Source organism: Myxocyprinus asiaticus, chromosome 6 (genome assembly GCF_019703515.2).
Source record: "Myxocyprinus asiaticus isolate MX2 ecotype Aquarium Trade chromosome 6, UBuf_Myxa_2, whole genome shotgun sequence".
Classification (NCBI taxonomy): Eukaryota; Metazoa; Chordata; class Actinopteri; order Cypriniformes; family Catostomidae; genus Myxocyprinus; species Myxocyprinus asiaticus.
In genome coordinates, this window is record NC_059349.1 from 7,663,897 (window position 1) to 7,952,254 (window position 288,358).

The 288,358-nt window shown below is 39.5% G+C and overlaps 5 protein-coding genes and 1 pseudogene across 45 annotated transcripts; 5 read left to right on the plus strand and 1 right to left on the minus strand.

Moving 5' to 3' along the window:
• Window positions 1–3,709: 3,709 nt before the first annotated feature.
• Window positions 3,710–42,796, minus strand: LOC127442855 (NACHT, LRR and PYD domains-containing protein 3-like). Of its 23 annotated transcripts, none has more exons than XM_051701094.1 (15): window positions 42,646–42,796; window positions 42,378–42,467; window positions 41,979–42,086; window positions 41,706–41,763; window positions 39,304–39,508; window positions 36,992–38,756; window positions 32,931–33,104; window positions 29,635–29,808; window positions 20,495–20,668; window positions 18,311–18,484; window positions 15,971–16,144; window positions 9,784–9,957; window positions 8,223–8,396; window positions 6,324–6,497; window positions 3,710–6,139 (listed from the first exon to the last, which is right to left on the minus strand). In XM_051701094.1, the coding sequence occupies exons 1-15, from the start codon at window positions 42,672–42,674 to the stop codon at window positions 6,094–6,096; spliced, it is 3,693 nt and encodes a 1,230-aa protein (XP_051557054.1). In that variant the 5' UTR covers window positions 42,675–42,796; the 3' UTR covers window positions 3,710–6,093. The 23 variants fall into 23 exon arrangements, 21 of the variants coding, with proteins under 21 accessions (XP_051557054.1, XP_051557055.1, XP_051557061.1 ...); XM_051701095.1 differs by having other exon boundaries at window positions 6,304–6,497; XM_051701101.1 differs by lacking the exon at window positions 29,635–29,808.
• A 207-nt stretch (window positions 42,797–43,003) lies between these two features.
• Window positions 43,004–44,235, plus strand: LOC127442180 (exosome complex component RRP41-like; annotated as a pseudogene).
• Window positions 44,236–61,171: 16,936 nt separating this feature from the next.
• On the plus strand, window positions 61,172–109,189 carry LOC127442898 (gastrula zinc finger protein XlCGF8.2DB-like). 6 transcript variants are annotated; one of them, XM_051701258.1, is made up of 5 exons: window positions 61,172–61,305; window positions 65,749–65,874; window positions 66,280–66,342; window positions 77,002–77,100; window positions 80,442–87,260. In XM_051701258.1, the coding sequence occupies exons 2-5, from the start codon at window positions 65,778–65,780 to the stop codon at window positions 81,500–81,502; spliced, it is 1,320 nt and encodes a 439-aa protein (XP_051557218.1). In that variant the 5' UTR covers window positions 61,172–61,305; window positions 65,749–65,777; the 3' UTR covers window positions 81,503–87,260. The 6 variants fall into 6 exon arrangements, with proteins under 6 accessions (XP_051557218.1, XP_051557217.1, XP_051557220.1 ...); XM_051701257.1 differs by having other exon boundaries at window positions 61,205–61,515; XM_051701260.1 differs by lacking the exon at window positions 77,002–77,100 and having other exon boundaries at window positions 61,205–61,515.
• Window positions 109,190–114,313: 5,124 nt separating this feature from the next.
• Window positions 114,314–233,472, plus strand: LOC127442887 (gastrula zinc finger protein XlCGF57.1-like). Of its 6 annotated transcripts, XM_051701194.1 has the most exons (4): window positions 208,826–208,992; window positions 217,567–217,612; window positions 219,684–219,794; window positions 228,309–233,472. In XM_051701194.1, the coding sequence occupies exons 3-4, from the start codon at window positions 219,698–219,700 to the stop codon at window positions 229,658–229,660; spliced, it is 1,449 nt and encodes a 482-aa protein (XP_051557154.1). In that variant the 5' UTR covers window positions 208,826–208,992; window positions 217,567–217,612; window positions 219,684–219,697; the 3' UTR covers window positions 229,661–233,472. The 6 variants fall into 6 exon arrangements, 5 of the variants coding, with proteins under 5 accessions (XP_051557153.1, XP_051557155.1, XP_051557151.1 ...); XM_051701193.1 differs by lacking the exons at window positions 208,826–208,992; window positions 217,567–217,612; window positions 219,684–219,794 and adding exons at window positions 114,314–114,525; window positions 124,456–124,566; XR_007897543.1 differs by lacking the exons at window positions 208,826–208,992; window positions 217,567–217,612; window positions 219,684–219,794; window positions 228,309–233,472 and adding exons at window positions 153,123–153,311; window positions 154,832–154,945; window positions 155,618–158,506.
• Window positions 176,678–196,786, plus strand: LOC127442941 (gastrula zinc finger protein XlCGF8.2DB-like). 3 transcript variants are annotated; one of them, XM_051701353.1, is made up of 5 exons: window positions 176,678–176,868; window positions 179,560–179,608; window positions 180,927–181,098; window positions 188,218–188,343; window positions 193,485–196,786. In XM_051701353.1, exons 4-5 carry the CDS (start codon window positions 188,247–188,249, stop codon window positions 194,489–194,491), a joined length of 1,104 nt encoding a protein of 367 aa, XP_051557313.1. In that variant the 5' UTR covers window positions 176,678–176,868; window positions 179,560–179,608; window positions 180,927–181,098; window positions 188,218–188,246; the 3' UTR covers window positions 194,492–196,786. The 3 variants fall into 3 exon arrangements, with proteins under 3 accessions (XP_051557313.1, XP_051557312.1, XP_051557311.1); XM_051701352.1 differs by lacking the exon at window positions 180,927–181,098; XM_051701351.1 differs by lacking the exons at window positions 179,560–179,608; window positions 180,927–181,098.
• A 23,168-nt stretch (window positions 233,473–256,640) lies between the features above and the next one.
• On the plus strand, window positions 256,641–284,257 carry LOC127442894 (gastrula zinc finger protein XlCGF52.1-like). Of its 7 annotated transcripts, XR_007897546.1 has the most exons (4): window positions 256,641–257,109; window positions 257,527–257,652; window positions 283,031–283,143; window positions 283,800–284,257. XR_007897546.1 is itself a non-coding variant. In XM_051701236.1 (3 exons), exons 1-3 carry the CDS (start codon window positions 257,029–257,031, stop codon window positions 268,884–268,886), a joined length of 591 nt encoding a protein of 196 aa, XP_051557196.1. In that variant the 5' UTR covers window positions 256,641–257,028; the 3' UTR covers window positions 268,887–269,095. The 7 variants fall into 7 exon arrangements, 5 of the variants coding, with proteins under 5 accessions (XP_051557196.1, XP_051557193.1, XP_051557191.1 ...); XR_007897545.1 differs by having other exon boundaries at window positions 283,031–284,257; XM_051701236.1 differs by lacking the exons at window positions 283,031–283,143; window positions 283,800–284,257 and adding an exon at window positions 268,474–269,095 and having other exon boundaries at window positions 257,556–257,652.
• The last annotated feature ends 4,101 nt before the right edge of the window (window positions 284,258–288,358 follow it).

Below are 288,358 nucleotides of genomic sequence, written 5' to 3' on the forward strand. Positions count from 1 at the left end.
TCTTCTTATGAGGTTTCTTGAATATTTCAAACTTGACTGAAAAATCTGAAAAATCGAGACATGTTTGTAACCATACTTTGTATATCTGTTACACTCAGAGGCCACTTCTTTGTACCCACTAAGGGGTGGAAGCACTTTTGTATCCAGAAAAGCCTGAATTGTTTCATTCATGAACTAGTTGTTGAAAAACAATAACTTGCTGTAAGAGTGCCATAGATTAAAATAATGAAATTAAAAAAATGTAATTCTGTGCTTGGTGTATTGGCCATTTCTTTTATATTGAATGTTTGTCTCAACCTTTGTATTTGTTTGTTATGAAAGGTAAAATGCACTTGAACTAAATGGTCTTTTCTCACACAGGTAACAGACTTTGGGTTTGCAAAAAGAGTAAAAGGCAGAACCTGGACATTATGTGGAACTCCAGAGTATCTGGCCCCAGAGATCATCCTCAGCAAGGTCAGAACGATGTACTTTAATGCTGCATTAGCACTATAGGCCAATGTGACCAAATGGAAAGCTATGGGCGAGTTACATTGTCTACTTATACAATCAAAAAATTTGATTCATTTGCACACACAATAAACACCCAATCAAAATGCCACTTGACCATGTTTTGTAGGTACGATTCCCATCACAGCTCTGATCTGAAAGACCTACTGAGAAATCTGCTTCAGGTGGACCTGACCAAGAGGTATGGCAACCCAGGAATGGTGTCAATGATATCAAAAAACACAAATGGTTCGCCACAATGGATTGGATAGCTATCTATGAGAGAAAGGTACATGATTGTTTTCAGTTAGAGCTTATCGGTTTGATCCCATGGTTTTTTTTTTTTTTTATTCAAAAGTTCTGTTCCAAGACCAAATGAGCTGTCTATATAAAGAGCATTTTAGATGCACTCCCAACACGAAGGCTGTTCCAAAAAGTAGGCAGCAAAATTATGAACGACAAGCTTAGCAAAAAAAAATTAAAATCATCCATGATGGCAGATGGTTTAGAGAGGAATGTTATTGATTATACACTGCCAAAATATTATGACCACTCACAGGTGAATCAAATAAAGTTGATCATCTCCTAACAAGGCCACATGTCAAAGTCTGGGTAGATTAGATGGTAAGTGAACAATCAGTTCTTGTAGTTAACGTGTTGAATGCAGGAGAAATGGGCAGGAGTAAAGACCTGAGCGACTTTATCAAGGGCCAAATTGTTATGGCCAGACAACTGCATCAGAGCATCTCTGAAATGGCAAGGCTTGTGGGGTGCTCTCCATCAGAAGTGGTGAGTACCTACTGACAGTGGTCTGAGGAGGGACAAACTGGCGACAGGGTGTTGGGCGCCCAAGGCTCATCGATGCACGAGGGCAACAAAGGCTATCCTGTCTGGTCCAAACCAACGGAAGGTCTACTGTGGCAAAAGTCACAGAAAATTTAAATATGGTTATGGGAGGAATGTGTCACAACACACAGTGTTGCACCCTGCTGCATATTGGGCTGACTACAATGGACACATGAGTATCGGAACTGGACCTTGGAGCAGTGGAAGATGGTCGCCTGGTCCGATGAGTTCCGTTTTCTTTGACATCACGTGGAAGGCTGTGTATGTGTGTGCCATTTACCTGGGGAAGTGATGGCACCAGGATGCACTGTGGGAAGACGACAAGCCGGTGGAGGGAGTGTGATGCTCTGGGCAATGTTCTGCTGGGAAACCATTGGTCTGGCCATTTATGTGGATGCCAATTTGACATGTGCCACCTACCTAAACATCGTTGCAGACCAGGTTCACACCTTCATGGCAATGGCATTCCCTGATGGCAGTGGCCTCTTTCAGCAGGATGATGCGCCCTGCCACACTGCAAACATTGTGTGGGAATGGTTTGAGGAACATGATGAAGAGTTCAAGGTGTTGTCCTGGCCTCCAAATTTGCCAGATCTCAATCTGATTGAGCATCTATGGCATGTCCTGGACAAACAAGTCCGATCCACTGCAGCTCCACCTCGCAACTTACAGGACTGGACAGGATCTGCTGCTAATGTTTTGCTGCCAGATACCACAGGACACTTTCAGGGTGTAGAGTCCATGGGTCAGCGCTGTTATTAGGCAGGTGGTCATAATGTTTTGGCTCATCTGTGCATCAAAATAATTATTGGGTGGCTGATGGAAATTTGCTAGTTGCGTAAAGTTTTGCCGTAAATTAATAGTCATAATAGTCAATGTTTTGGCTCATCGGTGTATATATTTGTATTGCATTCAATTAGTAATGTTGATTAGTTGTGTTAATTGTCGAATTATGAAACTAATCGTCAAAACGTATTTTATTGATTTGTTGAATATATTTTTTGATATGTCAGTTTTAATAAAAGCAGGACTACAACTAATGTTTAATTTGATAATCGATTAATCTTCCATAGTTTCTTTGATTAATCGGATAAAAAGCTGAATTGTATTTCCTGTCTTTTATTTAATTATTGTATGCATACATTGACTACAATTTAAAAAATATATATAAAATAAAAAACAATATTAATTGCATGTAGCCTTTGGCCTGCGAGAATTTTTTTTTTTTTTTTTTTATCAAAATATTTAAACTACAGATTTGACCAACACAAAATAGGTATCGTTTTAAAGCTTAGCTGTTCTTTACTATGCCTGAGGCATTATGACTAAAACTAAAAGTGCTTTGAAACTGTAGACAAATCGGAAGTGTTCCATTTAAAAAATGTATTAATAATTTTGCTCTGTACATATTATTGTAATTAGTAAAAACATCAACTTCATCAAATAGCCATGTGACATATTTTGTTAAAAAGCTCTCAAAGAGTAGAATACAACCAGCCTATTTTGTAGCGAGTAATACTTAAGTATATCTTTGACATACATGTTACATGTAAACAGGTGTTGGTCATGTGCCGCATTATAACTTCACGAAAAATAAACAGAACATAAAATATCATACCATACCACTACTGAGAGGAGACGATTGTCCTTCAAACAAGCCCACACACAAGGTAATTGGATGCATAGATGATTAGATAATTGACACGAATCACAATGTGCATACAGTATCTTGCAATTTGGCTGAAAACACGTTAGCTTTCCTGGATCAGATGATGTCATCGGAAATGATGTAGCATCATGGAATACAAAACCAATTGGACTGGGTTCAGATCGGTGCAAAAAGTCATCCATATTTGGGCAGAGAGGCATTTGATTGGTAGAGGTGCTCCGATCGATAGGCCACCGATCGGTATCAACTGATATTCACGTCCTATGACTCGATGTAATATGATCAGTAATTTGGCCGATCGCGTAAACCGATCGTTCGTGTCGCAAAAGACGCACGGCTCCATTAAGAATTCAGCAGCACTGTCATGGCATCACGGAGTGTGAGGAACAACAAACTTGATTCAGCAGTTAAGAACGATGCAGTAGAGATGTATGGCAAATATGAAAATTTGTGTATTGTACTATTGTACAGCACAGTCCTTATTATCGTTCATGGTGGCAGCTTCGTAGTCTCTGCCGGCATAGGCATCTTAGTGAGAACGCGAGTTACACGTGCTGTAATTCAATCATCTTTATTAAATATCTCCCGATTAAACAGCATTAACAATAGTAGTACCCGAAGAGTCCAGAAACATGCGCTCTTTCTCTGCTTTCCTTTAATTTCTTGCCCTCATGAGAAAGCGCGTGTTTCCCTCATTAAAGTTCAAGCAGTAACAAGTGAAAAATTAACTATTAATACAACCATCCAACTAAATGAAAACGCAGGCAAGGAATTTATACATTTGATAATTCTTCATACAATATTAAGGTACCATAATATGATGTATTAAATATAATGCTAATATAAAAAAGAAATACAATAAGGAATAAAAAGAATTGCTATATATGAAATAATGACAACAAATCAATAACAAAAAATGGCACATTAAGTTTAATTGCACCTATAGGTTATCAGTTTGTCTTCAGTTTGACACTAAGCTTAATTTTAATAGGGCTATCTATCTTAAATGTTAAGCTTCACTGAATGAACCAAATAGCTTTCAGATGTGTTTTACATAATGGCAAGTGATTTTCTAGTACCAAATTAGCAATTTAGCATGATTACTCAAGGATAAGGTGTTGGAGTGATGGCTGCTGGAAATGGGGCCTGTCTAGATTTGATCAAAGATTACTTTTTTTAAATAATGATGGTGCTGTTTTTTTACATCAGTAATGTGCTGACTATACTTTGTGATCAGCTGAATGCCACTTTTGTGTGTGTGTGTATATATGTGTGTATATATATATATATATATATATATATATATATATATATATATATATATATATATATATTATATACACACTACCGGTCAAAAGTTTTGAAACACTCATTCTTTATTATAATTTTTTTTTTCACAATTTAGAATAATAGTAAAGTCATCAAAACTATGGAATAACATAAATGGAACTATGGAAATTATGTTGTGACTATCCAAAATAAATAAAAACGGTGTTATATTTTAGCATCTTCAAAGTAGTCACCCTTTGCCTAGAATTTGCAGACATGTAAATTCTTTTCTCAACCAACTTCTTGAGGTATATTAATTTTTTTTTTAATTACATTTAATTAAATTAATATGGTGGCACAATTATATTTTTGTTTAGAAAACTAATTTCAAACATTTAAGCATACGCCTTCAGATCAAAAGATTTTTAAGATCATGAGAAACATTTCAGTCAAGTGTTTCAAAACTTTTGACTGGTAGTGTGTGTGTATATATATATATATATATATATATATATATTAAAATGTACATGGAAAGCACTTTGAATTGTCATTGTGTATGAAATGTGCTAAATAAATAAACTTGCCTTGCCTTGTCCCTCCTATATAGCACATTTTATACACAATGGCAATTCAAAGTGCTTTACATATAAATTTTAAAGAAATTACAAGATACATAAAAAATAAAAACCAATTAAGAACATGAAATAAGAATAAAAAGTAATACACACATTGACAAAAATGTATAAAAATAAAAAGAATAAAATAGAATAATCAAAATGAATGACAAAAGCAAAACAATTCAGTGAAATCAATAAGTGCAGCACAATATTCAGTCAGAAAATGCACAGCTAAACAGATGTGTTTTCAGTCTGGAAGCTGGTTCCAGCTGAGGGTTGCATAATAGCTAAACGCTGTCTCACCTTGTTTTGAATGAACCCTCTGTATGTCTAACTGACTTGATCCTAATGATCTGAGAGGTCTGTTAGGTTTATATTAAACAAGCAAATCTGAAATGTATTTAGGTCCAAGGCCATTTAGTGATTTTAACAAGTAATAGTACTTGAAAATTAATTCTAAATGTAACTGTAAGCCAGTGTAAAGACCTGAAGACTGGAGTAATATGTTTTTTTGGTTCGGGTGAGAATCCTGGCAGCAGCATTCTGTATGAGCTGCATCTGCCTAATGGTGCTTTTTGGAAGGGCAGTGAGAATTCCATTGCAGTAGTCCACCCTACTGGTGATGAATGCATGAACAAGTTTCTCTAAGTCTTGACTGGATACAAAACATCTAATTTTCACTATATTGTTTAGAAGTTAGTAGGCTGAATTAGTTATTGCTTTGATGTGACTACTCAGACTAAGGTCTGACTCCAAAATGACACCAAGATTTTGCAAGTCAAAATTAATTTTTGTGGTAATCAACATTTTGCATATTTACAATGTTAACAGCATTGATCAGATAGCACATAGATACTTTACTTTTCCCATAAGAAACATACAGTCCAACAGCAACCACACAACAGAAATATAACACATTTGGATTACCTGCTGATCCTTTCACAATGAAATTACAAGATATAAACATATTTAGTAGAGAGATCAGCTGTGCACCAATCAGCTCCACTAACATCATATGACTGTCTGAGTAAATGACAAACTCAAAACATTCAACTCCATTTCACTTTTCTGCTTCATCAATACACATATTTATAAACATGTCTGTGTGTTTATAACTAACAGATGTCCCTCATGTTGAGCTCTGCTGGGTCAGTGCTGCTGTTTGTCCAGTAGGGGCCAATAAACAGTTATTTATTTTATGACTTAACCCACATTGGCAATTACTCCAGGTATCCGTTGAGGATTAATACTGTAAAACATTCAGTCAATAATATACAGTCATCACAGTCATTATCAATAGACATCATATCAGAATTATTATTTTATAGATGTATCAAAACTATAAATTTCAGTAACATTCAGTTAAAAACAACAGTCAAATAAATATGTAATGGAAAAACAAATTACAATCACCCAGTAAATCAATAACTCACTGTAATGTCTTCAGTTTACAGTGTGAATCCTCCAGTAGATCAGAGAGCGGCTTCACTCCTGAATCCTGCAGTTTATTGCCAGTCAGGTCCAGTTCTCTCAGACTTGAGGAGTTTGAACTGAGAACTGAGGCCAGTGCTGAACAACTTTCCTCTGTCAGATTACACCAACACAGACTGAGAGAGAAATGAGAAGATAACAGTGTGTTAAACTATAAGTTTTAGTGAAGACGTCTCAGTACAGCTGTCAGCATCACTCTGAAACTCACACCCCTCAGATAGAAACAAAACAAGAACAAATGGATGTGTACAAACTGTGTTCAATCTTCTACATGAACAATAATGTCACTTCTGTAAATTAGTTCATCAAGAAACATAAAACACTTTCAGCTAAACTGATGCAGGGTTTCTGCAGGTTTTATGAAGCTAAATTTAAGACTTTTTTAAGAGCAACTACAGAAAATGTAAAGAATCAGTTGAACACAATACGTCAATATGTTCTGTAAATTTAAATAACTAGAGAACACACAAAGAGTCATATTTATAGCAACTTTCAGTAGATCTCCATTACTTTTCAACTCATTTTACAAAAAGTATCTTAAGGCTTGAATACCTCTGCTCCCAACCAGCAGAATGTGAAATAACTTTTCCCTTCAGATCAGACTCATTGTATGAGCTATATTCCTCTACAACACTGATGTGTCACTTACTGACAGATGAAGCAGCACATACCAGCACCTACTCTATACTGTTCAATTTCTCCATCTAATGTAAGCCGTGTGCCGCACAAATTACCACTAGTCTTCACTCCAAAATAACTTCAACAGGGTGACCAGATTTTTAAAGTCTGAAAATGGGTGGGACACTTGTGTGTGTTTGTGCGTGTGTATGGGTAAAATTTCTTTAAAGATGGATCATAAAAATTGCATTTTGTTTTTATTTAGTTCTGCCGTGAAGATGTTATTTGACATAACAGATCCTCACTTATATTCCACAAGACAAATAGTAACTGAATTTACACACATGATCCTGTTCAGAAGTTGACATTCTCTTGGTTTTTAATATGGTGTGTTTCTTTCTCGATGATCAATGACTGTTTGTGTAATAATTGTTCATGAGTCTCTGCTTTGTCCTGAGCAGTGAAGATGTCCACTTTTCTTAAGAAAACCCCCAACTACTGTACAATTATTTGATTTCTCAGCATCTTCTGCACATTTGAGTTCTTCAGTGGCTATATGATGAGATCCAGCTTTTGACACTTGGGACAACTGAGGGACTCATACACAACTTTTACAAAAGATACAAACAATTACTGATGCTCAAGAAGGAACACAAGAAGATCCAAGGGGTGCAAACTTTTGAACAGGATGATTTGTGTAAATAAGAGTACATTTTGTGTTATGTAGCTTTTGATGGGCAGAACTACATAAAAAATATCATCTTTTATATCTTATAGGCTATTTGTATACATTCTGAAAGGGGTGTGCAAACTTATAAAAACAATAAAAGTCTAGTTGCAGCATAAATAAAGATTGCAGGAATAAAGAAAGCTACAGACACTTTTTTGTGTTTGTTTGGAAATGGACAGTCCTCTCTGTATCGGATTATGTGCAATATCACATCGAAAAGTGTACATTGATTATACACTATAAATCAGAGTGTGTTATGGGTAAAACAAAGCAGCACAAACTTCATCTGTAAATAATACTACAGTGTTCAAGACTGCACAGAAGAGAAAGTTCAACTAGATCAATTCATTTCAATTCTAAAATAAAAACTTCTTACTGTTACACTATGACAGACAGGATTGGAGAAGATGCTTCTCCTGAAATTCTCAAGTTGAATTTACATGATACAAACACAAACACACATCAAACTGTATTGATTTAAGTATTTTCTTACTTTAGTTTCTCCAGATTACAGTTTGTATTCTTCAGTCCAGCAGAGAGCAGCTTCACTCCTGAATCCTGCAGTTCATTTTCATTCAGGTTCAGTTCTCTCAGACTTGAAGAGTTTGAACTGAGAACTGAGGCCAGTGCTGAACAACTTTCCTCTGTCAGATTACAGTTCCACAGACTGAGAGAGAAATGAGAAGATAACAGTGTGTTAAACTATAAGTTTTAGTGGAGACGTCTCAGTACAGCTGTCAGCATCACTCTGAAACTCACACCCCTCAGATAGAAACAAAACAAGAACAAATGGATGTGTACAAACTGTGTTCAATCTTCTACATGAACAATAATGTCACTTCTGTAAATTAGTTCATCAAGAAACATAAAACACTTTCAGCTAAACTGATGCAGGGTTTCTGCAGGTTTTATGAAGCTAAATTTAAGACTTTTTTAAGAGCAACTACAGAAAATGTAAAGAATCAGTTGAACACAATACGTCAATATGTTCTGTAAATGTAAATGTCTAGAGAACACATGAAGAGTTATATTTACAGCAACACTTCAAAGTTTAAAAATGCAACTTTCAGTAGATCTCCATTACTTTTTGTTTTTATTTAGTTCTGCCGTGAAGAAGCTATTTGACATAACAGATCCTCACATATATTCCACAAGACAAAATAGTAACTGAATTTACACACATGATCCTGTTCAGAAGTTGACATTCTCTTGGTTTTTAATATGGTGTGTTTCTTTCTCGATGATCAATGACTGTTTGTGTAATAATTGTTCATGAGTCTCTGCTTTGTCCTGAGCAGTGAAGATGTCCACTTTTCTTAAGAAAACCCCCAACTACTGTACAATTATTTGGTTTCTCAACATCTTCTGCACATTTGAGATCTTCAGTGGCTATATGATGAGATCCAGCTTTTGACACTTGGGACAACTGAGGGACTCATACACAACTATTACAAAAGATACAAACAATTACTGATGCTCAAGAAGGAACACAAGAAGATCCAAGGGGTGCAAACTTTTGAACAGGATGATTTGTGTAAATAAGAGTACATGTTGTGTAATGCAGCTTTTAAAGGGCAGAACTACATAAAAAATATCATCTTTTATCTCTTATAGGCTATTTGTATACATTCTGAAAGGGGTGTGTAAACTTATAAAAACAATAAAAGTCTAGTAGCAGCATAAATAAAGATTGCAGGAATAAAGAAAGCTACAGACACTTTTTTGTGTTTGTTTGGAAATGGACAGTCCTCTCTGTATCGGATTATGTGCAATATCGCATCGAAAAGTGTACATTGATTATACACTATAAATCAGAGTGTGTTATGGGTAAAACAAAGCAGCACAAACTTCATCTGTAAATAATACTACAGTGTTCAAGACTGCACAGAAGAGAAAGTTCAACTAGATCAATTCATTTCAATTCTAAAATAAAAACTTCTTACTGTTACACTATGACAGACAGGATTGTAGAAGATGCTTCTCCTGAAATTCTCAAGTTGAATTTACATGATACAAACACACATCAAACTGTATTGATTTAAGTATTTTCTTACTCTAGTTTCTCCAGTTTACAGTTTGTATTCTTCAGTCCATCAGAGAGCAGCTTCACTCCTGAATCCTGCAGTTTATTGTCTCTCAGGTTCAGTTCTCTCAGACTTGAAGAGTTTGAACTGAGAACTGAGGCCAGTGCTGAACAACTTTCCTCTGTCAGATTACAGCCACACAGGCTGAGAGAGAAATGAGAAGATAACAGTGTGTTAAACTATACATTTTAGTGAAGACATCTCAGTAAAGCTGTCAGCATCACTCTGAAACTCACACCCCTCAGATAGAAACAAAACAAGAACAAATGGATGTGTACAAACTGTTCAAACTTCTACATGAACAATAATGTCACTTCTGTAAATTAGTTCATCAAGAAACATAAAACACTTTCAACTAAACTGATGCAGGGTTTCTGCAGGTTTTATGAAGCTAAATTTAAGACTTTTTTAAGAGCAACTACAGAAAATGTAAAGAATCAATTGAACACAATATGTCAATATGTTCTGTAAATGTAAATGTCTAGAGAACACACGAAGAGTCATATTTATAGCAACACTTCAAAGTTTAAAAATACAACTTTCAATAGATCGCAATAGATCTCGTGTGTTTGTGTGTATATTTGTGTGTTTGTGTGTGTGTATGTTTTTGTGTGTGTGTTTGTGTGTATGTTTGTGTGTGTGCGTGTGTTTGTGTGTGTGTGTGTGTGTGTGTGCGTGCATCCACGATCCAGTGGTCATGCCTCTGTTTGGAGACAGCGTTCCCTTTCCGCTGTCCGCCAAAGCAGACAAAGAGCTGCTCAGAGCATCTAAAGCTCTGCGTGCAATCCAAGTAGATGCGCAAAGTATGTACCGGACACAGCAATGACAGGGCTGGGTCTGCCTCTTCCAGAGGCAGCGCTTGTAGATTCACCACCTGATCCCTGAAGGGGGTTGTGGGAACCTTGGGCACATAGCCCGGCCGGGGTCTCAGGATTACGTGAGAGTCACCCGGACCGAACTCCAGGCAGGTATCGTTGACAGAGAACGCTTGCAGGTCCCCGACCTTCTTGATGGAGGTGAGCGCAATCAAGAGGGCCGTCTTCAAGGAGAGGGCTTTCAACTCGACTGACTCTAGCGGCTCAAAGGGGGCTCCGCGAAGGCCCAGGAGGACCACGGAGAGATCCCATGAGGGGAACAGGCGTGGCATAGGAGGATTCAGCCTCCGGGCGCCTCTCAGGAACCTGATGATCAGGTCGTGCTTCCCTAAGGACTTACCATCCACTGTATCGTGGTGTGCTGCTATGGCGGCCACATACACCTTCAAGGTGGAGGGGGACAGCCATTCCTCCAGCCTCTCCTGCAGGAAGGAAAGCACTGACCCGACTGCACATCTCTGAGGGTCTTCAGCTCGGGAAGAACACCAATTCACGAACTGACACCACTTCAGGGTATAAAGCTACCTCGTGGAGGGAGCTCTGGCCTGAGTGATAGTGTCTACCACTGCTGGTGGTAAGCCACTTGGGTCTTCCGCGTCCCATCCAAGGGCCAGACGTGGAGGTTCCAGAGGTCTGGGCACGGGTGCCAGATGGTGCCCTGTCCCTGAGAAAGAAGGTCCTTCCTCAGGGGAATTCGCCAGGGAGGGGCTGTCGCGAGGAGTGTGAGGTTTGAGAACCATGTCTGGGTGGGCCAATACGGGGCCACGAGGGTGACCTGCTCCTTGTCCTCCCTCACCTTGCACAGGGTCTGTGCAAGTAGGCTCACTGGGGGGAATGCATACTTGCGCAGACTCGAAATACTGCCAGCAACTCGAGGCAGTTGATGTGCCAACACAGTCATGGTCCTGTCCTGGAGCCAGCGGCTGCGTGCCCGTTGCACATGGCGCTCCAGCCTCGCTTGGAGGCATCTGTCGTAATGATGACGTGCCTGGACACTTGCTGTAGGGGAACTCCTGCCTGTAGAAATGCAAGGTCTGTCCAAGGGCTGAACAAGTGGTGGCAGATCGGCGTGATGGCCACGCGATGTGTGCTGCGGCGCCATGCCCATCTTGGGACTCGAGTCTGAAGCCAGTGCTGAAGCAGTCTCATATGCATCAACCCTAGTGGCGTGACCGGCACCGAGGATGTCATATGCACCAGGAGCCTCTGAAAGTGTTTCAGTGGAACCGCTGTTCTATGCTTGAACGACTTCAGGCAGTTCAGCACCGACCATGTGCGCTCACTTGTGAGGCTTGCTATCATGCCGAGAAAAGAGATACTCTGAACCGGGGAGAGCTTGCTCTTTTCCCAGTTGACTTGAAGGCCTAGCCGGCTGAGGTGCCCGAGCACGAGGTCCCTGTGTGTGCACAGAAACTCTCGAGAGTGAGCTAGAATAGGCCAGTCGTCGAGCTAGTTGAGTATGCGGACGCCCACTCCCCTTAACGGGGCAAGAGCTGCCTCTGCGACTTTCGTAAAGACGCGAGGGGACAGGGACAGGCCAAAAGGGAGGACCTTGTACTGATACGCCCGGCCGTCGAAAGCAAACCGTAGGAAGGGTCTGTGTCGAGGTAGAACCGAGACGTGAAAGTACGCGTTCTTCAGGTCTACCGCCGTGAACCAATCTTGACGCCGGACACACGCCAAAATGTGCTTTGGCATCAGCATCTTGAACTGGAGTCTGTGCAAGGCCCGGTTCAGAACTCGCAGGTCCAAGATTGGCCGCAACCCACCGCCTTTCTTCGGTACGATGAAGTAAGGGCTGTAAAACCCTTTCTTCATCTCGGCTGGAGGGACCGCAAGGTGGCGGCGTTCTCGCCCTTCACCGAAGTGAAGCGGACGGTGCTGAACCAGGGCGGAACCTGGCGAACTGAATTGCGTAGCCGAGTCAGATTGTCCTGGCCAACCACCGCGATGGGTTGGAAAACGCTAGCCATGCGTCCAAGCTCCAGGAGAGGGGCACTAAGGGGACGATCGCGTTTAACATACCTGTGGGTGGGGCCTTGCGGCGGGAGGGAGCAGGGGATGCCACATCGAGGAGCCTCGCTTCGTCTCGTGGCTGCACTGAGGAGACCCTCAAAGCACCTACCTTGCTCCGTGTACCTGGCGTCGGGGGGGTCGGCGATGGGGGAGGAGGGACTTTTTGACCGTCCTTGTAGTCTGTCATAACCACCTGGCCATGGGTGTGAGGGTAGTGCGACCGGACGCGTGAAGGTGGGGTGCCCGCGTTTGCGGCGTCTAAGTCGCAGGTGCTCAGAGCCCGGTTGCCGTGATAACGGCGGTCATAAACACTGGCTATGTGACCCAGGGAGATGAGGAAACTGCTCTTTTATTAAGAATGTGGGTACCACAGCCCGTTCGGGGTGCGCCGAATATAAAAGAAAAGGAAACCAAGGATTTATCTCCAGGCCTTCCACCGGGGGATGGAGTGGTCTGGATACCAGCTCCGGGTTTGCAGCAGACATCTCGCTCCCTGGGTCCTCCGTCTCAGGGGCGCTTAGGAGCCTTCCATGTTCTCGTGCTGGCCCTTGAGTTGGGGGAACGTCAGCTTCCTGCAGGGGGCTCTACGTTGGGGCCGAGAACTGGGCTCAGGCTGAGGCGGAGCCGCCTGGGCTTTCGCAGCCGCAGGGGGACACCCTCAGCGAGCAGACGGGATAAGGGATCTTGAGCCGTGCCGGAGCAAGATGTGTTGTATAGCCTCCGTCTGCTTCCTCACAACCGAGAACTGCTGGGCGAAGTCCTCGACGGTGTCGCCAAATAGGCTGATCTGGGAGATGGGGGTGTTGAGAAAGCAAACCTTGTCCGCGTCCCTCATCTCGACCAGATTCAGCCACAGGTGGTGTTCCTGGACCACGAGGGTGGACATCGCCTGCCTGAGTACTCGCGCCATGACCTTCATTGCCCGAAGGGCGAGGTCAGTCACCGAGTGCAGCTCCTGAATCACATCGGGATCAGGACTACCCACGTGCAGTTCCTTTAGTGCCTTGGCCTGGTATACTTGCAGGAGGGCCATGGCATGCTGCACTTTGCGGGCACAGGTGCACCGCAACTGCCTTATCCACCTGAGGGACCTCCGTATACCTGTGGGCCGCCCCACCATTAACGGTAGTGAGAGCGGATGAGCTGGGAGGTTAGTTTTGGACAGAAAAAGGTGCCCTCCACGACCTCATCAGCTCGTCGTGCACTTCCGGGAAGAAAGGGACCGAGGGGGGGGGGATGCGGGGGCATGGCTGTGAGTGGTGCCCTGAACCCAGGAACCAATCATCTAGCTGTGAGGGCTCAGGGGAGGGTGGAAGTTTCCACTCCAACCCTACACACGCGGCGGCCCGGGCAAACATGCCGGTCATGTCTCCATTAGCCTCAGACTGGGTTGGCCAACACGAAGGTGGCAGCCCAGTCGAGTCCTCAGTGTCTGACATCGCCAGTACGCTCTCTGATGCAGCGATCAAGCACTCATCCCGCTCCGGAGCTCCGAAAGGGACACTAAGCTGGCCCTGGGGTGAGCTGGCCTCCTCTCGGAACTCACCGGGGGCAAACGAGTGTGCTGGGGAATGGGAGGTCCGCGGGGATTTACCCGGCGGAGCCGCGCACATTGAAGCCCCCAAATTGCCAGCAGTGCCAGCCAGGCTGGCCTCGTACCCAGAGGTAGAAGGCATGGCGCGGGGGGCGGCTAGAGTGGCTTTTCCCTGGAAGAAGGAAAGCCGCGACCACAACGTTGCCATGGTCATATTCTCGCAATGAGAACATGAACCATCCATGAATGCTGCCTCAGTGTGATTACGACCCAGACACGTGAGGCAGCGCCTGTGGCCGTCGGAAGCAGAGAGATAGCGACCGCATCCAGGAATCACACAAAGACGGAAAGGCATCTTGAAAAAGACGCGTCTTTAAAAAGACATTCACGTCAATGTGTTTGCTCTAATAGAGAAAATATACTCTTTGCAGGAATATAAACTCTCTTAGCGCTGTCGAAGCGCCCAGGGGCGTAATCTGCACAGATCTGTGCAGAAGGAGAGAAAAGCCGCTGGAATGCACCGTATATTCAACAGCAAACGCTTCTTGGGAGGTGAATGGACCGGTAGTGGAAGACAGCTTGCTAACACAAATGCTTAGCTCCGAAGAAAAAATCTGAATGAATGGTTGCGAGCCAGCTCCTTTTATACCCGTATGTCCGGGGGAGTGGCATGCAAATTCCACTCGCCAATTCTCATTGGCCTTTTCTCAAAGATCTGATGTGTTTGGGGCTCCCAAGGGCGAAACCCTAGTGTCACTACATCGACACAACGTCGAATAAAAATCATTTTTATTGGTGCATTTCTATTTGCACTGACTGACAGGATGACAAAGAGTGCATGACATCCTTGCCATGGTAACCAGGTACATTTCAGTGGATCTGCTGAAAGACTAGAATGAAAGTATCGTCAAATCAACAAATGATGCAAAATTTCTTCTCTTCTCTGCAAACGATCCCAAAGACAACAGCGAGAAGAACGATGAGGATATTTAATTAGAAAAGAATCAGTGAGTCTACCAGCTGAAACCGGGACAGAATTACATTGTCGGGACACGGGACACACCTCTTATAAACGGGACGTCTGGTCACCCTACTTAAACGCAATGAGAAAACAATCCCTCATAATATTTAATGCCATGACCTTATGAATTTAAGACTTGTTGCTCCAATTTAAGACCTGCGGAAATCCTGTGATGTAAGAAAAAAAAACAATGAAACAATGACTAATCAATCTGTATAATATTGAATCACTATAATATATTTATTTATAATTTATAATATATAATAATATATTATTTTACATGTCTTTTAAAAATCAATTAATGCCTAATAAAAACAATAAAAGTCTAGTAGCAGCATAAATAAAGATTGCAGGAATAAAGAAAGCTACAGACACTTTTTTGTGTTTGTTTGGAAATGGACAGTCCTCTCTGTATCGGATTATGTGCAATATCGCATCGAAAAGTGTACATTGATTATACACTATAAATCAGAGTGTGTTATGGGTAAAACAAAGCAGCACAAACTTCATCTGTAAATAATACTACAGTGTTCAAGACTGCACAGAAGAGAAAGTTCAACTAGATCAATTCATTTCAATTCTAAAATAAAAACTTCTTACTGTTACACTATGACAGACAGGATTGGAGAAGATGCTTCTCCTGAAATTCTCAAGTTGAATTTACATGATACAAACACACATCAAACTGTATTGATTTAAGTATTTTCTTACTCTAGTTTCTCCAGTTTACAGTTTGTATTCTTCAGTCCAGCAGAGAGCAGCTTCACTCCTGAATCCTGCAGTTCATTGCCAGTCAGGTCCAGTTCTCTCAGACTTGAAGAGTTTGAACTGAGAACTGAGGCCAGTGCTGAACAACTTTCCTCTGTCAGATTACAGCCACACAGACTGAGAGAGAAATGAGAAGATAACAGTGTGTTAAACTATAAGTTTTAGTGAAGACGTCTCAGTACAGCTGTCAGCATCACTCTGAAACTCACACCCCTCAGATAGAAACAAAACAAGAACAAATGGCTGTGTACAAACTGTGTTCAATCTTCTACATGAACAATAATGTCACTTCTGTAAATTAGTTCATCAAGAAACATAAAACACTTTCAGCTAAACTGATGCAGGGTTTCTGCAGGTTTTATGAAGCTAAATTTAAGACTTTTTAAGAGCAACTACAGAAAATGTAAAGAATCCATTGAACACAATACGTCAATATGTTCTGTAAATTTAAATGTCTAGAGAACACATGAAGAGTTATATTTACAGCAACACTTCAAAGTTTAAAAATGCAACTTTCAGTAGATCTCCATTACTTTTCAACTCATTTTACAAAAAGTATCTTAAGGCTTGAATACCTCTGCTCCCAACCAGCAGAATGTGAAATAACTTTTCCCTTCAGATCAGACTCATTGTATGAGCTATATTCCTCTACAACACTGATGTGTCACTTACTGACAGATGAAGCAGCACATACCAGCACCTACTCTATACTGTTCAATTTCTCCATCTAATGTAAGCCGTGTGCCGCACAAATTACCACTAGTCTTCACTCCAAAATAACTTCAACAGGGTGACCAGATTTTTAAAGTCTGAAAATGGGTGGGACACTTGTGTGTGTTTGTGTGTGTGTGTGTGTGTGTGTGTGTGTGTATGGGTAAAATTTCTTTAAAGATGGATCATAAAAATTGCATTTTGTTTTTATTTAGTTCTGCCGTGAAGAAGCTATTTGACATAACAGATCCTCACATATATTCCACAAGACAAAATAGTAACTGAATTTACACACATGATCCTGTTCAGAAGTTGACATTCTCTTGGTTTTTAATATGGTGTGTTTCTTTCTCGATGATCAATGACTGTTTGTGTAATAATTGTTCATGAGTCTCTGCTTTGTCCTGAGCAGTGAAGATGTCCACTTTTCTTAAGAAAACCCCCAACTACTGTACAATTATTTGGTTTCTCAGCATCTTCTGCACATTTGAGATCTTCAGTGGCTATATGATGAGATCCAGCTTTTGACACTTGGGACAATTGAGGGACTCATACACAACTATTACAAAAGATACAAACAATTACTGATGCTCAAGAAGGAACACAAGAAGATCCAAGGGGTGCAAACTTTTGAACAGGATGATTTGTGTAAATAAGAGTACATTTTGTGTTATGTAACTTTTGATGGGCAGAACTACATAAAAAATATCATCTTTTATATCTTATAGGCTATTTGTATACATTATGGAGTTAATTAACAGAGGTTCGAGAGGAGCATGTTAATTTTAATCTGACAAATCACAGCCAACGAGCAGGAGTATATAAGCCGCTGCTTACCTGCTTCCTGTGACAACTCTCCTGACATCCCACCTCCACCCCATCTCCAACTGTTCTTTAGATTCATTATCTAAATAAGTAAATTCAGGGGGGGTAGTCAGGACTCGAGTCGAGTCTCGAGCTCCGAGCCCTCCAGTATACGGACAGCAAGCCAAATATGTTTACTGCTTTATCACAAGATTACATTAACATACGAACTACTAAACTTAAAGGGGTGTGAAACTTATAAAAACAAAAGGGGTGTGCAAACTTCTGCACTTAACTGTATAGGCTATATAGTTTGTGAAAATGTAGATTTTACTTTTGATTGAGTTTTTTCATGATTTAACCACATTTTAACTTTTTTAAATGTACAGATTTCATGTAGTCTATTCTCTCCATATGATGTCATATTGCATGTGTAATTATGAAATGACTTGTCATGTCTTGTACACATTTTAACACAAAATTCAAACACTGTAACCTAAAATTCAAAATAAAACCCCCAATAAATCAGAGTGTGTTATGGGTAAAACAAAGCAGCACAAACTTCATCTGTAAATAATACTACAGTGTTCAAGACTGCACAGAAGAGAAAGTTCAACTAGATCAATTCATTTCAATTCTAAAATAAAAACTTCTTACTGTTACACTATGACAGACAGGATTGGAGAAGATGCTTCTCCTGAAATTCTCAAGTTGAATTTACATGATACAAACACACATCAAACTGTATTGATTTAAGTATTTTCTTACTCTAGTTTCTCCAGATTACAGTTTGTATTCTTCAGTCCATCAGAGAGCAGCTTCACTCCTGAATCCTGCAGTTTATTGTAACTCAGGTCCAGTTCTCTCAGACTTGAAGAGTTTGAACTGAGAACTGAGACCAGTGCTGAACAACTTTCCTCTGTCAGATTACAGTTCCACAGACTGAGAGAGAAATGAGAAGATAACAGTGTGTTAAACTATAAGTTTTAGTGAAGACGTCTCAGTACAGCTGTCAGCATCACTCTGAAACTCACACCCCTCAGATAGAAACAAAACAAGAACAAATGGATGTGTACAAACTGTGTTCAATCTTCTACATGAACAATAATGTCACTTCTGTAAATTAGTTCATCAAGAAACATAAAACACTTTCAGCTAAACTGATGCAGGGTTTCTGCAGGTTTTATGAAGCTAAACTTAAGACTTTTTTAAGAGCAACTACAGAAAATGTAAAGAATCAATTGAACACAATACGTCAATATGTTCTGTAAATTTAAATGTCTAGAGAACACACGAAGAGTTATATTTATAGCAACACTTCAAAGTTTAAAAATGCAACTTTCAGTAGATCTCCATTACTTTTCAACTCATTTTACAAAAAGTATCTTAAGGCTTGAATACCTCTGCTCCCAACCAGCAGAATGTGAAATAACTTTTCCCTTCAGATCAGACTCATTGTATGAGCTATATTCCTCTACAACACTGATGTGTCACTTACTGACAGATGAAGCAGCACATACCAGCACCTACTCTATACTGTTCTATTTCTCCATCTAATGTAAGCCGTGTGCCGCACAAATTACCACTAGTCTTCACTCCATAACAACTTCAACAGGGTGACCAGATTTTTAAAGTCTGAAAATGGGTGGGACACTTGTGTGTGTTTGTGCGTGTGTATGGGTAAAATTTCTTTAAAGATGGATCATAAAAATTGCATTTTGTTTTTATTTAGTTCTGCCGTGAAGATGTTATTTGACATAACAGATCCTCACTTATATTCCACAAGACAAATAGTAACTGAATTTACACACATGATCCTGTTCAGAAGTTGACATTCTCTTGGTTTTTAATATGGTGTGTTTCTTTCTCGATGATCAATGACTGTTTGTGTAATAATTGTTCATGAGTCTCTGCTTTGTCCTGAGCAGTGAAGATGTCCACTTTTCTTAAGAAAACCCCCAACTACTGTACAATTATTTGGTTTCTCAGCATCTTCTGCACATTTGAGATCTTCAGTGGCTATATGATGAGATCCAGCTTTTGACACTTGGGACAATTGAGGGACTCATACACAACTATTACAAAAGATACAAACAATTACTGATGCTCTAGAAGGAACACAAGAAGATCCAAGGGGTGCAAACTTTTGAACAGGATGATTTGTGTAAATAAGAGTACATTTTGTGTTATGTAACTTTTGATGGGCAGAACTACATAAAAAATATCATCTTTTATATCTTATAGGCTATTTGTATACATTCTGAAAGGGGTGTGCAAACTTCTGCACTTAACTATATAGGCTATATAGTTTGTGAAAATGTAGATTTTATTTTAGATTTAATTTTTTCATGATTTAACCATATTTGAGCTTTTTTAATGTACAGATTTCATGTAGTCTATTCTCTCCATATAATGTCATATTGCATGTGTAATTGTGAAATGACTTGTCATGTCACGTACACATTTTAACACAAAATTCAAACATTGTAACCTAAAATTCTAAATACATCCCTCACATCTCAACATTTAAGTGCTTGTACTATGTAAAAAGTGCAGTGTATCTGTCTGAATGTGACATTGTGTGATTTATCTCAGTGCTCGTGGGGAAATGAACATTAACAGTGACAGAAAAATACTCGCTTACATATTCACATTTTGTATGAAGAAATGGATCGGTTTCTTTCAGCTCGTTGTTGAAAACTCATTTTTATTGGTGCATTTCTACTTGCACTGACTGACAGGATGACAAAGGGTGCATGACGTCATTGCCATGGTAACCAGGTATATTTCAGGGGATTTGCTGAAAGTCTAGAATGAAAGTTTCGTCAAATCAACGTGTGACACATCAAAATTTCTTCTCTTCTCTGCAAATGATCCCAAAGACAACAGCGAGATATTTAATGAAAAGAAAACAAATCAGTGAGTCTACCAGCCGAAACCGTATTTTCTTACTTTAGTTTCTCCAGATCACAGTTTGTATTCTTCAGTCCAGCAGAGAGCAGCTTCACTCCTGAATCCTGCAGTTCATTTTCATTCAGGTCCAGTTCTCTCAGACTTGAGGAGTTTGATCTGAGAACTGAGGCCAGTGCTGAACAACTTTCCTCTGTCAGATTACAGAGACTGAGACTGAGAGAGAAATGAGAAGATAACAGTGTGTTAAACTATAAGTTTTAGTGAAGACGTCTCAGTACAGCTGTCAGCATCACTCTGAAACTCACACCCCTCAGATAGAAACAAAACAAGAACAAATGGATGTGTACAAACTGTGTTCAATCTTCTACATGAATAATAATGTCACTTCTGTAAATTAGTTCATCAAGAAACATAAAACACTTTCAGCTAAACTGATGCAGGGTTTCTGCAGGTTTTATGAAGCTAAATTTAAGACTTTTTTAAGAGCAACTACAGAAAATGTAAAGAATCCATTGAACACAATACGTCAATATGTTCTGTAAATGTAAATGTCTAGAGAACACACAAAGAGTTATATTTATAGCAACACTTCAAAGTTTAAAAATGCAACTTTCGGAACATGTGATGCCATGCGAGAAGCAGACATGTGAATCACGAGCTCTGCGCACTTTGCTTGTTTTTAATTATTTTCATGTTATAATCCGGTGAGATTCGATACACCCAATTACATATTTGCTCTTTGAGGTAATCATGGCAAAGAAGTCAAAATCCTCAGACTCTGGAGACATTAAAAGACACTTACGTGCTCAAGCTGACACCCCCGAACAGGCCGCGAGCCAGAGACTCGATTTGGAAGGCAACGTCGGGAGAAGAAATTCAGTGTCAACTGTCCAACATCTCGGTGATGCTGACGAAGGTTGTTGCTGATTTGGAGGATCTCGCTGTAATACGTCGATCGATTACGGCGATGGAAACAAAATTCTCTGAGTTGGTCACAAGAGTGGCAGATGTTGAGAAACGGATTGATTATTAACAGAATTATCCGCAAATCCGCCCGCATCCAAAACAGACTTGGAACACATTTTGGAAAAACAGAAATATCTTGAAAATATGAGCCAAAGGAACAATATACGGATTGTTGGAATTCCTGAGCATGAAGTGGGCAGAGATATGGTGAAATACCTGGACGAGCTCTTCCTGAGTCTGCTTGACATAACAGGCCATAAACTGGAGATCGAGCGAGCTCACAGAGTCCCGGCTTGTGGATCTGCTGAGGGAGATAGGCCCCGAACAATCCTGGCCAAATTTCTGAGATCATCCGATAAAGATCTCGTGTTGCACCAGGCGAGGAGCAAAGGAAAGCTTTCTTGGAAGAATCACAATATTTTCTTGTTCCCGGACTTTGCGAATTCGACAAGAGAGAAACGCAATCAGTTCAAGGAACGTAAGAAACTTTTACATCAACGGAAGATCGCTTTTGCATTGATGTTTCTGGCCAAACTGAGAATAGAAACGAAGGATGTTCGCAAAGTATTTACATGTCCAAAACAGGCACTCTCCTTCATAAATACATTGGAGTGAGTAAGCCATTTTATGTTTTTTATATTAGTGGTTTGACTCGCTGAACATACACTCGATTGTCTGAGGAAGCTGGGTGCCATTTTTTGTTTATTTTTGCATTGGCTCCACCTAGCGGCTGGAGTTTGTTTTGTGGAATAACACTCCGTGAAGAAACTTTTGCATTGACGGAAGATCATTTTTACACTGAAGTTCCCGGCCAGATTGAGAATGGACACTATGGATAACCGCAAAATATCTACATGCTCACATAAATTACATCTTTTATAAAGTTGATGGGCTGAGTAAGTCATGATGTATTTTTTTATGCGGCCTCCGAGTGAGTTTGGCTCTTGATCATCCGAGGAACCGGGATGCCTGTTTTGTTTCTTTTTGTGCTGGTTCTGCCTAGCGGCTGGAGTTTGACTTGTGGAATAACACACCTTCGGGACAGTTGTGGATGAATCTGTTTGTTCCTTGTGCTTATGCCTCCTGTTGGCTGGAGTTTGTATTTTTAAGGGACATTAGAATTATTACATCATCTGCCGTACTCATAAACAGTCTGCTCACTGAACAATTGTTTGTGTGTCCGAGGAAACTGAACGGCTTTATATCAGCTGGATTTAAATTTGTGGAGGAACACACCTTCGAGATAGTTCTGTGAATGAATATACATGTTCTTTGTGTTTATTCTGCATGTTGGCTGGGGTCTGTTTTACAAAGTATTTTCTGTTATGTAATTTTGCCTCACAAAATTTGTATAGAAACACTGGACTTGAGCAATCCGATGGAAAAGTTGTCGCGGGGGATCTCGTAGGCGTACATGGACCTTTTGAGTTTAGAGGGATTGACGCCGGTTGGCACTGTCGTGCACGGGGTTAATGCGCACATTTTTCTTTTTTCTGTTTGTTTTTTCAGGGGGAAGTTCGGGGTAATGGGGAGTGTCTGTATAATCTTGCTTTTGACACAAATTTTTTTTTTTATTATATCAATATGTCAAATGTTAATATGAGTGGGTTATGGGGTGGACATGTTTTCTTTAGTGCTGGCTCAAGATAAGTAAACATCTACAATTCAAATGTCTTAAACAGAGTAAAGAGCTATTAGGAAGAGTCACTATTGTTTTAGGAGAAATTCAGGGGCAAAGGTTGATTTTGGCTAATATTTACGCACCTAACGCTGATGATCAGGGCTTTTTTATAGATCTTGAGGGGATGTTGCAAGCCGCTGGCACCCCTCATGATATAATATTGGGAGGAGACTTTAATTTTTTGATGGACTCAGTCCTTGATCATAGTGAAGCAAAAGTGTGCAAGCCCCCTAGTGCAACATTGACACTTCATTGTCTTGAGACTTGAACCCATCTGGTAGGGACTATAAATTATTTTCATCAGTCCATAAGATTTATTCTAGAATAGATTTTTTTTATATCCAAGTCCCTCATTTCATCTGTTGTTGATTGCTCAACTGGAAATATCTTAGTCACAGATCAAACCCTGGTGAGTTTAGAGGTGTTGCCACATACGGAGAAAAATAAATGATTTGGACAAGAGTGGCCAGAGTATTTAATTCTGACATTTATTTAAATGTTGCCTCAAGCATATGGCTGAACCCCAAATTATGTTTCAACAAGTCCCCTTTCTGCTGGTCAGAGTGGATTGTGAGGGGAGTTACTACACTCGGCGACCTGTATGAGAGTGGAATGTTGAGATCTTTTGAGAATTTGGGTCATCATTTTGGGATTCCCAGATCTCAGTTTTATAGGTATTTACAACTGCGCCACATGCTCTGTGCTGTTTTTGGGAGTAGCATACCCTCCTAAGGTTGCAGGTGCATTGGGAGAGGTGATTGCTGCTTTTGGAAAAGGTCATGAGGCAAGAGATTATTATATTGAGATTCTCTCAAGAGATTATGGGAGAAAGATTTGAATTTGGTATTGGAGGGTGAAGAGTGGATTAAGATTCTGAAAAATGTCAAGTCTGTATCTAGAGATGCAAGGGTGCTACATAGATTTTATTGGACCTCCTCTAGATTATATAGGCTTGGTCTTAAAGACACACCCACCTGCTGGCGATGCCAATCAGAAGTTGGAGACACTACCCATGTCTATTGGGGGTGTGTTTAGATCCAAGATTTTTGGTTAAAGGTTAAGAATTATTTGTGTGATGTTTTGAACGTTCAAATTTTGCTTTGTCCCAGACTCTGTATTTTGGGTGATGGGGTGGTCATGAATTTGGGGGATAATCACATAAAAAATTGGGTTCTGACCAGTCTCATGATCGGCAGTCAAGTAATTTTAAGGGGTTGGAAGTCAAGTGGAGCACCCTCTTTTTCGGAGTGGTGTGTGGAAATGGGGAGGGTAACTGCATTTGAGAAAGTGGTAAGTAGAAGGCTGGGGTTTCGTTTTTTAAAATTAGTTTTTTGGGGGGACTCTCAGGGAGGGGATGTGGAGAGTGTAGTTTAGTTTAATCATGTATGTTTATTATTATTTTATTTATTTATTTATTTATTTATTTGTATTTAATTTTTTTGGATTGTGTGTGTATGTGTTATTATGTGGGACCACAGGGGTGTTCATTGGGGGTCAGTGTGGGATTGTATTAGTGGGATTTAAATGTAAAATGTTGATTCTTCATATATGTGTTGAGTTCCCTATCTGTCACTCACTCGACGTTGTGTCGATGTAGTGACATTAGGGTCACTCTTGGGAGCCCGAGACACCTCTGGTCTTTGATAAAAGGCCAATGAAAATTGGCGAGTGGTATTTGCATACCACTCCTCCGGACATACGGGTACAAAAGGAGCTGGTATGCAACCATTCATTCAGATTTTCTCTTCAGAGCCGAACGGTCATGCTCACTGAGCTGAATTCCCACGAATGTTGGGAGGAGAATCTTTTGTTACCTTTGCATTTAATTGTGCTGCATGCCCAAGTGGCTGCATTACTCAAGAGTTCAGCAAGAGTGGTTTCCTTGTTCCCTGGGTCACATATCCGGTGTGCATGGCCGTCATCACGACCACCGTCCACCACTCTATTTGGCAGGTTTTGGTGCTCCAGCGGTGGTCTCCCCGCCCCTGAGCGCCCAGCTATGGCAAAAATCTGCCCCCGATGTGACAGTCTCCACGGGTCAAGAGGACAGGCCTCTTCCTCCCCCGTCCCAGGCTGTTCCGGGGGTGGTCACAAGGAGCCAGGTAAGTACTTCGATGTCCCTGAACTCAGCACGGCCACAACACGGTGTGGCACCTCAGGCTCCGCCCCGCCGTGAGGCCCCACCCGCCGGTACATCTGACGAGATTGTCCCTCCGGCCGAGATGAAGATGGGGTTTTACAGCCCCTACTTCATCATACCGGAAAAAGGCGGTGGGTTGTGGCCAATCTTGAACCTGCGAGTACTGAACCGGGCTTTACACAGACTCCCGTCCTAGATGCTGACGCAAAGACGCACTCTAGCGAGCGTTCGGCATCAAGATTGGTTCACGGTGGTAGACCTGAAGGACGTGTAATTCCACGTCTCGATTCTAACTCGAAACACACCCTTCCTGCGGTTTTAATTCGAGGGTCAAGCGTATCAGTACAAGGTCCTCCCTTTCGGTCTGCCCTTGTTCCCTCGTGTCTTCACAAAGGTCGCAGGCAGCCCTTGCCCCGCTAAGGGAAGTGGGCATTCGCATCCTCAACTATCGCGATGGTTGGATAATCCTAGCTCACTCTCGGGATGTGTTGTGTGCACACAGGTACCTGGTGCTCTCGCACCTCAGCCGACTAGGGCTTCGGGTCAACTGGGAAAAGAACAAGCTCCTCCCAGTTCAGAGCATCTCTTTTCTCGGTTTGGAGTTGGACTCAGTCTCATTGATGGCGCGCCTCACGAACAAGCATGCACAAGGCTCCTGGGGCATATGGCATCCTCAGCGGTGGCCACTCCGCTCGGGTTGATGCATATGAGACCGCTTCAGCACTGGCTTCAGACTCGAGTCCCGAGATGGGCACGGCGCCGCAGGACACATTGCGTCACACCGATCTGTCACCGTCTCTTCAGCCCTTGGACCGACCTCACGTTTCTACAGGCAGGCGTTCCCCTAAAGCAGGTCTCCAGGCACGTCATGGTCATGACAGATGCCTCCAAAATGGGCTGGGGCGCTGTTTGCAACGGGCACGCAGCTGCCGGCTTATGGACGGGCCCGTGGCTGCATTGGCACATTAACTGCCTCGAGTTGCTGGCAATCCTGCTCGCCCCGCGGAGGTTCCGGCCGTTGATCCAGGGCAAGCACGTGTTAGTTCAGACAGACGACACGGCAATGGTAGCATATGTCAACTGTCAAGGTGGTCTGCGCTCCCGTTGTATGTCACAACTCGCCCGCCATCTCCTTCTCTGGAGTCAGCAGCCCCTCAAGTCACTGTGAGCCACTCACATCCCACGCGACCTCAACACTGCAGCGGACGTGCTGTCATGGTAGGTTACCCTCAGGGGAGAGTGGAGACTCCACCCTCAGGTGGTCCAGCTGATCTGGAGTCAATTCAGACAGGCACAGGTAGACCTGTTCGCCTCCCAGGAATCCTCCCACTGCCCGCTCTGGTATGCCCTGACTGAGGCACCTCTCGGTATAGATGCGCTGGCACACAGCTGGCCCCCTGGACTGCGTAAATATGCGTTTCCCCCAGTGAGCCTACTTGCACAGACCCTGTGCAAGGTCAGGGAGGACGAGGAGCAGGTCATCCTGGTAGCACCCTACTGGCCCACCCAGACGTGGTTTTCGGACCTCAAGCTCCTCGCGACAGCCCCTCCTGGCGAATTCCCCTGAGGAAGGACCTTCTTTCTCAGGGACGGGGCACCATCTGGCACCCGCGACCAGACCTCTGGAATCTCCATGTCTGGCCCCTGGATGGGACGTGGAAGACCTAAGCGGTCTACCACCCGCAGTGGTAGACATGATCACTCAGGCTAGGGCCCCCTCTACGAGGCGCCTGTATGCCTTTAAGTGGCGTCTGTTCGCTAAGTGGTATTCTTCCTGATGGGAAGACCCCAGAGATGCGCAGTCGGATCGGTGCTTTCCTTCCTGCAGGAGAGGTGGGAAGGGCGGCTTTCCCCTTCCACCTTGAAGTTGTATGTAACCGCTATAGCGGCACACTATAGCAGCTCTTTGTCTGCTTTGGTGGACAGTGGAAAGGAAGCACCAAGCAGAGGATCGCCCACTGGCTCATTGACGCCATAATTATGGCATATCACGCCCAGGACGTGCCGCGCCCAGTAGGGCTACGAGCCCATTCTACCAGGGGTGTAGCGGCCTCCTGGGCCTTGGCCAGGGGCGCCTCTCTAACAGACATTTGCAGAGCAGCGGGCTGGGTAACACCCAACACCTTTGCGAAGTTCTACAACCTCTGGGTAGAACCGGTTTCATCCCGTGTAGTGGCACGCACAAGCAGGTAAGTCCGGGACAGCCGGCCGGGTATATCGCTTGCACATAGCGCCTTCCATCTCCCCTGTGCTGAAGACGTGCGCCGTTAACTCCCAGCAGTGTTCACAAACTGTTTTCCCTGGTTGACTTCCTCCGAGCCCTGTGGCAGTCAAGTTTTCAGAGAGACTCGCTGCCGGCCCATTACACGTGATAACTAAAGCTAACTGGGGTAGGTGCTCCGCATGTGGCGGTTCCCCGTAAGTAACCCCATGCGATGTATATCTTCTGCTAATTCGTTTCCCTGTTGGCAAACTGCATCTTCCTTGGGCAGAGGCCCCTCTGCCCCAGTCTCCATGCTTGTAGTAACTTCTCCCCCATTGGGTAGGACCTACCATAAGACTTCTCCACCTGACATACTTCCGACATAGAAGTTTACATGCTCTTGGTTTTTAATATGGTGTGCTTCTTTCTCGATAATCAATGACTGTTTGTGTAATAATTGTTCATGAGTCTCTGCTTTGTCCTGAGCAGTGAAGATGTCCACTTTTCTTAAGAAAACCCCCAACTACTGTACAATTATTTGATTTCTCAGCATCTTCTGCACATTTGAGTTCTTCAGTGGCTATATGATGAGATCCAGCTTTTGACACTTGGGACAATTGAGGGACTCATACACAACTATTACAAAAGGTGAAAACAATTACTGATGCTCAAGAAGGAACACAAGAAGATCCAAGGGGTGCAAACTTTTGAACAGGACGATTTGTGTAAATAAGAGTAAATTTTGTGTTATGTAGCTTTTGAAGGGCAGAACTACATAAAAAATATCATCTTTTATATCGTATATGCTATTTGTACACATTCTGAAAGGGGTGTGCAAACTTCTACACTTAACTATATAGGCTATATAGTTTGTGAAAATTTTTATTTTAGATTTAGTTTTTTCATGATTTAACCACATTTGAGCTTTTTTTTTTGCATGTAGTCTATTCTCTCCATATGATGTCATATTGCATGTGTAATTGTGAAATGACTTGTCATGTCTCGTACACATTTTAACACAAAATTCAAACATTGTAACCTAAAATTCAAAATACAACCCTCACATCTCAACATTTAAGTGCTTGTACTATGTAAAAAGTGCGGTGTATCTGTCTGAATGTGACATTGTGTGATTTATCTCAGTGCTCGTGGGGAAATGAACATTAACAATGACAGAAAAATACTCGCTTACATATTCACATTTGTATGAAGAAATGGATCGGCTTCTTTCAGCTCGTTGTTGAAAACTCATTTTTATTGGTGTATTTCTACTTGCACTGACTGACAGGACGACAAAGAGTGCATGATGTCATTGCCATGGTAACCAGGTACATTTCAATGGATTTGCTGAAAGACTAGAATAAATGTTTCATCAAATCAATGTGTGACGCATCAAAATTTCTACTCTTCTCTGCAAACGATCCCAAAGACAACAGCGAGAAGAACAATGAGGATATTTAATTAGAAAAGAATCAGTGAGTCTACCAGCTGTAACCGGGACAGAATTACACTGTCGGGACACACCTCCTATAAACGGGACGTCTGGTCACCCTACTTAAACGCATCGAGAAAACAATCCCTCATAACATTTAATGCCATGACCTCATGAATTTAAGACATGTTGCTCCAATTTAAGACCTGCGGAAATCCTGTAATGTCACAAAAAACAATGACTCATTATCAATCTGTATAATACTGAATCACTATAATATATTTATTTATAATTTTATATATAATAATATATTATTTTACATGTCTTTTAAAAATCAATTAATGCCTAATAAAAACAATAAAAGTCTAGTAGCAGCATAAATAAAGATTGCAGGAATAAAGAAAGCTACATACACCTTTTTGTGTTTGTTTGGAAATGGACAGTCCTCTCTGTATTGGATTATGTGCAATATCGCATCGAAAAGTGTACATTGATTATACACTATAAATCAGAGTGTGTTATGGGTAAAACAAAGCAGCACAAACTTCATCTGTAAATAATACTACAGTGTTCAAGACTGCACAGAAGAGAAAGTTCAACTAGATCAATTCATTTCAATTCTAAAATAAAAACTTCTTACTGTTACACTATGACAGACAGGATTGGAGAAGATGCTTCTCCTGAAATTCTCAAGTTGAATTTACATGATACAAACACAAACACACATCAAACTGTATTGATTTAAGTATTTTCTTACTTTAGTTTCTCCAGTTTACAGTTTGTATTCTTCAGTCCATCAGAGAGCAGCTTCACTCCTGAATCCTGCAGTTCATTGCCAGTCAGGTCCAGTTCTCTCAGACTTGAAGAGTTTGAACTGAGAACTGAGGCCAGTGCTGAACAACTTTCCTCTGTCAGTTTACAGCCACACAGACTGAGAGAGAAATGAGAAGATAACAGTGTGTTAAACTATAAGTTTTAGTGGAGACGTCTCAGTAAAGCTGTCAGCATCACTCTGAAACTCACACCCCTCAGATAGAAACAAAACAAGAACAAATGGATGTGTACAAACTGTGTTCAATCTTCTACATGAACAATAATGTCACTTCTGTAAATTAGTTCATCAAGAAACATAAAACACTTTCAGCTAAACTGATGCAGGGTTTCTGCAGGTTTTATGAAGCTAAATTTAAGACTTTTTTAAGAGCAACTACAGAAAATGTAAAGAATCAGTTGAACACAATACGTCAATATGTTCTGTAAATGTCTAGAGAACACACGAAGAGTCATATTTATAGCAACACTTCAAAGTTTAATACTTTGTCACATCGGGGGTCAGAGCTTGAATACCTCTGCTCCCAACCAGCAGAATGTGAAATAACTTTTCCCTTCAGATCAGACTCATTGTATGAGCTATATTCCTCTACAACACTGATGTGTCACTTACTGACAGATGAAGCAGCACATACCAGCACCTACTCTATACTGTTCAATTTCTCCATCTAATGTAAGCCGTGTGCCGCACAAATTACCACTAGTCTTCACTCCAAAATAACTTCAACAGGGTGACCAGATTTTTAAAGTCTCAAAACAGGCAGGACACTTGTGTGTGTTTGCGTGTGTGTGTGTGTCTGTGTGTGTGTGTGTGTATGTTTGTGTGTTTGTGTGTGTGTTTGTGTGAGTGTGCGTGTGTGTTTGAGCATTTGTGTGTGTTTGTGTGAGTGTGTGTGTTTGTGTGTGTGTGTGTGTGTGGGCAGGTTTAAGTGGTTTACAAGGACTTTTTTTTAGGTTACAAACTGGTAATTACAAGGGTATTATGCTATAAATGTGGTTTATGAGGACATTTCTAGTGTCCCCATAATTTTAATCGTTTAAAAAAAAACAAAAAACATACTAAACTATGTTTTTTGGAAAATGTAAAAATGCAGAAAGTTTTTTGTGCCGGTTAGGTTTAGGAGATAGAATCTATCGTTCTGTAACGTTGTTGGCTGCTGACAATGACAATGACGAAGACGTGAAGATGAAGAACCCAAGTGCAGTTTATTTTCAAACGTCAATCCAAAACCCTAACTATAAACGTGATTTAACAAAACAAAACATGAACATGGACTAAACTAGACTAGACTTGACTACAGCGTACCAAACACATTCATCACATTCAATACTTGACAACCACACAATGGAAACATGAGGGCTTAAATACAAGACATGGGAGAACATAAACCAATGAACAAACAGAACTGATAACAAGATAATTAAACAATAAACCAATGAAAACATGACACATGAACATGGAGGGAAAACAGAAATCACATGACAAGGGAAACAGGAACACATGACATGAACCAGGAACTAAAATTTCAAAATTTTAAAACGGAACTAAAAGTCCGTGGGAGGTGGAGCCATGAGAGGCTCGAGGGGTGGAGCCATGGAAGGCGGAGCCGTGAGAGGCTCGAGGGGTGGAGCCATGGAACATGGTGCCCGGAGAGTAGCCAAAGCCTCGAAGGGCCAGGGTGGAGCCGATGGCAGGGAGGACCAAGGTGGTGCTGGAGGCTCGGAGGAGCAAGGCGGAGCTGAGGGATCGGAAGACTGAGGTGGAGCCGGTGGGACTGAGGACCAAGGTGGAGCCGTAGGGAAGAGGTCCCCGGTGAAGCTGACAGATCGGAGGGACGAGGCGCAGCCAGAGGATCGGAGAGCCAAAGCGGAGCCAGGTGACTGACAGACCAAGGAGGAGCCAGAGGGACGAGGGACCCCGGCACAGCCGACAGGCTGAAGGACCGTAGTGGAGCCGAGGGAACGCCAAGCTGAGGCAATGTCGAGGGACCGACAGGCCAAGGCGAAGTCCAGGGCTCGGAGGGTCCAGGCGGGATCGGAGGGCCGAAAGTTCCCCTTGCCTGCTCAGGAGAACTAAGGGTGGGTATAAGGGTGGGAACCATCTCCAGGTCCCACTGCTCAGGTGTGGCTGTGACATGGCATGGAGCAGGCTGAGGCGTTGTGGTGACGTGGCATGGAGCAGGCTGAGGCGTTGTGGTGACGTGGCATGGAGCAGGCTGAGGCGTCGCTGTGACGTGACATGGAGCAGGCTGAGGCGTCGCTGTGACGTGGCATGGAGCAGGCTGAGGCGTCGCTGTGACGTGGCATGGAGCAGGCTGAGGCGTCACTGTGACGTGGCATGGAGCAGGCTGAGGCGTCACTGTGACGTGGAACTCTGGCTCGGCGGCGGCCATGACGTGGAACTCTGGCTCGGCGGCGGCCATGACGTGGAATTCTGGCTCGGCGGCGGCCATGACGTGGAACTCTGTCCACTTTTCTTAAGAAAACCCCCAACTACTGTACAATTATTTGGTTTCTCAGCATCTTCTGCACATCTGAGTTCTTCAGTGGCTATATGATGAGATCCAGCTTTTGACACTTGGGACAACTGAGGGACTCATACACAACTATTACAAAAGATACAAACAATTACTGATGCTCAAGAAGGAACACAAGAAGATCCAAGGGGTGCAAACTTTTGAACAGGATGATTTGTGTAAATAAGAGTACATTTTGTGTTATGTAGCTTTTGATGGGCAGAACTACATAAAAAAATATCATCTTTTGTATCTTATAGGCTATTTGTATACATTCTGAAAGGGGTGTGCAAACTTATAAAAACAATAAAAGTCTAGTTGCAGCATAAATAAAGATTGCAGGAATAAAGAAAGCTACAGACACTTTTTTGTGTTTGTTTGGAAATGGACAGTCCTCTCTGTATCGGATTATGTGCAATATCACATCGAAAAGTGTACATTGATTATACACTATAAATCAGAGTGTGTTATGGGTAAAACAAAGCAGCACAAACTTCATCTGTAAATAATACTACAGTGTTCAAGACTGCACAGAAGAGAAAGTTCAACTAGATCAATTCATTTCAATTCTAAAATAAAAACTTCTTACTGTTACACTATGACAGACAGGATTGGAGAAGATGCTTCTCCTGAAATTCTCAAGTTGAATTTACATGATACAAACACAAACACACATCAAACTGTATTGATTTAAGTATTTTCTTACTTTAGTTTCTCCAGATTACAGTTTGTATTCTTCAGTCCAGCAGAGAGCAGCTTCACTCCTGAATCCAGCAGTTTATTGAGAGTCAGGTTCAGTTCTCTCAGACTTGAGGAGTTTGAACTGAGAACTGAGGCCAGTGCTGAACAACTTTCCTCTGTCAGTTTACACCAACACAGACTGAGAGAGAAATTACAAGATTACAGTGTGTTAAACTATAAGTTTTAGTGAAAGCGTCTTATGCAGCGGCAGATTATGACTAGTGAGGGCCCCGGGGCCAATTTTCTTTTAGGGCCCCCCGATCCAATTATCTTTCAAAGTTGAGATCTACACAGTCAGTTTTCATTGATTTAAGTTTCTTTTAATATTCGTTCTGTTTTTTTTAGTCAGATTAACTCAACTGAACTCAATTGAAACACGTTTGCTGAACAGCCCCTGTTCTTAAAGAGACTCAAATGGCGGAACGTGGTCCATGTCCGGACCCAGCAAAGGATCAATATGGACCGAACAGCACCAAACTTAACGATATCGAAGTCAATAAATTAATTTCAGACAGCTTTCAAACACGATTGACGGCACCGTTTACCAAGTGCAGCACAGCCTCTCTGGGTAGCAGTGATGGGTCATTTTTGAACAAATCTTTTATGTGACTCAGAAGAACGAGTAGTCTCAGAAAGTGATTCATTTATTTTGTGTTGGCCACGCATGCGCATTGCACAACCCCCATTCGTTTGTTACGTGAAAACCGCATAGGCGCTGTACAGGAAACAGAAATGATTAGTTCACCTCTCGAGTCATTCGTTCTTTTGTCACGTGACAGCTATATACGCTATGCACTCATGAAAGGGCCTTTTGTGAAATAATTAACTTTCTTACTTTTGTTTGGAAAAATCTTTCGAATGGTGTCCCCTTCCCGAAGTGCCTTTCAAGGGCGCATAAATGCAGTTTGGAAAAAAGCCCAGCTGTCTCTATTAGTGGTGAAGAAACACAAGCCCAGGCGGCATCCTATCCAAGTGCATTTATGCATATTAATCTCGTGACGAGATCCGCATCCTATTCAATCACGTGAATTTATGCAAATTAGTCTTGTGACGAGATCTGTGTCCTATCCAATTGCGTGCATTTGGCCCAGTGTTGCCAGATTGGGTGGGCTGCTTTGGAATGATTTTGCCAGGTTTTTAAAATGATAACATTAAGAATTTCCATTGCCCATGCAACTAAAATAAAGAAAACATCTCCACACACAATCATTCAATCAAATAGCCAGAACACTGATTGACAGAAAATGTGTTTAATCCTTTTCAGAGGAGCTACGAGTTGGCACACCCACCAGTGAGTTCTGAATGTGTGCGATCTGCAGGTGTTGCTCGTTAATTTTGTGATAGAAATGGGTAAATGGAAAGGTTTTTGACAATTACGTTTTTCCGTCTAAAATTGTCTTTATTATGATCAGCATGTTTAAAGTCTTTCACAGATTATTTTTGTGAAAATGAATCAAAGATGTCATCATCTCTGGCATTCATGGCAAGGAAAAACAACCAGAAATGTGATATTACTAACAGTATAGTGGAGTTTTCATGAGAATGTTTCCATTATTTGATTTTTATATTCCATTTATAGTCCTACTTTAGCTAACAGTATTTTAATCTTTACTATTGTGATGGACATTGTTTGTTGTTGGTAGATTTTCATTTTAAAGAAAATATAAAAATGCTCCATTCAGAATTTTATATTTAACTTCTTGAAATATTTAAATCTTTTGGTAGAATATTTCCCAAACCCCACTGGCTTTGTCTCTGGGGCCCCAATGTCATAATCCTTGCCTAATTGTGAAGAGACCATTTTTACTTCTATTACAAAGTACTATTGCTGCCAACTTGTACATTTATAATAACTATTTCATAAAATTGATTAAGCATTTCTTATGTCATTTCATAGCTACAGTATGTAAATTATTGTCCGGATCTTTGCTGGGAAGGAAATGTAGAGACTGGACCTCTTGGAACTTTATTTGAATACCTCTGTTATACATAATGTAAACGCAGTGTAAATACTACAAATTATGCATACAAAAAACAAGAATGTAACTATATGTGTAATAAATGTGTAAACATGCATATATTTAAAAGGGCAATGATACATTATGACATATTTTAACTTCTTCAAACACTTTAATATAAAGAATTTAACAAATAGACTCCTACAGCATGTACATTTGGGGTTTGGTGAAACTTGGCAAAGAGTTCAGACAGTTCTGGCTTGCGCTGCTATATATTTTCTAACTCATCTGAATGATGGGGTGCGTTCCATTCAGAAGTGATCATCCCTATTTCCTTTAAAGACTTTACCCTCCATTGTGAGAGCTTCGAAGGGCTAAAAGGTTTGGGGCTCAAAAATAGTGGTCATTTGGTCATTTTATTTTAAATTCTGTTTGCAATGACCCTACAGCTTGGCTTTTATTCTCCCATCGAAAAGCCCTGTGAAGGCATCATGTAAGCCAAAATCCCCTAGAGTAGATTATATTAACTGAATTTTTAAATGATCTGAGAGTCTGTTTTTGACTGTTCATGATTTCAAACTTCAGCGGTCAAAACTTTTACCCAAGTACTTTAATCTGCTTTAAGATGCTCTCATTCTTTCTTTTTACTTTCTTTCTTTCTCTTACAGTAAGACTTGGAAAAATGTCTAACTTCAAGCATTTAAAACTATTTAAACTTTCAGACAAGGTTTTGTTAAACCAACATTATAGTCTGTCTCAACAAACTTTACATTTCTAGGTCAGTACCTTTGTACTGCACAAAATAAAATATCAATATCTTCTTTTTCCCAGTTATGTTTTGTAATACTGGGGAGAAATTCAGTTATAGCAATGTATAGTATAATAAATGTATTTGTTCAACAGCACTTTTCAAACAAAGCATAAAGCAACTCATCTATAAAGCCTATATGAAATAATTAAATTCAAATGTCACATTTTTAAAGAGTGGCTAAAAAAAAAAAATCAATTAGAAATATAAAGGCAAAAGAGTCCAATAAGCAGGCTGGGGGCCCTCATAGTCACAGGGCCCTATTGAGGGGGCCTTGTATAAATTGACAGCTGTGGGGGCCACATATTCAAGCATATATAAACATTTGTTTTCAAAGCTGATGGGCTGCCAGACCTTGCAGCCCAGGGGCCCAGTAGTCAAAGAAAGATAAAACACTTTCAAATAAATTAATGGCACAAAAAACAATGACTCATCATCAATCTATATAATATTGGCTCTGTCACAAAGGCAGCATGAAAGTAACGGTTTGTGAATTTAGAGAGTTCCTGATTCAGCGGTGTCTTTGTCGTGTTTATTAAGAACAGTGTGCGTCCATTTGAGAAAAGTGAGTTTAATCTTGTTCTCTGTTTGTTTAAACTCAGTTTGACATGTTTATATCCAAGAATAGTTGAGAATTATGTTCATAAACCTTATTGGGAAATATGCTGAGTCATACACATTCAGTATTCAGAAGTGATTGAGGATATCACAAATTATTATTGAATGTAATCTGTTATATCTAAATGATGTTCTTTGTATGATTAATCATGAATACGGCGATTTATTGTGTATAAAAATCTGTTTGTATTGTCATATTGAGTTTGGCATTATGTTAAACTTTATTCATGCTGTGTTTACTTACATGTAACATTATTATTGTTCTATGTTTATTTGCAGCTACACAACACTGAGCCTTTACCACCTTAAACACTGATTAATAACAGATTGAATCTGTGTCTCTCTTTGCTTCCTACACACACTTCAAAAGGGACAGTTTGTAGTCTAACTAACATAAAACACAGTAAAAAGTGGAAACCAGAAATTGTTCCCTTACCCTTCAAAATTGCACTCATGACCCAATGTTATCAGGCTGATGCAATCACATTAAATATTATTTTTGCCTTGAATAAAAAAAGTTTATTCATATTACCACATGAAGTACATTTTAGGTGACCTGACAAAACATTTTTATAGAGTGTGTTTCTAAATTAATCCCTGCTATTTTATTTAGTTACATTAAAATAAAACTAAATTACTCACTCAGCTTTCCTGGATGCTTTGATCACTGGCAGCAGCCTCAAAAGACATTCATCTGATGGACCATATTCCCTCAGATTAAACTCATCCAGCTTCTCTTCTGAGTTCAGCAACACAAACACCAGAGCTGACCACTGAGCAGGGGAGAGACTGACTCCATTGCGACGACTTAAATCTATTCCAGAGTATAGGCTATGAGTTTTGTCGTCTCTTCTGTTCAGGTATGTTTGTACTTCCTGCACTAGAGAATGATCATTCAGTTCATTCAGACAGTGAAACAAATTGATGGATTTCTCTGGAGAGGGATTCTCCCTGATCTTCATCTTAATGTACTCAACTATTTCCTGTTTGCTGTCAGAGCTGCTTCCTGTCTGTGTTAGTAGGTCTCGTAAGATTGTCTGATTGGACTCCAGTGAGAGACCCAGAAGGAATCGGAGGAAAAGGTCCAGGTGTCCGTTCTCACTCTGTAAGGCCTTGTCCACTTCACTCTTCAGGAAATCACTCATTCTTGACTTGTTGTTCAGAAACTTGAAAAAAGCAGCGAGAAACTCCTGAATGCTCAGATGCACAAAGCTGAACACCTTCTCCAGGTACAGTCCAACCTCTTCTCTGAAGATTTGGGTACAAACTCCTGAGTACACTGATGCTTCTCTGACATCAATGCCACACTCTCTCAGGTCCTCCTCATAGAAGATCAGGTTCCTTTTTTCCAGCTGTTGAAAAGCCAGCTTTCCCAGTGACAGAATACTCTTTCTAGCATGCTGAAGATCCACCTCACATTTCCCATCATACTTGTGTGTCTTCAGTTTGGTCTGAAAGATCAGGAAGTGTGTGAACATTTGAGTGAGAGTTTTGGGGATCTCTGGACTATCTGCTTCACACAACATTCTCTTAAGAACAGTGGCTGAAATCCAGCAGAAGACTGGTATGTGACACATGATGTACAGGCTTCTTGATGATTTCATGTGTGTGATGATTCTATTGGCCAAACTTTCATCATTTATTCTCTTCCTGAAATACTCATCCTTCTGACGGTCATTGAACCCTCGTACATCTGTGAGCTGGTCAACACACTCAGGAGGAATCTGATTGGCTGCTGCTGGTCGAGAGGTGATCCAGATCAGAGTAGAAGGAAGCAGATTCCCCTTGATGATGTTGGTCAGCAGCACATCCACTGAGGCTGATTCTGTTACATCAGAGAGAATATCATTGTTCTGGAAATCTAGAGGAAGTCGACATTCATCCAGACCATCAAAGATAAACACAACTTTGTATTTATTAAAGTCTGTTGATTTCAGTTCTTTTGTATTTGTGAAAAACTGATTAAGAAGTTCCATCAGACTGATATTTTTCTGCTTCATCAAATTGAGCTCTCTGAAAGGAAGTGGAAATATAAAGTGAACATCCTGATTTGCTTTTCCTTCAGCCCAGTCCAGAATGAACTTCTGCACAGAGACTGTTTTTCCAATTCCTGCAACTCCTTTAGTCAGCACAGTTCTGATGGGCTTGATTTGTCCAGGTAAGGCTTTAAAGATGTCATTGCATTTGATTGGTGTTTCATGTGTCTCTGGTCTCCTGGATGATGTCTCAATCTGTCTCACCTCATGTTCATTATTGACCTCTCCACTCCCTCCCTCTGTGATGTACAGCTCTGTGTAGATCTCATTCAGAAGTGTTGAGCTTCCTTGATTTGACATTCCTTCATTAATTCTCTGGAATTCCTCCTTTAGTCTGGATTTGTGTTTTTTCACACAAAAAGGAGAAACTTCTGATGAGCAAAGGAAAAGAAATGCAAATTTAAATGTATGTTATTTATGTCACAAATAATAACTGATCATCATGAAAAATTCTTAATTCCATACAAGTATCCAACAGAAATATTCATTTAGTGCAATAGGATGATATGCCCCTTTTACTGTAAATGCAATGCCTTACATTAATCTGTTTATATATTTATATATAGATGTGATATATAGATATTATTATATATTTATATATAGATGTGTAAACTGTGTTATGTGTAAATCAGATGTTTATTGTAATTGTCATACTGCTATGTTGCTTGGAACTGCACCCAAGGCTTTCACCCACTGTTGCACTTGTGTATATGGTTGAGTGACAATAAAGGGATTTTATTTGATCTGATTGATTTGTATTTAATTTGCCTTAAAATTACTTCTGATCACCAAGGGACAATATGAAAAAAATCCTTAATGATGTAAAATGAGTTTTCACAAATAATGAGTAAATGCAGACACTGTGTGTTTCCTCTGGTGGTAAAGTGATGCAATAGTCACATGACTGCGAGCTCTTACTGGTCTGTAGAGTGTTAGCGAGGTCTGTCTGATTCATCTTCCTCAGGACGTCCAGTGTGATCTTCAGAAGCCCCTCTCTGACACTGCTCTGATCTTCATCCTCCTCCTCCTCTCTCTCAGAGCATGCTGGGGAATCTGGGCTCAGTAGTCTCTTGAAGTTCTTCAGCTCTTTCTTCATCAGAGAGATGATTTTGTGCTGAAGTTCCTGAAATCAGTGAAGATTCAAACAATGATGCTCCATTCAGTAACAAAGAGACTGAACTGAAGGATCAGAGGACAAGAGTCACCACTGACTTTATTTATTATGGAACCCCGAAACCGCACTGTGAAAACAAAACACTAGGTGAAAATATTTTTTTAGGTGTCTTAGTGCCTTTCTGAGTGTTTTGTGCTGTTTTTCTCTCTTTTAAAAAGTTCTGTTTTCTCTCAAAAAAGTATTCTCATTAACATATGCTTGATAGACGTCTTTGACCATTGCAAGGTGTCTCGCTGTTTTTTCATTGTGGTGTTTAAAGGGATGACTCGTGTTACCGTTGCCCAAATCAATGAACTCTTGGAGTGAAGCCAGCTTCAACAGTCACATATCACCATGTCAAGTTAAAGGAAGCTGCTTGAAGAAACGGTGTACGCTTTGTGTTCAAACAACATCCGGATTTTAAGAAGCACATCAAAACCAAAGTGCAATAAAAATAATTCAAAAATAACTACACTTGACAACAAATGCCATATGAAACATACTGTATATAACCTGAGGTATATTCATTTAATTGTGGGATTTCATGTATTAGTAGACTGTCAAACAGTATATACATTTCTTTCCTTGATTAAGATTTGCAAAACATCATTGTTAGACTATTATACAACTATACACTGGCGGCCAAAAGTTTGGAATAATGTAAATATGTTGCTGTTTCTGAAGGAAATTGGTACTTTAATTCACCAAATTGGTCAGGACATTACTGATGTAAAAAAACAGCACCATCACTATTTGAAAAAAGTTATTTTTGATCAAATCTAGACAGGCCCCATTTCCAGTAGTCATCACTCCAACACCTTATCCTTGAGTAATCATGCTAAATGGCTAATTTGGTACTAGCAAATCACTTGCCATTACATCAAACACTGCTGAAAGCTATTTGGTTCATTAAATGAAGCTTAACATTGTCTTTGTGTTTGTTTTTGAGTTGCCACAGGACACAATAGACTGGGCAAGGTCAATATTAGGTCAAAAATGGCAAAAAAGAAACAGCTTTCTCTAGAAACTCATCAGTCAATCATTGTTTTGAGGAATGAAGGCTATACAATGCTTGAAATTGCCAAAAAACTGAAGATTTCATACAAAGGTGTTCACTACAGTTTTCAAAGACAAAGGACAACTGGCTCTAACAAGGACAGAAAGAGATGTGGAAGGCCAGATGTACAACTAAACAAGAGGATAAGTACATCAGAGTCTCTAGTTTGAGAAATAGATGCCTCACATGTCCTCAGCTGATAGCTTCATTGAATTCTACCTGCTCAACACCAGTTTCATGTACAACAGTAAAGAGAAGACTCAGGGGTGCAGGCCTTATGGGAAGAATTGCAAAGAAAAAGCCACTTTTGAAACAGAAAAACAAAAAGAAAAGGTTAGAGTGGGCAAAGAAACAGACACTGGACAACAGATAATTGGAAAAGACTGTTATGGATCTTAAACCCATTGAGCTTTTGTGGGATCAGCTAGACTGTAAGGTGCGTGAGAAGTGCCTGACAAGACCGCCAAATCTATGGTAAGTGCTACAGGAAGCGTGGGGTGAAATGTCACCTGAGTATGCCAAGGATCTGCAAAGCTGTTATTGCTGCACATGGAGGATTTTTAAGAAGTTTAAGAAGTTCTGAACAGTTTTTTTCAAATTGTAATAGTAATTTTTCACATTATTAATGTCCTGACTATACTTTGTGATCAGTTGAATGCCACTTTGGTGAATAAAAGTACCAATTTCTTTCCATAAGAGCAAAATCTGAATATTATTCCAAACGTTTGGCTGCCAGTGTAAATCAACAGATCAAGTATCACAGATGTCATCTGTCACCTTGTAAGCTTTCATAAGATTTCATACTTACTGATAGTGGCACCTGGTGACCGAGGTTTGTACTGCATGCTAATTGTTAGCTAGCAAGCAACAATTAGCTCATATTGCCTCTTGAGGAGACAGAAAAAAAAAATTTGAGAGAAAAAAATTTAGACAGAAAAAAAATATTTATAGGACATAGGTTCAGAAAGGCACTAAGACAAAAAAAGAACAATAATTCACCTAGTGAATTTTTTTTAACTGTGCGGTTCAGGGCTTCTGTAATTTCTGATTTAGTGCCTGAAAACTAATAAACATCACTGGATGATCACACACACAAACACACACACTTACCTGGAAAACAGAATCAATGTGCTTCTGTTTGAAGGAATGTGATCCATCCGTTTTGTTACTGTGATTAATCAAACATTGAAATATCTTGTAAATACACATTTAAACAGTAAACACACACGAGTAAACACATGTATAAATGTGTGTATTTGTCAGTAAAGTACAGCACACTGTGTACAGGTGAATATGAGCACATCAGCAGCACAGACTCCTCCAGATCAAAGAATACAGACTGATGAAGTGATTTACTCCACTAAACCATCAGACTGTCCTCACCTCACATCAGCACAACAACCTCCTGAACTGAATTTAAGTGGATGATTCATTGATGCATCACTCTTCATGGACACACAGCTGGATTCAGGAGATTCTCCATGACTCAAACTAAAACACAACAACAATTAAATACTCTTTGTCAATGTTATCCCTAAATCTTCTGCAGTCGAGAAGTCTCTATATAGTTTACAGATAAACGTAATACATCCCATAATATCTAATACTATATTATGACTGTTCGTGTTAGTTATACTAACATTTTAAGTGAACCTCGAGGGAAATAATAAAGTAAAAATGCATGACATGACCCCTTCAGCAGTGATTCAGACTGAATCAGAAAGCACACTGATGTCCATTTACTTCTGCTAAATATAAAACAAACTCTTAAAATTCTCTCACCTTTTCATTGTCTTTGTGTCACTTTCTCTCAAGAGCCTCTTCCTGGAGGCCATGACACATTTAAAATGTTGATTTATACCTGCAAAAGAACTGAACACACACATACTGTCTATTCAGATATAAGCAGTAAAAGTCTCAGTATTTGTTTTATTCACTGTATCTGATTGTTCTGTCTGGAGTTCATGTGTTCATCAAATCATTTCAGAGAATTAATGTTGTCTTGTGAGTGAAATTTGATCTCAGTGTTTTACAGCAGCTCAGTACTCACCTGTTGATGTTCACTTCACTACTGACCATCACCTACAATATACTTCACAATGCATTGATTTATTGTTTCAGACACTTCAGAGGAGTAGAAGTTGTGATATATGTTGAATAGCTCTTTCTCTGTGTAATATCTGCAGTCGTCACAAAATGGATCCTGATTTAACTTTCACTTTCACTTGAGGAGGAAGTCTGAAAAGAGACAAACAACATTTAAAGATGCAGTAGCTGTTTCATGCTTTCTGAAAGTTTATTAAAGTGTTGTGATAATGTGTGGAATGTGAAAATAAAGTCTATTTGTTTCAGTGAAGTCCATTTAAATTATTAATTTAATAAAATACAGAGTCCGTTCTGAATTAAGAATGCTACTGTAAAAGTTTCAGACAGTTGCGACCTTCTTGTGACCTTACTGTGACCTTCATAAAACAAAAAGGGAAACACTAAAGCTCTGGTAGGGGTGTAGAGACATGATGAATGTGAAGTTAACAGACTGTACTTAAACCTTTACTTCAATAAAAGTACTTATTAATGTGCTCAAGTATCAGAAATAAAGTACATGCCTATCAGAGCTTCCCTGTTGAAAAAGAAATCTGCTTAAACCAGCTTAAGTGTTGGCTCAGCTCAAGCCAGTTTAAGTTGGTCTCACAGTTTTGACTCTTTGTCCCTCCTCTAGACACGAGGCACGTAAATCGTTGCATGATCGAGCAGTTATTAACTGTCAGTACAGTATGGCCACATTCAGCAAAGCAGAGAGGAAGAGATGTCTACACGATGACCACAAGTCCAGTGAGATGAGTCTTCACTTGAAACCCATGAGTTTTCAGCTCTACCCATGATCACAGATCGACACCTATGTCAAGGTATGTGCATTCAAATCAAACATGCAAAGTTCAGCAGATCACGTGACTATATCAGCCAACACAATAGAGACATTTGTGCATTATATGTGCTGTTCTTCATGTAGGAATGAAAATCATGAGTCTCTTATGGTGTCCTGTATATTCTGCAGGTGGATGGTGGGATCTACAGCGCATGTGTCAATGCTGCCACTTTGGCTCTGGTGGACGCTGGCATTCCCATGCGTGACTATGTGTGCACCTGCACTGCCAGCTTTGTGGAAGACACACCGCTGGCTGATCTCTGTCATGTGGAGGAGAGTGGAGGGAGCACTTCACTGGCTCTGGTGCTGCTGCCCCTCAGTGGGAATATCGCCCTGCTGCAGATGGACGCCCGACTCCATCAGGACCACTTGAACACATTAATAGAGGTGGCCATGACAGCATGTAAAGGTCTTAGTAAAGTCCTGGATGGTGTTGTGCAGCTGCATCTGCAGGAGGTTTCAGTTCTTACCAGCGACTGAGAAGAACAGCAGCTTTTATGTGACAACTGATGCCCTGTTAAAGGAAAGTTCACCCAAAGATGAAAAAAAAAAAAAAAACTATCATCAATTACTCACGCTCATGTTGTTCCAGACCTGCATGACTGTGTTCCCTCTGTGCAGTTTTTTGTTCTACAGAAAAAAGAAAGAAAGACATAGGGATTTGGAATTACATGAGCGTGAGTAAATGATGATAGTATTTTCAATTTTGGATAAACTATTCCTTTGAGGATAGTTTCCCGTGCTCATTGGAACTGACTGTTTAGTATTTTCCCATGGCAGAAAGAGTGGATAACTGGCAGAAAGGGCATAGTCAAACACCAAAAATTACATTTTGCCTGGTGGAGACAGAGACTCTCTACGATAATGACAATGACATAATTTAAATGAAATAAAAAAAAATCTCCATTTCCGTAATAAAAAATGTTTCTTGTGTTTTGTATATATAAATATCACATATCAGATAAACACATTAAAAATCATAATTGAGTAGGTGCTTTAAATAATCAGCACAGGAAAAACTTTTTTTTTCAGGATGTCACTGGGTAAACAACCCACTCTTGTGAATTATGTAGAGGTACAGACTGAAATTTAAGTTATCATTCACTGAAAAAGCCTGAATGGGTGAAAGAGTTTGATTTATTGACATTAATGATGGACCCTCCGGTTTAATAAAATAATATGTAGTTATACAGTTGAAGTCAGAGGTTTACCTACACCTTAGCCAAACAAATTTAAACTCAGTTTTTCACAATTCCTGACATTTAATCACAGAAAACTGTTTTAGGTCAGTTAGGATCACTACTTTATTTTAAGAATGTGAAATGTCAGAATAATAATAGAGAGAATGATCTATTTCAGCTTGTATTTCTTTCATCACATTTCCAGTGGGTCAGAAGTATACATACACTTTGTTAGTATTTGGTAGCATTGTCTTTAATTTGTTTAACTTGGGTCAAATGATTTGGGTAGCCATCCACAAGCTTCTCACAATACTTTGCTGGAATTTTGGCCCATTCCTCCAGACAGAAATGGTGTAACTGAGTCAGGTTTGGAGACCTCCTTGCTCGCACACGCTTTCAGTTCTGCCCACAAATTTTCTATCAGATTGAGGTCAGGACTTTTTGATGACCACTCCAATACCTTGACTTTGTTGTCCTTAAGCCATTTTGCCACAATTTTGGAGGTATGCTTGGGGTCATTGTCCATTTGGGAGACCCATTTGTGACCAAGCTTTAACTTCCTGTCTGATGTCTTGAGATTTTGCTTCAATATATCCACATAATTTTCCTTTCTCATGATGCCATCTATTTTGTGAAGTGCACCAGTCCCTCTGGCAGCAAAGCACCCCCACAACATGATGCTGCCACCCCCATGCTCAATGGTTGGGATGGTGTTCTTTGGCTTGCAAGCCTCACCCATTTTCCTCTAAACATAACGAAGGTCATGATGGCCAAAAAGTTCCATTTTTGTTTCATCAGACCAGAGGAAAGTTCTCCAAAAAGTAAGATCTTTGTCCCCATGTGCACTTGCAAACTGTAGTCTGGCTTTTTATGGTGGTTTTGGAGCATTGGCTTCTTCCTTGCTGAGTAGCCTTTCAGGTTATGTCGATATAGGGATTGTTTTACTGTGGATATATAGATACTTGTCTACCTGTTTCCTCCAGCATCTTCACAAGGTCCTTGATTTGCACTTTTCGCACTAAACTATGTTCATCTCTAGGAGACAGAATGCGTCTCCTTCCTGAGCGGTATGATGGCTGCAGGGTCCCATGGCGTTTATACTTGCGTACTATTGTGTGTACAGATGAACGTGGTACCTTCAGGCATTTGGAAATTGCTCCCAAGGATGAACCAGACTTTTGGAGGTCCACAGTTTTTTTTTTTCTGAGGTCTTGGCTGATTTCTTTTGATTTTCCCATGATGTCAAGCAAAGAGGCACCAAGTTTAAAGGCAGGCCTTAAAATACATCCACAGGTACACCACCAATTCAGTACACCTCCTATCAGAAGCTAATTGGCTAATGGCTTGACATCATTTTCTGGAATTTTCCAAGCTGCTTAAAGGTACAGTTAATTTAGTGTATGTAAACTTCTGACCCAGTGGAATTGTGGTAAAGTCAATTAAGCGAAACAATCTGTCTGTAAACAATTGTTGAAAAAATTACTTGTGTCATGCACAAAGTAGATGTCCTAAATGACTTGCCAGAACCATGGTTTGCTAATATTAAATCTGTGGAGTGGTTAAAAAATGAATATTAATGACTCCAACCTAAGTGTATGTAAACTTCTGACTTTAAATGTATGTAACATTGGCGGGCAGGCAATGACAGGCAGATGAAGACGATGATGATGATGATGATGTGAAGAACCTAAGTGCAGTTTATTTACAAAGTGCTATCCAAAAAACCATGACTCCAAAGACTGACACTTGACTTGACTTGACTTGACTTGACAAAACAAGGTCTGGAGATTGGGCTGGCCATGATCCGGTGGTCCTCCATCCACATCTTGATTGACCTGGCTGTGTGGCATGGAGCATTGTCCTGCTGAAGAAAACAATCCTCAGAGTTGGGGAACATTGTCAGAGCAGAAGGAAGCAAGTTTTCTTCCAGGATAACCTTGTACGTGGCTTGATTCATGCGTCCTTCATAAAGACGAATCTGCCCGATTCCAGCCTTGCTGAAGCACTCCCAGATCATCGCCGATCCTGGAGAGGCCTTCAAGCCACAGTGTCTCACACCCACTGTGAAATTTGGTGGAGGATCGGCGATGATCTGGGGGAGCTGTATATAGGCTCGAAATGCAGAATGTTATGATGATAAATGTTTAAAATTCTATAAATGGGTATTTCCATTAATTTTAAAAGCTTTTGGAGCTGTATAGTCTTTACAAGTTTAAAGTTAAAGTTTTAAATTAAGTTTTAAGGCCAGAACAAAAAGGGAAATCAGCGCTGGCATTCTCAAAATTGTTGGTAAAATTGAATCCTTAAATGGATAGTTCACCCAAAATACAACTCCGGTGGTTCAATCTATATCTTCAGAAGCGATATGATAGGTGTGGTTGTGAAACAAATCAATATTTAAATCCTTTTTTAAGTATCAATCTCCACTTTCACATTCTTCTTCTTTTGTTTTTGGTGATTCACAGTCTCCTTGCATATTGCCACCTACTGGGCAGGGAAGAGAATTTAAATAAAAAAAGGACTTAAATATTGATCTGTCTCTCACCCACACTTATATTGCTTCTGAAGATATATATTTAACCACTGGAGTCTTATGGATTACTTTTATGCTGTTTTATATGCATTTTGGTGCTTAAAAATTTTGGCACCCAATCACTTGCATGATATGGACCTACAGAGCTGAAATATTCTTCTGAAAATCTGCATTTGTATTCAGCAGAAGAAAGTAAGTCATACACATCTGGGATGGCATGATGGTGAGTAAATGATTAGAGAATTTACATTTTTGGGTGAACAATCCCTTTAACCAGTAACCACAAATGAATGTGATTGGTCCATCTTGAACATCGCTGTGAAAAGTAACAGATACCATGTGACTACACCGTCTCGGCACTACTTCAACACTTTAGTAGTAGACTGTAAAATAATTTATACACAAATAATGACTTTAATAGACACTGAATTAAAGATAAACAGAAAAAGAAAGATAAACAGTATGATTTTAAACCTAAAATACCTAACTGCTGGGACAATAAGCCCCGTCCACTTAGCAGAAGTTGGTCCGCAACATTTTACTTTCGACCAGAAACAAGAAACATTAATAAATTAATATATGAATAAATGAATATACTGCACCTGCAAAAGAAGCTCGATATTTCAAGGTAAAATTCATGCACACAGATGTTTATATTCCTTTGTTTTTACTAAATGATATCTCAAATGTTGTGATTGTTAAAACATGTATTTTACATTCTCATTCGCAGGTGATGAGCTGAAGATCAGTATTAATGCTGAATAAACTTCACGAAACACCAAATTCATGAACACAGACACCCCGGCATGCTCTTGGTGGCGCCGCATACGAAGACGGAGACCGTGCTCAAGTTGGCCCACTCGCATCCCATGGCCGGGCACTTAGGGATTGAGAGACGAATTAGGGACCGGTTCCATTGGCCCGGACTGGACACGGAAGTGAGGCGCTATTGCCAGAGCTGCGCGGTCTGCCAAAGAACGGCTCCATGACGACCTTCCCCCAGCCCCCTCATACCCCTGTCCATCAACGAGGTGCCCTTCGAATGCATCTGAATGGACCTGGTGGGACTGCTGCCAAAGTCTGACCAGGGACATGAGCACATCCTGGTGATAGTGGATTATGCAACTCAGTACCCTGAAGCCGTGCCACTGAGGAAAGCCACCTCCAAGAATATCGTTCGAGAGCTGTTCCTGCTGTTCAGCCGAGTCGGCATCCCAAAAGAGATCCTCACTGACCAGGGCACTCCATTTATGTCCTGGCTCATGGCTGACGTGTGCAAGCTGCTGCATGTGAAACAATTCCGCACCTCGGTTTACCACCCCCAGACGGACGGATTAGTGGAGCGTTTCAACCAGACCCTAAAAAGGATGCTGAAGCGTGTGGTAACCGAGGATGGGTGCGATTGGGATGTCATGATACCCTACGTGCTGTTCGGCATCAGGGAAGTGCCTCAGGCATCCACTGGATTCACGCCTTTCGAGTTACTGTTTGGTCGCCAGTCCCAGGGCCTACTAGACATCACCCGGGAGGCTTGGGTGCAACAGACCTCGCTGCACCGAACAGTAATTGAGCATGTACATGAGATGAGAGAGAGGATCGAAAAAGTGATGCCCCTGGAGCACGAACAACTGGCAGCAGCGCATGTACGACCACCCTGCCCAAGCTTGTGAATTTCACTCTGGAGACCAGGTCCTGGTGCTGATCCCCTGTGCCACGTTAAGTTCCTGGTCACCTGGCAGGGTCCCTACTCTGTGGTGGAACGGACGGGTCCTGTAATGTATTGCATCTGGCAGCCAGGACGAAGACGAGTAGATCTATCATATTAACCTCCTCAAACGCTGGACCGATCCCGAGAGACGGGTTGTCGGGTACGCCCAAACAGAGGCCCCAGTGGTAGATCTAGTAAACCAACTCTGCGCGAATCAAAGGAAGGAATCAGAAGCCCTGGTCGGACAGTTTAGTGACGTGTTTTCCAGTTGCCCCGGGCGGACCAACACGATCCATCATGAAATTCGCACACATCCTGAAACCATCATGTGACAGTGTCCCTAATGGGTCCTGGAGGCTAGCCGACAAGCTATAGAGGAGGAAGTGTAATGGATGCTACAGCTCGGGGTCATCGAAGAGTCCAGAAGCCCCTGGTTCAGCCCAATCGTGATGGTTCCGAAGGGTGATGGCACCCTCCGCTTCTGCAACAACTTCCGGAAGTTGAATGAAATCTACACCTTCGGATACCCCTTGCACCGAGTGGACGAGCTCATCGAGCGGCTGGGCCGAGCGCAATATATATCCACCCTAGCTCTGACCAAAGGATACTGGCAGGTACCCCTAGCCCCATCGTCCAGTGAAAAGAACTACAGAGAGGTCCCATGAGGGAACGAGGCATGGTCTGGAGGGATTCAGCCTCCTGGTGCCTCTTAGGAACCTGATGATCAGGTCGTGCTTCCCTAAGGACTTACTGTCGACTGCGTCGTGGTGTGCTGCTATGGCAGCAACGTACACCTTCAAGGTGGAAGGGGACAGCCTCCCTTCCAACCTCTCCTGCAGGAAGGAAAGCACTGATCCGACTGCGCATCTCTGGGGGTCTTCGCGTCAGGAAGAACACCACCTAGCGAACAGACGCCACTTAAAGGCATACAGGCACCTCGTAGAGGGGGCCCTAGCCTGAGTGTCCGTGTCTACCACCACGGGTGGTAGACCGCTTAGGTCTTCCGCATCCCGTCCAGGGGCCAGAGGGTGCCCCGTCCCTGAGAAAGAAGGTCCTTCCTCAGGGGAATTCGCCGGGGGGAGCTGTCGTGAGGAGCGTGAGGTCCGGGAACCATGTCTGGGTGGGCCAGTAGGGTGCTACCAGGATGACCTGCTCCTCGTTCTCCCTGACCTTGCACAGGGTCTGTGCAAGCAGGCTCACTGGGGGAAACACATATTTGCGTAGGCCAGGGGGCCAGCTGTGTGCCAGCGTGTCTATGCCGAGGGGAGCCTCGGTGAGGGTGTACCAGAGCAGGAAGTGGGAGGATTCTTGGTAGGCGAACAGGTCCATCTGTGCCCATCCGAATCGACTCCAAATCAGCTGGACCACCTGAGGGTGGAGTCTCCACTCTCCCTTGAGGGTAACTTGCCGTGACAGCGTGTCCACTGTAGTGTTGAGGTTGCCCGGGATGTGAGCGGCTCGCAGCGACTCGAAGTGCTGCTTACTCCAGAATAGGAGATGGAAGGCGAGTTGTGACATTCAATGAGAGCGCAGACTGCCTTGGCGGTTGACATATGATACCGTTGCCATGCTGTCTGTCCAAACTAACACATGCTTGCCCTGGATCAACGGCCGGAACCTCCGCAGGGCGAGCAGAATTGCCAACAACTCGAGGCAGTTGATGTGCCAATGCAGTCGCGGACCCGTCCAGAGGCCAGCGGCTGTTTGCCCGTTGCAAACAGCACCCCAGCCCGTTTTGGAGGCATCTGTCGTGACCACGACGCACCTGGAGACCAGTTCTAAAGGAACACCTGCTCGTAGAAACGAGAGGTCGGTCCAAGGGCTAAAAAGACGGTGACAGACCGGCGTGATGGCCATGCGATGTGTCCCGTGGCGCCATGCCCATCTCGGGACTCGAGTCTGGAGCCAGTGCTGAAGCGGCCTCATATGCATCAACCCGAGCGGGGTGGCCACCGCCGAGGACACCATATGCCCCAGGAGCCTCTGAAAATGTTTCAGTGGAACCGCTGTTTTCTGTTTGAACGCCTTCAAGCAGGCCAGCACCGACTGGGCGCGCTCGTTCGTAAGGCGTGCCATCAAGGAGACTGAGTCCAACTCCAAACCAGGAAAAGAGATTCTCTGAACTGGGAGGAGCTTGCTCTTTTCCCAGTTGACCCAAAGCCCTAGTTGGCTGAGGTGAGAGAGCACCAGGTCCCTGTGTGCACACAACATGTCTCGAGAGTGAGCTAGGATTAGCCAGTCATCAAGATAGTTGAGAATGCGAATGCCCACCTCCCTTAACGGGGCAAGGGCAGCCTCTGCAATCTTCGTAAAGACGTGAGGAGACAGGGACAGGCCGAAAGGGAGGACTTTGTACTGATACGCCTGACCCTCGAATGCAAACCACAGGAAGGGTCTGTGTCGAGGAAGGAACGAGACGTGGAAGTACGCGTCCTTCAGATCTACCGCCGCGAACCAATCTTGATGCCGGACGCTCACCAGAATGCGTTTCTGCATCAGCATCTTGAATGGGAGTCTGCGTAAAGCCCTGTTCAGTACTTGCAGGTACAAGATTGGCCGCAACCCACCGCCTTTTTCGGTACGATGAATTAGGGGCTGTAAAACCCTTTCTTCATCTCGACTGGAGGGACAGGTTCTATCGCGTCCTTCTGTAGGAGGGTAGCAATCTCCACGCACAGGGTGGCAGCGTTTTCGCTCTTGACCAAGGTGAAGTGAATACCGCTGAACCTGGGCGGGCACCTGGTGAACTGAATTGCGTAGCCGAGTCGGACTGTCCGGATCAGCCATCGTGGCAGATTGGAAAGCGCAAGCCACGCGTTCAAGTTCCACGCGAGCGGGACCAAGGGGACAACATCTTCGGACGTACCGGCAGGTGGGGCCTCGCGGCAGGGTGGAGCGCTTGGTCCCACACCACGTCGTGGCCGTGCTGAGCCTAGGGACATCGAAGCACTTACCTGGCTCCTTGTGACCACCCCCGGAACAGCCTGGGATGGGGTAGGAAGAGACCTGTCCTCATAACCCGTGGAGACTGCCACATCAGGGGTGGCTGTGTGCCATAGCTGGGCACTCAGGGGCGGAAAGGCCACCACTGGAGCACTAATCCTGCAAGAAAAAACCCGTGGATGGTAGTCATGGTGATGACTGTACACACTGGGTATGTGACCCAGGGAGGAAGGAAGCCACTCTTTTGCTGAACTGTTGGGAACCGCAGCCACTTGGGCATGCGGCGAAATCAAACAAAAAGGCAACAAAAGATTTTCCGCCCGGCCCTCCACCAGGGATGGAGTGGTCTTTTTACCAGCTCCACGTGAGTGGGTTCCCTCGTCCCTGGATCGCCCATCTCAGGGGCGCTATGAGGACCTCCGTGGGTTCTTAGGCACCGGCTTTGAGACAGGTGGAGTCTGCTTCCTGCGGTGAGCTCCACGCCGGGGCTGGGCCGAAGGGGCGGGCTGCGGCGGAGCCAGTGCAGTCACCGCAGGGGGATGCCCTTGGCGATGAGCAGACAGGGTGCGGGATCTTGAGCCGCGCCAGGGCAGCATGTGCCGGATTGCCTCCGTCTGCTGCTTCACCGCCGAGAACTGCTGGGCAAAGTCCTCGACGGTGTCGCCGAATAGGCCTGCCTGGGAAATGGGGGCAGCAAGGAACCGTGTCTTGTCGGCCTCACCCATCTCGACCAGGTTGAGCCAAAGGTGGCGCTCCTGGACCGCTACTGTGGCCATCGTCCACCCGAGAGACTGCGCCGCGACCTTCGTCGCTCGGAGAGCGAGGTCGGTCGCCGAGCGCAGTTCCTGCATCAGATCTGGGGTGGAACTACCCTCGTGCAGTTCTTTCAGTGCTTTGGCTTGGTGGACCTGCAGGAGAGCCATGGCGTGCAGGGCAGAGAAGGCTTGTCCAGCAGCACTGTAGGCTTTAGCCGTCAGGGACGACGTGAGCCTACAGGACTTGGATGGGAGCTTAGGGTGTCCGCGCTAGGTGGTGGCGCTCTGCGGGCATAGGTGCACCGTGAGCACCTTAAGCACTGGGGGAATCGCCATATAGCCCCTGGCTGCCCCACCATCAAGGGTAGTGAGAGTGGGGGAACTGCGGAATCGGGGCCGGGCAGTAAAAGGTGCCTCCCATGACATCGTCAGCTCCTCGTGCACTTCCGGGAAGAATGGCACTGGAGCAGGGCGTGGCTGCTTTGAGCGGCGCCACGAGCCCAGAAACCAATCATCAAGCCGCGAGGGTTCAGGGGAGAGCGGAGGGTGGCGGAGACGATCCCATTGGGGTCCCCAAATCGCCCCCAGTGCTAGCTGCACTGGCCTCATACCCGTAGGTAGAAGGACTGAGGCGGGAGCCGCTAGGGTGGCTTGCTTTCTTACGAAATGGAGTTCTGTGGCAGAATTTCTATAGTATCAACATCAGCTCCATATGACAGAATTAAATCTAGCATATGATTATGGCGATGAGTTGGTCCTGTTACATTTTGTCTGACTCCAAGAGAGTTGAGAATATCGATAAATGCTAATCCCAATGTGTCATTTTCATTATCTATGTGAATGTTGAAATCACCAACAATTAAAGCTCTATCTACTATAACTACAAGATCTGATAAAAAATTTGCAAATTCACCAAGGAAATCAGAATAAGGCCCAGGTGATCTATATACTGTTGCAAGGGTAAAAGACGACAGAGTTTTTTATTTTATTTATATCTGACGGCGTCACATTAAATCATATTTCTGTTTTTATTTCAAATTCTTATCTTTGTATCTGATCCTAGGTCCTTCTTCAACAGACTGACAGCAATGATTGTGGAGTTTTCATGCTCATGGTAAGATATATTAAAACACTTTTTGTTGTACTTTATTTTTTTGTCTTGGAAATTAATCTTTACTCTGTTTTTTAGTATGCCCTCTACACCGTGCTGAACACTCCATTCAGTTTCACTCAGGTGAGCTTTTCTATTTTCTTCCTTAGAAAATTGCTCTAAAGTTGTTGTACTTTACTTCTGGTCATTGAATTCTAACAATACTAATTGAAAACTAATGCTGTAACCAAATCAATCAAAAATCAAATCACTTTATTGTCACACAGCCATATACACAAGTGCAATGGTGTGTGAAATTCTTGGGTGCAGTTCCGATCAACATAGCAGTCGTGACAGTGATGAGACATATACCAATTTACAATAACATCAAATTAACACAACACAATTTAAACATCTGTTATACACATAATTACACTCAACAGTATACAAATAATAACATACACTGTACAGTATACAATATGCACTATATAGATACACATTATTCAATAAAAATAAAAAAAATAAAAATATATAAAAAGTATATATATATAGAATGTACAGTATTGTACTGTATTGACATTCAGGCTGTCAGTTGATAGTCAGTAGAACATAATATAATAATAATAATATAATTTATGACAGTCCAGTGTGAGATATAAGAGTAAGGGTAATAAAGTGCAGTGCTGATGTATTTTGATCATGGGAGATCAAGAGTTCAAAAGTCTGATTGCTTGGGGGAAGAAGCTATCATGGAGTCGGCTGGTGCGGGTCCTGATGCTGCGATACCGCCTACCTGATGGTAGCAGTGAGAACAGCCCATGGCTTGGGTGGCTGGAGTCTCTGATGATCCTCCAAGCTTTTTTCACACACCGCCTTGTATATATTTCCTGGAGGGAGGGAAGCTCACCTCCGATGATGTGTCTGGCAGTTCGCACCACCCTTTGCAGTGCTTTGCGGTTGTGGGCAGTGCTATTGCCATACCAGGCGGAGATACAGCCAGTCAGGATGCTCTCTACAGTGCAGGTGTAGAACCATGTGAGGATGTGGCGGTTCATTCCAAACTTCCTCAGCCGTCTCAGGAAGAAGAGGCGCTGATGAGCCTTCTTCACAACAACTTCAGTGTGGATGGACCATGTGAGTTCCTCAGTGATGTGGACACCCAGGAACTTGAAGCTTCTGACTCTCTCCACTGGTGCTCCATTGAAGGTGATGGGACTGTGTTCTCTGTCTTTTCTTCTTAAGTCCACCACAAGCTCCTTTGTCTTACTGACGTTGAGGGAGAGGTTGTGCTCCTGACACCAGTGTGTCAGAGTGTGTACCTCCTCTCTGTAGGCTGTTTCATCATTGTCAGTGATCAGACCTACCACCGTCATGTCATCAGCAAACTTAATGGTGGCATTGGAGCTATGTGTTGCCACACAGTCATGTGTGTACAAGGAATACAGTAGTGGGCTGAGAACACAGCCCTGTGGGGCTCCAGTGTTGAGGGTCAGTGATGAGGAGATGTTGCTGCCTATTCTAACCACCTGGTGTCTGCTTGACAAGTCCAGGATCCAGCTGCACAGCGAGCTATTTAAGCCCAGAGCCCGGAGTTTCTCATCTAGCTTGGAGGGCACTATGGTGTTGAATGCTGAGCTGTAGTCTACAAACAGCATTCTCACATAAGTGTTCTTTTTTCCAGGTGGGAGAGAGCAGTGTGTATTGTAGATGCAATGGCATCATCAGTGGAGCGGTTGTTGCGGTACGCAAACTGCAGCGGGTCAAGAGAGAGTGGCAATACAGAGCAGATGTAATCTATGATTAGTCTCTCAAAACATTTGCTGATGATGGGGGTCAGAGCAACAGGACGCCAGTCATTTAAACAAGTTATTTTTGATTGTTTTGGAACAGGCACAATGGTGGATGTTTTAAAGCATGTGGGGACTACAGACAAAGAGAGGGAAAGGTTGAAAATGTCCGTAAAAACACCAGCCAGCTGGTTCGCGCATGCTCTGATGACGTGGCCCGGAATGCCGTCTGGGCCAGCGGCTTTGCGGATATTCACCCGTCGGAAGGATCGGGTTACATCCACTACAGAGACGGAGAGTGAACTAACCTCTGTAGCTTCAGCCGCGAGATCTCTCTCCGCAAGGGCGGTGTTATTTCCCTCGAAACGAGCATAAAAAGTATTTAGCTCATCCGGTAGAGAGGCAGCAGTGTTCATGGCGGAGTTTTTATTCCCTTTAAAGTCCGTGATGATGTTAATTCCCTGCCACATGCTTCTAGAGTTGGTGGTGTTAAACTGTCCTTCAATCTTACTCCTGTACTGGCGTTTTGCGGTTCTGATTTGTTTATGCTCCTCCACGTTCCCGGAATTAAAAGCGGAGGTCCGCACATTAAGTGCCGCGCGAACATCGCTATTGATCCAAGGTTTCTGATTCGGATAGATCCATACAGTTCTGGTCGGAACGACGCCTCTACGCATGTTCTGATGAAACACATTACGCTATCAGCGTAAAGCTCGATGTCGTCATCAGAGGCGGACCGGAACATCTCCCAGTCCGTGTGATCAAAACAGTCTTGTAGCGTAGAATCTGATTGGTCCGACCAGCACTGGATCATTCTGAGGGTGGGTGCTTCCTGTTTAAATTTCTGCCTGTAAGCGGGCAGAAGCAGAATGGAAGAGTGGTCCGATTTGCCAAATGGTGGGCGGGGGAGGGATTTGTAGCCATCCCGGAATGGAGAGTAGCAATGGTCCAAAACCCGGTCCCCTCGTGTGTTGAAACTAATGTGCTGGTGATATTTTGGTGCAACTGATTTTAGACTGGCTTTATTAAAGTCCCCGGTCACAAAGAACGCGGCCTCAGGGTGCGCGGTTTCCTGCTCACTTATAATCCCATACAGTTCCTTGAGTGCCCGGTCTGTGTCGGCTTGTGGCGGGATGTACACAGCAGTGATAATGACCGCTGTGAATTCCCTCGGTAGCCAGAATGTTCGACACAGAAGCATGAGAAATTCCAGATCAGGAGAGCAGAAAGACTTGATAGAATGTACGTTCCTCTGATCACACCAGGATTTGTTGATCATAAAACATACAGCACCACCTCTGCTTTTACCTGAGAGGTCTTTCGCTCTGTCCGCTCGGTGCACGGAGAACCCTGCGGGTTCAGTGGCTGAGTCTGGAATCTCCGCAGACATCCAAGTTTCTGTTAGGCAGATAATGCAGCAGTCCCTTGTATCTCGTTGGAAAGAGATCTGCGCTTTCAGCTCACAGAGCTTGTTATCCAGAGACTGAACTTTTGCCAGTAGAATAGTGGGTAGCGGGGGTCGATTTGCACGGCGTCTTACTCTGATGAGAATGCCGGCTCTGTTTCCCCTTTTCCTCCTGCGTTTCCACGGCCGTGCTGCCCAGACAAAGGGCTCCGCTTGCGTGTTTGTAAACAGCGGGTCGGCATTGAGGAATGTGAAGTCCGGTTTACGGTGTGAGATTGCTGAACCAATGTCCAAAAGTGTTTGTCTGTCGTAGACAATAAGGCAGACAACATCCAAAACAAAAAACATAAGAATTGTTAACAAAACAAACAAAACATTACTATGTTGTGTCGGAGCTCGCAACGCAGCAGCCATACTCGGTGCCATCTTGAGTCCACTTGATGGCGTTTTTGAAACCAGCCTGTTTTTGATTGTCAGTAACAAGAGTTGTCCTATTGAGGGCCAACAAATTAATTTTTTTCTTTCTTTTAAAAGGCATGGGAAAAGGTTCGTCCACTAGACCGAGGAGGCAAGATACCTGATCGAAGGGACACGAAGGTTTTCCAGGACTAACTCACGACTTGCTGCAACATGTTGTTGCCAAGAGGAACCGAATGTCGTCCAACCAGGCACTGGTGGACTTCATTGTGGCAACTAGTGGAACAGATAACCACATTCAGGTACATACATTAAGAATGTGTTTTACTTTTACATTTTGTTTCTTTTTTTTTTTTTTACTGCATTTAATCCAGTAGCTTGTCTAGTAAATGAAAGATTTACAGAGACATACATGGAAATGTTTTCAATGTCATTCTCAATTTTCTCTGCACACAGTCCATCATCAGTGGCCAACAGAACTCAAAGTGGCTTGACACTTTTTCCAAGCGTTCCGCCAAGACAGTGCCTGTGCCGGTATACACTGAGGATCAGGTGCAAATTGGTGCAATTCACTCTCACCTGACGTCAATCCTGGACAGCACACCCACAGTGACAAGATCAAATTCATTATGGATGTCCTTTTTCCAGAGGTAGGTCTCATGTGTTAGCTGTGGTCTGCATGGTGTCAGATTCACATTGTTTTTAATAAGTCAAATAGTTTATCCATAATGTGAGATCATTGCTTTAAAAAGAATTGTCTTTGTGGTTAATGTAGGATTTTGTTGTAAAAACTAAACATGCAAAATGATACTTGGCTTATTTGGGGTGTGATCATGCTCAGTTCTTTCTCTGGTAGTCCATTATCTGTGCTCTCGCTTTTGCGGAAAGAGGAGAAATTTCTGCAAGGACCTGTCATTGACATAAGGTACCGTAAAGATCCTATAAAGGAAAAAATGGCCAAACATGACATCCTGCCATTATTTACAAATAACCATTTTCTCTACAACTATCCAACTTTTGCTTTTATCAGTGAGCGGGTGCATTTTCACAGGCAGATTGAACAACAGTTAAAGAAAAGAGGCGAGCCATAGGGGAGTCATCCTAGCGTCTGGCGGGTTGACTTTCATGACTTTGCACCTCAGCATCTAGCAGTTTATGTTGTTAATAAAGGGTGTTAATAAATAAATTGTTGTTTACAAAAAAGTTGTCTTTTTCTTCTCAGATGGCTAAATGGCCCTTGGAATTTTAGAAAGGTGTGAACTGTGTTTGTCTTCATAAAATGCTATGTAGGCAGGGTTGGGAGGGTTACTTTTGAAATGTATTCCACTACAGATTACAGAATACATGCTGTAAAATGTAATTTGTAATGTATTCCATTAGATTACTCAAGGTCAGTAACATATTCTAAATACTTTGGATTATTTCTTCAGCACTGGTAGATTTTTTCACTTGTTTTGACTATAAAAACTCTGCCAATACAGTAAGACAAAATACACATGTTAAAAATACATTCTCTGAAAAACCTAAATATCTTATGCAGTGTTGTTTCTAAAACTATGGCCCTTCTAGGTCTTACTAGAAAAACAAATTATTATCCAATGTGAATTTTCTTGATAAAAAAATATGATTGTGCCTGTAAAATGGCTAGAAATATATTTTTAGCTTAACGTAAAGCTGACAATTTACACAAGGTTTATTTCTATTTCTTCTGCTCCAAACTTACTTCAAACTTACTTCTCTGTCTGCTCGTATGAATGTAACACATCATAAGAAAGTGTTTCATCGCTGTTCAAATGCACTTTGGATCGCATCATTTATATGTATGAATGTTTTCCATCTGAAAGGACTAAATATTAAATGAAACAAATGACAATAAAATGCAAAGTAATCTAAGTAATCAAAATGCTTTTTGAATGTAACTGTATTCCAATTATAAATTATTTAAATTGTAACTGTAGTGGAATACAGTTACTTTGTATTTTAAATACATAATCCCGTTACATGTATTCCGTTACTCCCCAACCCTGTATGTAGGATACTGTTCTGTAGCTGTATGACAACCAGTAGTGAGTACTACAGCAGATAATTCATATCTAAATTCACAACAACATTTATCACTCAATTGCACTGAACCTACAGTGAATATAACTAGGCTACAGCAGATCATACACTATATTGACAAAAGTATTCGCTCACCCATCCAAATAATTGAATTCAGGTGTTCCAATCACTTCCATGGCCACAGGTGTATAAAATGAAGCACCTAGGCATGCAGACTGCTTCTACAAACATTTGTGAAAGAATGGGCCACTCTCAGGAGCTCAGTGAATTCCAGCGTGGTACTGTGATAGGATGCCACCTGTGCAACTAGTCCAGTCGTGAAATTTCCTCGCTACTAAATATTCCACAGTCAACTGTCAGTGGTATTATAACAAAGTGGAAGCGATTGGGAATGACAGCAACTCAGCCACGAAGTGGTAGGCCACGTAAAATGACAGAGCGGGTTCAGCGGATGCTGAGGCGCATAGTGCGCAGAGGTCGCCAACTTTCTGCAGAGTCAATCACTACAGACCTCCAAAATTCATGTGGCCTTCAGATTAGCTCAAGAACAGTGCGTAGAGAGCTTCATGGAATGGGTTTCCATGGCCGAGCAGCTGCATCCAAGCCATACATCACCAAGTGCAATGCAAAGCGTCAGATGCAGTGGTGTAAAGCACGCCACCACTGGACTCTAGAGCAGTGGAGACGCGTTCTCTGGAGTGACGAATCACGCTTCTCCATCTGGCAATCTGATGGACGAGTCTGGGTTTGGCGGTTGCCAGGAGAACGGTACTTGTCTGACTGCATTGTGCCAACTGTGAAGTTTGGTGGAGGGGGGATTATGGTGTGGGGTTGTTTTTCAGGAGCTGGGCTTGGCCCCTTAGTTCCAGTGAAAGGAACTCTGAATGCTTCAGCATACCAAGAGATTTTGGACAATTCCATGCTCCCAACTTTGTGGGAACAGTTTGGGGATGGCCCCTTCCTGTTCCAACATGACTGCGCACCAGTGCACAAAGCAAGGTCCATAAAGACATGGATGAGCGAGTTTGGTGTGGAAGAACTTGACTGGCCTGCACAGAGTCCTGACCTCAACCCGATAGAGCACCTTTGGGATGAATTAGAGCGAAGACTGCGAGCCAGGCCTTCTCGTCCAACATCAGTGTCTGACCTCACAAATGCGCTTCTGGAAGAATGGTCAAAAATTCCCATAAATACACTACTAAACCTTGTGGAAAGCCTTCCCAGAAGAGTTGAAGCTGTTATAGCTGCAAAGGGTGGGCAAACGTCATATTAAACCCTATGGATTAAGAATGGAATGTCACTTAAGTTCATATGCGTCTAAAGGCAGATGAGCGAATACTTTTGGCAATATAGTGTATATCATTACATTGTCCATTTGAGCCAACTATGTTTATTATTAATTTTTCAATTCACAAAAACACTACATTCAATTACAATTCAATTGTCTCCTGTAGGCTATGTATGAAGACCAACAGTGAATATGTACAGATATTTTAATCCGTAGTGCAGATCATTACACTCTCTATCTGATATCTTAATGTAACGTTTATATTTAAATTCACAAAACCACTCAATTAGTCAACGTCTATGGACGGGACGGTTATTAATGTGTCGATTTAATATTGTTATTTCGCCGTATATCCTTCCCCCCCTATAGGACACATCAGGAACAGCAGGGGCGTAAAACTGCCTGGGCCGTGCCTGTGCTCCAGGTCTGCAGTCTCCTCAGCACTCGCCCGCCTCTGCTAAATAGTCTGCAACAGTAGGTGGCGGTAATGCTTCTAAGGAGTGAGCAGCCATTAACGAAGAAGAAGAATCATACGCATCGCCACGGTTGTTTCTGTTTGGAAAACTTTTGTGGATAAAATCAGTGTTCTGCTCTTGTCCTGCACATGGAGATCTAGGTGCTTAATTTTTGTGAAATAGGAAGTTAAAAAACGTTGTTTTTATTATTATTTGGATTCCGCCTGTTTAAAGAGGTTTCAAGTCATTTGATTTGTACAGCGCTTTTCACAACACACATCGTTTCAAAGCATTATTACAGTAAATCATGCATTAGCACTGAGATATCCGAAAAAACAAAAGCAAATACGGTGCTGTAAGTAATGAAATTGGTGAGTTTCACCCCTTCTTTTATTTTCATTTGCCCCCCGTATCAAACGGGTTAAAGTGCATGTGACGATATTTCATGTTGTGAACGACAAAGTGTGTAATGATGATAATCTCCAGAGAATCTCTTAGAAGTCACTTTATAATCAAGTAAAAGATCTTTGTTTTGCGGTAATCGATTAAATTGTGAAACCACGTTTATATGTGACTGTATTTAGGAAGTGTCCCATCATATCTAGCTGTCGCTGGATGAGAAATACAGTTAGTAAATACATTATTGCAATATCAATGTACCATACACTTAGGGCTGCACAATTAATCGAAAATATAATTGAGATTAGCCTACAGCTCTGATTATATAATCGTGAAAGCGTCAATTACAGCATTCCGTTTAGGTGTAGGCCTACACCCATTGCGCCAACATATATTTGGGCCGTGTGCATGAATGCAAAGGCAAATCTGACGTGTTGAAATGAGTCTAAAGGCATATATCAGTAATGCTCACTATCTAAATTATACTGTGTACAGTCTATTCAAAATGTGAACTTTTTGTTTTACATGCAGTTAAAATATTAAAGCAATTCAGGAACTAGGAATGCAAATTTGATGCATAGCCTGCATAAAGAGTATGGAATGCAACTGGCCCACACAATATTTATATTTTGTATTTTAATGTAAATTCTATTAATTGCAATTACAATATCAAAGGAAATAATCTATATGAATGATTTTCCTTGTGCAGCCCAAAATACACCACTAAATAAAACAAATATAGTCACTTGAAGTACTTGCGCAATATCTTATAGAATAATTGAAGTTGGAAAGCCCACATTGGTGCACTTGATGTTTCGTAAAGTGTCCTAAAAATATTACTCCATGGAATGGACATCTAATACCTGAAGCATTGTGGTGGCAGCTAAGATATATTTTTGTTGTAAGGCATAGTTATATATGTCTTTATTAATTTTTTAATTCTTCAACCATTTATCATTTTTTAACATGTGGACTGCAGGTAATAATAGATTCCTTTTTTAAATGTCTTCCAATTTACATGTATAGCACAAAGTGATTGTTTCGAACAAAAACTTCAAAATAATTTTCCATATTTATTTATAAATTCATCATAATAAAAAAATCCATATTCATCAACAAGAGTATTTGTAAAGTAAATATTATTCTTAGAAGTATTCCCAAATTAGACATTTTCCTCCAATTAGAGTTGTGGACAAAAATATTGGCACCCTTGGTAAATATAAGCAAAGAAGGCTCTGAAAAATATGTCTTTGTTGTTTATCCTTATGATCTTTCATTCAAAATAGTAACAAAAATCTAACCTTTAATTGAAGTAAACTAATTGAATGGTCCAAAACCCGTTTAGTACACCTGGGTGACTAGGAACGTGAAATTGTTCAGCCATGACTTCCTGATTCACATGGGTATAAATATGAGGTAACACACAGGCCAAATTCTCTTAGTCATCCATAATGATGGGTAAGACCAAAGAATAAAGTTGTGATGTTTGGCAAAAGGTTGTTGAGCTTCACAAAATGTAAAGTGGCTAAAAGAAAATAGCTAAAGCATTGAAAATACCCATTTCCACCATCATGGCAATAATTAAGAAGTGCCAATCAACTGGAGATCTTAAGAATCTTCCTGGAAAAGGACGTGTGTCTATAATGTCTCCACACACGGTGAGGAGGATGGTTCGAGTGGCCAAAAATTCTCCAAGGATCACAGCTGGAGAATTGCAGAAATTAGTTGGGTCTTGGGGTAAGAAAGTCTCCAAAACTACAAACAGACGTCACCTACATCACAACAAGTTGTTTGGGAGGGTTTCCAAAAAAAAGTTTCTGCTCTAATCCAACAACAAATTCAAGTGTCTTTAGTTTGCCAGACACAACTGGAACTTCAAATGGGACAGGGTTCTATGGTCAGATGAAACAAAAAGTCTCCTGGCCTGAACCCCATAGAAAACCTGTGGGGTGAACTGAAGCGGAGAGACCACCAATGTAGACCTCTGAATTTGAAGGATCTGTAGAGATTTTGTTTGGAGGAATGGTCTCCGATCACTTGCCATGTGTTCTCCAACCTAATTAGGCATTATAGGAGAAGACTCAGAGCTGTTATCTTGGCAAAGGGAGGTTGCACAAAGTTTTGAATAAAAGGGTGCCAATAATTGTGCCACACATATATTCGACAATTTTTTATTTTTTTTTAATAAAACTTGTGTTGTTTTTGGAATTGTTTGATATCTATTTGAGGATAGATTTTTGTGAATATATTGAATGAAAGACCAAAAGGATAAACAATAAGGATATATTTTTTCACAGCCTTCTTTTCTCATATTTACCAAGGGTGCCAATATTTTTGGCCACCACTGTACTATATTTGAATTACCTGCTGAAGTACCTCTAATGGTGAATCAAGTGGATGATACTGATAGTGAAGCCAGACCTTAATGGCATCTTTAAAGAAAGTTGGAAGAATATGAAAGGAATAAATTATAGCAATATCACACGAGCAAGAGTGCTTTATGTCCATCTAGCAGCACGGCTGTGATTCGTCCATAGGGCACAACGTAATTACAGCCGTACTGATAGATGGACAATACAGCACGATTGTGAGTGTGATAAAAAAGGACTGTTGCCAAATAATGCTCTTGTGTGGAACTACTTGCTTACTCCAGGGTTTCAGGATCTGGCACTGAAAAGATGCGCCCAAGCCTCCTTTACTAATTAGAAAACGTCACTTTAGAACTAGTTACGACAGCTTGGGCTATTTCTAACAAGTTATTGAAGTAACAAGGACGTGTGTGTATGGGAGAGAGAGAGAGAGACTGAGCGTGTGATTACCTGCATCTGTTGCTGTGATGAACCTTGTAATATATTCATTAGTAGTTTGTATACGCAAGCAGGTTTAAACCAGGACAGTTTGTGTGAAAAGTAGAAATCATACAACACAAGACAAACACTTGCCATAGAGGCTCAATTTTAGTGCGCTTTGTAGGTTGTATTTATCCGTGAATATCTGTGTTAGAATGTGTTAAAGGAATAGTTCACCCTAAAATGAAAATTCTCTTATCATTTACTCACCCTCATGCCATCCCATGTGTGTATGACATTCTTTCTTCTGCAGAACACAAAATATTTTTAGAAGAGTATTTCAGCTCTGTAGGTCCATACAATGCAAAACAAGTAGCAAAATTTTGAAGCTCCCAAAAGCAAATAAAGCCATCATAAAAGTAATCCATAAGACTCCAGTGGATTAATTAATGTCTTCTAAAGCAAAATGCTAGGTGTGTGTAAGAAAAAGATTAATATTTAAAACTTTTAAAATTATAAATATTTGCTTCCAGCCAGCTGTCGTATGCACGTTCACAAGAGGGTCGAGTTCACACTGCCTCACGTGATGTAAGTGCATTGGCAAGTTCACGCGAGAACTGACACGTGCACGAAAAATACGGAAGCGCAGTGTTTTTTACAACCGAGAAGGAGGAATGTACAGAAGCTGAATTTTTTTTGCTGTAGATTTTTATTTGTATCTGTTTCTTTTTCAAAATGGTGCTTGCGTGTGCTTATCCTGGATGCCTCAACCTATTGGAAAATGTTAGATTACATTGGCGGGTATCATTGCTAGAGGAAAGACTAACTTTTCACAGATTCCCTATCAATGATCCTTAGCGACTGAAGCTATGGTTACTCGCTGTTCACGGGGATATCAAAACACGCATTGAGTCACTCAAAATATTGAGGGTGCACAGTGACATTTTTCCCCTGCCGATTTCAGACCAGCCGAGGGATCAGACGATATTGACATGCCAACGTGCTTACGTCACGTGAGAGGCAGCGTGAACTCGACCATCTTTTGAACGCGCATACGACAACTGGCCGCAAGCAATGAGTAGTAGTTAGTTTTAAATATTGATTTTTTTCTTACACACACCTGGCGTTTCACTTCAGAAGACATTAATTAATCCATTTGTATGGATTACTTTAATGATGTCTGTATGTGCTTTTTGGAGCTTCCAAGATTGTGGTACACGTTTACTTGCATTGTGAGGACCTACTGAGCTGAGATATTCTTCTAAAAATTTTTACGTTCAGTAGAAGAAAGAAAGTCATATACATCTGGGATGGCATAAGTGTGAGTGAACGAAGAGCGAATTAACATTTTTGGCCCGCTTATTTTGTGGGTTTTGTGTGTGTGTCATAACTTCCCACCCTCTCTCTGACCCTTAGAATTAAATCTGCTCGACGTGCTGTTAAAGATGGAGTTTGTTAAAGAGGAGTTTAAAGAGGAGAGTGAAGACTTCAGTATTTCAGAACCATTCAGACTGAAGAATGAACATACTGAGGAACAAAGAGGTTTGTGTACATAATTTGTATGATATTTCGATACATTTCTATTCATGTCTTTGTATAAGACCTTTTTAATTAGCAAAAACTTTACCTTTTTAACTGTACAAAACTATCGAAGGTATAATCTAGTTGATTCTCCAATGTAGAGTGGCACAACGTACACTTGTCATGTGCACTACGACTGCAGTGAGTGTTATGTTGTGCTCACGAGGAAACAAGACACTGTTGTTTGAGTGTTGAACTCGGCCCGCCAAAAGTGTGGGGCTTGTATGGCCCTGTATGGATTAATGCTCCTGTTTTCTTTATGGTTTTTGTTTTTCTTTTGGGAATTATCACTTCTATATGTCATCTTACCACTACCACTACAACACTGTAACTTTTTTAAAACTGAACATTACTGACTGACGCCAGGGCTGGACCAGGGAATCGAACCACTACGCGACACGCTATTGGGCCAGAGCGAAGCCAATTCAGGTTAGTGGCGCACACATACATCCTGGCTAGGATAGACTCCCATGTTATATCGCACCAAGTAGGGACAGATCTATTTTTGGTTTACGGGCCGAAGCCCTAATTAGAAAATATCCCTAGACAAATAGTTTCTTAGTAGGGTCTTAGGTTGTAACCCAGCAATGTAGGCCAAACCTAATAATATGCAATCAACTCGATTGTCTGCGACAGAATTGTAAACTGTGTGGGGTAGGGCAGGAAGGTATTGTGATATGGTACAATAGTTATATTATGGTAAGTAAGGTAGGAAAGCCTCCATCGCCATCATTTACCGCAGGAGTGCTGCAGCCACTAATTGACTGAGATCTACCATGCACAATATTTATATTGTCACAATACCTACATTTCAGTAGTCGGTAGAAAAATTTGGTGATTCTCGATATCAGCTTCACTACTACAACAAATATTAACGCTAACTAATTTGTTATTTATGTAATAATTGTTTCAAGTTCTCAAGTAATTAAGACTAGTAAACAGTCATTAATAAATAACAATAAAAAGCAGCAATGGATATAAATAAATACAAATTAATTGAACAAAAAATAAACTTTTAAAAGCTTTAAAAGTTTTTAACAGCAGTTTCAAGGATTAAACATTCCGAATGAAATGCGACATAACATTACTACTGGTCTTTACTGTGTGATTATAATTCATTAATACTTTATAAAGCTGCTAAATTAATCCAGCCAAGAGCAGTGAGTGACTTCTTAAATTATCCGTATAGTATGGAGCCCCTTACTAATGCAGGGAAACAAAAACTATGGTAATAAAAAATCATAATTTTGTGGTTATTTTTAGATTTTACTACAGATTTTGCTACAAATACCATGGCTTAATCTATAGTAAAAGCATGATTACTTTATGGATACAGTACACTGTATTAAAACCATGGTTTCTGCCAAAAACATGGTTACTTAACATACTTTTCATAGTTAATACAATATTACTATAGTAAACCAATTGTTTCTGCCAAAAACCTTTAGCCTACAACAGTCATGGTTACTACATTATTACTATAGAAAAAATTACAACAGTCTACAACAGGGGTCGGCAACCTTTTTGACATGGAGTGCCATTGTTTATTTTTCTGGTCAATGGCTGTGCCGATGCCCCTTTTGTACAAAATGAGTTAACACAGTCAATGTCACAAATTTGCTTATTTGATTACTGATCACGAAATTGCGTGGAATCTTAAATATTTCTTAAATTATGTCATACATTTTTCAAAATCACACAGAGGGGTAATCACTAGCACACAAGCAACAGAGCGAGAGGAGCAGTCTATTTTATTTATATGAAGTTTTTTGCACCTGACCTGCATTCCAATCTACATCTTGAAGTAATCCTTCCTCATGATCACGCAGCGTTTTCATCAGCTGAATGGGAGTGTGACGAGACTCGCGCTGCGCGTGCAAGCCATTCGCACATCACAAGCCAATCAACTATTTAACCCTTTTTGTGAATCGCACATGCAAAATCCTAAAACTTTATTTCCAAGTTTAATTTATATTTTGAATAGATGAACCCCGCGATGTGGGTTTATGTTTTCTCTTTTAATCTTTTAATGTCATTTTGAATGTGACCATGGTTTAAGGATGGTGTACCTGTATGCTGGGTTGGAAATCTCAAGGATTAATAGTGGTGTTTTTGGGAGAGCTTGGACGCCATGCGAGGAGCGGATGTGTAGACGGCGAGCTCTGTGCATTTTGCTAGTTTTTAGTTATTTTTGTGTTATAATCCGGTGAGATTTGATACACCCTGCTACATATTTGCTCTTTGAAGTCAATGTCAAAAAATTCTAAATCCTCGGGCTCTGGAGATATAAAAAGACGCTTACGTGCTCAAGCTGAAACCTCTGACGGGCCTGTGGACCAGGGACTCGGTTTGAATGGTGCGGCCGGGGAAATCCAGCGTCATCTGTCCATCATGTTTGTGATGCTGACGAAAGTTGTTGCTGACTCAGAAGATCTCTCTGTTATACGTCGATTGATTACGGTGATGGAAACAAAATTCTCTGAGTTGGTTACAAGAGTGGCAGATGCTGAGAAGCGGATCAGTTATCTGGAGTCATCGGAGAGGGAACTATCTGATAATCCGCTCGCGACTAAAGTCGATTTGGAACACGTTCTTGAAAAACTTGAAGATCTTGAGAATAGGAGCCGCAGGAATAACATCCGAATTGTTGGAATTCCTGAGCATGAGGAGGACAGAGATATGGTGAAATTCCTAGACGAGCTCTTCCCGAGTCTGCTCGACATAACAGGCCATAAGCTGGAAATCGAGCAAGCTCACAGAGTCCCGGCTTGCAGATTGGCTGAGGGAGACAGGCCCCGATCAATCCTGGCCAAATTCCTGAGATCATCCGATAAAGATCTTATGTTACGTGAGGCGAGGAGCAAAGGAAAGCTTTCTTGAAAGAATCACAACATTTTCTTGTTCCCAGACTTTGCGAATTCGACAAGAGAGAAACGTGATTGATTCAAGGAATGCAAGAAACTTTTACATCAATGGAAGATCGCTTTTGCACTGATGTTTCCGGCCAAACTGAGTATAAATACTAAGGATGGCCGCAAAGTAGTTTTATGCCCCAAGCAAGCACTGTCCTTCATAAAAACATTGGAGTGAGTAAGCCATTTTGTGTTTCTCATTAGTGGATTGACTCGCTGTACTTACTCTTGGCTGTTTGAGGAAGCTGGGCGCCATTTTTGTTTCTTTTTGTGTTGGTTCCACCTAGCAGTTGGCGCTGTCGTGCGCGGGGTTAATGCGCATGCATTTTGAGACCGATACCGATTTTAGAGAGGGAAAATTCACTGATTACCGATATGGTGGCCGATATAGTTACTTTTTGAGCTAGAATGAAAACAGACCTTTTCTATGTGGATTTTTCACAGATTTTGCTCTGATATGACTATGCAAAGGTACTCAGAAGGCTGCTTTCTTAAATATTTTTATCAAAGAATATTTGACGTTATTATTATACATTGTCAACAAATTCTAGAAATGAACTGAGAAAATACAGAATAAATACAAATACAATAAATAGCTTAATAAACATCAGTACTGTATGTTTAGTATCAGTCAATGGCTGACCATTTAAATAAAGAATTTATAAAAATACAATAAATAGCTAAATAAAAATCAGTACTGTTTAGTATCAGCCAAATGCTGACCATTAAAATAAAGAATAAATCAAAATAAAATAAATAGCTAAATAAACATCAGTACTGTTTAGTATCAGTCAAATGCTGACTATATTAATACTGCCGAGACAAGAGATCAGCAGCGGCAGCGGTGTAACACCATATTCTGCTATGCAAGTTCAGGGGAAACTTTTAACAGTGGAAAACCAGACTTTTAAATATTACATTTTATAAATGCAATGACTGGAATTGTTCGGTTGAAGAGGGTACCAAACTGTGAATCCTGAACAAAACAGTTTGGTGAATACATGTTTACACATTAGCTTCCACTCAGCTGACAACAATGAAAGTAGCTACGTGATTAGCTAGTTAGCTATAAGCTTGTTGTCACGGAGAATAAAAGACGGACGTTGTTTATTTTACTTTCCAGCATTGTGTCTCACCAACTAGGTAACAGTGTGGCGTGAAATCAACACTTAACAGGCACAATCCACCACCGCACCATTGTCTGCTGAACTTCAAAAAGATGCTCTGATGTTTACCTTTCAATCTGCTACTTTACTGACTGCACTGACAATCTATAGCTGGCTAACAGCAAACAGACATGAGTGACATGGTTGTCAGGGACAAGGTTAATGTTATATTAGTAATATTGAAAAGGGAAAATGATTGTGACATTGTTTATTAACTTTCCAGTATGTATTTCACAAACTAGTTAGCAACTTACCGACACACAGCTCAACTCCGCCCTGTCTGCAGAGCCACCGTCAGTTCAGCTCTGTAAACAATGGAGTCGGAGCGCGCTCTGCTGGACAAACTACGCTATGACACCAATTCTAAAGCATTTTCATATCGCCGGATATCGGTAAAATATACGCCGATACCGCTATATCTTCCGGCTAATATCAGCCGATAATATCGGTGGACCGATATATCGGTCGGGCACTAGTTGGGGCACCCTATAAAAAGAAGGAAGGTTATTTCTTTTCTTAAACGTAAGAAATATGGTATTGTGTTTCTTCAAGAAACTCATCTTTCCCCGCAGGAAGCTGGAAAATTTGGGAAGATATGGGGTGGACATGTTTTCTTTAGTGCTGGCTCAAGTAAAAGCAGGGGAGTCATTATATTGATAAATAAACATCTTCAATTCAAATTTCTCAAACAGATTAATGATAAATTAGGAAGAGTCATTATTGTTTTAGCTAGAATTCAGGGGCAAAGGTGGACTTTGGCTAATATTTATGCACCTAATGCTGATGATCAGGGCTTTTTTATAGATCTTGAAGGGATGTTGCAAGCCGCTGGCACCCCTCATGATATAATATTGGGAGGAGACTTTAATCTGTTGATGGATTCAGTCCTTGATCATAGTGAAGCAAAAGTGTGTAAGCCCCCAAGAGCAACATTGACGCTTCACAGGATGTGTAAAAATCTTGGTCTTACAGATATTTGGAGACTTTTGAACCCATCTGGTAGGGACTATACATTTTTTTCATCAGTCCATAAGATTTATTCTAGAATAAAAAATTGTTTTATATCTAAGTCCCTCATTTCATCTGTTGTGGATTGCTCAATTGGAAGCATCTTAGTCTCAGATCACACCCTGGTGAGTTTAGAGGTGTTGCCACATACAGAGAAAAAGAAATCATATAGTTGGCGCTTTAATGTATACCTTTTGCAAAATCCTGATTTCCAACAAATGTTAAAGACTGAAATCAGTGTTTATATGGAGACCAACTGGTCCTCAGTATCTTCTGTAGGCGTGGCTTGGGAGGCACTTAAGGCAGTTCTTAGGGGTCAGATCATACAGTATGCCTCATTCACCAAAAAATCCAAAGCACGAGAACTCGTGGAGTTGGAAGGGAATATTAAAACTCCAGAGGCAGAGCTAAAGCGCCAAATGTCGTATGATGTTGAAATACAGATATAATACTATTTTGTTGCGGAAAGTGAAGTTTTGGTTATTCAGGGCAAGACAGTCATAATTTGAGCAGGGAAGCTTTTGGCTAGATATGTAAAGCAGAGAGAGAGTCTTTTTTTCCCTCAGTGAAATCTGCTGGTGGTGAAATTTTTACCTCGGCCATTGATATTAATAATGCTTTTAAAGAATTCTATATTGATCTTTATAGTTCCACGTCTTCGTCTACTGATGAAGATATTAGAAAATTTGTGGAACCATTAGAACTCCCTAAATTGACAAATGAATAAAAAAATTCTCTTGATTCTGAGATAACCTTGGAGGAGCTTGACGAGGTAATAAAGGCCTTACCTACAGGCAAGGCTCCGGGGCCAGATGGTTTTGCCGCTGAATTTTTTAGATCTTATGCTACAGAATTGGCTCCACTTTTGTTAAAAGTTTATACGGAATCATTAAAGAATGGAAAGCTTCCGCCAACCATGACACAAGCCCGGATCAGTCTGACTCTTAAAAAGGACAAAGATCCAAGTGAGTGCAAAAGTTACCATCCAATTTCCATGATCCAGCTATATGTAAAATTTTTGTCAAAAATTCTGGCTAACTAATTAAGTTATGACATCTCTTACACATATAGATCAGGTGGGCTTTATTCGGGGCCGTAGCTCTTCTGATAATATTAGGCGTTTCATTAAAATCATGTGGTCAGTAGCAAATGATCAGACTCCGGTCGCTGCCATCTCACTTAACACCGAAAAGGCATTTGATATGGTAGAATGGGATTATCTTTTTAAGATTTTGGAAATATATGGGTTCGGAAATACTTTTATTGGATGGATTAAGTTACTTTATAGACACCCTGTGGTGGCGGTACAAACAAATTGATTAATTTCAGAATATTTTACTCTGGATAGGGCACCCGGCTGGGTTGCCCTCTTTCCCCATTATTGTTCTGTCTTGCCCTGGAACCATTAGCAGCCACGATAAGAAAGGAGGATGATTTTCCAAGGGTGGTGGCGGGAGGTATGGCACGTAAGCTTTTGCTTTATGCAGATTATATTTTATTATTCATCTCCGACCCTACTAGATCTATGCCTTGCCTCCACAGAATTATCAATTCCTTTTCTACATTTTCGGGATACAGGGTTAATTGTTCTAAATCCGAAGCTTTGGCTCTGACTGCATACTGCCCAGTAACAACTTTTCAGCCAGGCTTCTTTCAATGGCCCAAACAGGGCATTAAGTATTTGGGTATTTTATTCCCAGCAAATTTATGTGATTTAGTTAGAGTTAATTTTGACCCCTTAATAAAAATGTTTTCGAGCCATGTGGGCAGGTGGGCTTCGTTACATTTATCTATGATAGGGAAGGTTAATGTTACTAAAATGAATTGTATTTCAAAATTTAACAACCTGTTACAATCTCTCCCTATATATGTCCCTCTCTCTTACTTCAGGTAATTTGATAGCATAGTGAAGTCCTTTATTCGGAATGGTAAACGTCCCAGGTTACATTTCATTAAGTTACATAGGCCGATTGACATAGGTGGGCTAGGCTTACCCAAGATTTTGTTTTATTATTATGCGTTCGGTCTTAGACATTTGGCCCATTGGTCGCTCCCACCTGAGAGAGCCCCTCCCTGGTTTCATATTGAACAAGAAGTCCTTGCCCCTATTTTGCCATTGCAAAGCCTTTCGATCAAACTAACCGGAGAAGTTAAGTCACACCCCGTTATCTCGCATTTGCACGTGGTTTGAACAAAAGTGTCCAGAGTGTTTAATTCGGACATTTATTTAAATGTTGCCTCAAGCATATGGCTGAACCCTAAATTACACATTAATAAGTCCCCTTTCTGTTGGTTAGAGTGGATTGGGAGGGGGGTTACTACACTCGGTGAACTATATGAGAGTGGAGTACTGAGGACTTTTGATCATTTGGTTCAACATTTTAAGATTCCTAGATCTCAGTTCTTTAGGTATTTACAGCTGCGCCACCTGCTCTGTACTATTTTTGGGAGTAGTGTACACTCCCTTAAAGCGGCAGATACTCTGGAAATGGTGATTACTGCTTTTGGGAAAGGTCATGAAGCATCTGTGTATTACTCCCTGTTAATTCAGAGTCTGGGGGATGGAGCTTCATCTTCTCTCAAGTGATTATGGGAGAAGGATTTAAACCTGGTATTGGAGGAGGGAGTGTGGGCTAGGATCCTAAAAAGCATCAAGTCTGCATCTAGAGATGCAAGGGTCTGTCTGATGCAATTTAAGATTTTGCATCGGTTCTACTGGACCCCCTCTAGATTGTATAGGTTGGGTCTTAAAGACACACCCACCTGCTGGTGGTGCCAATCAGAAGATGGGGACACAATACATGTATTTTTGGGATGTGATAATAATAATGTGAATAATTGATTCCATTTATGTTATGTTTGTATATTTTAACTTTGGAATCAATAAAATTGTTAATTACAAAAAAAAAAAAAAATAGTGGTGTTTTCCTTATTACATGACTTCTGAAAGCAAAAAGAAACAAATGAAACACGGAATGCAGGCGTTTACTTGCGCGATTAACCAAAAGTTAAGCGCTGCCAGCTCGTGATGCGTAAGTGGCTTGCACGCGCTGCACAAGTATAATGGGTATATTGCAGTCTCGTCACATTTTAACTTTTTGTTTAGCCTCCCATTCAGCTCATAAAAACACTCTGCGTGATCATGAGGAAGGATTACATCAAAATCAGCGGAATTTCATATGAATAAAATAGTCTACTCCTCTCATCCCGTTGCTGGCCAGTGATTACCCATCCGCGTGCCAATGCTGGCACGTGTGCCATAGGTTGCCAACCCCTGGTCTACAATATTGGTAGCACTTTTATTATAAGGTTTCATTTGTTAACATTAGTAAATGCATTAGGTGTCATGAACTAACAATGAACAAAATATTTTTTACAGTATTTATTAATCTTTTAATGTTAGTTAATAAAAATACAATTGTTAGTTTATGTTAGTTCATAGTGCTTTAATGTTAACCTATACAACTTTTGATTTTTATGTGTCAGTATATGTTGAAATTAACATTAACCAAGATTAATAAATAAAAGTGTTATTCATAGTTAATTCATGTTAACTAATGTTGTTAACTAGTGTTAACAAATATAACCTTTTTTTAGTGTTACCACAATATTACTATAGTAAAACCATAGTTAAACTATGGTATTTGCATAGTACAACCATGATACCCACAAAATAATAATTTTTATTAGTAACGCAAAACTGATTGGCGAGGTAATGCAAACTATTGGCGAGGGAACGCAAACTGTTGGCAAGGGCACGCAGAAATTATTGTGAGGGAATGCAAACTGTTGGCGAGGGAATGCAAAACTTATTAGCGAGAGAACACGGAACTTATTGGCGAGGGAATGCAAAACTTATTGGCGAGGGAACGCAAACTATTGTGAGGGAACATAAAAATTCGCAAAACATTGGCGTGGGAACGCAAAACTTATTGGCGACTGAATGCAAACTATTGTGAGGGAACGCAAAACTTATTGGTGAGGTAATGCAAAACTTGTTGGCGAGGGAACGCAAACTAATGTGAGGGAGTGCAAAACTTACTGGCGAGGTAACGCAAAACTTGTCGAGATAACGCAAAATTTATTGCTGAGGGAACGCAAACTATTGTGATGGAACACAAAACTTATTGGCAAGAGAATGCAAAACATATTGGTGAGTGAATGCAAACTATTGTGAGGGAACGCAAAACTTATAGCCGAGGTTATGCAAAACTTGTTGGCGAGGGAATGCACACTATTGTGAGGGAGCGCAAAACTTATTGGTGAGGTAATGCAAAACTTGTTGTTAAGGTAATGCAAAACTTATTGGCGAGGGAACGCAAACTATTGTGAGGAATGCAAAACTTATTGGCGAGGTAATGCAAAACTTATTGGCGAGGGAACGCAAACTTATTGGCGAGGTAACGCAAAACTTATTGGCGAGGTAACACAAAACTTATTGGCGAGGGAACGCAAACTATTGTGAGGGAACGCAAAATGTATTGGCGAGGTAACGCAAACTATTGTGATGGAATGCAAAACTTATTGGCAAGGGAACGCAAACTATTGTGAGGGAACGCAAAACTTATTGGCGAGGTAACTCAAAACTTATTGGTGAGAAAAAGGCAAAAATTATTGGTGAGGTAACGCAAAATTATTGCCGAGTTAACGCAGATCTTCTGGGCGAAGTAACCCAAAACTTATTGCCGAGGGAATGCAAAACTTATTGGTAAGGGAACGCAAAATGTATTGGCGAGGGAATGTAAAACTTACTGCCGAGGGTACGCAAAACTTATTGGTGAGGGAACGCAAACTATTGTAAGGGAATGCAAAACTTATTGGTGAGGGAATGCAAAACTTATTGGCAAGGGAAAGCAAATTTTATTGCCGAGGGTATGCAAAACTTACTGCTGAGGTAACGCAAAACTTATTGGCGAGGGAACGCAAACTATTGTAAGGGAATGCAAAACTTATTGGCGAGGGAAAGCTAATTTTTTTGTAGAGGGAACATAAAACTTACTGGCGAGGGAACTATTGTGAGGGAACACAAAACTTATTGGTGAGGTAACGCAAAACTTATTGGCGAGGGAACACAAACTATTGTGAGGGAACGCAAAACTTATTGGCGAGGTATCAAAACTTATTGGTGAGGGAACGCAAAACGTATTGATGATGGAACGCAAAACTTATTGGTTGAGGGAATGCAAAGCTTATTGGCGAGGGAATGCAAAACGTATTGGTGCGGGAGCGCAAAACTTATTGGCGAGTGAACGCAAACTATTGGCGAGGGTAATGCAAAACTTATTGGCAAGGTAACGTCAATGCAAAACTTATTAGCGAGGGAACCCAAAACTTATTGGCAAGGGAACGCAAACTATTGTTATGGAACGCAAAACGTATTCGCAAGGGAACACAAAACTTATTGGTGAGGTAACGCAAAGCTTATTGGCGGGGGGGCCTGGGTAGCTCAGCGAGTAAAGACGCTGACTACCACCCCTGGAGTTTGCGAGTTCGAACGCTCAAGCCACGTGATAAGATGCGTGGGTTGACGGTCTCAGATGCAGAGGCAACTGAGATTCATCCTCCGCAACCCGGATGGAGGCGAGTCACTACGCCACCACGAGGACATAGAGTGCATTGGGTACTGGGCTTGCCACAAAAAAAATGTTTTATTACTGTGTATTTTAACAATTTTTTGACCAAAAAAACGTCAGATAATCTTCATTCAAGCCTACATAAGAATATTATCCATTCCGTTTATGAGAATATTTTGCCAAAAACTGCACAGTTTATGGCAATCTCCCAATCATTCCTATGGGAAGTTATGCAAAGCTTGTCAGAGCAAGCAACGGTATCCAAAGAGGGTGGAGCTTAGCGAAGGGTCAATTGTGTACATGTCCATATGCAGGGCTTCAGAATGCGACATTTCCGCCCGTGTGACAAAATTTTGTTATTTGTCGCTCTGGTGCGACTACAGTTTTGGCCAACTCTCTCTATGTTTTGTGCTGTCATTTTCTGTTAAGCAACATCAAACTGGAAACGCATCAAAAGCGGAACAAAATGGCGTATCCGCTACCTGGACCAATTATCAGCATGGAGAGAGCAGCACGAGCACAGAGCAGGTGTGTTTATTCGCAGAGTGCAGATAATTAGTAAACTAGTTTTAAACCACATTTAAGGTGCAGTAAGTGATTTAGCCTTTCTGGAACTTCAAATGAGACTGTGCCGTTAAATAGGCCACGCCACCTTTTTCAAAAGCCCGCACCACAAAGATAGCGTTGAGACCAACACTGAGCAGAATAGCAGCCTTTCGTGTTCCCGCAGTTATCAAACACAAGAACGCAATAGCGCCCTCAACTACTAAAAATGACTACTATTATTTAAATTAATATGACATTTAAGACTCCGTGGTCCGCTTCAACTACAACACTGTGAGACTGCACAAAATTATTCACAGGTAGAAAGCATCAAAGACCACGGCCCGTGGACACATTTTTGTTTGCTTTTTGCAGAGTCTAGCGCTGTCACAGAGACCGGTGAGATATCTCACGACTAGTGATGTGTCGTTCATGAATGAATCAATCTTTTTGAATGAATGTTGTAAGTGAACGAATCGTTCTTGTATCTCCATACAATGAGTCTTTTTCGTTCATTGAGGTCACTCCTTTTCGAAGCTAATGGCTGCTTTTCATGCCTGGGAAGACTGACTATAGCACAAGCCAATAGCGTTCAAATGCAATCTGTGAAGGAGCATATCATTGGTTCAACCTGCTGAATGTTCAAGCCCTTCACTAAACTAGTCGGTCATTTGAGTCTGAAGGAGATGAAAGGTGGTTCGTGAACGAACTGAATATACGAATAAACTAATTCGCGAATGACTTGTGAATGAAGATCTACTGAATGAGAGAGTCGTGTCGTTCATTCAGTTCGGCATGCGAGTCAATCACGTTAAACAAGTTTATAAGTATACACAAAGCATAATCCCCAATTATGAATGTGTAAAAATGACATGAATTATGGATGGATATGTTGTGCTTTGATGCACAGTGTCAGATATTTAGGCTTTCCTTACATTTTTCTTTGTCTTAGTAATATATTTAGCCCAGCATTTGACAAAATATAGTGAAAATAAGACCTGCATTTGTGTTGAAAAAGGTTATTGTGTTTAACCTCCATTTTAAAGTGTCTTTATACATTTGTACACATGCAAATTCCATTTGTTTTCCTTTGTCGTGCTTGAAAAGACTAACTTCAGTGCGAGCCAATAGCATTAGAGAGTGGGCTGTGAAGGAGTACATCGTTGGTTGGACCCACTGAAAGAATACCCCTCTTCAATGATCTAGTCATTTTGTTTGTGTTGTGAATGAACTGAATGTACTGGTAAACTCGTTTGCGACCGACATTAACAAATCAGTCATCATGACCACGAGGAGGAGCTGCATGTCGTTTGTTCATATCGTCAGTCTCGTTCAACAAGAAAAGGGGCCGGATGAATTATGAAACTCATAATTATTTTTAGACTAGTATTGTCCTTTTTTTTGTATAGCTTGATAAAAAGTTGTGCTCAACTGTTTACAGTATGATAGATATGTTTTGTTGTCATTTGTGGGGAAAAGCTTTTGATGCTTTAACACTGCAGAGCTTAAGTCACTTGGTACAATTTTAATAAAGGATAATTAGACTTGAAGTCTAACTTGAATCTGGTCAATGAACGAATCTGAATGAATCATTTTGGTGAACGGAATCAAAAGAATCAAGTGACTAAAATGGATCAAAATCACTACCACTACTCACGACACTTATTTCAGTGATATCTTTTAGGGAGTAGGAATGTTTTCTGCATAACATTTCATAAAAAATGGTGTACAGCACCTTTAAATGGCCCGACATTCTAAACAGCATTGATGAGATCAACTGGGGGAAACAGTGCCATGCACAGACAAAAATTAAGATTTTCACACTGCATTACCCTTAAAATTACCATTAATTTACTATACTAACACTAACTGTATTACCTATAGTACTTAAGGCAGAAATCTATTCATAATAAATATTGTCATATTACTACTACTATTATATTTATAATAGGCTACATTAGGGCAGTGAGGGAATATCATTAATTTTGTTAGAACTTTGGTGTAACGTAGAGGCAGGCAACGGACAAAGACTTGAAAACAAAGATGATATAAGTCAGTGGATCTCAACCTTTTTTTGATGAATGCCCTCCCTACTTCATTACCTTACCCCAGCCGACTCTTCTTCACTACCATGGTTAGATTTAACATGATTTCTATAAAACAAACTATGGCATTTTTGTAATTATAAACAGTAGATATACAATAAATACAGAATATAAATATATAAGTTGTAACAAAAATAAGTTGTATTCCCTCACTCCCCTAACGTAGCCTATGACAAATGTAATAGTAGTGATATGATAATATTTATTATCAACTATTTCTGCCTAAAGTACAGTTAGTGTTACAATAGTAAATTCAAGTGTGGTAATGTAGAATTCCGTGCCGGATTCAAATGGTTTCCGCTTGTCGTGCCTTGCTTCTCACTGATTCTCGCCAACTGATTCTCATTCTGATGTGCTGCACGTTTGGGAGCTTGAGACCGGTCTGCTAGTAAAAACGCACCTTCTTTGCCTCACGTTGCTCTGTCCATTGAGCCGTATCCATCTACAGAGCCATCTACACAATCGTGGTAAAAATGCGTATCAACCCGTATAATTGAGAACCAACTGATATAGTCCAAGTGTAGATAAACGTTTTAATGCAAAGAGGAACTCGATGATAGATTTGATTATTATGACTGATACACGCCCCCCATTTGTAACTTAACACCTCCCTATCTACTAATTTGCTCTCATCCTTTGTACGCACCCTGAGAACCCCTGATATTAATGAACCAAAGTGCAGTTTATTCTAAACAAATCAAAAGCTGCAAAACAAAAGACTAGACTATGACTATAACTTGACTATGACTAGACTAAGACCATGAACAGACCAATAAACGATGTTACTATATCAATACTCAACAAGGGACAAAGGCAAACATGAGGGCTTAAATAAACAAGGACTAACAAGGTTAACACGAGACGTTGGGGATGGAGTGACAGTGACAAGACAAGAACCCAAATCTAAACTTAAAAAAAAAAAAAAAAGAAAAAAAAAAGATTTTTTAGATTTCACTATATATTTGAATGGAAAAAAAGTGGCTGGAAAAATTTGCCATTCACCATCTTGTTTTACCTTGTTTGTCACATATTCCAGGAAAAGCAGTTGAACATGAGAATTAACCTTTAGTATAAAAAAAGATCACATTAAAATAAATAATTGATCTCTGTTGCTTCTAATGGTTCTAATAATTTTTTTTTTTTTTTTTTTTTTTAATCTCTTTGCATTTAACATTAATGCCACTTGTTTTGATTTTTGACTATTTTATGTTTTCATTTTAGACCTGATGAAGCTGAAAGAGGAAAGTCAAGAACTGAATGAAGTGGAGGAGAAACATCAGGATCAGGAACCTGATAATTCCTTTAGTGGTGAAGAATCTTTCAGTGGCACACAGACTGAAAAAAATCGCTCACAAAAAAGAACTCGAAGAACAACAACAGAAAGTTCTTTTACCTGCCCTCAGTGCGGAAAGAGTTTCAATCATAAAGGAAACCTTAATATCCACATAAGAAGTCATACTGGAGAGAAGCCTTTCTCATGCTTCCAGTGTGGCAAGAGTTTCATACATAAAGGAGGTCTTAATGAGCACATTAAGATTCACACTGGAGAGACCCCATACACATGCCCTCAGTGTGGAAAGAGTTTCACACAAAAAGGAGGCCTTAATATCCACATAAGAACACATACTGGAGAAAAGCCGTTCACATGCCTTCAGTGCGGAAAGAGTTTCGCACATAAAGGAAACCTTAATTTTCACATAAGAACTCATACTGGAGAAAAGCCGTTCACATGCCTTCAGTGTGGAAAGAGTTTCGCACATAAAGGAAACCTTAATTTCCACATAAAAAATCACTCTGGGGTGAAACCATTTGAATGCATCCAGTGTGGTAAGAGTTTCACATACAAAAGAAATCTTAAACAGCACATCAGAATTCACACTGGAGACGCCCCATACGCATGCCTTCAGTGTGTAAAAAGTTTTACAGACACAAAATCCCTTAAGGATCATATGAGAATTCACACTGGAGAGACCCCAAACACATGCCTTCAGTGTGGAAAGAGTTTCAAAGATAAATCAAGCCTTAAAATTCATAGAAGAATTCATACTGGAGAGAAGCCTTTCACATGCCTTCAGTGTGGAAAGAGTTTCACACAAAAAGGAAACCTTAACTCCCATATAAAAACTCACTCTGGAGAGAAGACTTTTAAGCCCCGGCACACTCACGGCAAAGTGCGTCTTCGTCCTTCGCTCAGAGCCAAAAAGAAGTTTGAAACAGCTGAGCAACGACATACTCTATGGGAACATTCAGACACCGAGTGCACCGCTGTGGGAGGCGTTTAGAAATACATTTAAATAGGAGGATGCTCAAGAATAAAACATCAACTAAAATGACATTAAAATGTGTTATCAATGACTTTATGCCTCATTCTATGAGTAGAATTCACAGGACATCAGTAAAAAGCTGTTTTAACCACTCGATGATGTAAAGTAATATATATGCAGTAGAAAATGTGTAATGCTTACTTTTGCATTCATGACGCTAATGCGCTAACATGCTATATGCGGTCATAATATGCACTGATTACACTTATTGTTATTTATGATGACACTGATACTACTGCAAAGATTGGTGTACAAAAGAGTGTTAATGGGCAAAATACAGACAAAAGAATGATGATAGGCATATTTTAACTGGCTGTAGCAGTTCACCCAAAAATGAAAATTCTCTCATCATTTACTCACTCTCATGCCATCCCAGATGTGTATGACTTTGTCTTCCGCTGAACACATTTGAAGAAAAACAGAAAAATATCTTAGCTCAGTAGTTCCTTAAAATGAAAGTGGATGGTGGTCAGACCTTTGAAGTTCCAAAAATCACAGTCAGTATAAACGTCATCCATACGACTCCAGCTGTTAAATGTCTTCTAAAGCTTAACGATCACTTTTGATGCCAAAAAGATACTTTATAACTGTAAATCATCACTTCTGGTCAGTAGCAGTACGCACATGTGACATAATCGCATTGGCGCATTCATACGAGAACAGACGCACGTGCGACACACCTGGAAGATCTTTGCTGTTTACAACTGAGTAGGAGCTAGTTGGATTTGGTTTAGATCTGTATTTGTATCTGTTTGTTTTCTCACAATGGTGCATTTGTGTGCTCATCCTGGATATTTCAACCGAGAGAAAAACATGAGTTTACATCTGTAACATGCCAACGGGAATACTTTACATATCAGACCGTGTGAACTCTGCCCTCTTGTGAATGCGTATACTGCTGCTGACCGGATCATTGATCCTTACAATGCAAGTGAATGGTGATCGGAAAATGACATAAAGGAAACATAAAAGTAATGCATAAGACTCCAGTGGTAAATCGATATCTTCAGAAGTGATATGATAGGTGTGGGTGAGAAACAGATCATAATTTAAGTCCTTTTTACTTCGGAAAGTCACATTTGGTGCCTGTTTAGTTTCACTTTCACATCTGAAATAATGAAATGTTATTTTTGGAACTAAAAAGGTGTGATCACCATTCACTGGCATTGTTAAGACCTACAGAGCTGAGATATTCTTCTAAAAATCTTTGTGTTCAGCAGAAGAAAGAATGTTCTACACATCTGGGATGACATGAGGGTGAGTAAATGAAGATAGAATTTTCATTATTGGGTGAACTATCCCTTGAATTCACAATAGATAATGACAAATCTAAACACACCATTTATTAAAAGTTTTTTTTTCAAATAGTTGATTGAAATGTTAAAAGTTGTTAAAACATTGATAATATTCTGTAATTGTTGTTAATAAATAATACCCTTGAAAATTACCATTGTGTTACTATAGTAATGTTGTTACAATTACTGTAGTAACCATGTTTTTATGCCAGAAATCATCTCGGTTTCAAATGTAGACTTGGCTCCCTGAAAGGAGGGACCGTGATGCTGAATCAGTAGCTGATGCTATGGAAACTTCTCGCAGGAGTGATGATCTCTGAAGCCCATATAGAATTGCAAATCTTTTGGCAGATGGCACTTGACACTTCGCCCCTTAAGCGCATGTCATCGCAGGTATATAAACTGGAGAACAGCACCATTTCATTAGAATAGTTTCGACTTGGGAGGAGCCATCTCTCAGTCCCTTAACAGTTAGAAATGTGTAGTGTGGCAAAGCTACACAGCATCTCATTTCAGGGAACCAAGGTTATGTTTGTAACTGAGATGTTCCCTTTCAAGTCAACCTTTCGACGCTGCATCAGAAGCTGACACTGTGGAAACCGTATACCATAATACCGTGCTACTGATTCAGAAGCACCAGAACAGTGCTCAGTAGCCAACAGGGTAGTGCAAACATTTAAAAGTAAGCTCCTCTCCACATTCATTCAGGTTAAAAAACCTGGCAAAACCACTACAAGCAATGGCACAAGCCATTCAAGGTAGTGAAACATTGACATGGAGTGAGTCCTGCATCCATATGCTGTGGAAACCGTATACCATAATACCATGCTACTGATTCAAAAGCACCAGAACAGTGTTCAGTAGCCAACAGGATATTGCAAACATTTAAAAGTAAGCTTCTCTCCACATTCATTCAGGTTATAAAACCTGGCAAAACCACTACAAGCAATGGCACAAGCCATTCAAGGTAGTGAAACATTGACATGGAGTCAGTCCTGCATCCATAAGCTCTTGTGGAAGCGAAGCACTGCTTACACAGGGCAGTGTACTGGGTCCTCACCTTGGGAGGAACACTAAGTCACAAAGAGCATTTCAGAGCATAGAGCTGTCTCATCAGGGTCCCTAGCCTGCATTATGATGTTGAGCACTGACCGAGACAACCCTTGAGTGTCTAACAATCCCAGTTCAAGGGCCAGACATGAAGTTTGGCATGTTTGGAGCAAACAACAGCGGGGTTTCCCTGTCTTCCCAGACCTTGCACAACAATTTGTGTAGCAAGCACAATGGATGGACACATAATTATGTTTCTCTGGCCATTTGAGACCCAGGGCGTCCACGTCCAGCGGAGCCTGTCAATAAGTTCCAGAGGCAACAGTGCTTTGCTTTTGGGGAGACAAACAAAGTCCAACCTTGGCATCCCTGAATACCTCTCAAATCCTCTGAACTGTCTGAGGATGAAGTCTCCATTCCCTCGGTCTGACAACCTGGCATGAGAGCAAGTCTGCCCCACAGTTCAGGCTACCAGGGAAGTGCACTGCACATATAGAGATATGTTTCTCAATCCAGAGGAGAATACAACACACAAGAACCAGCATTGGTAGTGGATGTACTCCCCCTTGATGATTTATGGACTCCACAGTTGCAGTACTGTCCGTACAGACCAAAATGTGAAGGCCCTGCACTTCTGCCTGAAAGGATTTGAGAGCCAGGTGGACTGTGAGCAGCTCTAGGCAATTTATGTGCCCTTTAGTTCGAGAACAAATCCAGGCTGAATGCCAGAAGATCGTCAAACAGGGCACCTAAGCCTTAGTTAGATGATATGTCATGCCTTCTTTGTCAGACCACTTGACAAAGTCAAACATGATATCTCTTTCAAACAGAGATTCTCAGTCGTAAGCAAATAAACTGTAACTGATTTTCCTGGTTATTGGCCACCAATATATCGTGCATCCCTAGTGAACACAATTCTTGTTTAGTGTATTGCGTATCGGCACATCATAGCATGTTACAGAGAGGTCTAGCTGTCACTCCAGGATAGAAAAACCAAAATAAGTGTGCTATGGCTAGGGTTGCCACTTTCTAAGTTGTAAAATACGAGACACTCTCTACAGTTGTTTTGGGGGGTGGGGTGGCAGGTGGGGCGGGGGCGGGGGGGTTGGCGGCGGCGGCTTCCTGCTGGCTGAAGTTTTCAGACAGTCTTTAACACACCCTCAACATTTTTAGCTTGTTTTAAAACAATGTGAGGACTTTTCAGACGGCCCCTTACACAATTTCCAATGAATACCCGTGTTAAATGAATGATTTTGAACGATTTCGCAAATTAGACAAATTGTGTCCTGTAATGATTAGATAACGGATGCAACATTTCATCTTTTAATACAGGACAATCCCATATTTTACAGGATGGGAGGCAACCACAGCTGCTGGCTTTATGCTGGATATGTAGTTTAGTGTGTTTAGGAATCATCAGACCGGATTCAAGACTAAATCGATAATCATATCATTACAACAGGGGTTCCAGCAAAGGCATAATGATGAGTTAACACCAGAGAACAAGACAATATACCTGATAAAAAAAAAAAAGAAGAAGAAAAATGGCATGTGAACTGCTGCTTTTATTGGTTTTCATGCTTTAATGAATAAAACATCTTGAGGGATATTGTGCTTACTGTTCAATTTGGCGAAGTGTTTAAGGTAAAGTTGCTGTAAAATGTTTAGGTACACAGTACTGGGTATAAAGTACAGTATACTCCTCTCCGTTAGCACTGTCTTTACTGCTAAACAAACTATATATTAAGTTGAAACGATTAGGAAAACCCGTTATGATTGTTGGCTTAATTGTTTTTATATTGCATATTACTGCATATTTCATGTTTAATAAAAAAAAAAATCCTGATCATTATTGAATCCCCCTATGTGTTTTTTGTTTTATTTACAGTTTTATTGTGTACCTACTATTTTTAACCTTAAGTTTGAGCCTACTTACATTGTCCACTGAGGCTGTAAATTGTACTGTAAACATAATTAAAGATCTTTCATTGAAATCGCATCAGCCATATCACAGGTTTCACCTTTTACATTTGGGCTATTTTATGTGTACAATTATTTCAAAATATCATGAATGTGTGGATAAAACACTTTAATAATCATATTAAAAGATATAAAGTGTTGATGATGATAAAGCAAGTAACAAAGCAGTTAAAAGTTTTAGATACCAATTGAATAACAAAACAATAACGTGAAAACTGTAAATGTAGAGTTTAAACTTTGCCGTTTATGAGCGGTTTTAAAAGGAAATTACAGTCCGATAGGAAAATTAAAAAAGCCGATACATATACAATCACGAGAGCTTCACGGATCTTCTTTGGTATGTCTGATATCCAGGGTTGGGAGGGTTACTTTTGAAATGTATTCCACTACAGATTACAGAATACATGCTGTAAAATGTAATTTGTAATATATTCCGTTAGATTACTCAAGGTCAGTAACGTATTCTAAATACTTTGGATTACTTCTTCAGCACTGGTAGATTTTTTCACTTGTTTTGACTATAAAAACTCTGCCAGTACAGTAAGACAAAATACACATGTTAAAAATACATTCTCTGAAAAACCGAAATATCTTATGCAGTGTTGTTTCTAAAACAAGATCAATCAAATTGATCTTGTTTTAAGGATATTTAGATATTTTTACAGGAAAACAATACAAAAATTATTATCAAGAATATGATTTTTGCCCTAATATCAAAGGTCTTAATAGAAAAACAAATTATATTATTTTTTTTTTATCTTTATTATCATTCAGTAACACACTGACAGTGATTAATGTTGTCATGAAACAGAGACCCTCCCCTCCAAATCCGAACACAAGTGGTCACAGGAGATGCATTTAAGTGACCTGGTGTAAACAGCGATGTGTCTCACCTGACCACGTGATCGGATCACCCGAGACTTATCACAATACCAGGTGGAAAAGGGGTCTGACTCTGCAGCTCAAAAGCTTGCAGCTGCAGTAGTCTTCTTCAGGCTTCTATAGTTGTCGGTTGGATGCCGAAAATAAATATATTTTTTGGCTTTGTCTGTGGTGCAAAAAAACTACAAAACAGCTTTTCATCAGGTTTTTTGTTGTTAAAATAGACAAATCTATCAGATATTTCTTCCCATTTTTCTCATAGGAATGAATGAGTAACTAAGTTAACGGGGCTTTGCTTTCCCCCTTGAGTGGGTGGAGCCTTCTTGCCGACTGTATCTATTAGATGATATGCAAATCTATTATGCATAACCAACAGTCCACTCAGCATCTGTTTGTGTTAGGTTGTATAACGTCAAACATGATGTTATTCTTTATATTATCTCCTTAATGTAACATTAGTATTTGTTTCTGTTTATACACATTGTATTTCACAAAAAACCTCCCTGCACTCCCTAAATGCAAATAATATTCAATAAAGATTTCAAATCTTCTTATTACTGAGCGGTCTTTTGTTTCAACAATGCATGGCGCATTTTATTATCCAAAATTAGTTTTTGAGCCAGTGAATGTGTAACCTGCTGTAATTTTGCCTGTATAGTGTAAATTGTCCCTCCATCTAAAACAAAATGTCAGTTTTCATGAACAAATATTAAGTCTTATATGCATTAACTGGACTGACTTCACCATTGACAAGTGATGTTAATTTGTTTAGTCACATCTGATAGGGTCCCGACACTTTTGTTAAATTTTTTATTAAGTATCTGGATCCTGCCAGCGTTTTTTGTTTTGGGTCTTGTGTTTTTCTCCCCATGTGCTCTGTCTTGTGTCTTGACCCCATCCTTGTTTGCCTGGTTATCTGTCTGATTATTAGTTGATTGTCCCCACCTGCTCTCCTCATTACCCTCTTAATTTCCTTCCATGTGCAGTGCATTCAGAAAGTATTCTGACCCCTTCATTTTTTTCACAATTTTTTATGTTGCAGACTTATGTTAAAATGCTTTAAATAAAATAAAAAAATTCACATCAATCTACATTCCACACCCCATAATGACAAAGCAAAAACCTGATTTTTATAACTTTGCCTATTTATAAAAAATAAATAACAAAAATGAAATCTCACATTGACATAAGTATTCAGACCCTTAACTCAGTACTTAGTTGAAGTACCTTTGGCAGTGATTACAGCCTCAAGTCTTTTTGGGTATGATGCGACAAGCTTTGCACACCTGGAATTGGGTTTTTTCTGCCATTCATCTCTGTAGATCCTCTCAAGCTCTGTCAGGTTGGATGGGGACTGTCAATGGACAGCCATTTTCAGGTCTCTCCAGAGATGTTCGATTGGGTTAAAGACCGGGCTCTGGCTGGGCCACTCATGGACATTCACAGAGTTGTCCCTAAGCCACTCTTGCATTGGCTGTGTGCTTAGGATTATTGTCCTGTTTGAGGCTGAACCTTCGGCCCAGTCTGAGGTCCTGAGTGCTCTGGATCAGGTTTTCATTAAGTATATCTCTGTATTTTGCGGCGTTAAGCTTTCCTTCAACCCTGACCAGTCCCCCAGTCCCTGCCGCTGAAAATCACCCCCACAGCATGATGCTACCACTACCATGCTTCACTGTTGGGATGGTGTTGCACAGGTGATGAGCAGTGCTTGGTTTCCTCCAGACATGATGCTTAGAATTGAGGCCAAGCAATTCAATCTTCGTTTCATCAGACCAGATAATCTTGTTTCTCACAGTCTGAGAGTCCTTTAGGGGCTTTTTTGCAAATTTCAAGCAGGCTTTCATGTGTCTTGCACTGAGGAGATGCATCCATCTGGCCACTCTGCCATAAAGCCCAGATCGGTGGAGTGTTGCAGTGATGGTTGTCCTTCTGCAATTTTCTCCCATCTCCTCGCATGATCTCTGGAGCTCAACCAGAGTGACCATCGGGTTCTTGGTCACCTCTCTTACCAGGGCCCTTCTCCTCCGATTGCTCAGTTTGGCCAGGCGACCAGCTCTAGGAAGAGTCCTGGTTGTTCCAAACTTATTCAATTTAAGAATTATGGAGACCACTGTGCTCTTGGGAACCTTCAATGCAGCCAAAAAAAAAATGTTTAGCCTTCCCCAGATCTGTGCCTCGGCACAATCCTGTCTCTGAGCTCTGCATGCAGTTCGTTTGACCTCATGGCTTGGCTTTTGCTCTGATATGCATTTTCAGCTGTGAGACCTTATATAGACAGGTGTGTGCCTTTCCAAATAATGTCCAATCAATTAAATTTGCCACAGGTGGACTCCAATCAAAGTGTAGAAACATCTTAAAGATGATCCAAAGAAATGGGATGCACCTTTTAAATTTCAAGTGTCGTAGCAAAGGGTCTGAATACTTACACTACCAGTCAAAAGTTTTGAAACACTTACTCATTCTTTATTTTATAAATATATATATATATATATATATATATATATATATATATATATATATGTTTTTTTTTTTTTGTTTTTTTTTTCACATTTTAGAATAATAGTAAAGTCATCAAAACTATGGAATAACATAAATGGAACTATGGGAATTATGTTGTGACTAAACAAAATCCAAAATAAATCAAAACTGTATTATATTTTAGCATCTTCAAGTAGTCACCCTTTGCCTAGAATTTGCAGACATGTACTCTTGACATTTTCTCAACCAACTTCTTGAGGTATCACCCTGGGATGCTTTTTAAACAGTATTGAAGGAGTTCCCATCTATGTTGGGCACTTATTGGCTGCTTTTCTTTATTATTTGGTCCAAGTCATCAATTTAAAAAACTTTTTTTGATTATTCAATTTTAGTTTTATAATGAAATAAATTAATATGGTGGTACAATTATATTTTTGTCTACAAAACTGATTTCAAACATTTAAGCATACGCCTTCAGATCAAAATATTTTTAAGATCACGAGAAACATTTCAGTCAAGTGTTTCAAAACTTTTGACAGGTAGTGTATGTCAGTGTGATATTTCAGTTTTTTCTTTTTAATACATTTGCAAAGTTATCAAAAATCTGGTTTTTGAGTTGTCATTATGGGGTATGGAGTGTAGATTGATGTGAAAAAAATAATTTAAAGCATTTTAGAATAAGGCTGCAACATAACAAAATGTGAAAAAAATGAAAGGGTCTGAATACTTTCTGAATGCACTGTATATTCCCGTTGTGTACTTTGCCCTGTGCTGTTTCGTTCCTTTGTGTTTCCTGTGTCCTGCTTGGTCTGTCATTTAGTATTACTGACTTCTGATTGTTTCTTCAGATTCTGTTTGTCACTGCTTTCTGTTTTGCTCTCCTGGTTTTTTGTTTTGTTTTGCCTTGGTCCAGTTCTGTTTGTTTTCTTTTCTAGTTTTGCCCAACCGTGTGCAGGTTTTCTATGTTCCTACTTTCGCTGTGTTCTGGACATTTCTGAATGTATTTTTGGGCCCAGTTTTTTGTAAGATCTTTGTTTATTAATAAAGGTTTGGAAATGGGTTTCTTCACCCAGCTGCCACCCTGCCGGAGCCAGTCACCCAAAGCACAGCTCCGAAGTTCGATCTTGCATCTATCATTGTCTTGCTGCATAATCCAGTTGCTCTTGAGCTTCAACTCATGGACTGATGACCGGATGTTCTCCTTTAGGATTTTCTGGTAGAGAGCAGAATTCATGTTTTCCTCAATTATTGCAAGTCGCCCTGAAACAGCAAAGCATCCCCACACCATCACACTACCACCACCATGCTTGACCGTAGATATGATATTCTTTTTGTGGAATTCTGTGTTTGATTTATGCCAGATGTAATGGGACCCCTGTCTTCCAAACAGTTCCCCTTTTGATTCATCAGTCCACAGAACATACTCCCAAAAGGGAGTCAAGTTTGAGGATCATCAAGGTGTGTTTTGGCAAAATTCAAATAAGTCTTAATGTTCTTCTGGGTTAGCAGTGGTTTTTGCCTCGCCACTTTTCCATGGATGCAATTTTTGGCCAGTGTCTGTCTGATAGTGGAGTCATGAACAGTGACCTTTATTGATGCAAGAGAGGCCTGCAGTTCCTTGGATGTTGTCCTTGGCTTTTATGTGACTTCCTGGATGAGTCATCGCTGTGCTCTTGTAGAAATTTTGGAAGGTCGGACTTTTTCACAGCATTGTACATTCCATCAAGCAAACTCTCAGTCCTAAACCGATGCAGCTTATATCACTATTACAAGTGAAGATGACTTTATAATGCTTGTTTACAGTCATTGAAATGTCAAGTTCTGCGTCACTGAAATGTGGCACGCATTTCTTCTTAGCGTCTGCTTCCATGGTGACTCATGGTGGAACTGGCATTCTGGCATCAATAACTGTGAGTAAGCAATGCTTAAGTTAATCAACCGAAAGTTCAGGGTTTGTGTCAAGGTAAGTTAACCTTGCTTTCTGGAATACCCCCCTGGAGGAAAGAGGGGAAGAAGGCTGTGAGCACTGACTTCATTCATCGCTGCAGCTTCGCCAGAGACTATCGAGTCCGCTTAAGGTCCCATGGAGGTGCCCACCCTCGCTGCATCTTCCGAGGATGCGCCCGCACAGTCAGCCGCTGACTGCTACAAGGTGCCCAAGCCTTCTGCTTTCCACCACCCTGAAGAGGAGGAAGAGGCCGGTCCCTGTGCCCATATCAGCTCCGGCTTCCAAGAAAGGGGCCCAAGTCAGCTACAGCTTCGTCATCTCCCCAGTGGCCACCGTGGACCCTGTCCTGCAGCATCCTAACCTGATTGCTGTCCTCTCCATTGTAGCCCCCTTGAGGTGCCTGCCCTCTCCAGTACAGCCCACATTGCTGCAGCTCCCCTTGGAGGCGCCAGTCCACGCTGCAGCCCCCCTGGAGTCATCCGTTCACACTGCAGCCCCCCTGGAGTCGCCCGTTCACACTGTAGCCCTCCTGGAGGTGCCTGTCCATGCTGCAGCCCCCCTGGAAGCGCCTGTTCTCTCTGCTGCAGCCCCCCTGGAGGCGCCCGTCCTCTCCGTTGCAGCCCCCCTGGATCTTCCCACCCTCGCCGCTGCTGCCCTTGACACTATCCTCATCCCTGCAGCCGCCATTGACCTTGTCCTTTTCCCTGCGGTGGCCGCCGACTCTGTCCTTTTGCCCCAGTGTAGGCAGATTTTCTTTGTTCCTGCTTACGCTGTTTTCTGGGCATTTTTAGTTTTTATAAGATCTTTGTTTATTAATAAAAGTTTGGAAACTGACTGATCTGCGATTGGGTTCTGCTCACTAAACATGACAACATAATTGTAAAAAAAAAAATTATATCAGTGGATATCTTGACTTTGAGGAAAAGGGCGTTCATGCAAAAAGTCCTAGCGAGCCACAAGCCACTGTGAATGAGCTTCTCTTATAATGTTCATAAATTTCCACTGAAAAGCACTTGGGTTTTGGTGAGAAACAACTAAGATAATTATAAGCATTTAGAGGAATTATGACACACTTGGAATCTGAGGTGTACTGAGTTTTCTTTTATTCATGATGATTCAGATTAGGCAATACTTGTGAATGTCAAACTCGAAATTTCTAAGTTTGATTTTTTTAGGGCAGGGCAGCTCTGACCAACATCTCCAAACTCGTTTAATTGGTTAGACTCCAGGTTAACTGACTCCTGAATCCAAACAGTTTTTAGGTAAATAATTAGGATTCACATACACTTCCTCCCTGCTCTGTGAATGTTTACACAGTCTGTAAATTAAGACATGACAATGTACAACCTCAATTCCAAAAAAGTTGGGACAGTATGCAGAATTCCAATAAAAACAAAAAATAGTTTGTAAAAGAAATTTGACTTGTGTTCAAACAAAAATGTATATTACAAGGTACTTCATGTTTTACACTTATCAACTGCATTGCTTTTGAAGAAACAAGTTTTTCCTGAATTTGATGCCTGCAACACATTCTAAAAAGTTGAGACAGGCAATGTAGAACTAAAAACAATCTGACAATTAACAATCTTGAAATAATAAGGTGATGTGAAACAGATGATGTTAAACAGGTGAGACAATCGTGTTAAACTGGCATCTCAGCGTTATGCTGAGATCTCGCTCTTTTCAGTCAGAGGAATGACACTTGTCGAGACAGAACAGTTAAGGGATGACAGACATTCTAACTCGCTGCATCTTTCTCTCTCTCTCTCTCTCTCTCTCTCTCTCTCTGATTCCCTGTCATGTGTAGCTCTTCGAAATAACAACAGAAACACTGCATGTGCCATAGGCATGGGAACACATTTTTGGCAAGGGGTGCTGCAATTTTGGCGGATGATTTACACATCATGCATGCACAACGAGGCCATAAGAGAACCACGTGTCTCCCCATCACTGTATGCCCATTGTACAAAGGGGCCTCAGTTTGTTCCTGAGAGGCAGCAGATGCCCCACCTTAATCCTAACCATATGGAGCCTGTAAGGCTGATTACCCTGCAAGGAACAACCAGAGGCACCTTTCTCCCATCGCGATCACTGTACACATACACACAATGAAATAGAACATTTTCACTAGCAGTTAAGTCTTAAATAAGCCAGCCAACGATTAGTTACATTCTACCACGTTCAAAACTTTTGTTGTGTTAGTGTGAATGAGAAATAACCATAAAACACAATATAATTGTTCAGAAAAAACAGCTATTAAAATGAACCCATTTGCTAAAATATTAAGCTATTAAGAAATGTCCTACCTGTTACCTGAAGACCCCAAATGTGGCCTTGCGCTCAGGGGTGTTGCTAATAAATGTCTTCATGAGATTTTCAATATCCAAGCAATTCATGTTAAACACAAACACCAGAAGATTAAGTTTTTATTCTATACATGAGTAAAGGACAATATTCTACTGAAGAAAAAAACTTAATATTGAGGATTGATTAATTTGTTTTTATTCATAAACTGTAATATTACACTACAATATTTATTATTAAACAACAGTAATGATACAATAACACAATTTAATCGTAATTTATTGTCAAATTACTGTTTCATTGTTAATTACTTTTTTTTTGCTTTTGTGCAAATAAAAAGAAAAAAGGGAGAATAAAAAAGTTAACTAGTATCCATCACCATCACAAGGGCTCTCTTCAGTTCGGCAAAGCTCTGCCCATAAGCATGACAAATCTCTCCGAAACGGGACAGCATTTTTATTACCATTAATCATATATGCAAGGGAAAATTGCATTATATATATACTGCATAAATGCAATAAAATTTAGTTGATACTCTTTTCCAGTCTTGCTCTATAGGGGGTGCTTCAGCACCCTCAACGCCCCCTTCCTGCGCCTTTGGCCTGAGCATAAACAATTATAAATATAGCTGCAAGCAGCGATGATGGGCCCAAGCACCATGGGTCCATTTCCACTCGGTGGCTTTCGGGAAACAAAGTATGATGGACACAGCAACAACTCAACATTAATGTAAACTTGGACCCTAATCATACAATGAGTAATAGATATATGCCACCATTCCAGTTTGACTACAACTTCATGTAATTTAATCCACTGCCATGACAACACTATTAAAGCTATCAAGCATCTCTTCAAAATTTTCCATTAGCAGTATCTAAACAATTTTGAAGCAATTTGGGTAAAAGGACTATTTTAAAGTCTGTTTTAAGTGCCACACTTCCTGCTGCCAGTTGATATCGATACCAAAACCGATACCTCTATTAAACTGAATTTTTACGAATTCTTTGGATAAAATTAGTAACTTTATTATTACTTAATTTATATATATATATATATATATATATATATATATATATATATATATATATATATATATATATATATTTATGGGCCTAAACAGAAAATTATTAGGCTGCTTTGTTAACCCTTAAAAAATTTGTTAGTATAAGCCACATATAAAACCTCAAAATGAACCATAGATATTATTATATGGTTACTATTACTGAAACCAAGTTACCATATGGATACTACAGTAATGCTGTAGTAAAGCCATGGTTAATCGTATCAAAACCTTGGTTACTGAATAAAAAAAATAAATAAAAAAAAACATGGTTACTACAGTCGTGGTTACTAATACAATATTACTACAGTGAAGCCATGGTAAGTTTTCATAAGGGTATCATTTATGTATGTCTCTACATATAGCGGAATGACAATAAAGCTCACTTGACTTGAGTTCTAGTCTTACACTGAGGGGCCGTTCACACTGAGCGTGTTTATGTGTCCATCTGCGCTGTTTTAAAAATGATTTCAATGTAAACGTGCGCTAGACAGACGTCTTTGATGGCTTGTTTGTGTTTTTAGATGCCATGTCAAGTTAAAAAGAAATTAAACTGTTAAACGTCTCGAGTCAAGACACATACGTTTTGTTCTTTTGTGGCGCTGCGTGTAATTTTAGTGCAAAAACAAATGCATGTGAACGGCACGAGATATGATTTTAAACACTGCGTTGAAATTAAAAATATATATATTGAATATTAGCTAATATATAGGACCATGTGATTACACAAACACCGTCAACACAAGTCGTGCCAGCTTCTAGCAGAATTAAAACTAATAAATGTATTCAGAGCTGAATACTGTGGCTGTTCACATGCAAAAAACGTGGAATAATTTCACGGCTCCCAAAAGCTGTCTTGTTAAATATAAAGAAAGAATACGTCTGCCACTGTATGTCAGTGGATGGGTGTTACACTTTAAAAATAAAATGCATTAAATGATGCGGGGAGACGAGAGTAGCGGAAACACAGACACATTTATTGACCGTTCTGTATTTGAAAAAATAAATAAACCCAGCGACCTCCGAAGTTCAGACAGTGACGACCACAAATTCAAATACAATTAGAGTTCATATATTTGAGCATTTATGTAAACATTTAAATTCCGCAAGTCATGATTTGAAATGCGTCAAAAGACGCTCCAACCTTGAGCGCTTGCAAATTGCAATGTTGACAGCTTTGTCGATAATAAGCGGGAGCAACAGCGCATCGCTCGCTTACAGAGACGCATAATAATGGCATTTGCATTTCTGATGGTTTATACATGTGCGCGCTCACATTAACTCAAGCGTCTGCTGCTATTTGCACTGACAGGCTCCAAGACACTGATAAATGATTACTGCCAGAGTAACATTTGCATACCAGTGTGAGAGACTTCAGAATTTCACAAATAACACAAACAACAAAGTATTCCTCTCACTTGGTTCTGCTCGCGTGTCCCCTCCGTGTGCGAATGATGCGAAGAGCTATTGGGATTTTACTAAAGTTCATCACTGAAAAGGTTTGCTCACAGAATTGGCACTAAACAGCACATGCAGCCTCACCAATGGACAGATTTTCTGTATCACACATTTCTTTGAGCATAATATTGCACTATTGAGGGCTAAGTATTTTATTTATTTATTTTTCGAAGATCGCATGCAAGGTTGCCAGATTGCATAAATTGAGTATGACAAAAGGTGAAATATTTCCTATTTGTGCAAGTATAAATGTCTGCTTTTTGCACTATTATCTAGCAACCCTGAGAGCCCAGTGTATGGGAATCATTCAACAATGGAGCTTGGATGCCCTCATTTGGACACTTCTTGTAATTGCCACTCATTACATATACACATTATGATAGTTTTCTAATTTTTTTACATTTCAGTTGATATTTTTATATTTTATTTATATAACAATTAAGACATATGTTTTTAAAAATAAACTTTAAAAACCAAGCTTGCAAAATACCTCAAAACATGTGAATATGCACAAAAAGGAATGATGACATTTAATGCATTGCCATGGCAACAGTATTTAAGATATCAAGAATCCCTTCAGAATTATAAATCTGCACTGACTTGACATTATTCAATTTTTTTTTAAGCAATTCAGGTTAACATAATAGAGATTTTTCAAAGTCTGTTAAAAGTGACACACTTCCTTCTGCCAGTTGGTGGCGCTACGACCGTGACCCACAATAGTCTCATCAATATGATCAGCCTGCAAGGACAAACATTTGGCTCAATTTTGATGTTTTTAATTTTCTGCATGCAGAAGATATGAGACATTTCCTTATTCCATTTTTTTAGCGTTATTTTATCACTTCGCCATGGCAACACCATTTAATATATCAAAAATCCCTTCCAATTTAGCATTGTCAATGTCTTGGCATGATGTCGCCCACATTTGGTACCTGTAACATGAAATCCCTGGGAGGAGTATATCAACTTCCTTAACATACATTTTTCAAACAATCCAAAATGGCCAACTTCCTTTTGGGCAGAGCTTATGACTGTCAGCACGAAAGTTGTCCAGCTTCATGAGATCTATATGTGTACAAAGTTTGGTGACTGTAGCTCAAAAGGGATGTGCTACATAGCCTCCCGAACATGCCCATGTTCTAGGTGGTGCCGCAGAGCCCCTCCCGCATCCCCCCACCTGTAACTCTGTCATGCCCTAATGGCCAGCGACACGCATTTTATGTACCCCAAAAGTACCAAAAACCTTGAAAAGAATAATAAAAATAAAAATAATAATAATCCTTAGAAGAACAATAGGGTCTCCACACTTACAGTGCTTGGGCCCTAATTAAGTGATGCTGCGATTCATGGAGTAATTTTACCTTGTGGGCGTGTGTGATTGCTTATTTATTCACTGGAGGCTTGCCGTAGAATGCGTATTTCCATATGCAGCTTTCAGTGAGTAAAGACATTGTTCAATAAAAAGAGACTGTTCTGTCATTTGTCATTTTATGTAGGGGAAAAATGCTTGGTGACAGAATCATTGTGTAGCCCTTAGTTTGTTTTTTGTTTCTTTTTTGTTTTGTTTTTATAAAGGGTTTTAGTTCTGTTATAAAGAATGATATTCAAGAGTTTAGTAATGTTAGGTTGCTAATTTTGTTTAGCATGTGGGTTGGGTGGCAAATACCCTATCTTGTTCCAATTTGGCAATCTTTTATACACTGTCATTTCATTGGAGGGTGGAATTGTATAGCCAATCAGATGACTGTAGAACATAAAAGGGGCGGCCAGGTGCCTAGCTTGAAGAAGCACCTTTTGTGGAGTGAGAGGGGAGATTCGGAGCAGATGCTATTGTGAGAGCATCCTGACATGGCGGTTTTCTGGTATGTCCTGAAGCTGTTGTTCTTATTGTTCACCTCGAGGACATACGAAGGAGTTTGAATAGCTCTTAATTCAAGATCAGATAGAATTTGATAGAGTTGTTGTATGGCAACAGGGATGTGGAAAAAGGACTGGTGGGATGACAATGCACATAAGTAATTTTCTTAAAACATGTACACCCTAATTGTGATCAGCCTAGTGAGAGACTGGTATTTCTTTGTGAATTCCACCGTCCAGATAAGAGACCTTCTATCACGATCATCAAAAAGGTACCATTTGTTTTTAAATATTTTTTTATTGCTCCATTGAGTAAAGCTACCTTGTGTGTGTGGCCACAATGATCAAACGCCTGCAACTGGACTTTATGGGGTATTAATATAGTGTTTTTGTTTTTTGGTGTGTTTTGATAGTAGTGAATATCTCAAGTCAAGTAATTTTTATTTGTATAGCGCTCATCATTTCAAAGCAGCTTTACAGAAAATGATGCTTTAACAGAAAATGAAGCTGTAATATCTGTAATGTCTTAGAGTCATTGTGTGGTTTGATAAAAACGTGTTTGAAAATTGTGCATTAAAATAAAAAAATAAGTAAAAAATATTTGAATTTAGACCCCAGTGAGCAAGCTAAAGGTGACTGTGGCAAGGAACACAAAACTCCATAAGATGTTGGTTAATGGAGAAAACTAACCTTGGGGGAAACCAGGCTCACTGTGGGGGTCAGTTCCCCTCTGGCTAACATCATGAATTTAATAGCAATATTAGTTATTAATGTGTAGTACAAGTCATGGTTTAAAGTTAGTAAACTAGTAAGTGTTAGGGGCCAGTGCTAAAACAAAAAGATTTTATTTGAACTGAAAGATTAATGACTAAAGTCTTTGAAGTCCATCCTAAATTAACTGCGGAAGTGCGCACATGCATTGTCCTTTGTTATTTGGCTGATGAAGGCTTTAGTTGGCAATACTTTTTTGTCTATGTATTCCATTTTAAGAGTTTAGTTAATCCTTTGACCAAGGTGATGCAGGCAGAGGTCAGTGAGGTGCATCGCAGTTCAACTGGCAGCTTATGGCAGTTCATTTCTGTGAAGTCCATCCTAAGTCCAAGGTTCAGGCAGTAGCCAGTGAAGTATCCCATGTCTTAAGGTTGGAGTTGGCAACCTCTGTGAATTCCATCATGGTAGACTGAAGTGATATCTGGCTGGCACAGATTAGTCATCAACACTCAGCAACATGTAGCAGTGGGAGTCAGACATCAGGCAGGAATGGCAGGCTCTAGTACATTTAGTAATTTAGCATTGTGTAAAGGGGTTATAAGGGAAAGGAGGAGGCGAGAACCGGCTTGACAATATAAATAAAGTTTAATGATAAACTTAAACCAAAAGACACACAAACACATACAGGGCAGCTACCCATAATTCTCTCTCTCTCGAGCTGCCCTCTCCGGTCGCCTTTGTCCCTCGCTCGCCTCATCAGGCTGATTGGGGTCCAGGCGTGCGTCATTCCGGCCCAGCCCCGCCCTCCTCCGCGCTACACATAGGTAACCAGGGGCCAGAAATTTCTCCTTGGGAAGCTTGATAATTTCATGTCGGAAAGTAAGAGGCGAGTAAATGGGGAAACAGGTGGCGGAGGCTTTCTCTGCTGTGCCCAACTCCAATAGGGTTGTGGATGGGGGTTAGAAAAAGAAAGTCTCAACTTTCTAATGTTATAATTCTTGTTTCCATGAACTCTAAAGATTGCGGAAAGAGCGCTATATGCAGCACATCTGTTTGAATTAGCATGATTGGTCACCACATTAAGAAGCTTCAAAACAACATTTATTGTTTGAATTTGGTGATAACATTTACATGGTTTGAAAGCTGAAAATAAAAATATAATTAAACACAAAACAGTCAAAAACATGTTTTGGTCTAAAAATCACATTTCTACGGAAACAACCCAGTAAATTTATTAAACATCTTACCTTTTAGGATTTAAGACAACTGTGAGGTTATCCTAACTTTATAGAGTTATTAACGACAATTTTTACGAAAAATTCTAACAATCGAACAATCTTAAGAAAAAAAGATAAGAACTTTCTTGAGAAGTTTTTTTGGGAATTCGAAATATTCATAACTTTTTTCTTAAGTTAGAAATTAAGAAGAATATGGTAGTTAAGAAGAATTTTCTTCTCATGAATCCGGCCCCTGCATCCAGGTAACCTCACAATATATATCCCGAGGTTGAGATAGGGAAACAAATAGAGTAATATTAGCGTAGATGCCACTCAATTTAAAGTAGAATTATAGAATATGAGAAGTGTTTCTGGTTCCGGCAGACCTGATTAATGCAGCATAACTATAAGTTGATGGAGAAATTAGGTGTATGCCTGGCTGAATAGATGAGTCTTTAGTCTAGATGTAACGTTTGATGTGTTTGTTCATGTATATCACGTCTTTTATTTTGAAAGTTTAATTCCTGTTTCATGTCATGTGATCTGTTCCCTCATGTGATTCCCTCCATGTTCATGTGTCTTGTTTTCTTTGGTTTATTATCTAGTTATCTTGTTATCAGTTCTGTCTTTTCATTGGTTACCTTGTTTGTCTTGTTACCCTTGTCCATATATTTAAGCCTCATGTTTGCCATTGTCCATTGTCAGGTACTGTGTGTTAATGTATCATTGATGGTTCCATGGTCAAGTCAAGTCAAGTCAAGTCAAGTCATGTTTATGTTTTGTTTCATGGTCTAACCAAGTCATGTCAAGTTTAGTTAAGTCAAGTTCATGTTTATGTTTTGTTCATGTTTAGAGTTAGGGTTTCTGGATATCACTATTTATAATAAACTGCACTTGGGTTTCTCACTTCATCATCATCTTCATCTGCATTGTCATTGCCAGCACCAGCAACGTTACATTAGACTTGAACTGAGAGACTGTGCCTGAGTCCTGAACAATGCTAGGAAGACTATTCCATAGTTTAGGAGCCAAATAGGAAAATGATCTACCTCCTTTTGTGGATTTTGATGTTCTAGGGATTCTTAACAAGCCAGAATTCTGCATTCGTAGTGAAGGTGATTGAACATGAGCGTGATAGAAGGTTGCTTAAGTACTGTGGAGCTAGACCATTCAAAGCTTTGTAAGTAATTAACAGAATTTTCTAATTATTATGAAATGTAACAGGAATCCAATGTAGCGTTAATTAAATTGGACTTATATGATCATATTTCTTGGTTCTAGTCAGCACTCTAGCTTCTGCATTTTGAACCAATTGAAGTTTATTTATTGAATCTGCAGGACATCCTCCCAGTAATGCATTACAATAATCTTGTCTTGAGGTCATGAACGCATACATTTGTTTTTCACTACCTTTTCTAGTATTTGTGACATAAATGGGAGATTTGAGATCTGTCTATAGTTAGTCAACTCTCCAGGATCAAACTGTGGTTTCTTGATAAGTGGTTTGATAACTGCCAGCTTAAAGTTTCTTGGGACATGCCCTAAGGATAATGAGGAGTTAATAATATTAAGATGAGGTTCTGAGATTACACCTCTATTAAGATCTTAATCATTATTTGGTCTAACATACAAGTTGTTGCTTTTGATGTTTTGATATTTTTGTTAGCTCTTCCTGACCTATGACAACGAAGAACTGAAGTTGCTCGTAGAGTATAATATGAGACATTTAAATGTTTATATGTCTCCGGTGCTTTGGCAGATGGTTGCATAATTCCAATTTTGTTTCTAGTGATTTCAGTTTTATCAGTAAAAAAATTCATGAAGTCATTACTACTGTGCTGCGATGGAATGTCTGGTTCAGTCAACGCTTTATTCCTTACTAATTTATCCACAGTACTGAATAAACACCTAGGATTATTGTGGTTATTTTCTATGAGTTTGCTAAAATATGCAGACCTGGCAGCTTTTAGTGCCTTTCTGTAGCTATAGACACTATCCTTCCATGCATCACAAAACAACTCTTATTTTGTACTTTTCCACTCTCCACCTTCTTGAGAACATGAGTGTAATCATTGTATTATGGTGTGGGGATTTTCTCTTTAATTTTCTTTAATCAAAGGTGGGTGACACTATCTAGAGTGCTAGAGAAGATGAGCCCTGCATTCCAAATGGGATAAATCCGCCTCCGAAGGGCACTTTGAAGGGGGAACGATTTTGGCCGCCACGTTGAAGGGTCGTTCCAAACCGAAGGGCTTATAAATAGCTGCTTTGAAGGGCCCTTCGAAACGGGCGTTTCCATAGGGTTCAAAAGATGGACACTTCGCTGCCATGCGGACTTGAACCAGAGCATTCGTCACAAATATGGAGGCTTACCAAGTGTATTTATTGTAAATTAAACCAGCTACAACTGCAGTCTGTTTCTATAAATAAAAACATGTGACGTCCCTTCATCTCCAAAGTCTATAAAAGCTTTTATTATAATGAACTTTTAAAAAGATTTAAATCATTTCAGTTTCTGTTCTGAAAGCAGTTAATAATGCAAAATAATGTGTAAATATTTCTGATAAGTTGCAGGTGATGTTCATTACCGTCAGCCTTTGTGCGACAGCAGCAGCTCCTTTGACTTGGATGGGTGACGTTAAAGTGCATTCCGTATTACTGATAATTTTGACCCCTACACCCTTCAACCCTTCGAAGCTCTCACTTTGGAGGGAAAATTATGGCATAGGGATGAGCCCTTCGGAATGGGATGCACCCTGTACATAGCTGTGGGAAGTCGGGGTGCTGAGGGTGCTGCAGCAACCCCTGTTGGCATTCCAGCCCACCCTGTGAAGTGCTGTCAAAACAGTGTATGCATGAAAAATGTATGACAATTCATTAATGTTATTTGAAAACCGTCGTATTCTGTGTTAATCTTGTTAATGAAAGTAATGACGAAAATATATAGGGGTATTTTTATTTCATAAATGATAATGAAGACAACAAGAATAAATTATGACAATAATGATTTTAATTGAAACTTTTTTACTCTTTATGAAAATGTGAAGAGAAAAAAATTATACTGAAAGACATTAACAATGCACTAACAATGTTTTCAAAAAGAATAATTAAGAAATAATGTATTAAATAATCCAGGCATAGTGTTGGGGATTTCCCCGCATTAGCTGCAAATTGAGCTGATCAACAATCACCTGTCTAAAACACGGAAAATGAATAACAGTCCCTAAAACGATTAGCAACACCATAACTTCTAAAAAGATGATAATAATACTAGCTAATACTTTATACTCTTTAAATCCTATTATTTTAGGAGTGCAACACCCCAAAAAATAAATAAAATGAATACACTGTAAAAAAAAAATCAAACTTAAATTTAGTCAGATAAGCTTAATTTTAAAAGTTGATTGAACTATCTAATGTCGAAAAAAGTGAGTTTACTTAAAACAATCGATTAAGTAAACTTTTATGCCATTTAAGTCAGAGCAACTTACATTTTTAAACAGTGAGTACATACAATATCAAGTTTGGTGGTGAAGGTACAGAACATACAGGCTTTTTGAGCATGCTCAGTTTGATCACTGACCTTCCAACACCCCCCTATTTGAAACTTTGTGCACCTCTGTGAAATGGAAGTTTACATTTTATTGCTGTAAGTCTATAAAGACAGGCCCTACCATGGAAAATCAGGAAATATGTGGGAATTTAAATCTTTGATTTTGACTCGTATCTTTAATGATGTTATCATTTGTTAAAGTCATGGAAAGGTCTTAAAAATTCATGGGTCAAAATTTGAGGGAACCTTATACGGCTGAGCACTATGAACTTCACATTGTTGCACCTGCTACTGAGCATGCCCGCTGGAGATGCATTGTGGCTAAAGACACCACCTACAATCTCCTGCTCTTGCATTGATTTAACTGTGTTTGGTCAAAGCGTGCCAACTTATTTGAATTAATAGCTGTTTTTGCTCTTTGTGTTTTTAATTATGTTTTGCTGTAAAAAGTTGTGTTTTGTTTAAAGTCACCATCGGGATAATTAGTGTTCGCTTTGATGAAGTTTCTTTATTTATCAAATTTTTGTAACCTACACCACCATTTAAGTTAAACCAACTATTTGGTCTTTTGGTGTGGCTCATACATGATCTTATGTCAAAATATAGATCTGCTTAAAAATATTATGTATTAAATTATTTTCAAGAAAATTGATAATTATGGACAGCTATACTTAAAAGTTCAAGTTTATTGAACTTAATGATTATTGATATTTTGACTTCGCTGAACATTTTGTATTAACTTCATGGAACTTAAGATCCAACTTGAATTGTTAAGTTGGTCAAACTAATTTGCCTGAAGTTGAGTAAACTCAAAAATGCTTTGCAGCTGGTTGACTTTTTTAAGTTTACTCAGCTTTTTACAGTGTTGTAATGTTTGAATAAAATACATGGGTGTCTAAATATGGATTTATTAATAGGCCTGTTTGGTGTGTATTTCATAGAAGTTTTTTTCTTTCAGGTGAATCGATTTGACTGGGATTTTGTTTTAATGATTTGTCTATCATTATTTATGTATGTCATTATTCAACTTAATTGTGAAAATGCATAATTACATGGAAAATTTGGTTTAGTAGATGACAATATATATATATATATATATATATATATATATATATATATATATATATATATATATATATATATATATCTCACATGTATTTTATGCATTTGATAAAAATCAGATGACAGCTGGGACAAGTTACCTTCTTGCCCATTGGGAGTCATCTTATAAAACCAGCTAAATTTATCTAATGTTACAATTTAAATGTGAATGCCCATTGTTCTTAACAGGGGAAACAAACACCTTCTGCATGACTACCTTTTTGTCAAATTGTTATTCTGATAATGCAATTGGTAATGAAGACATTTGCATTAAATTATAAGAGTTTAAAATTCTTCACTGCCTCGTGAAGAACCATTTTCACTACAGTGAATCCCACTATACACATCAATATACAAATAACAGTGAAACCTTTTACAGTGTGTTGGTCGAGTGGTCTTTTGTTCAAGTTGTAGGCCTATGATATTTTGATCTGATGTCACTTTGGATGTGATTGTTTCCTGATTCAAAACCCCTTCGGGTATTCAGCTTTTTAACAAAACTAAGCAAATCGCTACTGCATATCAGTGGATCCAAGAAACGGATGAGCAGTTGATTCCATATTACGTGATTTCTATGAATCAGAGATTGGATCACGGCGCGGTACAGAAGCGGAACGCGCGTAGCATAATGAACTTGAAATATTTTTGAACAAGTACACTCGCTAAATAGAGATGGAACAAAAACCGCATCGGAGAATACAATAAATGGGATGAATTGACAAACAAGCATTTTTTTCTTTTTGGAATCCAAGGTGCCGGAACGCCGTTCCGGACCATACCGGACCAGTTTAACCCCTGATTATGAGTACAGTCTTCATCCCATATGAGTGTACACAATACATTTGTTAATGTGTAAAACTTTTTGAATTAGCTCCAAATTACTGAATGCACCTTTCCAAGAAATTTGATCCAAGAAAAAGAAACTCACAAGTATTTGGCCATGCGACAGCCAGCACACCTCTGTAAGTTTGGTGCACGTCATCATCATGCTGTTGAGCAAAGTGGCTCTGGTTGGTAGGGTGACATTCCATGAAGTTTTGCTTTAGTTACCAGGGTGTGAAGGTCTTTGGGGAAAAAATATTTATGTTGAGATTTTGCTTATGTTGAGTTAGACGAGGACGCTGACGTGCTGTTAACTGATACTGCAGATTTTATATATTCACGCATTTTTATTTGACTTGCTATTTTTCTCAGAATCTTGCGTGCTAGCGTGAGGTTTTTAAGACATCCATCATTTTTCAAAACACTGTCATTTTGACATATAAAAAACAAGCAAGAAACTCCACTTAGACCACTTTTGATGCAACAATCACTAACGTGCCTCTTTCAAAAATACATATGAAAAGGTATATGAGGCAAGATGCATTAGGGAGTTTTTATTCTGATGGTAGGCTGCAATAAACATTTCATAACTTTGTGTGTTAGATTAGCTGTCACTTACACCAGTGCAGCCAAATAATTTTCCACATTGGCACGCAGTAATTTTTTATGAAACGCTCGCACTGTAGAGCTCTGCACACTGCCCGGATCACAAGGGGGGGATGTACGTCATGCCGGGTGTTCCCCGGCCTGAGGCAAAGGAGGGAGGAGTAGTGTGACGAGGAGGAGGGCAGGGCAGGCTAATCAGCTGAGGAGAGGGATAAGTGCAGCGGAACGCGGCAGTTTGGGAGAGAGAGAGAGCCACATGCAGCTGCAGTGTGTGCATTTATGTTTTGTGTCATTTTGTTTTCATTAAACATTATTTTGATGGTTCGTCCAATTCCTGCCGCCTCCTTTCCATTTTAACCATGTTACAGTAAAACATCAAATAATTTGTTGTTATAGTGCATTCAATATAGCACAGGGTGAATAGAAATTACACATCACTCCTTTTTTTTATTAGCATTTTCCATACTGTCCCAACTTTTTTGGAATGTGTTCTAAATGTGATCAAGTCCTGAATGAGTATTTTTAGGTCAAGTCATTTTTATTTGTACAGCACTACAGGCAGGGTTGGGAGGGTTACTTTTGAAATGTATTCCACTACAGATTACAGAATACATGCTGTAAAATGTCATTTGTAATGTATTCCATTAGATTACTCAAGGTCAGTAACGTATTATAAATACTTTGGATTACTTCTTCAGCACTGGTAGATTTTTTCACTTGTTTTGACTATAAAAACTCCGCCAGTACAGTAAGACAAAATACACATTAAAAATACATTCTCTGGAAAACCGAAATATCTTATGCAGTGTTGTTTCTAAAACAAGATCAACCAAACTGATCTTGTTTTAAGGATTTTTAGATATTTTTACAGGAAAACAATACAAAAATTATTATCAAGAATATGATTTTTGCCCTAATATCAAAGGTCTTACTAGAAAAAAAAACTATGATCTAACGTGAGTTTTCTTGATAAAAAAAAATATGGTCATGCCTGGTTATGTGCATGTAAAATGGATATAAATAGCATTTTAGCTTAGCGTAAAGCTGACAATTTACACAAGGTTTATGTCTATTTCTTCTGCTCCAAACTTACTTCAAACTTACTTCTCTGTCTGCTCGTATGAATGTAACACATCATAAGAAAGTGTTTCACCGCTGTTCAAATGCACTTTGGATCACATCATTTATATGTAGAAATGTTTTCCATCTGAAAGGACTGAATATTAAATGAAACAAATGACAATAAAATGCAAAGTAATCTCTTCAGTAATCAAAATACTTTTTGAATGTAACTGTATTCTAATTACCAATGATTTAAATTGTAACTGTAGTGGAATACAGTTACTTTATTTTGTATTTTAAATACGTAATCCCATTACATTTATTCCATTACCCCTAACCCTGACTACAGGCATAACATTTACTGTCTTCTAGCAGGTGAGGAGACATTTTTCTTAGGCAAACATGAAGTAAAGGAAGTCAGCGCTGCTCTGAAGTTACCAAATAGGACACAATTAATTTTCAATCAAAGGGAAAGAATTTTGTTCCCAATTCCAGAAAAAAGCCACTGAACATGTGAATTAACTTTGTATAAAAAAACATCACAAAAAATACTTCTGTTGATTTGGTTCACTTTTATCTTGGTGCATTTTACATTTATCCCTCTTGTATTGATTTTTGATTTTAATTTTTCATTTTTATTTTAGATGCGATTAAGCTGAAAGGAGAAAGTCAAGAACTGAATAAAGAACTGAATGAAGAGGAGGAGAAACATCAGTATCAGGAGCCTGATCAATCTTATAGTCATTCACAGACTGAAAAGAAATTCTCACATAAAAGAACTCGAACAAAAACAGACAGTTTTTTCACCTGCCCTCAGTGTGGAAAGAGTTTCACATGTAAAGGAAACCTTAATAACCATATAAGAATTCACTCTGGAGAGAAACCTTTCACATGCCTCCAGTGTGGAAAGAGTTTCAGACAGAAAGGAAACCTTAATAGCCACAAAAGAATTCACACTGGAGAGAAACTTTTCACATGCCTTCAGTGTGGCAAGAGTTTTGCACACAAAAAAAACCTTGATGTACACATAAGAACTCATACTGGAGAAAAGCCTTTCACTTGTCATCAGTGTGGCATGAGTTTCACGCAAAAAGGAAACCTTAATTTCCATATAAAAATTCACTCTGAAGAGAAGCCTTTTACATGTCATCAGTGTGGCATGAGTTTCACACAAAAAAGAAACTTTAATTTCCATATAAAAATTCACACTGGAGAGAAGCCTTTGACATGCCTCCAGTGTGGAAAGAGTTTCAAACAAAAAACGGGTCTTAAGAAACACATCAGAATTCACACTGAGGAGAACCCATACACATGTCTTCAGTGTGGAAGGAGATTCACAGAATCAAGTACCCTTAAGGATCACATGAGAATTCACTCTGGAGAGCGACCTTTCACATGCCTTCAGTGTGGAAAGAGTTTCAAACAGAAAACAAGCCTCAAAGTTCACATGAGAATTCACACTGGAGAAAAGCCTTTTGCGTGTCTTCAGTGTGGGAAGAGTTTCGCAAATAAAACAACCTTAAAATCCCATGTGAAATGTCATTCAGGAGAGAAATTACATCACTGTTCTCAGTGTGGCAAGAGTTTTTCACTGCTGGCCTATTTTAAACGACACCAGTTAATACATACTGGTGTGAAATCCCATGTGTGCTCGGAGTGTGGTAAAGCCTTTGTCCTAATCAGCACCTTGAAACGGCACCAAAGAGTTCATACAGGAGAAAAACCTTACAAGTGTTCACATTGTGAAAAGAGTTTTGCTTATCCAAGACTCCTGATAACACACAAAAAAGTACATACTGGAGAGAAAACGTATGACTGCACTCAATGTAGGAGGAGTTTCAGCTTGCCAAGTGCTCTACGGCGACATTTAAAGAAGAATTGCCCAAAGTTGTCACAGTGAGCAAACTTTATTTTTTCAGAATCGTTCCCTATGTTTCAAACAGGATAAATCCACCTCTGAAGGGAACTTCAAATGGACAAAAATCATGACCGCACTATGCTGAAGGGCTCATAATTAGCTGCTAAGAAAGGGCCTTCAAAATGAACTTTTCTGTAGGGTTTGAATGATGGACACTTCGCTGCCAAGCAGACTGGAACCAGACCATACGTCATAAATCTGCAGGTGTGCAAAGTGTAATGTAATTTAAACCAGCTGCAACTGCAAACACACTTTGGTTCTATATACCAAAACATGTTGGTATTTATTAAAGCTTTTAACTATTGTAATGAACTTTTAAAAGTTTTTTTAAACCCCTGGCTGTTTGATGAATCTTACATTTCTTCATAAGACCTAAATGTTTTAAAGCAAATTTCTACTTTTTTTCTTTTTTGCACACTGAAATTAGTTAATAGTGAGGCAAAATTGTGTGCAAATATTTCTGATTGGGTACAACTGATGTTCCTTACCGTCAGCCTAACAATGGCTTCTTTGACTTGGATAGATGATGGAACACACTTTAAGTGTGTTCCAAATAAGCAATATTTTTAACCCTGCACCCTTCTACCCTCCAAATCTCTCACTCTGGAGGGTGAACCCTTGAAGGGATAAGGGCATAGGGGTGACCCCTTCGGAATGGAACACACCCTTTATCATGTGAAATATGCTTAATGTCCAAAGATGGACATTGTCTTAAAGAGACAGGGTTCCCACGCTCCTTGAAAGTCCTTGAAAGTACTTGAATTTCAGACACATAATTTCAAGGACTGGAAAGTCTGTGCATTCCGCAGCTCATTGGACACTTGTTGAGTTCAGTTTGAGCGTACAGTGAGCCAAGGAAGTGTGTTGTCACATATTTGTTGAACTTAATATATAAGTTTATATATAAGTTTAAACATGTTATTTCGATATGCAAATGACATTATACCATCTCTGCAAGGAGAGACATGATTAAAACTATCGCTCCTGTTAATGATTAATTTACCTGTATAAAGTGCAAGCGTGTGACATTGGAACAATCTAGATTTGCCTCATCTCATCATGCCACCTTTAACAAGAAAGGCAGAAATGCTTTGTGTGAAATGCTACCAGAACTACTCACCTGAAGGGTGAAGAGAAAAGCTTAAAGGAATAGTTCACCCAAAAATGAAAATTTGCTGATAATTTACTCACCCTCAGGCCATCCAAGATGAGTTTCTTTCTTCATCAAAACAGAATTTAAGATTTTTAGGATTTCATTTCAGGCTTCCTCCTTTATACAGTGCAAGTGAATGTATGAGTGTGAGTAAATTATCAGCAAATTTTCATTTTTGGGTGTACTATTCCTTTAAGAGACAACTTCAACATACCTATAAATACCTATTCTTTCATCTCCATCTGACCTATACAGGTATTTTCTCTGCCTTGTGAAGTCAATTTTAAAATAAGTAGTCATATGTTCCGATTTACATAATATAAATAACATAATATTAATATACTCACATAATATTTAAAATATCATCTTATAATCTATCTTTAATATACATATCTATTTTCTATAATCATAACTGATTAAGCAGCATGATTTCATCTGGTAATTTACATTGCATTTTGTCAACTTTAAACTGGTGAGAATTGACCAAATCCCTTAAAAGGATAGTGCACCCAAAAATTATAATTCTGTCACCACTTACTCACCTTCATATTTTTGCAAACCTGTATGACTTACATCTTACATACAGATTTTTAGTCCCAGTTACAACTCACTTGAATTGTATGGAAAAAAAGATTATGGGCGTGAAACAACATGAGGTCGAGTAATCATGACAGAATTTTCATTTTTATGTCAACTACCATCTGAAGTACCTGTTTATTTGTTAAAGGTGACTGCCAAGAACAACAATATACAAGTCAACACGTGAGCGCATACCTTGCTGGGAAACAAGTGACTGAAGAGAAGAGCCTGTAGGCTGTATGCTTAAAAAAAATAGGAGCAAAACTTGCATGTTAAGGCCTGAGTGTACTTCGGTTGTCCTTGTCTGTGCACATCGTCAACGCATACTTCTACTGCTTACTGTACTAAAACAGTATCACAAAGTAGTCATAGTGCGCATACATCGCATACATCGAACGTGTTCATATTCACTCGCGGTCAGAAGAGTTTACTTTGAAAGGCAATGCGGTCGACCGGTCGCCATCCGATACGGAACGCAGAAAAACTAAGTATACACGGGCCTTTCACCTACTGTACACAGCAAAAAGTTCATAGTTAGTTCTCGATGACGTTAAAGTCTCTTTCACCTTTTTCCAATAAAAATAATTTAAAACACAAAATATTAAGATTTGTTTTCAGAGAGATTTTTTTACTTGTTTTAAGTATAAACAAGTGAAAATCAAGTGAAAAAATAAATCCGCCAGTGCAGCAAGACAAAATACACATATTAAGCTCTAAAGCTCTATGGGGCGCTATATAACCATAGAATTTCAACCGGCCAGAGCTGAATGCCTCAAAGCTCTTTCTTCCAACGTCACAACCATTCAGTTAGAGGCTGTAAGGCACGTTAAGCTTGTTTTGCCAACTGCCATAAAAGAGAAGAAAAAGAGGAAGAAGAACAACAAACGTGAAAAACACCGCACCACTGATTTGCTGGCTGGACGTTGCAATGGAGACACTTTCCTGCAACATTCAGCGTTCACAAGGATGCCCACGCATCGTAGAGTTATTTTTTTGCATTTATTCATTCACATTTCATTCAAGAGAATTATCATGTGAGTATTCTTATACATATGCACAGACGTTATTATCGAGCATCATTAGACTGCATATTCAAACAATTGTGACTTCCAAAAACTGTTAAGACTCTAGACCTGTGATCTGTTTTTATGTGCTGATAGGCTAGCTCATATTTTCTATTTTTAAACAGGATTATCAAATGGGATTTAATTAATTTATATGTATACCATTGTGTCATATGTTATATTCTTCTGGCAATAAAAATGTTAAAATAGGTGAGCAGTATTATCCTTCATGGGATAGAATATTATCAAGTGAAATACTGTACAATATTTGATAAAGAATCGCAATTTTCCATTACATGAATTAGGCTGGAAGTATTGTGACCACATTATTTGTATAATACATGCATTTGAGTTTTATGCTACGTGTAATAACCAGATAATTAATGAATGTAATTAATTCGATCAAAAGTTTTAATCGATTGAGAGCCTTAAAAATATATCTTATGTTCGTCTTGCGATAATCGGTTTGTCCCCCTCACTTTTGAAATGATTGCTACACCCCTGTCTGTAGAGGACTTAAGGACCGATCCATGTTCCAATCCCATGACTTTACTGAAACCTTTTAACAACATTATGTTTTTTTGAACAGACTTACATTTTTAACACCTAGAGCTTCAACGATTCACACCTTAACTTGACAAGGGGAGGAGGTGTTTCAATCTTTTGTTTGAGCTGAAAAAGGTGCAGTGGCAGAGACGCACATGTTACCAGGCAAGATCAAACATGATTGATTAGAGAAGCAACATACATGGAAAAAAAAAATATTTATAACAAATAAAAGTAATGAAACACAATTTTATAGACTTTCTCAGACATCGTATTCATTATTTACACGTGTCACAGGGCTCATTGTCTCGGTTCGCTCGGCTGCAGCGTGCGCAAAACCAATGTGACAAAAACCAATAATGTTTCACACTATTGTGAACTACATTCATGCTATTGTACTGAAACATTTTTGTGAATCTGCTGGATGTATTTTACTTTCAACATGTATCCAAACAGACAATCAATAAGATAAGATAAGATAAAAAAAGTGAGTTTCAAACCTGCGATAGCAGGTTTGGCAGTATCCTGTAGGTGGCACAAGAGCTGAGCACACTGCCCCTCACCTATCAGTCCACATGTGTTTTCAAATAACTTGAACTTACTCCACACCAACCACTGTAACTTTAAAGGAGTGTCATTTAAAAACAACAAAATAAGCACATATATTTCATTACACTTATGAGTGGAGTTTCAATTAAACCACTCTATATTAGTCTACCAATGCAGTCTAGCCGGGTCAATTAGCACACGTGTTAACGGTGTTAATTAAATGCATTGTTGTGGGGGGTTTTCCATTAGGGCTAACAAATCAAATTATGAACATTCACAATGTATTTTCGTTTTGATTTTCAGGAAGTTAATTAAATAACTAAAATGAAGCAACAAATCCATGACAATTTTGCAAGACGAACTTCTGATGAAAGGTCTATTCACAGCGAGACCAAAAAAAATGTAATTTAAAACGATTTCACTCACTGATGCTGTACAAACATTTACACTAGTCTTCTGCCCTACCCAGCTGTCAGTGTTAGAGATTAATATATTGAATGTACCTAATTTGGCATAACTGTTGATGCATTTTGAGGAGTATATAATCTGTGTATTTTTATGTGAGTGAGATGAGTAAAGAGCTCTGTTTCATATTTATTTGCACATGAATATTCCAAAAGAACTCCTGATCCCAACTTCTCTTTTTATAATGCCTGGATTAATGCCTGCATAATATTACACAAGGTACAGTAATATAAATACACATGGAATAATGTACATTACGATTAACAGGTATAGTATAAAATATTCTGCATAATATTAAAAATAATAAAATGGAAAACACTGGCTCACGGTCATTCATTTTTTTGTGTTTCTTGCGGTTACAAACCACATTTTTTTCTTATTATTATCTCTGTCTTGTTGCTGTATTGTTTTCTATTGTTGTGCACTGGAAGCTCCTGTCACCAAGACAAATTCCTTGTATGTGTAAGCATACCTGGCAATAAAGCTGATTCTGATTCTGATATAGGCTGCTTTGTACAGCAGCTGGTGGTCATGCTTTTAATGAGTAAACAGCCATTAACCAAGAAGAAGGGCCAGACAGCAATACACTATTCAAATGCATCTGGGTGCTGAGAGGTTGGGATATAGAAACAGGATGATGGTAATATTATTACCCATCTTTGTATAGGACATTGTGGTTTAAATTACACATTATCAGAAATAGGAAAACATGCAGCAGAAAAATTAACAATACATAAGAGATTTTGGAGCAGATGGTCTGACTTTAAAACATTAATTTAAAAGTGATTCTGGACAGACAAAAGATTCGTTTTTAAATCTCTTAAAGAAATGGTTTTAGATAAAAGGATTTAAGTATTCAAACAAGCATTAGATTAATTAAATAATATGATCCTTGTGCCTATTGTGTATGTGCATACACTGTATATATATGTATTATTATTATTATTATTATTATTATTATTCCCCAACCTCTCCTCCTTCCCTATCCTTTCGCGTTAAACACTCCAGTCCAGTTAGTGGCGGTATGCGGCAATGCACCATAAAGCTGGTTTGCCCAAAATAACTCTAACAGAAGAAGAATCTATGACAGATGTTGTGACGTCATAAGGGCTGCGACACGGCTGAATCTTCAGTCTGTTTGGAAAACAGAGTTTTCTTCTCTTGTTATGCATTTGGAGATCCAGGGGCTATATCAGTATTATTTAAGAAACATTGTTTTTCGTTTGGCTTCTGCCTGTTTAAGGAGGTTTCACTGAGATATATTAAAAAAAAAAAAAAAAAAAAAAAAAAGAAGATACGGTGCTGCAAATAATTAAATTGGTGAGTTTCACCCGTTTTTTATTTAAAATTTTCCCTGTATCAGACGGGATAAGTGTATGTGAAGAGCATTAAATCGCAAGTGGAATTCTTTTATTTGCAACACTAATGTATCATAGGCTGATATGTGGCAATAATAGGACTATACTCATATATTACTTTATAGGACTATATGGGTGAAAATAAATGATACTCTGAGAAATCATGAGAAAGTTCTTCAGAAACATCATGATTTTGTTTATTTGGCAGAATCTTTCATCTTAATAATTATAAAAAACCTGTTAACATATTTTTTTTTCTTAGTAATTCAACCATTCTCAGAAAATTCAATAGATTATACTGTAATATGGCACTAAATGTGAAATTTGAGGGTAACATACTTTCAGGCTTTTTCATCTCCCATAAGCATAATGCAATGCATTGTTTACACTTGCCATGCAAAGGCAACACACAGTAGCTACACATTTAGTCAAAATTCAGTTATGAGCTTGAAATTGGGTCTCTTAAGGGCATACTTGCACTAGACCCGGTTGCCTTGTACCGTGCCCAAGCATGATTGTCTCCCCTCCCGACTCCCCTGCTGGCCTGCACTCACATTGCACTTAATGTTGCAGGCCTGAGCACGATTACAGTTGTGCTCAAGTTTGCATACCCTTGGAACATTGGTAATATATGTACCGTTTTTAAAGAAAACATGAGTGAGCAGGCAAAACGCATTTATTTCTTATGGGATTCATATTCAACTGTAGGTTATAACAGAATGGCACAATCATAAAACAAAACATGACAACAAATAAAAAAATGAAATGACCCCTGTTCAAAAGTCTGCATACCCTTAGTTCTTAATACTGTGTATTGTCCCCTTTAGCATCAATGACAGCATGCAGTCTTTTGTAATAGTTGTTTATGAGGCCCCAAATTCTTGCAGGTGGTATAGCTGCCCATTTGGCTTGACAAAATGCCTCCAGGTCATGCAAAGTCTTTGGTCGTCTTGCATGAACCGCACGTTTGAGATCTCCCCAGAGTGGCTCGATGATATTAAGGTCAGGAGACTGTGATGGCCACTCCAGAACCTTCACCTTTTTCTGCTGTAACCACTGGAGGGTCAACTTGGCCTTGTGCTTAGGGTCATTGTCATGCTGGAAAGTCCAAGAGCGTCCCATGAGCAGCTTTCGTGCAGAAGAATGCAAATTGTCTGCCAGTGTTTTCTGATAACATGCTGCATTCATCTTGCCATCAATTTTCACAATATTCCCTGTGCCTTTAGAGCTCACACACCCCCAAAACATCAGTTAGCCACCACCATGCTTCACAGTGGGGATGGTATTCTTTTCACTATAGGCCTTGTTGACCCCTCTCCAAACATAGCACTTATGGTTGTGACCATTAACCTCTATTTTGTTCTCGTCACTCCAAATTACAGTGTGCCAGAAGCTGTGAGGCATGTCAAGGTGTTGTCGGGCATACTGTAACCGGGCTTTTATTATTGTACAACTCGACCATGCAGCTAATTTTTGTTCAAGTATCGCCATATTGTGCTCCTCCAACCACACCGTCTTTTTCCAGAGCAGCCTGTATTTCTCCTGAGGTTACCTGTGGGTTTTTCTTTGTATCCGAACAATTCTTCTGGCAGTTGTGGCTGAAATCTTTCTTGGTCTACCTGACCTTGGCTTGGTATCAAGAGATCCCTGAATTTTCCACTTCTTAATAAATGATTGAACTGTACTGACTTACATTTTCAAGGCTTTGGATATCTTTAATATCCTTTTCCATCTTAATAAAGTTCCATTACCTTGTTACGCACAGTTCTTTTGACAGTTCTTTTCTGCTCCCCATGGCTCAGTATCTAGCCTGCTCAGTGCATCCACGTGAGAGCTAACAAACTCATTGACTATTTATACTCAGACACTAATTGCAATTTAAAAAGCCACAGGTGTGGGAAATTAACCTTTAATTGCCATTTAAATCTGTGTGTGTCACCTTGTGTGTCTGTAACAAGGCCAAACATTCAAGGGTATGTAAACTTTTGATCAGGGCCATTTGGGTGATTTCTGTTATCATTATGATTTAAAAAGGAGCCAAACAACTATGTGATGATAAATGGCTTCATATGATCACTATCCTTAAATAAAAGACAGTTTTTTTGCATGATCAGTCATATTTTCAAAATCAATGCCAAAATTTCACAATTTCTGCCAGGGTATGCAAACTTTTGAGCACAAATGTATGTCATTACGATGTGACTTTTTGTTTTGAAGAAAACAGGAAGAAAAGCGCTCTCGCACAGCACAATCATTGTAACGTTACTTTGTGAATTATTTGGAGTCGTTTGGGGCATGGTGACACATGGCCCTCTCACATGCCTTATTGTCGACAGCATCGTACCACTGGAATTTATCCTTTTTATCCAATGAGCTGCCAGATTTACGGAGTGTATCCCGTACCTTCAGATACTGAACCCATAGTTTTTTCAGGTTGTCAAGACATTGCTCAGTGGTTCTTTGGTATCCACAAGCACAAAGATAGTCGTGAATTTTACCAAATATCTCTGAGTTCTTGTGTGTTGTATCCAGTTGTTCCTGTATACTCTCGACTGCCCAAATTTCCAGTAAACACTGCACCTCTGCCATAGACCAAAGTGATCCCTTTGCTGCCATGTTTGTTAAATGGAACAGTCGCATCATTGACGTCATGTTTCAAATTGGACTTTGGGGGTCAAACGTGCTCTGGCACGGTACAGATTGCCTAGTGTGAGTACACTCTTATTTAGCCCATGATCTGTCCTGAGACAAATGTGTTTGGCTCGCTCACTAGCTCAGATTCAAAGAAATGGGACAATTTAATAAATCACATTTGGCTGTAGAATCTATGAAGCGTTGTTTCTTACCTTAAGTGTTGGTTTAAGACAGCATTTGGCTTTTGTAAGGAAGTTTTGACTTACAGTTGAAGTCAGAAATTTACATACACCTTAGCCAAATACATTTAAAATCAGTTTTTCACAATTCCTGACATTTAATCGTAGAAAACATTCCCTGTCTTAGGTCAGTTAGGATCACTACTTTATTTTAAGAATGTGATATGTCAGAAAAATAGTAGAGAGAATTATTTATTTCAGCTTTTATTTCTTTCATCACATTCCCAGTGGGTCAGAAGTTTACATACACTTGGTTAGTATTTGGTTGCATTGCCTTTAAATTGTTTAATTTGGGTCAAATGTTTTGGGTAGCCTTCCACAAGCTTCTCACAATAAGTTGCTGGAATTTTGTCCCATTCCTCCAGACAGAACTGGTGTAACTGAGTCAGGTTTGTAGGCCTCCTTGCTCGCACACACTTTTTCAGTTCTGCCCACAAAGTTTCTATCGGATTGAGATCAGGGCTTTGTGATGGTGACTCCAGTACCTTGACTTTGTTGTCCTCAAGCCATTTTGCCACAAATTTGGAGGTATGCTTGGGGTCATTGTCCATTTGGAAGACCCATTTGTGACTGAGTTTTAGCTTCCTTGCTGATGTCTTCAGATGTTGCTTCAATATATCCACATAATTTTCCTTCCTCATGATGCCATCTATTTTGTGAAGTGCACCAGTCCCTCCTGCAGCAAAGCATCCCACAACATGATGATGCCGCCCCCATGCTTCTAAAAAAAGTCTGGCTTTTTAATGGCAGTTTTGGAGCAGTGCCGCCTTCAGTGCCGAGCAGCCTTTCAGGTCATGTCAATATAGGACTCCGTTTTACTGTGGATATAGATACTTGTCTACCTGTTTCCTCCAGGAGCTTCACAAAGGTCCTTTGCTGTTGTTCTGGGATTGATTTGCACTTTTCGCACCAAACTACGTTCATCTCTAGGAGACGGAATGTGTCTCCTTCCTGAGCGGTATGATGGCTGCATGGTCCCATGGTGTTTATACTTGCGTACTAGTGTTTGTACAGAAGAACATGGTACCTTTAGGCATTTGGAAATTTCTCCCAAGGATGAACCAGACTTGTGGAAGTCCACAATTTTTTCTTGGGTGATTTCTTTTGATTTCCCCATTATGTCAAGCAAAGAGTTTGAAGGTTGGCCTTAAAATACATCCACAGGTACCCCTCCAATTAGCCAATTAGCCTATCAGAAGCTAATTGCCTAAAGGCTTGACATAACTTTTTAAAGGCACAGTTAACTTAATGTGTGTAAAATTCTGACCCACTGGAATTGTGATATAGTCAATTAAAAGTGAAAAAGTCTGTCGGTAAACAATTGTTGGAAAAATTATTCGTGTCATGCACAGAGTAGATGTTATAGTATAGTATAGTATAGTATAGTTTGCTAATATTAAATCTGTGGAGTGGTTAAAAAATTAGTTTTAATGACTTCAACCAAGTGTATGTAAACTTCTGACTTCAACTGTATGTTGTGAATAAAATAATTCCACTTGTGATTTACTGCTCTGACAAGTGTAATCATCAGTTCCAAATCAAACCAATAAAAACTTGTTACAAACCCGTGAAACCATTAAAAATCACTCTTATATCTTGTCAAATTCATTAGGACAGACATCGATGTGACAACTTGGTTAAATAATGATACTGTAAGACTGCAACATAAAGGGGAGTCAGACACAAAATGCAAGCAAGAAAATAGATTTATTATAAATTAGTTAAAATGAATATCATTGATGATGGTTGCAGGTGAGTATCGAGCAGAGAGTTGTACTGGTGACTCCTCTGGAGAGGTGATCCTACCCCCAAAGACAGAGCAGAGAAAATGAGCAAAAAGTGTAACTTATATACACACCCCTAATTAAATAAATTAAGCGAATTGCTCCCCCAGCCAATCAGCAACTGTCCCACTCTATAAATTTACCATACACCACAAAATAAATTAAATATAATCACTTGAAGTACTTGCACTGTATATGTTAGTTAAGTATGACAATTGAACTGTAGGGAAAGTTTTGATTGAATGTTTACAGGCTAATCACAAAGGGAAACTTAATTTGACCATTTGTTTCTGTGGTGGCTGGGATAGACTGGGACACCTGTTAAAACCAGTTTCCCAACTAACAGAGCTTTGAGTTATGCTTTTGGTTTTCAGAAAAGTTTTCTGCTCATAAATACAGAAATTGTTGTAGGTTGCACATGATGGTTCTCCTAACTTTCCCTGAACCTCTTAATTTCTAGAAACTTTCTGCAACCATGCTGCATCCTCAATAAACAGACAATTAATTCATCGATTACATATTATTCTTGAATGATTTTAACATCTATTTCTTGTAATGCATTCAAATCCCATGCACTTATCTTTCTTACAACAGATTTCTTTTTTTTTTAAAGAAATGTATCTCAATAAGACACAACAGCAAATTATAATATACAAAAAACCAAAAACAACAACATCTTAGAGAAAAAAAACATTACGTAATCTTCTTTCTTCCGAAAATAAATACATTTAAAATAAGTAAAATAAAAATAATTAAAATACACTAAGTTTTTGTGCAAAAAAGGTGCAACAGTTACGTGTGTAACTGTTATAATGTGCAGTAGGTTTAAAACCATAATTCTATAAAATTCTATAAAAAGTAATCTGAATATTGACTATATCACAGTGGAGAGAAAAAACAATCTTCTTATAAGCATACTAATTTCGCCCATTTTCTCAAAAACATGTCTTCTCTACAAGTTTAGCACTTATCGTTCTTTCTAACATGTAACAGTACTTCAAGTATACTTCAAATGCATTTAAATGTAAAGCTTTACTGTAGTGGTTTTAAAAATATATACTTTTCCATACAAAATAACAAACATGGTACCTGAGGAAGACTTCACTATTTTATTCTCTGTTGCTTCGCTTTATTTCCAGATATTCCAGAGCTGTTGCTGTGCTTGTTTCCTTAACTTTCCATCGTGATATGCAGTGGAACTGCGCTTTAATAGTGGGTTTCCCTTTTATGTAAAACTCTGGGATTCCCTCAATGTATGAGCGCATATATGCAAATGTGAGGGACTACCGATATTTTACATTGGTGTGTGTAAATGGGTATAGTTATAGTGTATGAACTTTCCCACTGTAGTCCCAGGAACATTGAATTCTTTCCTCTGTGTTGACTTGTTTTTGGGCTCATCCTACGACGTTTGTTTTTTGGTCTGTTCAAGCACATGCATACTCCTCAAAAACATGTGTTTACATGGCCACATAAGCTGTGTTCTCCGGGAGAACCTAGGTTTGTTAAACCGCTTTCTCTTAATCCCTTAAACGACGTAAGGAAATCTGCATTCTCGTTTACATGACATTTCAGAAAGCCGCTTTCTGCAAAAACCCTGGAATAAATTATTTTCTTAAGTGCATGAAAACGTGGTTACTAAAAGCTGTATAAGGACATATGTGTTCTACAGAAAGCCTCGAGGGGATAAATACACAAACACTTTCATAAGGCATGTTATTCCATGAATCACTTCTTAAATCACTCTTTTACAATTGTTTATGCTCACGTGGTACACCTGTTGTTATTTTGGTGAGCTCCATGTGACGAAGAATCAGAGGGAGAGAGAGTTGCGGTGAGTTAGTAAGTGTCACCCCTCCACCATTTTGTATCGGCAAGTGTGTCATACCTCCGACTGAAGAGAGCAAGATCTCGGCAAAACAGTCTGCATGTGTGACACCCTTGGCCAAAACGAGTCTGCTAGTATGGCGCCGGCTTAAAGCGTTCTCTCCTCCGCCATGTTGAAAGTTTACATTTTCTCCCAACTTGGAAGTTCTTGTATGAACAGAGTGGCAGTGCAAAGGTGCGATGATGTAAAGTAGGCATTGATGTTGTTGCTGTAGAGGCGGTCATGAATTAATGGGCTTCCTAGTAGGGAAGTTTGTTTTTATAGTAGAATGACATCTTATGTGTCAAAATATCAACACATTAGAATATATTCCTCATGACCCCTTTAACTCCATTTGTCAGCTATGGTGTAGTAGTAATCAGAGTGATCATGGAGTGAGAGTCTTCAGAGATTGATTTCAGAGAAACTGATTTCACAGTGACTGATAACACACATTTGTCAACGTCAGCTCATCTTGCTCATTGCACACACAAGACTATCTTTTGTCACCACCTGCTGGTCAAATCTTTAATGTCACGGGGGATGAAGGAAAATTCACACATCTAGATGCTCTTTGACTGCTCTTTAGTTTAGAGCACCGCAATCACAAGCGGAGTGATACAAACAGTTAAGCATCCCAGTGCTAATGGTTTGATATATCAGCACTCTTGGAACATATCTCGTCCAGATATGTGGACCGGAACTAACTGCTGTATAAATAAGCATTGTGCTTCCGTCTTCCGGAAGAAGCCAAACCAAGAACATTTAAGGCGTGATCAGACTTTAATTGGTAGTTTCTCTCACATAGTAAACAGTTAGGGCAACTAAGTACATTTTGGATTCTGTATTCTGTTTTGTTGCAATGGTAAGGAGTAGGTGAGCTCTGTGTACATTGTATTGTTATGTATTGTCCTTGTGTGATTCCTGATGCGTGCCTTTTGCTTGTCTTACGAACCCTGGTATTGTATATAGTTAAGTTGTGTTTTTCGTGTTGTTTGTGTCTTGCAATAAAAAAAATAATCACAAAAAAGAATTAGACTACTCAAGCTATATCGTATTGAACTCTTATTTTGATGGACGTTATTGAGGTAGGACAGATGATCAGGTTGAGCAATTGTGATTCAGATCCACCCATATGTGCAAATCAAATATTCAAGCTGTATTTTCACTTTTTGTACATCATTTTTTTACCCATTAGCAGTAAATATAAGAAATTTAGCTGATTTCTCACTTTTACATTTTTTTAAACAAAACTAATAATAATAACAATTTAAAACTAGCCAAATTGCAGCCAAAGTGAGATCGTGCAGCAAAATATAGCACATATTTTGCACATATATAGCACATATATATATATATATATATATATAAAAAGAAAGTTATTCACAAGATCACAATACATTTAAATAGGGATGGGATGATATGGTTATCTCACGATTTGGTTCGATATGTGATATGAGGTTCACGATTCGATATAATCTCGAATCGATATAATAACACTTAAATTTAAAATATTACAGAATTTATTTTCTGACAACATTTTTGAGCGATTATAATTTCTCATCAAAATAAATTCTTTAATACACAATATAAAAGCTCAAAGTTAAAATAATAAGAGTTGCTTATATACAGTACCTTTCTCTATAAGAAAAGATCACAATGAAATAAGCTTTCAAAAATAGTGGGGCACATTCGGGCTAATCCGGTGCAGAACAAGGTATAGAACTGAACAGAACCTGTCCTGAAAAAAGTATGTGAAAGTGTAATTTTATTTTGTAATCATTTGTTTGTCATCATTATTGTAGTCAAAATGTAACTTTGTAAAAAAAAAAAAAAAAAAAAAAAAAACTACATTCTATTAACTAATATTATGTCATGAAATTGTATATATAAAATGATATATGCTATCACTGTTTGAAATAGTTTGTACAATTTACAAATAATACCACTGAGTTTACATTCATTTGTATTAGAAACACTAAAAAGGTTCTGCCAATTTAAGAGTTCAATGAGTGGCACACAGTGTTCTAGTTCAGCAAACATTAACGAGAATCTCTCGGTTTCTTTAGAGCATCCATGCTGGGTGAGATTAAAATTAATATTTTTTTTTACTTTTTTATCTGACTGTAAACAACAAAGGATATTAAGACACATTATTCAATGAAACTGGAGTGTTTTTTGATCATCAAAAAAAGTCAGAATATTGCATCAGCCGATAAATTTTCCCGTTTGGCCAATTCTTTTTCTTGAGAGTGCCGAGAATTGCCTGCTTGCATATGAAGTGACTAAGACATGTAAATGGACAGTCACAGTTCGTTTTGTTGTTACATGCCATCATGTTACTACAATAATAGGCCGTGTGCAACACAGTCTCATTTAAATGGTCCGCATATCAGAGCCACGGCAGACGCGTTTGAGCTCATAATGTTAAAGCGCTCGCCTGTTTCATTTTCCCTCTCTCTCCTCAACAGTTCCCTGTAACTTTTAACTGTCTTGTCTAATGATAAAAAGACAAATATCAATAAAACTTGTATTATATACCGTTTGCAAATATGCGCATATCTCGTTTAAACAGATGTAATAAACCAACCTCACACAACTTCAGCAGATCCAGCATCCTGTGCAACGCTCATAAATCTTCCTCTGAAGCACGTATACTATCAGCCTCTCCTTAACAGTTCACTGTAACTTAACTTTCTTTTCTAATGATAAAAGGCAATATCAATTAAACTTGTATTATATACCATCACAAACCCGTTGAGCACTCATCTAATATCTTCCTCTGAAGTGCATATTCCATCAGCCAGAATCAAAAACTTTAAATATTTAGTTGTGCGTAAATTGTGACTTAGTGCCCATTTACGCCACAACTAGGATAAGTTGTAACGTACATATAGCTGGTACAACCGATCCCTTGTGTGAACCCTGTAAACAGTGTAGAAAAAAGCACAGTAGGGGTAAAATCAAGTGATAGAGAGATTATGATGTTTGACGGGTCATTTTATTCATGATCACGTGGACAGAAAACAATGAAGCAAATTTCGAAATGTTGAGATTTGCCTCGATATGGTTCGTTATTTTTTTGGTTCGCGATATATCGAAATTCAGTTAGCTTCATGTAAACTTTTTGGTACGGTTTGGTTTTCTTCCTAATATTTTACTTCATGTTTCTGAACATCTGCAGAAGAATGTGATCATAGTACAGTTTTTCTGGTCCCTTGAAACATTACGCGTGGTCTATACATTTAAATGATTACTTTCACTTAGGGCCATTTATTATGTGTTTTATTTTAATTTTATTTTTTGTCTTTTTTTTTTTTTTTTGGTGCCAAATCCTCATAACTTTCTGCTCTCTCTCTGATCCTTAGAATTAAAACTGAAGATGGAGTTTGTTAAAGAGGAGTTTAAAGAGGAGAGTGAAGATGTCAGTATTTCAGAACCATTCAGACTGAAGAATGAAGATACGGAGGAACAAAGAGGTTGGTGCCATTTATGCTCCTCAGCAGTCAAAGTAGTAGTTCACCCAAAGACGTCAATTGTCATTACTATCATTACCTGTATGAATTTCATTTGCGAAATACTAGGGATGTCACTAACTATGCTTCATCCAAGTATTTTTTTGAAAAAAATAAATTAAAAAAGTTTAGCGCATCAAAATGTTTACCGATATACACTATATTGCCAAAAGTATTCGCTCACCCATCCAAATAATTGAATTCAGGCGTTCCAATCACTTCCATGGCCACAGGTGTATAAAATGAAGCACCTATGCATGCAGACTGCTTCTACAAACATTTGTGAAAGAATGGGCCGCTCTCAGGAGCTCAGTGAATTCCAGCATGGTACTGTGATAGGATGCCACCTGTGCAACAAGTCCAGTCGTGAAATTTCCTCTCTACTAAATATTCCACAGTCAACTGTCAGTGGTACGATAACAAAGTGGAAGCGATTGGGAATGACAGCAACTCAGCCATGAAGTGGTAGGCCACGTAAAATGACAGAGCGGGGTCAGCGGATGCTGAGGCGCATAGTGCGCAGAGGTCGCTAACTTTCTGCAGAGTCAATCGCTACAGACCTCCAAAGTTCATGTGGCCTTCAGATTAGCTCAAGAACAGTGCGTAGAGAGCTTCATGGAATGGGTTTCCATGGCCGAGCAGCTGCATCCAAGCCATACATCACCAAGTGCAATGCAAAGTGTCGGATGCAGTGGTGTAAAGCACGCCGCCACTGGACTCTAGAGCAGTGGAGACGCGTTCTCTGGAGTGACGAATCACGCTTCTCCATCTGGCAATCTGATGGACGAGTCTGGGTTTGGCGGTTGCCAGGAGAACGGTACTTGTCTGACTGCATTGTGCCAACTGTGAAGTTTGGTGGAGGGGGATTATGGTGTGGGGTTGTTTTTCAGGAGCTGGGCTTGGCCCCTTAGTTCCAATGAAAGGAACTCTGAATGCTTCAGCATACCAAGAGATTTTGGACAATTCCATGCTCCCAACTTTGTGGGAACAGTTTGGGGATGGCCCCTTCCTGTTCCAACATGACTGCGCACCAGTGCACAAAGCAAGGTCCATAAAGACATGGATGAGCGAGTTTGGTGTGGAAGAACTTGACTGGCCTGCACAGAGTCCTGACCTCAACCCGATAGAGCACCTTTGGGATGAATTAGAGCGAAGACTGCGAGCCAGGCCTTCTCGTCCAACATCAGTGTCTGACCTCACAAATGCGCTTCTGGAAGAATGGTCAAAAATTCCCATAAACACACTCCTAAACCTTGTGGAAAGCCTTCCCAGAAGAGTTGAAGCTGTTATAGCTGCAAAGGGTGGGCCGACGTCATATTAAACCCTATGGATTAAGAATGGGATGTCACTTAAGTTCATATGCTTATAAAGGCAGATGAGCGAATACTTTTGGCAATATAGTGTAGCTGATGGAAATGCAAATTATCGCTAACATTTCACAAGTTTTGACAAAATATTTTTTCATTTAACTTTAGCGCATTTAAAAAAAACATTTTATTTAACCAGGCAATTCATTTAAAAACTGGATTCTTATTTGCAATAACAGCCTGGCAGCAGGACAAAGCCTCCTGAACACCAACAAACATACATACAATACATTGAAACATACAAAGCATAAATCCCATGTCAAATGTCGTGAAAAACTAGTTTGGAAAACACTTTTTGTCGAGAAAAATGGAATTAACACAAAAAAATGTAGTGTCACGTGACAGAATTTACATCACACCTGTCCTCACAACAAACAGCATAGCAGAGAGGTACACTTGGATTGATGAGGAGACTGGAGTTTTCCTAAATTTCATTAAAGACAATTACATTTCCTTTATTCTTGCAAGAAGTTTTTCCAAGACCTTTTATGGACTGTGCGTTCATGCGTCAGTAAAGATTACGGCATCTTTTACCAAAACGCCCGGTAAAAATAACCCCATTTTATATTAATCCTGTGCAACTGACATGCTGGTAAAGAAAAAAATGATTTAATTTGCACTGTCCAGCCTGTAAGCCTTATTTATGGTTAAGTTCTCAGAGTTCTGAAGTGGATGTTTGCCAGCGTGAAGACACCAGTAAAAAACGCTCTTCTTTTTTTAAAATTGTACTGCAATAACAGACAAGAGTTTTCAGAACAGAAAAACAAAAAGAGAAATAACATTCAGCGCCAAGGGGATTTAGGGGTGGGCGATATGACCAAATTCTTATATCGCGATATGAGTCATTTTATATCACGATAATGATATATATCAAAATGTTTCTGGAAAATCAATAAAAATGGGTTTATATATAAATAAGGTTATTTTAATGCCTATTTTTGGAACTCCAGTCAGTCAATTAAATACGTTATAAATTAAAAATACTTCCTCTTTATTTGGAAGAACACAAACAATGTCAAAGTAAATAAATAAATAAAAATCAACCTTACCAAAATGCTTAATATAACAGTATGCCACATTTCAGTTTAAAACGTTGTTGACCATTATTATTATTATTATTATTATTATTATTATTATTATTATTATTATCTTTCATCAAGAAACTTCAAGAAAGATCTTCTCAAAGCAATGTGACAAAGAAAATAAAACATAAATTTAAAAAAATTATCCAATGAAAATAAACACTTCTTGAACAAAATAAATATAAAATCAATATCACTTCTTGCTAAATAAATAAGTAAATAAATAAATGATGATTTAATGCAGAGTTCATCTTGGCTTTCATAAAATTATTTTGTGTGCTTCATTTTGAGGGGGTGAAACAGATTGCTTGCAATACGGCTCGAGTGAATACCGTCGTGGGAACCACAGATGTCGCACATGTTTTAATAACAATCTCCACTTCGTTTTCTTGACCTGTTTGGGAGTCATCCTGTTTTGTGGAGATTTCGTTCTCAATCTGGGGTTTTCCTGGGTCAAAAACTATTGAGTAGCGTGAGTGATCCTGCTCTGAGCTCTCCTGTCTCTGGAGCACAAATATTGGAAAGCCTGCTGGATTCGCACGCACTTCGGAGTACGCGCCAAAGTCACGTGAAACATTTGCGTGTCAGATGAGAAGAATATTTAGCACTTTTAAAGAGGCAAACGTGCAATGAAGTTACTTAAATTTGCTTGGGCAGGCGCAGAAAAATGTTCAATGTCGAATAAAAAACCTGTCCATGTTTCTTCAATTCTCTCAGTCTCACGTGAAGCCCTGCCCACTGATTGATAAGCCCACACTGCGTACATGGATATTTGCATATTGCGATTTGCACGATATAGCAAAATCTCTATCGGTTGACACTTTATATTGTCGCCATGATATACACTATATTGCCAAAAGTATTCGCTCATCTGCCTTTAGACACATATAAACTTAAGTGACATCCCATTCTTAATCCATAGGGTTTAATATGACATCGGCCCACCCTTTGCAGCTATAACAGCTTCAACTCTTCTGGGAAGGCTTTCCACAAGGTTTAGGAGTGTGTTTATGGGAATTTTTGACCATTCTTCCAGAAGCGCATTTGTGAGGTCAGACACTGATGTTGGACGAGAAGGCCTGGCTCGCAGTCTTCGCTCTAATTCATCCCAAAGGTGCTCTGTTGGGTTGAGGTCAGGACTCTGTGCAGGCCAGTCAAGTTCTTCCACACCAAACTCGCTCATCCATGTCTTTATGGACCTTGCTTTGTGCACTGGTGCGCAGTCATGTTGGAACAGGAAGGGGCCATCCCCAAACTGTTCCCACAAAGTTGGGAGCATGGAATTGTCCAAAATCTCTTGGTATGCTGAAGCATTCAGAGTTCCTTTCACTGGAACTAAGGGGCCAAGCCCAGCTCCTGAAAAACAACCGCACACCATAATCCCCCCTCCACCAAACTTCACAGTTGGCACAATGCAGTCAGACAAGTACCGTTCTCCTGGCAACCGCCAAACCCAGACTCGTCCATCAGATTGCCAGATGGAGAAGCGTGATTCGTCGCTCCAGAGAACGCGTCTCCACTGCTCTAGAGTCCAGTGGCGGGGTGCTTTACACCACTGCATCCGACGCTTTGCATTGCACTTGGTGATGTATGGCTTGGATGCAGCTGCTCGGCCATGGAAACCCATTCCATGAAGCTCTCTACGCACTGTTCTTGAGCTAATCTGAAGGCCACATGAACTTTGGAGGTCTGTAGCGATTGACTCTGCAGAAAGTTGCCGACCTCTGCGCACTATGCGCCTCAGCATCCGCTGACCCCGCTCTGTCATTTTACGTGGCCTACCACTTCATGGCTGAGTTGCTGTCATTCCCAATCGCTTCCACTTTGTTATAATACCACTGACAGTTGACTGTGGAATATTTAGTAGCGAGGAAATTTCACGACTGGACTTGTTGCACAGGTGGCATCCTATCACAGTACCACGCTGGAATTCACTGAGCTCCTGAGAGCGGCCCATTCTTTCACAAATGTTTGTAGAAGCAGTCTGCATGCCTAGGTGCTTCATTTTATACACCTGTTGCCATGGAAGTGATTGGAACACCTGAATTCAATTATTTGGATGGGTGAGCGAATACTTTTGGCAATATAGTGTATATTGCCTAGCCCTAAGGGAATTTTAAAAAAAAATAGTCTGGGGCCAAGCATATATATATATATACAGTTGTGCTCAAAAGTTTGCATACCCTGGCAGTAATTGTGAAATTTTGGCATTGATTTTGAAAATATGATTGATCATGCAAAAAAAAACTGTCTTTTATTTAAGGCTAGTGATCATATGAAGCCATTTATTATCACAGTTGTTTGGCTCCTTTTTAAATCATAATGATAACAGAAATCACCCAAATGGCCCTGATCAAAAGTTTACATACCTTTGAATGTTTGGCCTTGTTACAGACACACAAGGTGACACACACAGGTTTAAATGGCAATTAAAGGTTAATTTCCCACACCTGTGGCTTTTTAAATTGCAATTAGTGTCTGTGTATAAATAGTCAATGAGTTTGTTAGCTCTCACGTGGATGCACTGAGCAGGTTAGATACTGAGCCATGGGGAGCAGAAAAGAACTGTCATAAGACCTGCGTAACAAGGTAATGGAACTTTATAAAGATGGGAAAGGATATAAAAAGATATCCAAAACCTTGAAAATGCCAGTCAGTACTGTTCAATAACTTATTAAGAAGTGGAAAATTCTGGGATCTCTTGATACTAAGCCACGGTCAGGTAGACCAAGAAAGATTTCAGCTACAACTGCCAGAAGAATTGTTCGGGATACAAAGAAAAACCCACAGGTAACCTCAGGAGAAATACAGGCTGCTCTGGAAAAAGACAGTGTGGTTGTTTCAAGGAGCACAATACAACGGTACTTAAACAAAAATTAGCTGCATGGTCGAGTTGCCAGAAAGAAGACAATGCCACAAAAAAGCCCGGTTAGAATATGCCCGACAACACCTTGACATGCCTCACAGCTTCTGGCACACTGTAATTTGGGGTGACGAGACCAAAATAGAGCTTTATGGTCACAACCATAAGCGCTATGTTCAGAGAGGGGTCAACAAGTATTGTGCTTATTCACAGTAGCAGCATATTTGGTTTTTGACAAGATGAAAACGAGAGTGTGATTTACAGACTTAGTTTCTTCAGTGGGTTGTACTGTTTTTTTTTTAAAGTGTTTTGGATCACTATGCAGACAAAACATTGAAAAAAGAATCTTTCCAAATAAAAATAAATCTGTAGACCAACAACTTCACAAAAATGTAAATATTAGCACGTATTCTAACAGTCTCTCCTTAACTTAACTTTCTTTTCTAATGATAAAAGGCAATATCAATGAAATTTGTATTATATACCGTCACAAACCTCATGAAAGTCCAGCATTTTCTTTCCGTTGAGCGCTCCTCTAATAATATCGTCCTCTGAAGTGCATATTCCATCAGCCAGAATCAAAAACTTTAGGATCAGGATCAAAAGTTCCTCTCATACACACATCGTGATGATCACTCCGTGCCAATCCAAGTAGGCAATCCAGGCCATTTAAACTATTAGGAGATTGCTGCTGCTCGAGCTGGATCCGCACAAGTGCGTGAGTGCAACTTCAAGGCTGTGTCCGAAACCAGGAAAATGCTGCCTCCGGAAGCTGTATACAGAAGTAGGATGAAAATAAGGTGCTTTTCAAACTGTTTGGAGATCAATTTCCTTAAGAGATCCATTCATTCAAAACAGATGTCAGTGAAGCTATTAACTGATTAAGCAGCAAGGTAGCAAGTCAGCTGCCTATATTTTCAGATGCAGCCAAAGGTAAAAGTGCTTCACGTGTGCTATAAGTAAATGTCTTATTCACTATGCACTGTATGTACAATTGGTTTGATTCTTTTTTTTTTTTTTTTTTTTTTTTTTTTAGAAAATGTGATGCTAACATGGACATGGCATCCATGGTTGCTGGACTGTTGTATACACTGTTATTTCCTTCTTCCTAATATATTCACAACATGTGCAAATAAATTACTGAAATTTGATGTCTAAACTGAAATCCGCTATCAACCATTTAAAACACGATATCATTTTTTAGTTTTGTATGAAATTGAGGATATATATATATATATATATATATATATATATATTTATTACAATTTTATGTTTGTTATTTACTATATTAAATTGTGTGATATCGGCCACCTTGCTCTCTGGATATCAGCATCGGCAATTAATAAACCCATATCAGTCGACCACTAGTTTTCCACTAGTTTTCTCTTTCCCTCATCAGTGCTGTTCAGATTATTGTAGCTGTTTTGCCGTTTGAATTGGTTGAATTGCTTCAAAGTGCTTTAAAATCAAAAATTCTTATGTAGAATTCAAATGTGTTGCATGCTTCACGATATCGAGGGAAGCCCTATTTAATCGTTTATGTGAGCTGCTCTGCGCTATCCTGTAACCGGAGCTCGCAGCCCTATTGACAGGCACGCACAGATATAGCACAGCAAAACTTCAGGTTTCAATCACTCTGCGCACATCCGTGTCCCACATAAGAAACACATTTAGCACTTATAAAAGCAAGATGAATATCATAAGGTTGCTGCATCGACTGATGGAAATGCATATGGACGTGGCTGGCATGAGAATTTCAAAATAAAGGTGCATTTTGTTACATCCCTAATACCATTACTGTGAATAATGCTATTAGATCTTCAGAATGTTGTGCATTGGACTATTGGAGTGCTTCTGGCAAATTAAATGAATATAGCATTATTTTTTCTGATTTATATAACACAATGAATGACTGTGGCCAGATTTGCGTTTCTGCTATCATTTATGCACACATTGACATATTACACACAGCAGAGTAAAGGGAAATCTTTAAAGGGTTTAAAGACTCTCAAAGATTACTTATCTTGTGTCTCACTGTTGAATTACCTGATCATTTTAAAGTGTTGCTGAAAACAGAAAATGATTAAAAAAAAAAAAAAGACAAATTTTAGGCTTTTTTTTTGTTGGAATAGGTGGACAGAGTTTTAATGTAAATTCGAACATCTCTTTGAAAAAATTACTGCAGATAACGCTGGCTGTTGCGAATGAACTAATGCATGTTTGTCTATTGCATGCTTTTTTTACCAATAGGGCTGCAACTGACGATTATTTTGATTATTGTCTAATCAAACTATTATTAGAACAATTATTCGACTATTCAACGATTTATTGCAACGATTAATCATTAGCTCTTAACCGATTATTCAGCTTGTGCCCTGACTAAAAAGGTTGTATTAAACGTGCTTACTAACAATAAAGAGGACAAAATCATCTTTTAAAAATACCTCTAAATGACATTCACTGAATTAAAGGGAAAGAAATACTTTCTATTAAGTTTAATTCAGTAAAGAAATTCACTGCAAATAATCCTATTGTTATCAAGCGTTTTTTTTTTTTTTCATTTAAAATTGTCTAAAAATCCTTAAAACAAGATGCATTTATTTGAGAAGCAACATATAAGATATTTAGACTTGATTTAAGAGAATATTAAATATAAGTGTATTTTGTATATAAGTGTATTTTTTCACTTGTTCATACTTCTGTCAGTTCAGTAAAGACAAAATATACTTTATACACTATAAAAGATCTATTCTCTAAAAGCAAGTCTAAATATCTTATATGCTGATTCTCAGGTGAATGCATTTTTTTTTTTAAAGGATTTTTAGATATTTAAATATTATATTCAACATTCTCAGATAACATTTTTTTATTCTGCAGTATAGCTGCTAAAGTAAATGTACATTGTTTTAAAGGAGTTTTAGATATTATTTTTGGAAAACAAGCCAAAACAAAAACAAATCAAAAATTTATTTTGTTGCAGTGTAAATTGGGGCGAAGACTCTCTCATCTTTGGTTCACTTCAATCCATCTTTAACTCTCAAAAAAACAAACTCTCTCATATTAATAAAACTGTATTGCCAATTTTCTTCACGATAAGAAATGCACAGTGACACATGATATATTATGATTCAATAAGTCGCGAGCCATCACGTTATAATCTAGCTGCATTAAGCGTGCACGCTCGAGGGATGAGCGTCCCCGTGCCATAGTGTACATCAGCCGGGTGCAGTTTCAATCTCTCCCCCTCAGATCGGGACACGTCGCGCAACTCATAGAAGAGGCACTGACCGCGCAGAGGAATTACAGTTTCGGAGTTTGTAGTTATTTACATGACCTGCTCTCTTATTATTTGATCTTTAATAAAGCTATAACACATTAAATATAACTGCATTTAAGATGTAATGCCGGGGTGTTTCCTTTAAAGACGCTTGACACGCAAGTTTAAAAAAAAGCAGCAGCTCCAGCTCCGCTTATTTCACAACGAGTGTGCTTCTGTATTTACTTATTTTGTATTATTCCCTCATACTTTATGATCTACATCACCTGAAGCTGTTTGGAAAGTTTAGAGTGCATCTGGACTGTGAGCTGTTTTCCTCTCGTCAGTCAGGCGTGAACTGCAGTGCTGCTCTCGCACGTCATCATTAGACTTTAATTTGATCTCATGTTGCATTAAATGACATCAAACGACTATTCGACAATGAAAAATTGTGTCGACAATTTTGTATTGTCGACGTTGTCGATAATGTTGACTAATCATTTCAGCCCTATTTACCAGTGTAAACAACAGCAGAAGACCATGTTGGGTTCCACTTCTGTCAGCCAAGAAAAGCCTCAGCTTTCTGTTCTTGGCTGACAGAATTGAAACCCGACGTGGTCATCTGCTGTTGTAGCCTACCCGCCTCAAGGTTTGACTTGTTGTGCATTCTGAGATGCTATTCTGCTCACAACAATTGTACAGAGTGGTTATCTGGGTTACCGTAGCCTTTCTGTCAGCTTGAACCAGTCTGGCCATTCTCTATTGACCTTTCTCATCAACAAGGCATTTCCATCCAAAGATGGAATGTTCCAGCCGCTCACTGGATGTTTTTTGTGTTTGGCACCATTCTGAGTAAATTCTAGAGTGTTGTGCGTGAAAATCCCAGGAGATCAGCAGTTACAGAAATACTCAACCAGCCCGTCTGGCACCAACAATCATGCCACGGTTGAAATAACTGAGATCACATTTTTCCCCATTTTGATGGTTGGTGTGAACATTAACTGAAGCTCCTGACCCATATCTGCATGATTTTTTTTCTGTAACTGCTGATCTCCTGGGATTTTCACACACAACAGTCTCTAGAATTTAATCTGCTTTTGACCATGGGAGAGAGAGGAGGGAAAACCACTGTGTATCAGTGAGGTTTTTACTGGTCTGAGCATTTTTTATTTGTTGTAGGGAGTCAACAAATTCAACCCTCTTAGTGTCTGTATATAAAAAACAGTTTCCCTGTAAATATTAATTTGTTGTATTTTTCTTTTTTATATATAAATATATTCGCAGCCCTTACCACTGATCACAATAAAAGCATGTTTTTGTATTATTCATGCAAATTCTGTGCCTTCCTGTCACCTCTGCTTGACCCTGTCTGGGTCGCACTACGACACTAAGTCGCCAGCTCTCAGTTGAAAATTAATGTGATCAGGTTGCTTTTGCACTCGAAGTCGGGCCTGTGAACGGGCCTTAATTCAGTCTGTTAGAATTGTTTGTTGACATAGTGCTCCTTTTGTTATTTCTGCAAGCTTCATGAATCAGAGAGAAAAGTCAGAGGCAGTTGTTTAGTCTGTCACCCGTCTTTCATTCTTAATTGGTCGGGTGAACGGACAAAACAAAAGCATCAGTGCACGTTTCCAATTCAGTTTTCTGTGCGCAAGAGCTTCTCACAGAACGCACATGAAGAGTTTTCAGGAACAGTTTGTAAACTTTTGCTCAGTGGTAAAGACTCTGGCTACCACCCCTAGAGTTCGCTAGTTCGAATCCCAGGGCGTGCTGAGTGACTCCAGCCGGGTCTCCTAAGAAACCAAATTGGCCCAGTTGCTAGGGAGGGTAGAGTCACATGGGGTAACCTCCTTGTGATCGCTATAATGTGGTTCGCTCTCTGTGGGGCGTGTGGGTAGTTGTGCGTGGATGCCATGGTGGATGGCATGAAGCCTCCACACGCGCTATATCTCCGCGGTAACGCGCTCAACAAGCCACGTGATAAGATGCGCGGATTGACGTTATCAGATGCAGAGGCAGCTGAGATTCGACCTCCGCCACCCGGATTGAGGCGAGTCACTACGCCACCACGAGAACTTTGAGCACATTGGGAGTTGGGCATTCCAAATTGGGAGAAAAAGGGGAGGGAAAAAAAAAACAGTTTGCAAGAAATTTGTTTTGTAAATGAGTGCTGCAAATGATCTAAGACCAGATGTGCTCAGTTTAATTCTCTTTAAATTCTGCATTTCGCATCTTACTGTATACATGCTTTGCAAACTGGCTGGAAAAAATTGGCATTCACCAGCTTATTCTACCCTGTTTGTCGCATATTCCAGGAAAAAGCCACTGAACATGAGAATTAACCTTTAGTATAAAAAAAGATCACATTGTGATAAATATTGACCTCTGTTGCATTGTTCTAATAATAATGTTCACTTATCTCTTTGCATTTCTCATTTATTCCACTTGTATTGATTTTCAACTATTTTATGTTTTCATTTTAGATCTGATGAAGCTGAAAGGGGAAAGTCAACATCTGAATGAAGTGGAGGAGAAACATCAGTATCACAAACCTGATCATTTTATTAGTGCAGAAATGTCTGACAGTTGCTCACATACTAAAAGTACATTCTCACAAAAAAGAACTCCAAGAACAACAAACAAAAAATCTTTTATCTGCCCTCAGTGTGGAAAGAGTTTCCTACATAAAGGAAACCTTAATAGCCACATGAGAATTCACACTGAAGAGAAGCCTTTCACATGTCATCAGTGTGGAAAGAGTTTTAGACATAAAGGTCACCTTAATTTACACATAACAAATCATTCTGGAGAGAAGCCTTTCACGTGCAATCAGTGTGGAAAGAGTTTTCTACATAAAGGAAACCTTAATAGCCACATGAGAATTCACTCTGAAGAGAAGCCTTATACATGCCTTGAGTGTGGAAAGAGATTTAGACATAAAGGGAACCTTGATCTTCACATAAGAGTTCACACTGGAGAGAAGCCTTTCACATGCATCCAGTGTGGCAAAAGTTTCAAACAGAAAGGAAGCCTTAATTTACACACAAAAATTCACTCTGGAGAAAAGCCTTTTCCATGCCTCGAGTGTAGCAAGAGTTTCAGAAATAAATCAAACCTGAGAGCCCATATAAAATATCATTTAGGAGAGATATTACACCACTGTTCTCAGTGTGGCAAGAGTTTTTCACAGCTGTCCAGTTTAAAACAACACCAGGAAATACATACTGGTGTGAAAGCTCATGTGTGCTCAGAGTGTGGTAAAGCCTTTGTTCAAATCAACAACTTGAAACAGCACCAAAGAGTTCATAAAGGAGAAAAACCTTACAAGTGTTCACATTGTGAAAGTAGTTTTGCTCATCCAAGACTCCTGATAACACATGAAAAAGTGCATACTGGAGAGAAGACATATGACTGCACTCAATGTGGGAGGATTTTCAGCTCATCAAGTGCTCTACGGAGACATTTAAAGAAGAATTGCCCAAAGGTCGCACAGTGAGCAAACTTTATCTTGAGAATCTTTCCCTGCATTTCAAACAGGATAAATCTGCCTCCGAAAGGGACTTCGAATGTACAATCATGACGGCCATGTTTAAGGATCATTCCAAACCGAAGGGTCTTCAAAAATGAAGTTTCCGTGAAGTTCAATTGATGGACACTTCTCTGCCAAGCGGAACGGAACCATACATTGCGACATAAATCTGCAAGTGTAAAGTAAATTAAACCAGCTCCAACTGCAAACACACTCTGGTTCTATCTACAGTACCAAAACAGGTGACATCTGTAAGGTTTATATAAGCTTTTAACTATGTAATGAACTTTTTAAATACAGCTTACATTTCATCATAAGTCCTAAAACTTTTCAAGCATTTTTTATTTTTTATTTTTTGCTTTGCATTCTGCAAGTAGTCAAGTCAAAATATAAAACAAGCAAAAATATAAAAACAATAAAACAATGTAAAAGACAAAACAGTAATAAGTAAATACAGCAAATTAAACAGTATCAAAAGATAAGGTGTAAAAATAAGATTTAAGGGAAGATTTTAAAAAGCGGACATCACGTGAAAAGGGAGACCATTCCAGAGTTTGGGGGCAACAACAGAAAAGGCTTGATCACCATTTGTTTTACAACAGCAACAGCGGACAGATAGTAAAAGCTGGTTACAAGATCTGAGCATTCTGGTGGGAGAGTAAGGATAATGAAGTTCACTAATGTACTGTGGTGCAGGATCAAAGACGGCCTTATACACATGGATGAGAATTTTTAAAAATTCATTCTGAATTAAATGGGAAGCCAGTGAAGAGATGCATGTACAGGGGAAATATGATCTATCTTTTTCGTCCCCCGTTAAAAATCTAGCCGCAGCATTTTGCATAATCTGCAAACGAGACAAAGCAGTTTGAGGCAGGCCAATGTACAGAGAATTACAGTAGTCCAACCATGATGTAATAAGAGCATGGATCATAGTTTCAAAATCTTCACTAGAGAGAAACGTTTGAATTGATTTTGAAATGGACCCAAGATTTTTGACATGCTTATGTATGTTAGAGGAAAGGGGACCTAACCGGGCTTCAAGGGCAGTAGAGGGCCTTGAAGAGCCTAAAATAATAACTTTCATTTAACTGAAGAAAATTCGTTGTTATCCAGCATTTCCTCAAGACAATAAACTCTGGTGCATTTTTTTGGCTGTCGCCCGCAGTTTTTTCACACATTTAAATTTAAAAGCTCAGCATTCACAGATACTGTGGACTACTGTAATTGCAAAAAAATTGGTCTAATTTTTCAGATATCCCCACAAATAAAAAATAAAAAAGACTTAAATTATTCATAGATAATATTGCATGTGTTTATATTTTATGATGTTGTCCTAAATTTGTAAACAAACTCTACCTCAAGTCTTATTTCATTCCACTAGATGGTAGCAAGCACTAAACAATAGTTGTTTCTCTCACATTACATCACAGTTTACAGATCTGAAATGTAGGTGGCGCACTAACGCATTTTAATACTCAAAGATGTGCTCGTCCATTGACATTCATACTAAATTTCAGTTCATGCAACAACCTCGTTATTTTATTGGATATCTTGGCCTCTGAGTGGACTAGAAGCTCAACCTAAGTGTCATTAGAAAGCTGACATCCTTCCCTTTTTCAGTGAGATCTCTCTCTCTCTCTCTCTCTCTCTCTCTCTATCTTTCTTTCGCACACATTTGTGCTCAAAAGTTTGGATACACTGGCAGAAATTGTGATATTTTGGCATTGATTTTGAAAATATGACTGATCATGCAAAAAAACTGTCTTTTATTTAAGGATAGTGATCATATGAAGCCATTTATTATCACAGTTGTTTAGCTCCTTTTTAAATCATAATGATAACAGAAATCACCCAAATGGCCCTGATGAAAAGTTTACATACCCTTGAATGTTTGGCCTTGTTACAGACACACAAGGTGACACACACAGGTTTAAATGGCAATTAAAGGTTAATTTCCCACACCTGTGGCTTTTTAAATTGCAATTAGTGTCTGTGTATAAATAGTCAATGAGTTTGTTAGCTCTCACGTGGATGCACTGAGCAGGCTAGATACTGAGCCATGGGGAGCAGAAAAGAACTGTCAAAAGACCTGCGTAACAAGGTAATGGAACTTTATAAAGATGGGAAAGGATATAAAAAGATATCCAAAGCCTTGAAAATGCCAGTCAGTACTGTTCAATCACTTATTAAGAAGTGGAAAATTCTGGGATCTCTTGATACCAAGCCAAGGTCAGGTAGACCAAGAAAGATTTCAGCCACAACTGCCAGAAGAATTGTTCGGGATACAAAGAAAAACCCACAGGTAACCTCAGGAGAAATACAGACTGCTCTGGAAAAAGACGGTGTGGTTGTTTCAAGGAGCACAATACTTGTTGACCCCTCTCCAAACATAGCGCTTATGGTTGTGACCATAAAGCTCTATTTTGGTCTCGTCACTCCAAATTACAGTGTGCCAGAAGCTGTGAGGCGTGTCAAGGTGTTGTCGGGCATATTGTATCCAGGCTTTTTTGTGGCATTGGCGCAATAAAGGCTTCTTTCTGGCAACTCGACGATGCAGCTCATTTTTGTTCAAGTATCGTGGTATTGTGCTCCTTGAAACAACCACACCGTCTTTTTCCAGAGCAGCCTGTATTTCTCCTGAGGTTACCTGTGGGTTTTTCTTTGTTTCCTGAATGATTCTTCTGGCAGTTGTGGCTGAACTCTTTCTTGGTCTACCTGACCTTGGCTTGGTATCAAGAGATCCCTGAATTTTCCACTTCTTAATAAGTGATTGAACAGTACTGACTGGCATTTTCAAGGCTTTGGATATCTTTTTATATCCTTTCCCATCTTTATAAAGTTCCATTACCTTGTTACGCAGGTCTTTTGACAGTTCTTTTCTGCTCCCCATGGCTCAGTATCTAGCCTGCCCAGTGCATCCACGTGAGAGCTAACAAACTCATTGACTATTTATACACGGACACTAATTGCAATTTAAAAAGCCACAGGTGTGGGAAATTAACCTTTAATTGAAATTAAGTACCATTTTATCATGAATAAACAATGACATTTTTCTGGTGATTTGTTTAGCATGCTTTTCCTGCAGGATGGCATATTTTGTTCTGACATCTAAGATATAACATTGGATTATTCAGTCAAGCAACCTCACAGACAAGTAAAAAATGGCTCATGTTTTAGAAAATGCCTAAGGTAAAAGCAGATAAGTTTTTAACTATTTGGGGCTTACAGCAGCAGTAATAAAAGAGGCGAATAAAAGAGACATTTGTATTTGATGACTTATAGAAATCATTTTCACTTTGCAGTTCTTTTGAAAAACTTTCGAAGTGTGGTATTAGGGCAACAAAATAAACTGTACAGTCGTATTCCTGAGAATGAGAGCTTTCATTTGATATATTACTTATCCATTTAGGTGCTATGTGAAAAACTTTTATTTTTATATAAAGATTTCTACCCCATTACCGGGAGCATTAATTTGAGCCGCAATTATTTGTGGCTTTATTTAGTTATTTTATGTAACAAATGCAGAGCAGGAAAAGTTATGGTTATCTCTGGAAAGTTTTCAAATGAAACCTCATATGCTTGACTTACTGTAAGTATACAGGGACTTTAAGGTTTTAAGCGTAAAATTTTTTCACATTATAGTGCCCCCTTTTGGACTCGCCAGCAGGTCCATAGAGTTTAAGGGGTGAAAGAGAGTCTCAAAAGGGCAGCTACTCTCTGGCCTAACTAGTAGATCAAATTGGGATTCTTCACCATAGCGTTGATATGAAATGTTATATTTCTGAAAAATGGAACACGGGGAGCATATATTGGGAAAACAATAAAGGACCCAAAATGGATCTCTGAGGGACACCACAAAATAAAGGGCAGACGAAGAGGAAAAGTTCTCTGTTTACTGTGAAAGTCCTTTCTCTCAGGTAAGAGGCAAACTACTGCAGAGCCAGACCCTGGGTGCCAACCACACACTCTAGGCCAGTGGTTCCCAACCGTGTTCCTGGAGGCCACCCAACACTGCACATTTTGTGTATCTCCCTTTTCTGACACACCCAATTCAGGTCTTAGAGTCTCCACTAACGAGCTGATGAGTTGAATCAGGTGTGTTTGATTAGGGAGATATCCAAAATGAGTAGTGTTGGGGGTCCTCCAGGAACAGGGTTGGGAACCACTGCTCTAGGTGATCCAAGAGAATTCAGTGGTCAAGAATTCACAGCACAGCACATGAACCAGAGTCAAGTGAAAGTTCCCTCTCGATACATTTCACTAGACATTGCTGTAAGCACTATGGGGAAGTCCTTCTAGACGACCTTGTTGAAACCCTTATTCAATCATGCCAATCCTCTGATTGGCAATGGTGTCTGAGCCCTGCCCCTTCAGGCGCACAGTTGGGCCTATAAAAGTGGGTGCTCAGTCACCATTTCTTCAGAATTTTCTTCCATCAAGACTGCAAACTTTGTCTTGGAACCATTTCTGCTTCGCTGTCGAAATACACTTACAGCAGACGGAACTTCTCAGCAAGATGCGAACAGGACAATTCGTTGCCTGTGCTTAGTGCCTGCACCGAGAGGCTTTCCGCTCCTATCTGTGTTCTGGTAAAGAGTTCTTCACATCACTGTCGAAGACGCTCTTGGTGAACGGGTTCTTCACTTGAGATGCTTGTCATTGATCATGTGCTCCAGCTGGAGTTACTGTATCCTTTTTATTCATACAGTATTAACATTAAAGAGCTGCTTGTGTGATACGCGTCTTTTAAAGATGTCGTTCCGCAAGTGTTTCTTATGCAAACAGAAAATCTCGCCACCTGATGAGCATAAGAGCTGTGTTCACTGCCTGGGCCACGCCCACGCACGAGCAGCTCTCATGGAGACAGACTGCCCTCACTGCTAGGGCATGAATCTCCAGACGTTGCACTCTAGGATTGACCTCATTCTGAGGGAAGATCAAGCCTCTCGTGCATTCCCACTCACCTATTCTATGTTAAGTCCCAAGGGACCACATGAGGAGGCACAGTGGGGTAGTGAGGTTGAGCTGGAAGAATTAGAGGATCTTGTGCCGGCGCAAGCCCCCCGTACTTCCGATCTAACGTCCTTGCCTGTGCAATATGCATGAGATGAGTGCCGGCCTTCTGTTGGAGTGCACGGCCTCATTACGTTTGGCAGCTCTGACGATGGGGATGATGCTGTCACTCGTTGCTTCAGGTGAGTAGTTCATGACGATGTTGCCGTCTCTTCCCCCAGCGAAGGTGAAGAACGTGCACATGCTACAGACAAGGAGCTTCTTCGCATTCTCTCGAGAACGGTTGAAGAGAAATACCTGGCATGCGCCTTACTCTTCACGCATTCAGGTCAGAGGTGCTGCTGACCTCACTAAAGTGGACTACGCTGATGAAAAAGGCTACTCGAAGCTTCCCCCGGTGGAACAGACGATCGCAGCTCACCTCTGCCATAATACTGCCATGGGATGGAAATCCTGCCCCACCCACCCCTCCAAGTAGTGTCGACTGATGTCCGCACTGGCTGGAAGAGCTTATACAGTAGTGGGCCAAGCTGGTTCAGCACTCCACAACGTGTCGGTGCTCCAGGTTTTTCAAGCAAAGCTCCTTAAAGTTAATGAGCAAGGCTCCGATCCAGAGCTGTTCAAAGAGCTTCGCACTGAAAGTACTCAGTGAAAGTATTACTGAGCCATCAGTGAAGCCACGCAAACCATGGTCTAAGTGTAAGTACCCGCTGTCTCAGCGCGAAAAGCGCGCAGACGGGAAAATACAGAGCCGAAGAAGGCTCGATTCGAGTCACACAGTGTTTCTCCCCTATTCCCCAATAGTGTTCATTGGGAAAGGGACGTTGTTCAAAATGTTGCCTCTGTGTGTATTACTCAAACAGATATTGTTCTCGCAAAAGAGAAAAAAGCACCCTTTGTACAAACACGCAACACACACATTCTCAGAAATAGGCCATTTCCTCTTTACGTATCATTCACCCTACACATTATGCTCAACCGTTTCCCTGTGGTGAGAGGCGCCCTATCTCCAATAGCGAGCGAATCAATAAGCCTGCTGTCCCGCTGCACGAACGCGTTGCAAGACCTCACGGGCATGTCAGACTGGGTGTTAAAAACAATTGAGCACGGTTGTACAGTTCAGTTTGTATGCCAGCCAACTCGCTTCATCTGCGTTCTGCAATCTGTGGTCCAACCACAGGATGCACCGGTGTTGCGCGCAGAGATTCACAGTCTCGTCGCAAAAAACACGATATGAGACTGTTCCAGTCTACAACACACACAGCGGGCTTTACAGCCATTATTTTCTCGTTCCAAAGAAAGATGGCAGGCTTCGGCCCATTCTAGATCCAAGACGCTTGAATAGCATGCTCGCGAAGTGCCCATTCAAAATGTTAACTCAGAAACCAATCTTATCGCATATCCATCCCCAGGACTGGTTTGCATCAATAGATCTGAAGGATGCATACTTTCATGTACCAATTGTACTGCGTCACAGGCGGTTTTTGAGATTCGCGTTCAAAGTCCTTCCTTATGGTCTGTCTTTGGCTCCCCACACGTTCATGAAATGTATCGATGCGGCACTCGCTCCATTGAAAATGAACAATGAGCGTGTTTTGAATTACCTTGATGATAGGTTATTACTAGCCAAATCAGAGGAACCACTGAGGGAACACAGAGACTTGCTGCTTTGCCATCTGAAAAATCTTGGTCTGAGGGTACGTTTACACAACAACGATGTACTAAAAACTGAAACGTTTTTCCTTTGCGTTTTTGAAAAGTTTCGCGTACAGACGACAATGTCGTCAAAACAATCCCCTTTCACGCGGATCCGCGAAAATGACTAAAAATGCTGTATTATGCATGCCAGGCCAGTAGTTGGCGATGTCACTTTGTAAAGAAACATTACGCGCCTGCGCACATAAGCATTCTACCACAGAGCGGTGAATACAAACAATGAAGATGGCAAAAGCATCGAGCAGTTTTGTCTGGACGAACGGTGAGGTTGCTTTATTACTATTACTTTGCTGGAGAAGTGTCAATAAACTCAAAATCTTGAGCAGCACAAACACAGTCCTGTAGTCCGCCATTGCAGTTTTGAATGTCTCGCGCATTGTTTTGAAGTACTCGCGCACATGCCTATAGACTGAACTCTCAAGATTATTCAGTAAACTCTGCTCATTTTTACCATCACTTCGTCTCCTGCCTTCTTCTGTATTCCCCCTGCTGACTCTTGGGCTGGTAGGAGAGTAAGTTAACATAACAAGCTGCTGATGTTGACTGGTTTTGGATATCTGACAGAAATCTGATATATGGATATCTTCTGACGGAGAGAGAGGTCTTGTGTACACTGGATCTAACATGCATTTTCACTGCCTCATGTTTTCATATTCTAAGCATATCATTGAATACTGTACATGGCATCATATCTCTGTCTATAGGCTATATACATAAGCGGTGGGCGAATGAATTGCAGGGTAAAGATACATCAAATAAAATTAATAAATAAATAACATTTTAAAATACAAATACATTTTTCCCATCTGAATCCATACATTAATTTCAAGATTTTCAAATTGCAGGTTCTGCCTACTGTACAATGTTCACATTCCATACAAAACACTCCAAATGAATAAATTGTTGATTATTGTTATTTGCACAGACACCAGTATTCATATTGATAATTATACATCTCAAATTGAAGCCTATCAATCCACAATCATTTATATAACATGTAATACGCGTGCGCATGACGTCATCGTCTTCACAAATTCGCTTTTGTATGTTTGCACAGAGACGATAAAGACATCGTTTTCAAAAACGTGCACTTTGAAACCCGTTTTCAAAAGTTTGCGTTTTCAGGCCCCAAAACGCCATTGTCGTGTAAACGAACAGCCAAATGCATACAAAATATTCCGTTTTTAGTTGAAAATGTTGTCGTGTAAACGGCCCCTGAATGTCAACTGGGCAAAAAGCACACTTTTTCCCAGCCAGCAAATCTCCCTTTTAGGGGTTCATCTCGAGTGCACCTCATGAACGAGCGCATACAGACCATTCTTAGGTACCTGTCTCGGTTCAAACTGGGGAAAACATTGCCACTGAAGTCATTTCAGAGAATGCTGGGTTTTATGCAGCATCCGTAACATTAGGTCTGTTACACACGAAACCTCTCCAGTACTGGCTCAAGTGACATGCTCCACATTATGCCTGGAGCCTCGGGTGCATCGCGGTTACTAGCTACTGTCTGGCTGCTCTAGCACCATGGACAGCACTGACCTTCTACCAACAGGGTGTTATGCTGGGTCAAATTTTCAGAAGAAAAGTGGTGACCACAGATGCATCCAACACAGGTTGGGGTGCGGTGTGCGATGGACACCTGACTTTTGGCACCTGGACAGGTGCGAAACGGGTGTGGCATATCAACAGCCTAGAACTACTGGCTGTCTTTTAGCTTTGAGAGCTTTTCATTCTAACATTGTGAATCACCACATTCTGATTCATTCGGACAACACAACAGTAGTGACATACATAAATCGCCAGGGCGGACTCCGATTGCCACAATTAATGAGCATGAGAGCAGCTTCTCCAATGGAGCGGGCACCATCTACTCTTTTTGTGTGCATCACATGTTCTGGGCCATCTGAAATTTGGATTGCGGATCTGTTGGCATGCCAGGGAGCATTACCAGGGGAATGGAGACTTCACCCTCAGACAGTGATGAGGATTTGGGAAATATTCAGCAAAGCAGAAGTTGACATTCGCCTCTGTGGAGAACGCCCACTCTCCCCTTTGGTACTCCATGTCCCAAGCCCCGCTGGGCATGGATGCGCTGGCTCACAAATGACTGGCGAAATGCAAGTATGCATTTCCCCTGGTGCACCTCCTTCATTCTGTCATCAGCAAAATCCGAGTGGACATGGAAACAGTTCTGTTAATTGTGCTGAAATGGCCCAATCAGTCCTGGTTTCTGGAGATGACAGAAATACTAGACAGCCCTCCATGGGAAACACCACTGAGGAGAGATCTTCTCTCTCAAGCACAAAGCACGATTTGGCATCCCCGTCCAGAGCTGTGGAATCTACACGTGTGGCCTGTGGACAAAGGACAACGGACAAGCCAGAATTGGCTCAGTTGGTGATGAACACCATTATACAGGCTAGAGCACCATCCACAAGATGCTTTTATGCACTTTAATGGTGCGTCTTTGCAAATTGGTGCTCTTTGCTTGGTAAAGACCCGGTGAATTGCCCCATAGCTGAGATTTTAACATTCCTTCAGGAGTGGCTGGTTGCTGGTCTCACCCCAACAACACTCAAGGTTTATGTAGCAACTATCTCATCATACCATGCCCTGTAGGTTGGCTCATCGATAGGCAAACATAATATAGTCATAAAGTTCCTTAGGGGAGCAAGGCATTTGAACCCCTTCGCCCTGCTATGGTGCTGACTTGGGACTTAAATTTGGTGCAGAAAGCACTCGCAAACTCTCCATCAGAGCCACTGGAATCTGTTGAGCTGCGGGTGCTTTCCTTAAAGAATGCACTCCTATTGTTTTTGGCCTCATTTAATGGGTGGGTGACATGCAGGCGTTGTCAACTGAAAGCTTGTGCCTGGAGTTTGGTCCAGATCTGTCAAAAGCCACCATTAAACCTAAGAAAGGCTAAGTGCCTAAGTTTTTATAAATGTACTACAGAGCTCAGGTTGTTTGTTTGCAAGCCTTCTTTCCCCCACCATTTAATTCAGATGAAGATAAATCTATGCATATGCTATTTCCGGTGAGGGCATTGCATACAAATGTTGAACGCACCCATCAGTTTAGGCTGTCAGATCAGCTCTTTATTTGTTATGGAGGATGCACAAAAGTCCGTCTCCGAACAAAGGCTCTCTCACTGGACCATTGATGCTATCGCCTTTGCTTATGATTCACGGGGCACGAATTGCCCTATTGAAGTCAAAGTGCATTCAACCAGAGTCATGGCCTTTTCATGGGCATGGACAAATGGTGTGTCCTTACAGGACATATGTTTGGCAGTAGGATGGTCCTCACAAAACACGTTTGTGAGATTTTATAACCTGGACGTTCACAAGTTATCTCTGTATAGAGCACTTTTTACATTTAAGCGGGTGAGCCCCTGCCCTTATTATGGGTGACTGGGTGCCTGCTTATACACTATATGGCCAAAAGTTTGTGGACACGATATGTGCTTGATGAACATTTGATTTCAAAACCTTAGGCATCAATTTTCCCCTTTGCTGTAATAACAGCTTCCACTCTTTTGGGAAGGCTTTCCACTATACTGTATGTAGTAACATGGCTGCAGGGATTTGCTCTCATTCAGACAGGCTATCAGTGAGGTCAGGAACTGATGTTGGTCGATGGGGCCTGACTTACAGTTGCTGTTCCAGTTCACCCCAAAAGTGATCAGTGGGGTTCAGGTCTGGGCTTTGTGCAGGCCAGTCAATTTCTTCCATGCCAGACACAGTAAGCCATTTCTTTATGGATCTCACTTTGTTCACAGGGGCATTGTCATGCTGGAACAGAAAAGGGCTATACACAAACAGTTGCCACAAATTTGGAAGCACACAAAGCCCAAGCCATTACATAAAGAAACATTAAGATTTTTCTTTACTGGATTTAATGGAGTAACCAAATTCATTAATTAGAAGGGGGTGTCCACAAACTTTTGGCCATATAGTGTATATGCCAACCAGAGCAGGTGAGCGAAGCGGAGAGGTGTGACACTCCGCTCAATAACCCGCTCCATGCACGTGCGCTCCGCTCAGCCGCTCACGGCCCAAGCGGACTCTCCGCTCAAGTACCGCTCGCGCTCACTGGTAAAAAAACATTTGCTCAAATCCCGCTCTGACATTACATTTCTCTGTAGTATACTTGGTTCCAAGCACGCACACAGGGGGTAGCTACAGTGGCCCAAGCAACTGCCCCTTTGACCACATGGGCTGAGGTGCCCCTCTGGATGAAATATAGATTATAGACCAACATTTATTAAATTATCAAATGATTAGTAATGTACACATCTGAAATTATGTGATTTTGTATTGTTGTGTTTTTGTATATAAAATCTCGCTGTTTATTTTGGACTGGTTTACAACTGCTGTTAAATAATCGGGTAAACCAGACCTTCATTATCATTTGCAATTAGTCAAATATTTCTCTGTTAGCACATATGTCATCAACATCTTCAAATAATACCTTAAAAAATTTCTGTTCTAAATTACCATTATTTACTTTAAACAAGTTATCAAACATGCCTCTACAAGTGATAAAACATATGTGTTGCACGGAAACTCGCATACACGCAAATTAGCAATTTTCAGTTTAAACTGGACCCGAGTGATACAACCGACCCAGAAAAACACAATCTTTTCAACTTTAAAGTTTGTTCGAGTGGTTTATGGCAATAATGAAAAGATGGACTGGTACCTGGAAAAATATTGCAGGTAAAAGTGAAATTCATAATTGTTCTTCAGTTGATTATACTGTAGATTTGATAAATGAATAGGTTTCTGATTTAATGCTATCACACTTTGGGTCTGTAAAATAAAATGAGCAATTTATCATCCTAATTTTGTGTTCAGTTTTAAAGGGTTTATTAAGTTATCCAGAAAAGAGCAGTGAATGTTTTTCTCTTTTTCAGTGTTGCTGCTTTATTAATATTCCCTACAGTTTTATATGAATCATATGCAATCTAAAGGACTGTGGTTATTTATATAATGATTATTATAGTAGTAGATATCATGTGCCCCTTTTGTTTTTCCTTGATATTTTTAAAGCAGCATAAAGTGAATCTGGACTTTATATGCATCAAAAGATCATGTGTTGTGCATGTGCTCTTTATATGTACAGCAAGGTTTAACTGTGGATTTAACAAATAACAAATATTTGTCCTGCATAAAGCGAGATTTTGTCCTATATATGTATATATATATATATATATATATTAGATTAAATGTTTTCATGTTTAATGATCCCAAAACAAATAAAAAATATTTAATTCAAAATTACACTGCCTTCGTTTAAGAAGTTTTTTTCTAATATTCAATCATTTACAGATTTTTTTTCTCTGTGCATGAATGCAGCAAGCGATGTCGGAAGAGGATATCCGCGAGCACTAATCTAGAATCTTTTTTTTTTACGTTTCACTTCTCGTTAAGGTGTGGATTTGGCTTTGGGAAACTGACCAGCAGTTTTGTGCCACTTTATCCCAGAGCAGAAATCGAAAGCAACAGGTGGTCGATTAAGTGAGATAATTCCACTATGAAATTCTCTATGCGAGAGCGGAAATCTTTACTAATCAAATGCTCAATTGTACAATGGAGGCATGAAAGCAAAATACTCGGCCTGCAAATTAGGACACTGCATGATCATACATGTTTATTGGTTTTGATGCAGGGATTTGTTTGTGTGTGTTCACTGAGATTCAAGGAAAAATGCTTTGCCAATATACAGTATTATTAATCTTACATATTCAATTGAGGGTGCTCTAACATTCGCAACCCCGCAGAACCGGGCTCACATCTAGCTGGCAGCTGCACTAACATGATGGCAAAACAACAAGATACATTACTTATCTATTAATTTATTATCGAATAGTAGTGTAGTCCACTAGCTCACCTTTTGCTGCACTACCATGTTCGCGTAGCACATCCTCATGCTTTCTGGCAATGTGACGCGTACGATTCCAAAATAAATATTTGCTAATTCTCACGGACTCTCCACACTCCCTTTCGATTTCCTCATTCTTAACTTTGATTTATACTTTGCATTTATTTAGGTTATAAGGGTTGCAACTTCACTAAAACAATGTTATGGAGCTCTAACATCAGGCCTATAGCTCATTTTGCAGATTGCTAAACCAGGATATCATGAAGCGCATTCTGGGTTGAGCGAGCGGCACTGAGCGGCCTGAGCGAGCAGAGGAGTCTTCAAAAAGGCGCTCTCTGCTCAGGTGAAATTATAACCGCTCCGCTCAACGCTCCTCTCCACTCACATGCACTGATGCCAACTGCACGTCTAAAGAGTCAGGGCTCAGACACCATTGCCAATCAGAGGATTGGAGTGATTGAATAAGGGTTTCAACAAGGTCGTCTAAAAGGACTTCCCCATAGTGCTTACAGCAATGTCTTGTTCCCTTCAACCGAGGTTACATGTGTAACCGGAGACTATATCATTAGTGACCTTCAACGGAGCAGTTTCAGTACTATGTAAGGATCTAGAACTGGACTGTAACATGTTTAAGATATTAAATGAATTCAAATAAGAATAAATAAATGACTCTCACCAGGACCTTTGGAATGAAAGGCCATTTGGAAATAGGCCTGTAATTTTTATGTATAGCTGGATCTAGATGTTTTTTTTTTTATTTTATTTATTTTTTTAAGCAAAGTCAGCACAATTGCATGCTTAAAGCTGGCTGTTACTCCATTAGCTAAAGAGCTATTGATAATGGCAGTCATATTAGTACTTACAGTTGCAAAGACATCTTTGAAAATACGTGAAAAAAGAACATCCGTCTTGCACCTTGAGCACTTCATCTTTGAGATTAAATCAGCTAGCTTGACAAAAAAAAAACAGGTTGAAATTGTGTTAAACAGCTGAGAGGGGGTGATACCTATTACCTGCAAATTATAAAATTTCAAAGGCGAAATGATATGAACATTATCTGAAGCTCCTGACCCGTATCTGCTTGATTTTATGACTGCAGTGATGCCACACGATTGGCTGATTTGATAATCGCAGGGATGATTGTTGGTGCCAGATGGGCTGGTTTGAGTATTTCTGTAACTGCTGATCTCCTGGGATTTTCACACACAACAGTCTCTAGAATTTACTCTGAATGGTGGCAAAAAGAAAAAACATCCAGTGAGCGGCAGTTCTGCAGACGGAAGTGCCTTGTTTATGAGAGAGGTCAACAGAGAATGGCCAGACTGGTTCGAACTGACAAAGTCTACGGTGACTCAGATAACCGCTCTGTACAATTGTGGTGAGAAGAATATCATCTGAGAATGCTATTCTGAGATGTGGGTTTGCACTGTTTTGGTGGCATGAGGGGGACCTACACAATGTTAGGCAGGTGGTTTTAATGTTGTGGCTGATCTCTGTGTGTGTGTGTGTGTGTGTATATATATATATATATATATATATATGAGAGAGAGAGAGATATAGATAGATAGATTATACTGTGTCATGGTCCTGTCAGTCTGGGTTTTTATGTGACAGGACTGTGGCATCATCGTCCCATTATCTGTCTTGTTTCATTGTCTGTCTTTGTGTGAGCGTGCGGTTTTGGATGAATTCCCTGCCATGCGCTGTTCAGTCAGTCTTGTTTCATGTCCGGAGCATGATGTCTGGATCCTAACTTCCTAAATTATTATTATTTTTTATTTTTTTGGTTCCTGGGTAGTAAGTGTTATTTCCTAATTGCTTATGCCTCAAAAGTATAGACAATGGCTATTATTCCCCACAAACTTTGCTTTTGTGACCAGGACAGTGGCATTTTGAAATGTACAGATTTTCCAGAACATTCCAGATAGATTCAGAACTTGGAGTAACTACTAGAACTTTCTAGAACTTTTCAGTAATATAAATAGTAGTATAAATACAGGGGCCTTAAGCCCACCAGTTCAGTTTAGTTCCAGCTGCCTAAGTGGATACATACCTGCATTTCTCTGAGATGGCATCAAGAGGCTGCAAGCATCCGGCAGATGCATTTTGCTATGTTTGCAGCCAATTTATCAAGACAAGAATGAAAAAGTACTCTGTGGAAGCATTTGCTAAGATGTGTGAGGCCTACAAGACATATTTCGGCATGCCTGTCGGGGATCAAGGCAAACCCAGGGCACTTCATTTCACCTGCGAGCACTGCAAAAAAAAAAAAAAACTCTGGAAGGTAAGATGGACAATTGTTGCTCGGAATATTATGTTATAAAATTTGTTAATTTTTAAAATTGTAAAAGTTTTAATTTTCAAATGTGTTTTTTTGGGATGCCTTGGGGACAGCAGGGACACCAAGGCGCACTACCACAGGCAGGACTGGCCACAGCGGACCGAGTTCTCTGTGGGGAGGAACAACGTCAAGTTGGAGCCACTGGTTGTCCCCCGAAAGGTGCCGATAGCACCACTGCACATCAAATTGGGCCTTATGAAACAATTTGTCAGAGCTCTGGATAAGGAGTCGGCAGCCTTCAAGTACCTTAAAGACTTCTGCCCTAAGCTGTCTGAGGCAAAGGTCAAAGCCGGTGTCTTCGTCAGACCACAGATAAAGAAGATCCTGGAGTGCAATGAATTCCCCAAGAAGCTCACTAGTAAGGAGAAAGCGGCTTGGAACAGTTTTGTCGTAGTGGTTCGGGGCTTCCTGGGCAATCACAAGGCTGAAAGCTCCGTGGAGCTGGTTGAGACTCTGGTGAAGAACTACGGCACAATGGGCTGTAGGATGTCCCTCAAAGTCCATATCCTTGATGCTCATCTTGATAAATTCAAGGAGAACATGGGAGCGTACTCGGAGGAGCAAGGCGAGCGCTTCCATCAGGATATACTAGACTTTGAACGCCGCTACCAAGGACAGTATAACAAGAACATGATGGGAGACTACATTTGGGAGCTGATTTGTGAAAGTGATTTACAGTATAATCGTAAATCTCGGAAAACTACTCACTTCTAAATCTTCTGTAGTCATTTTTGTATTACTTTAGTATAAATACAGGTTAATTTGGATTTGTATGTTTTTCTGACTTTATGTGAACGAAAAGACACAAATTTGCCCGTTTTCTCATTGAAAATAGGTACATTTCAAAATATCACTGTACTGGTCACAAAAGCAAAGTTTGTGGGGAATAATAGCCATTTTCTATACTTTTGAGGCATTAGGAAATTAGGAAGTAACACTTACTACCCAGGAACAAAAATGTTGTTTCATAGTGTAATATGAATGAATATAAACCTGAGTACATGGATGTGAATATGATTGCATAACTGGTTATAATCGATTTCAAGCATAATATCAATAAGCAAAATATAAAATATAGAAAATACTCTAGCCACATTTCCTTAAAAGTTAAAGGAAAAGGGCTGTAGCCTGCAAGTCTTTTTTTTTTTTTTTTTGGTTTCAGTATAATCACTGGTCACTTTAAAGCTCAGCAGTGATAGTCCTGTGTTGTTTTCTAAATCCAGACCGGATATACATTTGAGAAAACTACATTAAATATCACTCTCGAAAATATGTTGGAATATGTCATTTATCATTTTAAAGTGCACATCTTTGCATCACTGAAGATCTGGTCAGAGTGTCAGTAGAGTGTCATTTGTGCAGGATGTAGTCTGCTATGTACAGTAAGTAGCGGTAATGATATTAAGAGTAAACAGCCATTAACCAAGAAGAAGAATCTCCGACGCATGTTGTGACGTCATAAGCGCTGCGACACGACTGAATCTTCAGTCTGTTGAGAAACTTTTGTGGATAAAATCAGTTTCCTCCTCTTGTTCGTTGGTGCTTAATTTATCTGTAAAACCCAAGTTAAGAAACATTGTTTTTCATGTGGATTCCGCTTGTTTACGGAGGTTTTACTGAGCTATATGAACAAATTAAAGAAGATATGTTGCTGTAAGTAATTAAATTGGTGGGTTTCACCCCTTCTTTTATTTTCATTTGCCCCCGTATCAGACGGGTTAAGTGCATGTGACGATATTTCATGTTACGGACGACAAAATGCGTAATGAATAATGGCTTGATTAACCATAATAGTGGTTTAAAAATAAATAAAGTAATTTTCTCTCCTACCATTGTTACTATAATGAAACTTAACCAAATGAACAAGTAATTTAAGCTGGGATGTTGGTCCAGTTGTAAATCAAACTGACAGTACACATAGCACTTAAACTGAGAAACAACTCTTCATAGATTCTCCAGCTAAATATGATTTATTAAATTGTCACATTTCTTTGAATCTGAGCGAGAGAGCGAGCCAAACACACCTGTCACAGGACAGACCATGGGCTGACTAAGAGACCCAATTTCAAGCTCATAACTCAATTTTGAATAAATGTGTAGTTACTGTGTGTTGCCTTTGCATGGCAAGTGTAAACAATGCATTGCATTATGCTTATGGGAGATGAAAAAGCCTGAAAGTATGTTACCCTCAAATTTCACATTTAGTGCCATATTACAGTATAATCTATTGAATTTTCTGAGAATGGTTGAATTACTAAGAAAAAAAAAAATATGTTAACAGGTTTTTTATAATTATTAAGATGAAAGATTCTGCCAAATAAACAAAATCATGATGTTTCTGAAGAACTTTCTCATGATTTCTCAGAGTATCATTTATTTTCACCCATTGGTCAATTTGGCCTTTGTACTATGCTCTCCAGTCTCTACACAAAAGCAAAATTGCACCTCTGAAAGATCATCTTTTGGCAGTGTCATGGGTACTCATAAACATACGACACTGTCATGCACAAAATGCAGAGGCACGCAGAGCATTTGAATCCAGGTCGGTTTGCATGGTTAGGGAACACCCTATACCAACAGGCCTTTAACTCGGATGTGAAAAATAGGATAGTCCTATTTTTGACACATATCAGCCTATAATACTTTAATGTTACAAATAAAATAATTCAACTTGTGATTTCAATTTTACACTCTGACAAGTGTAATCATCAGTTTCCATTCAAACCAATGTCCCACATTAACATGGGCGACCATGTTATCCTGTGAAACCGTTAAAATCTGTTTCTTAATCTGTTTCAAATTCATTAGAACAGAAATAAATTAAACAAAGCGGGTTTATAATGATACCAACATTTTTTATAATGTGCAAAACATCTTTTCTTTGCTCCTTGGCTTTTCACATTGAACGAATCTTCTGAAAAGGCAAGTAAGATTATTCACATGCACGCGCACATCCCCAGTTAACACGATCCCCAGACGGTCCATAACACCGGCCTCCGATTCATCGATTTCGAAAATCATGCTCCTGACTCAATATTTCGCAGTCCATTAAATGTAAACTTACTTCATGATGTTGGCATCCTTGTACAGATGAAAATAAGTGGTATGCTTAGCTCAAACAGCAGATGGACGCAAGATATTCCATAACTTTCTACCCTCTCTCTGACCCTTAGAATTAAATCTGCTTGACATGCTGCTGAAGATGGAGTTTGTTAAAGAGGAGAGTGAAGACGTCAGTATTTCAGAACCATTCAGACTGAAGAATGAAGATACTGAGGAACAAAGAGGTTGGTGCCCATTCTTGATTTTTATTCAATGACTGCTGAGAAGCATGAAAGGAGTTAGGGCTGCAACTAATGGTTATTTTGGTAATTGATTCATCTTTGATTATTTCTCCGATTAATCACATAAAAAAATGAAATTTGAATAACTCAGGCCCTATCCACCTTCATTTTTCAGCGTAACTAGGGCGCTGCCATTATCATCCTTGAATGTGGACCACTTCCTGTATAAGCCACTTCCAGCTATTTTAGCGACACAAAAATACTACATTATGCTGCTTTATATTACAGGCTGGCAATAAATGTCAACATACTATTATCATTAATTATGGTTTTCATAAACTCATTGGTCTTGAGCACATATTGTTTTACCGTTTATTGCATTTTGCCATTGTTTTTTCACACTGTTACATAGGCAGGTTCATTCTGAACCTGTGAGTATGTCTGACAGAAAATATTATAAAATATTATTTTTTATATCATTAGATATCCATATTTATCACGGTATACATTTATGCCATTAATGGGGGTGGAACTGCATTCCACATGCTTATTTGACCTCAAGAATTAATTAAACATAACTTGTTTGTGTACAAGTAATCTCCAGTGTAAGCTACTTTTAAAGTACACTCAGTTTTGGATGTAATCCAACATAAGGTGTATGACCTCTTTTTTCAGCTGACGTTTGACTCCACTGAAACGCTTTGTGATGCTCCACTCTCCAGCTCAGCAGGTGGTGGTAATGCACCATAAGATGGATTGCCAATAAACATCATCACAAGAACAGTGCTATGGATCATGAATAAACAATTAACTAAATAGTACATAAACAGCAATGGTGTTTATGTCGGAGATGTTGTTGTGTTCAGTCGATTGCTGTATTGCAGTGTCAGTGTTGTATGGTTCGTTACACAATTATGTTAAATTAGCCAGATAGTTAACTGCTAGCTAGCGGCTACCGAGCCACATTACTGGTTTCCATGACAGCAGGGCTGCCTGCTAATACTTCCTAACAGGCTGATTTCATGACTGTGATTCAGTTAGGTAGTTGTGTATATAACTGAACTTCATGCGACGCGTACCTGATCCGATCATCCAGATGTAGAACAGAGGCTAAATATAGAAAATTACTCAAGTTTTTCATCGATATCGAAATCTTTTTTTTTTCCCGATAAATAGATATTGTTTTATTGCCTCAGTGAAAACATTTGTTAAGTGTAACATTCTTGGCCAAAATCAAGTAATTTTTAACTGGCTAGTGAGACGCTGGCTTCAATATATTATTATGATAAAGATTTTAGACCAGTGACAGTTCACAGCAGACCGGGCTGCATGGCGTGCTGTCGCAAATAGAAAACAAGCGATCGATTGAATGTACTGCCGCTTGTCACGGCTGGTTAGGACAAAAACACTGATTAACTTAGAAAAGATAACATTTATCGCATGTCGTTTGCTGTCAGGTTAGGACACAGCCTCCTCTATCTTTCTCAGTATGATTGAGAACTATGGTTCAAACAAATAAAGGGTGGGCATAGAAATGCATCTATTCTTCGACTACCAACTCCAGACATATTTAGTAAGTTCTGTTCTCTGGTTTGTGAGCAGCTTTGTTATGTTCTGTTGTTAGTATCGCTATGGAGGACCTGTTTTACGAAAAGTTCTCGCTTGAACACCCCATCTCGTGAGCGAGGGCTTTGTGCTCTATGGCTCTCGTGCACTCTCATGAACGCGCACTGGAAAGCAACAGTTGATAAAGAGTTTCACTAAATAATATATTCGATTTCAGTTGGTTTCTCACTAAATGTTATTGTATGCTTTTAGAACAATCATGAGTCTCATAGAACAATTTATTAGACTTTTGAATTATACTTTTGCATTATTTTGAATCTTGAAGAGGTTGTCACCATAAACTGCCATTTTAAGACATCACTGAGCACAAGACATGTTCACAAGTCCCTGAGGTCCAATTCCAAGTCAAGTCTCAAGTCCTTGATCACAAGTCCAAGTCAAGTCTTAGTTTTCTTTAGTGATTGTTCTTTTATCTGCAGCTGGTTAGTTTAATAAACCCTGTATAAGGCTAATTCAATTTTGAAATATTAAAACTGACTACTTTAAGGGATTGCTTTGTTTGTTTATTTATGTCCAATAAAGTACATAAGGTTTAACTTTAATCATGGATTTTATTTTTATTCAGGAAACAATCAATTCTTTTTTATTTATTTTTTTTTTTTTTCAATTAATTTTTGCATTAAAAGAGAGCAGATTTTACACAGAAGGAAAACTAGCTTTGTCCATAAATCTTTAGGGCTTTAAAGCCCTTTATTCTATTTTGCATTTGTCCTTGTGAAAATGTACTGTAGTTTTTATACTTTAAACAGTGGTATTTATTTGTAACAAGACCATGGTAACCTCAGGTAAAATCAAGCATGGATTGTCACAACCATGGTAAAATGTAACATGATTTATATAAAACAAACTTTGCAGTTTTTGTAAAGAAAAACAGTATCTTAAACACATTTAAAAGTATAAATACAAAATAAAAATACATTTATAAACTGCTGTAGTTGTAACAAAAATTAATGATATTTCCTCACTTCCGTAACGTAGCCTATTATAAATTGAATAGAGCTATAGTAGAAATATACACTGGCAGCCAAAAGTTTGGAATAATGTACAGATTTTGCTGTTTCTGAAGGAAATTGGTACTTTAATTCACCAAAGTGGCATTCAACTGATCACAAAGTATAGTCAGGACATTACTGATGTAAAAAAACAGCACCATCACTATTTGAAAAAAGTCATTTTTGATAAAATCTAGACAGGCCCCATTTCCAGCAGACATCACTCCAACACCTTATCCTTGAGTAATCATGCTAAATTGCTAATCTGGTACTAGAAAATCACTTGCCATTATATCAAACACAGCTGAAAGCTTTTTGGTTTGTTAAATGAAGCTTAACATTGTTTTTGAGTTGCCGCAGTATGCAATAGACTGGCATGTCTTAAGGTCAATATTAGGTCAAAAGTGGCAAAAAAGAAACAGCTTTCTCTAGAAACTCGTCAGTCAGTCATTGTTTTGAGGAATGAAGGCTATACAATGCTTGAAATTGCCAAAAAACTAAAGATTTCATACAAAGTTGTACACTACAGTCTTCAAAGACAAAGGACAACTGGCTCTAACAAGGACAGAAAGAGATGTGGAAGGCCAGATGTACAACTAAACAAGAGGATAAGTACATCAGAGTCTCTAGTTTGAGAAATAGACACCTCACATGTCCTCAGCTGACAGCTTCATTGAATTCTACCCGCTCAACACCAGTTTCATGTACAACAGTAAAGAGAAGACTCAGGGGTGCAGGCCTTATGGGAAGAATTGCAAAGAAAAAAACACTTTTGAAACAGAAAAACAAAAAGAAAATGTTAGAGTGGGCAAAGAAACACAGACATTGGACAACAGATAATTGTAAAAGAGTGTTATGGATCTAAACCCCATTGAGCTTTTGTGGGATCAGCTAGACTGTAAGGTGCGTGAGAAGTGCCCGACAAGACAGCCACATCTATGGCAAGTGCTACAGGAAGCGTGGTGAAATGTCACCTGAGTATCTTGACAAACTGACAGCTAGGTGTATATACTATATATATATATATATATATATATAGTATATACACATTTATTAACAGTTTGGCTGTCATACAGTGACACTTAGACCAATCTGGCCCTCGACTTTAAATGAGTTTGACATCTGAACAACAAAGATAATTCTGATGCCATTCAGGATGGACTCTGTAATTCCAACAATGTTTTTCACTTTCCCGAGAATGCATACTTATTCCAACAAACCATTTGCCTTTAGCCTATTTAACAAAACCTAAACCTTTTAAAATTGTAGTTTAAAATGGAAGATTACATTTATGCAATGTTGTTACACTCCCTTGTCGTTTGTGTTCTCAATTTTTAAACATCACAATTTTCAATTAATTAATTAATATTGTTATTGATGTTGCCGCTATTGCTGCTGTTATTATATAAAAAAGACATGGTTTTATAATAGTTGTAATATAACAATTTTAGAAATGTTTTCTCTGTTGGGTCCTCTTAATAAATGAATTCATGTGAGATTTTTCCTACTTGAGTGCAAGCTCTATTTTTAACTTTTATAATATAAAGATGAAATATAAAATGTAATTAAATTAATAAAAAATCGGTTTTGCATAACAGTTATTGGAAATGTAAGCATACGAATAATCGGTATTGTATCTGTTGTAAAAAAATCTATATCAGTCAGTCTCTAATCTGGATCTATATTATAGTAGTTTTTAGGAAATGGCATTATTTATCCACCTCACAAAGGGTGCACCATTTCTAAAACAACATTTTCAAAGAGCCATATTTTATAATTGCAAAAGAGGAATCGAAAGACTATTTATTTTCACTTTTTGTTAACAATAATCATTTTCCAGAGCAACAATGAATTATCTGAATTTTTTTTGAAACTTTCTGTACACAGCTAAATTATGTTCATGTGAAATATGATAAACAGATGGTCTCCCTTCTTTACTTTAAACACCCATAAAAATGAATTATGGACATGACCGTTAGGGACGCTTAATATCAAATCATATGTATATCAGTGAGAGAATCGCAAACCCCCACCACTCGTTCTTTACCATGATGATTCTGATAGATCATTGACTATTGGTTTGATCTGTGACTTGTTTCAAGCTACTGCATTTATAGCAAGCATTTGAGAAGGGACCATTTTGACAAACTTTAAGATTTAAATTGAATTATGAAAAACATCTAATTTTACTGCGCTATTTTGCATGTTCCGCTTACTCCCGCTAAAGGGCACCACTCGCTTGAGCAGTGCTGTCTGAAGCAGGTAATGCAGACTTTAAAACGCGGCTTAGTATCGTGCAAGGCCATATCAGTCTTATTTAAATCCATCATGCAGCCTTGATGGATATCATACAGATATCTCTGAGATCAAAGTCTACAAGTTTTAGTGTTTTGGATGGTTTTCCCCTCATTATATATCACAGTGCTGCTTTAACAGCGGTCATGTCCGTAACGATGACATTAATGTTCATTATTACATGTTCTTAGGAGTGCCAACCCTCCTACAATCTGTAGCCAGTATTATTTTTGGATTCTGCTTTTAAATTAGTTTTTACTCATGTTCAATTTAGTCACTTCTGTAACGAAAGTTCATTTCCTGATCTAAAGTGGAAGAAAACTTTAGACTGAATTTTTTTTGAAACTTTGCCAAGAATTGCCACCCATTTCACAGGCAGTCTGTTTCACAGAAAATTCACCAAGAATTGCCACCCATATCACAGGCAGTCTGGTTTACAGAAATTTCACAAAGCATTGCCACCTGTTTTATGTACAGTCTTAACCATTGCTACCCATTCCATGGGTAGTCAGTTTCACAGATACTTTTGCCAAGAAACACCACCCATTTCATGGGCAGTCAGTTTCACAGACACATCGCAAGCATTGCCACACATTCCATGGGGGTAATGGGGGGGGGGGTACAAGTTTTAAATTTAGGTTCTAATTTCCTTTTGGGGTAAGTTCCTCTCCCCTGCCATCATCACATTCTGGCCTAAAGGCCTGTTGTCAGATTGCTAGTCTCTGTACTGTAAATTTGCTAGTGGCCATTTCTACTGCTGTCACTCTAATTTTATTGGTGGACTGCACGTCTCGCCATGTCTTTTAAAATCACAAATGAGACTTATTCCCAGTACAACTAAGATTTCATTCTAATTTGACAATGAATTGGTTTTTTGTCAATAGAAATAAACTTTCTTGTAACAGAGCACACTTTAAGAGTTTTCAAGAACTTTTTGTCTTGTAAATGAGTGCTGCAAATGATCTAAGACCAGATGTTCTCAGTTTGATTCACTTTAAATTCTGCATTTCCCATCTTACTGTATACATGCGTGTGTGGAAAAGTGGCTGGAAAAAGTGGGAATTCACCAGATTGTTTCATTCACCCTGTTTGTCATACAGTATATTCCAGGAAAAAGCCACTGGACATGAGAATTAACCTTTAGTATTAAAAGTCACAGAAACAAATACTTGGCCTCTATTGCTTTCTTCTAATGATAATGTTCACGTTTATCTCTTTGCATTTCACATATATGCCACTTGTATTGATTTTTTGCTATTTTATGTTTTAATTTTAGACCTGAAGAAGCTGAAAAAAGAAAGTCAAGAACTGATTGAAGGAGAGGAGAAACATCAGGATCAAAAACCTGATAATACAGAAAAGTCTGACAGTTGCTTACAGACTAAAAGGAAATTCTCACTAAATAGACCCCGAAGAACAAAAACTAACAAAAAATCTTTAATCTGCCCTCAGTGTGGAAAGATTTTCACTCATAAAGGAAACCTAAAAAGCCATATAAGAATTCACTCTGAAGAGAAGCCTTTTACATGTCAACAGTGTGGAAAGAGTTTCAGACATAAAGGAAACCTTAAAAGCCATATAAAAATTCACACTGGAGAGAAGCCTTTCACATGCCTTCAGTGTGGAAAGAGTTTCAGACATAAAGGAAGCCTTAATTTACACATAAAAAATCATTCTGGAGAGAAGCCTTTCACATGCAATCATTGTGGGAGGAGTTTCACGCACAAAAGAATTCTTGAGGCACACGTAAGAATTCACACTGGAGAGAAGCCTTTCAACTGCCATCAGTGTGGAAAGAGATTTAGACATAAAGGAAACCTTGATTTACACATAAGAGTTCACACTGGAGAGAAGCCTTTCACATGCCTCCAGTGTGGCAAAAATTTCACCCAAAAAGGAAGCCTTAAATTACACACAAAAATTCACTCTGGAGAGAAGCCTTTTCCATGCCTCCAGTGTAGCAAGAGTTTCAGAAATAAAACAATCCTGAGAGCCCATATAAATAATCATTCGGGAGAGATATTACACCACTGTTCTCAGTGTGGCAAGAGTTTTTCAATGCTGTCCAATTTAAAACAACACCAGGAAATACATACTGGTGTGAAAGCTCATGTGTGCTCAGAGTGTGGAAAAGCTTTTGTCCTAATCGGCAACTTAAAACGGCATCAAAGGATTCATACGGGAGAAAAACCTTAAGTGTTCACATTGTGAAAAGAGTTTTGCTTATTCAAGACACACGAGAAAGTGCATACTGGAGAGAAGACAAATGGCTGCACTCAATGTGGGAGGAGTTTCAACACATCAAGAACTCTACAGAGACATTTAAAAAAGAACTCCCCAAAGTTGTCACAGTGAGCAACTTCCATCTTCATCTTGAGAATTTTTCCCTGTGTTCCAAACGGGACAAATCCGCCTCTGAAGGGGACTTCAAAGGGACAACAATCATGACTGCCATGTTTAAGGGTCATATCTACCGAAGTGTCTTCAAAATTGAATGTTTCTGTAAAGTTCAGTTGATGGACAATTCGCTGCCAAGCAGACCGGAAACGGACCATACATCATAATTCTGCAGGTGTGCCAAGTGAAATGTAAATTAAACCAGCTGCAATTGCAAACAAACTCTGGATCTAAATACCAAAACATGTGGCATCTCTGAGGTTTATAAAAGCTTTTAACTATTGTAATTAACTTTTTAAATCATTTTAAACCCCTGGCTGTTTGATGAAGCTTACATTACTTCATAAGACCTAAAAGTCTGAAAGCAATTATTTTTGCTTTGCTTACTGAAAGTAGTTAATAGTGAGGCAAAATCATGCGTAAATATTTCTGATTAGGTACAACTGATGTTCTTTACCGTCAGCCTTTGTGCAACAGTAACAATGGCTTCATTGACTTGGATAGATGATGTTAAAGTGCATTCCGAATAAGCAATATTTTTTAACCCTACACCCTTCAAACCTCCAAGTCTCTCACTCTGGGGAGTAAACCCTTTGAAGGGATTAGGGCAAAGGGATGAGCCCATTGGAATGCAACACACCCTTTACTATGTGAAATTTGTGCAACTTTCAAAGGTGGACTTTGTCTTAAAGAGACTACAAGCATGATATGGGGTTTGAAGTCAACAACTCTTAAAGGATGGATGAAATAAGGAAAATAGGTTATTTTGGTCATACCAATATGTCTTATCTCAGAGATGTTTAAGGGTGAGATGGGTCATTCTAATACTTAGGAATTGGAGAAATCTTAAATGCTAAATGTGGCGACTGGTAGTAATGGAATATGTTTAAAAAAGCAAATCCCAATTTATATTTTATAGAGACATTGTCTGTCTGTTATTTGAGAATGCACATTACATTTACATGAACATTTATGCATTTGGTAGACGCTTTTATCCAAAGCAACCTGAGGTTAAGTGCCTTGCTCAAGGACACAATGATGGTCAAGTCATTTTTATTTGAATAGCGCTTTTCACAACATACATCATTTCAAAGCAGCTTAACAGAAAATTATGCTTTAACAGAACAAAGCTGTAATATAGTAATGTCTTCAAGTCATAATAGTGCAGTTTATTAATAATAATAAAAAAAAAAGATTGTAAATTGCGCCTTAAAATAAATAATAGAAAATAATTATAGTATTTATATTTAGACCCACAGTGAGCAAGCTTAAGGCGACTGTGGCAAGGAACACAAAACTCCATAAGATGTTGGTTAATGGAGAAAAATAACTTTGGGGGAAAATTAGGCTAACTGTGGGGGGCCAGTTTCCCCCTGGCTAAACAGCATGAATGTAGTGCCAAAATTAATTATTTATGTGTAGTACAAGTCAAGATTTAAAATGAGTAAACTAAGTATTAACATGAGGCACTAAAACAACTGTCCGTTTTATTCACTTTTACACAAATCACGAGTTCAAACGGCTGATTATGAATTCATAAACAAGTATTTTTCACCTTATTGTTCACTGTTATGTTTTGATATCGAAACACGTTTTCTATAAAGCATCATTTGAAAAACAACAGATTTTGACACTTGTATTACAGACCCACCTTCATTTACACTCTTATTTGAATGTGAATAGCTTCCGCATTAGCTGACCTGATAAAGTTTTGTACTTTGGATTCAGAAGAATGTGGTTTGATCCCAGCCAAACACGCAAGCACAGAAGTGTCACGAAATGACATTGCTTCAGAAAATGTGTTTTAATCACATTTGCTTTTCATCTGTAAAGATGTCTGTTTTGTTTACATTTACATTTATTCATTTGGCAGATGCTTTTATCCAAAGAGACTTACAAAAGAGGAAAACATAAGCGAAACATCTTAAAGAGAACGTGGTACGAAAAGTGCCATATTACAAAGTTTCACTAGCATCAGAATAGTAGCAATCAAAACAGATTAAAGTGCAACAAGAAAAAAAAAAAATTTTTTTTTTTTAGTGACTGGTTAAGTGCTCATGGAAAAGATGTGTTTTTAGTCGTTTTTTGAAGACAGAAAGTGAGTCAGTTTCACGGATGGAGTTGGGAAGGTCATTCCATCAACATGGTATGATGAAGCCAAAAGTCCGGGAAAGTGTTTTGGTGCCTCTTTGTGTTGGTACAACAAGGCGACGTTCCTTAGCTGACTGCAGGATTCTAGTGGGCGCATAGCTCTGCAGAAATGATTTTAGGTGTGCTGGAGCAGACCCAGTGACTGTTCTGTATGCCAGCATCAGAGCCTTGAACTTGATACGTGCATCAACCGGCAGCCAGTGAAGAGAGACAGGGAGTGGTGTAACATGCGCTCTCTTCGGTTCATTGAAGACCAGACGTGCTGCTGCATTCTGGATCATTTGCAGGGGTCTAATTGCACATGCAGGGAGGCCTGCAATGAGAGCGTTACAGTAGTAACCTCTCATATGCTGTTAGAACAGTTGTTTACATTTAGGTTTAAGTTTTAAGTCAAGGAGGTACGTTTTACTCATTAAAACTTATCTAATATTCACCTTAAAAACCTCGTACACATAACATAATGTTAATGAGATCAGTCTGGTTGTGAGTGTAATGTTTACTAACAGTTTGAGATTTCAGTATTGTCCCACTGATCAGATAGGAGCTGTACTTGCATATATAGAAAATAGTTGTCCGGATGCATCACATACATGGCGGACTCAGTGATCTTCTTTGCCTTATGCCAATGTCACACAAGCCAGTTTTTCCTCATTTTCAGTTGAAATAATTTTTTTAATAATCGCTGGCCAGCCAGAGGGAGACTGAGCTCACATTAGTGTGCCAGCAGGAGGTTGTTAATCCCTTGACTGACTGAACTGAGTAAAATTCTTCGTCAACTTGAAAAGCACATTGTTACATACTTGTTTAACTTGTTAGAAAAAATTATTTAGTTTCTGGGACAGGCTCTTGTGGTCTTGTCAACTGACCAATGAGCTTTTTTTGCTGAAGAATTGACTAGATGTCATGTTGACCGGAATGTTTTCATCTGTAATTGCACTCACAGTCACATATCACCACAAATACCCAAGTGATTCTCCCAAGTGTTTCTCCAGGGGTTTAGCTACAATAAAATGACTAAAATCATTAAGAAAGTGCAGGCACAAATTCTTTACTCGCTGAAAGCTGCTTATGGACATGCGCTTTCAACGGCAGCCCAGAGGGGAAAAATACACAATCACAAACATTCAAGTTATTTCAAAGTTATTTCATGAATCACATCCTAAATCACTCTATTTCAATTCTTTGTTCACGCTGTACTATTGTTATTTCCATGTGACGGGGAATCTGAGAGTGAGTCTGTTGAGTCAGTTGGTCACCCCTCCACCATTCTGAATCGGCAAGTGTGTCATACCCCTGACCCAAAAAAGTAATTTAATCTTGTTGGGGAGTCTGGTGTGGACGAACTGGACTGGCCAGCACAAATCCCAGACCTGAACCCCACTGAGCATGTTTAGGATGAATTGGAAGCCGACTGCGACTAGCTTCCATCATCCAACATCAGTGTCTGACTTAACTGAATCAAATCCATACAGCTATATTCCAACATCAATTGGTAAGCCTTTCCAGAAGAGTAGGTTCCCTGGTGTAAAAAAACAAACAAAAAAACAGCTTAAGCTGGTAGCTTTATTTTGGAACATGGAAGCTGGTTTAAGCTGGGAGACCATACCTGGTCATGCTGGTTTTTGGAAGATGGTAGATGGTCGACCAGCTTATGACAAATTTAAACCAGCTACCGTGTTCTAAAACAAAGCTACTAGCTTAAGCTGGTTTTTCCACTAGGGTTATTAATCCCTATGGTTTTGAATCTAAATGTTCAACAAGTACATATGAATGTTGGTGTTCAAGGGGCCTCATTTATAAAATGTAAAAACTATTTGATCAAAATGATTAACAAATCAGGATTTATAAAGGCAGAAACTGACGTAAAAATTTTCTTTTAGATATGTCAGCTGACAAGCATACGTATGGTGTTTTTTTGGTGCATGCTCCGATGTGCCAGTGCACGCTGATTTTATTTTTTTATTTTTAGTGATGCAAAAACGAGTCAGTGGCTGAATTAATTTATTAATAAATAAGTGGGCACGTTTACGTTAACCAGAATATTCCAGTATGAGTCCGAATGTGGTCTTATTTAGATTACTGTATGTACAGTTGAAGTCAGAAGTTTACTTACATCTTAGCCAAATACATTTAAACTCAGCTTTTCACAATTCCTGACATTTAATCATAGAAAACATTCCCTGTCTTAGGTCAGTTAGGATCACTACTTTATTTTAAGAATATGAAATGTCTGAATAATAGTAGACAGAATGATTTATTTCAGCTTTTATTTCATTCATTACATTCCCAGAAGTTTACAAACACTTTGTTACTATTTGGTAACATTGCCTTTAAATAGTTTAACTTGGGTCAAACATTTTGGGTAGACTTCCACAAGCTTCTCACAATAATTTGCTGGAATTTTGGCCCATTCCTCCAGACAGAACTGGTGTAACTGAGGCAGGTTCGTAGGCCTCATTGCTCGCACACACTTTTTCAGTTCTGCCCACAAATGTTCTATTGGATTGAGGTCAGGGCTTTGAGATGGCCATTCCAATACCTTGACTTTGTTGTCCTTAAGCTATTTTGCCACAACTTTGGAGGTATGCTTGGGGGTCATTGTCCATTTGGAAGATCCATTTGTGACTGAGCTTTAACTTCCTGGCTGATGTCTTGAAATGTTGCTTCAATATATCCACATAAATTTCCTTCCTCATGATACCATCTATTTTGTGAAGTACGCCAGTCCCTCCTGCAGCAAAGCATCCCTACAACATGATGCTGCCACCCCCATGCTTCATGGTTGGGATGGTGTTCTTTGGTTTGCAAGCCTCACACTTTTTCCTCCAAACATAATGATGGTCATTATAGCCAAACAGTAAAATTTTTGTTTCATTAGACCAGAGGACATTTCTCCAAAAAGTAAGATCTTTGTCCCCTTGTGCACTTGCAAACTGTAGTCTGGCTTTTTTTATGGTGGTTTTGGAGCAGTGGCTTCTTCCTTGCTGAGCAGCCTTTCAGGTTATGTTGATATAGGACTTGTTTTACTGTGGATATAGATACTTGTCTACCTGTTTCTACCTGGGAGAAGATGAGAAGAGAGAAAAATAAACCCTGCGTTCCAAACGGGATAAATCACCCTTTGAAGGGAGAACAATCATGATAGTTATGCTATAAGATCGCTTCAAAAAAAAAAAAAAAAAAAAAAAAAACCTTTACAATATAATGATTTAAAAAGTGAGTTCTGAATGATTCTGATTTATTTCCCTGCTAAATGTAAATATATAAGTTTAAACATATGCAGTTAAACTTTGTGAAAATACTGCATGTTTTTGCACAAGTGCTAGTCTTTGATGCTCTTGGCAGATGCTGGACAACTGTGCCCCTTATATAAAATAACTTTTTTTATTTATTTTTTTTATTTTGCCTTTTACTGCTGTCAGTGGTGCCTTTTTCTTGTGATATCAAATCATTTAAATTTATATTTCTAAGTAGGAAAATAATTTCACTCTACACAGAAAAGCACGTTAAATCATTTGATGTGACACATTTCTTAGTTTAAATGAGAGAAAATTAGAAGAAAAAAAAAACTTGAACAACAGTGAGATTTTCTCAGTGTCTTAATGATCTTTCATCTGTTCACGTTTGAGCACAGCAGTAAGCCAGAGTCGCACTGGAGTGATGTCACCTCTCCACTTTGATTGACTGGCTAGATTAGAGCTGTCAGTTTAGAACTAGTGGACCAATGAGGACACTATTTGGAAGCGCAAGTGAAGAACTTGGGAAGTCGAACAAAGAAAAACACAGCAAGTGTGCAAAAAATGTCAGAGAGAGCAAAAAACAGAGTAATGTAACCAAGGAAAACATTTAAAAATCAGGGATAGGCCCCTTCTAATTTTATGACTCTTAAACTTTTCATCGAAGAGATTCATCCAAGATTTAGCATTTTAATGAGCACGTACTGTCACGCTCTCTTTTCCTCCCTCTCTTTCTCCCCCCCCCCCCCACGCACACATGGACTGAAAGAAAGGCACATAGGCAGAAATACACCATAAAGATGGTTTAAGCGGAGTTACCTGCTTGTTTTATCTGTCAAAATGATGGACAGCCAGTGTATGAATTATCCATCTATGTTTTGGTAAATGATGATGACTTATAAGGTAGTGGTTGTGCATGAGATTCTGAAAACATATCGATACCTGGTGCAATGATCAAAGATGGCTGACAAACGCATGTTTTACATAGAAATATAATTACACAAAAGCATGTACGAACACAAAAACAGGCATTTTGAATTGAGAGTGTGAGGTATTTTATGTGTGCGTCATAAGGTCAAAACATTATGTCCAGCCCCGAATATGGAACTGAAGTGGGAGTTAATATGTTGGTTATTGCAGTCCTTTTCCTGCAAATGTAATGATATTCATTTGGTGTTTAGTGCTTTATATACACTAAATATGCTTCCTCATCTGAAACAAGTGCTACTCAATCCTGGTTTTCGCGCAAGCCACCACAAAACGACTCGTGCTCATGCGCTCTGCTCCAAGTGCTTTGAGCTCCGAGTGCACGTGACATAAAAAGTTAACAGTTTTTAACTGTTAATAAAAGTCTAACATTAATCTCCAACTGTGCTCCTAAAGCTGTGACTGTGTCCTATAAAATTTATCTTACAAGCGCTCCTAAAAATGTTAGCGTCGAGCCCTGCTGGTCCAATAATGGTATCCAGTCGAGTGATGAAGGTTTGTCTGCACGTTTGTCTTTTCGAGTGCCTGTGGTTGTAGCACCTTAAACTATTTTGTTTAGTTAAGGCTAAATCTGACTCCATTATTAATTTGAAATTGTATTAGACCTGTGATTTAAGTTGAGATTCCAATAATTATTGATCATTAATTGACATCTTATCTAGATTTTGATACTTGATTATTCTAATTAATTCTATACTTTTAAATCGCACTCGTTCATTCAGAATTCTGTCGCTTATGGTCTGGTGCCGGCAAGGCCATAACCATGTCTTGAACATTGGGGGGGACCAGACCATTTTGGGGATGGGGGGGTCACGAGTGTTGAGGTTACAGATATTATGGTCCTCTTTGGTCCTTTAATATAGTAAAGGCGCTGAATGCAATCATTTTCTGAATAAAGGCTTGAAATTTGATAAAGTCCCAAAATTGTATCATTTTTGGTTTTAAAAGATACATGTATTTTTAAAGTTCACACAGTACAAGACAAACACTGTCTGCATTGCTAGAATGAAACACTGTGTTTCAGTCATCTTATCTCTATTTTTGTGCTGTCTCAAAGAAAAGGCGAATATAATTAGAATTTATTTTCATCAGTGATGTATCTGTAAAATGACATGACTGTGTCAGTTGGTTAGCAAAAAAAAATACATTAAAAAAAATATACAAAATTATTTACTGCCCTCAAGTTGCCCCTCATTGTTTTTTCCTCCCAGTACAATCTTTATACCCAATTTTTTCTTCAAGAATCCGAACGCTGCTCTTTGCCATACAAAAACAGTTCATATTGAGCACTGCTGTCAAAGTCCAAAAGAGAAAAAAATCATTATAAAAATATCATAAAAGTAGTTCATACAACACAAAGCTGTTGTATGGCCCCAGGAAGCTTGGATATAGTGCACTTGTCATATGGCTTTTTTTTTGTGTCTCTTTTTTGAGCACAAACCTGACAAGACATACTCAAAATAAAACTTACTTTTAAAAGAAGACTCTTAGGAGATGATGTACAAAATTCTGAATGAATTAAAAACAAATCAATTATTTAGAAAATCTTAAATTATAATAAAAAATTATAAGATTTTAAATTATTACTTAATAATATTTGCATTAAGAATATATAACACTGTCCTTGCCAAAACCTAAAAGCACAACAGAAGTCACAGGTCTTCCCATGTTCTAGTTCCAATCTGTGGGTGATAACGGTCTACTGTTTTTTTTTTTTTTTATAGATAATTTTCTTAGACAATGTCGAGCATTTTCTAAAAAGCTACTTCAAAAGCCTGCCAGATTACCACATTCATTCAGTTCCTTTACAATATACACATTCACTCTTTGTCTTAAGCCTGATTAGCTGAAAACTGTTCCGTTAATGTTTTCACATTCACAGTTATGAATGACATACGAATCACGTACTGTACATGACATTTTAATTCAATGTTGCTTTTCTACATATCGCGGCCCCCTTCGCCATTTTGCGGCCCTCTTCAGCCAGTCGCTGCCCATTCAGCATAAAGCTGCATTCACACTGCCAGCGACTTTGTGGCTTGGTGTCGCTAGACTCTGTGATCTGTGTCACTAGTGGGTGTTCCTACTGTTTGTCGCTGTAACGTTATTGGAGGACTGCACGTCTGGCAATAACGTTTAAAAATGTGATCACGGATGAGACCTAATACTGGTTAAACTAAGATATCATTACAGTGTGACAAGGAATCAGTGCTCTTGTCTCTACAATTGTACATTCTGCAGTGTAGAGTGTTTTATAAAATGCGCAGCAGTGTTCAGTGTATTAAATCATTAATAAGACAATCAATCTATCATGAATGAATGAATCAAGCTCACTCGGAATGCAAACCGTTTCTGACATGCTTTTCCACGCATCATTGTTTTATTGTATCCATGCATGTGGTTAAGGACAAATTATATAGAACAGTAAAAATCCCTCACGATGCTGAAACTTCTCCTCTGTCTTGCATGCACTCGTCCCCAGTCTGCCAGGAGACAGATGACATGAGCTCTGTTATCTTCACTCTCATTGGCAGTTGCTCGTGAATGTCGCTCATCATTTGCATAAAGTTTACATTTTCTCAACTTGTCTTGTCGCTCTCCACGGCGATCTCTGTCGCCAACGGCCGCGGCAGCTCGTGTCGCCGGAAGTCGCTGTGCTGTCATTGAAAATGGATAGGATCGTGTTGCTGTCTCGCAGCTTAAAGCTGTGTTCACACTGCCAGTGACACGCAGCGACAAAATGACCTCATCTCATTCATTTTCAATGAAAGCCAGTGACACGAGCGACGGCGACCGTTGGCGACCGGATGTGGGCGTGTCCAGCGACGCGACAAAGTTGAGAAATGCAAATGAAGAGTGACTTTTGGGAGCGACAGCCAATACGAGAGAAGACGGTAGAGCTCATGTGATCCTTCTCTCTCTCAGCTCCTGCAGTGATGGAAAGATGGAGGAAAGGACTCTCCATACACACCACTAGTGACCTAACCGCCAGCCACTGGCGACATGCAGCGACAAAGTCGCTGGCAGTGTGAACGCAGTTTCAACTTAACGCTTGAACGCAATGTTTCGCAGCCAGACCACGGGGAAAAGTCCCGGTTTTCCCTATGGCCAGTCCGCCCCTGGCCCCAGGTGCCGGGCCTTGTACACAGATCACGTCACAAACTCGTCAGTTTTGATCTTTTGTTTTGATCCAGAAGTAATGCTAATACTAATACTATTCAGAAAGATTACTACCACAGCTTATCTATTTCTAAATAGTAGGGTTGCTTAGTTCTATAGATCTGTATACACTTAATGTATTTAACTGTATGTAATTAATACATTTCTCAAAATTCTCAAAACTGTTACCAGATATTTTACTGCTGAGGGGATGAGACCAAAGTACCACTCACACAGACCTTTTTAATGATATCAAACATGAATATTAAATCCCTTGCATTGACAAAGAACATTATATTTTTATGCAGTCATTCTGAGTGAAGAGTCTAACGAAAATGTAGTGGAGAAGCATGGCTGTAATCACCATTGAGGTCACCAAGGTCTGGACCTCTGTATTTTTCCCGAGGTGTATGTTAAAGTCATGAAATAAAAACCTTGTCCTAACCAGACGCAACACGATAAGATTCCAACGACAAGCAATCTGTCTGTCCACCCCAGGCACGACGCGACACTGCGATATTAATACACTAAAATGAGGATAATTGACAATAAAATGCCAATAAGAAAACAGAGCAATTATAGACGGAACAGTCTGTTTATTGAACGCAACTCATTTTCTCACATAAGCTCCATAAGGCTGCGTTTCCACGGAAGTGGAAGAAATCTGCTCAAAGCCACTCACAATGATAGGGAACAGCTTGCTCCACGCCACTAACAAGGAGGCTAATGGCTACAGCCTCTTGCGTCAGTCGCTAGTGTGCCTCTTGAGGCCAAGGGAGTGAGGTTTTCACATACCACACAGCTTTCACGTACCAACTGGCTCCCATTACACCCACCCCCTAAACCTCACTCCCATCTGGCTCATGGCACCACTGTAATCGTTCCTGCTCAACCCACTCCAAGTGAGATTCAGACCGGCATCTCTGGCATGGGAGGCCGGCACACTAATGGGAAGGCTAAAGGCTGCAGCCTCTAGTGTCAGTCGCTAGTGTGCCTCTTGAGGCCAGGGGAGTGAGGTTTACACACCGCACAGCTATCATGTACCAGCTGGCTACCATTACATATATGCTAATTTTAGTCAATAAACAACACATCACAAGATTATGAAGCACTGACTTTATTCACACCACCAGACTACAATGTAAACACACAGGTATTATTCATATACTCTAAAATGCCTTGGTTGCTTTCTGTGTATTTTTTATGAGTTAAAGCAGCTCTTACATTCATACAGATGGGATCATCACAGGCGTGCAATAATGTGAGCAGAAAACAACACAAACATTTATGTCTTCTGAATGAGAGATATTCACGGTGATATACCGTGAGGCGTGTGTACTTGCCGGTTACACATCAGACGCACCAGCGTACGGAGATAAAACATATATCAAATATATTTAAATGTCTGCGAAAGTCAAATTTGCCAATATTTGTGCTGACTTGACCTGTATACACCTTTCCTGGGACTTGGCATGGATCAAAAGCATTTTATGAGTTTTTTCTTGATAACGAGTGTTTTTCTGTTCTCCTCCATTGTTTTCTCACGCTGTTGGTCACAAATATGGTGGCTGCGAGGAAAAAGTGACATCACTGAAAAAGGTCAACACTCCCATTTTTTACATTTACAAATTACAATTTAAATCCTTTACAATATTTCTTATAAACTCTCTTTTTTACAGAATCAGATAAGTCCTCTGTTGAGTGATGAGTTCCCGTTTCCATGGCAACTCTTAACTCTTTTTCTGCCCCCTCAATGTCTTATAAAGAATAGAGCTCAAGGATGTAAGGTGTTCATGTAATAATGTATGCGGTATGAGGTAAAAATGATGAATACCATTTGATGTAGGCTACCCAGTTTAACATTTGGGGTTTCCGTAAACTTTGAATTAGCATCATATCATCTTCCATTTCCCACACTTGCTGATGGTGTTATTGTATTAAGTAGACCCTTTTTCAACTGTAGGATCTCCCACAGTTGTCATAATTTTCCAATGATTTAATGTAATGCTTTTCAGTAGGACCATATACAGCTTCTAATGGTGTAGAGGAGGCTGAGCATCAGAAAGACATCCTTTCATTGAATCACTTGACCACCAGCTAAAGGAGGGCACTGTAGGTTACTCTAATGACAGCATGTCTCATTTATGCTTTCAGATAATAAAGAGAGTACAATGAACAAGTCTGGAAATGTGTGCATTTCTTTAGGTACATGAATTAAAGTGATGCCAAATCAAATATCTAACCTCTATGCTGGATGGTCCATGAAATTAGCACATATTTTCTAGTTATTGAAAAAAAAACAAAATGAGTGAAAATTTGTATTTCTTAAGCTTTGATTTGGCAGACTTACTGATACTATAGAATTTTAGAATTAACATTAACATTTGTAAAAAGAATGTGGGTTCTAGAATTTCATTCTATGATGTTTATATCTATATGTTAATAATATTATCATAAAATAACATTATTTATTAAAAGGGCTAAATATAAATACATAACACCCTCTCTTTACAGTGAAGAGTTTGGAGGCCTTTCCAATGTGTTCTACATATAAAAAAATATTAGTATTAAAAACTTGATTTTGTCTGCTTACTCGGGAGTAAATTTACCTGGGTAAGTCACTAAATCTGCTTTCTGGAAAACCCCTTAGATGTCTATAAGATGTTTATCAGATGTTATTTAGATTGTGATGCTTTCCAGAAGAAAGGATCTAAAACAGACATCTTGAAGATGTTCGTGTGCTATCTGTGTAATGGCATTTTGTTTTGTTTTTTAAGCCAAAATTTTTTTGTAGTGCAGCCTTAAACATGAACAAATGTGAGCTCATGGTGGTACATCAATGACACCTTTCTTCAGATTATAACATCCCTATTAACCATTAAATGCATACCTCAGGTCTTTAGACCAGGGACCTCATTCCATCCCCTGTGCCTTATCTATTTTTTGGAGTTAACTTGTGCCCACACCTCTTTAGTATTCCTCAATCTCCCTTATAAATATTGTAACATGCAAAGACAAAATAGCAAAAAAATTAATAAAATAAAATAAAAAAATGTAAGTACTAAAAGTGTATAGGGTCATTATTTTTTTTATTATTATTATTATTTTTTTGCACTTCCATAAATTATAATTATTTCATATCTATTTAAGTTTGCTATCACAGGATATCTAATTCTTTGTTTCTTACAAGAGAAATAAGTACTATATTCATACAAACAATTTTCTGTGCAACAATGGTGAGTTTCAGTATCCCATATGTGTGTACACATACATATTATACATATTTTTTACTCAAGGTGGTGCTGATGTTTCAGTGATTGATTAGATTTACATTTGACATTGCTGGTTGATGAAGAAATAACATCGAAGTAAACTATAGCAAGTGTAACTCATGAACAGTATGATATGACTATTGTAATTTGGGTGTACTATTGAAATAATGTAAGCTGTTCATCTATTTAGACTCAAATTTCTCTTTAATTTATGAAAAATAAAACATCAAAATACATTTCATTTTATTGTTTTCTAATTGTCCTAAAAATATGTTTAAAATGTTACACTATCTGGGCATTTTGTACATCCATTTTTGATAGAGATAAGTCTTGGGTCTCTAAAGACCTAAATACGTAAGAGTTTTTGGGAAAATGACCATGCATTTAAGGGTTAAAAATTCAGTTAAATATTTATGTATTATTATTACAAGAAATTCAGATAAATGTATGGACTTAAATTTTGAAAATAATTAAAAAGACCAAATCAATCTTAAATCATTGGTTACATAGATATATACATATTTGGTTTGAGTTCTGACCAAGTAAAATACTTATCTAGGGTAATTTATCCTGCAAGTGCACTAGCTTCTTCTTTGATCTTAAAAGTGATGAATAAAAATACGTATAATTTTAGAAAAAAATAGAAAATCCAAGGCACTCATGTGGTATGAATTAAAAAGCCTTTATTTAACCGGACTACAACATCTAAAACGGATACCGTGTTTCAGCTAAAAAGAAAAAAAGAAGAAGCCTTCATCAGGGTACAATTCCCTATTACAAAGAGGCACAATATATAGTCTTGGCCATCAGTGAAAACACTAACATCTGATCAACAAGTTGGGGTGGCTCACAAACTAGCTGTAGGTTGCCAAATATTCAGATCAAGTAAAAAATAACCAACAAATAGTACACTTAAAACAAAAGCAACAACAACATATTTACATACATACACACACATATGTTAATCATATCAATATTTATAAGAACCTACAAAGAAAGGTGTAAAATCATGGTTTTTCCAGCAGGACATTGCTCCATGCCACACAGACAGGTCAATCAAGGTGTGGATGGAGGACCACCGGATCAAGACCCTGTCATGCCCAGCCCAGTCTCCAGACCTGAACCCCATTGAAAACCTCTGGAATGTGATCAAGAGGAAGATGCCATCAAACAAAGCCGAGCTGCTTGAATTTTTGAGCCAGGAGTGGCATAAAGTCACCCAACAGCAATATGAAAGGCACATGAAAGCTGTGTTTGAAAATCAGGGTTATTCCACCAAATATTGATTTATGAACTCTTCCTAAGTTAAAACATTAGTATTGTGTTTAAAAATGAATATGAACTTGTTTTCTTTGCATTATTCGAGGTCTGAAAACATGCCATCTTTTTTATTTCGACCAGTTGTCATTTTCTGCAAATAAATGCTCTAAATGACAATATTTTTATTTGAAATTTGGGAGAAATGTTGTCAGTACTTTATAGAATAAAACAAAAATGTTCATTTTACTCAAACATTTACCTATAAATGGACCTACTGTACAGTAAGTGGAGATAATGATATTAAGAGTCAACAGCCATTAAACAAGAAGAATCTCCGACACATGTTGTGACGTCATAAGCGCTGCGACACGACTAAATCTTCAGTCTGTTGAGAAACTTTTGCGGATAAAATCAGTTTTCTTCTCTTGTCCAGTGGTGCTTAATTTATGTGTAAAAAAGAAAAGAGAAAGAAACATTGTTTTTAATTTGAATTGTGCCCGTATACGGAGGTTTCGCTGAAATAACCGAACAAAAAAAGAAGATACGGTGCTGTAAGTAATGAAATTGATGAGTTTCACCACATCTTTTATGCTTTATTTATCCGCTGTATCAGACGGGTTACTGTGCGCGCATCCACAGGCGGACACTGAGTTTAGATCCATCAATATGTCTTTATGTTCTGTCATACTCGAGTTATACAAATGCAGATATCTTGAACACATCAGAGCCACTCTAAATGGGAGCCCACAAGGTTAGCATCAAAACGCACAGCACAGGCCGTTTTTTAATGGATGTTCATGGAGGTCAAATAAACTGCTTTTGTGAGGAAACAGCTTATCAATTAATGAACTGTCCGCTAATCTCCAACATGTTTTACACTGAACAATGCTTTTGAGATAAACTATGGCTGTGTCTCGTTTCGAAGGCTGCGTGCTAGGTAGGATGCGTCCTTTGAAGGCTGCAGTATACCGAGCGTCCTCCTTTAAACAAGCCTCATTTAAACGAGACGGCCTTCGTAGGACGAACGGAAACGGAACGTAATACGGTTGCTATGACAGCACGCCACTCTTTAACAAGCGCGAGCGCTTTGAGTGAGAAGGGAACAAAGTCCCTTTAGAAGGGAATGTATGAGGTACATTTTAGGAGAGTTATAATGATGTAAAGAGAAAAGAAAATAGATTTTACAGTTGTACTTTTAGTCTAATACTTTATTTTAATTATATATTAATATAATTATACATATTATATACTCTGCACCCATCTACTGAGGTACTTCAGCTTTGGAATTAACATTCCTTGCGTTTGAACATCATATTTACGGGCAAATTGGAGTAATTTTTTTTAGACATTTCTGTTGAAGTAAAGAATTGTGGGTTGTGAGTGCCCTCGAAGGATACACCTCATGCATCCTCCGAATTCCCATGAAAGAAGGTCGCATTCGGAGTGTCCTACTCGCTTTTCTGAAACGAGACAGCCTCGATGACGTATGCAGCCGACAAATGCGACCTCTAGAGGACGAATCCTTCCAAACGAGAGACAGCAGAGTTTACTACTACTACTGTTGCTGTTTTATAGAGATGTCGGAGTAGAGAATGAAGCGTGTAAAACTCATTTATGGTGTTCACGACCGTGGTAAAGATAGTTTGCGGTTTGAAATTCAGACTTTGGCTATAAACCCGCTATACGCTGTCGTACACATGTAAATAATGTTGCATGTTATTCTTCATGATTTGTGAATTCAGATGACGTCATCCTCTGCTCCGCAATCGGTCACACTAGGCTTAATTAGACCATCCTGATTTGTGAATTGTTTCACAGATCATTTTTTGTCATTTAAACCTTTTTTTTGGAGTTCTTCAGTCAACAGTTTACCTGAGAAATCAGTGTTATAGGCTTAGTGTTATAATTGCACTGTGTTTTAGTATTTCCCATTCATTTCCTGGGTCACAAATGACCCGGAACAACCACGAGTGTTACTTTTTTGTCATGGGGGCTAAACTCATCAAATCCAGTCCAATTTTTTGTGAGTTCAGATGGCAAATGAAAAGTAAAGAAGCCTTGGCTCACTGAGATGAAATAAACCAAAACAAACTGGGTCAAAAATGACCCGAACACCGCACAAGGGTTAAACAAAATGAACAGCTAGTTGATGTATCATCCATATCAAAATTGTGTTTGTCAACAACAAACCAAAGTCATCCAACTGAGTCAAACCAATCTGTGAAATTTTTCACAAATCCAGTTTTGTGTAAAACTATTGTTTTTCCATCATAATTATCATGTTTCAAGAATGTGACTTCTCAAAGCCTATAACACTGATTTTTCAACTGTTGACCCAAGAACTCAAAAAACTGGTTAAATGACAAACTGATCTGTTAAAACACCCATAAATCATAAAGGTAAATTTGAGCCTACTATGACCCTTCTATGTGCTCATTTTTTAGAGCTTTAGGCCATTTATTACTTTTTTTGGCTTGCATCCTTAATTTTTCACAATGCCAATATGCATGAAACCATCAAAATGAGTCAAATCAATCTGTGAAAGTTTTCACAAATCCTGTTTTGTGAGAAAATAGTGTTTTTCCATCATAATTATCATGTGTTTCCAGAACGTGACCTCTCAAAGCCTATAACACTGATTTTTCTGGTAAACTGTTGACTCAAGAACTCAACCAAGGGTTAAGAGACAAAAACTTTACTGTGAAATAATTCACAAATCAGGATGGTCTAATTAAGCCTAGTGTGACACCTCCAGATGGTCATTTTGTAGAATTATAAGAAGTGTATTGGTTTTATGGCTTATTTTATTCAACTTCACAATGCAAATGTGCATAAAGCCATCAAAATGAGTCAATTAGATCTGTGAGTTTTCCCAAATCCAGTTTTGTCTGAAACAAATGTTTTTCCCTAATTATAAGTAGTGTGCTTTATAAAATGACCTCCCAAGGCCTAAATAATAATTTTTCTAATGAATTGTTGACTCAAAAACTTAAACAAATTGTTTACTGATATTAACTGAACTGTGAAACAATTCACAAACCATGAAGGTCATTCTGAGCCAACTATGACCCATCCAGGTTGTCAGTTTTTTTAAATTAAGCCTTTTATTACTTTTATAATTTTTGACTATGCCAATATGCACGAAGCCATCAAAATGAGTCAAATCAATCTGCGAACATTGTCACAAAGCCAGTTTTGTGTGAAACTATTGTTTTTCCATAATAATTATCATGTGTTTGCAGAATGTGACCAGGGGTGTATTCCAGAAAGCAGGTTATGTGACATACCTGGGTAAGTTTACGGATAAATTAACGGATAACCTCAGCTTTCGGCTCCAAAAACAGAGGTAACTTTCAGGGTATGTTAGCAGCCATAGCAGCTTACTCTCTGAACATAACCTGCTCCAGAGTAGGTTATGTTCCAGAATTCGTTTATTTCAGGTAGATGTTAGTATGTTTCAGAGGCTGTCAGTGCATGCGTGCCCTTTTAATAGCGGCACAGTGGGCGAGAAAATTCAGATTACGCACAATATTATACTTTTAAAGCAATATTATGGTAAACTGCAATCTTTACCTCACAAATCTTCTTTACTCCGGCATTTCCGGTCTCACACTGCAGATTTGTATTCAAAATCGAACAAACTGTGTACATTGTGCTTTAACTTTTAATGGGAAGGTTTTAATACTGTAATATTTTTTAACGCAGAACACATTGGAAAGTCCCCCACACTCTTCACTGTGAAGACAGGGCTTTATGTATTTATATTTAGCCCTTCTAATAAATCATTTTTATTCTATAATTTTCATTAAATAAAATTATTATAGCACCCACATTCTATTTACAGTTCCTTCAGTCAATGAATATAATGTTATTTATAAAATGACATTCCATAGTATCAGTATGCAGGTAATGTCTGCCAATCAAAAGCTTAAGCAATGAATCACTCGTTATTCTTCTTCACTAACTAGATAATATGTGATAATTTCACAGACCACAGATATAGATGTTATTTCTTATCACTCTAATTCATGTAGGCTACTGTACATTTAAATGCACACATTTCCATACTTGTTCATTGTACTCTCTTTATTATCTGAAAATATAAATGAGACATGCTGTCATTTAGAGTCACCCACAGTGCCATCATTTAGCTGGTGGTCAGGTGATTCAATGAAAAGATGTATCTTTCTGATGCTCAGCCTCCTCTACTCCATCAGAAACTGTACATGGTCCATCTCTAAATTACATTTTTGTTCTGCATTTCAATAGGGACCTTTTACAGCTTCCTATTAACAAGGAAGAGATTAGTTACTTTTCCCTAATGCTGAGATCATAAACATCTATAATGTATAGTCAGACACATGATCTTCAATTAAAACAACATAATTTCATTCCGTACCAAGTTGCTGGAGGCAGATGGACCCTGCTGTACATGACAACATAACATGACAAGTTTTAATGCCAGAAATAATTTCTGTCAAGCAAACTCTCAGTCCTAAACCAATGTAGCTCCTTCCGCTATTACCAGTGAAGATGAAGTAATGCTCGTTTGCAGTCATTAAAACTTCAGGTTCTGCATCACTGAAATATGGCACACCTTTCTTCTTAGCATCTGTTTCATAGTGACTCGTGGATTCGGTGATCTGCTGAGAATGCCTTTCTGAGTTCACCGTGAACGCGCACAAACTCTTGGTTGAGTGAACTAACCCCGTGCAGGTGTTCTGGAACCAACATAAGCAAGTTTTGGGTTAATCAACCAAGAGTTCAGGGTATATGTGACGGTAAGTTAACCCTGCTTTCTGGAATACACCCCTGGTAAACTGTTGACTCAAGAACTCAACCAAGGGTTAAAAGACAAACTGTACTGTGAAAAAAAATCACAAATAATGAAGGTCTATTTGAGCCTACCATGACCCGTCTAGGTGCTCCGTTTTTAGAATTATAAGCTGATTTCTCTGATGGCTTTATCCATTGACCCGTCTATATTGTTATTATTACACAAAGCAATGAGGGTAGAGCAGTAAGACACAATCAAACGCGACCAAATGTGAGTGTGAAAGAGCCTGATTTGTGAAACCTTTCTAATACAAGTGAATTTGCATGTTTACTGGAAATAGCCTTTAAAAGTGAAGAGAGCTTATTTTCACCTTCCCGTCTCATGGACTTAAAAAAGGTTGACTGAGGGGGGGGCCTGGGTAGCTCAGTGGTAAAGATGCTGGCTACCACCCCTGGAGTTCACTAGCTCGAATCCAGGGTGTGCTGAGTGACTCCAGCCAGGTCTCCTAAGCAACCAAATTGGCCCGGTTGCTAGGGAGGGTAGAATCACGTGGGGTAACCTCCTCGTGGTCGCTATAATGTGGTTCGTTCTCAGTGGGGTGTGTGGTGAGTTGAGCGTGGTTGCCGCGGTGGATGGCGTGAGGCCTCCACACATGCTACTGTATGTCTCCGTGGCAACACGCTCAACAAGCCTCGTGATAAGATGCACAAGTTGATGGTCTCAGACACGGAGGCAACTGGGATTCATCCTCCACCACCCGGATTGAGGTGAATCACTACGTGACACGAGGACTTAAAAAGCACACTGGGAATTGGGCATTCCAAATTGGGTAAAAAAAAAAAATTAATAAAAAAGGTTGACAGGAAAACAAACTGCTGTGAAAGGGGTTTCAGTCTTCTAGGTGTTCAAATTTTGGAGCTATTTGCATTAGAAAATTAAGATGTCATCCGAATTCACAAATCATGAAGAATCACATGCAACATTATTTACATGTTTGTGACATGTAAATAAAAGTGTGACAGTGCATAGCGGATTTATAACCAATCAAAGTCTGAATTTCAAACCGCACACTATCTTTACTTAGACAATTTTAACCAACAAAGCAGACATTCAAAACATTAAGTACAATATAACAAATTCCAAGAAGACGTAGATCTTTTGGGGATACTTCATAAATAATCAAATAAAAGCAAGTTAAGGAGAAGGAGAAAACATAAATAAATAAAAATAAAACACACACACACACACACACATATATACATATGTATAAAAGGCTATAATGGGGTAAAAAAACTTCACAAAGCTCTCAAATTATTTCACATTTTCACAAGTGCGATGGCTTTCTTACTTGAAATTGTACTTTGAAAGTTCATTTCTAAAGTGAAGAAATGAAGGTGGATGTTTTTATAAATCTGCACTTATGTATGAAAAATGTTTTAAGTACACCAAATTTAATCGGCTTACAATTTATAGACCTCACATGAATATTATTACTGGACAACCAGTAACTCAATTGACTCCAAAACAATTTTTAACGATTACAACTGAAAAAAATTTGTTCAGTGGTTTCGATATCATTCCCACAAAATTGACAAGAATTTTCATTAATGTTGAATCTTAACCAAAGGAATTCTTTGGATGGATAAAAGTCATTCAGACAGTGTTACGGTTCAGCTGGTTTTCATTTTAACTGGTGACCTTCTTCCGTTTTACTCCAGATGTGAACGTCTGGCCGCAGATTCGTCGAATATGAAAATCATGCTTCTGACTCAATATTTTTCTCTCCATTATATGTAAACTATATGATGTTGGTATCATTGTACATATTAAAATAAGTGATATTATTAGATCAAACAGCAGAAGATTAAAACGTAAGATTAAAAAATAAATATAAATAACTGTGGTAGGAGATTCGAACTCGGCTGTCAATAACATGATCAGCGCGACACTATCCACAGTTTTCCTGAGCAACCACTAGACGCCGTCATGATTCTGTTTCTGGTCTCGAGACGCAATGTAAAACTAACTGAAACGAGCAATCCAGACAGAGAACAACAACCATTTAAGTGTTATATGGAGTAAAAATTCATTTCAACTTGAGCAGTTGATGGCATATTTCATATAAAAACTCCAAGTAGTTAATGATATTATCACAGACCATCAATTTAGGTCATCTACTCAGGTGAGGCACTGTCAAAAAAATGGTCATCTCAAAAATGAATTCACATGTTTTTTGACGACTTATACAAACATAATACTTTACTCACTAAGAATAAGCGCTGATACGGGTAAAAACACTGGAGACCGGAAATTGAAAGCGGGCGAACTGTGGAACACTTCTGCGTTCAGATAAAAGGTGGATAGCGAACTATCCATTTGAGCTACTAGAGAGTGACAATTTCTGGGTGATCTTTTATTCAGATGAGTGTGTGTTCGTTGTGAAAGCGTGTCCATGTTAACTTGTGCCTCAGTTTAAAAGCTGATGGTCTTGTCCGATCAGTGGCGGATTTAGGCATGGGCAGTTGGCCAGGGCGCCCCCCCCCACCCATTGTTGCCCATTGTCAACGAGTTTACTTCACTGTCATTTCAACATTTGTTGAAATGGTTTATCATGTTGGTATACAATAGGTTATTGTGTCTAATAGTGTAATTAACTCTACCAGACTATAACTATTTTGTTCAAACTATAACTATTTGTTTTCAAAGAGGGGTTGATTAAACTCGGATGACCTTTCAAAGCTCTGAAGGGCTTGTGGTGAACATTGTATACATGAGCAGTGGGTAAGTGAAAGTGAGGATGTGTCGATATTTATGTCTGAATACATTCATAGATATAGATTGTTGTTCATTCAGTTATTGACTGCCATTTGTGCGACCTCTTTAATTTACTCTGCCGCTCACACTTTACCAAAGTTGTGTTGAGAAATATGTTTGAAAAGACTATGGTGCAATGAGCAGCCCAATTTATATCTGAAAAAAAATACCGATATATATCGATAAGCATCGGGAACTTCTTCGTGAAAAAGGCATAGATTCCCAAGCCTACTGCTAACATGTAGCAAGTTGATCCCTAAACCTTCTAATAAGGGTCTGTTAAAATATCCAGGTTTTCAGTGAAAAACTGAATTTTAGAACAAAAATCTTGCCAGAAGCAAAACCAAGTGATATTGAGCCAAATCAGGAAGTCTTTCGCACCAGCATGACAATTAGGGCTGTCAAATTAAAATTCTAATATTTGTCGAATTTAAGAAAAAAATGCACATTCAAATGCTAAAACTGTATTCGAATTTTGGATGTGTGCCGAGCACTGAAGATGACTTCAGATCGATCGCATTCTTATGCTAAAAAAAGGCTAGACATTGCGCAACAAATACAGTTTAACAGAAAGCAGATGTCTCAAGATGCTTTTTAAAGTTCTTTTTAATTAGACACAGCATCTAAAAAACAGCGCTCCTGCACGAGACGCTGAATAAACAAAAACAACAAAGCGAAACAAAGACTTTCGTCTAGTGCGAGTTTACAAAAAAAGACAAATGGATGTTTGCAAATGCGTTCGGTGTGAACAGCCCCTTACAGTTGGTGGAGGTACTTGGATGTTGTGTCTTGTTCTCTTATAAGCTTTTCTCAGACTCAGCAATGAGTTTTTTTACATGCTTTGTCAGGAAAGGAGTTCAAATTGGAAATGTGTCTGTCTCGAGATCCTCGCATTCAGTTCCATTGTGTACCGTCTGTTTGAACAGCCCCTGGCCTGTGCTCATAGTCTGAGCCGCTTCACCACTGAATTCAAACGAATACCACTGCTATCTGGGAATATTGCTACTCTACATACAACTGTAATTAATTCAAAAACAATGTGGTATTTCACTGTTATTATGAAGCTTGAGACTGGAGTAGTAGGAATCAGTGCAAGTGTAACACCATGTGGACTGTCTGTTGAAGCATCCCCCCCCCCGTTATTTGAATATGAACTGACTAAAACTTTTTATGTATTTATTTTATGCACATTAGTTAAAATGAAATGCTCTTTTTTTTTTACAGTCAGGAATGTTTGCAATAATGTAACGGTGCTGTATGGTTTATGTATGTATGTATTGCGCCCTCTTGTGGACCGAGGAAACAATGTCAGTTTTAAAATCAGCTGACTTTAAAATTCGAATATGATTTGAATTTTTTAATATTTAAGGTAAAAATTCTAATTTAGTTTGTCTGTTTAATTGACAGCCCAAATGACAATCCTCTTAATGTAGTTCTTCCTCATAATCACGCAGCAAGTTTTGTTTAGATGTGAGCTAAATGGGAAGCTTAACGCTATTAAAGTGTGACGAAGTGTGCACACAATTCACACTTCAAGAGCATATCACAGCACAAAGCATGCAGATCATTGCAGGCAGTGCTTCCCTTGAATCTTGCGAGTAAACGTGTCCGCTTTGCATCGGTCGCATTGAGTGGATGACAGGCTGTATTTTCTTGTTGCTTTTTCATTCTCGAAACACCTGATGTAAATGAGAAGATACTGCTATCAAAGTATGAGATTGTCAACCCAGTATATATGCTCTCTAAACCACAATGATGGTGGCTCTCAAAACTACTTAAGGAAAAAGGGTAAACATACAAAAACACACATAGTGGGGTTAAAAGTCTAAGTCTGAATCAAAATCTAAATGAGCCTAGAAATAAACAACATTTTCAGATTCTTTTTTAAATTTTTTTAATGAAATGTTATTACAAAGAAACATTTAAGATTCCATAACGTCTACAGCAGGTCACTAATCAAATAAGCTTTTGTTACAGTGCATCCGGAAAGTATTCAGTGCGCTTCACTTTTTCCACAATTTGTTATGTTACAGCCTTATTCCAAAATGGATTAAATTCATTATTTTCCTCAAAATTCTACAAACAATACCCCATAATGACAACGTGAAAGAAGTTTGTTTGAAATCTTTGCAAATTTATAAAAAAATAAAAATAAAAATCACATGTACATAAGTATTCACAGCCTTTGCCATGACACTCAAAATTGAGCTCAGGTGCATCCTGTTTCCACTGATCATCCTTGAGATGTTTCTACAACTTGACTGGAGTACACCTGTGGTAAATTCAGTTGATTGGACATGATTTGGAAAGGCACACACCTGTCTATATAAGGTCCCACAGTTAACAGTGCATGTCAGAGCACAAACCAAGCCATGAAGTCCAAGGAATTGTCTGTAGACCTCCGAGACAGGATTGTATCGAGGGAAGGGTACAGAAAAATTTCTGCAGCATTGAAGGTCCCAATGAGCACATTGGCCTCCATCATCCATAAATGGAAGAAGTTTGGAACCACTAGGACTCTTCCTAGAGCTGGCCGCCCGGCCAAACTGAGCGATCGGGGGGGAAGGGCCTTAGTCAGGGAGGTGACCAAGAACCCGATGGTCACTCTGACAGAGCTCCAGCATTTCTCTGTGGAGAGAGGAGAACCTTCCAGAAGAACAACCATCTCTGCAGAACTCCACCAATCAGGCCTGTATGGTATAGTGGCCAGACGGAAGCCACTCCTCAGTAAAAGTCACATGACAGCCCGCCTGGAGTTTGCCAAAAAGCACCTGAAGGACTCTTAGACCATGAGAAACAAAGATTGAACTCTTTGGCCTGAATGGCAAGCGTCATGTCTGGAGGAAACCAGGCACCGCTCATCACCTGGCCAATACCATCCCTTCAGTGAAGCATGGTGGTGGCAGCATCATGCTGTGGGGATGTTTTTCAGCAGGAGGAACTGGGAGACTAGTCAGGATCGAGGAAAAGATGAATGCAGCAATGTACAGAGACATCCTTGATGAAAACCTGCTCCAGAGCGCTCTGGACCTCAGACTGGGGCAAAGGTTCATCTTCCAACAGGACAACGACCCTAAGCACACAGCCAAGATAACAAAGGAGTGGCTCCGGGACAACTCTGTGAATGTCCTTGAGTGGCCCAGCCAGAGCCCAGACTTGAACCCGATTGAACATCTCTGGAGAGATCTGAAAATGGCTGTGCACTGACGCTCCCCATCCAACCTGATGGAGCTTGAGAGGTCCTGCAAAGAAGAATGGGAGAAACTGCCCAAAAATTTGTGTGCCAAGCTTGTAGCATCATACTCGAAAAGACTTGAGGCTGTAATTGGTGCCAAAGGTGCTTCAACAAAGTATTGAGCAAAGGCTGTGAATACTTATGTACATGTGATTTTTTTTTTTTTTTTTTTTTTTTTTTTTATAAATTTGCAAAGATTTCAAACAAACTTCTCTCACATTGTCATTATGGGGTATTGTTTGTAGAATTTTGAGGAAAATAATGAATTTAATCCATTTTGGAATAAGGCTGTAACATAACAAAATGTGGAAAAAATGAAGCACTGTGAATACTTTCTGGATGCACTGTATATTAACCATTTTAACTCCTTTTGTACAAAATGTCAGATTAAATTTTTTCCATTGAGGCACACAAGATGCTCTTGCAACATCTGTTGGATGTGATTGAGGCTGGACAGATGACAGTGCGGGTTGACTGATTGCATTTCAGATCCACCCACATGTGCAAATAAAATGTTCAAGCTATATTTTTATTTTATACCCATTAGCAGTAAAAATGAGAAATTTAGCTGATTTCTCAATTTTCAGTGTTCCAGAGAACACTTCCACAGTGTGCGGCTGCCTGTATTGCCTATGCCTATACGACACTGCTTGAAGCAATTAGTTTTAGACTTGTAAAGCTGATTTATTAATAGTACAGTGTACTATGTAACAGTAATAGTTTTGCATATTGTGTCTTGTAAGCAGAATAAAACACATGTGAAAGATAACATTTGGTCAAATATAACAGTTTGGTTAAGGGGGCACCGTGGTATGGTAGGGGGGGTATGGGAGCTGCTTAAGTACCCCTGAGCTACACGTTCCCTCAGGAATCACTGTTTTAGTTAATATTAGCTTTATGTAAACTTTTTGGTATGGGTTGGTTTTCTCACTAATATTTAAATATTTTACTTAATGTTTCTGAACATCTACAGAAGAATCTGATCATACTATAGTGTTTTCTTATGTGGGTTTGTGTTTTTTTTTTTTTTTTTTTTGCCATATCATAATTTTCCACCCTCTCTCTGACCCTTAGAATGAAATCTGCTTGACGTGCTACTGAAGATGGAGATTGTTAAAGAGGAGTTTAAAGAGGAGAGTGAAGACGTCAGTATTTCAGAACCATTCAGACTGAAGAATGAAGATACTGAGGATCAAAGAGGTTGGTGCCCTCTCAAAAACGCATGTCGAGACACCCACGTTCTCTTTCTTTCATTAAGCTGCGTCTAGATTGTCTTGTTTTAGCGCAGGTGTCACAAAGATTTAATGTTCTGAACAAGATCAGGTTGCAAAGAGGTGACTGTTACAATGTTTAACATTATTCCAGATTGTTCTGCACAAAGCAAAGTTTCAGTGCTTGATGGACGGCAATGTTTTTTTTAGGGATGCACCGATACCACTTTTTCTCTTCCGATCCGATTCCGATATCGGAAATCTCAGTATCGGCCGATACCGATCCCAAGCCGATACCAGTGTTGTTTTTTTTGCATAATCAGTTTCGAATATCTTTACATCATTGTGTGGAACTAATTGGGAGTACTTTTTAATATGTAAAGAAACACAAACCTCTAACTACACATTATTTCAGTATAAATGTATAACTTATTAGGAAACACTTTATTATTAACTAGTATACTGGATAATGTTACCATCAGGACCTGCACCAGCCGATCCCATGACAGCTTCTTCCCCCAAGCAATCAGACTTCTGAACTCTTGATCTCTCATGATCAATATACATCAGCACTGCACTTTATTAATCTTATTATCTCACATAATTTTATTTTGACTGTCATAAATGATATTCTCTTAACAACACACTGGCAACTGACTATCAACCGACAGCCTGAATGTCAATACAGTACAATACAACCTACTGTATGTTTAATATATACTATATGTACTATTTTTATTGTATAATGTGTATTCTATATTGTGTGTATTGTATACTGTACATTGTATATTATTATTTGTATATTGTGTTGTGTGTAATTATGTGTATATTAGATATGTAAATGTTGTTGTGTAAATCTGATGTTTATTGTAAATTGGTATATGTCTCATCACTGTCATGACTGCTATGTTGTTCGGAACTGCACCCAAGACTTTCACCCACTATTGCACTTGTGTATATGGTTGAGTGACAATAAAAGTGATTTGATTTGTTTTGATGTAGCAGCAAAATTATCAGTAATTCCAGTCTTCAAGTCTTCAGTAGAAAAGAAACCAGTGTTTTATTTTTGCTTTTTTTTTTTCTTCCCAAAAATGTTTCAACTTGCATCTGGACTTTAAATGATTCAGATCTCTTTTTTGTTCAATTTAGTTGTAAGACATCAGTCCACTTTTCATTCACAGTTATTTTTTGGAACCCATTCAGCTTAAATATTGTTATAAATTGTAAACAAATACTAATGATGACAATAATAATAAATTGTTATTAGTATTGTTATTATTGACTTTTAATTTTAAATACAACAGTAATATATTTAAATCGTGCACTTTTTAAACCCTCACACTTTTATTTTGACATTCTGAACTCTCCAGGAATCCTGTATGTGTCTGTTTGTAGGCAAGTTCACAGCAGTTTAATTCGCTTCTTATTCAAATTCTGGTAAAATGCACCTCCAGTGCCGTTCTAAATGCATATTATAAGTGAACCGATCTACAGAGCATCTACATCTGACATGCTGTTCTTGAGTAGAGCTCAAATATTGCGCACCGCTGTGAAGGCTAAAAGTGCATCACCAGCCTGTGCGTGAATTTGTATCAACAGAGAAGCACCATTCACTAACGCGTTGGCACTGCGCATACTATATATTTACTTATTAAACACAGCCTTTTGTGATTCACAGAGCTATTACACGTCTTCAAGTGGCTTTGAATAAAATGCACGAGTCACATGAACTGCTTTAATGGTGTTTTTATGGTTCTTCAATGTCATTTTTGTAGCTTGACACTAACGAACATGACTAACACACTGTATCAGATTTGGATCGGGCTCGTCAGACCGATACCCAATCCGTCTAAAAGCTTCAGTATCGGAGCCGATGCCGATCCAGGTATCAGATGGGTGCATCCCTAGTTTTTTTTTTCCTTCTGGTCTAATGTGCTGAGGGGCCTTTGTGCCTTGTATGTTTACTGTTACAATACTGTTATCAACATTGCCTACAATCCCTACATAAATACAGCGGTGAAAGTAAATAAGACAGAAATATATTTTTATTGTATAATTTGAGGATTTTGACAACAAATCGTCAAAGTAATAACAATAATACTGTATCATATTATAAACTGGAGAACAATAAATAACAACTGAATTCCAAAATGTTGGTGACTGAAGTAGGTTTTGCACACCCTGTTCATTAAAAATATATATATATATGTAGGTAAATAGTGCGTTTTTGTCATTAATGTTGTGGAAAAACCGGAAAACATGCATTAATTATCTTTAACTAGATTTTTATTTGATTAAACATTTTGAATGTACTTTGCTACAGTGGCTTATATGATGGATTTAAAATTATGATTTAAAATCCATTTTATGTCATTTTTAAGCAAACATTTTCAAAATGGGGCTCCGGATTGTTCGGTTGCTTGGGGCCTCAGAAATCGTAAACTCGCCCCTGACGCTAAGACCTTATCATAAACGAGTACTCTTATTACTTTGTGCAATCAAATCATTTATTGTGCAGACTTTCCACTTTCTTGGATGGCAAACTAGTAAAATCGCCCCTCCTTAATGCTTACTGCAACGCTTGTCATGTGGATGGCAAAGTGCTGCTTGATGCTGGCGTATGTGGAAGCCGTTTTACAATGACATGAGGACAGTATTGAAACTAATAATTATTATTTTGCGATTTTTGTTGTCTTTTCTGATAAAAGTCATGCTCCGCAGTTTAAATACTGTAGGAAAATTATAGATCTTCTTTGTTCTTATATGCTTAATCGTTTTACTAAAGTCAGCGGATTTGTAGACATGCAAATTTTAGACATGCAAATTAAAATTCAAAGAGAAGACATAGTTGGAACTGTAATAATTATTATTATTAGACTTTTTTTTTCCATTTTTTTTTTTTGTTTTTTTTTTGTTTTTGATAAGTCATACTTTGCAGTTCACAAACTGAAATTTATAATTGTTTCTTAAGCGTTTCTTATAATACTTAAAAGCTATAAAGTCTGTTGGTAAATCATGACTATTATTCAAAGACTCATTGCACATAAGACGCTCATATGTCGCTGTAAGGGGGTTACAGGGAAAGGAGGAGGCGAGGACCAGCTTGAGAATATAATAGTTTAATGAACAACTTAACCAAAAACGCACAAACATAACCACACACAGGGCAGCTGCCTGTAATTCTCTCTCGCTCGAACTGTCGTCCCCGGCCGCCTTTATCCCTCGCGCGCCCCATCAGGCTGATTGGGGACCGGGCGTGCGTCATTCCAGCCTGGCCGCGCCCTCCTCGGCTCTACAGTCGCCAACATAGTGGCATCTCCAGAAATGGTCACTGAACTACTCATTATGAAACTGAGCGAGTTTTGGTGAACAGATTCAAAAGACTTTAGCAATCTGGATAAATCAAAATCCCCACTACTAACAGATACTGTATGCAGAAGCAGAAAAAATAAAATTGTACATAATTTTTTTCATAATTGTTATTGGTTAAAATTCTTCTTTATTCAAAGACCAGCTTGTACCTAATTTATTTTTCATGTGTCAAACAGAAGCAGGCCACACCAAAATGCCCTTTATTTTTTGCAGCTAACTCTGCACAATTGTGCAGTTAATTTGCTTTACTTGACTTATTAAAATCGCCGTAATTGGTGCTTTTAGCTTATTCTTTCAAAAATTTCCCCGGAAAACATGCTCGTGGACGTGATTGTCTCACCTTTTTTATGATGGTGAGGTCAATTAGAATGTCTGTATAATTTACAGCATTAGCTGAGAATTTCTTTCATGTGTACATTTAACATAAAAACAAGGATAAGAACAAATTCATATCAGTACAAACCTGTTGTGAATCAGGCGAAAATGTTTCCTGTGTGTGTATGTACGAAAAATCCACGCCATTATTTGAGAATGAGGCCCAATGTTCCCCATAGACAAATTGGAAGGATTTTGGGCATTTCAGCCTCTACAGTTCACAATAGAGTTAAACGATTCAAGGAATCCCGTCAAATCTGGGTGTGTAAAGGGCAAAGCCGAAAACCACTTCTGCATGCACATGATTGCTGATCCTTTAGACGTCACTCTTTTACAATCATTTTACGTCTTAAAATGGATATCATGACATGGGCTTGGAAATACCTTGGTAAGCCTTTTCAGTCAACATCACTCACCGCTGCATCCACAGATGCAAGTTAGGGCTCTGCTATGTGAAGCTAAAGCCATACATCAGCAATGTCCAGAAGTGCTGCAGACTTCTCTTGGCTCGGTCTCAGATGGAAAGTAGAACAGCGGAATCTTGTTTTGTGGTCCGAGTCCAAATTTCAAATAGTTTTGGAGAAAATATCCGTCATGTTCTCTGGGCCAAAGAGGAAAAGGACCATCCAAGCTGTTGTCAGCGTCAGGTCCAAAAGCCAGTGTCTGTCATGGTATTGTTGAAGCAACATATAATGACATCCAGTGCCGTCTTTTCCAGGGATGTCCCTGCATTTTCCAACAGGACCGCACCAAACCACATACTGGCTGGATAACAAGTGTATGGCTGCATAATCAGAGAGTGCTAGATTGGCCTGTTTGCAGTCCTGACCTGTCTCCAATGATTAATATCTCTATTAGATTCTAATGTCTCTATTAGAATTTTTTTGTTTATATAGTGCACCTTTTCTTATTTCTGCAAGCTTCATGTGACTGAATCGGAGAGAAATGTCAGAGGCAGCTGTTTAGCCTGTCACCCTTCTTCCATTTCATGTCTTCTTTATTCACGAGAGCTTAGTACACAGATGAAGTTTTCAAGAACAGTTTGCAAGAACTTTGTCTTGTAAATGAGTGCTGCTAATGATCAAAGACCAGATGTTCTCAGTTTGATTCACTTTAAATTCTGCATTTTGCCTCTTACTGTATACGTGCATTGATAAGTGGCTGGAAAAATTGGGCATTCACCAGCTTATTTTACTGTTTGTAGCATATTCCAGGAAAAAGCCACTGAACATGAGAATTAACCTTTAGTTTAAAAAAAGAGTACATAGGAATAAATACTTGACCTCTGTTGCTTTCTTCTAATGATAATGTTCACTTTTATTCTTTTGCATTTCACATTTATGCCACTTATATTGATTTTTGGTTTATATGTTTTCATTTTAGACCTGATGAAGCTGAAAGAGGAAAGTCAGGAACTGAATGAAGTGGAGGAGAAACACAAGTATAAGAAACCTGATAATTTCTTAAGTGGTGAAGAATCTTTTATTGACTCACAGACTGAAAATAAGTTCTCACAGAAAAAAACTCAAAGAACAAAAACAGAACAAATTTTCACCTGCTCTCAGTGTGGAAAGAGTTTCACACATAAAAAGAACCTTAAAAGCCATATAAGAATTCACTCTGGAGAGAAGCCTTTCATATGTCAGCAGTGTGGCAAGAGTTTCACACAAAAAGTAAACCTTGATTTACACATAAAAATTCACTCTGGAGAGAAGACTTTCAAGTGCCTCCAGTGTGGTAAAAGTTTTGCACGTATAGGAAGTCTGAATGAGCACAAGAGAATTCACACTGGAGAGACCCCATACACATGCCTTCAATGTGGAAAGAGTTTCACACAAAAAGGAAACCTTAATTTCCATATAAAAATTCACTCTGGAGAGAAGCCTTTTACATGTCATCAGTGTGGAAAGAGTTTCAAACATAAAACAAGCCTCAAAATTCACATGAGAATTCACACTGGAGAGATGCCTTTCACATGCCTTCAGTGTGGAAATAGTTTCAAACATAAAGCAAGCTTCAACGTTCACATGAGAATTCATACTGGAGAGAAGCCTTACACATGCCTTCAGTGTGGAAAGAGTTTCAAACATAAAACAAGCCTAAAAATTCACATGAGAATTCACACCGGAGAGACCCCATACACATGCCTTCAGTGTGGGAAGAGTTTCACACAAAAAGGAAACCTTAATTTCCATATAAAAATTCACTCTGGAGAGAAGCCTTTTACATGCCTCCAGTGTGGAAAGAGTTTCAAAGATAAAACAAGCCTCGAAATTCACATGAGAATTCACACTGGTGAGAAGCCTTTCATATGCCTTCAGTGTGGGAAGAGTTTCACAAGTAAATCAAACCTGAGAGCTCATATGAAATGTCTTTCAGGAAAGAAATAACACCACTGTTCTCACTGTGGCAAGAGTTTTTCACTGCTGTCCAATTTAAAACAACACCAGGAAATATTTACCGGTGTGAAAGCTCATGTGTGCTCAAAGTGGGGAATAGCTTTTGTCCTTATAAGCACTTTGAAACCGCATCAGAGGATTATTGCAGATGTGTTCACATTGTGAAAGTAGTTTTACTCACCCAAAACACCTGATAACACATGAGAAACTGGAGAGAAGACATATGACTGCACTCAATGTGGGAGGAGTTTCAGCTCACCAAGTACTCTACGGAGACATTTAAAGTAGAATTGCCCAAAGTTGTCACAGTGAGAGAACTTTATCTTCAGAATCTTGCCCTGCGTTCCAAACTGGATATATCTGCCTCTGAAGGGGATTTAAAAGGGACAACAATCTTGACTGCCATGTTGAAGTGTCATTCCAAACCGAAGGGCTCATAATTAGGTTCTTGGAAGTGCCTTCAACATGAACGTTTCCGTAGGGTTCAACTGATGTACACTTCGCTGCCAAGCGGACCAGAACTTGACCATATGTCATAAATTTGCAGGTGTGCCAAGTGTAATGTAAATTCAACCAGCTGCAACTGCAAACACAGTCTAGTTCTTTATACCAAAACATGTGGCATCTCTGAGGTTTATAAAAGTTTTTAACTATTGTAATGAACTTTTTAAATCATTTTAAACCCCTGGCTGTTTGATGAAGCTTACATTTTTTCGTAAGTCCTAAAAGTCTGAAAGCAATTATTTTTGCTTACTGAAAGTAGTTAACAGTGAGGCAAAATCATGTGTAAATATTTCTGATTAGCTCCAACTGATGTTCTTTACCATCAGCCTTTGTGCAACAGTAACAATGGCTTCATTGACTTGGATAGATGACATTAAAGTGCATTCCGAATAACCAATATTTTGGAACCCTACACCCTTCAAACCTCCAAGTCTTTCACTCTGAAGGGTAAACCGTTCGAAGAGATAAGGGCAAAGGGGTGAACCCTTCGGAATGGAACGCACCCTTTATCATGTGAAATTTGTGTAATTTCCAAAGATGGACAGTCTTAAAGAGATTACAAGCATGATTTGGTGATGGAAGCCAACAACTCTTATAGGATGGATGAAATAAGGAAAATAGGTTATTTTGGTCATACCAATATGTCTATTGTCAGAGATGTTATAAGGATGAGAAATCTTAAACTTAATCTTAAAATCTTAAATATTAATTTCTGATAGACATTGTCTGTCTGTTTACTTGAAAATGTGCATTATCTGGACCAAAAGCTGGAATCGTTTTTTATTTGTATTTGTTTAGCATAATTTAAGCCAGGGGTAGGACCATATGAGGCCCACAGGACCATTTTACGTGGTCCGCGAGGCCATTTGAGAAATAATTTGAAAAGCAAAAAAATGGCCTTGATTCAATGAACTGTTTAAAAAAAATTTTTTAAATGATTACAAATTATTTTAAATGATAATGCAAAATATTGTATAATTGACAGACCTGTTTGTTTTGTTTTTCTTGGTGTATGAGCATGTAACAGAAAGCATACATTAATTTCAAAATACAATGAGAAATTGCAAGCAATGGTGTGGCCCACGGATAATTTCGTAAATACTCGAATGGCCCTTAATGAGAAAAAGGTTCCCCACCCCTGATTTAAGCTAAAGAAGCACAAGTTAGAATGCCACTAGTGTTGTTGTTGTTGTTGTTGTTGTTTAGAATACCATTGTTGCTAGATTTTATTTTTGAAATATTTTGTGTAATCTTTACTAACAGTTTGAAATTTCAGTCTTTCCCCACTGATCAGATTGGAGCTGTACTTGCATTTATAGAAAATAGCTGTCATGTTGCATCACAAACATGGCGGGCCCAGTAGACCTTATTTTGGCATCACACAAGCCAATTTTTCCTCAGATTTTCAGTCAAAAGCTTCATTTACATAATCACCAGCTAGTAGAAGGGAGACTAAACTTGCATTAGCAACTGCTAGGAGGAGGTTGTTAATATCTTGATTGACTGTTAATGGCTTTATCAACTGGAAAAGCACATAATACTTGTTAGAAAAAATCATTTAGTTTCTGGGGCAGGCTCTTGTGATCTAGTCAAGTGACCAATGAGCTTCTTCTTTTACTGAAGAATTGACAAGACGTCATGCTGACCAGAAACGTTTTCATCTGTGACTGCACTCACAGCCGCATATCATCACAAATACAAATTGTAATCCAAAGTAATTCTGCCAAGTGTTTCTCCTGGGGTTTTCCTACAATAAAAGTTCAAAAATAACTCAGAGAGTGGAGGCATAACAGTTTGTTTTTATTGAAAACAAATTCTTTACTCACTGAAAGCAGCTTATGGACATGCGCTTCCTATGGCAAGCCCCGAGGGGCTAAATACACAGTCACACACATTCACAGCGTGAAGTTTTCCATGATTCGCATCCTAAATCATTCTATTACAATCGTTTATGTTCATGCTGTTCTATTTTTATTTCCATGTGACAGGGAATCAGAGAGAGAGTCTGTATGTCTGTCACCCCTCCACCATTCTAAATTTGCAATTGTGTCATACTTCTTTCAGAAGACTTGCAGACCGATTGGATTCATGGAATCTATTATTGAAAGAACACAGCGAGTTGATTATTGCTGAGATTCTAGTGCGAACCGTCAAATCCTGCCAGATGAAAGGCAGCAGGGGCAAGGAGCCTACCCTGGGACAGGACAAGGACAATACTGGTGGCGGCGGGGAGGTGGAGGTAGCCACGTTGACACACTGAACAGCAGAGAGGAAAGGCTGATAGAAGACCTTTAAAGAGAGAGATAATATGTGATTGGCTAACAGGTTAAATTAATTATTGCACAATGATGATGACTACAAGACTCTCAATAGAACTATGCTTACGCTTCATTTCTATCAGAAGACTCGCAGACCGACTGGATTAACGGAATCTATTATTGAAGGAATACAGTGAGACAATTGATTATTGTCAATCTCTGGCATAACCCCCATCCGACGGTCCGTTGAGATTCGAACCGTCAAATCCTGCCAGATGAAAGGTGGCAGAGGCGAGGAGGAAATTTTCCCCAAAAAGAAAAGAGAACATGACTAAACAGAATCACAGACCTGGTCTTCATGGTCGGGGAGTCTGATATGAAAAAGATAAGCAAAATATAAATTTGGACCTTTAAATGAATCAATTAGTGCAGGTTTGTAAATGTTTTGCTGAATGCATGTGAACCCTAGCGATTAGGGCGAACATTGTTTGTGCAATATCCTTGCAAAAGGATAAACAATGTTTGTGATTTGAACCCCAGCAATTAGGGTGAACATTGTGCAATGTACTTGCAAAAGGATAAAATACGTTTGAGATTTGAACCCTAGCAATTAGGACGAACATTGTTTGTGCAACATCCTTTCCAAAGGACAAACAATGTTTGTGATTTGAGCCCTAGCGATTAGGGTGAACTTGGTTTGTGCAGTACCTTTGCAATGGTGATGCATAAAACAAATGCATGAACGTGATCCCAGGCCGCCACCAGATATGTTAGGATGATGAAGTTTACTTACTGCTGATGAGAGGTGCACATGCTGATGTTTTGAGCTCTAATGATGCCAGATCGCTCTCATAAATGAAACATGTAACATGATGGATATGGAAATAATACCTGAATCGCTTGGTAATTTCTTGTATTATAGTGCAGACAGCATTGAATTGATAATGAAATACAGATGTGTAGAGCAACCGAAAGTGCCTCTTCTAAGAGTAAGTAGTTTATTTTTCATTTTACTGTTGCTAAATGATTTAAAAAAAAAAAAGCATATAAATGATCTGATATTAAGAGTTTTCACTAGTTTCAGCAAAGTGTGTCCAGTATAAATGTGATAGATAACTCGCAATTTTGCTACATTCGTGTGTTGAGCTATACCAGCAAAAAGAGTTTACTGACATCTAATAGACAGAAGACTACATAATTCCTTTACTATATAACAAAACATGTATTTGTGATCATCACTGTTGCAGATTTGCGGCTAATGCCTTGTTTTTACGCTGCTTTCATCCTCCATGTAAAACTACTCTGTTATTGTGGTGCACTTGGACGGAAGGATGATTAATTTCGAAGACTAATAACATACAGTATAACTGACATATACAAATAATAATTTAGAGAAAATGGAAGTGAAATACTGAAAATTCTATGCTTTAAATGAATGGAAACCTTGTTAGGTTATACAGTTTGCATTTTATCATGCTGTGTTGTTTGTGTTATATTTTTTTATGTAGTATTAACTTTTGAATAATATTGTAAGATTTAGGATGCAAGTGAAAATATACGATGCAATACTAAGCTGTGTCTTTTTAAATTTTATTTACAGACTAGTCAATCTGATGTTTTGCAAGCTGCAAGGCACCTAGTGTCCCTTTCGACTTCCTGTGAGGGGTACAAGCTCCAGAGAGTGTAATGTCAGGTTCAGTGTCTAGATTCAGTGGAATAATAACTTTATGACTTATTTCTGTTAACTAAGGACTAATCGATTTTCATGTGTCTACCTATATGCAGAGAAGGTCAGGGAGGTCAGAGTGGGCAGTCAGCCACCAGGCACCAAGACCTTTATTCAGATCTTTTGATAATGTCTATGTGTGGGTTAATTTATAGTAGTAACCTAAATTTGATTTTTGCTTGGAAAAGAAATATGAGCATATTATGTCATAAATGTATTTGTACAGTATTGTGCAAAATTCTTAGGCATTAGATGTTTCACATAAAACATTTTTATTCAGAAGGTTATTTTATGTCTTTTGCTGTTGTTTGTTAGTATCAAATATAAATTTGAGATATCTAAACAATCCCTTTGCAAATAGAATGGAGTGGAAATAGAACAAGGACTTAGCGACAATACATTTGTAATATAGCCGCAAGCGACAATCATCGGGGTCCAAGCACAGATGGCTCCATTAGGTCTTAAAATTGTCATGTATATTTTCAAATGCAATGTGTTTTTACTGCAAAGTCAACAATCTTGAATTGCATTGCATTGCAAAGCATTGCTACAATATATGGAAAGCAATTTACATACTGATATAATCACTGCATATACAGTGCATCCGGAAAGTATTCACAGCGCTTCACTTTTTCCACATTTTGTTATGTTACAGCCTTATTCCAAAATGGATTAAATTTATTATTTTCCTCAAAATTCTACAAACAATACCCCATAATGACAACGTGAAAGAAGTTATTGAAATCTTTGCAAATTTATAAAAACAAAAAACAAACAAAAAAACACGTACATAAGTATTCACAGCCTTTGAGTATGATGCTACAAGCTTGGCACACCTATTTTTGGGCAGTTTCTCCCATTCTTCTTTGCAGGACCTCTCAAGCTCCATCAGGTTGGATGGGGAGCGTCGGTGCACAGCCATTTTCAGATCTCTCCAGAGATGTTCAATTGGGTTCAAGTCTGGGCTCTGGCTGGGCCACTCAAGGACATTCACAGAGTTGTCCCGTAGCCACTCCTTTGTTATTTTGGCTGTGTGCTTAGGGTCGTTGTCCTGTTGGAAGATGAACCTTCGCCCCAGTCTGAGGTCCAGAGCGCTCTGGAGCAGGTTTTCATCAAGGATGTCTCTGTACATTGCTGCATTCATCTTTCCCTCGATCCTGACTAGTCTCCCAGTTCCTGCCGCTGAAAAACATCCCCACAGCATGATGCTGCCACCACCATGCTTCACTGTAGGGATGGTATTGGCCAGGTGATGAGCGGTGCCTGGTTTCTTCCAGGCATGATGCTTGCCATTTAGGCCAAAGAGTTCAATCTTTGTTTCTCATGGTCTGAGAGTCCTTCAGGTGCTTTTTGGCAAACTCCAGGTGGGCTGTCATATGCCTTTTACTGAGAAGTGGCTTCCATCTGGCCACTCTACCATACAGGTCTGATTGGTGGAGTGCTGCAGAGATGGTTGTTCTTCTGGAAGGTTCTCCTCTCTCCACAGAGAAATGCTGGAGCTCTGTCAGAGTGACCATCGGGTTCTTGGTCACCTCCCTGACTAAGGCCCTTCTCCCCCGATCGCTCAGTTTGGCCAGGCGGCCAGCTCTAGGAAGAGTCCTGGTGGTTCCAAACTTCTTCCATTTACGGATGATGGAGGCCACTGTGCTCTTTGGGACCTTCAATGCTCAAGAAATATTTCTGTACCCTTCCCCAGATCTGTGCCTCGATACAATCCTGTCTCAGAGGTCTACAGACAATTCCTTGGACTTCATGGCTTGGTTTGTGCTCTGACATGCACTGTTAACTGTGGGACCTTATATAGACAGGTGTGTGCCTTTCCAAATCATGTCCAATCAACTGAATTTACCACAGGTGGAGTCCAATCAAGTTGTAGAAACATCTCAAGGATGATCAGTGGAAACAGGATGCACCTGAGCTCAATTTTGAGTGTCATGGCAAAGGCTGTAAATACTTATGTACATGTGATTTTTTTTCGTTTTTTATTTTTAATAAATTTGCAAAGATTTCAAACAAACTTCTTTCACGTTGTCATTATGGGGTATTGTTTGTAGAATTTTGAGAAAAATAATGAATTTAATCAATTTTGGAATAAGGCTGTAACATAACAAAATGTGGAAAAAGTGAAGCACTGTGAATACTTTCCGGATGCACTGTAGATCACTTCTAGGTGTTATCTCACAATATTGCAAATGTTGGAAAATATTTAAAAATAAAAAAGTAACATACATCAGATTAAGGAGAACATAATGAAATGTTGATTGTTGCAGAATGCTTACATGTTATGTGGGCCTGCAAAAATTATTTTACTCATATAATGGCATTTGAAGAAATAATAATACAGTAATATGGCAATGAAGCAATGCTACACAGACCAAACAGTCATATTACTGCAGAATATGTTAGAGTACAGTAAACTAGGATTAGCCTACTACTCAGAGGTCAGTGCAGTAATGATAAAGCTGCCACTGCTTATGAGCTGGTGTGAGGTTACATGAGAATTTGCCCTCTTTATGAACACACATACTTGTACACATATGTGTTTATTTTATTATTCCTATGTCATCCTTAAAAAAGTGTCTTTATGGAAATATTATTTAATATATTATATTAAAACAAACAATATTGTCTCTTTAGTTTAATTGGAAAGCAATATATTTAATCATGTCTGGCAATTTGACACATTTTTTCAATATTTTTAGGATATATAAAAATTAAGGTGACATTTGATTATCTATAATCATTTTGGAAATCAAAGATTTGTCTGCAAACTAATATTATAAAACTCAGAAGGCATTGTACCACGTTTCTTCAAATAAATTTATAAGCGTTCATACACTCTTATCTTCAACAAAAGTATTACAGCCTTCATCTGCCAGTTGAAATGGCTGATCATTTAAAACTTGCTGTTAGCTCCCAATTCATAAATTCAAGAAAATTAACACATTTCCTCAGAATGTCCTGTTTTCCATATTTACACAGTTTTGTGAAGTTTGGCATTTGTGCACACAAGATACAGGAATATTAGTCATAATGGGCCACACTAGTCAAATATATCGGATCAGATCTTCTAGACGATTTAATGGATGAAAATAATTTTGAAAACTTTTTGCCTGCATGGTCTAGCGCTGATCTGGGCCAAGTTTGGTGAAGATCTGAATGAACGCCATAGGAGGAGTTAGAAAAAGTAGGGTTTTCAGAAAATTAGAATGGCAGAAACATTTTATAAAATGAAATAAAACTGAGATATACATTTTGTAGGACTTGACGCAAGGATTTAGAGGAAAAATTAATTTAGATTTTAATGTGCTCAGATACGGGGTTATTAGCAAAAACGTAAATGTTCTTGATTCTCACAAAACTTGGTACACAGCCTCATTGTGACACTGTGTATGAATATCTCAAGTTTCGTAATGCCCGGCCATTCAGATTTTTGTTGTTATTAGCTGCTGAAATTTGATTGGCTGCTGGCGGCCATGTTTGTTGATTTTTTGATAAAAAGAAAATCTTGTTCAATGTTCTGATTTCAGTGATTTGTTCTATTTTCAGTTATGTGATGAACTCAACCTGCTTTATCCAAAGATGAAGACTATCACTGAGGATGGCTTCTTTATAAAGCAGCAGGTAAGATTGAGCACCAACCTCCTGAACATATATGAGCTATTATAATATAAAATGTATATTATGGTTATATATATTTATATATACAGTTGTGCTCAAAAGTTTGCAAACCCTTGGAGAACTGGTAATATATGTACTATTTTTAATGAAAACATGAGTGAGCAGGCAAAACACATTTCTTTTATTTCTTATGGGATTCATATTCAACTGTAGGTTATAATAGAATGGCACAATCATAAAACAAAACATGACAACAAAGAAAAATGAAATGACCCCTGTTCAAAAGTCTGCATACCCAGTTCTTGATACTGTGTTTTGCCCCCTTTAGCATCAATGACAGCATGCAGTCTTTTGTAATAGTTGTCTATGAGGCCCCAAATTCTTGCAGGTGGTATAGTTGCCCATTCGTCTTGGCAAAATGCCTCCAGGTCATGCAAAGTCTTTGGTCGTCTTGCATGAACCGCGCGTTTGAGATCTCCCCAGAGTGGCTCGATGATACTAAGGTCAGGAGACTGTGATGGCCACTCCAGAACCTTCACCTTTTTCTGCTGTAACCACTGGAGGGTCAACTTGGCCTTGTGCTTAGGGTCATTGTCATGCTGGAAAGTCCAAGTGCGTCCCATGCGCAGCTTTCGTGCAGAAGAATGCAAATTGTCTGCCAGTATTTTCTGATAACAAGCTGCATTCATCTTGCCATCAATTTTCACAAGATTCCCCGTGCCTTTAGAGCTCACACACCCCCAAAACATAAGTGAGCCACCACCATGCTTCACAGTGGGGATGGTATTCTTTTCACTATAGGCCTTGTTGACCCCTCTCCAAACATAGCGCTTATGGTTGTGACCATAAAGCTCTATTTTGGTCTCGTCACTCCAAATTACAGTGTGCCAGAAGCTGTGAGGCGTGTCAAGGTGTTGTCGGGCATATTGTAACCGGGCTTTTTTGTGGCATTGGTGCAGTAAAGGCTTCCTCCTGGCAACTCGACCATGCAGCTAATTTTTGTTCAGGTATCGTCATATTGTGCTCCTTGAAACAGCCACACCATCTTTTTCCAAAGCAGCCTGTATTTCTCCTGAGGTTACCTGTGGATTTTTCTTTGTATCCCGAACAATTCTTCTGACAGTTGTGGCTGAAATCTATCTTGGTCTTCCTGACCTTGGCTTGGTATCAAGAGATCCCTAAATTTTCCACTTCTTAATAAGTGATTGAACAGTACTGACTGGCATTTTCAAGGCTTTGGATATCTTTTTATATCCTTTTCCAGCTTTATAAAGTTCCATTGCCTTGTTACGCAGGTCTTTTGACAGTTCTTTTCTGCTCCCCATGGCTCAGTGTCTAGCCTGCTCAGTGCATCCACGTGAGCGCTAACAAACTCATTGACTATTTATACACAGACACAGAAATCAAAAGTAACAGTCAGTATCTGGTGTGGCCACCAGCTGCATTAAGTACTGCAGTGCATCTCCTCCTCATGGACTGCACCAGATTTGCCAGTTCTTGCTGTAAGATGTTACCCCATTCTTCCACCAAGGCACTTGCAAGTTCCCGGACATTTGGCCCTAGCCCTCACCCTCCAATCCAACAAGTCCCAGACGTGCTCAATGGGATTGTGATCTGGGCTCTTCACTGGACTTGGCAGAACACTGACATTCCTATCTTGCAGGAAATCATGCACAGAACGAGCAGTATGGCTGATGGCATTGTCATGCTGGAGGATCATGTCAGGATGAGCCTGCAGGAAGGGTACCACATGAGGGAGGAGGATGTCTTCCCTGTAACGCACAGCGTTGAGATTGCCTGCAATGACAACAAGCACAGTCCAATGATGCTGTGACATACCGCCCCAGACCATGACGGACCCTCCACCTCCAAATCGATCCCGCTCCAGAGTACAGGCCTCGGTGTAACGCTCATTCCTTCGATAAATGGGAGTCCGACCATCACCCCTGGTGAGACAAAACTGCGACTCGTCAGTGAAGAGCACTTTTTGCCAGTCCTGTCTGGTCCAGCGAAGGTGGGTTTGTGCCCATAGGCGACGTTGTTGCCAGTGATGTCTGGTAAGGACCTGCCTTACAATAGGCCTACAAGCCCTCAGTCCAGCTTGTCTCAGCCTATTGCGGACAGTCTGATCACTGATGGAGGGATTGTGCATTCCTGGTGTAACTCTGGCAGTTGTTGTTGCCATCCTGTACCTGTCCTGCAGGTGTGATATTCGGATGTACCGATCCTGTGCAGGTGTTGTTACACATGGTCTGCCACTGCGAGGACAATCAGCTGTCCTTCCTGTCTCCCTGTAGCGCTGTCTTAGGCGTCTCACAGAACGGACATTGCAATTTATTGCCCTGGCCACATCTGGAGTCCTCATGCCTCCATGCAGCAAGCCTAAGACACCTCCCGATGTGGTTTGAATCAGATTCAGAAAAATCAGTGGCTGTCTGAACAAGGCCTTAGTGTCTTAATGACCGTTCCACAGGTGCATGTTCATTAATTGTTTATGGTTCATTGAACAAGCATGGAAAAAACCCTTTACAATAAAGATCTGTAAAGTTATTTGGATTTTTACAATAACTTTACAATTTTAAAATACAGTGTCCTGAAAAAGGGACGTTTCTTTTTTTGCTGAGTTTATATGTATATATACATTATATATATATATATATATATATATATATATACACACACACATACACGTACACAAATGAAATGGTGGAGGTTGTCATTCTGCCTAACATTTCCTTCTGTGTTTCATAGAAGACAAGTCTTACAGGTTTGGAACCACATGAGGGTAAGATGTGAATTTAAATTTTCATGTGAACTATACATTTATTACATTACCAGTCATAACGGTGTGTATGCTGTTAAGAGTTCAGTAAATTTGTTGGCTACAAGTTCCTGGTTATACAAGCTAAATCAGCACACTAATGATTATTCACCAGATACAACACACACTGCAAACACCTTAGATATATATCACGTCCAAAAGTATCAGATGGAGCTGTTGGATTCACCGCTGAACGAAGCATCTCCATGTCTAAAGGACACTCAATCTCAGGCAGGACGAAACCTTGGTTTCCCTCTTCCACAGGCAGCCCAGAGTTTTCCCAGTCAATGGAATCAATCTGAAAAAAAGAAAACACATTCAAGATATTAAATGGCATCAGAAGTCAAAAGCTCTCGGATGCAGCACTAATTGTCAGTAATAAACTATTCACATAATAGATATGGTCTTTAAAAAAAAATATTCACATGACAATTTATATAATTAAATGGTTAGTTCACCTAAAATGTAAATTATGCCATCATTTATGAAGAATGCTGATGCTGCACGTTTTGTTTTGGCATACAACTGTCTGGGGTTGCACCAAAATGGCAAAGAAAAAATATCAGAAAAGAAGCCCATACAACTAGGGTGAGTTATATTCCAAGTATATATATTAACAGACTTTTCATTTTTGGGTGAACTATTCCTTTAATAAATGTACAACATTAAACAAGGGCTTCTACCTCTAGTTGTGGACACTTTTCCCAGATATAAAACTTCCATTCCCAGTTCCTCGAATGGTGAACATTGCCTGAGCAATATCCACATTTTCCACACCTTGATCTGCTCGTACTCTGAAAGGAACCAGTAATGTCATTATAATGGCAATAACCAGCTAACAACATTCTGAGCAAGAGCACAATAAATTTGGAATATATCATATGAATTAGAAAGCAGATTTACTCACTTGCAAGGCCATCCGAAACACCTCACCCCGCTCAAGAAGAATTGAAAAGCTGTTGAAGCTCAGTTGTTTGAAGCTGCATTAAGATACAGGATCCGAATAGAACAGGACACATTGTATAATCAGAATGAGCTTTATTGCCAAGTATGCTTACACATTCAAGGAATTTGTATTTAAGATACAGTAAGTATTGTATCTTACTGTTGAAACTGAGGTGCTATAAATTTGTTAAAAGTCATAACCTACCTTGCGGGAGAAGCCATCAGTACCACCAAAGATGACAATATTGTATCTGTAAATGTCATAAAGCTTACTCAAAACCAGTAAAAGAGGGAAAACTTATATGTCTATATGTACGTATATATCTATATTGTACTTGGATAAAATTGATTCTACAAAAATTGCTAATCAGTTAATTAAGAATTTACAGAACAGTAGGGGAAGTGATCCTAATAAGCCCATGTACCATATAGACCCACTTGTTCTTTTATTTAAAATATAAAAAAGACAGAAAGTATGAGAAAAATTATTTGTTTCACAGCAAATGCACGTTTATTATTGTCATTTTACTTTTTGTTTGGAGCCAATCGAATGCTCAGTTCTGTCTGACAGTTTGGGAAGCCCTTTAAAGATGCTAATTAAGTATCCGGTGACAAAACTTGAGTATTGATAAGAATTTTTAAAATTAAGAGATTAATAAATCAAATGCAACCTGATATGATTTATAGTTAAATATTTTATTAGATTTATATATGTATCAATGTATATATTTATTTATTTAATTTATATCATATAGTTATATTTATTTTTTTATTTTATTATAGTTTATATATTTTAGTTTGTATTTGAAAAGATGGATTTCATGAGAATCTGCAGCAAGCGCACAACACTGCCTGAGTGATGCTCACAAAGATAGATGCGGTAGAACAACAACAATGAATAAAAACTGTTAATAATCACATTAAATTTAAATATTTAAGAATTTTCTTGAGCCAAAATTAGACTTAATGTTTGTCTGTAATTATAATCCAGAAATCTAACTTTTTTGTGAAGTGGGCTTTACAAAATGGCTCCATTAACTCCTAATGTTCCTAATAAGCCCACTAAGCTCCGAACATATTGAACCTCATATAAAACAGCATTAACTGAATTCATTGTGCTCAGAACACTAATTCATAAACGTTACCAACTTACATTATTTTCATTTGTGAGGAAAAACAGGCACTCTGAGAAAGGACTATAACAGAGCTCTATACAGTATATACACTATAGTATACTATTTAGGGCCTAAAAACAAAGGGTCTTGCAAGCTGCTGCAATGACAAAGAAATATGGAGTTGATATGAAAAACCTGAGACAGAGTGAAAGAAAGAGTCCTGATAGATGATCAGCCATGATAAAAGCATGTCAGAGAGATATATTATGGTAAGATATAAGAACAGCTTAAAAAGACTATAATACGATTAAAGAAACATCCAGATCAAAAGTTTAGACTGACCAATTATGTTTGGTTATTGTTGAGTAAATGCTGAAAAATTTCAAATATTAAAACTGTAATCCATATTTGTCCAATTTGATCAGCCAGTTCTCTTATTAGTTAGGCTGACTAAATAGAATGAAAATTCTATTTAGCTCTGTACAGGAAGAAGATGAACAGGTTTTTTTTTTTTTTTTTTTCATTAGTTAATCTTATCATAATTATGGCCAAATTTCATATCCATAAATCTAAATGTATCCGTGTAAAACCCAACTTTATGGTTTTGTTAAGTGAAATCAAGATGCACATTGACAATATTAGAGACTCTTTCAATAAGAAAAAAAAAAAAACTGTATTTGCGAGGTTTACAAGATATTTATTTACATTTTCTTATGACACTTTTAGTTTTCTTTCATTCCTGGCTTTTTGTTTTCAGTTGTTTACTTATTTTTTGTTTTTGTTTTCTTTCTATATATTTCTATTGTAAAATGCATATCTTATTGTATAATACTTATTGTTATATTTACACAATTGTAAATGTTACTGTTTACAAAAAAATAAATAAAAAAAAAATAAAATACATTGGTAATGAAAAAGCAAAGAAGACCTGTAATGTTTTACATAAATATGGAATATTTGAGATTTGAATGTACACTCGGGCTGTTTTTTTGTGTATAAACTTGTATATTTTTGTACACTGTTGTATACTTTGTTCTGGCAATAAAAAAGTAAAAATAAAAAAATAAAAAATAAAAAGCTCTGCACAGGAAACAGGAATGATTTACCTCCAGAGTTGGTCTTCGGGTACAAGTCGAACGTCAAAATAAATGCATGATATGTCAATCAGCATCAAACTGCCAGTAGCGAATGACATTTTGGGGTGGCACCCGGGGTGGCCAATCAGATGTCAGGGGTGTCTAGTGCAACCCCAGACACCCCTCTGGCTCCGCCTCTGTAACCAAGAGGAAGAATCTCCGACACATTGTGACGTCATAAGGGCTGCGACACTACTGAATCTTCAGTATGGCGTTTGTGGATAAAATCAGTGCTCTTCTCTTGTCCTGCGTGTGGAGATCTTGGCGTTTCATTTATGTGTGAGAATTTGGATATATTTGGATTCTGCCTGTTTAAGGAGGTTTCTCTGAGATATCCGAACAAACAAAAGAAGAGTTGTTAAATTGGTGAGTTCCACGATTCTTTTGTTTTCATTTGTCCCCGTATCAGACGGGTTAAGTGGCGATATTCCACGTTTTTGTGCCAACGTATATTTGGCTGTGCATGACAGAGTGCGTCATAATGAAAATTCCTTATAAGGCACTAGATTATCTTGAAAAAGAACATTTCAATTCATGTAATCGATTAAATCGTGAAACCACTTGTTTATGTGTGACTGTATTTAGGAAGTGACTGTGGGAATGTTAGTTTTATCACACATTCGGACGTCTTTTTTCAATAGTTTTCTAACAATGGGTTCAATACTGTCAGAATTTGTAAATTAATATAATTGGCATGTATGGCAATCAGCTACAATCAGTTAAATCAGCCAGAATAGTCTATGATCGATTTTGTTTTTTCATCATATTTTCTCTGTATGCCCATCGGAGAAGGTAGGGACCGTCTAAAAAGTGTGTGAATCTTCAATTTCTTTGTGACCACCTTCATTTGATTACGGACACCGATCAGATCACTTTATTCTACTCTTTCAACATGTATTATTTAAATTGAAACATGTTTTTCAGGCCATCCATAAGAAGGTTAAATCCATGCTTTCAGAAGCAATATGATAGGTGTGGGTGAGAAACAGATCAATATTTAAGTCCTTTTTTATTATCAATCTCCACTTGTACTTTCACTTTCACTTCCACATTCTTTTTCTACTGGTCGAGGTTTTAACCACCGGACTCTTATGGATTACTTTTATGCTGGCTTCATGAGCTTTTTGGAGATTCAAATTTCTGACCTCTATTCACTTGCATTGTATGGACCAACAGAGCTGAAATATTCTTCTAAAAATCTTAATTTAAGAAAGTAAGTCATACACATCTGGGATGGCATGAAAGTGAGTAAATGATGAGAGAATTTTCATTTTTTGGGTGAAAAATCTATTTGCCTTTGGAGAAAATGAATGGGATTTTTACTTCCGGAAGCAGACTGTTGCACTCTCTTGGTTGGTTCTTTCAGGACAGAATAAAAAGAGAGTACATTTCTACACTTTTAACATGTATTGCTTAAATTGAAACATGTTTTTCAGGCAACCTATGCACTTTTCGATTGTTCACTTGCGTATTAGTTGATTGGGTGTGCTTTAAATCAAGTTTGTCACATTCTCTATAGGTCGACTTTAGAAATGTAAACATTTAATGATTTTCTTTTAATAAAGTGAGTAGCTTGTCTATTGTTGAACAGGTTGTTCCTAGTAGATTTTTACAATACTTTAATTTCACCTCATTTACTCATAACTTTTGTATATTATAATTTCAGTACCTTTTGTAAGTGGTTGAACAGTGTTCAAAAATGACTATATACCTTGATAAATACTGTAGAAAGGATACAGTTTAGTTTGACACAAGTTTGTCAGCTATAATGTCTGTAAAGATATGATGACATTTCAAAAATAATGCTAGCGAAGCTCTACAGAATGCTTCTAGACATTGAAAATATGAAATCAGTAGAAGTATCATTTGTTGGAGGTTTTCCAACTTGTTTTAGAACGATTTGATCATTTATCAAAAAACTATTTGAGCTAGGTCTTGCTAACATTATCCAGAACCCTTTAAAGGACACACTACAACCCTTAGTAATTACTGCAGTCAACTGTATTGCTAAATTATAAGAACTACAATTACTGATGAAAAGCTTTCAGTTTTGTTTTTAATACAGGCCAGGTGAAATTTTAAAACCCCTGAGCTGCAGTATTACCCTTGCAGGAAAATAAAAGTTCTGGAGCAGTCTGTCCCTCCTTTTAAACTCTATTGAACTGTTTATCTTATGTCATTGAGGAGGTCAACACTATACAGTGCTTCTAGACATTGAAAATCTGAGGAAGAAATTATGAAATGAAGAGATGTAGCATGTCCTTTAGGTTTCCAAATTGATTTGGAGCAATTTGTTCATTCATTCTAACACTATTGATATTTGTATCTTGCCTATTTAAAAAGTCAAAAGAATTTAGCAGATATTACAATAGCCAAACTGTGATGTGTAGTATGTCCTCTGAGGTTGCTTGATAATGGCAAATGGGTCTGTTCAACCTCTGGAAAGGTATTGAAATTGTAAGGTGAACCTGTAGCATATCCTTTCGTTTGCACATTTTTTTTAAGCAATTCTTTCATTCACTCAAAACCTGTTGAACTTTGTATGTTACTTCATCCAAAAGTCTAAACAATTGAGCAGAATTCCATTCACTGGCACACGGCCGAAATGTTCGCATTCAGCACCACACACTTGGAAGATATGCGTCTTGATTAAAATGCACATCACTAATAGCTCAGATTAAACTTTAAAATCTTTAAGCTGTAGCATTTTCAGTAGGGTTCACATAAGGATTTTACAGCTTGTTTTTTTAGCAATCTGTTCCACCATGTAGAATCTATTGAGCTCTATGTTGCCACATTGGAAATTCAGTGGAACTAAATTGATTTGACAGTAGCCACATTATGTGGTGTAGTATATCCTTTAGAGCAGTAGTTCCCAAAACTACACATTTTGGATATCTCCGTAATCCAGGGTATCCAGGAGTCATTAAAAAGTATTAAATCAGTTTGCTGAAAATTAAGGCCATTAAAAAGTATTAAAGAGTCTTAAATTTCATTTCTAAGTAGGGGTGTAAAGATTAATTGATCTGGATCGATGCATCGATCCAATAACCAACGATCCAATGTAATTGATACAATGCATAAATATCGATATAGAATTTTTTTTAAAGATGTACCTTTGTTTTAATACTCATGTCTGCAATGCCTGTACACATTTCCATCAGGCGATGAAGCAACCGTATTACATTTCACTTTGAGCACTAAATACGCTTTTCATATGGGACAAGGATGTGCGTGGGGTCTTTGAAGCCAAATTGCACTCTGCTATCCATGCGTGCGCGTCAACCAGATTTTCCGCGAACTCTCATGACAATGATCACATGCGTGATTTATTCGGGCTTCCAGCGATATTGTTGCGCATGCGACCCATTTGAATTTTACATGAAAATGTACTATTTAAAAGTACCATGGAGCAGTTCAACCATCATGTGAAATGTCTTGACAACGGCGACATTCTGAACAGTGCTAATGAGGGAAAGAGAAATCACCTGCTGTACAGCATCAGTTATAAGACTTTACACATCAACACTCTTACTAACATTTATCCCAGTTTACTGTAACACAATTTTTCATTACAACTGTGGAAGTAGCCAAGAAAACCACAGATAGCACAGATAGTTGGAAACAAGTCATGGGTATGTAAGTACTTTGAGTCCTGTTTAAGGCCTGTTGCGGATAACAACCGTGAGGCGTATTGTGCGGTCTGCAAAAAGATCTTCAAAATAGCAATGGAGGTCAATGCTGTTAAATCACACATGCAGTCGGCCAGCCACCAATCTGCTGGCAAATGTCGAGAGGGGTCTATGGCACATTTTTGTGCTAAGCAAAGTACCACGGCTGCTGTCGTCTCCAGCTCTGTTGAATAGCCCAGCCATGCCAAAGCAGCATTCGGCTTGACTGCTTCATTGCGGGCTGAAGTTATGTGGTGTCTCAACACAGTGGTAAAGCACCACTCATACACGTTGAATGAAGGTATTTGTAAGCTTTTTCAAACCGTGTTTCCCAACTCCGACATAGCTAAATGTTTCATGTGTGGCAAAGACAAAATGGCATATATTATTCGATTTGGTCTAGCACTGCAATTCAAGAAAGAGCTCCTTAGTAGTATCAATCATGCAGGGTTGTTTGTGCTCATGTTTGACGAGAGCCTCAATGAGTGCACGAAAATACAAAACAAACGGATGTTCACGTAAGATTTTGGGAGAATGGCGTCCAGTCGCGGAACATTGGGTCCCAATTCTTCGGGCATGGAAAAGCAGAAGACTTGTTGCATCATGTGAAAGTAAGTAATTATTTTAATTATTCCAACAGCAAAATGTTTCCTTTTACATCCAGCAAATTGCCTACTAAGATATGGTGATAGCTTACTATATTAGATGGATGATGTGTCAGTTATGATGATAAAAATTCAAGGTTGATTATGATTGTTGTTTCATGATTGTTATTATTTGTGTCCTCAGTAATGTGTGGAACAGCTTAACATGAGGCATCTACTTTCTATCGGTATGAATGGACCAAATGTCAATTTGAAGTTTTGGATCTCCTCCAGCAGGAACATGCACATATGTACAGAGGTGCACAGCTAATTTCTGTGGAAAGCTGTGGCCTGCACACTGTTCAAGGCACAATTCAGTCAAGCCAGGTTTTTCAGTGTGGCTGATTGAAAAGATTTTGATAGCCATGCATTTTCTTTTCCACATGTCCCTGCTAGAAGAGAGGACTTTACCTACCTCACTGGCTCATCCTCCTTCCCTCTACGATTATGTAGCCACAGATGGGTAGAAAACGTCCCTGTGGCAGAGAGAGCAATTGAACTTTGGCCCTTGATTCAGCAGTATGTGGATGCTGTCAAAAGAAAGAAGCTCCCAAACCCAGCAACAGGCTCATACGACACCATTGAAGCAGCACAAGGAGATCCTTTTCTTGGCTAAACTCCACTTCTTCTCCATATCCTGGACCTTCTGCCCTTTCTTGTTAAAATACCAAACAGATGAGCCAGTGTTGCCCTTTCTTTTTCAAGACTTGGCTGAGTTGCTGAATGTAACTGCACTTATTTAACAAAATTTGATTTAGCCATTGTGTTTTTCTACCATTTTGAATGTTATTTCTTTTGAAATATGTCAGAGTCTGAGATGTTTTGTGAAAATGGAGCTTCTCCAGGACATCACCCCCTTGAAACTTACCAAACTAGCTGATGAGAAGAACTGGGTTTCTCTTAAGGATGCTGATATAGACCTAGGTAAATGAGATGTAAGATTTTAATATGTGAATTCAAAAGTGCACATCTTAAGAAGTTCAGACAATTAAATGCCCATTAAAGACAGTTTAAAACTCTACACTGAATCGGCTGCATTCATCATGGAGGAATTTTACTACAGAACTGTTTCTTATATTTTAAGCACTCCAGAGAAAATTGAGCAATGGGGTATGTGAGCTGTACTCACTTTTAGAAAAGAATGCATGAAAGGCCTGGCAAGCATCATCAAGAAAGTGCAGGAAAAAAGCCCACTGAAATATCCCATTGTTAGGCCGATTGCATGCACAGACAACCAGAGTGATGCGTTGGAAAGTTGAAATGTGTGGTCCAGAGATTTATCCAAGACAAGCAGAGGCAGGAGGAATTTCAGCTGGTAGGAACAAGTATAGTAAAAGATTTAAATTCAATAGCAGAATTATAGTTTACAATGTTTTCTTGATGAAATACATAAATATTCTCTTCTCAAGTCCTACCCTGAGCTGTTGAGTTTCTGTCAAAGGCTTCTACTATTGTCCCATGGACAAGCCACTGTAAAGAGAGGATTCTCAATAAAGGAGGAGGTGGAAACCTACAACATCCATGAAGAAACAATAGAAGTGCAACGAATAATTTGTGACCACATCAAAATCTATGTGGGCGTTCTCAAGGTACCAAGAACGGAAGAAGAAAGAGAGTGCTGTACAAGAGACTCAAAAGAAAAGCTGCTGAAGATGAGTTAGAGGAGCTCAAAAAGAAAAGGAGGGTCTTAAAAGAAGTGTGTGACAGCCTGCTAAAAGATGCAGATCAGTTGGCTGAGCAGGCTGAGAGCAAAGGTGGGACTTTAACAGATCAACTGATCACAAAATCCAACACCCTCAGGAGGAGACACAAGGACAAGAGCTGAAGGGAATCGAAACTGATTTGGAAAGAAAGGCAGATGAATTACGACACATGTAAATGTACTCACTCAGCTAGTAAGATGTTTAAAATGTTACTGTTGTAAGTTACATTGTGAGCCCTATACACACTATGTTCTTTTGTGTGTTGATTGCGCTTGGCTTTGTAATGTAAAAAAAGAAATCCGTATTTAAATCTTAATAAAGAAAAAAAAAATTTTTTTTTTTTTTAGTCATTCTACTAATTATGAACACAGGAGATAATACAAATTGAGTATTACATCGAAGAATAATCTCTCATCTAAAAATCATATTATGTTTTGTCATAAACGCACAAAATTAACTTTGTTTTTTTTAATTGCAGATGTGAAAAATCCAGGGTGGGCTTATAAATTGTGTGTACCATTTAAGCCCACCTGTTTTCCAAATAAATTAGATGCTGGTGCTAAAAGTGATTTCTATATCTTTGTCTTGTTTTAGAGTAAAATATTGAAACATCTTTTATACAAGATCTGTTAACCCGAGAAACATTATTGTTTAATATATTAACTTGTTTTCAGAGAATATTTCTTATCCCTGGATAATTATTTTTATTGTTGCAAGCATAAATATATGCAATTTTACTTCTCAGACAATGTTTTAAACCGGTTTAAGGGTGTTTTATAGGGAAGTTTAATATTTAATACTGGAAACAAAACAAAGATTATAAATTGATGTGTGCAGTGTTAAACTATTGTCTGACATCATTTGATTCCAAAAATTGCTTTTTAAAAATAAAATGTGCACACTTACCTTTTGCTTTGTATTTGACTGGTTGCACATCCACTACCAATGTTTCCTTCTTACAGCTTATATTTGAATGCTTTTTCAATTAGGTACATTAATATTGCATAATATTAGCTGTATAGCTATTCATTTTGATTCAAGTGCAACTACATACTTTTTATTCTAAATGCTGTGTATTTAATAAAAAGCAGAATTTGTAATCGGTCTGGTCAGTTCATCACTTGTCCAGCTGGAGTCGTCAATGCACACAGCGGTAAAAGAGTGTTTCTGCAAGGGGTACAGCTTGCATGGTGGTGCACACATTTTTACATGAAGTTTACTTTTTATAAATCCCATTGTGAGCTTGAGAAGTGGCGTACGTAACATGTTTGTGCATTAACATTAACTGAAGCTCCTGACCCATATCTGCGTGATTTTATGCATTGCACTGCTGCCACACAATTGGCTGATTAGATTGCATGACTAAGTAGGTGTACAGGTGTTTCCAATAAACTGCTTAGTGAGTGTATATTGACAAAAAGTCTTTATTTTTTAAATAAACCATGTAATAGTGTGGAGTGGGTGATATAAAGCAAAAATAATATAGCAATATACTATAATTTTTTGGTCGCTAAAAATATACACGACGATATAGCCTACACATTTTGATGGAAAAAGATTCAAAAACGTAAGAATAAATTATATGAATTTCTTTTTTGTTTAAAACTGTCCAAAGTAGCGTAATGGTAGGACCTGTCATGTCCATTGCATTAAAAAAAAAAAAAAGATCAACAATAATATTTGATCTGTTTTATCTGCTCTGCATCATTTTTCAATCCAAGGAAAAAAAAAAAAACTCTCTCTAGTTGAAAATAAGCATTTCTTTGATTCTGGAACAAACCCCTCCATCACTTCTACTAGAAACACTTTTTTATTTTTATTTATTTTTTTTTTGTAACTGAATATCCTACTAGATACAAGTGCACTGCTGACAAACGGGCTATTTAACAATTCCTGATGTTTGAGGTGTTGTGAAGGGAGCGATTCTTTCTTTACTGGTTTCTCATGTCTAAAAAAAGCAGGAAACGGATACGTCAGTTTAAAATGCATATTTAAAGCCATTAAACTACAGCTAAGACTATTCGGACAAAAGACTACCCGACTGTAAGTCCATCAGTATGTGGGACGCAGTGTGTAAAATCAGGACTGTCCTGGTTATTGGGACATCTGGTTAACTTATCTCCATAAATAAAAGTGTTCATTTCTGCAAGCTGGAGATTGCAGGTAAAGATTTTTATTAAATGTAATATTAAATGTTAAAAAAAATGGAGAATCAAATTTTCCTTGATATTTAGACAAATAAGAGGTAAATGTACTATAAAAACATACTGAATTTCAGAACTCAAAACTTCCTCCTAAGTCTAAAAAGAGCATTTATAGTTGCCATCCTGCTGAAATCTGTCTGTTCCTGACATCATGAAACATTGCTCGTTTGTATTTACATATCCCACAACATGCGTCATCGCACCCTTGGCTCTGCCCACTGGCGCGCAATTTAAGTCAAGAGAGTAGGCCTTCCGTGGCTAATTATTCCTAACATAACACCTAAAGGTTAAGACCCATCTGGACTATTTTGGATTATTTTTTAATATAGTCATGCACTAGAAGACTTGATACATATCTCATGTCACTTTTAAAAGACAAGGTGTCAAGTTACAACTTTGAAAAGGAGAAACAATTCTCTCATTCAGCTGACGCATTTGTGCTCAAATAAACAAAAGGCAGCATGGACACGTTCTTTCGCACATCTGTGCTATTTTTAATTGTTGGTGTATGTAAACATAGGATGTCTTTGACGATGGACGTCTTTGACGATGGACATCTTTGACCGTTTTGTTGTATTTCCGCTGATGTGCACCTCAGTGCGCCTTCAGTATGTATGTGTGTAATTTCACCATTGTTTGGACTATGTATGTGCGTTTTTTCGGTACATGTCAGCATGGATTGCTTGTGAGCAGACAAAATATGATTCATGCTTTGCAGACAAACTGTGATTGAAGGAATGGGCAGTTAAAAACACTTCAAAGATGTAAGTAAAGTGTTTAATTCATGAATATTTCAAATGTCATGACTGTTTGATAGTTTATGGTGCCTTATGTTAACAGTTGTGCTTAAGATGAACAGTTTAATATTCAGATTCAATGTGATGGATGTACGTTATATGTAAACCCTGCGATTGTGTTTTATAATGTTCTTCCGATTGAGTTTGCTGAATTTGAGGGGCTGCATTATGTTAGCCAATCAGAACAGTGTGTTTACGTTGAAGTTTTAAGGAGGCATTTGGGCCAAAATGGAGCGTTTCAGACAGAGGGCCCAAAACAGGGTGGAAAATGATCATATACAGTTGTGCTCAAAAGTTTGCATACCCTGGCAGAAATTGTGAAATTTTGGCATTGATTTTGAAATTAGGACTGATCATGCAAAAAAACTGTCTTTATTTAAGGATAGTGATCATATGAAGCCATTTATTATCGTATAGTTGTTTGGCTCCTTTTTAAATCATAATGATAACAGAAATCACCCAAATGGCCCTGATCAAAAGTTTACATACCCTTGAATGTTTGGCCTTGTTACAGACACATAAGGTGCCACATGCAGGTTTAAATGGCAAATAAAGTTTCATTTTCCACACCTGTGGCTTTTTAAATTGCAATTAGTGTCTGAGTATAAATAGTCAATGAGTTTGTTAGCTCTCACGTGGATGCACTGAGCAGGCTAGATACTGAGCCATGGGGAGCAGAAAAGAACTGTCAAAAGACCTGCGTAACAAGGTAATGGAACTTTATAAAGATGGGAAAGGATATAAAAACATATCCAAAGCCTTGAAAATGCCAGTCAGTACTGTTCAATAACTTATTAAGAAGTGGAAAATTCGGGGATCTCTTGATACCAAGTCAAGGTCAGGTAGACCAAGAAAGATTTCAGCCACAACTGCCAGAAGAATTGTTCGGGATACAAAGAAAAACCCACAGGTAACCTCAGGCGAAATACAGGCTGCTCTGGAAAAAGACGGTGTGGTTGTTTCAAGGAGCACAATACTTGTTGACCCCTCTCCAAACATAGCGCTTATGGTTGTGACCACAAAGCTCTATTTTGGTCTCGTCACTCCAAATTACAGCGTGCCAGAAGCTGTGAGGCATGTCAGGGTGTTGTTGGGCATATTGTAACCGGGTTGTTTTGTGGCATTGGCGCAGTAAAGGCTTCTTTCTGGCAACTCGACCATGCAGCTCATTTTTTGTTCAAGTATCGTCGTATTGTGCTCCTTGAAACAACCACACCGTCTTTTTCCAGAGCAGCCTGTATTTCTCCTGAGGTTACCTGTGGGTTTGAATAAGCAGATACAAATTCATTCTATTCATCAGTGTTAAAACCAATAAAGAAACCACGTTTTTCATTTTTGGGTTTAAAATGAAATGGACTCAAAAGTACATCTCCCGAAGTGAGATTGGGTGGCAAAATAAAGCAAATGAAGCCTCCAAAAAAAAAAGTTACAAGATCACAATACATTTGATGAAAACAGAACAAAGAACTAAATTGTCCCAAATATGCTGAATGTGTCTCATGTCAGTAGAGGGAGTGCGCTGCCCTGTGTACTTATTTGTAGTATACAGTACTATACATATTGTGTCTGTTAAGTAGAAAAAACCCATGTGAAACAGTTTGGTCGAATATAACAGTTTGGTTAGGGGGGCACAGTAGTCTGGCAAGGGGGGTATAGGAGCTGCTTAAGTACCCCTGAGCTACACGTACCCTCGGGAATCACTTAATGGTTAATAGTTATATAATAATAATACTTTTAGTTAATATTGGCTTCATGTTAACTTTTTGGTATAGGTTGGTTTTCTTCCTAATATTTAATTGTTTTACTTCATGTTTCTGAACATCTGCAGAAGAATGTGATCATCAATGTTTTTCTGATCCCATGAAACATTTCTCGTGGTCCAGAAATTTAAATGATTACCTTCACTGATGGCCGTTTATTATGTGGATTTGTGTGTTGTGTGTGTGTGTATGTATATGTATAAATATATATATATATATACACGTGTGATTTCTTTAGCCACATTGACATAACTTTCCACCCTCTTTCTGGCTCTTAGAATCAAAACTGAAAATGGAGTTTGTTAAAGAGGAGTTTAAAGAGGAGAGTGAAGATGTCAGTATTTCAGAACCATTCAGACTGAAGAATGAAGATACTGAGGAACAAAGAGGTTGGTGCCCATTCTTTAGTTTTATTCAGTGACTGCTGAGGAGCATGATAGGAATATTTCACTTAGAAATGTCATTCCAAACCTGTATGACTTTCTTCTTGGAATGTTACTCTGTGAGTTTTTGATGATACAATTACCATCTAAGAAAAATAAATTGTGCTAAACTTTTTTGGTTACCTGTCATAATCATCACAATTGACCATGTTGGCAGGCTCGTTTCTCAGGGATATATAAATGCCAAGCGCAGTCTTGCATAGTAAACATAATAATGATTGCCGGTGGCTCAGTGGGTAGCACTGTTGCCTTACAGCAAGAAGGTTTTGATTTTATATGTTTGTTTTAGACTTAATGTAAGTGAAAGAAGAGGACAAACCAGTGTCAGAAACCTGATAATGTCATAACTGTGAAACAATCTTCAAAGTTGCTCACACAGGTTGAAAAGAAATTCTCGCAGACAAGAAAAGCAGAAGATAATTTCACAATCTCAGTGTGGAAAGAGTTTCAAACATAAAAGAAACCTTGTAGATCACAGACAAATTCACCATAGTGTAAACCTTTACACATGTCCTTCTTTGTGGAAAAAGGTTTTTAGACGAGCCTTGAAAGGCACATTAGAATTCACACTGGAGAGAAAATCTGGAGAGAAGCCTTTCACATGCCTTCAATCTGGGAGGAGTTTAAAACAGCAAAGAGGTCTAGAAGGTCACATAAAAATTAATTTGAGAGAAAATACACCACGTTTATAATCTATGTTAAAGGAATATTCCATGTTCAGTACAATTTAAGCTCAATTGACACTGTTTGTAGCACATAATATCACAAAAATAATTTAGACTCGTCACTCCTTTAAAAAAAAAAAAAGCAAAAATCGAGGTTACACTGAGACACTTAAAATGGAAGTGAATGGGGCCAATTTTTGGAGGGTTTAAATGCAGAAGCTTATAATTTTGTAAAAGAAATTGTAATAATTATTTTGTTAACTTGTGTATTCTTTGAGCTGTAAAGTTGTTAAAATCTGTGTTTTTAAGGTTTTTCAGCATTATGTTGTCATGGCAAAGAGGTTGTAAAATTCAATATAACTTTACACAAAGGTTGGTAAGGGATTTTATCACATTAAAATCATGGTAATATGCATATTGTTTTCATCTTTTGGCTATACTTTTGAAACAGTGAATATTTTAACATTTATGGATTGGCCCCATTCACTTCCATACCAAAGGCCGCTTCACTCAATGGAGCAAAAAAAAAAAAAAAAAGAGAAAAATGTTACTTTTTCAACAGAAGGCCATCAAGGAGTCAAGATGGTCAAGTGATTAACAACCTCCCGCTGACAAACGCTAATGCATGCTTTGTCTCAACTACTGGCCAGCGATTATGTAAATGAAGCTCATTCCTCGAAAATGACAAATCGGTTAGAATGACACCGGCTCCACAGTGTATAAGGAGCCTTTGAAAAAAAAAAGATCAGTCACCTGCACAAAGAGTACAGATGGTCTTGTGCTGAACATGACATCCAGCCCCTGTCAAGGCAAGTGTTCTGCAGAGTGTTCAGTGAATTAAATCTGTCTCTTTTCCACCTCAAGAAAGATCAGTGTGACACCTGCTGTGCCTTCAAAGCTGGTAACCTTGAAGCTACCACATGAGAGGAGCACTGCATTAAGAAAGACATGTTACGATCTATGAAGCAGATGGACAAAGATCAGGCAGGTGAGAAGACCTTGGTGGCATGTCTGGATCTACAGGGCCTGCTCTGCCCCAAGCCTCATCCCTCTACTATAAGACAAAGCTTGGGGTCCACAACTTTACCATCTTTGACATGGCATCCCATGATGCTACAAATTACCCGTGGCACAAGGGTGAAGCCGGTCTCTCTGCCAACAAATTCGCCTTTTGCATAGTGGACTTTCTAGAGACAAATGACTATCACAAATAGTACATCCTGTGGAGTGATGGGTGTGGATATAAAAATTGAAACTTGATTCTAAGCAATGTACTTCAGAAATGTGCAATTTAGAAGCAGAAGCCAGTGACACAGAAGTACCTCGAAAGAGGTCACACACAAATGGAGTGTGATTCTGTCCACAGTGTGATTGAGAGGAGGTTACGAGACAGGGATATTTACGTTCCAGCTGAGTATGCTGCAGTTATCCAGGGAGCTCGCTCAAATTCAAGGCCATACCTTGTGAGGTACGTGGACTACACCTTTTTCAGAGACTTCAGCAAAGTGAACCTGTGCAAGTCAATCCGACCTGGAAAAAACGCTGGAGATCCAACAGTGCATGACCTTCGGGCAATCGGGTATTTTATCATACACATAGTTTTATGTAAACATTTTGCTTTCAGTGTTGATTTACATACGATGTAATCAATGATCCCTTTTTCTTTCCATCCATCTATTCATTCTATTCATTAGGTACAATGTGGGTGGCACCATGAGGTATAAGATTCTCCACACTGATGGATGGGAACCGTATCCCTCCTTGTTCCTTAGGAAGAGAAGCAGTGTCACCACAGTGCCCCCACTGTACACATCCAGCCAGGCCATCAAGATGCTTAAGTTCAAACAACTGCAAGAGTTAAAACTGTTATACCCAAGGACTTTTACAACTTCTATGATGGACTTCACAAATGATGCCCATCACTAGCACAGACACACAATTTATGGCTGAATTTCTATCCTGTTGACTGAGACAATTATTTTCATGGCTGTGATACTATATTTCTGATATTTATATTTATGGATATTCATTTATGTCTGATACTTGGTGATGTTTAACTTAACATTTTAATGTGAATGAATTGAATTTACTATATTATAGTCTACACTGCCTGGCCAAAAAATCCAAAAGCAAAGTCACCGTTTGGATTTAAATAAGCAGATACTTAAGAGCCTATGATTGGATCATTACTGCAGTGATTAATGTGTTTCAGCTGGCAACAATTCTTTTAACCCTAACTGATGCAGTGTGTAGCTTCTCAAATTCTTAAATAACCATGTAGAAGACGTATCCCATGGTCGTGGAAAATTTTTTACTGTGTTTCAGAAGGGGCAACTTATTGGCCTGCATCAAGCAAAGAAAACAACTAAGGAGATTGCTGAAATCACTGGAATTGGGTTAAGAACTGTCCAATGCGTTATTAAAACCTGGAAGGGTAGTGGTGAACCATCAGCTTTGCAGAAGAAATGCGGTTGGAAAAAAATCTTAAATGATCATGATCAGAGATCACTAAAACTCTTGATGAAGTCACATCATAAAAAAATCGACAGTAGAACTCACGATTATGTTTAATAGTGAATGTAAGAGCATTTCCACATGCACAGTGCAATGAGAACTTACAGGATTGGGACTAAACAGCTGTGTGGCCACAAGAAAGCCACTTGTTAGTGAGGCTCATCTGAAAAACGATTTGCTAGGGAGCATAAAGATTGGATTGTGGAGCAATAGAAACAGGTAATGTGGTCCGAAGAGTCCAGATTTACCCTATTCCAAAGCGATGGGTGCATCAGGGTAAGAAGGGAAGCACAAGAAGCGACGCACCCATCATGCATAGTGCCCACTGTACAAGAATCTGGAGGTAGTGTTGTGATCTAGGGTTGCTTTAATTGGTCAGGTCTAGGCTCAGCAATGTTATGCAGCAATAAAATGAAGTCAGCTGACTACCTGAATGTACTGAATGACCAGATTATCCCATCAATGGATTTGTTTTCTTCCCTGACTTCCCAAGGACAACAATGCCAAGATTCATTGGGCTCAAAGAGTGGTTCAGGGAGCATGAGGGATCATTTTCACACATGAATTGGCCACCACAGAGTCCTGACTTTAACCCCAATTGAAAGTCTTTGGGATGTGCTGGAGAAGACTTTACGGAGAGGTTCGACTCTCCCGTCATCAATACAAGATCTCGGCCAAACATTAATGTAACTCTGGATGGAAATAAATGTGATGTTGCATAAGGTTTTTGAAACAATGCCACAGCGATTGTGCACCGTAATCAAAGCTAAAGGCGGTCCAACGAAATATTAAAGTATACTACTTTTTTTTTTTGGGCCAGGCAGTGTATATTGAGTATTGATTAAACCAGATCAACATTCTGTGGTCCTCGTTGTCTGACAACATTAATCACAATGCAACAATAGTCTATTGTTAAAGCTTAACATGATTTTTTTAAACATGGAATAGCTTGACTTATATTCAGGTATTGTGAGGTTTAAGCTGCCAAAGATATTCTGAAAAGACCAATAAACTATAAAAGGAGTCCAAAAGCATAGATTTGTGAAAATAACACTATTATTTTTTAGTTTGAAGTGTAGTGAAGAGATTGCCTACATGACGCTCTGTGATTTCCCTGACAACCATAGCCATTCATGCATGCGCAGTGTCAGGTGTCTTTAAAAAGTAGACTATACTAGCCAAACATGGTTGCCAGATTTCCATCTTAATGAAACCGCGAGTGAAAGCTAATTCTGACTGGCAATTTATGCGTTGGATCTGGAAAACGCGTCTCGAAACTAGACTAGAAAATAGAAACCCTAGTCATAAAACTGATTTTGATCTAAAATAGTAAATGAAAGCTCAGATTATATCCAAAAATAAATTATCTAGCAATCGATAACCTACCAACTGAGTTTTGGGAACACAAACTGTTAGACTCGTGTCTGTAACTGAACATGCGCCATTGGAACCCATGATAAGAAAACCATGTATGTCCATGTTCGCAAACAAAAATCCAGTCCAATTAAAATATCAAACAGTTCACTAACAGATGTATAATGATAGAATTCTATTTATTGTGCTAAAGGTGACTTATTGTGTTATTTTCAATTAATTTTGTAAGATTGTTTATGAGAAAAATAGTTTTTCCATGCTCTTGAAAAATTTTTTGGAGATATGTGCTTTCATCAGACATTCTAAACATGGAATACGCACGAGATGAATGAAATGATACACACTTTAGATGTACGTACATATATATATATATACACACAGTGGCAAGAAAAAATATGTGAACCCTTTGGAATTAGCTTGTTTTCTGCATTAATGGTCATAAAATGTGATCTCATCTTCATAAAAGTCACAAGTTTAGACATACACAATGTGCTTAACTAACAACACACTAACAATTATAATATTTTGTGTCTTTATTGAACACATCCCATTAAAAATTCACAGTGCTGTGGAAACAGTAAGTCAACCTTTGGATTTAATAACTGGTCAATCCTCCTTTGGCAGCAATAATATCAACCAAGCGTTTCCCGTAGCTGCAGATTAGACCTACACAACGTTCAGAAGGAATTTTGGACTATTCTTCCTTACAGAACTGCTTTAGCTAAGCCATTCTTAGGATGCCTGGTTTAAACAGCTCTCTTTAGGTCATTCCACAGTATCTCTATTAAGTTAAGGTCTGGGCTCTGACTGGGCCACTCCATAAGGTAGATTTTCTTTTTTTCTGAAGCCATTCTATAGTGGATTTACTTTGATGTTTAGGGTCATTGTCATGCTGCATCACCCAACTTCTACTGAGCTTCAGCTGGCGCACAGCTACCCTGACATTATTCTGTAGGATATCTTAATAAACGTAGGAATTAATTTTTCCCTCGATGATGGCAAGCGGTCTAGGCCCCGAAGCAACAAAGCAGCCCCAAATCATGATGCTCCCTCCCCCGTACTTCACCGTTGGCAAGTTGGTATGCGGTGAACTTTTTACGCCATACGTAGCACTGCATGTTCTTTTCAAACAATTCAATTCATAGTTTCATCCATCCACCAAACATTTTCCAAGTAGCGTAAGGGAGTGTCAGGGTGGTCTTTGGGAAATTTCAGGCACGCAGCAATGTTTTTGATGGAAAGCAACCGCTTCCTTCATGATGTCCTGCTATAGACACCATGCCTGTTTAATGTTTTCCGTATAGTAAACTCATTAACAGAGATGTTAACCAGTTCCAGTGATTCCTTCAAGTACTTAGCTGTCACTCTATGGTTTGATTGAGCATTCTGTGGTGTGCCCTTTGAGTCATCTTGGCTGGACGGCCACTTCTAGGGAGAGTTGTCACAGTACTAAATCCTCTACATTTATAGACAATTTGTCTAACTGTGGACATATGAATATTTAAGCTCTTCAAGATAGCTTTATAACCCTTTCCAGCTTTATGCAAAGCAACAATTCTTGAGCGTAGGTTGTCTGAGATATCTTTTTTTTTTTTTTACGAGGCATGGTCCACATCAGTAGATGCTTCTTATGAATAGCAAACTCAAAATGTTTGAGGCTTTTTATAAGTGAGAGAAGCTCTAACCCACACCTCCAATTTCTGTTCATTATTTGGATGCCAGGTTTGCCAACTCCTGACTCTAATTATCTTTTGTTGACGTCATTAGCCTAGGGGTTCACATACTTTTTCCCAACCTACACTGAATGTTTGAATGATGTATTAAGTATGTACAAGAAAGATACAATAAATTGTGTTATTACTTAAAACAGATTGTGTTTGTTCATTATTGTAACTTAGATGAATGTCAAACCAGATTTTAAGACAAAATTATACATAAATGCAGGCAATTCCGAAGGGTTTACATACTTTTTTCTTGCCAATGTATATATACACTGATGAGCCAAAACATTATGACCACTAAGAGATGACGCTAATAATGTTGATCATGTCACGGTCTGGGTAGATTAGATGGTAAGCGAACAATCAGATCTCGTAGTTAACGTATTGAATGCAGGAGTAAAGACCTAAGTGACTTTGACAAGGGCCAAATTGTTATGGCCAGACGACTGTGTCAGAGCATCTCTGAAACAGCAAGGCTTGTGGGGTGCTCCTGGTCAGCAGTGGTGAGTACTTACCGACAGTGGTCCAAGCAGGGACAAACCACAAATCGGCGACATCGGTTGCCATCAGGGCAACGAAGGCTATCCCATCTTGTCAGAACCAACAGGTCTACTGTGGCACAAGTCACAGAAAATTGTAATGGTGGTTACAGGAGGAATGTGTTGCAACACACAGTGCATTGTACCCTGCTGTGTAGCCACATAGTCACCGATGAAAGCGCCTACAATGGGCACGCGAGTGTCAGAACTGGACTTTGGAGCAGTGGAAGAAGGTCGCCTGGTCCGATGAGCCCCATTTTCTTTTAAATCACATGGACGGGCATGTGCGCCATTTACCTGGAAGTGATGGCACCAGGATGCATTGTGGGAAGATGGTGGAGGGAGTGTGATGCTCTGGGCAGTGTTCTGCTGAGTAACCCTGGGATTTGGGGGTCAGTTTGACACGTGCCACCTACAGTTGAATTCAGAGGTTTACATACACTTAGCTTGAAGTCATTAAAACTAATTTTTTAACCACTCCACAGATTTAATATTAGCAAACTATAGTTTTGGCAAGTCGTGTAGGACATCTACTTTGTGCATGACACAAGTAATTTTACCAACAATTGTTTACAGACAGATTGTTTCACTTAATTGACTTTACCACAATTCCACTGGGTCAGAAGTTTACATACACTAAGTTAACTGTGCCTTTAAGCAGCTTGGAAAATTCCAGAAAATGATGTCAAGACTTTAGACAATTAGACAATTAGCCATTTGATAGGAGGTGTACTGAATTGGAGGTGTACCTCTGGATGTATTTTAAGGCCTACCTTCAAACTCAGTGCCTCTTTGCTTGACATCATGGGAAAATCAAAAGAAATCAGCCAAGACCTCAGAAAATAATTTGTGGACCTCCACAAGTCTGGTTCATCCTTGGGAGCAATTTCCAAATGCCTGAAGGTACCACATTCATCTGTACAAATAATAGTACGCAAGTATAAATACCATAGGACCACGCAGCCATCATACCGCTCAGGAAGGAGACACATTCTGTCTCCTAGAGATGAGCGTTGTTTGGTGCGAATTGGTCAACAGAGAATGGCCAGACTGGTTCGAACTGACAAAATCTAACTCAGATAACCACTCTGTACAATTATAGTGAGAAGAATAGCATCTCAGAATGCTATTCTGAGATGCGAGTTGGCGCTTTTTGGCGGCACGAGGGGGACCTACACAATATTAGGCAGGTGGTTTTAATGTTGTTAATCATTTTTATGTAAAGCACTTTGAATTGCCATTGTGTATGAAATGTGCTATATTAATAAACTTGCCATGCCTTGCACGAGGGCTTCTCACAGAGCGCACATGAAGAGTTTTCAAGAACAGTGCAAGAAAAATGAGTGCTGCTAATGATCAAAGACCAGATGTTCTCCGTTTGATTCACTTTAAATTCTGCATTTTGCATCTTACTGTATACATGCATTGCAAACTGGCTGGAAAAATTGGGCATTCACCAGCTTATTTTACCCTGTTTGTAGCATATTCCAGGAAAAAGTGACTGAACATGAGAATTAACCTTTAGTATAAAAAAAGATAAATACTTGACCTCTGTTGCTTTCTTCTAATGATAATGGTCACTTTTCCCTTTTCATTTCACATTTATGCCACTTGTATTGATTTTTGTCTATTTTGTTTTCATTTTAGATCTGATGAAGCTGAAAGAGGAAACTCAAGAAATGATTGAAGGAGAGGAGAAACATCAATATCACAAACCTGATAATTTTGTTAGTGCAGAAAAGCCTGACAGTTGCTCACAGACTGAAAATAAATTCTCAACAAGAAAAACTCGAAGAACAAAAACCGAAAACCATTTTTTCACCTGCCCTCAGTGTGGAAAGAGTTTCACACATAAAGGAAGCTTTAATATCCACATAAGAATTCACTCTGGAGAAAAGCCTTTCAGATGTCAACAGTGTGGCAAGAGTTTCGCACAAAAAGGAAACCTTGAGTTACACACAAGAATTCACACAGGAGAGAAGCCTTTTACATGCATCCAATGTGGCAAGAGTTTCACACAAAAAGGAAGCCTTAATGCCCACAAAAGAATTCACTCTGGAGAGAAACCTTTTACATGTCATCAGTGTGATAAAAGTTTTGCACATATAGGAAGTCTAAATGATCACATGAGAATTCACACCGGAGAGACCCCATACACATGCCTTCAATGTGGAAAGAGTTTCACACAAAAAGGAAACCTTAATTTCCATATAAAAATTCACTCCGAAGAGAAGCCTTTTACATGCCTCCAGTGTGGAAAGAAATTCAGACATAAAACAAGCCTCAAAGTTCACATGAGAATTCACACTGGTGAGGCGCTTTTCACATGCCTCCAGTGTGGAAAGAGTTTCAAACATGAAACAAGCCTCAAAATTCACATGAGAATTCACACTGGAGAAAAGCCTTTCACATGCCTTCAGTGTGGAAAGAGTTTCAAACAGAAAACAAGCCTCAAAATTCACATAAGAATTCACACTGGTGAGGCTCTTTTTAAATGCCTTCAGTGTGAAAAGAGTTTCAAACATAAAACAAGCCTCACAATTCACATGAGAATTCACACGGGAGAAAAGCCTTTCATATGCCTTCAGTGTGGGAAGAGTTTCACAAGTAAATCAAACCTGAGAGCTCATATGAAATGTCATTCAGGAGAGAAATTACATCACTGTTCTCAATGTGGCAAGAAATTTTCAGAGTTGGCCTATTTTAAACAACACCAGAGAATACATGCTGGTGTGAAAGCTCATGTGTGCTCAGAGTGTGGTAAAGCCTTTGTCCGAATTAGCACCTTGAAACAGCACCAAAGAGTTCATACAGGAGAAAAACCTTACAAGTGTTCACATTGTGAAAGTACTTTTGCTTGTCCAAAACATCTAACACCACATGAGAAAGTGCACACTGGAGAGAAGACATATGACTGCTCTAAATGTGGAAAGACTTTCAGCTCATCAAGTACTCTACAGAGACATTTAAAGAAGAATTGCCCAAATTTGTCACAGTGAGCAAACTTTATCTTGAGAATCTTTTCTTGCATTTCAAACGGGATAAATCTGCCTCCGAAGGGGACTTCAAAGGGACAGCAATCATGACCGCCATGTTGAAGGGTTGTTCCAAATTGAGTGCCTTAAAAATGAACGTTTCCATAGGATTCAACCGATGGACACTGCTGCCAAGCAGACTGGAACCGGACCATACATCATAATCTGCCGGTGTGCCAAGTGTAATGTAAATTAAACCAGCTGCAAACACACTCTGGTTCTGTATACCAATACATGTGACACAAACAAGCTTTTATACCACGGGTCTGTTAAATTCTTGATTCTGATTGGTTGACAGACATTCTAAGGTGTGCAATTATTTTCCAGTAAATGCACGGCTATGAAGTAGCTCCATGTCTTGACCGCATAACAGTTCCATATCACTTTACCAAATTATTTCAGTTATTTCAAAGAGCCATACAGGTTACCACAGCAAAATAATCAATTAAAACAAAGACATTAGTTATGTACATTGGACAAGAACAACAATGTCTATAATATCCTAAATGTAAATTTCAGTTGAAAAGCACCCTTGCACTCCCTCTCTCTTTCGCTCTCACCCACACCAACACGGAGACACATACATTCGCGCCTGTGCACACAGACACACACACACACATAGAGACATGAGTCACTACCAACAAACAGGGCCGCACCCTGCGTCTTGATCAATACAATAGTTTCTATATTATCCAAAATATCATTTTATATCTGTTGAAAGCACCCTCGCACTCCCCCTCTCTTTCTCTCACACACGGACAAAAGCTATATACAAGAATGGGGAAACGACCACGCTGCTGCAGAGAAGTGCTCTTAAACTTGCATCTTTTGCCGATCTGAAGCGATGTTACTTCACGTGCACACACACACACACACACCCAAACGCTCTACCTTGTCACTTCAGTAAGTGCTCCAGTAAAGCAACGCAAGCATCACAATCCGCCATTGGTAGTTCGCCATTACTAGCAAAGAATGCTCTGGCTGTATCAAAACAAATTCTGAATCCTTGGCAGATGAAAGTAGTTCCACTCACAAGAGTATTTTAGGGACAAAAACTAGAAAATGTCTTGAGATGAACTCCTGAATGATGTCTTAAGGTGTGGTAACCGTGGTATAAGCAGAATAATTGACTCTGGCCCCTTGAATTATTGAAAAATAATGCACACCTGAGGTGTCCGCTGCGCATTGTGACCGCATTACCACCTCAGCAGTCATATCACCCTGGAGCTTTAGACTGGTTACCAATTGAAGCTAAGCAGGGTTGAGCTTGGACAGTACCTGGATGGGAGACCTTCTGGGGAAAACTAAGGTTGCTGCTGGAAGAGGTGTTAGTGAGGCCAGCAGGGGTGCTCACCCTGCGGTCTGTGTGTGTCCTAACACCCCAGAATAGTGATGGGGACACTATAATGTAAAAAAGGCACTGTCTTTCGGGTGAGATTAAACCAAGGTCCTGACTCTCTGTGGTCACTGAAAATCCCTGAGCACTTCTTGCAAAGAGTAGGGGTGTAACCCTGGTGTCTTGGCCAAATTCCCCCCATTGGCCCTTATCAGTCATGGCCTCCTAATTATCCCCATCCCTGAATTGGCTATATAACTGCACTCTCTCCTCTCCACCAACAGCAGGTGTGTGTGGTGAGCGTACTGGTGCACTATGGCTGCTGTCGCATCATCCAGGTGGATGCTGCACATTGGTGGTGGGTGAGTAGAGTCCCCTGTTCAGTTTGAAAAGTGCTTTATAAATATAACATTCATTCATTCAATAATTCAATGGTTTGCTGTCAATTATTCCTTACTCAACTATTGTAATGAATGTTTAAAATAAGGAATAATTGATGATGGACTGTTAAATTATTGAAAACTAACGCTCACCCCGAGGTGGTAATGCAGCCACAACGAGAGACGGAATTACTTTTCAATAATTCAAAGGGCTAAAGTCAATTATTCTGCTTATACCACGGTTACCAGAACTTAAGACATCGTTCAGGGTTTTATCTCAAGACATTTTCTGGTTTTCGTCCCTAAAATGCACTTGTGAGTGGAACTACTTCATTCCGCACTCCAAGCTTTTTGTTGCTTCTTTTTTAATTCACATGGGGGAACAAAAAAACAGTTGAAGAGCTTACATGTCAGTTGTAGAAGACGAGTGAGCGCAGTGTTAAATAAACTACTTTCTTCCACCACAGATTCAGTGTCTTGCTTTGGTACAGCCCAAGCCTTCGTTGCTAGTTCGAAAACATCACTTTAGAGTTAGTAATGGAGGCGTACACTGCTTTCAAGTACTTACCTACAGTAACTAAGTAGAGCGTGTGTGTGTATGTATGTGTGTCAGTGTGTGAGTGTGGGTGAAAGCGAGAGGGAGGGAGCGCAAGGGCGCTTTTTAACAGAAAATGAAATAAATGTAGGATATTATAGACATTGTCATTCTTATCCGATGTACTTAGCCAGTATCTTTGCTTTAATTGGTTATTTTGCTGCGGTAGCCTGTACTGCTCTGAAATAATTTAAATAATTTGGCGAAGTGATATGGAACCGTTATGCAGTCAAAACCTGGAACTACTTCACAGCTGTGCGATTACTGAAAAATAATTGCACACTTTAGAATGTCTGTAAACCAATCGGAATCAAGCATTCAGCAGACTCCTGGTATAAATCTTAGTTAAGCCCCTGGCTATTTGATGAAGCTTAAATTTCTTCATAAGGCATAAAAGTCTTAAAGCAATTATTTTTATTAATTATTATTTGCACACTGAAAGTAGTTAATAGTGAGGCAAAGTCATGTGTAAATATTTCTGGTATTAATCTATGGTTTTTAAATGTTAAACAAGCACATGTGAATAAGTAATTTTTCCCCTTATTTTTGTCATACCAATATGTCAAAACTAATAGTTGTCTATGAGGCCCCAAATTCTTGCAGGTGGTATAGCTGCCCATTCGTCTTGGCAAAATGCCTCCAGGTCATGCAAAGTCTTTGGTCGTCTTGCATGAACCACACGTTTGAGATCTCCCCAGAGTGGCTCGATGATATTAAGGTCAGGAGACTGTGATGGCCACTCCAGAACCTTCACCTTTTTCTGCTGTAACCACTGGAGGGTCAACTTGGCCTTGTGCTTAGGGTCATTGTCATGCTGGAAAGTCCAAGAGTGTCCCATGCGCAGCTTTCGTACAGAAGAATACAAATTGTCTGCCAGTATTTTCTGATAACATGCTGCATTCATCTTGCCATCAATTTTCACAAGATTCCCCGTACCTTTAGAGCTCACACACCCCCAAAACATCAGTGAGCCACCACCATGCTTCACAGTAGGGATGGTATTCTTTTCACTATAGGCCCTGTTGACCCCTCTCCAAACATAGCGCTTATGGTTGTGACCATAAAGCTCTATTTTGGTCTTGTCACTACAAATTACAGCCTGGAAAAGTTTTAGAAATTTAATTATAGAAGCATGATACCATTGTCATCAGATTTCATTTCTGATTAGAAATAAGTTTCCCCATAGCAGTATATTGAAGCTGTTCTTGCATTCATAGAAAACAGCTGCCTGGAGGTGTAACAAAAATTGTGGTCCGAGTGACCTGACTTGCCTTAAAGGGAATTTGCTGATGTCTGATTTAATTGCAGAAATCACTCAGGCTTGGTCGTGTGGAAGTTATGATTGAATAAAAAACATAAATGTATTTTATTTTCTTAAAAGGTGTAGTTTACTATTGCTAAATGATTGTATATTAAGCTGACTGAACTTTATTAAATTATCAGAAATAAAAAAGATCTAAATCTTGTTGGGGAGAGTGAGGTAAGATGTGTCCCTTCCTTACTCTAGAAACTTGCAAAATTGTGTCATGAGATTATGTGATGGGCCATTTCTAAATACATAGAGTTGCCTGTGATTGAGATGCCATGAGACAACCATAAAACTTTGTACATGAAAGTACAATTAATTTTATATCAAAGCAAATGTATCTAGGTCTAAAAATATATATCATTCATGCTGCTGAATTTGAATTGTTAAATTATATTTTTCATTAAAATAGCAGGTGTGGGGTAGATACTTTCAGGTAAGCTGTAAGAATTGGTGGATCTATCCTAAAATATCGATACTTCCGATACTGTTGTTGTATTGAGAATATCGATCCTTGCATAAAAATATTGATTCTAATATTTTTTTAATTATTTTTTTTACAAGTTTATTTCCTCACAGTGGAGAGCAGTATAAATAGAATCAGTCATTATACACAGGTGAAAGCAGTGACATCACAATGGACATTTAGTATTTAGCTAACAAGCCTGTCTCAACCAATTAAAACAACTGAGATATCAGGCTGTTTTGTGTCACAAGATACATTACTTAAGCACATTTAAAAACATTATAAGATTAAATTCTAAAAAGCCAAAACATCATATCATAAGAGAGCCCTTTACACAAACCATATACATACACGCACGCACACACACACACATATATACATATACACATACACATACACTCAGAGACCAATTGTTTTTAGAGAACTCCCAACCTTCAATTCGAGATGTGTACAAAATAGATTTAATTTCCTCATTTATAAAAAATAACTAAATTCAAAATCAACACTGAAACCATGCGGCACCAAAGTTTTTAATCTGTGTATCCAAAAGGCTTCTCGTTTCAGCAAGAGTTGATCCAAATCCCCACCTCTTCTTGGTAGTGACGCCTTCTCAATACCTATGTAACGTAATGATGCAACTGGATGATTATGTTCTATAAAATGTGCTGCTAATGGGTAATTTATATTTTTACATCTTATAGTACTACGATGTTCTGCAATTCATGTTTTTAATTCCCTGCTTGTTTGTCCCACATATGATTTACCGCAAGGACACTTTATTAAGTAAATCACAGCTTTTGTTTTGCAGCTTATTATACCTTTTATCGGAATAGATTTTCCAGTGTGAGGATGTTTGAATGACATACAACTAGTGGCGATTTCTCAGGGCCAGCAAAGCCTTCTCTGCTGGCCTAACATGCCAAATAAATAAATATTTTTCATCCTTTCATTCTCAATCACCTTTTTAATGTATTAAAAGTGTATTATACATATACATGTATTTTTAATCGCTTTCCACTCTTAATAAAACTACAAACAAATAGAGAAAAGTTTATCCAATCAGAATTTATTCCTTGATGCTTTCAAGCGAAGCGTGACAACTGTTTCACAAATCGCATACTGAAGCCGAAGCAGCCTGTAAATCTGAGCTCCACCCCCTCAGGCCTTCAGAATTTCTGCAGAATCCATCAACAGTGCAAATGAATGAGCAACTAATGTCACATTCATCAGCCAATCAAATTGATTTATTTGTTCTTGGTGGTGTTGTCTTTAGGATATGTCCCGGTCGAGGCCTTCTAGCTGGCCTTGGGTGACGCAATCACGCTTTAAGTGACGTAATTTGAAAGCGAAGAGTGCGAGATCTTGCTGACGAGTCAGCTGTCATCATTGCTGTTATTGCCATTGAGAAAGAGATCCTTATGGATTTAAAAACACGAGACGTTCTGCATGAACGTGTGATTGCTTAATTTATTAAACAGGAATGGAAGACTGATTTTCACTTCAAGCAAACTGGTAAGTGCTTTTTGCATTGTTATAGCAACATCAGGAGTTTTCTAAGTGTAAATTAGGCTGCTTGAGCATTCAATGTCGAAAAATAGTGCTGCATTCCATTTAACTCAGAAAGTCGGATTTTACAACTTCCTACTAGGAAAAGTGCAATGGAATGCATCTTGAAGTCAGAATTACAATCTGTAGGCTCGTGCAGAAATTCTCAACTCTGATTTCGCCGAGATGCAGGGGCATGATGTCACACAAACATGTTGACACTCAGGGAGATATACAATGTAAGTGATAAACATTCACTTTATTAAATAATATCGATAAATGAGTTTGTTTCCACATTACATGATATTAAAGCTTGTTTAACAAATGCCTGCAGAAACAGGTGTATAAATAGGGTGACCATACGCCCTCTTTTTCCCGGACATGTCCTCTTTTTCAGACCTTAAAAAAGTGTCTGGCCGGGATTTCTACATTTGAGAAAATGTCCGGAATTCGGCTTTAGTTGCATTATGATGTGCATCTGGTCTAATACTTCATTGTGTGTGCGTGCATATTGCATTGCTTTTAGCCCTCTTTGTAAGTCCCACCTTCTCGCAAACCAATTGGTCGATTATAAGAGGCTTGCAGCAACTATTGGCCAAATTCCTGCCTGTCAATCTCACCGCGAACGCGCAAAGCGCTGTTGTGTTCAGCATCAAACAGTTGCTTGACAGCAGCAGCAAATGACAGCTGAGTGGAAACAATGCCCAAACGAAAGTGCAAATTTACAGAAGATTTGCACAAAAAATTCCCATGCTTTCGTCCAGGTCGAGATCCGTGGGAAGCAGAATGTATGACATGTAAAGCTGGCACTTATGTGTCAGTTGCTAATAAAGGTGCAAGTGATTTAGAAGCACATATTAGCTCTGCAAAGCATAAAGGGTCAGCAAAAGGTGAAAGTTAATCAGGTAAATTAACAGACTACTTTTTGCGATAAAGTAAAATTGTTATCGCATTGCTTCATTTTCCATGGCCATTCAAAATAATAGTAATAGTTAATGAAGGTACACTCATGGCATCAAATATTTTATTTTAGTACATGGACATTCAAAATAATTTGTTATGCTAATAGAGTGTCTTTTTCACTGTATTAAAGTTTGCATTCATAGTAACACTGTTTTGAACCCTATTATTCCACCCCACCAGAATATGGTCACCCTAGTATAAAACATGGTAAATTATAATCTCTTTTGATAATCGTACACCTGAAGCACAAATGCTAGCGCTGCAGCATTGTTTATCAGTTGGGTTGCTAGGAGACATCTCTAATGAGAGTCAAACCCCGGCTAAGCTAACGGAAGCATTGCAGTTTTGTTTCCTTAAACGCCATCTTCCGAATATCGGGGAATGGAATGCATTTATGGTCGGAGATATCAAGTAAGAATATCCCAAATCCAAATTGAATGGAACGCAGCATAACCGTGTACCCTGACGAAACGAAATTTATTGCAAGCAACGTTTAAATCACAAATATTATTAGATAGATTTTCCAGGTATTATAGACCTCCTTGGTAGATTCATATGAAAAATTATGATTTTTGAATGTCTCTTCGGCAGTCATGCTGCAGTTAAAATTAGGCTTGCTTGAGCATTAAGTGTCGTTTCAAATTCTGGCTTTCGTGCGAGGACTTGTTTTTAAAATGTCAAATGGTATTATTATTTAGCTGCGACATAATGTATGATGCCCAAAGGCATAGAGTGTCTTATTCATTGTGAAAGTGTTTTCTTGATGGCATGAATCACACTGAAGGCCTAGACTTAAAATGCACAGCCTGCCACTGCATATAACGATACATGTAGTTGCATTGGTTACATGCACCACAAAGATGGTTACCTTTTGGTATAGGTGTCAACATGCCTTGTAATTTTACAGGTGGAGAAGGGATCAAGTCAGACTTAACCAAGCAGTCTCTTAAATTACATCCTCTTTTGAACACTGTAAGTGGAGGGTCCTGACAAACACCAAGTCTCTTATCCGATTGTAAAATATGCCAATGTTGATTTATAATTTTCTTGATTTGCTCTGAATATTTAGTATATTTCGTGGTAAACACAACTGAGAACTTTTTTTGGTGTTTCTCTTTTTTCTTGAATAGGTCTAAACAGGATTGTTTTTCAGTTTTTGAATTGAATTGGCATTATATCCTCTGCAATAAAAAAAGTTTCTTCATACCATTCAAATTCCTATTACGATCTTCTGGTCTACAAAATATTCTTTTTTTCCGACAAAACTGACTAGCTAATTACTAAACGTCCATTGTGATATCACTGCTTTCACCAGTGTAATGACTGATTCTATTTATACTGCTCTCCATTGTGAGGAAATTGTACCTTGATAAAGGCTTGTTGCCGAAACAATTTCTTCTGCTCATCTTAAAGTGCAGAAATGCTGAAAGACACAGTCAGTCACAGACAGCGCTCACACCACTCAGCTGTTCAAAAAGGAGCAGTGCTTGGCTGAAGTAATGACAGAAAGGCAGAGAAACAGCAACTAGAGTTAATTCACAAAAAACAATGACAAACCTAAGCATGTCATTTATTATAATTGATGTTTGTTAAAAGTTTATTTCAATTAAAAGTTGTTTAAACATTGATAATGTTCCATGGAAAATTCAATGTTCCATGGATAATTAACCATGTTGTTAATATATAATATTGTTGTAATAATGACTGTAGTAACCATGGTTTTTTTTTTTTTTTTTGTTTTTTTTTTTTTGGTAGAAATCATCTAGGTTACAAATGTAAACTTGGCTCCCTGAAAGGAGGAAATGCGATGCTGTATCAGTAGCTGATGCTATGGGAACTCCTCCCAGGAGGGATAATCTCTGAAGCCTGTATGGAATTGCCAGTCTATTGGCAGATGGTGCTTGACGCTCCACCCCCTTATGTGCATGTCATCGAAACATATAAACCAGAACAAAGCACCAATTAATCAGAATTTTTCGACTAAAAGGAGGAGCTGTCTCTCAATCCCTTAACGGCGAGAAATCAGTAGTGCGGAAAAGCTACAAAGTGCCACGTTCCCTCCTTTCAGGGAACTAAGGTTGTATTTGTAACTGAGACGTTCCCTTTTAAGTAGGTCTCTTGATGCTGCATCAGTAGCTGATACTACGGAAGCCCAATACCATAACGCCCTGCTACTTATTCAGAAGCACCAGAACAATGCACAAACACTACAAGCAATGCCACTAGCCAGTCAAGGAGGTGAAACATTGATGTGGAATGAGTCCTGCATCCAAATGCTATTGTTGGAAGTGAAGCACCGCTTGAACAAAGCAATGTACTAGGTCACTGAGAGCATTTCAGAGCATAGAGCCAATGGACCCTAGCCTACAATTTGGTGTTGAGCACTGACTGAGACAACCAGATCCGACTTAGGACATCAGATTGTGACTTGTGAGAGCAGATCCCTGCTCAGAGTAATCCTCCACAGAGGAGCATCGACCAGCTCCGGAAACCAAGGGCAGTTTGGAATAACCAACAGCAGGGTTTTCCTGTCTTCTCAAACCATGCACAACACTTGGTGTAGCAAGCAAACAGGAAGGAACGCATACTCACGTTTCGATGGCTATTTATGAGCCACATCAAACAGTGCCTGTCAATGAGTACCAGAGGAGACTCCGGGGAGTCAAACACGTCCTCGGGATCCCAGAATACCTCACAAATCCTCTGAACTGTCTGAGGATGAAGTCTCAGTACTGTCCGTATGTACCAATGGCATCCTCTGGTTTACATCAGCACTGAAGAGGCCTCATGTGCAGCAATCCAAGAGGGGTGACAGTGGCCGCCATGGCCAGCAACCCCAACATTCACTGAAACACTTGCAGCTGCAAAGGTACACCAAGCTTGACCCTCATTAAGCACTGAAGGGTAGACTGAATGTGGGCACTGAGCAGGCTAGCTTTCATAGTCATCGAGTCAAATTCCATTACCAACAAAGAAACCTGCCGACTGGGCACTAGCATGCTCTTCGTCCAATTGACCTTGAGACCCTAATGCTCCAAGTGAGTAATCAACAGATCCCCGTGCTCGCACGGCAACTCTTCCAATTGTACTAACAGTAGGCAATTGTTGAGGTAGTTTAGAATGTGGACAACACTCAGCCTTAAAGGATCGAGGTTTGCGTTGATGCACATTGCTTAAAAGTGTGAGGAGCTAGGGACAGGCTGAAGGAAAGGACCTTGAATTGAAACGCCACATACTTGAAGGCGAATCACAAAATAGAACTATGGTGAAGGGTTATTTGTACATGAAAGTGTCTTTCGTGTCCAACAACACAAACCAGTGACCAGTGGAAGGATTGGGGATTAAGCTAAAGTATACTTTGGTCAGGACGCGTAACACCAATCTCATCATCAGCAGAGTGCGCGAGCACTGAACCGGCGCAGCACAATTTTTCTAACCGCATGTCTTTGAACGTGCAGAATTAGTGGGTCCACAAGGTGGCAACACTAAGATTTGACCCATTGCTGTCACAAACAAGAGTTAGAAGAAGATGAAATCGCTGGTAAACAACAGAAGATGAAGGTAAAAACAACAACAGTGAATGTGCACTTTAAAAGCACATGTGCATTTGCATAACTTGAGTCTTACAGAATATAAAGACATCTTTTGGGTCTAAACTCCTGAAGAGAAATAGTCTGGTGTCCTATAGCAGTCGTAGCGTGCATGCGCCAACCGTCCGTGTATGCGCACACAGTCATATGGAGTATACTTTGACAGGCTTGAATTCAACTGTATGCAGATGCTGAGTGATTGTGTCCAAATTTGAAGTATACTTTAGGCTTTAGCATCCGCTTTCAAAATGAAAGCAAACCCGAGGCGAAGCATCTTGACTTTCATGTGCTCCCAATGAATACAATCAGTCTCACTGAGTGCCACTTCAGCTTGGGCCTAGTCCAGGCAATGTAAACTGTGTTCATGCCCATCAGACAGAGGGATAAATGGCTCTGTACTCCAGTTTATATGCCATGAAAACGAGGAAATAAGGGGTGTGCAAGTGTATACTGTATATACATATACAATTTTTGTATTGTCTAATCAATGCTTTACTTGGCTGCCGCAATAATATTATGTCCTTGAGTTATTTGAATTATTACATTATGCATTATATTTATAATTATTTTGATCATATATTGAATTATCTTTATTTGGGGGGCTTTCCCAGCAAATATTGATGTATGTGATTAATTTGATAAATTAAATGGCATGTATAATTAATTGGATTAAAAATGTTAATCGATTGACAGTACTGTATATAATGTTTTTTTTATTAATAATATATTACAATTATTCCACTATAGATTTGAATGGGGAAAAAGTGGTTGTAAAAAAATCAAAGTGGCTGGCACAACTGGGCATTCAGCCACTGTGGCTGGTGGGCAAGAAGTAAAATTTTTACCTTCTTTGTCATATTTTCAAGGGAAAAACAGCTGAACATAAGAAAGAACTTTTAGTGTAAAAAAGATCACATGGAAATAAATACTTGACCTCTGTTGCTTTCAGGGCCGGATTAAGACTCCTGAGTGCCCCTGGGCATGAATTTATGTAGTGACCAATCCCCCAAATAAAACATTAACAGGGATTGCTCATCACAAATTCTGACGTAATTTACTTACCTTCATTCCAAACTCCATATAACTCGTGTCATATTCTAAATTCATACGCTGGCTTTGTGTGTGGAACAGACCGAAGTTGTAAATGTTGTCAGACACTGACTGTGACATATGAGACACAAAGTTTATTTCCTGCAGGGGTGCTTGACGGCTCATAAAACCAAATCCTCCATTTTCTTTAGCTGCTTGTCCTATGTAGGGTCGTGGGTGGTGGTGGAGACTATCCCAGCTGTCTTGGGTCAAAGGCAGGGAAACACACTGGACAGGTGGCCAGTCCATCACAGGGAAACACACACAGACATACACATTTACACTCTCACTAACACCTATGGAGAATTTAGAGTTTCCAATTCACCTGCATGTTTTTGGACTGTGGGGGAAACTGGAGACCCTGGAGGAAACCCATGCAAACATAGGGAGAAAATGCAAACTCCACACAGAGATCCCCTGGGTGTGCCAGGACTCAAACTGGGGACCTTCTTGCTGTGAGGCAACAGTGCTACCAACAGAGCCACCATCTCCTCCATACATCTGCATTTAAATCTAAGAATATTATATATCTCCTTGGAGACTTTTTTATGCTGGATGGTTATTTTGAATAAAGCTAGATTATTTCAAGGATTCATACCTGTGAATGTAAATCCACTTCAGCAGTATCTGTAAAAAGCATTTATAAAATCCTCTGCCAGTAAGAATAAACAACTATGTTTGGTCCATCCTATTCAGCACTGAGAAAAGGAACATGTACCACGTGACAGTGCCATCTACATGTTGTTTTGGCTATAAAATCTTACTGTGTTTTATATCTCATTGGAAAAATTTTTACACTGGATAGTAACTTTTTTATAAAAACTTATAATTGCAAGGATTAATGCCTTTGAATGTAAATCCACCTCAGCAGTATAAAAAATCCCCATCCCCATAAATGATTGTGATTGGCCCATCCTTTCCAGCGCTGACAAACGGAATATGTACCACGTCACCGCGCCATCTATGCTCTGTTTTGGTAGCAGTCCGGACATCTGGATAATAATTTACATCTGAGAAATGATACTGAAAACTTTAATAACTATTAAATTAAAAACGGACCTTAGACAATTTTACAAATGACATCGGGTGGTGCCCCCTGGACATGGTGCCCCTGGGGCACATGCCCAATTGCCCATATGGTTAATCCGGCCCTGGTTGCTTTATGCTATTGTTTGATTCACTTTTATCTACTTTGAACATTTATACCACTTTCATTAGCATAATAACTTTTGTACTGATTTTTGTCTATGTTATATTTTCATTTTAGAGCTGTCAGAAGTGAAAGGAAATTCAAGAACTGAATGAAGTGGTGGAGAAACATCAGTATCAGAAACCTGATAATGCAGAAAAGTGCAGTGCAGAAAATTTGACAGTTGCACAAGGACTAAAAATTAATTCTCGAAGAAAAAAGAACTCGAAGAACAAAAACAGAAAATTATTTCATCTGTCTTCAGTGTGGAAAGAGTTTCCTAAATAAAGGAAGCCTGAATTTCCATATAAGAATTCACAATGGAGAGAAGCATCTGGCATGCCATCAGTTTGGAAAGAGTTTCACAAAATGGAGTTTTATAAACTCAGTTCGGGAGGAGCAAGGTCATTAATCAGACCAATCGCATCGCCAGAGTAAGCATATATAAACAGCTGCTTACCTCTACATGGCGTTGAGTCTTCCGGCATTTGGCCCCATCCCTTGCCCACAAACAGACCCATGCAAGTGACTCGGATCATCAGATGCAACTTTGCTGCAAAGCCTTCACGTTCATCAGAACAGCTCTTCCGTCTAAATCATCTCGTTTTCCAACAGAAGCTGCGACAGCAGCTCATCGTTTTACAGCATTGATGGCTAAAATTTTAAGTGTTATTTTTAGTCTGTCTTTCTTCCTAATCTCTATTCATTCATGTGAAACAGCTCCCTACGAGTGCTGATATGTTCTCTTATCTAAACTTTCCTCCCGGAGTGGTCCATCGTGTGAGCTGCCTCTGCGAACGGCCGCTGTTCCTGCCTCATGCCATTCGAGCTCTATTATAGCTTTATTCGAAAGCAAGAGAAACAAAGATTAACTAATTAATTCAACCACCATTTCAACCTCCTCAGCATTTTAATCTGGTTCTACCACACAGGTGATTCCTGTCAGCCTCATTACCTCGCCACACAGCTCATTTAGGGCATGCTCTATTCAGTGATTTTGTTTCTTCCAACATGACTATCACGATTGTTCTCCCTCCAAAGTGCCCTTCGGAGTGCGATTTATTCCATTCGGAACACAGGGGCAATCATGCAACAAGCGAACTTCCTCCCAAACGACCGCTTCTCTAATTACAACATCTTTTCAAATCAACGCAGACATTTTAGCGCGAGCACGCTGCCGCAGCAGCACCCGCTCCGACCATGCTACAGCTCACTACAGCTATATACAGCTTCTTCCGAACAGACACGAGTCGAATGCGGCTCTGCAAGAGGCAGACCATGTGCTGCGTCACAACTCATTCATAATCATTCCACAAACATGTCTCACCTTCTCACAGCATCAGATTTCGCAGTGCAGCCTGATAATCATGAAGCAAGCGATTCGACAAACTATTCTATTACTATCTTTAGAATATAACACGACTTTCCTCCCACCCTGGATAAACGCTTCAAACAGGTAAAACCAATTAATTATTTTTATTCTTACAAACAAGTCTTCTCTACTTTTGCTCGAATCATTGGATTACAAACCCTTAACCAGTTTGACCATAGAACCTAATTGCTGCATGACTTTAAAAGCGTTCAACAATCTGTCAATCTTACACTCCACCCAAGTTTAAAAATGATGGGTTTAAATCGACGCTGAATGATCTGACTTTGCACTTTGCTTCATACTCACAATATTTCAGTTTTTCTGCAGAATTTATTACAGGTCATCAATATAAACAAGACGTTTTATTCATCTCACTACTGCAAATGGCACCATATAGTATCTTTTAAATCCAAATCCCAGGCACAAACTCAAAATTATTTCATACGTCCTCATCAAACGAGACGAGTCACCCTGTGCCAATAATACAGTGTTATGAAATTACCCACCTCGTGTTGGAAAACAAACTACAAAGAACCAAACCATACGTTTAAGTTAAATAAACATCAGACTAAGGTATTTATCTGGATAAGTTGTTTCAGGTGCATTCTAATTTCACAATAAACCAACCTTAAATGACGTCGTATGTATGCACATGCAAGCATGTCCAAGCACTGCAGCTGCGGTGTCTTCGGGCCATGCGACAAACTCCTACTACACTGCAAACAGCGCAATGCGTCGTTCGTGGGCCACAATCGTGGCACGTCTTTCAAGCCATGCATCTAAGCATCCACGGCCCCTTAACCTATATCGTCCCACTCATACCAAACGAACCATTACCCACCCAGTGATTGACACAATCAGGCCGTTTCGGGTCTTACCTAAACATTTCACCATAAGCCCGCACTTCTGCACCAATCAGTTTCATTCAAACATAGCCTTCCATACGCCCTCACGTCAAATGCCGTGCTTGATGACTTAATCTAGCAAACAATCAAGGCTAGATGTCCACAGACACCACGTTTACCATGTCTCTCTCTACAAGCATTCGTACAAGTGTGTTTGCAGGTGTCTTGCAAAACCTAATCATGGGGAAATTCGAAAACACATCTCCCTACAGGCAGTCAGCACACCACCCGTCCTCAAAGAATATTTCTCCGCTCCTATGCCTCTGTTTTTCCCACACAACCTATTTTTATGCCAACAAATGCTATGCGGGCACACGCTTGTGGTTTCAGCCACTCTCAGCACCGAGCAGGCTTAGTAAAATGCAGCATAAACCATTATCACATGAATCACATGCTCTCCCATTGAATGCCATGAGGTCCTGTGTTTGAGGATTCAGCCCGTTCAAATCAGAAAGAGAGGAGGGCTCTCATTTAAAGAAACTCTAATCACTTCATCTGAACGCAACAAGAGCTCTCCTGTTCGAATGTAGCGAGTCACCAAGTCCAGGCCATGGGCTCTCCCATTAGAATCAGTACGGCCTTCCCATTCAAACGCAATACGGCTCTCCCGTCCAAATGCATTATGGCTCTCCTGTTCAAACGCAGTTCTACTCTCTCATTCAAACACAGTACGGCTCTCCAGTCCAAATGCAGCATGGGCTCTCCAGTTCGAATCACAGTAAGGGCTCTCCCATTCGAATGCAGCAAGAGTAACCACGTCCATGCCACAGACTCTCCTGTTTGAATTGCAGTGAGGATTCCACCTTTTAAACGCAGCACGGGCTCTCTTGTCCGAATCGCAGTAAGGGCTCTCCCATTCAAATGCAGCGAGACTCACCATGTCCAGGCCATGGGCTCTTCCATTTGAATCGCTGTGAGGTCGCTTCCATTCAAACATGGGAGGACCCCCATTTGAATGCAGGCTGGGCTTACCCATTTGAATCGCCATGCAAACGATATGTCAGTAGGATGCAGGATACACAACAGAGTAAATCATTTACAAGAACCAGACCAACACAAAGAGGACATTCATTTACATTTTCAACCTGCTGAATTCCGTCCAGCTCTCCCAAGCTAAATTTCCCTCTCAACAAAGCAAACAGACCAAACACAAGAGGGCTTTCAATTTTCATTTTCAACCTGCCAACTCCCATCCAGCCCGTTCAATCACCAGCACACTATCTCTATTACAGAGGGTCCCAATCAAAAAACCCTATCAATCCACTCTTCGTAGATGACAAAAACCAAACAGTTTCCTGATTATGGTTCCAAAAACACCTAAAATCCGTTCTGATTAAATCCGGCATCTCAGAAAACTGTATTCAAGCCATTCCTTCTGCGCCACACCCACTGCAGCCCAAAAAGGCCTGCCTGAGCATCAGATATGATTACTGGGCCATTGGTCATCTGACGCTTACCTTAGCTACATTCATACTAACCGTGTTCACATCAAAAATGCACAACAAACCCTCATTAGCTAACCGTGTTACATTTATGATCAGGGTCAAGGGGAAGCATGCCTTATCCTTGTCAAACCACTAGGCCCCCCCCCCCCCCCCCGTTTAGGCGCTGTGGGGGCCTCTCCAGCCATCCCGGGAGCCCCCGTGTCATATTGCTGGACAGGCCTGCCTAAAACACTCAAGCGCTCACCTTTCCGAAGCGCAGCAGGGGTTCCTTCCGTTCGAATGTGTGAAAGCTAACTCAAGATTATTTATATCATGGGCTCCCCCTTCGAAGTTTCTGGTTTCGGATGCAGTGAGGGCCCCATTGCATCTGGAGGGGGGGCCAGGTCGGTTCAGAGCAGCTAGGATTCACGACTCCGTTCGGGGCGATCCTGCCGGACCGCAAGGGTGACCCCCATGGTAGGGCGTTGCAGACCCCTCCAACACAATTATGCCAAGGGCTCTCCCCTTTTGATCCAGGGTAAGAGATTCCCCGTCTGAATGCAGTGTGAGCCATTCACGTTAATTTGTATCGTGGGCTTCCTCGTTTGTGGCTCAGGGCGACTCCCCTGTCGAACGCAGTGAGGGCCCTTCCCGTTCGAATGCTGGCTGGGCTTGCCTGCTCGAGCGGCCGCTGAGTCTCCTGCTAAAAGGCTCACATTGTTCGCCGCACGAGCCCACCTGTTGAACTTTAGGTCAATCCGGGTGGCTAGGATTCACGCCTCCATCTGGGGCGACCCTGCCCTACCACGAGGGTGCCCCCCATTTTAGGGTGTAACAATCCCTCCAGCACATTTCCCTGCGGCCGATACTGCCACTGTTCCTTCAGTGCTTCAACCTGAATTCACTCTCCAATCTCTTCCTGTCCTACACCTTCCAATTTCCTATTCCCTGACGCGGACCCTCAAAATATATTTAATTTCATCTCAAACACAAGGACCTGTAGAAAACACTTCACTGTCCTGTTTTGCTGGCATCTTTTGGTGGGTATTCAAGCTCAGGTCAAGCCTCGAACCCTTTGCCCAGAACAGCAAGCCACACAGGTTTGCACTATCCTCTAAGTAGGATTACATTAATTTGCGAACTACTGAAATGGAGTTTTATAAACTTGGTTCAGGAGGAGCGAGGTCATTTAATCCGACCAATCACATCGCCAGAGTAAGCATATATAAACAGCCGCATACCTCTACATGGCATCAAGTCTTCTGGCATCCCTCCACCTCCCTTTTCTCCTCCTATCTATTTATTAATAACAAATCTAAGTCTGGGGGGTATTCGAGCTCAGGTCAAGCCCTGAGCCCTTTGCCCAGGACAGCAAGCCACACACGTTTACACTATCCTCTAAGCAGGATTACATTAAATTGCGAACTACTGAATAAAGGAAGCCTGATTATCTACATAAGAATAAACACTGGAGAGAAGCCTTTTACATGCATCCAATGTGAAAGGAGATTAAAATTAAAAATAAGTATTACGGAGCACATGAAAATTTACACTGAAGAGAGGCCTTTCACCTGCTCTCAATGTGGGTAGCATTTCAAACATAAAATAAGCCTCAAAATTCACATTGGAGTTCACAATAGTGAGAAACCTTTATGTCCTCAGTGTGGAAGCCTTTTTTGGGGGGGATTTTCCCCCTTTTTCTCCCAATTTGGAATGCCCAATTCCCAATGTGCTTTTAAGTCCTCGTGGTCGCGTAGTGATTCGCCTCAGTCCGGGTAGCGGAGGACGAATCCCAGTTGCCTCCACGTCTGAGATCATCAACCTGTGCATCTTATCACGTGGCTTGTTGAGCGCGTTGCCACGGAGACATAGCTCGTGTGGAGGCTTCACGCCATCCACCGCGGCAACCACGCTCAACAAGCCACGTGCCCACCAAGAACTAACCACATTATAGCGATCACGAGGAGGCTACCCTATGTGACTCTACCCTCCCTAGCAACCGGGCCAATTTGGTTGCTTAGGTGACCTGGCTGGAGTCACTCAGCATGCCCTGGCATTCGAACTAGCGAACTCCAGGGGTGGTAGCCAGCGTCTTTACCACTGAGCTACCCAGGCCCCCAGTGTGGAAGCCTTAAAAGGCACAAAAGAATTCAGGCATTCACGGGGACATTCGCAAGTGGTGTGCGGCATGCCGTGAATGTCAGTCGGTAAATCCACCAGCCACCCCAAAAGTGCCATTGCGCCCTCTACTGCTAATCGAGGTCCCCTTCAAAAGAATTGATATGGACCTCGTCGGGCTATTAGAAAGAAACGCACATGGGCATCGCTTTGTATTAGTTCTGGTGGACTATGCAACGCGATATCCAGAAGCAGTGTCCCTGCGCCACATCTCAGCATGTAGTGTTGCGGAGGCACTCTTCAGAATTATCTCCCGAGCGGGGATTCCAAAAGAAATCCTCACTGATCATGTCATGAACATGATGTCATGAACACTACGCAAACTATACGAATTGTTAGGTATTAAATCGATTCACACCAGTATTTACCACCCACAAACAGATGGGTTGGTGGAACGGTTTAATAAAACATTAAAAAACATGATTCGTAAGTTTGTGCACGAGGATGCTAGAAATTTGTATAAGTGGCTCGATCCCCTGTTATTTGCAGTACGAGAGGTCCCGCAAGCCTCCACAGTGTTCTCCCCATTCGAGTTGCTGTACGGGCGTCGGCTGCACAGCGTGCTCGACATAATACGGGAAGCTTGGGAGGAGGGACCTTAAAACAGTTCAAATGAAATTCAGTCTGTTCTTAATCTTAGAGCAAAACTCCACACTTTGGGTCGGTTAACACAGGAGAATTTGCACCAAGCTCAGGAACATCAAAGCCGGCTGTATGACAGGGGCACTCGTCTATGGGAATTCGCACCGGGAGATAAAATGCTTGTATTACTGCCCACCTCAAGCTCTAAATTACTCGCCAAGTGGCAAGGGCCCTTTGAGGTCACACGGCGAGTCGGAGATCTCGATTATGAGGTTAAGTGAATGGATAGGGACGGGGCACGTCAAGTTTACCATTTCAACCTCCTAAAATCAAGGAAGGAGATGTCCCTGTGGCCTTAGTGATGGTAGTCACCGAGAGGGCGGAGTTCGGCAGGAGGTGACTCTCAAACCAAATTCATTCACCCAGTCCCTTGTGGAGACCACCTCTCACCGTCACAGCTCACAGACAGTCGCACGAACCTCATAGAGCACTACATCGAGACCACCCCAAAATGGTGGTTCGTAGATGCCCCTGTTGCTTCCTGAACTCAAAAAAAGGTCATTAGGCAATGCTTGATATGGGTGTAATAGAAGAGTCGCACGGCGATTGGGCCAGCCCAGTGGTTCTGGTACCTAAGAGCGATGGGATGGTCCGGTTCTGCGTAGACTATCGCAAAGTGAACGTGGTGTCCAAATTTGACGTGTACCCAATGCCTCGGATTGAGGAATTGCTCGATCAGTTGGGCGCGGCTCAATTTTATTCGACACTGGACTTAACAAAGGGTTATTGACAGATCCCTTTAACTCCAATCTCCCAAGAAAAAACAGCTTTTTCCACACCATTTGGCTTACACCAATTTGTGACCCTCCCTTTCGGTTTGTTCGGGGCCCCGGCCACGTTTCAGCGTCTCATGGACAAAATTCTCAGACCCCATACGACATATGCTGCTGCATATTTAGATTATATTATTATCTATAGTAATAACTGGTAGGGGCATATGCAACATCTGAGAGCTCTCCTGAGGTTGCTGCGATGGGCGGGGCTCACAGCCAACCTGAAGAAGTGCACAACTGGGCGGGTGGAAGTTCGGTAACTGAGGTTCCACTTGGGCCATGGGCAGGTGTGTCCCCAGGTTGACAAAACCACAGTGATAGCGGCCTGTTCGAGGCCCAAGACCAAAAATTAGGTGAGACAGTTTCCGGGGCTGGCTGGCTACTACCGAAGGTTTGTGGCTAGTTACTCTGATGTCACCAGCCCACTGACTGATCTTACTAGAAAGGGGCCCCCCGATCCAGTCCAGTGGATGGAGTCGTGCCAACAGGCTTTCCTAAAAATAAAATCTGTGCTTTGTGGGGGGCCACTTTTATATGCTCCTAATTTCTCTCTCCTCTTTATTTTGTAGACAGATGCATCGGACAGAAGGCTGGGGGCAGTGCTCTCACAGGAGGTGGAGGAGCGACTGGTGCTGTACATAAGTCGTGAGCTCTTGCCAAGAGACTAAGTACAGCACCGTGGAGAAGGAGTGTCTGGCGATAAAGTGGGCCGTCCTCACACTCCGCTGCTACCTGCTGGGGCAGGCCATCACCCTCTGTTCAGATCACGGCCCACTCCATTGGCTACACTGCATGAAGGATACAAATGTGCGGATCACCCGTTGGTACCTGGCACTTCAGTCGTTCAAATTTGAGGTGATCCACAGACCAGGAGTGCAGATGGCTTTAGCTGACTTTCTCTCCAGAAATGGGGGGGAGTTGGCAAGCCGGATGTTGCCCTGGCCTGAGTTGGGCGGTGGGGATATGTGGTGATGGGGGCGTGGTCGTGTGTCTGTCTGCGGGAGAGAGAGAGCGGTAAGGCTCGTCACCTGGGTTTTAATTATCTCTAACACCTGTCTCTTGTTATAGTGATGGTGGAGGGAGACTTAAAAGCTGCACCAACGCTTCAGTTCAGGAGAGAGAGAGTGACCTGAGAGCACGAACTCAATGCTTACTGAGTGTATTGGAAAAGTTTTTGTTATCTTATTGAGTGTTGTGAATCTACATGAATTGAGTGCATTAAAGAAATCCAAAAACCTGAAGGCAGAAAATAAAAGACTTGCCTGCACTGCTTCGTTGTCTCCTGACTCCTCCATTGCCCAAAAGAACTGATCCTACTATACCACGGCATCCACAGTGTCTGTTCTGTCAAATCTGGTTATTTTGGTCATGCTCACCAGGACAGTCTGATGACACGTGACAAATTTTATCACTTTCTGTTGACAGCAACACTTTAAAATGATCAAGGACAGATGCAGGATATAGTACCAATTTTGTCCACTAGATGGAGACACAAGATAAGTAATCGTTGAGAGTCTTTAAACCCTTCAAAGAGTTCCCTTTACTGTGCTGTGTGTACTGTCAGTGTGTGCAAAAATGATAACACAAATTTCATCTAGCCACAGCCATTCATTGTGAATCAGAAAAAAACTGAAAAACGTATGTACTAACTACTATTTTCATCTAATTTGTCAGATGCACTCCAATAGTCGAATGAACAACATTCTGATGACCTAACAGCCTGTATTAGCCATAGACCTTATTCAAAGAAGCGATATGTTGGATTTTTGATGGGAATGAAAATGAGGCTGAGGTATAGACTTACAGTTTTTTCACCTGCATGAGCTGTATGAAGCCACATAAAGGTCTTAGGTCACATCTATTATTCACAACTGGTGCTTTGTGTTGTTTTTTTGTCTACTGATTTTTTTTTTATTATTTGGAAAGATTCTTTGTTCAATGTTTTGTCCGCATAATGATCCAAAACACTTTAAACAAAAATACAACCCATTGAAGAGACTGCAAGTCTGTCCCACACACACTCTATATAATCCCATCAAAAACCAAATACTGTATGGTCATACTGTGAATAAAGTTCATGTGTGCTTTTTCCACCTGTGGCCATAGAGTGATTTTTAAGTCACTGCAAAATGGGCCGACTTAGCACATGCTTGCACGAAAATACCAAAACTTCATGACCATGCTCACTGACTTTGGTCTTATGACTTAAAGCCTGGTGCTGCGCTTAGTGGTAGCACTCTTAAAAAGAGCTCCAACAAGCTCCAAAATGCACATAATTGCAGCATATAAGTAATCCATATGACTCCAGTGGTTTAATCAGTGTCTTCTGGCGCACTATGGCTGCTGTCGCATCATCCAGGTGGATGCTGCACACTGGTGGTGGTTGAGGAAATTCCCCCTATACTATGTAAAGCGCTTTGAGTGCCTAGAAAAGCACTATATATATGTAAGGAATTATTATAAGTGTAATCAAGCTTGAAATCATGATCGTGTCTAGAGACTGTAATGTCAGGATGTTCAGTAAAAAAGGAGTTTTGGTCTGTTCTCACCCAAAACCAACTTGATCACTACAGAAGACATTGATTAAACCACTGGAGTCGTGTGGATTACTTTTATCCTACCTTTATGTCCTTTTTGGAGCATGAAAGTTTGGTCACCATTCACTTACATTGTATGGACAAACAGAAATCATATCTCCACTAAAATGTCTTTGTTTGTGTTCCTTAGAAGAAAGAAAGTCATGCAAGTTTGAGACGACATAAGGATGAGTTAATCATGAGAGAATTATAATTTTTGGGTGAACTATTCCTTTAACTGCCATTTGGATTGCTCTTTATTACCTTGGTTAGGTCAATGTAGATAGTCTTTCTAAAAAATAAACTATTGTATTTGTTCTAAAAAAATAAATAAAACAAAAATAAAAACTAATAGCCTAAACACATTTACATAAAATAATCATATAAATCTTAGGTCTAATATACTCCCCCTAATAGATTTATATATTTTTTATAAGGGTGTTGATGTGTATTTTAAAAAGCCTTGTAATTGATGTTGTGTGGTGTCACGTCTTTACCTCGTCATCAGTACTGTTTAAAATGTCAGGGCTGTCAAGCAGTTCGAGAGGTTTGACTTCTTTCACAGCAATTTAAAGTAGATCTTTTTTTTTTATTATTTGAATGGGGTGCATAAGTTTTGTGGTTTCTGTCTAGCTTTTTGTGTCACACAGTTGTTCCACTCGAGCACGATTTGTTTCTATGTTATTTTTATATTACATTGAATTACGTTGTCTTGTTATTTGGCATGAGATTTATTTTGGATTAGTGTGAAAGCATGTGTCTCACGCCAAATGCATGAGAAATGGCAACCCTATATTAATTAACGTACAGAAGGGTTGCAGAAAGGATATCAGGATATAGAGGTTAGGAGAATATTAGGAGGAAATTAGGATAATGTTCTCCAAATCTACAGGGAGCGTTCTATTTCTGTAAAAAATAAAAAATAAAACTTTCCAACAAAAAGGGAATGTTAGAATGATCTGGGAACCAAAAATGGTCATTTCTGATTTTAAAGTGCACCTTTTTGCATTGAGGGGCGATTGGAAATATAAGTTATTTTCTCATGATTTCACATGCTGGTTTTCTTTTTTACTGCTGAAGAATTTACGCTCTCCTTATAGGCCCTGAATAAAAATTTTGAGCAAGACATTTTCTTAATTGTTAGTACTTTTTTTATACACTGTCTGGCCAAAAAAATAAATTAAAAAAAAGTCGCAAGCTCTTATAATTTGTTGGACAGCCTTTAACTTTGATTACAGTGCACATTTGTCATGGCATTGTTTCGACAACCTTATGCATTTATTTCTGTCCAGAGCTGCATAAATTTTTGGCCGAGATCTTGTATTGATGACAGGAAAGTCAAACCTCTCCGTAAAGTCTTCTCCAGCACATCCCAAAGACTTTCAATTGGGTTAAGGTCAGGACTCTGTGGTGGCCAATTCATGTGTGAGAATTATTCCTCATGCTTCCTGAACCACTCTTTCACAATTTGAGCCGGATGAATCTTGGCATTATCATCCTGGAATATGCCCGTGCCGTCAGGGAAGAAAAAAATCCATTGATGGGATAACCTGGTCATTCAGTACATTCAGGTAGTCAGCTGACTTCATTTTATTGCCATATAACGTTGCTAAGCCTAGACCTGACCAACTGAAGCAACCCCAGATCACAACACTACCTCCACAGGCTTGTACAGTGGGCACTATGCATGATGGGTGCATCGCTTCTTGTGCTTCCCTTCTTACACTGACGCGCCCATCGCTTTGTAATAGGGTAAATCTGGACTCATCGGACCACATGACCTTTTTCTATTGCTCCAAAGTCCAATCTTTATGCTCCCTAGCAAATTGAAGTTGTTGTTTTCGATTAGCCTCACTAACAAGTGCCTTTCTTATGGCCACACAGCTGTTTAGTCCCAATCCTGTAAGTTCTCGTTGCATTGTGTGTGAAAATGCTCTTACTTTCACTATTAAACATAGCCGTGAGTTCTACTGTCAATTTTTTACGATGTGACTTCACCAAGCGTTTTTAGTGCTCTCTGATCACGATCTTTCAAGATTTTTTTCTGACCACATTTCTTCCGTGAAGCTGATGGTTCACCACTATCCTTCCAGGTTTTAATAATGTGTTGGACAGTTCTTAACCCAATTTCAGTGATTTCAGCAATCTCCTTAGTTGTTTTCTTTGCTTGATGCAGGCCAATAATTGCCCCTTCTGAAACACAATAACATCTTTTCCACGACCATGGGATACATGGTTGTTTAAGAAATGAGAAGCTACACACTGCATCAGTTAGGATTAAAAGAATTGTTGCCAGCTGAATCATATTAATCACTGCAATAATGATCCAATCATAGGCTCTTAAGTGTCTGCTTCTTTAAATCCAAACGGTGACTTTTTTTTTTTGGCCAGGCAGTGTAATTAAATGTAATTGATCTATTATAAAGAGCAGGGGTGGACTAGCCATCAGGAGCAACGGGCATTTTCCCAGTGGGCTGCTGGGAAATTTGGGCTGGCCCACTGCTGCGCATGTACAGACCTGTCCTACAGATGATATAAGCTGCCACCCTGGGCTCCATCATGTCCGTGCGGGCCCCATTACAGAGCAAATATTAAATAAACTCTGTCATGTAAAGCAATATAATGGCTTTTATTTTAAAATAATGAGCGCATATCCGTGCGGATTGTCTCCATACCTCGCATGGACCTCATTATTTGACATACAAATCACAATAATGGTGACAACCAAAGACAACATACAGTTACAACAAATACAGTAACAGCAGCGTATATCTGCAAACAGTAAAGCTATGAGCAGTACACAGTCATTTACATAATTTATTCATTTCGCAGGGAGCTGAAGTGCATCTTGCTGAATAATGCTCACGTCTGACAAAATGCAGAAAATAAGTCATGAACAACATTACTTTGTGGCTATTTGAGTCTTTGAGGCATACTTTGTTAAAAGGATAGCAGAAACAGCACTTGTCAAAGTATAGGGCTTTTCACTTTTTCTCAAGAATAATCTGGGGAAGGAATTAAAACACTGCAGAGTGAAAATATGAGCAATTAATCTGCAAATTATCTGAAAAGATCAACACTTAAAGAGGTATATTTATTTTTATTTTTTAACATATATTTAAAAAAAAATTTAAGCATTGTTATCAGTGTCCTGCTGTGACACTTTCTTCATCTAACTATTTTAAACAACGTTTTATGATCTTGTATAGCTATACTTATACAAGATCATAATATACGTATATAATAAACTTATATAATATATTATTATTATACTTGTTGTTTCCTCAACTTCATATTAAGTGACAATAGTTTATTTGAACTTCTAGAAAAAAGTTGAAAGGTGATAAAGATCTTTATGCTGACTTGTAAGAGCACCTAAAATACACACTTTCCCTTGTACATTAACGTCCATTTTAACTTAACATCTGTATGTTGGGAAAAAAGTTTTCGGACATGTTATTTGTCTGAGCTATAAAGTGCTTATTTTAGTGCTTTCTCTAAAAAATCCACTTATCACATTTACAGTGGTTTTATATGTTTGAAAGTTATGACAATTTTTGCACTGGTGGGGCATGTTGTCATTACTAGTAATAGAAATGATCTTTTTTTTTTTCTTTCAACAATTTTTTTTTTTTAAATTGAGCCTGAAAATGAAATCAATTGAGCCGGCATGGTGTGTTAAGGGCCGGTTTTGGTGGGCCTCTTTGGGCCATTAAGTCTAAGTCCACTTTTTAGTCCCAGTCTGCCCCTATAAAGAGTATCAAAGTTTCAGAGTGTCATTTGTGCAGGATGTAGCCTGCTAATTACAGTAAGTGACAGTAATGATATTAAGAGTGAACAGCCATTAAACAAGAAGAATCTCCGACACTTGTTGTGACGTCATTAGCGCTGCGACACGACTAAATCTTCAGTCTGTTGAGAAACTTGTATGGATAAAATCGGTGTTCTTCTCTTGTCCTGCACATGTAGATCTAGGCGCTTAACTTTTGTTTAAAAAAACAAGTTAAAAAACATTGTTTTTCATTTTGATTCCGCTTGTTTATGTAGGTTTCACTGCCCCCTGTATCAGACGGGTTAAGTGCATGTTACGATATTTCATGTTGTGAACAACAAAGTGTGTAATGATGATAATCTCAAGAGAATCTCTTAGAAGCCACTTTATAATCAAGTAAAAGATCTTTGTATTGCTGTAATCGATTAAATTGCTAAACTACTGTTTATATGTGACTATATTTAGGAAGGTCCCATACTATCTAACTTTCTTTTTTCTGAACGCGCAAGCATTTTTCTCACCGAATGCTTTCGGCCAAAACACAGGTCGTCCCGGTGTTATGGATCAACTGGGGATGAGCATGTGAATAATTTACTTGCCTTTTCAGCAGATTCATTAAATGTGAATTGTCAAGGAGCAAAGAAAAAACGTTTTGCACATTATAAAAAATGTTGGTATCATTATTAAACAGCGTTTCACAAATGCCCGTTCTAATGAACTTGACAGAGCGATTTTAACATGGTTTCACAGGTGTTTTCATTGGTTTGAATGGGAACTGACGATGAAACTTGTAAAAGCATTAAATCGCATGTTGAATTGTTTTATTTCAACATAGGCTGATGTGTGTCAATAATATTCTTTAAATTGCTTTTATTAGTTTATAATGAATAATGGGCTGATTAACCATAATGGTTTGAGAAACTCTCCTGTCATTGAAAATGAACAAAGTGAATGAATAATTAGAGCTGGGAAGTAGTCTTATAGCGACCAGCGTTCAAATCGAGATCAGTCAGGATACATTTGTTATTTTGCTGCAGATTATGATGTGTTTTTAACAGGTCTATGTAAAACAATATTGTAAAACTCACACAACTGTTGGCTAAAGAGCCGAGGGAAAGTTGTACTCTGTCAACATGTGCTACACGGACAGATTTAGCTGTTGCGCACCGTCTCGGTGTTTACATCCGTTTCTCCCGCTGTTTACATCCGTTTCTCCCGCTGTATACGTTAGATGAGCTCCACTTGCAAATGCCAACTGGGAAGAAGGATGTCGGACCACCTGGGAGTTGTGGACCCCTGGCCTGCAGACCACGTAAGGCCGTAGATTAATGCACCCCTGATCAGCGCCGTTGCTCAACAGCAGTTCAGGAAACGCTGAGAGAGAGATCTAGAGGAGAAGCTTTCACGTTAATCAGACCCAGTACACAAAGATCGATCCATTGCTTTTCTGAATCGACCAAATACAAAATAATTAATCGAAAAATATTTATTTTTGCCCAGCCCTAATAGCAAAACCAATGGTTCCTGTAAAACGTTAGCTCGTGGTCCATAACCTTAAATTATTACCTCCACTTAACTGAAATGTTTCACCATGACCATTCACAAACAAATCTATAACATTTATGGAGTCATATAAACATTTTTGTTACCTAATTTTTTCTTGATGTCCGCTTATAATGGTATTTTTTGCACAAAATCTTTAATTTCCCAGCCTGTCTCTGACCCTTAGAATGAAATCTGTATTACATGCTACTGAAGATGGAGTTTATTAAAGAGGAGTTTAAAGAGGAGAGTGAAGACGTCAGTATTTCAGAACCATTCAGACTGAAGAATGAAGATACTGAGGAACAAAGAGGTTGGTGCCCATTCTTTAGTTTTCACCGTTTCTTGAGATAAGGGACAAAACTTGTCTTACATACAAAAGTCATCTTTATTGTAAAAATCAAGAAATTCACAACAATATAAATACTGGAAAAGTTAAATCTAAAGGAAATGTGTATACTCAGGGCATTTTTTACTTACATTTAAAAATAATTTCATTAGAATTTTTTTAAATGCATGCTCTATACTTGGAAGCACATGTAACTTAACCTGTCCTCAGCAAGAGATCACAATGTTAAACTGTTAAACAAAGTGTTTAAAAATGCAACAAATTCATAAATATAAATATCAAATGAAAGGTAGGGATCTGTAAGATATCAAACAATACATTAAGAAAACTTTAAATTATATTTTCCATAAAAAAACTGCTAAATTCAAAGTTGTGTCCTCACTTTGCGTCAACTCTGTCAGATTTTTTTAAAATCCTGAATAAATCAGAAAATATCCTGATCAGCTTTAAATCCTGAGTACCCCTTTCCCATTTCCTGCTCATGGTGGATGCAACAGTAGAACACGTGGTCTGGTACGTTTGATATTTTTCATATTTTAAACAAACAATGTATAAGTCACAGCGTCAACTTGTCAACTCTGTCATTCTCATTATTATAATTTCTGTTAAAATTGTGGGATCGATTTTGGCATTTTAGTTTAGTTCATAGAGGCATCTTCAACTGAGGGGGGGAAAAATGGCTCCAGTGAACAACACATGGTTAAGATGAAAAAATAATACATTTTGTCAACTCATTTTTATCACTTAACTCCTTTACTGAACAATATTATTAGATAATTAAAGACTTTACACTTATTGGATGAATCAAATTAAAATAGCATGCTTTTTGATGTGTCTGATGGAGTTCAAATGACAGTAAGATGCAAGTTATGAAGTGAATAAATGTCAGTTTTCAGAAGAAAAAAAAAGCGTTTTATAAAAATCTGTTCCCTTACATCATTCGTTAGCTGAGACCTTTGTCTACAAATATATCCATTTCAAAATAATTTAGTATTAAAAAATAAAAATATTTTAAACATGTTTTGTCCCTTATTTCAAGAATCAGTGTTTTATTTATTGACTGCTGAGGAGCATGAAAGCAATAGTTCACCCAAAAATATAAATTATGTTGTTATTTACTTGATATGACTTTATTTCTAGGGCGGCCACTGATTTTTGACAGTACAGTTGCACTGAACGGTTTTGCAATTGTCTGCCAATTTTCCAACTATGCAAAAGTACTGAGGCAAATATCATCCATATATTAATATAATCTATATTGTCATGTCACAATTGACCGTGTTGCAGATGTGTTTCTCAGGGATAGATTGTAATAGTTAATAAAAAGACTAAATAATTATAACCTTTAAAGGGAAAGTTCACATAATTCATTCATTATTTATTCACCCTCGTCTTGTTCTACACCAATATGAATTTAAGGGTGAAATTTAGAAAACAACAACATTCAGGGGGCCTGTGTAGCTCAGCAAGTAAAGACGCTGACTACCACACCTGGAGTCACGAGTTCGAATCCAGGGCGTGCTGTGTGACTCCAGTCAGGTCTCCTAAGAAACCAATTGGCCTGGTTGCTAGGGAGGGTAGAGTCACATGGGGTAACCTCCTCGTGGTCGCTGTAATGTGGTTATCACTCTCAGTGGGGCACGTGGTGAGTTGTGCATGGATGCCGCGGAGAATAGCGTGAAGTCTCCGCGGTAACGCGCTCAACAAGCCACTTGATTTGCGGATTGAAGTCTCAGACGTCTCAGATTCGTCCTCCGCCACCCAGATTGAGGCAAGTCACTGCACCATCACGATGATCTAGAGTGAATTGGGCATTCCAAATTGGGGAGAAAAGGGGAGAAAATCCAAAAACAAAAATATTCTGCTCAGTGATGACATGCAGTTTATGGTGACCACCTCTTCAAGCTTCAAACAGGATCTAAAAGTGTAATTCAGAAGTCTAAGAAATTATTGTGGGTGACTTATTCTGAAGGCATACGATATGGTTTGGTGAGAAGCAAACTGATATATATTAGGGATGCACGATATATCGGCCACCGATAAATTTTTGGTTATATATATATATATATATATATATTAATGGCTCTGGTTCTGGTAACTGCAATGGCTTCTGACATGCGATCTAAAGCTTATTAATTATTGGTCAGGGCATTTATTTGCTGGGCGAAGAAAAAAAAATGGACACACTCACGGAAAAAACAAGCTTTGCTTTGTCGCCGTGCGTTTCGCCGTGAATGTTCGCTCTGGGTGAGAATGGCTCCTTAGGAATCTATTGTTTCAATTTAAAATGTTGATAGCGGTGAGAAATTGTGCCAAACATTCGCGTAGGCCTTTACAGGTCACCCGTCACAGTTGCGGGTAGATAGGCAAAATTACCTGCCGATGCGCATAAAATACCCGCATTTGACATGTTGCGGGTGCTACATTCAAACCCTGTGCAACTATTGAATATATTTGGCGACTTCCCAGCTCCATGGTTTTGTCTTTTACCAATATTGTCAAACATCATCTGTCAATGAGTGTTTATTTCAGCATCGGGATATTTGTCAGATATTGTTGATATCCGATTACTTCGTCCTATCGTCCAGCCCTGTTGCGTACCCACAATAGTCTTACAGTGTGATACACTTTTGAAGCAACTCAAAGGACTCTGGTTACACTGACGCACATCATTCTTTGCCCGGGATGCAGAAAAGCGGTGTTGTGCCCTGTGTTGGAGCATCTCTTATTATACATCGCCTATTTATTTGTTGTGTATTTATCAGTTTTTCTATTGTATGGCTGTTGTTAGCATCCATATATCCCTAAAAAAGCGCATCACTAACACGCTCAAATGTGATATGATTTGACTTTTCTTTTTTTTAATGCTGTTGCATAATAAGAAGAACCAGTTATTTGCGATTGTTTTTTTTTTCTCTCTCTCTTCCTCAGATGGTAATTTAACCCAGTGTTTCCCAATTGGGGTACTCTCTATTGAGATCAGGGGTACCATGGGAAAAATCCTTCAAGCATTTCTAAAATCCAAAAATGTATATAAAACATAAAAAAATTAATATCATATATTTCTCAATAGTAACAAGAAATAATAATAATAATGCGTGTCTCTCTCGCTTGCTCAAGCAACATTCAGAAGCTTGACGAGTGCGCAGTGAGCCAAGGAAGCACATAGCTATACTGTGTCTTTGCAAACTAGAGATGCAATAAAACAATTACTCCTGTTTATAATCATCGAAGCTGTCTATATTGCAACCATGTGATATTGGAGCAATCTAGTTTTGCCTCATCACACTGTGGTGCTTACTCATATTGCTGCTCCTTTGGCAACAAATGCAGAAATAGCTAAAGTTATTTGTGTGTAATGCTACCAGAACAGCTGCAAGAGAAACACTTAAAACAGACAACATCATCCTGTTAAACACCTGATACATCTCTCATCTCCATCTGACAGGTATTTTCTCTGCCTTGTTAATCAGTCATTTAAATAAGTAGGCCTGTGCACTAATTTAAATAATATAAATACTATATTATTAATAGTATACATTAGGGATGTACCCAAAGCCAAATAACTTATTCGGAAAGGTACGAATAATGACATCAAAACAAGTAACGAATTCATCTGAATAATAGAAAAAATATTCTGAAGACTGATCATCCAATGAGCACAGGTATTAAGCGATATTTTAAATAAACAAATCGAAAATTACAAAGCAATGATGAGCCTGTGAAGCCAATACTACTACAGTGTAAACCTTATGAATGAAATGCACATGGTGTTATTTCAAGTTTCAGTCTCCATTAATTGTGCACCTCTCAGAAATCTAATGTTGTCAAGAGTAACATTAACTAAGATACTATATCATACACATTTTCTACTTTCTGTTAACACATCAACACCAAATATTTCACACAATTCACACGTAATGATTAAGAAACCAACCTGAGTGTGTTGTTGAATTCCTGTCCTGTGAAGTGATAATTTTATAATGGAGCTCGTCTGCGCATCTCTTAAAGCTAGCTGACCATATTTATATCCAGATCATCAATTAAGGTAATTGCATGGTTTAACCTTTATTCCCAAACAGTTTAAATGCTCCATAGAGGTTTAAATACTTGTAAATCTATTCAGAATATTCCTGCACATGGAGGATTGTTGTGAAACCAAAACATGCACATTTTATCCGCTTTTCTCTTCTAGAAATGTTTTGAGGCTTGCTCTTGCTATTTATTCCACTGCATTTAGCTGATTCTGCACATGTAATTTAACAAAATAATTATGTCCTCCACATAATGTTAACATATGTGCAAACAAAATAAGCCTCGAGTGTAGTCTATCATAAAACTTTCTGATGTAGATTTATAGTGCTTTCACCTGTTTGTAGGCTTAATTAATTTGTTCTCATTTCTTTTAATATTTGCATTTGTATTTTATATTCACTGCAAAATGTGTGCTTGAAATTTCACAATTGCTTGACACCTTGTGCCCCCAGAATAACATTGTTATACTTGGACACTGTACAGGCATAAACAAAATTTCCATTTTAGCAGATATGTCAAAAATACCAGGAGAAAGCGAAGTTAAAACATATTCCACAGTTAATGTAGACTACATATCCAGCTTCATCTGGTGAGAAAAAAGAAAGAATATATAAATAATTAAATAATAATAATAATATTGAAATAGGCCTATCTGAGGCATATTTTATATACGGAAAACTATAAATGTAAGAGACTCTTCCGGTTTAACCCACGCCCACATCCGGTTCTATCCGAATACAAAAACAGATACAGATAATTTTGTCATAGTAACAGATACATATAATGGCTTTCGCTGCACACCACTAGTATACATTATCTATCTTTATTGTACATATTATTATCTATTTTCAATAAACATAACAAATTTCAGCAAGGTCCCCTCTCAGGATTTCATCTGTTAATTTTCTGTGCATTTTGTCAACTTTAAGCTGGAGAGCATTGATATATTAAAGGGATACCATTGAACTATTAACCCTTGTGCTGTCTTTACATTTCTTTACCTAATTTGGTCTCCCCAGTCAAAAATGACCAGCCTATTAAAATAAGTTATAAATCTCTCATTATGCTATATTATCACTAAAAATTGGATTAGGTCTTTTTGTCAGCTTATTTTCTTTCAATTAGCACAGGTTTTGTATTTCTTTTTGGAACTTACTGATCGTAGGCCTCATTGACCTGACCTTATGCACCTCATTTTTGAGTGAAAAAAGCATTATTTGTGGATAATTTTGGCAATATTAGCCTACATAAAATATGAAAACATTCTGTACTATTTATCACACTATTGTGCTTTAATGTTTAACCAGGAAGTTTGTTTTGAAATGCTTTTATTTAGTAAATAATTGCACAAAGTCACACTTGTGGTCTTCCTGGTCAAAAATGACCGGCCAATAAAAAATTGCATAGAAATCTGTCATTATGCTATATTATCACCAGAAATTGGATTATATCTTTTTGTCAAATTGTTTCTTTCAATTAGGACATGTTTTGTATTTTTTGTATTTTTTTTTTTTTAACTTTATCTGATCATAGGCCTCTTTGACCTGAGCTTATGCACCTCAGTTTTTGAGTGGGAAAAAAAAGCATTCTTTATGGGTTATTTTGACTAAATTAAATACCATAAGACACCTGTGCTATAAAAATTACACACTAGTTTGTTTTAATGTTTAACAGGCAGGTTTGTTTTGAAGCACTTTTATTTTGTATTATAAAAATGGCAGAAAGTCACACTTGTGGTGTTCCCTGTCAAAAACGACTGGGCATTGAAAATGAAGGGTAAGATCACAAAAAACAAGACTTTTAATTTGAAATGAACCAGGGCAAGTGGTCTAGTGTCATGATCAAGGATGTGATCAAGAGCCCCATGCACAGAGAACCACTTGGCCATTGTGTTGCCACAAAGTGAATGATGAGCGAGGCTTTATATAGCTTAGCCGTTGGAAAGCTGCTGTATATTAGTAAACATTAGCCATGTTTCCACTATCAGGCAAAATTAGGGCGTGCTACTGTCACTTCCGGGGCTTTATCATGCATCCTTGGGGCTTTCTTGGGGTCAATGGCCTTTGGCCCGCTGATTACCCTTGGACCAAACAAGGCCAACCGGGGATTGAGGCGTGTACAATGTCAAAGGCGAAGTTTTGCCGAACTTGTCAGGATTTGTATCCAGCTCACAACAGCACAGGTTCGGGGGGAAAAAAATGCGGGCACAGTACGAATCTGTTAAAACACACAATGGACATAGCAGTGCCCAAAGAAATAACTTTCCATGGTTCCGAGAGCTGTCATAGACGGTGTGCTGGGACATCGTCCCACTTAGGGGTAGGCGAGATGACCTATATCACGATATGAGTAATTTTATATCACAATAATGATACATATCACGATACAGTAAAATTTTCTGAAAAATCAATACAATTGTATTATATATTAAGCCATGTCGCAATGTATCATTTTGAGTAATCCAGTCAGTGAATTAAATACTTTTTAAATGAAAACTTCATCTTATATAATTTTCTCCTTATTTTGAATTTGACATAGTCAAAGTAAAAAAAAAAAAGCTAAATAAATGCCACATTTCATTCTGATGATGTGCAACAATTTCTTCTTTTTTCTTGTTTGTTGTTGTTGTTTTTATTGTTATTACTATTTTTATAACTTTCCTCATGAAACATCTCCAGCAATGCAAAAAGTTAACATAAAAATGAACTGACTTTGTGAAATTTTTTACAAAATAAAAGCGTTTCAGAACTAACTTGTGATAAATAGTACAGAATGTTTTCATATTTTATTTAATATTGCCAAAAATATCCACAAATAATGTTTTTTTTTTTTTTTTTTTACTCAGAAATTAGGTGCATAAGCTCAGGTCAAGTGAGACCTACAATCAGTAAGTTCCAAACAGAAATACAAAACCTGTCCTAATTGAAAGAAAACGAGTTGACAAAAAGATCTAATCCAATTTTTGTTGATAATTTAGCATTATTAGAGATTTATAAGCAATTTTTAATAGGTTGGTCATTTTGACCTGGAACACCAAAAGTGGAAAAAAGAAAGGAAAAAAACCCCCCAAAAATAGAAATTTTTGGAGAACATTTTGATACCCTGTGTGAACAATGTCAGAAAGTTTTAGTCCAATAGGATAACATTAACTAGCATTTTCAGGCTAAAGAAAATCCTCTTCGGGTGCCTGAAAATGCTAGTGCCTGAGTCACCATTCACAAGTGTTTGTTCTTTGTTCACACAGGGTATCAAAATGTCCCCCAATAAAATTGCTAATTATTTTATTTGTTACACTGAAAGACAACATGAGGGTTAAAGGAATAGTTGACCCCAGAATGAAAATTCTGTCATCACTTAATCACCTTCATGTTTTTGCAAACCCATATGACTTTCTTTCATCCATGGAACTCAAAAGGAGATGTTAGGCAAGATGTTAGTCTCAGTCACGATTCACTTTCATTGTATGGAGAAAAAAAAGATGAATGAAAGTGAATGGTGACTGGGACTAACATTCAGCCTAACATCTCCTTTTGTGTTCTGCGGAAGAGAAATTACTATTGAGCTTGGAACAACACAGTATGGTCGAGTAACAGAATTTTCATTTTTGGGTGAACTATCCCTTTAATTACTTGTTGAAGTATTTGTTAAAGATATTTACCAAGAACAATAATATAAATGTAAGTCAGCACATGATTGCATGTCTTGCTACTGGAAAACAAGTAACTAAAGAGAAGGGCCATAATGTGGGTTGTATACTAAAAAAAAAACATTCCATTTGAATAAAACTAGAGGTAAAAATCGCATGTCGTATGTAACAGTGTTAACGATTTATAGAACCCTAAATAAAAAGCACAGAAAAGCTTGTTTTTTGTTCACTGCTTCACGTGTTAAAATGGTCACATCTCATCTGTTCAGGGTCTGTAGTGGTTGTAGAAAGTGGTAACGTGAAACGCTACTGAACCTGACTATGTTTGGTTCTATATACAGATGTATATCAGCATTATCAGTCCCAAAAATCATCTAATCATCTGGCACCTGCACTGGATTCGGCCCGACTCAGGACAGGGAGCTATCCGTCCTGTCACTTACTCTCCCCCCATTTCTGGGGAGGAAATCCGCAACAGCCATGTGCACCCCTAGCCTGTGGACTACCTCGAACTTAAAACGGGTGATCCACACGTTGGCATATTTCATGCGATGGAACCTCTGGAGCAGGGCGTGTTCCGAACAGAGGGTGAAGGCCTGTCCCAGGAGGTAGTACTGAATGGTCAGGACCACCCACTTCATGGCAAGACACTCCTTTTCGATGGTGCTGTACTTCGCATCTCTCACCGAGAGTTTCTTGCTGATGTACGGCACCGGATGCTCCTCCCCCTCGGCTACCTGGGACAACACGGCCCCCAACCCCCTGTCCGACGCATCAGTCTGTAAAACAAAAGGGAGAGAAAAATCAGGAGCGTGTAAGAGCGACCCGCCACAAAGTGCGGCTTTCACTTGCGCAAAAGCCTGTTGGCACAGCTCCGTCCACTGGACCGGATCTGGTGCTCCCTTTTTAGTGAGATCAGTCAGCAGGCTGGTGACATCCGAATAGTTAGGAACAAACCTACGATAACAGCTAACTAGCCCCAGGAACTGTCTCACCTCCTTTTTGGTATTAGGACTCGGGCAGGCTGCAATTGCTGCTGTTTTATGCCCATGTTCCAAGTGGAAGCCCAGATACCGTACATCCACCCACCCAATTACGCACTTCTTTGGATTGCTGTGAGTCCCGCTCATCTCAACGACTTCAGCACCGCCCTCAGATGCTGCAGGTGCTGCGGCCAATCATTACTGTAAATAATGATATAATCCAAATAGGCAGCGGCGTAAGCAGCATGCGGTCTGAGGATTCGGTCCATGAGTCGATGAAACGTAGCCGGGGCCCCAAACGGAAGCATCGCGAATTGCTGTAATCCGAACAGTGTGGAAAATGCCGTCTTTTCTTGGGACATGGGAGTGAAGAGGATCTGCCAATATCCCTTCGTTAAATCCAGTGTCAAATAAAAGTGAGCCTTGCCTAACTGATCTAGCAGTTCATCAATCCGAGGCATTGGGTACGCATCAAACTTAGACACCGCATTGACTATAATCCACACAGAACCGAACCAAGCCATCATTCTTCGGAACCAGCAGCACCGGGTTGGCCCAGTCACTGTGGGATTTTTCTATTACCCCCAAATCCAGCATGGCCTTTAATTCTTCCCGAACCACTTTGTTTTGTGTTTGGGTAATCGATAGGGACGACGGCATACCACTACCCCTGGGGTCGTTTCGATATGGTGCTCTATGAGATTCGTACGACCAGGCAGATGCGAGAACATGTCGGAGAATTCTCTTTGCAGCCTGACAACCTCCATGACATGGGACAGTGAGAGGTGGTCTCCACAAGTGACTGGGGTGACTCGATCAGTGGCTTTTAAGTTCACCTCCAGTCCGAGCTCCTCCCTCTCTGGGACCACTGTCGCTAAAGTCACTGGGACCGCCTCTCTCCATGGTTTTTGGAGGTTGAGGTGGTAAATCCGACGTGCTCCACCTCTATACATTCGTTTAACCTCATAATCGAGTTCCTCAACTCACTGTGTGACCTCAAAGGGTCCTTGCCACTTCGCGAGTAATTTACAGCTCAATGTGAGGAGCAATACAAGGAATTTATCTCCCGGTGTAAATTCCCGTAGCCGAGTACCCCTATTTTACAGCCGGCTTTGATGTTCTTGAGCCTGGAGCAAATGCTTCTGTGTTACCTGCCCCAGTGTGTGGAGTTTTACTCTCAGGTCAAGAACGTATTGAATTTCGTTTTTGCCTTAGTGTTTTGCATTAGTGCCGTCTGCTCTAATGGCCCGACGAGGTCCATGCCAATTCTTTCGAAGGGGACCTCGATCAGTGGAAGAGGGCGCAAAGCGCTCTACGGGTGGCCGGCAGATTCATCAGCTGATGTTCACGGCATGCCGCACACTATCCGCGAACATCCCCGCGAATGCCCGGCCAATAGAAACGGACCATTAATGGTTCAGTGTCTTTTCCTGCCCTAAGTGACCCACCATCGGATTATAATGAGCCGTCTGGAATAACATTTCCCGATGGCTCTGTGGTATTAACAATTGGTTTGTATCTTCCTTTGTCTGAGTGGCTTGCGTCACTCAATACAACCAATCCTTGATAATTGAAAAGTACGGATATGCAATTGCAATGTCTGGCTAGAGGCGCTGACCATCAATCACTTTCACGTAGTCAAAGCATGCCTGAGGGTCTTGTCTCGCAACTGCTCCAAAGGGAAATCCCCTGCAGGGAATCCTCTAAGGGCTGGGGAAGCAGAGATTTCCCCATCCCCTGAGTCTCTCTGACATGGAGCTGACATAGACAGTCCTGGCACTGCCTCCCAAGCCAGCGAATCGCACACCACACACGATACACTTTGTTGCAGGACCCGTCCACACATATTCCCCACAATAAAGTTGTAAATGCCGGCCAATCCTTACCCAAAATTAGTAGATGGGTGAGGCAGGGACTAACCGGCGCCTCTATTTTATGCTTTTGCCCTTTGCATTGAATAATGATGGATACTAAGGGGTAATCGTGAATATCCCCGTGCACACACCTCACCTTCACCCGACGGCTTGTACCCAAAGTATCGTCTTGAAACAAGCATCGGTGGATGGAGGTTTGGTTACAACCCAAATCCACCAAGGCTTGGTATGTACTCCCTTGATACAGGTATCCGGTACACTCCAACTCAATCAGGGGTGGCCTGCGGTGCTTCAGGGATCTGGAACAATGCCCCCACCTCCATTACTGGGCATCAGTCCTGGAAATACCCAGGTTCCCCGCAGCTCCAACAGACTGGCCCAGGCTTCGCACCCACAGCAGCTAATTCATCCACCTGGGGGGAAGAACGGAGAGAAACAGAGGGAACCGGTGGGCTGACCAACCCCTCAGCCCAGGTAGCCAGTTTGGGGGTGGAGACTCCCCATTTCCAGGGAGTAGGTACAGGACAGGAGGAAGGGGAGTGGAAGGAAGGAGGGGAGAAGGGAGAGAGAGAGAAGAAGCCTGGGGCTCACCGACACCTGGATACGTGTCATCTGATCTCTTCCCCAGTCAGCAGCGGCAGAAGGCGGACTGCTCACTAGGTGTTCGGCTACTTCTTATGCCTCGGCCATTCGCTGGAACAGCTTAATGTAGGCCTCTGGATCATCTTGCAGTCCCATCTTGGCGAGGGAGGCTTAGGGAGTGGCTGCAGTCACGGCAGGGGTCACTGTGGAAGACCCCTCCTGGGGTACTAAGCTCCGTAACACCTGTCGGTCCTCTGCTTGAGCATGAACCAGTTTTGGCAGACCACGTGAGTTTATTGAAACACACTGTTTAACGTCACAGAAACAAAAATTGCGCTTTTCGGTGTAATTGAGAGACTGCTGCTTTTCAGCCTGGCAGTGAAGCTCCGACACACACACACCGACACTCTACGTGGTTCTCCCTCCTCTGGCAGTCTGACTCGCTCTTATGCCTCTCAAGCTCTCACTGCAATAAGAAACAGCTGTTAGAAATAATTCTCTCCACCTGGAGATTTACACCTGAAAATCCTTACTGCTACCATCTCCAAAAACTTGCTCTCCATTCACAAACCGGCGCTCGACCACGCCCCCACCACCACACAAGGAAAGGCTAATTTGTTCACTACCATTTGAATCTCACTTTGAGGAATATTTTGGGACTAGTTTGCCTCAAGAAACACCATCTTTTACATTAGTTTGAGTTTACAATTCCAATTTTGCAACCTACAACCACCAACCTCACAGAAGTATGCAACATATAATAAATATTCACATGTATCTATGATTAGAGGAATACTTCACCCAAAATTTAAATGACTTGCCTTACATCATTTTAAATCCATACAGCATTCTTTCTTCTGTGCAGCACAAAAGATGGAAGGCAGAAAGTCTGATCTTTTCCATACAATGAAAGTAAAAGGGACAGATGCTGTAGAACTCCAAAAACACGACTCATGCATTTTTCAAATCATTTTAATTGAAATGTACTGTAAGTCCATGTTTGCTGAAAAGCATGCTCCCATCTGCAAATCTTTTTACTTGTGTTTCCAAATTCGCCTGTGATGCATCAGGTGACGGGGATTAGAAAAGAGCATTTGAACCTGAACGTGGATGTCATAGCAAATTAAATCTGAATTCTGATGAACATAAAAAGCCACCAGAACACATTTAACTGAATAATATTAGCTTTGATTTCCTGAAACAATTTTTTTTATTGATTATGACTTAATATTTTCATTTTAGACCTGATGACCATAAAAAATGAATGTCAAGAACTGAAAGAAGTGGAGAAGAAACAGCAGTATCAGAAACCCGATCATTTCAAAAGTGAAGTATCTTTTTGTGACTCAAAGACTGAAAAGGATTTCTTGCATAATTCTTTCACCTGCCCTCATTGTGAAAAGAGTTTCACTCATAAAGGAAGCCTTAACAGGCACATGAGAATTCACACTGGAGAGAAGCCTTACACATGCAATCAATGTGGAAAGAATTTCAGACATAAAGGAAACTTTAATTTCCACATAAGAACTCACACTGGAGAGAAGCCTTTCACATGCCAACAATGTGGAAAAAGTTTCACACACAAAAGAAGAATTAAGGAGCACATGAGAATTCACACTGGAGAAACCCCATACACATGCATTCAGTGTGGAAAGAGTTTCAAACAAACGGGAAGCCTTAAAATCCATAAAAGAACTCATACTGGAGAAAAGCCTTTTCCATGCCTTCAGTGTGGAAGGAGTTTCATAGACAAAAGTGCCCTTAAGGATCACATGAGAATTCACTCTGGAGAGAAGCCTTTTACCTGCCCTCAATGTGGAAAAAGTTTCAGACATAAAAAAAGCCTCAATTTTCACATTGGAGTTCACAGCGGAGAGAAGCCTTTCACATGTACTCAGTGTGGAAAAGGTTTCTTAATTAATGGAAGCCTTAAAAGGCACATACTAATTCACACTGGAGAGAAACCTTTTGCATGCCCCCAGTGTGGGATGAGTTTCAAAGACAAAACAAGCCTTAAGGATCACATGATAATTCACTCTGAAGAGAAGCCTTTTACATGCCCTCAGTGTGGGAAGAGTTTCATAAGTAAAAAAACGCTTAAAGCTCACATGAAATGTCATTCAGAACAAAAATTACACCACTGTTCTCAGTGTGGCAAGAGTTTTACACTGCTGGCCTATTTTAAACAACACCAGAAAATACATACTGGTGTGAAAGCTCATGTGTGCTCTGAATGTGGAAAAGCCTTTGTCCGAATCACCACCTTGAAACAGCACCAAAGAGTTCATACAGGAGAAAAACCTTACAAGTGTTCACATTGTGAATGTAGTTTTGCTTGTCCAAAACACCTGAAAACACATGAGAAAGTGCATACTGGAGAGAAGACATATGACTGCACTCAATGTGAGAAGAGATTTAGCACATTAGGTAATCTACAGAGACATTTAAAGAAGAATTGCCCAAAATTGTCATAGTGAATTTTTTGTTTGTGAAATTTGTGTAACTTCCAAAGATGTACTGTGTCTTAAAGAGACTACAAGGGTGATATGGTGTTGGAAGCTCAGTAAGCTCAAAACCTTTATAGGATGGATGAAATTAGAAAAATAAATTGTTATTTTGGTCATACCTAAACTGCAAATTTGAAATTGAAATTGTTTATATGGAAACCACCAGAAAAGTGTTAAATTAACACTTCTTTTTAAGAAGTAACGTGTTAAATATTGACCATGATTCAACTCGCTAAACAATAAATGTTAATTTGTAAATAAAACTGTACCTGGACACTCATCCAAGGATTCAGCAGTGTATTGGTTTTTGGAAAACTTCAGCACACGTTTAAGCACTTTTTAGTCGCTGTTTTGCGGCCCTCTTCAGCCTGTCGTGGCCCGTTTGGCATAACGCGGCGGCCCATTCAGTTCCGGTTCTCCCGATGGCCAGTCCGCCCCTGTTTTCAATGTGGAAATGCATACATTGTTCACTTTCAAAACCACATGCAAAATACTCTTGCTGTTTTTTCCCAAGAGTACAAAAATGATGCTGAAAGGTTAGACTATGAGCCATGAATTCATTTAAATGTTAATAGGTAAATTTCTGCAAATTATTGTGTTAATTAAACAACTGCAATTAGCATTAAACAGTTCTGTGAATGAACAAGGAGTGGATGTGTTGCAGTTTATGTCCATTTTAAGGAGTCCAAGCATATCTATGGATGAAGTTGTCTTACGTTGTTGCCTCTTTTATTTTTAGCCACTGTTGCCACAAGGGAAGTTAATTAATATGCTGCATCTGACAGACTTAAGGACATTTTATAGCCATCTTAGCTTATGATATGCCAATGAGAAGTCCCTTTCTTTCCTACCCCGTATCAGGTGCAGTTGTCTGAGCAGCTTTATCTGATGGCTGCTTGGCATTTGTTTTTGTTAGTCCACCATAATCCAATCAAAAATGTACCAACTTTTCTTTGCCATGACAGTTAGACAGGAGCCCTGCCATAAACTGGGGTCCCTGGAATGCCATCTTGTCCACTGTTTACTACAATCTTGTCAAATAGTAACCACGCATGGCAGAGGTAAAAAAAAAAAAAGGGATTGAGTCCTGATTTTAATCTCAGAGATTTTTGATTCAGATGGAAATTAAATTACTACACATCTTTGGTGTTTGTCAAAAATTCATCCGGGAATTTTCTTGCGGGTGATGAGAGAAAAACACAATTTTTGATATGGATGGCAATAAAATCACTGACTACCCCCTGTAAATGCTGGAATTACCCCATATCCCCATGTAAAATAATTACAGTTCAAATAGGGGTTATGACAACTTTGAGCCATAAGCATTTGATGCCCCTGGATTGTAGACAAATTATTGCACATTTGCAGAGACTGGAAAACACAGCTGGGGTTTTTTTTTTTTTTTTTTTTTTTTCAGTTGCAATGAAACTGTACATAGAACATTCAACATAAACATGGTAAAACACAAAATAACCTGTATGAACTTATTACTAGAAGTTTTTTTCAGTGGACAATGACATAACTTTGACAGATTGTATCATAGAAAACATTTAAACTTGTTCGCAATGTTTAATTAGATTTTTCATTTGATTCTGATAGTCTGGGTTTAAATTTGATAATGGAGTTAAGGTATGCAAAACATTATGGAACAAGCTATGCCTAAAGCCATGCCATCTGCAAAATCTCTGAATTTGCACATTGGCAAACTCAGGCTCACAGAAAAAGTATTGGCTTTTGGAAGACTTTGTCTTGGCCTTGGTTCAGTAAATGTAAGGGTTGGTGGTTCTTGAATCCAGCCAGTGGAATTTTGGATGCCCCACTGGTTAGTCAACAAAGTTCTCTCTTCCACAACCCAAGAGCCAGATGCAGGAGAAGAGCAGCATGCAGGAGACAAAGTAATGATAAAGAATAAGTAACACATTTCAAATAACCTTAGTAGTTTGAGATGACTTCCCCTGACCAGAATTACATCTTATAACAAGCAAAGGGATCTAAATTTACTGCACCATTCATACTGTCTTAAGGCTTACGTGTACAAATACCTTTTGGGGCAACTGTATATGAATAAATGCAATAAAAAAGTAATGTAAAAGAAATAAAATACAACACAGGTGCATGCCTGCTCTGGAAGCCAGTATAAATGAGTAAACTATTTCACTGCCCTACTGGCATTGGCGAGACCCTCACTCATTTCTCATACCCTGGTTGCTTTTAAGACACTCAAATCCATAAACAGTAAACAGATAACTTACCCCCCACCTCCAACAGCCTATCTCTCCAGAAAGCAAGTGTCCTGTTTTCAAACCTCAACCTATTACTTCCAACTCATGAGAAATGGGTGTGAAAAGGGTCATAAGGTCATTTGAGGTGAGGGGCAGATGCTGTGATGACTGTCTGAAAGATCTCTGGGTTGCCGACAATCTCATCTAGACACCCAGAATTATTAGACCTTCCTTTTGTCCATATCTTGTTGTTCCCTTAAAAACTGGATTGTCTGAACACTTCTAAGGATTTACAAATAAGATAAATAAAAAATGTATTAACTTACTGCGAAAGATCCTGTGAAAGGCTGTCCTGAACATAAAATTAATGCAATCTGTGTTAGCCTGTCATGCTTTTCTACATTTCTAACATAAGTGAAGGCCCCCATGACACTTAGGGTGTTTGCATAAGCAGAAATTTATTCCCTTGCTTTCCACACTGTTCTTGCTGTGATGCTCTGAAAAATACAAACATAACAAGGGCTCAGTGTTAAGGATTTATTCTATCTACCCTTTCATCTATCCCAGAAAACTGTGTTTTAAGTCTAGGTAAATGAAGCCCCTAATCAAAAGTACAGTGTCTCCCTGTTGACATAAATAAATACAATAAAAAAATAATAAAAAAGTGTGAGCAAAGACTGAAATAATATTTCGCATATATATATATATATATAATATTATCGCAAATAATATGTCTGTAAACAACTGCCTTTATTTTTTGGCCTATGGGAATTTGTGTAGAACAGTCCTGAACAGACAAGCTGCATTACAGCTGGAACTGTAGACTACTGTGCGTTACTGTTCTTCTAACTGTCCACTTAAATTTAGACAAAGTTTTCTGCATATACTCATTATATCAACATTCATGATACATCTTTAAATTGCATGTATAAAGATAGAAAAAACATAGTCACAAATAGAACTTCCTTTCTCCAACTTGCTCCAGATTTTATGGTCTGCCACTTCCTCCAAGGTAAATGTATGGGATGGCATGTCCCTGAATTGGCAGTACTACCTTTCTGAGAAGAAATGGATGGACAACCCTCCCTGAACCACAGCCACAGAGATAATTTTTTCCAACTGTTCTATAGAGTTCATCTTGCATGGATATAAAGGAAAAGTTGTCATAATTAAACCATACCTAAACAAAACCAGTTTTGTCAGAATAATGAAGTAGTAAGATGCAGCAAGTGTGAAATTACTTTACCATCACCATGAAGGGCTAATGACCACAATACCTCTGGTCCCTCAAATATCACAGTGTTTAATCTCCAACATTATAAGGCGGAGGAGCGTCCACCTGTGCTTACCCTGATGTACAGATCCCTTCCCTTTGCCTTGCTCATCAACAAATGCTACATCAACACAGGCCTCTGCACTGAACCTCTGCCTCTGATAGGCCCTCAGTATGCAATAAAATATGTCCTTCCTGTAAATATAAAATGAAGATCTAAAATTAAGTTTGAGAGGAGCTTGATCATTAATTCCTGTCAATCATAATTTCAAGGTCTTCCTCGAACACCAGCGCTCCTTTCTTGACAGTGTCCTCATCATCTCTCCTCAGTCTCCAATATTCCAATGTAGGCATTACTCTGCTAACCCGAACTCTTTTCCGGAATCATTACGTTTTGTCTCCTCACCCACTTCTCCTGCAACCAGCATTGTTAGACTTTGTCGTTAGGCTCGACATCCACCATCCCTTTCTCCTAAATGCATACATGGAGTCCCAGTTCTCCACCTCCGGAGTGGTATACCAGACCTCTAAGATCAACTCCAGGCTTTGCATCCCAGGCATCTTCTTCTTTTTCAGTCTTCACAGCAAGACATTACATCCCTCCCAAAGCCAAGTTGAATGTCAGTGGTCTGCGTCATGCCCTAGCTACCATGGATATCTCCTTTTCTAGCAGATCCAGCAAAGCCCAGTTATAGAATATGTAAGTCTCGGCAAAGCTTGGGTCCATCAATAACTCAACGAGCACAAATAATCTGGAACCGCTTCAAAAACATTAAAAAAACATATATTTGCCACTCTGCATGCACTTCCTCTGCCTCCAGTGTTCTGGAGACAAATACTATCCAAGATACCACTGTTGTCTTCCCTGTGCTTCTGCTCCAACCTTCTATTTCCTGATCAGCACCCAGTACCTCCTACTCTGATTGCCAGCTACTCCTCAATAAATGCTTCTCCCGCTGTACCTCATAATCAGAATGTCCCAAAACACCTAATTATTCAACACTCCCCACTCCACACAGTTAACCATTTTGGGTTCTCTCTCTTCTTCCTTTCCTCCTATTTTGTTTGCATTGCCTTCCAGCTCTATCAACTCTGGGCCATTCTTCCCACCCATCCTCTATCCTTAAGGAGTAGACCCTAGCATGAGGATGCCTAAACTACAAGTTTCCAGCCCACGTACCCCACTCCCCAGTCCATCCCTCCCTGCCCCAACTGCAAACTTCATACATACTTTCTTCAGTTAACCCCCTCGGCCCCCCTCTCATGCTCTAGCCATGGACCCACCTCCAGTCTCTGCAAATCTCTGTGCTCAAATCCTGTCAGGTGCAGACAAAGATATTGCCTCTGTCCACTCTTCTATCCCTCATAACGAAACACATTTTTCCTTGGACTGTGGATAAATTTCAGTTGTCCTAAAAAAATCCAACCCCACACAATCGAGTGCTCACTTTTGGTGAATTCTGTATTGTATTTTTCAACTATGCTGAAGTAGCGTTCTATGTTTCCACGTAGACATGAAGAGCTCAATGATTATTTGACAAGGCAAGTTTATTTATACAGCACATTTCATACACAATGGCAATTCAAAGTGCTTTACATAAAGCATGGCTATCATAGCAGAGCTCTGTCTTTCATACAGGAGGTAGTTTGTTTTACACTTATCACAAATTATTCTCCACTAAGTGCGCAACAAGAGGAACCCAATGGAATCAGTGTCTTTATTGGGGAGCACTCGGTCTGAAATTACACCATAGTATTTTTCTTGGATGTCAATGCATTGCCTTCGCTACTTGCAGATTACTAAATGCCCTCTAACCGTCCAGACTCCTTCAAGTCCTAATTCTTCCATCGATCCAAAATCAACCACTTATTCCTGATACTTACACATTTGTCAGTTTTGTTGTGGTTGCTCATGGCCGTCTTATTTGCCCTGTATGTCTTTCCTCTACATATAAAAATTAAATGTTGCAATCGGATCGCTGTACTCCCATCAATGTGTCTGTCTTGGTCAGGGAACTTGCTAACTACCCAGAAGAAAGATACAAAAATTACCAAATATCTAGGTTAAAACTCAGTTTCAGTCCAGTCTTCAGTACCTGCCCGTTACCAGCCTGATTTGTTATAACCATCAGTCTGCATAGTCAGAACCAGAGAGAGTTGACAACAAATTGGACCCCTTGTAAACATTCCGAATTAGCCCCATTGGAGTAATGACTTGAAATTTCTTGGAATAATAGAGACTTGGGGGGTCAGGTGATGCCATGTGAGGAGCAGACGTGTGAGCGATGAGCTCTGCGCACTTTGCTAGTTTTTTTTATTATTTTCATGTTATAATCTGGTGAGATTCGATACACCCAGTTGCATATTGGTTCTTTGAGGTAAACATGGCAAAGAAGTCAAAATCCTCAGGCTCTGGAGACATTAAAAGACACTTACGTGCTCAAGATGAAACCTCTGATGGGCCTGCTGACCAGGGACACAATTTGGATGGTACGGCTGGGGAAATCCAGCATCAACTGTCCAACATGTTTGTGATGTTGCCGATGGTTGTTGCTGACTTGGAGGATCTCGCTGTAATACGTCGATCGATTAAGGCGATGGAAACAAAATTCTCTGAGTTGGTTACAAGAGTGGCAGATGTTGAGAAACAGATCGATTATCTGGAGTCATTGGAAAGGGAATTAAAGATGTGGAGGGCATTTTGGAAAAACTGGAAGATTTGGAAAATAGTAGCCGAAGAAATAACATACAGATAGTTGGAATTCCTGAGCATGAAGAAGGCAGAGATATGGTGAAATTCCTAGACAAGCTCTTCCCGAGTCTGCTCGACATAACAGGCCATAAGCTGGAAATCGAGCGAGCTCACAGAGTCCTGGCTCGGAGATCCGCTGAGGTAGACAGGCCCCGATCAATTCTGGCCAAATTTCTGAGATCATCTGATAAAGATCTCGCATTACGCGAGGCGAGGAGCAAAGGAAAGCTTTCTGGGAAGAATCACAATATTTTCTTGTTCCCGGACTTTGCGAATTCGGCGAGAGAAACGCGATCGATTCAAGGAATGTAAGAAACTCTTACATCAACGGAAGATCTCGTTTGCACTGATGTTTCCGGCCAGACTGAGAATAGAAATGAAGGAGGGCCACAGGGTATTTACGTGTCCCAAGCAAGCACTGTCTTTCATAGAAACAATGGGTGAGTAAACAATTTGGTGTTTCTCATGTAGCTCCAGAGTGGATTAACTCGCTGTACTTACTCTGGCTGTCTGAGGAAGCTGGGTGCCATTTTTGTTTCTGTATGTGTTGGTTCCGCCTAGCGGCTGGAGTTTGTTTTGGGAATAACACTTCTTCAAGAAACTTTTGCATGGATGGAAGATCGCTTTTACACTGAAGTTCCTGGCCAGATTGAGAATGGATACTAAGAATGGCCGCAAAATATCTACATGCCAACACAAAGGATGTCTTTTATAAAGTTGACTGACTAAGTCATGGTGTATTTTTTATGCGGCCTCCAAGTGAATAATACACACTTGAACATTTGAGAAAACGGGACGCCCGTTTTGTTTCTTTTTGTGCTGGTTCCGCCTAGTGGCTGGAGTTTGTTTTGTGGAATAACACTGCTTCGGGACAGTTGTGGATGAATCTGTTCGTTCTTTGTATTTATGCCTCGTTTTGGCTGGAGTTTGTTTTGTTGAGTATTTTTGCGGGACATTAGAATTATTACGTCATCTGCTGCATTCATAAACTGCCAGCTCACTGAACATTTGTTTGTCTGTTCGAGGAAACTGAATGGCTTTATATTGGCTGGAATTTGTTTTGTGGAGGAACACACCTTCGAGACAGTTCTGTGAATGAATATACACGTTCTTTGTGTTTATTCTGCCTATTGGCTGGGTTTGTTTTACAAAGTATTTCTGTCATGTAATTTTGCCTCACAAAATTTGTGCAGAAGCACCGGACTTGAGCAATCCAATGGCAAAGTTGTCACGGGGGCTCTTGTAGGAGTACATGGACCTTTTGAGTTTAGAGGGATTGACATCGGTTGACGCTGTCGTGTGCGGGGTTAATGCACACATTTTTCTTTTTTCTGTTTGTTTGGTTCAGGAGGGAGTTCGGGGTTTGATTGTTGCACTAATGTTGGAATGTGGTCTGTATAATCTTGTTTTTGACACAATTTATTTTTTCTATTATATCAAAATGTCAAATATTATTATGAGTGGGTTATCTTTCACCACATGGAATGTGAATGGGTTGGGGCACCCCATAAAAAGAAGGAAGGTTATTTATTTTAATTAAGCATAAGAAATGTGATATAGTGTTTCTTCAAGGAACACATCTTTCCCCGCAGGAAGCTGAAAAAATTGGGAAGATATGGGGTGGGCATGTTTTCTTTAGTGCTGGTTCAAGTAAGAGCAGGGGAGTCATTACATTGATAAGTAAACATCTACAGTTCAAATTTCTCAAACAGATTAAAGATAAATTAGGGAAAATCATTATTGTTTTAGCAGAAATTCAGAGGCAAAGGTTCATTTTGGCTAATATTTACGTGCCTAATGTTGATGATCAGGGCTTTTTCATTGATCTGGAAGGGATGTTGCAAGCCGCTGGCACCCCTCATGATATAATATTGGGAGGAGACTTTAATCTTTTGATGGAGTCCCTCATTTCATCTGTTGTTGATTGCTCAATTGGAAACATCTTAGTCTCAGATCACGCCCTGGTGAGTTTAGAGATGTTGCCACATACGGAAAAAAATAAATCATATAGTTGGCGCTTTAATGTATCCCTTTTCCAAAATCAATGTTTATATGGAGACCAACTGGTCCTCAGTATCCTCTGTGGGCATGGCTTGGGAGGCACTTAAGGTGGTTCTTAGGGGTCGGATCATACAGAATGCCTCCTTTACCAAAAAATCCAAATCCCGAGAACTCGTGGAGTTGGAAGGGAATGTTAAAAGTGCAGAGGCAGAGCTGAAGCACAGAATGTCGTCTGATGGCCTCAGAGAATTGACCCGATTGAAATACAGATATAATGCTATTTTGTTGTGGAAAGTGGAGTTTTGGTTATTCAGGGCAAGACAGTCATACATTGAGTCGGGGGACAAAGCAGGGAAGCTTTATATAAAGCAGTCTTTTTCTACCATTCCCTCAGTGAAATCTGCTGGTGGTGAAATTTTTACCTCGGCCATTGATATTAATAATGCTTTTAAAGAGTTCTATCTTGATATTTATAGTTCCAAGTCTTCGTCTACTGTTAAAGATATTATAAAATTTGTGGAACTATTAGAACTCCCTAAACTGACGACTGAGCAAAAAAATTATCTTGATTCTGAGATAACCTTGGAGGAGCTTGACGAGGTAATTAAGGCCTTACCTACAGGCAAGGCTCTGGAGCCAGATGGTTTTGCTGCTGAATATTTTAGATCTTATGCTACAGTATTGGCTCCACTTTTGTTAGAAGTTTATACGGAATCATTAAAGAACGGAAAGTTTCCTCCAACCATGACACAAGCCTGGATCAGTCTGATTCTTAAAAAGGACATAGATCCAAGTGAGTGTAAAAGTTACCATCCAATTTCCCTGATCCAGCTAGTGGTAAATATTTTGTAAAGTAAATTTATGACATCTCTTATACATATAGATCAAGTGGGGTTTATTCGGGGTCATAGCCCTTCTGATAACAATAGGCGTTTCATCAGTATCACGTGGTCAGTAGCGAATGATCAGTCTCTGGTCGCTGCCATCTCACTTGACACCGAAAAGGCGTTTGATATGGTAGAATGGGATTATGTTTTTAATATTTTGGAAATGTATGGGTTCAGGAGTACATTCATTGGTTGGATTAAGTTTCTTTATAGACACCCTGTAGCAGCGGTACAAATTGTTTTTTTTATTTCAGATTATTTTAGTGAATAGGGGCACTCAGCAGGGTTGCAAAATATTTGGGGCAGTGGTGGCTCAGCGGTTAAAGGCTCTGGGTTACTGACAAGAAGGTCAGGGATTCAAGCCCCAAAACCACCAAGATGCCACTGTTGGGCCCTTGAGCAAGGCCCTTGACCCTATCTGCTCCAGGGGCACCATATCATGGCTGACCCTGCACTCTTACCCCAGATATGTGAAAACAAACAAATTTCACTGTATATATGATGTGTGACAATAATAATATTTGTTCTGTCTTGCCATGGAACCATTAACATCCGCGATAAGAAAGAAGATTTTCCAGGGGTGATGGCAGGAGGTGTGGCACAAGCTTCTGCTTGACACAGATGATATTTTATATTTGTCTCTGACCCTACTAGATCTATGCCTTGCCTCCACAGAATTATTAATTCCTTTTCCAAGTTCTCAGGATACAAAGTCAGTTGGTCTATATCCGAAGCTTTGGCTCTGACAGCGTACTGTCCAGTAACGGCCTTCCAGCCGGGCGCCTTCCAGTGGCCCAAACAGGGCATTAAGTATTTGGGTATTTTATTCCTAGCAAATTTGTCTGACTTAGAGTTAATTTTGACCCTTTAATTAATAGGTTTTCGAGTGATGTGGACAGGTGGGCTTCATTACATTTATCGATGATTGGGAAGATTAATGTTATTAAAATGAACTGTATTCCCAAATTCAACTACCTGCTACAGTCACTCCCTATAGATGTCCCCCTCTCTTATTTCAAGTAATTTGATAGCATAGCAAAGTCCTTCATTTGGAATGGTAAACTTCCCATTTCAACAAATTACATAGGCCGATTGACAAAGGTGGGCTAGGCCTACCCAAGATTTTGTTTAATTATTATGCGTTCGGTCTCAGGCATTTGGCTCATTGGTCGCTTCCCCTCCCGTCCCTGGTTTTCTACTGAACAGGAAATTCTTGCCCCTATTTCACCATTGCAAAGCCTTTCTATCAAACTATCCGGAGAAGTTAAGTCACACCCCGTTATTTCACATTTGCATGTGATTTGGACAAGAGTGGCCAGAGTATTTAATTAGGACATTTATTTAAATGTTGCCTCAAGCATATGGCTGAACACAAAATTATGTATCAATAAGTCCCCTTTCTGTTGGTCAGAGTGGATTGTGAGGGGGGTTGTTACACTCGGCGACCTGTATGAGAGTGGAGTGTTGAGATCTTTTGAGAATTTAGGTCATCATTTTGGGTATTTACAGCTGTGCCACATGCTCTGTACGGTTTTTGGGAGTAGCACACACACCCCTAAAGTGGCAGATGCTTTGGGAGAGGTGATTACAGCTTTTGGAAAAGGTCATGAGGCATCAGTGTATTACTCCCTGCTAATTCAGTGTTCCGGGGGATGGAGCTTTAATTTCTATCAAGAGATTATGGGAGAAAGATTTGAATTTGGTATTGGAGGAAGTGGAGTGTGGACTAGGATTCTAAAAAATGTCAAGTCTGCATCTAGAGATGCAAGGGTTCGCTTTATGCAATTTAAGATTTTACATAAATTTTACTGGACCCCCTCTAGATTATATAGGCTTGGTCTTAAAGACACACCCACCTGCTGGCATTGCCAATCAGAAGTTGGAGACACAACTCATGTCTTTTGGGGGTGTGTTAAGATTCAAGATTTTTTGGTTGAGGGTTCAGAGCCATTTGTGTGATGTTTTGGGCACTCAAGTTTTACTTTGCCCCAGACTTTGTATTTTGGGCAATGGGGCGGTCATAAATTTGGGGGACAAATTTATAAAAAAATGGGTTCTGACAAGTGTTATGATTGTCAGACAAGTCATTTTAAGCGGTTGGAAGTCAGACGGAGTGCCATGCGGAGATGGGGAGGGTGGCAGCTTTTGAAGAAGGGGTATCTAGAGGATTGGGTAATTTGGACTTGTTTGTGGGAAAGTGGGGCAAATATCTAGCTTTTTTGGAGGGCTCTCGGGGAGGAACAGTGGAGAAAGAGGTGTAGATGTTATGTGTGTGATTATTATATTTTATATATTTAATTATTTTATTTTATTTTTTATATTTGTTTTTGTGTGTCTATAATCATGTGGGACCACTGGGGTGTTTTTGTGGGTGGGGTTGGGAATTGTGGGGGGGGTAGTAATAGAGGGGGTTAAGTATTGATTCTGTTTGTAAATGTTCTTGCTTTTATTTGTTAAAATATGAAGCAATAAAAAATGTTAATCTGAAAAAAGAGACTTATTATTAGGGATGCACTGATACAATACAAGTGTTGGAATCGGGTCTGATATCACGCTCATATACTTCTACTCTGTGACAAGGAGGAGGGCATGGCTGGGCCGTGAGGGTGCGTGCCTGGCGCTGAGTTGGCCAATCAGCGGGATAGGGATAAAGGGGAGCCGGAGCCACCAGTTTGAGAGAGAGAGAGATGCAGGTGTGTGTGCGTGTCTGTGTGTTTTATGTTATGTTTAAGTTCCTTTGTACCATTAAAGTTTATGTTGACTGCTCAGGGTCCCGCCTCTCCCTTGCCATCCTTGAACTGTGTTACATACTCATGTTCGTAAAAATGCTCTGATACCAAAAACCGATACCATCTGATGTACAAATGTCATTACATAAACAGATTAATGTCATGTCCTAGTGAGATTATTTAACAGCAAAAGCTGTGATTTAACGAGATAAATAGAGAGTTTCCACGTGCTGCGTTTTAAATGTGAGTTCTTGTGAATGTGTGGAGCCGGTGTTGTGCAGGCATAGAGACACAAACTGTCATTTTTTAAGCTTTTTTTTATCATACCTTAAGAGATCCTTGACTTATACATGGAAAATACTGTTATGGGCATCGCATGCTCTGTTTGTAGCAGATGACAGCAGGCAGAGTACTAATTAATAATCAAAATGTAATCACCATCTTCTTTGTCATGTGCATTTATTCAGGTTATGTGTATTGTGTTTGAGTTTTATGTCATTAATATACCACATGTATTTACTGACACAAATTCATTCTTGGCATACATAACTAAAAGTATATTTCAGCCTAACTATGTGTGTTTGCAAATATTGTTCTATCATCAAGTTTGTTCCAGCTAGATAAGGCCTGTGTTCCAGTGAGACCTGACTCAATCTGGAGGGAAAGATAGCCCTCTGCTTTGATCTGTCAAATGATGTCATTGCAGGGATTGTTTGGAATTTTAAGAGTCATGTGACTTAGCCAGAGGAACTGAGCTCAAGTGTATCTCAGAAGAGAAGAGGACTCTCAATTTATGACTCACCTCTGACCCTTGTATGCTGACTACCTTGACTTTAAAAATAGAATCTTTTGAATTATTGAATTTAAGTAGTTCACCATAGATCACCATATCTGAATGTTCCTAGAATTATCTGTACTTTTCACCTCTCAGAACTATGTACTTGTAAGAGATGATGTCAATTTATTTGTATATGACTGTAATTACTGTAATCTAAGTTAGTTTGAGGTTAGATCCTCAACTCATTACTGTTTCTTTCTTTTGCCTTTGAAAATGTGGAGAACTATGTCTTCAGTAAACTGTCTCTCAACTGTTTGAAACTCAACTTTGTCTCCTGGTCTTCATTGTTCAAACTGATCTCTCTAATGGGTCAAGTTAGAAGGGAGATTCTGGCTATGCTTAAGAAAGAAGGACAAAAACTGGCATTTTCGACACTGGTGCCGAAACCCGGGATTGAGGGAGATCGTCATCATTGAGTACTCACTGCTGGCTGACTTCATAAAGACACTCGTTGGCATCTACCAAATGAAACATCAGGCCCACCTGGAGCTGTGGTCGGAACAGGAACAACATTTCCAGGCCTTTATGCAAGCCGGAGGACCAACAGGTGATCCGGAGCTTGCTACCACAGGGGGGTACACCAGCAGTGACCCTGGCTGCGGCCACCATATCCCAGATCACGCTAGCAAAAATGGGGCCCCAGGACGATACCAAAGCATTCATTGAACTCTTTGAGCATGCCGCTGAGGGGTCAGGGTGGCCCCGCTTGCAGTGGATGGTCCGCCTATTGCCACTATTGTCGGGAGAGGCTCAGCTTGTGGCCCAACAGCAATAGTACTCGGACCTAAAACAAGCCATCCTGCAACGGGTCAGCCATAACCCAGAACAGCATGGTCAGCACTTCCGGGCGCTGACATTCAGTGAGTTCAGCCGCCCATTCGTCTTTGCCTAACAGCTCCGTAACACCTGTTTGAAGTGGTTGCTGGCTGAGGACCATGATGCCGATGAAGTCGTCAACCTGGTGGTTCTGGAGCAGTTTGTCGACTGACTGCCAAAGGGAACAGCGGAGTGGGTCCACTGCCACCGTCCAGCATCACTGGAAGAGGCAGTCCAGCTGGCAGATGACCATTTGGCCACATCTCTCTCCCCCCCTCTCTTCCCATCCTGTCCCTGTCCCTACACCATGGCGATGGGGGTTTATTCTCCCGAAGCCTGCTCCCCAGACCCGGGGTGTGTCTGTTGCTCCTGCCACCTCTGTCTCTGTTCCCCCTTCCTGCCAGGTTGGTGAATCTGGGGCTTCAGGTGTGGGGGTAAAGTCTGGGCCAGTGTGCTGGCGCTGCGGGGAACTGGGACATATCTAGGATCAATGCCCATTGATGGATGTGGGGTGCGTGGATCCAGTTTCCAGATGCATCACAAGTTTCCCCTGATTGAGCAGGGATGTACCGTATACCAGTGAGTATACAAGGAGTTCAATAGCAAGCCTTGGTGTATTTAGGTTGTAATCAGACTTAGATTCGCCAATGCTTGGTTCAGGGGGAGGCTTTGGCTACAGCACACCGGGTGATGATGAGGTGTGTGCATGGGGATATACATAAATACCCTTTAGTGCCCATTCTGTTCAATTACAGGGACAAAAACATAGAATAGTGGCAGCAGTTGATCCCCACCTCACCATCCACTGATTTTGGGTACAAATTGGCCAGCATTTCAGACATTATTGAGGGGAAAGTGTGCAGATTGGTCCTGCAATAGTGGAATTCGTTGTGGGATTTGTGCAGCGCTGGCTGGGGAGGCGTTGCCTGAGCTGTCGATGTCGGCTCCACATCAGGGAAACCCAGAGGGAAGTGAGAGCTCCACCCCTCCATTCCCATGGGGAATTCCCCTCTGGAGCAGACAATAGAAGAGACATTCAGGCACACATTTGACCAAGTGAGAGTAATTGATAGTCAACAGTTTCAGTCTGGTGTTGCACTCTCCTATCCCTACTTTTCAATTATTAAAGATAGGTTGTATCGAGTGCCACAGGATGCTCAAACAAAACAAGATACAACTAGTTGTTAATTCCAAAAAGCTGCCAGGAAATGGTCTTCCAGTTGGCTCATTATAATCCGATAGCAGGACAGTAAGGGCAAGATAAAACAGTAAACTGTCTCATGGCCCATTTTTTTTGGCCGGGTAATCGCGAGTATGTACACAGGTGGTGTGCAACATGTCGTGAATGCCAGTTGGTGAATCCCCCAGCCACCCCAAAAGCACCACTGAACCCTCTTCTGTTGATCGAGGTTCCCTTCTAAAGAATTGCCATGGACCTCGTCGGGCCATTAGAAAGGATGGCACGGGGGCATCGCTTTGTATTAGTCTTGGTGGATTATGCAACACGATATCCTGAAGTAGTGCCCCTGCGCAACATTGCAGCACACAGAGCTGTGAAGGCACTCTTCAAAATTATCTCCTGAGTTGGGATCCCGAAAGAGATCCTAACTGATCAGGGCACCTCGTTTATGTCACGTACACTCCACAAACTTTATGAACTATTGGGGATTAAGTCAATCCACACGAGTGTTTACCATCCCCAGACGGATGGCCTGGTCAAACGATTTAATTGGACCTTTAAAAACATGGTTTGAAAGTTCGTACATGAAGACGCCATTTGACCATTGGGATAAGTGGCTAGAATCCCTGTTATTTGCAGTAAGAGAGGTCCCGCAAGCCTCCACCGGGTTTTCTCCCTTTGAATTTCTTTATGGCCATAAGTCTCGGGGTGTCTTAGATGTTCTGAGAGAAAACTGGAAGGAGGGACCTTCAGAAAGTAAGAACAAAATTGAATATGTTCTAGACCTGAAAGCAAAATTAACACAGGAGAATTTGCTCAGAAACGGAAATCCAGGCTGTATAACAGGGGCACTCAGCTACAATAACTATAACAGGGAGATAAGGTCCTTGTGTTATGACCCACATCAAGCTCTAAATTGTTAGTCAAGTGGCAAGGGCCCTTTGAGGTCACACGGCGAGTTGACTATGAGGTAAAACGAACAGATAGAGGTGGAGCACAGCAAATTTACCAACTGAATCTCTTAAAACCGTGGAGAGAGGTGGTACCCTTGGCTTTGGCGATGGTCATTCCAGAGAGTGTGGAGCTAGGACCAGAGGTGGACTTAAAAAAAAAACACACATTAAACCACCCCAGTCCCCTGTGGAGACCACCTCTCACCGTCCAATGTCAGTGAGGTTGCCAGGTTGCAAAAGGAGTTTTCCGACATATTTTTGCCTCTACCCGGTTGTACAAACCTCATAGAACACCACATTGAGATGACACAGAGGGTAGTGGTATGTTCCCACCCTATCGGTTACCGGAGCACAAGAAAAAAGTGGTTCAGGAAGAACTTATGGCTATGCTCAATTTGGGGGTAATCGAGGAGTCCCACACAAAACCATCTGGCCCCGGAGCCTTGCCTGTAGGTAGGGACTTAATTACCTCGTCAAGTTCCTCCAGGGTTATTTCAGAATCAAGAGAATTTATTTGCTCAGTTGTCTGTTTAGGGATTTCTAATGGTTCCACACATTTTCTAATATCTTCAACAGTAGACGAAGACATGGAACTATAGAGATCAAGATAGAACTCTTTAAAAGCATTATTAATATCAATGGCTGAGGTAAATATTTCACCACCAGCAGATTTCACTGAGGGAATGGTAGAAAAAGACTCTCTGTGCTTTATATATCTAGCCAAAAGCTTCCCTGCTTTGTCACCCGACTCAAAGTATGACTGTCTTGCCCTGAACAACCAAAACTCCACTTCCTGTGACAAAATAGTTTTATATCTGTATTTCAATCGGGTCAATTCTCTGAGACCATCAGACGACATTCGGCGCTTCAGCTCTGCCTCGGCACTTTTAATATTTCCTTCCAACTCCACGAGTTCTCGTACTTTGGATTTTTTGATGAACGAGGCATACTGTATGATCCGACCCCTGAGAACCGCCTTAAGTGCCTCCCAAGCCACGCCCACAGAGGATACTGAGGACCAGTTTGTCTCCATATAAACATTGATTTCAGTCTTTAACATTTGTTGGAAATCAGGATTTTACAAAAGGGATACATTAAAGTGCCAACTATATGATTTCTTTTTCTCCGTATGGGGCAACATCTCTAAATTCACCAGGGCATGATCTGAGACTAAAATGTTTCCAATTGAGCAATCAACAACAGATGAAATGAGGGATTTAGATCTTATGAACTGATGAAAAAAATGTATAATCCCTACCAGATGGGTTCAAAAGTCACCAGATATCTGCAAGACCAAGATTTTTACACATCCTGTGAAGCGTCAACGTTGCTCTAGGAGGCTTGCACACTTTTGCTTCACTATGGTCAAGGACTGAGTCCATCAAAAGATGA

Bases quoted from the DNA above. Each gene is read 5' to 3' on its own strand.
- LOC127442855 (XM_051701094.1), bottom strand. From the start codon at position 42,674: ATGGTCAGTAGTGAAGTGAACATCAACAG. The intron at 42,468-42,645 runs GTGAGTACTGAG...GTGTGTGTTCAG, and splicing joins AGTGAAGTGAACATCAACAG to TTCTTTTGCAGGTATAAATC. The intron at 33,105-36,991 runs GTGAGTAATTTA...TTTCTCTCTCAG, and splicing joins AAAGCATCCAGGAAAGCTGA to TCTGTGTTGGTGTAAACTGA.
- LOC127442898 (XM_051701256.1), top strand. From the start codon at position 65,778: ATGGAGTTTGTTAAAGAGGAGTTTAAAGAGGAGAGTGAAGACTTCAGT. The intron at 65,875-107,575 runs GTTTGTGTACAT...TTTTTATTTTAG, and splicing joins ACATACTGAGGAACAAAGAG to ATGCGATTAAGCTGAAAGGA.
- LOC127442941 (XM_051701353.1), top strand. From the start codon at position 188,247: ATGGAGATTGTTAAAGAGGAGTTTAAAGAGGAGAGTGAAGACGTCAGT. The intron at 188,344-193,484 runs GTTGGTGCCCTC...TTTTCATTTTAG, and splicing joins AGATACTGAGGATCAAAGAG to ACCTGATGAAGCTGAAAGAG.
- LOC127442887 (XM_051701193.1), top strand. From the start codon at position 124,470: ATGGAGTTTGTTAAAGAGGAGTTTAAAGAGGAGAGTGAAGATGTCAGT. The intron at 124,567-228,308 runs GTTGGTGCCATT...TTTTCATTTTAG, and splicing joins AGATACGGAGGAACAAAGAG to ATCTGATGAAGCTGAAAGAG.
- LOC127442894 (XM_051701231.1), top strand. From the start codon at position 257,029: ATGAGCTCCACTTGCAAATGCCAACTGGGAAGAAGGATGTCGGACCAC. The intron at 257,110-257,555 runs GTAAGGCCGTAG...ATGCTACTGAAG, and splicing joins ACCCCTGGCCTGCAGACCAC to ATGGAGTTTATTAAAGAGGA. The intron at 257,653-270,050 runs GTTGGTGCCCAT...TTTTCATTTTAG, and splicing joins AGATACTGAGGAACAAAGAG to ACCTGATGACCATAAAAAAT.